Source organism: Brassica napus, chromosome A10 (genome assembly GCF_020379485.1).
Source record: "Brassica napus cultivar Da-Ae chromosome A10, Da-Ae, whole genome shotgun sequence".
In the NCBI taxonomy this organism is placed as follows: domain Eukaryota; kingdom Viridiplantae; phylum Streptophyta; class Magnoliopsida; order Brassicales; family Brassicaceae; genus Brassica; species Brassica napus.
Genome location: NC_063443.1, coordinates 2,501 through 251,303, shown reverse-complemented (window position 1 = coordinate 251,303; position 248,803 = coordinate 2,501). Strand labels below are relative to the sequence as shown.

Below are 248,803 nucleotides of genomic sequence, written 5' to 3'. Positions count from 1 at the left end.
TATGACATCATAAAATTTAGTGTTGCAGTTAATTATTCCTCTAAGTTTAATCATAACTTCGTGTTATTCTGTTGATATTAAATATTATTGTTTGGCTATATGACCATCAAACACATGAATTTAAGAACTTAACCTGATTTTGCATTTGTGTCTTTTCTATCGTTCTTGAAAACCTAAAAGTTGTGAATTGGGGGGAATCTATTGTGTTTTAAACATATGCAATCATCATTTTACAGTAGAACCTCTATAAATTAATACTCGATAAATTAATAATCTCTATAAATTAATATAACACAAATCGATAAAATAATAAGATAATAATATTTTTAAAACTCTCATGTAAATATAGTCTCATTAAAAATCACAAATTGCTAATCTATCTCTATATATTTTATATAAGTACAACTAAACATTATATTGTTGGTTTTATATTCACAATGAAAATACTTCTAGTTTCTTAATATTTTAATATATTTGATAATATTTAGTAAAAATATATCAAAAATTACATAACAATTCGATGAAAAATAAAATATACACCAAATAAGATAATAAAATAATATGAATGTTAAATTTATAAAATTTAAATAATTTATATAGGTAAAATAAAATATTTTTTATTTTATTAATAAAATAGAATAATAGAAAAAAAATCCAAAAATGAAAACTTTGTAAATTAATATTTCTATAAATCAATAGAAATTTAAAGTCCCAACATTATTAATTTATAAAGGTTCTATTGTATTTCCTCTTCTAAACGTATCTCTCAGTATGATGATAATCGTGAAAGAAGTGTTACTAAACTCACTATAGTATTTTATAGCTAAACGGACCTTTATTTAAACATATAACTTTGGTGCAAAAGGTTATTGAGAATGTTAAACTTTTTTTGTCTCAATATTAAAATATGAAAACTCAATTAAATTGTTTAATGATGATGGCTTGAATAATATATTTTAAATCAAATTTTCTTTGCAACTTAACAAAACTATTTGTTGGTATATCAGGCAAAAGTAAAAACAGTGTCATAATCAACAAAATGAGAAAATACAACCTTGCTAAGTCGGTAAACTGAACCAATTGCATATATTTAATACTAATGAGTACGAATTAAATAAATCCCACTTCTGAAATAAAAATGGTATAAGTTAAAAAAAACAGAAATGGTATATACCCTTTTATAGTTTTATTACACATTATCTAAATCAAGAACCGCCACATGTTCCATTTTAATCTTTAGATCAGCTGATTATACTTCTCAGCTACTGGAAATTGCAACTCACTAATGGATAAGTAACTAAAAATAGATTAATTTTAAAAATTAGTGTTTAAACACATTAAATTAGAAATTAAAAAAATTAGTATGTGAATGCATTAATTGCTAAATCATTATAAAGCTGACATGTGTCAATACATTTATTATAATGCTTCTTTTTTAATATATAGGGATACATGATCTTCAAAGTGGAGTACAAAAGCGTCGTTGTTTTCGGGTGTTAGAATCTGGAAGCCTGCATCAATTTTTTTTTAATATATATTATTTATATGAGTCGATCATTTAAGGAGAGTGGTTCAGCATGACCAAAATTTCTGGTATAACGAAAAGTAAAACACGTGCCTTAAAAATATCAAAACCTCAATATCTTAGATTGCCATGACTGAGTCAACCTCAATCTGCGTGCTATGCTTTCTCTATGATAAACTGGTCCCTCGCACCTGACCGCAATGAAGTCTCCCGAACAGAGAATTGCTTGTCTGAAAAATCAAAGAGTCAAGGCTTTAGGCAGAAGAAAAAACCTGTGAAAATGTAAGAATGTTTGACTATATTAGTAGAAGACGCATCAGACTACATGATAACAATGGGAGAGACCATAAAATATGCCAAACTCTTAAATTAACATATAGTTCTTTAAATATTACATACATAAGTTATTACCTGATTTAAAAAGATGATAAGTTTTGTACAAAGAGGTACAACATAAGTTCCTTACACTATTTTGAAACCACAACCTATCCATTTGTTAGTAACATAAAAGAATATACTTAAACTCAGATTCTCTACTTTAAAGTAACTAATTAATCTTAGAAAGTTAAAAGGTTTTTACTTAAAGAAATAAGAAGTCCATAAATTAGTGAAACATCCGAGGAAATAGAAACTTGGAGGATACATTATGTATTTGATTTTATTCAAATCAAGTAGTAGAAGAAAGGCAAAACATGAGAATCTTAAAACAATTCAAGTAATGAGCAACTATACGTTGTACACATCTGAAACTGTTCTGTTTCCACACACTCTCTAAGACCTCATAGTATCAGTTTCATGATTAATAAAAGTCCAAAGAGAGGACTTGCAGGTTGCATCTAAAAATTCATTGATTGCGAATTCTGCAACCTTTTCCATAATATAAACCAGTTCTTTTTTTTACCGGAACATAAATGAGACATAGCTTGGTATAAAAGGTAAAGCAATCCATGAACCGAGTATTTGTCAGTCCCATGTTTACACCGTCACAAGTATAACTTGAAATCAAACCACATACTACCTTTGCCTAAGTATTATATATGAGACAAACTAAAACAACACAGAGGCATATGGGTGTATACATCAAAGATCTCTCTCTCTCATATGAGACAAACTAAAACAACATCAGATAATAGTCATGATATGTAGTACTAATACTTTTTTCGGTTAGAAAGCAGGCAAAGAAGGATACCTTTTAACGCTATGCAGGTGAAATCATTACCTCAAGCTGGAGATGGAGGTGTTTCTGAACTTCAGTTTGTAACCTTAAAGATTCTACGATCTCAATGCTCCTGGTAAAAAAGAGTGACAAAATTTAACATATAAGTAAACGTAACACAGTCAAAATTCCAAAAATAAAATATTAGAGGTTTGTTATGCAGTTTGAAACTGAAATTTATTACGTTAACATGTCAAGATATTTGATTTCTTCCGTTGATGTCATCTTCTTCTCTCGAGGTTCCCCTGTGAAGAAAGAAACACAGTTATCAAAAATATGGGTTCCTTTGTAACCTGTTGCCTTAGAGACATTAGCCTCTCTAAGGAATGATTAATTTTCAAGACCCATATGTGGTTTATAGCTCAGGAAAGCACAAAAGTATTTGTGAAAGTATATGCTGTAGCTTCCAAAGTCTCCTGCTTATGCTTTTGCTTTCTGTATTTCTCTCCGTAAGAAAATACAAAAGGAGATAACTGTAACAACATGAATTGCAAGAAAACGAAATAAATAGTCAGGATAAGAACAAAACCTATGTTATTCAGAACAGTCTAAGGCGTGGCTCCTATGGTTGAAAGAAGAAGTCCAAGAGAATGGTAAGCGCCACTGTTTATAGTTAATAGCCTTCAAATATTTATTTACAGGAACAAAGAGAAGAGGAAAGTTTACGCACGTTGACTACCGCCAAGCTGATTAGGCACAGCGTCAACAAAAGCCTCATTAAGTTCTTGTGTCCAACACATGTGTTATTTAGAACCCCACCTATCCCGTATGGTCGCATTCCGGGACAAATAACTGACGGGTTGTCTATATTGTCTCACCATTCCATTGAGTTTTAAAAGCGGCCCTCCAACACATGCATCTCCAAAGCTTCATATACACAAACAACTCTCTGAATAAACTTTAGATTCAGTAATTGTAGTTCACATAAAACCTAAACTCAAGAGATGATTAAAGTGTCACTACCACACCATTTCCTATAGAATCCACGATTCCTCACACGACTTCCCTTCCAACTCTTGCACAAAATATTTTCTACCAAGAATTTATGACCATATTTTAAAATTTTATCCCATACATAATACGAAAAAAGTTAAAGAACTAAATAGATAAATAACCTGGCCAGCCGACATATTTGGATCCCATGTAACTTCACAGCATCAGTATATTCAAAGAACTCAATATTTGAGGAGTTGCTTTCCTCTACATCACTTTAGTGTCCATACTGACAATGAAGTTGTACTATCTCAGTGCCTTTAGGTCCGAATGCACCAACATATAGGCCTGCAATTCAAATACAGAACATATGCTAAGTTAAGTTGTACAAATACATTCTGAACCCATATGGAAAGTAGATGGACATGAAACCTGGAAACAAATCGTCGATTTACATAAACTTTAGATACACCGATTCAAAACGGATTTGAGATATGGTACAGTCGGTTGAAGTTTGAAACCATCCTTCTGGTAATTAAGTGGAACTGAGTAGAAATATGTATTAATACATGTGCTCCTAAGGTAAGGAATTATACATGTTAGATATCATTGAAAACATAGAAAAATTAAAATTGGGTATGCATGTTTAAATTTCTGGAATTTAGAGACCTTATGCCTTTCTCTTGCATCATGTTTGTGTATCCATACCTCAGATGATCAACTGAAAATCTCACCAGTTTTTTTTTTAACCAGGAATGAGAAACTCGACAGAAACCTGTCTAATGTCACACTCTTTAAATATCGAACTAATATGCCAAAAGCTAACATATTTCAACGCTTACTTCTTCTGAGTTTGGGTTGCCGTTGTGTTCGTGTGGGAACTGTCGTCTTCAAGGACATACCTAAGGCTAAACATGCCACTAATTTCATGTATGCGAGAAGACATATTTGTAAATTAGTTATGGTAGAAGCAATAAATCAAGGATAATGACTCGATTAACACTTATTTTTAGACATATATGTCTTTCTCTTACCAGAAGATCTCTTGCGTTCAGCTCCGGTTCTGATTTGGTTAGCCTTTAAGGCCTTGTTCACCATGGTACGACTCATATTTCTCTGATTTAAGGGATGATGAAGCAAACAGGGATCTGATACATGGTTAGGCGAAATCCGAAAACATGATTAGAGGCATTTTACAATGATACCCGGAGTACTCCCAAGTCGATGTAACTTTGAAACTGGAAATTGTATTTCGAATTGAAGTGTAGGTGATGAAATTAAAACAAACAATTGGATTGATCTATTGTTGGTGACTTTGACATATATAATCATGAAAGATGGAGGAAGTACGGGAGATGAGAAGACAATCTCGACTGAAGAAACGGGAAACGTTTTTGTATGAGGAGAAAGATGAGAAGACGGTAGAAATAGAGACAAAGAACGACATGAAAGAGAAGAGATTCATCGTTTGGTTTCTCAGCTTCTCAGATTAGGTTTTGTGGGCTAGACACATCAAACAAAACAGATCAAAAATATAAAGAAAAGCCCAACAATACCCAAGATCTGTGCTGATGTGGCAAAAAGCAAGCTTTCTATTGGTCGATTATTTAGTCCAACGTGGATAGCTTCTCTGTTGATTATATTCAGCTTTTAGTATTGGTATGCATGTTTAAATTTCTGGAATTTAGAGACCTTATGCCTTTCTCTTGCATCATGTTTGTGTATCCATACCTCAGATGATCAACTGAAAATCTCACCAGTTTTTTTTTTAACCAGGAATGAGAAACTCGACAGAAACCTGTCTAATGTCACACTCTTTTAAATATCGAACTAATATGCCAAAAGCTAACATATTTCAACGCTTACTTCTTCTGAGTTTGGGTTGCCGTTGTGTTCGTGTGGGAACTGTCGTCTTCAAGGACATACCTAAGGCTAAACATGCCACTAATTTCATGTATGCGAGAAGACATATTTGTAAATTAGTTATGGTAGAAGCAATAAATCAAGGATAATGACTCGATTAACACTTATTTTTAGACATATATGTCTTTCTCTTACCAGAAGATCTCTTGCGTTCAGCTCCGGTTCTGATTTGGTTAGCCTTTAAGGCCTTGTTCACCATGGTACGACTCATATTTCTCTGATTTAAGGGATGATGAAGCAAACAGGGATCTGATACATGGTTAGGCGAAATCCGAAAACATGATTAGAGGCATTTTACAATGATACCCGGAGTACTCCCAAGTCGATGTAACTTTGAAACTGGAAAATTGTATTTCGAATTGAAGTGTAGGTGATGAAATTAAAACAAACAATTGGATTGATCTATTGTTGGTGACTTTGACATATATAATCATGAAAGATGGAGGAAGTACGGGAGATGAGAAGACAATCTCGACTGAAGAAACGGGAAACGTTTTTGTATGAGGAGGAAAGATGAGAAGACGGTAGAAATAGAGACAAAGAACGACATGAAAGAGAAGAGATTCATCGTTTGGTTTCTCAGCTTCTCAGATTAGGTTTTGTGGGCTAGACACATCAAACAAAACAGATCAAAAATATAAAGAAAAGCCCAACAATACCCAAGATCTGTGCTGATGTGGCAAAAAGCAAGCTTTCTATTGGTCGATTATTTAGTCCAACGTGGATAGCTTCTCTGTTGATTATATTCAGCTTTTAGTATTGTATTGATTATTTTTTTCATTAGGAAGTGAATTTGGTATTATATTTTCTTTTTACATTTTCCCTTTTCTCGAAAGGATGTAATTATTTTCTTTGATGATATATTTAAAGGAAAAGCATAAGGTAAAATTAATATCCCTCAAGATTTATAAAATTCTCAAATATGTTTTTATTTTCATTGCTACAGAATAATAATAAATATAATATAATTTTAATAATTTTAAAATAATACTAAATCCAAAAGTATTTGAGATTGAGTAGATTTTGTAAAGTTGTTATTATGATTTTAAGATGATTTGAAGAAATTTCAGGATATTTCTAAAAGATTGATAATTTCCATTTTTCTTATATTTCTTAGTTCATGAAATATATAAAACGTACAGACATTGTTTATTTTATTTTATTATTCATTTTTAACACTTGAATCAAACTCTAATTTTGGAGAGACTAAACAAAACCAAAATGTAAATGTTAAATACCCAATGGAATCTTGATCAAACATGATAAAAAAAAAAAGTGATCACGAAAAGTAGTCATTGACTATCCTGATATATCAATTTGACAGGATGTAATGGGTACAGTCAATATAACTTACCATGTTTACAAATTACATATATACAATATACACCTGCCGAAGTATAATGTATATAATTAATTTCATAAAGATACTTACTGTTTAAATTAAAATAAATTAAAATAAATTAATGGATCAGAAGAACAAAGGAATCCATAATATCCCTTTCCATGGGATAAAGACCAAAAAAGTAACGATTGTATAAATAAAAACCGTTTTATTTTCATATCTCCTTTATAAGAGGAGCTAGGTAGAGAGAGCTCTCTATAAAAACATAATCACCAGCAGTAACCAACGTAGTCTTCCTCATTCTCCGGTGTGTAGAAAACCCTTTTTTAAAATTATTTTCAGGCATGGGAGACGATAAGAGAGATCAAAAGCCATATTCATACGAGAAAGCCAAAACGTTTTCATGTAACTCACATTCTTCGTCTTTGTTTAGGCTCATCTCAAAGCTAGTCTTAACTTTCGCCGTTATATTCTGCATCCAATTCGTTTTCTACTCGTACGATTTCACCTCCTATACTCCACCTCGATCTCTCATGAAAATCGCGGTTTCGCCAGTCGGATCCGGATCCGGATCTTACACGAGTCCAAAACCTGAAGACACGGAGATAAAACACGTGGTGTTCGGGATCGCTGCGTCTGCGAAGCTCTGGAAACGCAGAAGAGACTACGTGAAGCTCTGGTGGAAACCCAACGGGGAAATGAACGGCGTCGTTTGGTTAGACAAACACATTGACGACAACGACACCGTTTCCGCCGGTCTCCCTCCTATCAAAATATCTTCCGACACGTCAAGGTTCGAGTACACGTACCCAAAGGGCAACAGAGCGGCGCTGAGACTCACGCGAATCGTGTCCGAGACAGTGAGGCTCTTAAACGGAACAGAGTCTGAGAGAAACGTGAGGTGGATTGTGATGGGAGACGACGACACCGTGTTTTTCACGGAGAATCTTGTTAGTGTTCTGAGAAAATACGATCACAGCCAGTTCTATTACATTGGGAGCTCGTCGGAGAGTCACATTCAGAATCTGAAGTTCTCCTACGGGATGGCTTACGGTGGAGGAGGATTCGCCATTAGCTACCCCTTGGCTAAGGCGTTGGAGAAGATGCAAGATCGTTGTATTCAGAGATATCCCGAATTGTACGGCTCCGACGATCGGATTCACGCTTGTATGGCGGAGCTTGGTGTTCCTTTGACTAGAGAAGTTGGTTTTCATCAGGTTCGTCTTCTACTTTGTTTTGTTGGTATGTGTATCTTTTTATTGATATTATATTCAAACTACTATGATACTCTTCTCCTTTTGAAGATCTTTTTCCTCTACTGCATTTTTGAAAAAGAATCCCCATATCTCAACCATATTTTGAAGTTTTTCTCTACCAATAGGATGTTTTAAGTTTTCATGCTTTCGGTTTGTTTATTAACACACAGGATTCTAACGTAATTTTCATTTAATTATTTTGATAGAAATATTTTATAATCTTTTATTTTTTCATTAATATCCGTGTATACTAAGTGAAGTTTGATAGTGTGAAAACTGTTACGGTCATACTATGTTTATGTTACATTTGGTTAGTTTTTATGTTGGAAACTTTGACTCTGATCTTTTTTTTTTCTTTTAAAAAGTTCACATTACCCTTAAATTTAAATGATTTTATTATCACGACAATTTCGGCACAAATATAGGTTCTAGTCTCATATAAGTCATTGCTCCCACTAAAAGCTTCTGTACTTCTAGTCAAATATATAGTTAGTTGTTAGCTACGTGTTAATCTTACATTCCTCTGTACATTTACAATTATTTATACAGCTTTTGTTTATTCTTTTGTTGTTTTTATGATAGATCATAGATCTAGTTAATATCTTAAAACCAAATCTTATTCTAATCAAACCATAAAAATATCAAATATATCGATATTCGAAATCTTTGTTCCCTTATTTATCGATCCGCGTAGTTTTACCCACAGTATTTTTCTTTTGTTGCAACAGTTTGATATATATGGGAAACTACTGGGCCTGTTATCAGCCCATCCATTAGCTCCAATTGTCTCCATGCATCATCTAGACATAGTGGATCCAGTATTCCCAAACATGGGTCGAGTCAACGCCATGAAACGTCTCATGGCTCCAGCCAAACTGGATTCAGCGAGCCTCACTCAGCAATCAGTTTGTTATGACACTACACACCGTTGGACTGTGTCTGTGTCATGGGGATACACAGTTCAGATTATACGTGGTCTATTGTCAGCGAGAGAGATGGAGATCCCGACACGCACATTTATAGATTGGTACAAGCACGGAGACGGCAAAAGCTACGCTTTTAACACACGTCTTTTCAGCAAAAGCACGTGTCAACGTCCACGCGTGTACTTCCTCTCCAATGCGCTTCCTGATTCGGCCTTACACAGAACTGCAAGCGAGTACGTGAGGTGGTATGACATGTGGGATCTTGAATGTGATTGGGAAGTATCGGATCCTTCTGATATCGAACGGGTTATAGTTTATAAAAAGCTCGTTCCCGATAGATGGAACAAAAATAAGGTTAGTAACTACATTAGCTGATTTTTGTTTACTGCTATATATATGATGATGCTATTGATTCTTGTTTTTGGTGCAATTTAGGCTCCGAGAAGAGATTGTTGTAGAATATTGCCTACGAAAAAGAATGGGACGATGGTGATTGATGTTGGAGCTTGTGAAGATGATGAAATTGTTGAATTCTCTGTCAAATAGTGTATTTTTTTTCTATTATTGGTTTGGTCTCACTACCATATCTTAGTGTAACTTTCACACAAAGCTATAGAGAAGAACTACTTTCGGAATTTCCAACTGATGCATGTATGATATTGATATTATTTCAAGTTATTCATACCTAGAACTAGTTGGTTATTTCTGGTGGTTGATTCAGTAAATATGTTTTTTTGGATCCGTTGATATGATATGCGAAGAGAGTAAATGCTTTTGTTTTTTTCCTTTTAAAATCGTCGATATATATTATTCTCTTCGCATATCATATCCAAGGATCAAGTATAGACGGGGGAGACCTGATAACGTACAACACCGCCCGTCTGGTGAAAAGCGACACAACGTGGGTTTTCCAGTGAGCAGTGGTTACAACTTAGAAGTATCTTAATTATTATATTGCATTTATATAGCTAGTATGTATGTCACTTGGTACGCTATACTTCAAAATCTACAATATAAATCAGATCTTGATAAATCAGATCAAACCTACGAAAATCACTAACTTCATGAGTTACAAAAAAAAATCACTTGCTTAACCATCTTATCTGGGTATAATATCTTTTATCCCACTTCTTAATTCTTACAAACTATTACGTTATCTTTTAAGACTGTAACGGATATAGTCTTATAACTCTTTTATTTTTTTTTATCTTTTGGGAAACATTAGTCTTATGCTCTTATGCGGAGTTTTTCGCACATGAGTCTATGAGACCCAAGTAGCTTAGTATTAATTTACTTGTTATACTTAAAATGAACATCTAATGTCATACTTAAAATGTATCGGACATGTTTTAACGGATCAATGCTTAATTAAAGTAGTTAATTATCAGATAGGCTATGCTGTGATCAGTAAAAAAGTAGCATGATCCGTGGCTTCTTCCTCAAGTCAAACTCTTAAATTCTTTGATAAAGAGTCCACATTGATCATGCATATATGATTTTTATGCCACATAAATTTTTGAAAAGTATTAAACAATAGCATAGTATCTTCCGGGTGTTTTCTTCAAACACAAAAACTAAGTTAGGCAATAAAAGTGTATTCTTTTATGCGGTTTAGCTTTCAATACAAATCTGAAACTACTCGATCCAAGGAAAAAAAGAGTTTGGTTTCCAAGACTTTGTTACCATACTAATTAAGTGTCATAACGATTTTGTATGGAATACATCCTATGTTTTTCAAATCGCATAATCGTATTTTCTGTTGTTCAACACATAGTGTACATTTTTACGTCATCTCGACCCCCCCCCCCCCCCCCCCCCCCCCCCCAAAAAAAAAACCAAAACAAATGGATGTAGATAGTGCAAAAAAAAAAAAAACAAGATCCACGGGGAGAGTCACATGCATGGAGCATGCAACTACCTTACTTCATCTCATTCCACTCAAGATTTTCTTTATATATACACTCTTTCTCTACCACTCCTTCCCTCAAAATAAGCTAGCTGATCCTTCTCACTAAAGCCATCATATCTTTTAAAATCATAAGAGAGCGAGAGAGATAGAGATAGGATGGAGATGACTAAGTTCTTCATGATGGTGGTTTTCCTTGGAACTATCATGCTTTGGATCATGATGCCAACACGAACTTATAAAAACAAGTGGCAGCCTTATATGCGTCTAAAGTTTGGAGCATCAACTTATTTTGGTGCCACAGGTTTGCATGATCAATAGATGGATTTAGTAAAGCAACCATTAATCATCTAATTGTTCCTTCCATTAGCTCATGCTTTCGTAGGAACCTCCGTTTGTATTTACAACTTTTAAAATAATTGATTAAAATTTGTTAATATCTTCTCTGTTTGCACGACAGGGACGACACTTTTCATGTATATGTTCCCGATGATCCTCGTAGCTTGTCTGGGATGTGTGTATCTCCACTTCAAGAAACGAAAGAGTCCACACCATATTGATAGGTACAAAATTCAACGGGTGAATTATGTCGACAGACAAGTTGTATAACTTTCATCATTTCTTACAATTTGTTTCTGTATAATGGATATAATAAAGGGAGATAAAGGGGGGAGTGTGGAGTGCACTGAGAAAGCCAATGTTAGTGAAGGGACCATTGGGGATAGTCTCAGTTACTGAGATCATGTTCTTGGCTATGTTTGTGGCTCTTCTTCTTTGGAGCTTTATCACTTACTTGCGCAATAAATTTGCCACTATCACTCCTCAATCAGCCGCTGCAGATGGCCAATACTTGTAAGAATTCTTTTTCTTATCAACCATACATATATATATATATATATATATATATATATATATATTTGGTTGGATAATTTCTACTTAACTTCTGAACATATATATATTTGAAGATTAATTAGTTCATTAGTACTCCATTATTTATATTCACCAAAACAAATTATTTTTGTTAGTGAAAATACTATACAAAAACATATGAGTGTATTTGATTGATTACTGAAATACTAATTTTATCATAGTTTATCACATGTCAATATCTTAGATTAAGAGAACTATATCGAGAGTTTAGTATCTGTCTCAATAGTTTTGATTAATATTTTAAGGTGGCAAGCCAAGCTGGAATCAGCGGCGCTAAGGATAGGGTTTATCGGAAACATATGTTTAGCGTTTTTGTTCTTACCGGTGGCACGTGGCTCGTCGTTGCTACCGGCGGTAGGACTAACTTCAGAGTCAAGCATCAAATACCATATTTGGCTGGGCCATATGGTCATTGCAATTTTCACCGCTCATGGTCTATGTTACATCATCTATTGGGTCTCTGTGCATGAAATCTCCCAGGTATATAACATACTTGTTCTACTAGTTATCAAATATTATGGATTAGATTTTTTGGCTTTGCCTAATAGTCCAATAGTTGGGTCCCACCTCTAGATAGAATAAAGTCAACGTTTCTAAATCAATGCTATAATTCCCGTCAACGTCATCTCTGAATGGATCAGCTTCCATACATACGCAATAGTGCAGTACTTTTTTATAGTTCAATATAATAAAATGCGGTAAAATTTAATATTTTTGGTCTTCACATGCAATAATGTGAATATAAAGCAACTAATATGTAAAACGCCATTTTCTTAAACTGTAAAACGCCATATCTTTGAAACACGCATTTAATAGAAATCATATGTATAATGTAGTATATATACGAATATGACTTTTATTCCCAGTTAATGTGATAATTCAATTTCGCTTCATGCGCTTCTGTAACTGAAAGAATTTCGTATTGATCGAGGTTGAAGAAAATCATATGCATGTTAGATTCGGGTTTATTATGGGCTTCCAACTTAAAACCAATTGGCAATTAGTGGATTGGCCCTAACCCTTTATATATTACTTAATGTCCCATTGATTTTCCAATGTGGGATACATATCCCTTAATACCCCTCCTCGAGATGATGGCTCTTATCGGCCAGAAATCTCGGAACTTTAAGACAGTTATACTCGGTCGAGCGAATCAATTACGACCTATATACCCGGTCGGGTAGGGTTAATATTAATTAAGGGTTTAACTTATTCGGATCTGGGCTCTGATACCATGTTAGATTCGGGTTTATTATGGGCTTCCAACTTAAAACCAATTGGCAATTAGTGGATTGGCCCTAACCCTTTATATATTACTTAATGTCCCATTGATTTTCCAATGTGGGATACATATCCCTTAATAATATATCTATATACATATCGAATATTTATTTAATCAACTGCAGATGCTCATGTGGGATACAAAGGATATATCGAACTTGGCCGGAGAGATATCTCTGGTGGCCGGGCTTGTTATGTGGGCCACCACATATCCAGCGGTAAGGAGGAGATTCTTCGAAGTCTTCTTCTACACACACTACCTCTACATCGTCTTCATGCTCTTCTTCGTCTTCCACGTCGGCATCTCTTACACGTTTATCTCTTTTCCCGGTTTCTACATCTTCATGGTCGATCGTTTCCTTAGGTTTCTCCAGTCACGTGACAATATACGCTTGCTCTCTGCTCGGATTCTTCCTTCCGACACCATCGAGCTCACTTTCTCCAAAAACCCTAGTGAGTTCCCAAAATATTAATTATCTTTTATCTTATTTTATAACACTTTGTTATTGCGACTTAAAGCTCTAAGCTATATTATATATGTTGAACAGGGTTGGTTTATAGCCCGACGAGCATATTATTTGTGAACATACCGAGCATTTCAAGGCTACAATGGCATCCATTTACGATAACTTCGAGTAGCAACCTTGAGGCAGAGAAGCTAAGTGTCGTGATCAAAAGGGAAGGCAAATGGTCAACTAAACTTTATCAGAGGCTTTCTTCTTCTCATCAGATAGACCGCCTTGCTGTTTCTATCGAGGGTCCTTACGGCCCTGCTTCCACCGATTTCTTTAGGTCAGTTACTTTCTCAAAGACCCATCAAGAAATTTAATTGATTGCTTGCGTTTGAAGAAACATTGATATCATATGTATTTTTGTATGGTGTTATTTATAGGCATGAAGCTCTGGTTATGGTGAGCGGAGGAAGTGGCATAACTCCATTTATCTCAGTCATCCGTGATATGATCGCAACAAGCCAAAACCAAAAATGCAAAATCCCCAAAATCACTCTGATTTGCGCTTTTAAGAACTCTTCAGAAATATCCATGCTCCATCTTGTCTTGCCATTATCCGGCCTCCAGACCGAACTCTCCTCCGACATTAACATCAAAATCGAAGCCTTCATAACCCGAGAGAAAGAGCCAAAAAGCGAAGCTACAACGGAGCAAATCAAAACTCTCTGGTTCAAACCAAGTCTTTCAGACCAACCCATCTCAGCAATCCTAGGACCAAACTCATGGCTCTGGCTCGGCGGCATTCTCTCGTCATCGTTCCTCATCTTTATGATAATCATCGGTATCATCAGTAGGTATTACATTTACCCGATCGACCACAACACCTACAAGATCTATTCTTGGACTTCAGAATCCATTATATACATCTTGGTCATCTGTGTGAGCATCATGGCCACTTCAAGTGCAGCTATGTTTTGGAACAAGAAAAAGTACGGCAACAACGTCGAAACTAAACAGGTCCAGAACGTCGAACTTCCATCGACAACGTCTTCTCCAACCTCGTGCGGTTATAACTCCATGAGAGAAATCGAAAGTTCTCCACAAGAATCGCTAGTGCAACGTACCAGCCTGCATTACGGAGAAAGACCTAACCTCACGAGTAATATACCTTATATCTCTTTCTACATCTATATATCTCTGTGTATATATGAGTATTGTTATCCTAATTAGGTGCTTGTATATGAACAGAACTACTACTTGGCGTGGAAGGTTCGAGTGTGGGAGTTCTTGTGTGTGGTCCAAAGAAGTTGAGACAAAAGGTTGCGAAAATATGTTCCACTGGTTTGGCTAAGACCATCTCCAATGTATTTTGCTATTTTCACCTCTAAAATAGGGGAACTCTATAATAGAGGTGAGATATGCTCCAATGTATTCCCCTAAAATAGCAATCTCTAAAATATAGAGTAAAAAATAGAGGAATGCTATTTTTTCCTCTATAAATAGAGGAAAAAATAGAGATCTCTATTATAGAGGAAGAAATAGAGGTGGGTTGGAGCAATTTCACCTCTAAATGCTATTATAGAGGTGAAAATAGCAATGGGTTGGAGATGCTCTAAGAATCTCCATTTTGAATCAATCAGTTTCAGCTGGTGATCGAGTACATATTTTGTATAAAATTGTTTTCACCTGCTGTGGAAGTTGCTTGGATTGCAAGTTAATAATGTGGGTCTGTGATTTGACCTGTATTTGTGTGCTTGTTATATTGACCATTTTATGGTCTTTATTTTTCAACGTTTGATATATTTTAGTGGGAAAAGCTATACCTCCCAAAGTTACTCAACCCATTCGTTTGTAATCCTTACGTATGTTTGTAAATTGTGAACGTTGAAATATTATAAAATCCTTTCTTTGAGACATATAAGATATATATGGAATCATTCGGATACTTCATTTGATAAATATCTTTATTTCTTAGTTCATTCGGATATATATGGAATCATTTGTAAATATCTTTATTTCTTAGTTCAAACCATTCATGGAATCATTCGGATACTTCATTTGATACTAGATACAGTTTGAGGATCTGCACATCACCTCTTACCAGAAAACAAATATTATTCGTCCCTCTCCTAGTACTATCATCTCACATAGTGGATTTAGAGTTCGACTGATTTATAATGGCATAATTTCATTTCATATTTCTGGTCATGAGGAAAATTCATTAATCGGAAGAATTCCAGATTATATACATTAACAAAAGATACCAAATGCCATATATAGGGAATGACACAAAATAGGGGCTCAAACGTTTGCCTCCTCAATCATGAGCCAAAAGTTATAAACTATCTACTCTATTTGGAAGGAACGAGGCAAGATACTCCATGCTGGCCAAATTTAAGAGGAAGAAGTGTCAACTACTCAACTGTGATCGAACAGTAATGTGCCAAAAAGTGGCATAGATAAAGCTTCAACCGCCGCTTTGCAGTTAGAGACCATCTGGATTTTATGGACATGTAAGTTCCGGAAGTCTGATTAAAATACATTTTAGTTCAGTATGTATATTGCAACCGCTGATCAGAGATATATTCGTTTTCTGGTAAATGATGTTGCAGTTCCGTTCCATAAAGTAACAAAGATATCCTGTCCCGTTTAGTAATTTCGATTTAATAAACAAAAGGAGTCAACCGTGACTGATAAATGGTTTTCAAGAATTGTTAGGTTGGCAAGTCATCTAATCTTCACTACTATACACCTACTTTATGTTCCACACGTCATCAGTTAGGATTGTGTTTAGAAATTTTAAAACAACGATAAAAGATCGTAGGCTTCTGCGAGTATTTACTGAAAAACTCAATATTTTCGTAGGGTTTGAAACTTTTGTTGCATTCGTTTCTTTTGAGAATAGCCATTTTATAGTGGTTAAACCAACAATTTAGGAAATATTATGAATTTACAAAATTAATTGATGATAAATTAAAACGATGTTCATGTACTATGAAAAAAAATTTAATAAACATTATTACGTAGAATGTGTTTAGAAATTTTAAAACAACGCTAAAGATTATAGGCTTCTGTATATAGAACATTTATCAAAAAAACTCAATATTTTCGCAGGGGTTAACACATAGATTTTGAGAAAAATCAAAAATATGACAATACTGTTTTAATGCATAGTTGTATCCTGCACTAATATATGATGAAGGTCAAAGAGGTTTGGAACCTTTTTTGTCTCTGTTTCTTTTGAAAAATAGCGATTTTATAGTGGTTAGTCAACCAATTTATGAAGTATTTTGAAATTTTACTAAATTAAATGATAAGAAACTAAAACGATGCCCATGTACGAGGAAAGAGAGTTTAATATATATTAATACAAATGTAGAATGTTTTAAATTTTTTAAAACAACACTAAAGATCATAGGCTTCAGTATATAGGCATTTACCCCAAAACTCAATATTTTCGTAGGGGTTAACACATAGATTTTGAGAAAAATTCAAAAATTTGAAATTAGTGTTTTAATGCATAGGTTCATCTTGCACTAACATATTATGAAGGTCAAAGTGGTTTGAAACCTTTGTTGTCTTCGTTTCTCTAGAGAATAGCGAGTTTATAGTGGTTAGTTCACCAATTTAGGGAGTATTATGAAGTTATACTAAATTAATTGATAAAAAATTAAAAGATGTCCATGTACCATGAAAGAGAGTTTAATATACATTAATACAAATGTAGAATGTGTTTAGAACTTTTAAAACAATACTGAAGATCATAGGCTTCGGTATATATAACATTTACCTTAATATTTTATTAGGGTTTAATACATAGATTTTGAGAGAAATTCAAAAATATGATAATACTATTTTAATGCATAGTTGCATCCTGCACTAACATATGATGAATGTCAAATATGTTTGCAACCTTTGCTGTCTCTTTTTTTCTAGAGAATAGCGATTTTATAGTGGCTAATCTACCAATTTAGAGAGTATTATGAAGTTTTACTAAATTAATTGATAAAACATTAAAACGATGCGTATATACCATAAAAGAGAGTTTAATATACATTAATACAAATGTAGAATATGTTTAGAAATTTTAAAACAACGTTAAATATCATATGCTTCTGTATATAGAGTATTTATCGAAAAACTCAATATTTTCAAAGGGTTAACACATAGATTTTGATAAAAACTCAAAAATATGAAAATACTGTTTTAATGCATAGTTTCATCATGCATTAACATATGATGAATGTCAAATAGGTTTGGAACCTATGTTGTCTCCGTTTCTCTTGAGAATAGCCATTTTATAGTGGTTAATCCACCAATTAAGAGAATATTATGAAGTTTACTAAATTGATTGATAAAAAATTAAAAAGATGCCCATGTAGCAGGAAATATTGTTTAATATACATTTATACAAATGTAGAATGTGTTTAGAATTTTTAAAACAATACTAAAGATCATAGGCTTAGTATATAGATCATTTTCTGAAAACTCAATATTTTCGTAGGGGTTAAGACATATATTTTGGGAAAAATTCAAAAATATGATAATAATGTTTGAATGAATATTTGCATCATGCATTTACATATGATGAAGTTCAAACAGGTTTAGAACCTTTGTTATCTTTGTTTCTCTAGAAAATAACGGTTTTATAGTGGTTATTCTACATATTTAGGAAGTATTATGAAGTTTTACTAAATTAATTGATAAAAAATTAAAAATATGTCCAAAAACCATGAAATATAGTTTAATATACATTAATACAAATTTAGAATGTATTTAGAAATTTTAAAACAACACTAAAGATCATACTTCAGTATATAGAGCATTTACCGAAAAACTCAATATTTTCGTAGGGGTACACGTAGATTTTGAAATAAATCAAAAATATGACAATACTGTTTTAATGCATAGTGTCATCATGCAATAACATATGATGAAGATCAAAGAGGTTTAGAACATTTTTTTGTCTCCGTTTCTCTTGAAAATAGCCATTTTATAGTGGTTAATCTACCAATTTAGAAGTATTATGAAATTTTACTAAATTAAGTGATAAGAAATTAAAAATATGCTAATGTATCATGAAAGATAGTTTAATATACATTAATAAAAATGTAGAATATGTTTAGAAATTTTAAAACAACACTAAAGATCATAGGCTTCAGCATATAGAGCATTTACCGAAAAACTCAATAGTTTCGTAGGGGTTAACACAAAGATTTTGAGAAAAACTCAAAAAATATGACAATATTGTTTTAATGCATAGTTTCATCCTACACTAAAATATGATAAATTTCAAAGAGGTTTGGAACCTTTGTTATCTCTGTTTCTGTTGAGAATAACCATTTTATAATGGTTAATCCACCAATTTAGGGAATATTATGAAGTTTACTAAATTAACTGTTAGTAAATTAAAACGATGCTCATGTACCATGAAAGAGAATTTAATATACATTGACACAAATGTAGATTTTCTTTAGAAATTTTAAAACAACACTAACGATCACAGGCTTCTGTATATAGAGTATTTACCGAGAAACTCAATATTTTCGCAGAGGTTAACACATAGGTTTTGAGAAAAACTTAAAAATATGACAATACTGCTTTAATGAATATTTGCATCCTGCACTAAAATATGATGAAGGTCAACGAGGTTTGAAACCTTTGTTGTCCCCGTATCCATAGAGTAGGGATTTTATAGTGGTTAGTCCACCAACTTATAGAGTATTATGAAGTTTTAATAAATTAATTGATAAAAAATTAGAACGATGCCTATATACCATGAAAGAGAGTTTAATATATATTAATACAATTTAGTCCTTTGTTGTCTCAGTTTCTTTAGAAAATAACGATTTTATATTGGTTAGTCCACCAATTTAGGGAGTATTATGAAGTTTTACTAAATTAATTGATAAAAAATTAAAACGATTTCCATGTACCATGAAAGAGAGTTTAATATACATTAATACAGATGTATAATGTGTTTAGAAATTGTAAAACAACACTAAAGATCATAGGCTTTAGTATATAGAATATTAAACGAAAAACTCAATATTTTCGTAGGGGTTAACACATAGATTTGAGAGACACTCAAAAACATGACAATAATTTTTAATGCATATGTGCATCATGCACTAACATATGATGAAGGTCAAAGATTTTGGAACCTTTGTTGTCTCCGTTTCTCTTGAGAATAGCTATTTTATAGTGCTTAATCCACCAGTATAGGGAATAGTATGAATTTTACTAAATTAATTGATAAGAATTTAAAAGGATGCCCATGTATCATAAAAGAGAGTTTAATATATATTAGTACATAGAATGTGTTTAGAAATTGTAAAAAAATATTAAAGATCATAGGCTTCAATATATAGTGCATTTACCGAAAAACTCAATATTTTCGTTGATTTTGAGAAAAAGTTTAAATTAGTGTTTTAATCATAGGTTCATCTTGCAGTAAGATATGATGAAGGTCAAATAGGTTTGGAACCTTTCTTTTCTCTGTTTCTTTAAAGAATAATGATTTTATAGTGGTTAGTCCACTAATTTAGGGAGTATTATGCAGTTTTACTAAATTAATTGATCAAAAATTAAAACGATGCCCATGTACCCTGAAATAGAGTTTACTATACATTAATACAAATGCATAATATGTTTAGAAATTGTAAAACAATACTAAAGACCATAGGCTTCAATATATAGAGTATTTACCGAAAAACTCAATATTTTCGTAGGGGTTAACATATAGATTTTGAGAAAAATTCAAAAATATGACAATAGTGTTTTAATGCACAGTTGCATCATGTACTAACATATGATGAAGATCAAAGAGGTTTGGAAACTTTATTATCTCTTTTTCTCTTGAGAATAGCCCTTTTAAAATGGTTAATCTACCAATTTAGGAATATTATGAAGTTTACTATATTAATTGATAAGAAATTAGAACGATGTCCACGTATCATGAAAGAGAGTATAATATATATTAATACAAATATAGAATGTGGTTATAAATTTTAAAACAATATTAAAGATCATAGGCTTCAGAATATATAGCATTTACAGAAAAACACAATATTTTTGTAGAGGGGGGGGGGGGGGGGGGGGGGTTAGCACATAGATTTTGAGAAAAAATCAAAAATTTGACAATAGTGTTTTAATGCATAGTTTCATTCTGCACTAACATATGATGAAGGTCAAAGAGTTTGGAACCTTTGTTGTCTCCGTTTCTCTTGAAAATAGGCATTTTATAGTGGTCAATCCACCAATATAGGAAATATTATGAATTTTTCTAAATTAATTGATAAGAATTTAAAAAGATGCCTATGTACCATGAAAGGGAGTTTAATATATATTAAAACAAATGTAGAATGTGTTTAGAAATTTTAAAACAATATTAAAGATCCTAGGCTTCAGTATATAGAGCATTTGTCGAAAAACTCAATATTTTCGTAGGGTTAGCACATAGATTTTGAGGAAAAAATCAAAAATTTGACAATAGTGTTTTAATGCATAGGTGCATTATGCACTAACATATGATGAAGGTCAAAGAAGTTTGGAACCGTTGTTGTCTCCGTCTCTCTAGAAAATAGCGATTATATAGTGGTTAGACCACCAATTTAGGGAGTATTATGAAGTTTTACTAAATTAATTTATAAAAAATAAAAACGATGCCTATGTAGCATGAAAGATAGTTTAATACACATTAATACAGATGTATAATGTGTTTAGCAATTGTAAAACAACACTAAAGATCATAGGTTTCAATATATAGAATATTTATCGAAAAACTCAATATTTTCTGTAGGGGTTAACACATAGATTTTGAAAAAATCTTTAAAATATGACAATAATGTTTTAATACATAGTTGCATCCTGCACTAACATATGATGAAGGTCAAAGAGTTTGGAACCTTTGTTGTCTCCGTTTCTCTTGAGAATAGCCATTTTATAGTGGTTAATCCACCAATATAGGGAATATTATGAATTTTACTAAATTAATTGATAAGAATTTAAAACGATGCCCATGTATCATGAAAGATAGTTTAATATATATTAGTACATAGAATGTGTTTAGAAATTTTTAAAAAATATTAAAGATTATAGGCTTCAGTATATAGTGCATTTACCGAAAACCTTAATATTTTCGTAGATGTTGAGAAAAAATTAAAATAGTGTTTTAATTCATAGGTTCATCTTGCAGTAACATATGATGAAGGTCAAATAGGTTTGGAACCTTTGTTGTCTCTGTTTCTCTAAAAAAAAGTGATTTTATAGTGGTTAGTCCACCAATTTAGAGAGTATTATGAAGTTTTACAAAATTAATTGATCAAAAATTAAAACGATGTCCATGTACCATGAAAGAGAGTTTAATATACATTAATACAAATGTATAATGTGTTTAGAAATTGTAAAACAACACTTAAGATCATAGGCTTCAATATATAGAGTATTTACCGAAAAACTCAATATTTTCGTAAGAGTTAACATATAGATTTTGAGAAAAACTCAAAAATATGACAATACTGTTTAAATGCAAAGTTGCATCTTGTACTAACATATGATGAAGATCAAAGAGGTTTGGAAACTTTGTTGTCTCTGTTTATCTTGAAAATAGCCCTTTTAAAATGGGTAATCTACCAATTTAGAAATATTATGAAGTTTACTATATTAATTGATATAAATTAGAACGATGTTCACGTATCATGAAAGAGAGTTTAATATATTTTAATACAAATGTAGAATGTGTTTAGAAATTTTAAAACAATATTATAGATTATAGGCTTCAGTATATAGAGCATTTACAGAAAAACTCAATATTTTCGTAGGGGTTAGCAAATAGATTTTGAGAAAAGATCAAAAATTTGACAATAGTGTTTTAATGCGTAGGTGCATCCTGCCCTAACATATGATGAAAGTTAAAGAGGTTTGGAACCTTTGTTGTCTCCGTTTCTCTAGATAATAGCGATTATATAGTGGTTAGACCACCAATTTAGGGAGTATTATGAAGTTTAACTAAATTAATTGATAAAAAAAATTAAAACGATGCCTATGTACCATGAAAGTAAGTTTAATATATATTAAAACAAATGTAGAATGTGTTTAGAAATTTTAAAACAATATTAAAGATCTTAGGCTTCACTATATAGAGTATTTACCAAAAAACTTAATATTTTCGTAAGGTTTAGCACATATATTTTGAGAAAAAATAAAAAAATTGAAAATAGTGTTTTAATGCATAGTTGCATCCTGCACTAACATATGATGAAGGTAAAAGATTTTGGGACCTTTGTTGTCTCTGTTTCTCTTGAGAATATGCATTTTATAGTGGTTAATCCACCAGTATAGGGAATATTATGAATTTCACTAAATTAATTGATAAGAATTTGAAATGATGCATATGTACCGTGAAAAAAGAGTTTAATATATATTAAAACAAATTTTGAATGTGTTTAGAAATTTTAAAACAATATTAAAGATCATAGGCTTCAGTATATAGAACATTTACCGAAAAACTCAATATTTTCGTAGGGGTTAGCACATAGATTTTGAGGAAAAAAATCAAAATTTTTACAATAGTGTTTTAATGCATAGGTGCATCATGCACTAACATATGATGAAAGTCAAAGAGGTTTGTAACCTTTGTTGTCTCCTTTTCTCTTGAGAATAGGCATTTTATAGTGGTTAAATCACCAATTTAGGGAGTATTATGAAGTTTTACTAAATTAATTGATAAAAAAATGAAAATGATGTCCATGTACCATGAAAGAGAGTTTAATATATATTAATGCAAATGTAGAATGTGTTTAAAAATTTTAAAACAATATTAAAAATCATAGACTTCAGTATATAGAGCATTTACCGAAAAACTCATTATTTTTGTAAGGGTTAACACATAGATTTTGAGAAAAAATCAAAAATTTGACAATAGTGTTTTAATGCATAGTTTCATCCTGCACTAACATATGATGAAGGTCAAAGAGTTTGGAACCTTTGTTGTCTCCGTTTCTCTTGAAAATAGGCATTTTATAGTGGTCAATCCACCAATATAGGAAATATTATGAATTTTTCTAAATTAATTGATAAGAATTTAAAAAGATGCCTATGTACCATGAAAGGGAGTTTAATATATATTAAAACAAATGTAGAATGTGTTTAGAAATTTTAAAACAATATTAAAGATCCTAGGCTTCAGTATATAGAGCATTTACCAAAAAACTCAATATTTTCGTAGGGGTTAGCACATAGATTTTGAGGAAAAAATCAAAAATTTGACAATAGTGTTTTAATGCATAGGTGCATTATGCACTAATATATGATGAAGGTCAAAGAAGTTTAGAACCGTTGTTGTCTCCGTCTCTCTAGAAAATAGCGATTATATAGTGGTTAGACCACCAATTTAGGGAGTATTATGAAATTTTACTAAATTAATTTATAAAAAATAAAAAAGATGCCTATGTAGCATGAAAGATAGTTTTATATACATTAATACAGATGTATGATGTGTTTAGCATTTGTAAAACAACACTAAAAATCATAGGTTTCAATATGTATAATATTTACCGAAAAACTCAATATTTTTTGTAGGGGTTAACACATAGATTTTGAGAAAAACTCAAAAATATGGCAATAATGTTTTAATGCATTGTTGCATCCTGCACTAACATATGATGAATGTCAAAGAGGTTTGGAAGCTTTGTTGTCTCCGTTTCTCTTGAGAATAGCCCTTTTAAAATGGTTAATCCACCAATTTAGGGAATATTATGAAGTTTCTTATATTAATTTATAAGAAATTAGAACTATGTCCATGTATCATGAAAGAGAATATAATATACATTAATACAGATGTATAAAGTGTTTTAAAATTGTAAATCAACACTGAAGATCATATGCTTAAGTATATAAAGTATTTACCGAAAAACTCAATATTTCGTATGGGTTAACACATAGATTTTGAGAAAAACTCAAAATATGACAATAATGTTTTAATGCATAGTTTCATCCTGCACTAACATATGATGAAGGACAAAGAGTTTGGAACCTTTGTTGTCTTCGTTTATCTTGAGAATAGACATTTTATAGTGGTTAATCCACCAATATAGGAAATATTATGAATTTTATTAAATTAATTGATAAGAATTTAAAACGATGCCTATGTACCATGAAAGAGATTTTAATATATATTAAAACAAATGTTGAATGTGTTTAGAAATTTTAAAACAATTTTAAAGATCATAGGCTTCAGTATATAAAGCATTTACTGAAATACTCAATATTTTCGTAGGGGTTAGCACATTGATTTTGAGAAGAAATCAAAAATTTGACAAAAGTGTTTTAATGCATAGGTGCATCCTGCACTAACATATGATGCAGGTCAAAGAGGTTTGGAACCATTGTTGTCTTCGTCTCTCTAGAGAATATCGATTAAATAGTGGTTAGACCACCAATTTAGGGAGTATTATGAAGTTATACTAAATTAATTTTTGAAAAATTAAAACGATGCCTATGTAGCATGAAAGATAGTTTAATATATATTAATACATATGTATAATGTGTTTAGAAATTTTAAAACAATATTAAAGATCATAGGCTTCAGTATATAGAATATTTTCCAAAAAACTCAATATTTTCGTAGGGTTTTGCACATATATTTTGAGAAAAAATAAAAAAATTGACAATAATGTTTTAATGCATAGTTGCATCCTGCACTAACATATGATGAAGGTAAAAGAGTTTGGGACCGTTGTTGTCTATGTTTCTCTTTTGAATAGGCATTTTATAGTGGTTAATCCACCAGTATAGGAAATATTATGAATTTTTCTAAATTAATTGATAAGAATTTAAAACGATGCCTATGTACCATGAAAGGGAATTTAATATATATTAAAACAAATGAAAATGTGTTTAGAAATTTTAAAACAATATTAAAGATCATAGGCTTCAGTATATAGAGCATTTACCGAAAAACTCAATATTTTCGTAGGGGTTAGCACATAGATTTTGAGGAAAAAATCAAAAAATTTACAATAGTGTTTTAATGCATAGGTGCATCATGCACTAACATATGATGAAGGTCAAAGAGGTTTGTAACCTTTGTTGTCTCCTTTTCTCTTGAGAATATGCATTTTATAGTGGTTAAATCACCAATTTAGGGAGTATTATGAAGTTTTTCTAAATTAATTGATAAAAAATGAAAATGATGTCCATGTACCATGAATAAGAGTTTAATATATATTAATACAAAAGTAGAATGTGTTTAAAAATTTTAAAACAATATTAAAAATCATAGACTTCAGTATATAGAGCATTTACCGAAAAACTCGATATTTTCGTAGGGGTTAACACATAGATTTTGAGAAAAACTCAAAAAAATGACAATAATGTTTTAATGCATAGTTTCATCCTGCACTAACATATGTTGAATGTCAAAGTGTTTGGAACCTTTGTTGTCTTCGTTTCTTTTGAGAATAGGCATTTTATAGTGGTCAATCCACCAATATAGGAAATGTTATGAATTTTTCTAAATTAATTGATAGGAATTTAAAACGATGCCTATGTACCATGAAAGAGAGTTTAATATATATTAAAACAAATATAGAATGTGTTTAGAAATTTTAAAATAATATTAAGGATCATAGGCTTCAGTATATATAGCATTTACCGAAAAATTCAATATTTTCGTAGGGGTTAGCACATAGATTTATTTGACAATAGTGTTTTAATGCATCGGTGCATCATGCACTAACATATGATGAAGGTCAAAGAGGTTTGGAACCGTTGTTGTCTCCGTCTCTCTAGAGAATAGCGATTATATAGTGGTTAGACCACTAATTTAGAGAGTATTATGAAATTTTACTAAATTAATATATAAAAAATAAAAACGATGCCTATGTAGCATGAAAGATAGTTTTATATACATTAATACAGATGTATGATGTGTTTAGCAATTTTAAAACAACACTAAAGATCATAGGTTTCAATATATATAATGTTTTAATGCATTTTGCATCCTGCACTAACATATGATGAATGTCAAAGAGGTTTGGAAGCTTTGTTGTCTCCGTTTCTCTTGAGAATAGCCCTTTAAAATGGTTAATCCACCAATTTAGGGAATATTATATGAAGTTTACTATATTAATTTATAAGAAATTAGAACTATGTCCATGTATCATGAAAGAAAGTATAATAGACATTAATACAGATGTATAATGTGTTTTAAAATTGTAAATCAGCACTGAAGATCATATGCTTAAGTATATAAAGTATTTACCGAAAAACTCAATATTTCGTAGGGGTTAACACATAGATTTTGAGAAAAACTCAAAAATATGAAAATAATGTTTTAATGCATAGTTTCATCCTGCACTAACATATGATGAAGGTCAAAGAGTTTGGAACCTTTGTTGTCTCCGTTTCTCTTGAGAATAGGCATTTTATAGTGGTTAATCCACCAATATAGAGAATATTATGAATTTTATTAAGTTAATTAATAAGAATTTAAAACGATGCCTATGTACCATGAAAGAGAGTTTAATATATATTAAACAAAATGTTGAATGTGTTTAGAAATTTTAAAACAATATTAAAGATCATAGGCTTCAGTATATAAAGCATTTACCGAAAAACTCAATATTTTCGTAGGGGTTTAGCACGTAGATTTTGAAAAAAAATCAAAAATTTGACAATAGTGTTTTAATGTATAGGTGCATCCTGAACTATCATATGATGAAGGTCAAAGAGGTTTGGAACCGTTGTTGTCTTCGTCTCTCTAGAGAATATCGATTAAATAGTGGTTAGACCACCAATTTAGGGAGTATTATGAAGTTATACTAAATTAATTTTTTAAAAATTAAAACGATGCCTATGTAGCATGAAAGATAGTTTAATATATATTAATACAGATGTATAATGTGTTTATCAATTGTAAAACAACACTAAAGATCATAGGCTTTAGTATCTAGAGTGTTTACCGAAAAACTCAATATTTTCATAGGGTTAACACATAGATTTTGAAAAAAATTCAAAAATATGACAATACTGTTTAAATGCATTGTTGCATCATGCACTAACATATAATGGATGTCAAAGAGGTTTGAAAGCTTTGTTGTCTCCGTTTCTCTTGAGAATAGCCCTCTTAAAATGGTTAATCCACCAATTTAGTAAATATTATGAAATTAACTATATTAATTGATAAGAAATTAGAACGATGTTCATGTATCATGAAATAGAGTTTAATATATATTAATACAAATGTAGAATGTGTTTAGAAATTTTAAAATAATATTAAAGATCATAGGCTTCAGTATATAGAGCATTTACCGAAAAACTCAATATTTTCGTAGGGGTTAGCACATAGATTTTGAGAAAAAAAATCAAAATTTGACAATAGTGTTTTAATGCATAGGTGCATCCTGCACTAACATATGATGAAGGTCAAAGAGGTTTGGAACCTTTGTTTTCTCTTTTTCTCTAGAGAATAGCGATTTTATAGTGGTTAGACCACCAATTTAGGGAGTATTATGAAATTTTACTAAATTAATTGATAAATAATTAAAACGACGTCTATGTACCATGCAAAGAAGTTTAATATATAGTAAAACAAATGTAGAATGTGTTTAGAAATTTTAAAACAATATTAAAGATCATATGCTTCAGTATATGGAGCATTTACAAAAAAACTCAATATTTTCGTAGGGGTTAGCACATAGATTTTGAGAAAAAAATCGAAAATTTGACAATAGTGTTTTAATTCATAGGTTCATCTTGCAGTAACATATGATGAATGTCAAATAGGTTTGGAACCTTTGTTGTCTCCGTTTCTCTAGAGAATTGCGATTTTATAGTGGTTAGTCCATCAGTTTTGGGAGTATTACGAAGGGTTACTAAATTAATAGATCAAAAATTAAAACGATGTTCATGTATCATGAAAGAAAGTTTAATATACATTAATACAAATGTATAATGTGTCAGAAATTGTAAAACAACTCGAAAGATCATAGGCTTCAGTATATAGAGTGTATACCGAAAAACTCAATTTTTTCATAGGGTTAACACATAGATTTTGAAAAAATTTCAAAAATATGACAATACTGTTTAAATGCATAGTTGCATCCTACACTAACATATGATGAATGTCAAAGAGGTTTGGAAGCTTTATTGTCTCCGTTTCTCTTGAGAATAGCCCTCTTAAAATGGTTAATCCACCAATTTAGAAAATATTATGAAATAAACTATATTAATTGATAAGAAATTAGAACAATGTTCATGTATCATGAAATAGAGTTTAATATATATTAATACAAATGTAGAATGTGTTTAGAAATTTTAAAATAATATTAAAGATCATTTTCGTATGAGTTAGCACATAGATTTTGAGAAAAAAAATTAAAATTTGACAATAGTGTTTTAATGCGTAGGTGCATCATGCACTAATATATGATGAAGGTCAAAGAGGTTTGGAACCTTTGTTGTCTCTTTTTCTCTAGAGAATAGCGATTTTATAGTGGTTAGACCACCAATTTAGGGAGTATTATGAAGTTTTACTAAATTAATTGATAAAAAATGAAAACGATGTACCATGAAAGAGAGTTTAATAGAATTTAATACAGATGTATAATGTGTTTAGAAATTGTAAATCAACACTAAAGATCATAAGCTTAAGTATATAGAGTATTTACCAAAAAACTTAATATTTTCGTAGGGGTTAACACATAAATTTCGAGAAAAACTTAAAAATATAACAATAATGTTTTAATGCATAGTTTCATCATGCACTAACATATGATGAAGGTCAAAGAGTTTGGAACCTTTGTTGTCTCCTTTTCTCTTGAGAATAGGCATTTTATATTGGTTAATCCACCAATATATGGAATATTATGAATTTTACTAAATTAATTGATATGAATTTAAAACGATGTCCATGCATCATGAAAGAGAGTTTAATATATATTAATAAAAATGTAGAATGTGTTTAGAAATTTTATAACAATATTAAAGATCATAGGCTTCAGTATATAGATGATTTACAGAAAAACTCAATATTTTCTTAGGGATTACCACATAGATTTTGAGAAAAAATCAAAATTTGACAATAGTGTTTTAATTCATAGGTGCATTATGCGCTAACGTATGATGAAAGTTAAAGAGGTTTGGAACCTTTGTTGTCTCTGTTTCCCTTGATAATAGCGATTATATAGTGGTTAGGCCACCAATTTAGGGAGTATTATAAAGTTTTACTAAATTAATTGATGAAAAATTAAAACGACGCCTATGTACCATGAAAAGAAGTTTAATATATAGTAAAATAAATGTAGAATGTGTTTAGAAATTTTAAAATAATATTAAAGATCATATGCTTCTGTATATGGAGCATTTACAGAAAAACTCAATATTTTCGTAGGGGTTAGCACATAGATTTTGAGAAAAAATCAAAAATTTGACAATAGTATTTTAATTCATAGGTTCATCTTGCAGTAACATATGATGAATGTCAAATAAGTTTGGAACCTTTGTTGTCTCCGTTTCTCTAGAGAATATCGATTTTATAGTGGTTAGTCCACCAATTTAGGGAGTATTATGAAAGGTTACTAAATTAATTGATCAAAAATTAAAACGATGTCCATGTGCCATGAAAGAAAGTTTAATATGCATTAATACAAATGTATAATGTGTTAGAAATTGTAAAACAACTCTAAAGATCATAGGCTTCAGTATATAGTGTGTTTACCGAAAAACTCAATATTTTCATAGGGTTAACTCATAGATTTTGGAAAAAACTCAAAAATATGACAATACTGTTTAAATGTATTGTTGCATCATGCACTAACATATGATGAATATCAAAGAGGTTTGGAAACTTTGTTTTCTATGTTTCTCTTGAGAATAGCCTTTTTAAAATAGTTAATCCACTAATTTAGGGAATATTATGAAGTTTACTATATTAATTGATAAGAAATTAGAAAGATGTCCATGTATCATAAAAGAAAATTTAATATATATTAATACAAATATAGAATGTGTTTAGAACTTTTAAAACAATATTAAAGATCATAGGTTTTAGTATATAGTGCATTTACAAAAAAACTCAATATTTTTGTATGAGTTACCACATAGATTTTGATAAAAAAAATCAAAATTTGACAATAGTGTTTTAATGCATAAGTGCATCATGCACTAACATATGATGAAGGTGAAAGAGGTTTGTGACATTTGTTGTCTCTGTTTCTCTAGATAATAGCGATTATATAGTGGTTAGACCACCAATTTAGGGAGTATTATGAACTTTTACTAAATTAATAGATAAAAATATTAGAAAGACGCCTATGTACCATGAAATGAAAGAAAGTTTAATATATATTAAAACAAATGTAGAATATGTTTAGAAATTTTAAAACAATATTAAAGATCATAGGCTTCAGTATATAAAGCATTTACCGAAAAACTCAATATTTTCGTAGGGGTTATAGCACATAGATTTTGAGAAAAAATCAAAAATTTGACAATAGTGTTTTAATGCATAGGTGCATCCTATACTAACATATGATAAAGGTCAAAGAGGTTTGAAACCTTTGTTGTCTTCGTTTCTCTAGAAAATAGCGATTTTATAGCTGTTAGTCAACCAATTTATGGAGTATTATGAAGTTTTACAAAATTAATTGATCAAAAATTAAAACGATGAACATGTACCATGAAAGATAGTTTAATATACATTAATACAAATGTAGAATGTGTTTAGAAATTGTAAAACAATATTAAAGATCATAGGCTTCAGTATATAGAGCATTTACCGAAAAACTCAATATTTTCGTAGGGGTTTGCATATAGATTTTGAGAAAAAATCAAAAATTTGAAAATAGTGTTTTAATGCATAGGTGCATCATGTACTAACATATGATAAAGGTCAAGAGGTTTGGAACCTTTGTTGTCTCCGTTTCTCTAGAGAATAGCGATTATATCGTGATTAGACCACTAATTTATGGAGTATTATGAAGTTTTCCTAAACTAATTGATAAAAAATTAAAACGATGTTTATGTACCATGAAAGATAGTTTAATATACATTGATACAGATGTATAATGTGTTTAGCAATTGTAAAACAACACTAAAAATCATAGGCTTCAGTATATAGAGTACTTACCGAAAAACTCAATATATTCGTAGAGTAACACATTGATTTTGAGACAAGCTCAAAAATATGACAATATTGTTTTAATGAATAATTGCCTCATGGACTAACATATGATGAAGGTCAAAGAGGTTTAGAACCTTTGTTGTCACCGTTTCCCTTGAAAATAACCATTTATAGTGGTTAATCCACCAATTTATGGTATATTATGAAGTTTACTAAGTTAATTGATAAGAAATTAAAACTATGTCCATGTATCATGAAAGAGATTTTAATATATATAAATACAAATTTAGAATATGTTTCGAAATTTTAAAACAATACTATAGATCACGTAGGGGGTTAACACATATATTTTGAGAAAAAAAACAAAAATTTGACAATAGTGTTTTAATGCATAGGTGCATCCTGCACTAACATATGACGAAGGTCAAAGAGGTTTGGAACCTTTGTTTTCTCCGTTTCTCTAGAGAATAGTGATTTTATAGTGGTTAGTCAACTAATTTAGGGAGTATTATGAAGTTTTACTAAATTAATTAATCAAAAATAAAAACGATTATCATGTTCCATGAAAGAGAGTTTAATATACATTAATACAAATGTATAATGTGTTTAGAAATTGTAAAACAACACTGAAAATCATAAGCTTCAGTATATAGAGTATTTATAGAAAACTCAATATTTTCGTAGGGGTTAGCACATAGATTTCAAAAATTTGACAATAGTGTTTTAATGCATAGGTGCATCCTGCACTAACATATGATGAAGGTCAAAGAGGTTTGTAACTTTTGTTGTTTCCGTTTCTCTAGAGAATATAGATTTTATAGTGGTTAGAACACTAATTTAGGGAGTATTATGAAGTTTTATTAAATTAATTGATAAAAAATTATGTACCATGAAATATAGTTTAATGTACATTAATACAGATGTTTAATGTGTTTAGCAATTGTAAAATAACACTAAAGATCATAGGATTCAGTATATAGAGTATTTACCGAAAAACTCAATATTTTTATAGGGGTTAATACATAGATTTTGAGAAAAAACTCAAAAATATGACAATACTGTTTTAATGCATAGTTGCATCATGCACTAACATATGTTGAAGGTCAAAGATGTTTGGAACCTTTATTGTCTCTGTTTCTCTTGAGAATATCTATTTTATAGTGGTTAATCCACCAATATAAGGAGTATTATGAAGTGTTATTAAATTAATTGATAAAAAATTTAAACGATGAAAGGGAGTTTATATAATTTAATACAGATGTAGAATGTGTTTAAAAAGTTTAAAACAACTTTAAAGATCATAGGCTTTTGTATATAGAGCATTTACCCAAAAACTCAATATTTTCGGAGGGGTAAACACATAGATTTTGAGAAAAATTCAAAAATATGACAATATTGTTTTAATGCATTTTGCATCATGCACTTACATATGATGAAGGTCAAAGAGGTTTGAAACTTTTTTTCTCTGTTTCTCTAGAAAATATCGATTTTATAGTGTTTTGTCCACCAATTTAGGAATATTATGTAGTTTAACTAAATTAATTGATAAAAAATTAAAAAGATGTCCATATACTATGAAAGAGAGTTTAATATACATTAATATATATGTAGAACTTTTTTTTTGTAACACAAACTTTCTTAATAAAGGGGTTAAAACTCAACGTTCATTACAACAGATTCCATAAACAAAGCTTGCTTAGCTAAAGCGTCGGTCTCTTTGTTCATTACAGCAGTTAGGATTCTTCTACAATTATTTATCTGTGACTACAAAACATAAGCCGAACTCGATTATGCACATTAGAAAGTCTACTAGTCTAGTATTGTGAATCTATATATAATTAATTAGGGGAAATTAATAGTTAAAACTTAAGAAATGCTTAATACCAATTTGCATGTGATCCGTGTATATATATAATATTTTGTTACCTTTTAACTTCTCTAAAACGTCAAACAACACAAAACGAATAATATTTATGTATAGACACATATGACACCAGTATATGAAGACATAAAATGATATTAAAAATCAGCAGAAAAAGAACTAACGAGTTGCATGGTAAAAATGACAGCACAAACCTTTTGACTTTCACGTCCCCCTCAATGACATATTTCTTACATGATATTCTTCTGCCATGCCCCACTTTATTTTCCAGTTTTTGGTTAACATTGGAGTATTTTCATCAGTAAAAGATAAAAATAGCATTGAAGGAGAAACCAAAAAGTCAAAATAGTAACACAACAAATGTTTCTAGTAGGCTTAGCTAAATGAGAAGAAACTCAAATATGTGTTTTCCTAAAGTAAATTCTAGTCTAGGTCTGGAGCTGCTTACCAAATTCTGAAACCGATAACCCAAAACGAGGATGTTTGGTTAAAAGTTATCCAAAAAATTGTAGAGATTAGCCTTTCTTCAGTTTACAATTCATTTGATTTTCCAAAACAAAATAGATATTCTCAAAACTGAAACAACTAAATAAACCTAACCAAAAACTGAAAATCATTTGTAGCTGTACCTATAAAAGAATACATCTTAAAACCAATCTCACCAGCAAAACCAAAGCATGTGTTTAACTTTTTAGCCCTAAACTTCTAAATTAAAAAATAGACGACTTTTTCTTCTTTTCCCCCACCATCTTTTTTTGTGCCTTATATTCTCAACCAACTCCATTTATTTCACCACACATCTACATAAGACATACATCTATATATGATCAATCAATGAAACTCATTAAATGAAACTATTCCTTTCGCTGCAAAATTAGGTACCAGCAAAGCATAAGCACACCACCACTTTACCACTTCTTGACTTCCAAAACTGAAAAAATCTTCTCATTATATCTCAACGAGAACCGCGGAACCATAAATGAGTATTTGATTCTGATAGTTACGAGCTGACAGATTGTAAGTCAGAGAGAGAAGCTCTTCCTCATTTTCCTCCCTATAAATTTTCCTGGAAAACTCATTCATTCTCATCCAACTTCAACTTTTCACTTCTCTTCTCAATCACCACATTCCTTTTTTTCTGCATCCAACCAAAGAGCTATATATGGAAATGTCCAATGTGATGCTTCTTGTAGCACTTGTTGTAGCATATTGGCTATGGTTCAAGAGGATATCACGATGGCTAAAGGGACCACGTGTGTGGCCTGTATTGGGCAGTCTCCCTGGTCTGATAGAGCAGCGCGATAGGATGCATGAATGGATCACCGAGAACCTCCGTGCGTGCGGTGGCACATACCAGACTTGTATTTGTGCAGTACCTTTCTTGGCAAGGAAGCAAGGTCTAGTGACTGTCACCTGTGACCCGAGGAATCTTGAACACATGCTCAAGACCCGGTTCGATAATTACCCTAAAGGTCCCACGTGGCAATCCGTCTTCCACGACCTTCTAGGTCAAGGTATTTTCAACTCTGACGGCGATACTTGGCTCTTCCAACGCAAAACCGCGGCTCTCGAGTTCACAACTAGGTAACATAATTAATATACCAAACCGCTCGGTTTAGTACTGATGTTTTCAGTCACCATGCAGCTACAATATATAATTGAAGCAAATCCATTGGTCGTGAGTAAACTTCAAGATTCATTTAGATATATAATCATTTCTTTTAATCTCCTCCTCTTTGGCTAACTACCAAATACAGTACATACATTGACGATTCATATGTTTGATCTTCGTTCTGTATTAATATAATAATTGAACCAATCATATGTAATGGTTAGCATTTTTTCCTTCAGGGATAGTTTCGCGGTTTCAGTTTATAATATTTCATCAAAACGAACCTTTAATTCTCATAATGTACTAATGCAGAACGTTGAGGCAAGCCATGGGTCGATGGGTAAACCAAGGAATTAAGCTCCGGTTCTGTCCAATCCTTGAATCGGCTCAAGCCAAATCCGAGCCGATCGATCTCCAAGACTTGGTACTCCGTCTCACATTCGATAACATTTGCGGATTGGCGTTCGGTAAGGACACAAGAACCTGTGCACCGGGGCTTCCCGAGAACGGTTTTGCCACGGCTTTCGATCGAGCCACTGAAGCCTCGCTTCAACGGTTTATTATGCCTGAGTTTCTGTGGAAGCTGAAGAAATGGTTAAGACTCGGCTTAGAAGTCAGCTTGAGCCGAAGCTTGGGAGAGATCGATGGATATTTAGCAAAGGTTATAAGTACACGTAAGCAGGAGTTGATGAGTCAGCAAGAAAGTGGAGCCCAGGGACACGACGATCTCCTCTCTCGCTTCATGATGAAGAAGAAAGAAGCGTACAGCGACACTTTCCTCCAACACGTGGCGCTTAACTTCATCCTAGCTGGACGCGACACGTCATCGGTTGCGCTGAGCTGGTTCTTCTGGCTTATCACGATGCATCCAGCCGTTGAAGATAAAATCGTCCGGGAGATCTGCTCCGTTCTGATCGAGACACGTGGCACCGAGAACAACGCCGCGTCTTGGACGGAGGAGCCGTTAAATTTCGACGAGATCGACCGGCTGGTATACCTGAAGGCGGCGCTTTCTGAGACGCTCAGGCTTTACCCATCTGTGCCGGAAGATTCAAAGCACGTGGAGAACGACGACGTTTTACCGGACGGAACATTCGTTCCCGCGGGATCTTCGGTGAGTTACTCGATATACGCGGCGGGGAGGATGAAGTCGACTTGGGGAGAAGATTGTCTGGAGTTTATCCCGGAGAGGTGGATCTCGCCGACCGACGGCAAATTCATCAACCACGATCAGTATCGATTCGTGGCATTCAACGCCGGGCCGAGAATCTGCCTGGGAAAAGATCTGGCGTATCTTCAGATGAAGACCATCGCGGCGGCGGTGCTTCTCCGTCACCGGCTTACGGTGGTTCCGGGACACAAGGTGGAGCAGAAGATGTCGTTGACGCTTTTTATGAAGAATGGACTTTTGGTTAATCTCCATAAGAGGGACCTCCAAGGAATCATCAAGAGTCTAGTGGTGGCTAAGAGTGACGGTGTCGTTAACGGCAGTTGTACCGGTGTCACTGGTGGAGGCGCCGCCGTGTACGTAAATACGGAAGTTCCGGTGGTGGCTTAAAGCCAATAAAGTTTCTCATTCATATACACATTTTATTTATTCCAAAGCATAACATTTTGGACAGAAATGCGACTGTGGTTTCTGTTCGGTATGAAACTGTAAGCATATATATACATTCCAATTAGTAATTATTACTGGGTTTGTTTACTCTTGTAAACCTCTTAAAAGTTTCTTTTATGAATGCACTGTTATGAGATCACATACATATAGTGGAAAATATATACATTTTAACCCCTTCTTACTAGTCGTATTTCACAAATAAAAGAGGGAAAATTTAAGAAGAAACCAAAGAGAAACTGCTTGTCTGTGAAGAAATTGAATCAACGTTTACAATGAAGAACTGATGCTCCGTTTCTTTCTTTTTTCTTTTTAAAATCCAAAACTCAAATGATTTTGTTAACACTTAAAGATTGATTTCATTGATAATAAACAAGGAGTTACACAGATTGAAACACTAAGCTAGCGAGTCACAAGGACCCCCCATAAACTCAAATGCTTTAAGTTGACTGAAATGTCACATTAGTTACAATGGCTTTATCCTATATGTGCCAGTCATTTTCCAAACGAAGGAATCAATCACGAATTATTAACGATAATTATAGCCACTTTCCAATTTTTTTGTAAATCAGTTTTGATGAGGACCTCAAGTCATCATCAGAAAAGGAGAAAGGAACCGGGAGTAAACCAGTGAAGAACATGAAGCTGAGGAAAACTAAAGAAGCCAACCAGGACATAGGTGCATTCAAATAAGGATATCTTTGCAACCATGAGGAATTTGACCGTGAAACCACTTGCTATAGATTCTCAACTCAACCAGAGCACGCGGCGAATTGGTTTCATACCAAAATGAGTAATGGTTTAGGAGATATACCATTTGCAAGTAAGGCGACATACACTGCATCCGAACTGGTTCTATTTAAGGAAAGTAATTCTTTACTTTGATGTAGGCCTAAGCTGTCAAGGGATTACAAGCACCTTGGATCAAAGTGATGATCGATCCAACAAGAGGGGTGGTTCTTCTAATCGATCTAGTCGACTATAAAACCGGCTGGATGGGAGTGAGGATGATGATGAACTCGGACAGAACAGGGTGTTGACTGATTCCACAATCAACCACGAAGAATAACAGCCTGATTCCACAAGCAGTCTCAATCGCCAATCACTAAGGGTCTGACTGGTTCAAACGCAACGGTTGCGGTTGCGGCTGCGGGCGTTTGCGGATGCGGGTGGTTACGATTTCTAGCGGTTTTAAGAGATTTGTACGACTGGTTCTGCGGTTAGAAATTGGTGCGTTTGCGGGATACTTATGACTGGTTAACTACCAAATACAACAGCGGTTAAATAATAAATTAACAATATTTACATTTTATATAATTATAAAAATATCAAAAATCATAATATTATAATAAATATGTAAATTATATTTTCAAAGTTATAGTTTTAAATTTTTTAAATTATAGAAAATATTTTTATTTTAAAATTTTATAATATTAATTAAAATATAATAGATATATTTTAGTATTTTTATAATTCCATTTTAAAAATTTTATTTTTATTTTTATTTTTGTATTTATATGGTTTTTTTAAAAAAAAGAAAAAAAAATTATCCTCCCGCAACCGCCCGCAACCGCAAACGCTAGCTGGAACCAGCTTTTGATTTTAAGAGGTTCGGAGCGGTTTGAAGCGATTTGTAGCGGTTTGTATGATTGTTTCGAAACGCTGTCAACCGCTACCAATCGCAAAAGCTGCGTTTGCGGGTGGTAGCTGGAAAACCAAGACAAGTGAATCCACACAAGGCTTGATGATCAAGATAACTCAAAGACACAAAGACTTTGGAGAAAAGAAACGAAGAAGTTTATTATTTCTTGGGTAAAAGATTCGTCCTTACAATGAGATAAACTAATGAGCTTATATAGGCTCACTACAATGATTTAGAAAGCTAAATAAAATGAGAAAACATGCTGAAATTAAGAAATCTAGCCGTTAGGCCTTATTGAGAGAATCTGAGCCAAAATGGGAAATGTGTGGAGCTGCTTGTATCTGGAAAACTTTGGGAAGATCCTAGGAGCCTTAGGGAGCTTCTGGTTGATGAAAAAAATCGCCAAATCACAGCCAAGAGTGTAGAAAACTAGCCGTTGGGATTTAAAGCAAATTGGCTCCAAAAATGGCAAGTTGAGATGGTGAAGAATCTGGCTGATCCAGTGAGGTTTAGTGCATGGTATGAACTCTCCAAGTGGTCTTAGATGTAATGGCTGATCTCCTGGTTTCCACACGTGAGTTTGAGTTGCACACTCCTTAAGCAAAGAATTACTTTCCTTAAATAGAACCAGCTCGGATGCAGTGTAGGCCGCCTGACTTGTAAATGGTATATTTCCTAAACCATTACTCGTTTTGGTATGAAACCAATTCGCTGCGTGCTCTGGTTGAGTTGAGAATCTATAGCAAGTGGTTTCACGGTCAAATTCCTCATGGTTGCAAAGATATCCTTCTTTGAATGCACCTATGTCCTGGTTGGCTTCTTTAGTTTCCTCAGCTTCATGTTCTTGTTCCTTTCTCCTTTTCTGATGATGACTTGAGGTCCTCATCAAGTTTCTTGACATTGTTTGTACAAATATACCATGTCCATTTCTAAAGGCATGGTCAATAAAACTCTCATCGTAAGCAAAATATGATGGCAAATAAATTATGCACAAACTCTATTACATCTTGTAACATCAATGCAGTTATGAAAGACGACAATACGTGCCAGATAATTCATTGGATTTTATCTCTTTTCTTTTGTATTCAAAATATATTGTTTAGAGTATATTACGAATCATTCAAAAAGACTAGGGAAAAATAGTAAACGTACGGTTCGTTGATTCAAATGTAATAGTAAATCTTTTCCTCCAACAAATTCATTGAAAAAGGTAATAGCGAAATCCAGAAAGGCCTAACTTGACTCCCAAGTAAAATAGCAGAAAGGTAGTAACTAGCTGGATTTATTACTCCTTGGCCTTGCTCTTATTGATAGACTCAACCTTCCCGTCGTTGCCTCCAAGCAAAATATACTTATCCTTCCTTGTGAGCTCAGTGCACTCGAATCCCAATACTCCACCGATCACCTTCTGCACGTAATTGGCCACCTCTATTGGAGTTTTACCGCCCCCGTTTACTGTCCATTCTTCAGGCAAACGGTCCAAGAAAGTGGCCTCGTAGCTAGGTCTTGGGTTCATGAAGAAGAAGTAAGGGTCCCAGAATTTTACACCTCGTACTGTGGTTCCGTTGAACATCCCTTGCTTGCAGTTCATGGCCACAGGCACGATCCGGTCGCTTAGCTCTGCAAATAGAGCACTGAATCGTAGTAGATACGGTTCTCTACAAGTCGTGCCTTCAGGGCAGATCACCAAATCACCTGTTACAAACATAATAAAAGACTTACGGTGATGGAGCTAATATCAATTATCTCTAGTAAACATAGATGCTCTGTTTCCCACTTTTATATAGACGAACGCTATCTGATTCCCCAACTATCTCTAACAAAATTTTCAGACAGGCCTAACGTGATAATATGTATAGAAACACACACAGATACTCTGTTTGATGCTTTCTAGTTATGTAATTGATTCTTAAAAGTAGACCGTGACAATAAATGAAACCTATCATATTTTCATATTGGAACTCATGAGGTGATGAAACCAATGATACAGAAATGATAGTGACAACGCCTGCTTTGATGTTACCTTTCTCAAGGAGTTTTCTCATGCGGGCAGCATCAGCAGCGCGGTCTCGGGTCAGAGCGACGGCAGGGATGGGTGAGAGCATCCGGGAGAGGCGAGAAACACTATAAGTGACGCAAGAGATCTTACGGCCGAGAGCAATGGCGATGATAATGGGGTCAAGAGCAGTACGGTGGTTAAGGACGTAGAGGTTTCCAGGTGTGCCTGGGGAAGGAGGAGGAGGACGGTGGCCACGGATAGTGAGGTGAATACCGAGGATCTCGTAAGTGTAACGAACGAAGCGTTCGGGTAAAGGGAGGTTGAAGTAGACGCGGAAGATGGAGAGCATGAAGCCGAAAGGAAGCCAAAGGTAAATGATTATGGCGTTTAACGGCGTAGGGCGTTGGACTAGACGGCCGTCGTGGAAGATTATACGGTTCTTGAGACGTTCTATGGGGACTGTTGTGGCTGATTTGGACTCAGGCACCATGTAACCTTCCTGTTACAAGAGAAAAGCAAGTCGTTACCAATCATGTAGTAAAAGATTCCAAAGTTATACAATTATAGTAAGAAAGCTCGTAAATTACTGAAAGTTTCAGTGGTTAGGAGAAAAAGAAAGAAAGGAATGTTGAAATATGGGTTCGGTCATTAAATGGGACCATCCAACTTATGTGGGGGAAGGTAGTTGGGGGTAGGTAGGAAGCATTTATGAAAATCACTACTACTATTCTATTCTGTTATCTACTTCTTTTTTTGTCACTGGAAACTTATTACGTTCCTTTCTTGAATTTCAAATAATAAAACTACTCAATCTAGATATTTCATGCGTGTTTTTATTATACATACATACACATACAAATAATTTGGACGTAAAAAAAAGTGAATAGATCATGTGAAGGCATGTGAACACGCAACAGGGCATTAAATAGGTCCTACTGCATTTATGTGTAGTTTTCAAGTACTTACTTCTTTGATTACGAAATGTTTCAAAGTATCAGACGTTTATGCACTCAACTTAAATCTAAATCTCAGGTCTTAAAGATTCAAGAAACTTAGGTAAGCTTGAGAAAGAAGATATATGTTATATAGTACCTTGCAAATAGACATGAAATCATGATCGGAGGTGCGGTCACCGAGGCCAAGATCCGGTGATTCTTCCCCGAACTCCTTCAAGATGGCTAATCTCTTCAAGTCTCCAACAAGAACACCTGGCTTCTTCACAAACCCTGTGGCTTTCATCGTTTTGGGATTCACTTCGATCTCTGTTCCCAAAACTTTATCTCCTCCCAAGTAATCCTTAACGAAAGCCTCAACCATCACTATCGGATTAGCAGTCACCACCACTTTCCTCTTGCATTTTTCAAACACCTCGAAACTGTCCTTCCTCACATCCGCCGCGTAGAACCGTGGAAGAACGGCGCGAGAGACGAGCTCGATGTCGCGGATTTTGATGCCGGCGAAGGAGATGTAGATGAGGATTTGGATGCCGAGAGCTTCGGAGACGAAGAGGTAAGCGATGATGACGATCGGGAGAGATAGAAGGAGGATCAATCCACGGAAGAGGCTGCCTGCTTCTATGGCGACGAGCATGAAATAAGGGAAGGAGCTTCGAGAGAGGAGCATAGTCCCGTCGAGATCTGCAGCGATAGAATCATACTCTCCACTTTTACACTCGCTTATCGGAGGAAAGCTTCTGCTCTTCTTCTTCGCCGGAGACATCACTCTTTGATGGTAAACAGAGAGGATAGAGAGAGAGAGAGAGCGCTTCTTTTTGTTGTTAATCTTGGAAAGAAAGAGAGGGAAGGGGTTCTTTCTTGTTTTAAATGCACTGCATTCCTTGCCGATTTATATTATCATTCCTATCCAATATATGACATATTTACTAATTTATCCTTAAACTATCTTTTCTAAACAATTATAACCCTTATTCTTTCTCACTTTGTCATCATTCTCACGAAAATATATAAATTCCGCATCACAAGAGTCATAACAAAGTTTTGGACTAGAGTCATCAATCTTTTTTTGTTATACTATTACATTTTATGTCATAATTCAATATGTGATTAATTTTACTACAAAAAAAAAGGTTTGCATTAGTATGTAAATATAATGAAAACTGGTGAATATTATCTATCAATCGTGGATCAATATGTGTAATAAATACTATAGTTTAGGTCACGCGGTTCTCTTAGGAGTTAGGAGGACTAAAAGAAAAGCCTTATTTATTTTTTGTTGATCGACATGAAAGCAAGTAGCTTAGCAGCTCACCTACATAGAAGGCCGTCTCATTAGTTGAGTGACTCATTAATATACTTGGCTATGTATAGCTTTACCAATTAATGTCTATACAGCTGTGTATCCAACTATGTAGATGAAAATAACTGATTATAATACATTTTGGATACATACATATATTGATAGAAAGGTATAGTTTTAAATAAGTCAAAATCTAGATTATGAGCATGTCGACTAACCATATTTTGACTCTTTAGTGAGCTCGAGTCATCTGCTAATTTCATCATAATTACAAACGTCTTGTTTTCTTGTATAAAGGTCAATGATATATTAATAAAATGGTAGATAGTTGGGAGTGGGACAGCCCTTGAATAGTTGAATGTATTCAAACTTACTGATATATATATATATTTTTTTTTTTGAAAGAATTTTAAATTTATTCATCTCAAAAAAACTTTTGTACAGAGAACTGCTATGTTTCTTTAATAAACAGAAAATTCAAACTTTACTCCTATACTTATTCTCTTCCAAACCAAACCTCCATTGCCTTTTCATACTTAGCTTCATTCTTCTTTCTAAGGGAAGTTACTCTGTTTCTCACCAGCTTATCCATTCTTACTGATATATATCATATATGCTGTTTGTAACAATTTATGGATATGTATTAGTATATATGAATAATTACACATGATGTGTTAATATTGAAGCAGCAACCCACCACGTGAACCTTGAAAGGAAAAATAGACTTAAACGTATATATGCGCTTGAAAATTCACAGAAAAGTGAATACTAAAAAGCTATGGTATGAATTATGATGATGATGCGGTAGGTAATCCACTTTGATGTTTACCTTGTAGAATAAAATGGAGTTGGAAAATTAAGAATGCTTTACTTCCTCAGCTTCGGTTTGTTTGGCCATCCATCGAAACAAACAATGACTCTCTTGACTTGCTTTCTTGAGAAAAGCCATTTGGTCAAATATTGTTAATTGTAATGGTTCTATGTCCCCATGGTCATGGTTCAGAATATAATCAGTGTTATGGTCCAAATGAAACATATTTTCGAAAATGGGTATAGTAGCTAGCAGTTAAAGGAAACTGCCGCAGGCATGGTGAGAGGCCGCGATCTCCTGCAGTTCTCTTTGCCATGATTGACAGACTGGTCAAGAACAGAATTATGTCCATTCGAGCACAAGACAGGAGACTTGATTGTGCTTTCCAACTTTGGATTGGAGCTATACAAGCTTGATTCTTTATTAGGTTTTTTGTTTGCAATTTTAATATGCTAAAGTGGCTCTTGCTGTAAAAAAGTACATTTTTTATTTGAATCAAATTTAACATTTTATTCAAAAAAAAAAAAAAAAAAAAAAAGCTAGCAGTTAAAGAAACTACCTTATAAATTATTGAGCCCAAAAGAGGTCCAATAAAAAAGCCTTATCATAAATGGGCTAAACCCAAACCGAAGCTAAACCATAATATTTACTCTCTTTTGGTGTCTTTGTTAGATTGAAACCAAAATCAAAGCAGACAGACCAAATTTTATGTCTGAAAACATGGGGGACTCAAATCAGAACTACGAAACCAAGCAAATGTCAGAAGACTTGCATTAACAATTAATTTAAAGCAGATAAATCCACAGCTAAATAAAATAGAGAAGCAAAACAAATCGATGAAACAAACAGAGATCACCAAATCACAAATATTTTCAGGCTCTGGGAAACAAAACCAAAAAAAGAAGATAAAGCGACAAGAGTAATCTTAAAAATCAACCTTATATCTGGTTTCTCTCGGAAGAACAAGCTCTCACTAAACCCACAAGCTCCCTAAAGAGAGGAACTCTTGCGTTAATCGATCTGCTGCTCCGGTGGTCGGTGATTCTCACCGCCACCGGGAGCGGTCCCGTGTCGTCTCTGTTTATATGTCTTCGGTCTTTGTCTCTGCGTTTTGACGTCCGGTGGTTCGTGGCTTCAGATCTAGGTTTGGAGGAGATTCGATGGTCTGGTATCGGATCTGTGGCTCTATAGCTTGGGTTGGAGCTTCTCTGGACGTTGGGCTTGATGGTTTTTGTGCGTCGATGGTGAGTTTGTCGATCTGGTTCCAGGGCCGGTGAAGTTTAGCTGTCAAGCTTGAGTCTGAAATCCTCCTGTTTGTGGCCACTCCGAGGGTGTCTTTCTTGTGTTGTGTTTTAGTCTTCAGTCCTAGGTTGGTCTGGGGTGTTTGGATTGGAGATCAAGTTTAGTAATCACTTTGTGGATTGCTTGGATTGCTTCTCTAGGGTCGAATCTGTTTTCAGGTGTGCAGTTGCAGGTTATAGCTGGCTCTGATGTGGGTTTTTAATTCTTCCATTGATCCTGGTCAAGCGCCCTTCAGGCGTCCTTTGGTGGTTTTCGAGCTTGTATCTCAGTTTATGCTTCGGGGGTTGAAGGAGGTTTAGAGGTGTAAGCAGGCTTGAGTTTGTTTGGGTTGGCGACTTGTTTAGAAGGAGCTTTTGCTGAGGCCTTTGGTTGGATTTGATCTGATGTGGTCTCTGTGATGTTTGTTCTTTCTGAGGCTTTTAGTTGCTGCTTCGTGTAGTCACTAGTTTGGTCTCGTCGTTCAGTCTCGGTGGTATTTTTAGGTCTTCATTTGATGAAGTGTCGAAGCGGGGAAGCTGTGCAGTTCCTTGGTATGCATCCTACGGGTTCTCCGGACTTCTTGGTAAGGGGCTGTGGAGCTTATGCTCAATCGCGACGGTCTTGGAGCAGTCAATCGCCAATCGTGTATGTGTCTCATCGTTGGTTGCTCGGGTTGATGGCTTGTTCTCTGGTGGCTTCTCTTGCTTGAAGAAGTGGTAAGTGTGTTGTTTGCTTGTGGTTCCTTAGGAACGGTAGTGGAGATTTCAGCTCAACTCTAATAATTAAGACCTGTCGCTTTCCTTCTCAATCCTGCTTCCGGTTTCGACAAACTTCATCTTGTTTGAAGTTATGCTTGTGCTCCAGCAGGCGTTTAGCCTCTTTTTCCTTCTTTTGTCTCTTGAGTTTGTAGAATATGTTTTAGTGTAAGCGTTTGGTTCCGGGTGGTAACTTGTACACGCCGGCTTGTGGCTCCAGAAAGGGATTATACCTTTGCTGGTTATGTTGTAAGAACTGTTGAAAATCTATCATTAATCTACCAGATGACAAAAAAAAAAGAGTAATCTTAAAAGAAACAAAGGAAATCTCAGGATCTGGTCTTGAAAGGAATGGCTCGGATGACAAGCTGGTGGTAGAGAGCCGCAAGAGCTGCTCCGATGAATGGTCCCACCCAGAATATCCACTGCATGCAAGCAACACAAAACACCCACCAAAATCAATAATCACTACTAACCAAGAAGGAAAATAAATGATCTAAAGTAAGTTGTATAGTGTCGAGGGAGGGACTCACGTGGTCATCCCAAGAGTGGTCCTTGTTATAGATGATTGCAGCTCCTAGACTCCGAGCTGGGTTAATACCGGTCCCGGTGATCGGAATCGTCGCCAAGTGAACCAAAAACACAGCGAATCCGATCGGGAGTGGAGCCAAAATCTGCAAAGTTTAAGAGTTAATACACCAACATTAAAAATTTAAAACACAAACATTTAGTCTCTCGAACTTACCGGAACGTGGGAGTCACGCGCGCTTCTCTTGGCGTCGGTGGCGGAGAAGACGGTGTAGACAAGGACGAAGGTTCCGATGATCTCCGCTCCGAGGCCGGATCCTTTGGAGTAGCCGGGAGCGACGGTGTTGGCTCCGCCGCCGAGGGTTTGGTAGGGAGTAGGCTGGAAGCCTTTGACAACACCGGCGCCGCAGACGGCACCGAGGCATTGCATGACGATGTAGAGGACAGCTCTGGTCAGTGAAAGTTTCCGAGCTAAGAACAGACCGAAAGTCACCGCTGGGTTTATGTGTCCACCAGAGATGCCGGCAGTGCAGTAGACGAGGGCAAAGATCATGCCACCGAAAGCCCAAGCAATGCCTTGGATTCCAACGGAGGCACACATGTTTGGTGCTCTCTTCACTCCCATCACCGTCAGCACCGTTATGTAAAGGAAGAGGAAGGTAGCTATGAACTCTGCTATTCCGGCTCTCCAGAACGACCACGAGCTCAGCTCCCCTGGCTCGAACAGCGGCGCTGGTGGTGGCTCCTTGTAGTCCTTGTCCGTCTGAGCCGATGTCCCGATGGGCTGCCTCTCTGGGAACTTGTTCGCTCCCACTCTCACATCCTCTTCTTTCCCTTCCATTTTTTCTCTTTTCCCTCTCTTTCTAGAAGACGTTAAAGTTATGCGATGGATAGTGAGTGAATGGCTGAGAAGGAGAAAGGGTGTGGTTTTATAAAGAAGAGAGAGAAGACGGCCTAACGTCTCGAAAACACTAATTTCTTCTTCTTCTTTTTCTTTTCTTTTTTTTCTTTTAGTGAAAGGAGAAACATACAGGGAATCATTCCTGGATAACGATGATCTTTAAACTGTTTTTAATTCACGACATTAGCTGTTGTGATAGGGACATTATGGCTTTTAATCATGTAACAAAACCCCACGCTACTGTTTTTATATTCTGAAACTCCAAAACACCACTAGCATGTTTTGTGAGCTGATTTATCATTTTTTTCTAACTTATAATGACCGGCAATTGTTAATTCATTTTTGTAATGAACCGAAGCAGCTTAAGCAACCCTTTAAGCTACCTGGTTAAAGGTGCTCTTAGAGCATGAGCATTGGTGAACTCCACTTTGGGGTTCACCAAATTTTTTTAATATTTTTTTGTGGACCCATGAACAGTTATGAACCCGAATTTGTAGTTTTCTGCATTAGTGAACCCGAAGAAAAAGTTCATAGGAATAAAATAATAATATTTTTTAAAAAAAAAAAAATTAAAATTATTCAGAATACATGAATAAAATATTAAAATATATTATAAAATTTATGAAAACATTTTATTTAACCTATGTTTTAGTTTTAGAGTTTAAGTTTTGGTTTGTGTTTTCAAATGTAGAAAAGCTATGTTTTAAAATTTTATGTTGTTTCTTAACTTAAATTCAATTCATAGAAACATTTTGTTCGATGATCAGTCTACGCATTCAACAAAGGAATTAAGTTCGAGAATGTTTAACTTAGGATAAAAGTTCACATAGAAAAACCATTCAAGTTTTACAAACCGAAATACATAAGTTGATAAGTTGCTAATGAAACAAAAAGAAACAAGTTAAGATGATAGAGAGGAAAGACCGCAAAAGAGCCATCTAATTTCGTGAGGTAGAAGCAATGCTACCTGTAGAAGAAGAGAACACAAGTTAAAGCATAAGCAAAGTAGTAACATTGAAGATATAGACAACACAAACAAGTCAAATGAGAAGACTTACCATCGATTCTGCTGAAGTGCTTGATCAGTAGTTCAGTACACTCCTTCCTTTCCGGACATACACACAGTAATGGAGTTGTCGTCCCGTCTCCAACCACGTTGAACACAAACAAATCTCCGTTGGTGCATCTGTTATCACGACAGAACTTTCTCCACCCTCTGCTGATGTAATATGCGCCGTCTGATTCGCTAAATCCGAAGCGCGCAGTCCATGACTTTCCCTCCTTGTTGACAAGTTTGACCTCTTTGCATTGTTGGTTCAAAGCACCACACCTCATAGCTTCCACAGGAAGAAACTACAAACACATACATAACATCAGCCAAGAAGCAGTACTAGAAACAAACAAATAACTAAATTTTACGAACCATTTTGTCGTCCTTTTGATTTGTAGGAGTAACCTCAGCCAAGAAGCAGTAGTCGTATGAGAAAGTAGGAGCATCATCCGCGTGAGGATGTGTATACTGAATCTCACAACAGCTAGGACCAAAAGGAGTCACATGAAAGACCATGTCTCCTTCGTGTTTGAAGATGACAATGTCACCGATTCGAAGATCATGTGCTTCGGTGAACTCTTTCCAACCTTTGGTGAGTGTCCTGCCTTCTCGGATCACCTCCCAAATTTGATCTGAAGCGTCCGCTCTTAGCTTCCACGGTTTATTGATCTCAGCCCCTTGTATGTGTTTTGAGTAGAAGTCAAGTGGTATTGCGACGCCACTTTGAAAACCAGGAAGAAGAGGCTTGAAGAAATGAGGTTCTCGGGGAGTTTCCATCTGCAACAATCGAGTTTTAAACAAACCGTGAACCCTCAATCGCAATTATTAGCACACATTAACGACAGATTATTAGCACACATTACCACAATTGAACTCCCATATCGATTAAGAACCCTAAATAAAAAACCCCAAATCGATTTTAAATCACACAAATCGCAAATCCCTTTCGAACATTCAGAGAAACGAACCCTACATGAAACGACCATGACGATTTACAGCAATTATTCGAAACCCAGACTTCGATTTACATCCCTAACGCGAAAGCCCCAATTTTGAATTGAAATCCGAGAAAACGGTTTCGAGTTTCCACCACAAAATCGAACCAATTCAACCCTCAATCTACTCGATACTCACCTGAGCAAGTGGAGAAGACACTCCGTCGTCGATTAGAACGAGAAAACCTCCGGGAGACGAAGTCGCACGAAATATCGCCTCTCAGAAAAAAACCCTAGCTTTTTGGTGGAGAAGAACAAATGAGGCGATACACGTCGAACCCCAACTTTCCTCCTCCTCTACGCGCTTTCGTTCAGCAAATCAACACCCGACGCGTGGCTTGAACCCGCTTCATACGGTATCACTCGCAAGGCCCGGTTCATCAAAACGAACCCATTTTTTATTTTCTTTTATTCATCGGTCCCTTAGAACTCGAGCCCATGAACCTAACTAAAACCCCTACTGCGCATGGTCTTAGTTTCGTGAATCGTAATTGTGAAGCACAACTTAACTATTATAGTATTATCGTATAGGTTAAATTATAAGCAATCATGCGCTAGGGTTTCCTGGTTTGTGGGCCTTTGGGCCGGTTTGATTTGTTGGGTGTCCAATGTGTATGGGCTTTGTAAGACTTTTGGGCTTTTGCCCTGTTTAATATAAATTTTTAGATGGAAAAAAAAATTATAAGCAATCATGCAGACGATTGGTCCTCTGAGCTGTCTTTATTTCTTGATGGTTTTACCAACGAAGAAAGCGGGACCTAATTTATCTTCTCTTACAGACCTAAGCTCACTGTTAAAATGTAAAATGTTTTGGCAGAAATAAGCTGTAAAAGTGGAATAGTAACTTTTGACTAGCACGACGATATAAAATTTACTTCCGACCGTTGGAGAAAGAAAGGGAAGATTTGTGTGGAAGGAAAGTGACTGCTTTATGTAGAAAGCACAGTCGTCTGGACTATTGTGCCAGGCCTCGAATAAAGTTTAGCCAGGTATTATTACCTGTACTAACGACAAAATAATATAATTTGTAAATCAGATGTTCTTTTATTCAAAGCTCATTAGTAGATTAAAGGGCCTAGGGAATGAAGAAAGAAAAAGGGTAGTAAGAAAATTAAAGGGGTAGTGAGAATAAAATGTTAGGAAGTAGGGCATTTTAGATTATTTTTTTGGTTAATAAAAAAAATAGAAGGGACAGAAGAAAGAGAAGAGGTAGTGAAAAAATTAAGGGGTATTGAAAATAAAATGTTAAGAAATAGGATGTTTTAGATTAATTTTTTGGTTAATAGAAAGAAGAAATAGAGTTAATTAGTTAGGAAAAAGGAAGTGGGATCCAGACAAGAGTAGTGCAAAAATTAAGGGGTAGTGAGAATAAATTGTTAGGAAGTAGGGTGTTTTAGATTAGTTTTTTGGTTAATATAAAAAAAAGAAGAGTTAATTAGTTTTCCTATTTAAAGAGGTAGAGAGCACATATGTAAAGATTGAACAGCTCAGAAATGTATTTTGCTTTTCTGTGATCACATGATGCTTCTCTACTCCCACTTTCTTTCTTTATCTCTTTTTTGTTAAAGTTCTTTATTTTTCGCTTCTCAGTCCTTTTTTGTTTGTTTGTTTGTCAACTGTTACTGATTTATATAGTAATAATAGCTACAGCCTGTTGTTCAAAAAGAAAAAAACTACAGCCTTTAGCATTATTAAACATCATACAAATCATTGGTTGATGAATTTCAGTTTAACTAAAATGATTCGTGTAGCTGTATTCAGTTGGTGTACATGCAATCATCAATCAGAAGACACAAATATGTTTGCAACGAAGCGTATCCGTTTATGGAGTAAGTAAATCATTTGTGTAGCTGTACTCAGTTGGTACACGCGAGATTACAAGACAAAAATATACGATGCACGTTTAAATAAGTCACACATCCGACACAAGCTTATGTGGCTATGAGCATGCCTATTTTGGGCCAAACAAGCGTTGAGATAAATGAACGTGAGCCCATTTAAGGCCCAAAGGTTGTGACTTGTGAGTTATGAGTGGAGAGATGGTCGTCTTGGTCTGCTACCTTTGTGAAATGAAAAAGTGTACTTGAACAAGTCAAATAAATGAGCGTAGAGAGTAGGTAGGTGCGCCGTTGACAAGGAGAGGAACCCAACTGTATTGAATGTTACTTTTTCCCCGCTCCCGTTGAGCTGTCTTCATTTACAATCTCTTTCTTTCTTTCTAACTCTCTCCCCCCTCCCCTAATCTCGAGATCTGTCTCCGAGAGATACGGAATGGAAAAGAAAGAGACCAAGCAACATGTGGTAGCAGAAGCTGAGCAAGAGAATGGGACGTTGATAGAAGATGAGATCGAGAGGAGCAAAGTCGGCATCATGAGAGCTCTTTGCGACCGACAAGATCCTTCCACTAAGGTCCCGTATATGTTTCCTTCTTCTTTTCAAATCTCATCTTTTATTTGTTTGTACTTCTTAAAAATGAAAGAAAGATAAAAAAGTCACTTTAGCTGTGACTAAAACTTGAGTTGACTTGTTCAAAAAGGAAATAAAAAAGTAATTAGGAGAACTCGAAGTAGAAGACTGACTCCTGTGCATAGAGCAAAATGTAGTAACTTACAGAAACTAGTTTTGTGGTTACATCCTTGTAATGAATACAGGAAGTGGATGACCTGATGATCAGGCGGTTTCTGCGGGCGCGTGACATGGACATTGAAAAGGCTTCAACGCTCTTCCTCAAGTACCTGGCTTGGAAAAAAACTGTTCTCCCAAAGGGGCACATACCTGAATCAGAGATCGCCAATGATCTGTCGCACAATAAAGTGTGTATGCAGGGACATGACAAAATGGGTCGTCCTATCGTTGTTGCCTTTGGGAACAGACATAACCCTTCCAAAGGCAACCCTGAGGAGTTCAAGCGTGAGTTACTTACGACCCACACCACTTTCCCTCTTTCAAGCACCAAAATCTTTCTTTGCATATTAATCATCCTTACCTCTCTTATTTTTTTTCTGTTAACTTCTCCGGCAGGTTTTGTAGTCTACACGCTGGAGAAGATATGTGCAAGGTTTGTTATCATTATTATTATACAATCTTTTCAAGTTGTTAGCTATTAAACCAAAATTACTTAATTTTTTTTTGTTTTCATCAAATTAAAGAATGCCAAGAGGTGAAGAAAAGTTCACAGCCATAGGAGATCTGCAAGGGTGGGGATATTCTAACTGTGACATCCGCGGCTACCTTGCTGCTCTTTCCATTTTGCAGGTAACCCCCACAATCCTTTTCATCTCCTACGAGAAACACTCTTTAAATTGATAAACCTTGTTGTGTTTAACAGGATTGCTACCCAGAGAGACTAGGGAAACTCTATATAGTGCATGCCCCCTACATTTTCATGACCGCATGGAAGGTCGTTTACCCCTTCATCGACACCAACACCAAGAAAAAGGTTAGTAGTATATTTAGCTCAGGGCACACCCATCTCCTCCTATTTAGTCTCTGTGGTTTGTTTTTGAAATTACTATTATTTGTGTGTTGGGGCAGATTGTTTTCGTGGAGAACAAGAAACTCACGGCAACTCTGCTTGAAGACATTGACGAAACCCAACTTCCAGACATCTACGGTGGCAAGATGCCACTTACTCCTATCCAGGACTCCTAATGTTGGATGCTGTTACTTGCTTCAAGCCGCAGCTACTCTTATCTCCAAACTATTACCCTATTATTCTTTGTATTTTGAGTTAGAACTAAAAAAAAACTTATCGAGTATTTGCCAATTTTATAGTTAGTTATATATATATATATATATTGATATTTTTAATTTCTTGTTATTTCATCATATCTACTTGTGGATTTGGCCCTTATTGGCTCTTCCCTGCCACTCTGACAGACTAATATAATATGTTTTAACAATTGTATCTTAATCAATGCAAGATATATATAACAGATTTTAGTTAAATTCACAATACTAGTAGATATTGTATATGTATCAACCAACACCTTGAAATAAATCCCTAAAACAAAGTCTTTCCAAATTTAATAAGAAGAAGAAGAAGGCATCATCATTCATCAATCACCTTTGGCAAGTGAGACATTAGGCAAGTAGCTGTTTATTGTTCATCAATCAGTAGATGCGAGAGTGAGGGCGATGATTACAAGAAGCAGATCTGCTGTCTTTGGATTGAGCTTTGATCTCTCTTAGAAAAGCTCTGGTGATCTCAACGCCAAGATTGGGGTTCCTCTGCACAAAAGTCTCGTATTTCATGGGAACAACCACATCTTCCATATGCTTGACCACAAGGTTGATGGCAGCGGCTTTCAAGATGGTGTCAGAAGGGATGCTGGCGAGCTCCAGGATGTCAAGGACGTTCCTAGAGGTGAGAGATGCAATGAAATGGTCGCGGCAAACGTCTTGGAGATAAGCGATGTCGTATTTGTCAGCAGCCAGATAGAGGGCTCGGTACTGATTGTATGGAGCAATTAAGTTGCCGGAGTAGAGGAACTCGAGAAGAGAATGGAGCTCGTCGTGGTTCAAGTCGGGGAGAGTGATCGATTCCTCAGCAGAGGCCTTGCATTCATCGGAGTCTAGCATGTTCCTGAAGACCTTAGATCTTGACGACTGCCAATAATAATGGGATAATGAATATTAATAAAGCAGATTGGATCATGTTAAGAAGGGGGAGGGAAGTTACGAGGATGGCCTTGTGGGTCGGGATGGGGGGAGATTGATCACCAGGATGAACGAGAACATCAGTGTGCATTTGTTCCTTGAATGAGACAACAAGTCCACCGAGGAAAGCCGCCTTTTGTGCTGCTGCTTCAGACATTACTTACTTGCTTATTCACACAATTCAAAAGTGTGTCTTATTAGTTGTAGAAATGAGCTGAGATAAAATAGAGATATTCTAAACCTAAAAAGCACAAGCATTGATTGATTGAAAGGCTTCACTAAATCCCTAGAGTTAACAAAGTTCAACACTTTAAAAAAAAAAAACAATCTATGATCACAAAAGGAGAGGATTCAATCAAGCCCATCAATCGATCCTTCCTCGAAATAAATTATAAACATCCCCTTTCACTAGTCTTTGGAAAATGACGAATGGATTCGAAATTCGAATAGGGAGGGATCTTACCACACAGACAAACAGACAGAGTAGGCAGATCGTCGTCTGCGCTTCTCTTTATACTTTTTCCTTCTTCACTCAAACACACACAAAAATGTATGTTTTTTTCTTCGCACTTGTTCAGTACTACGATGATCCCAGAGAGAGAGAGAGACTCTTTTGCTTTTATAAAGTAAGTAGCGAGAGAGAAACTATTTCTCTTGACTTGATACGATGACTTATAATGTATGTCCTACCATTTACATTGTTACAACTTGGGAGTTAAAAGCAAAGCAAAATATACAAAGCTATTATTCGATTGTTAATCTATATATCTAAAGTATATATACTATTTTTATGAAATGAATTAACATTCATTCACAAAGTAATAAACCCAGTAGTGCGATTCTAAAGGGATTTGATAAGATTATTATATACTGACTAATTAACAAGTATAAAGCATACGTTCATCTACAAAAGTATCATAACTGAAATGAAAGATTAGAAATTTTATTGAATAACTGAGTAAGGTGAGTTCCCTCCGGGCCGGGGCCGACCAGTCACAGATCAAACTTCTTCTGACCCATTGCAATTTGGGTCTAATGTGGGCATTCACACCTCTCCAATTCAGAGTCTGTATGAGTACAACCTTCACCATTTATCAATAGCACTACCAAATTTCTCCTTTTTTTGGTCGGCTAAACATATGAAATGTTGTTAAATTGTGTGTTAACTAGGGAAGTATCTTATTTTCTTGTTTCTGAATTTTTTTTCTTTTTTTGTTTCTTTTGAATATTTTCAAGATAAAGCAAGTTCTAGAAAGAAAAAAATTAACTATTTAGTAAAGTAAAGATAGAAAACCTCAACCAGTCTGTTCTTTGTCTCCTTGAATACAAGCAGACGTAAGAAAGTAAAAGAGGGGGGAGGGAGTTAAAAAGAAAAGAGTAAACGAGAAAGGTTGTGTAGGGGTCTTGTTTGCTTCTGTAAGAGGTGCGGTAAAGTGATACATATATAGACCTAACAAGTGGTGTGCGTCTATTAACAATAAAAAAAAAACTACAGACTCATCTCATTGGGGTCTTTTCTAAGATTGAGGTTGAAGGCGAACGTGAGGACATGGCCTCTCTGGTTCCCCTGTTGTCCATAGGGTCTCCAGGTCACCTCTCTTGTGACCTAACACTATCAAAGTACCTGACACAAAAACCCATTCTCTTAGATTCATAGCTTAGCTTTTTGGTTTCTTTCCAAAATTGAGGACTCTTACCAAGTATGAATGGAACAATGTAAAGCAAAGCTGGTTGCCCGTGTCCATCCATCAAGTTTAGTGCAATATATGTTATGAGTAGACCTGTGATATAATAATAAGAGACCTTAATAAGTTAGATTCTCTGCAAAATTTCTTGCTTTTTGCTTCTTCCCTACATGAGGGTGAGGATCATACCTAGACCATAAGCAGACATTGCCCCAAGGAAGTATCCTGACTTGAGCTTCTTGTTTGCCAGCCAGTCGTATCTGCAATGTTAACACTATCTCAGAACAGCTCCTTCGGCTCATAACACTTAGCCTAGATCCCCTTGGGACAGTTGATAATTCAAACTTGTCTATTAAGCCTATTTACTTTACTATATTTTGTTAGTTATATATTTGGTTTTACGATGGATGCTCTGACCCACTTCAGGTGCAACAATTGCACGTTTCAGTGACAGTTATATTTATATTCTTCAACAAACTCAAAACCACAGTGAAGACAGAAAAACATTACATGAGGGTGTTTCTTTTAAGAGCAATTTTTCCCCAGGTTCAGGCAAATTCATTCCATTAAGCTTATTGTATGCTTCTAATCCCAAGTTTAGTTGACATGTTCATATAGTAATAAAGTGAAGAGATGATGGAGAGAGGATTGTAGTAGTGCAAACCTGAGTGCAAAAGTTACAAGAAGTCCAGGTAAGATGATATCGCCAAAACCGATGATACTGTAGCCACCCCAAGGATCAAACATACGTGGGATCTTTAGTAGCATTGGGATGCCGTCCTCTCCGCTTTTGTCTCCACGGGCTACCTGTATGTTGGTAAAAACAATATCAAAAAACATCAGTGTTGGAGCAGACAGAGAAGTATGTGTTGTTGAACATCATCTTGCATGAATGAAAAGGAAAAAAACTTACCACAATCATCACACTTTCACGGAACCACCATTTTGAAACAAAAACCCAGAAGATATCATACATGAAGGCACAGCTGAGAAGAACAACTCCAACCTGTTAACAATGACCTAATACCGTTATTAGAGATGGGTCTTCTATACCAGCATCAAGGAAATTTTCAGTCTGCAACTGATTGATTTAGATTGTTCAATTTTCAACATTTTTAAAGCTTTGTTTATTAGGTGCCAAGTTCTTAAGCACATAGTTCGAATATATACACTGGAAAAGAAATGGTTCGAAACAGGAAGCTGGTATTAGATGGCTACAGAAGCCACAATGCGATATTTGGTTCCTCATCCAGAAAGAAAATTGATATTACCTTAAGATTTGGTACCCTGACGATTTGAAGAACTGTTATAATCAGCGAGATTCCCTGTTAGCAAGATAAATGCAACATTATCTCATAAGCACCGAATGTATCCTCATTAGACAAGAGGCATTATTAGCATATACCCACATGGGACAGTTAAGAGAGAAAGGGGGTGCTTACAAGGATATCTTGCCCTATCCAAGCAAACGAGTATTGGCGGTAAACTGCCCATATAACAGCAGATACTATGCAAAACGGACAAATGGCCAGAGTCAAATATGAGACTGCCCCCAGGAATGGAACTTTGACATAAAATTCCCCAATACTGCGGAACCATCTGAAACTACAATACATGCAACCTCAGTTCCCATTTTATCCTTTTCACTTGTCCTGAAGGCGAAATTATATGAAGAAACATCATGCATACCATGAGAGCAAAGCGACCAAACAGGTTTGCAGCCCCTGATAGCACCAAACAAAACTTTGAATCTCAATATCAGGATGAATTCAATTTAGGTAACTGCTATTTAATTCAAAATGGTGATAGTAGTAACGTACCTCTACGCCACCTATGCAAAAGAGTACGACCAACACTTCTATAAACCAGAATGACATAAGCTTGTAGAGCATGATGAGGAAACAAGAAGCAACCACCACAAACAAAATTGCTGATATCACGGTGATCTCAACAACACCTCTTGAGCTGGTGGTTGATACCTGCAACAGTTCATCTGATCCGTCCTGCAGTTCATTATTTATAATCAATGCCTGAGAGAAACGGCGTCCATTTTCCTTGGCAGCCAAAAGGTAAAATTTTAAGATATATACATATGCTAGTGAGCACCTTTAGCAGCTTGTCTTGCTCAATGGCTTCTTCCCTAGCGGTCCAGGCAGACCAATAAGAAGCACAAAGAATGGTACCAACAGCCATAAGCCAGAGAAAGACCTCAGCCACATCAACTGCTGGACGTTTCGGCGAATATAGCTGCAAAGTAACTGAACAAATACAGTCATCAACAACAACAACACTGATGAAAAAGTGACAAACAAGAATAAGATATGGTACAAAGACAATAATCGCAGCTGGAAGATTTTACCAGTGTCGTTAGCGTCAACGAATTTTTGGAGACTTGAACCAGCATCAAGAGGGAGCATAACAACAGGAATATTGATATCTAAAACGTCTTCACCCTTCTCACATACCATCTTGAAAAGATCTGCAAAAACAAGATTCAACCCTTTAGCAAAAACTCAAAGAGGATAACTAGAAGTCTTATTTATTTGGAAGACAAGCTTACCAGTGCTGTTGTTAATGATAATGATGGCAGAGGCACCAGCTGCTTCAGCTACCTTTGTTTTTGTGGTAAAACTGCAGTTACCACGGTGAACAAGAATGACCTCTCCAGTAAGCTACCAACCCAAAAGAAAAGGAATTAAAACCGGAAATACACAATACAAGATAAAAAAATTAGAGATTGAAAGTGCTGAACCTTAAATTTGGGAGTAGTGCAGCAGTCAGGAGGGTCAGCAACGGCGAGTCTGATGAGGGTAGCATGTTTCTCCTTAGACTCCAAGGTTGGACCGAACCTAGCACCAACACCAACATACTCCTCTTTTTCTTTCCCATTGACTCGAGTTGGGACTTTGACCTGGTCCGTGGCATTGTAATGTTGGTTAGAAGATGATATTCAAACGTGACAGGGAAACTAAACTGGCTTAATCGCCCGGAAATAGCTAAGAGCAACATATGGAGAGAGTCAGAGCTCCACAAGAGCTTTAATATTCACGCACGCAAACCACAATGAGACTCTAAAAACAAACAATCTTACAGGTAGCCAGATGCTAACGCTACCTCGCTGAACTTAGCTGTAATGAAAACCCTTTTAAAATTAGAATCACATCAAATCTCAAAACCAAAGTCCCTCTCTATCTGCTGCAACAACAAACAATAGGGCGGGCAAGGCCAAACAAAAATTAAGCAATCAACAGATTAAATTCAGACAGCTTTAAGGAAAGTCCGAACCCTTCTAATCTGAAACCCCGAGAGACAAGCAGAAAAGGAGCTAAAATCCTTTAAGAAAAAAAATCAAAGTAGAAATTTTCTAACCAAGACGAAATTGTTGTTGCAACCAGGTCGATTAGGAAGAGAGTCATCGTGGTGAACTATGTCTCCACCAGAAACCAAACTAGCACTGTACACATACAACCACCCCAATACTAACAAGTAACCGCTGTAAGATCTCCCCCACATCATACTTCACTTTTCAAATTCCTCCTATGCCTACCAAGGACCCGAAGAAGAAGAAAGAGGAAAGTTGGAGAAAAAAAAATGGAGGAAGGTACAAGGAACTAGAGAGAGAGAGAGAGAGAGAGAGAGAGAGAGAGAGAGAGGGAAAAGAAAAAATCTCTCGTGGGAGGGGAAAGACGATAAAGTGTCGTTTCAGAGATAAGCAAGTGTAAAACGCAGACGTTTCTTCGTTCGTTTTGACTTTTTTCTATTGCACTCTCTCACTGTTCGCGCGTGATGCGCGTTTAATTTAAGTTAATTATTTGTCCGTACAATATTTATGTTAAATGCTGATGGCGATTAGAAGTAAATGGTTTAATTTGTGGAATATAAAAAACAAAAGAACTGATTTTCATTATATTTTTAATCACTCATCCTATCAATAATATTAATAATGCATTATCTTAACTGATATGGATCGATGGTGCTTTTGTCTACTGTTCATATAATTAAAAACAAATTGTAACACGCTTTTTTGAAATGTAACTCTATTCAATAATTTTTTTGTTAGATGATGAACATTTTACATCGAAATAAACATCACTTTCACAAACCTTAACCATAGTGTTGTATATCGTCATTCATTAAAGTATTTAGCGTTATCCATAACTTTAGCATATACTTCTGATCAGTACCAGCCTTAAGGGGAAGCCACAGAAGCATTGGCTTCCGGCCTTCTATATTATTAACAAATATCGGCTTTTATTTCTCTAAACCATCTTTAGTGTAGTGGTTTACTTAACAGTGTATTGAGTAAGGGGTTTAGGTTCGATTCATGGTGGCAGCCTATTTTTTCTTATTTTGCTTCTAGCTTTGTGAAAGTCAAGACCGGTGCTGCTTCTGATGACATCACGCTATCGAGGATGTCAAGTTGATAAATGCTATGATATTAATATATTGGTGATTTCGCGTTAAACTGATTGTATATGTCAAAAGTGCTCTTACCCCAACAGAAACCAAATAAAAACCCATATATTGAGTAACATTTTAAACTAAAATACCGGTTTTCAAAATAACGCAACTGAGCTAAACTGCATGTGCGTGGAACAAGCTGCGCGTGGAATACATCAAATCTATCGATCACCGGCTAGCAAAATATATTATCAATTATTAATTATTTTAAAATTAAATCCGTATGAACCGTACCGACAAGACGGCATGTTACAGTAAACCATTAGATAATTGTAGTTCAAAAAATCTTATGTGGCCGATCCCATACTAAGGTCAGTGTATAGCCAATTATACCGACCCACGTTTGGAACACAAGTGTTTGTCTGGTTTGTACACGCGTCGCGTTACTGTTCTAAATTTCACGTGTGCAAATTAAAGGACTCTTTGGCATGTCGCGGGCGGACACTTGTTGGGCCATGTTTAATTGGTAAAAGGGACGTGTGATGTTGGAAACGCCACTACAGATTGTTTTTCTCGGACTGTTTTATCAAAGAATCAAACGGTTTCTATTTTTTTTTGTGAATTCCACTCATCAGCACAGCAAGCAACTTAGCTGCAAACAAATAATCAAGCTTCAGATTTAATACATTCACAACACTAACCAAAGATTCATTTTAAGAGTTGCGTTGAAGCCACTCTTGAATGGCGGAACGAAGGGCGTGGTTAGGAACAAGGTTATTGTGGGTGAGCTTAAGGTTCGTCATTGGTGAGGTCTCGTGACCATTGTCGAGCCATTCCTTTAAGGCTTCAGCTTCGTACGTGAATCCATCGGCTGCAACACGAGGCTCTCGCATTACTTCCTGTAAAAACCAAGAATCAATCGATCGTTCACTTCTAAACATTTAAACTATCTGCGGCCAAACGGGTCGAACAAAACCCAAATTTGGCTATAAATCAATCACAAGCAATCATTTTAGACCAAACCAAGCAGAAATTTCTACACTGGTTCCGTTCTAAACCTCTTTGAGAGGAAAACTCCAGATGATAACATATGTGTATTTAAGTCCTCTACCTAGAAGTAGACATCTCAGGTTCGGTTCTGTTCAACGTACCTGCGATATTGGGCAGATGAAATACGACGGAGGCTGACGGGTAAGGGAATCCTCATCGGAGAAACCAGAAGGTATTCCATGGCGGCGAGTGTAGCTCTGAAGAAGCAACATAATATCTGAACAGACAGAGCTAGCTGCGTCTTTCTCAGCAGCGACCTTGCTGAGTTCTTCCTCCGTTCCTTTTCTACGTCTTGCTTCTTCTTCGTATAACCTCATGAAGTTTTGTCCCACAGAGCAAGCTTCTTCTTTTTCCTTCCTCACTTTCTCAACCTCCTCTCTTCTTCTCTTCACTAACTCCTCTGTTTCTTTCCTCTGCCTCACCTGTTTTGTTTTGACATGATAGATTATCACTTTTTTAATTCCTGAACTCATCTTAAAGATTTCATTACCTCGTCTTCATATAGTTGCATCAAGTTCTTGCTTATCAAGCAGGCTTCTTCCTTCTCCTTCTTTGTCTTCTCAAGCTCTTCCTCTTGTCTCTTCACAGATTCCTCCATCTCTTTCCTCTGTCTCAGTTGCTCGTTGTACAGCTTCATCCCTATTTTCCAATATCAATAGATTATTCAAAATCACTCGTCTTAACAAATAACATATTCCTTTCTGTTTCTGACAGTACCGTCCTGAACAATGACCCGCACTTCTTCCAGCTCCTTCTTCGTTCTCTCGTGTTCTTCTTTCTCCTTCCCCAACATCTCTTCAGCTTCAACTCTGCGTCTCACTTCCTCACTGTATAGCTTTCTTCCGTTAAGAATGATGATAAGCGCGTCGTCCCTCTCTTGTTTAGTCTTCTCCACCATTTTCTTTTGTTTTGCCAATGCCTCTTTACCTTCTTTCCTTAGCCTCGTTTCCTCATTGAACATTGCTTCATACTCTCTTGCCTTTCAAGTAAAATGAAACAATTCTAAGCAAGAAAAAAGAAGAAGAACATTCTCCATGTCTTTAAATTATGGTATTTTACTTTGCGGATGGCCTCAACGGCTGTATTTTCAGCTTTAAACCGCCTGACACATTCTTCGTACGCTTCTCTTTTCGATTCCTCAACTTCAATAAGTGCTTGCTTAAGTTGTCTATACAGTTGATCATTCCTGTCGCTTTCCTGCAAAAGGACAGATAAAGCTTTCAGTCATTTAGTAACAGACACAGAAGAAAGCACGAGATATATATTGGCTTAATTCACAATACAACCAACAATATTTAGAACCTACAGATTGATCCTCTGATGAAGTTGGCTCTAACATGTCCCTGTCTCTCCTTGTGTCAATGTAAGCTACAATTGCAGAGACCAATTCTGCCGAGCATTTTGGTGAAGCAGATGAATAGAGCTTCGGTTTCCATTGTCCAGCTTCGGCTTCTGTTTCATCCACACGGTCTTCAAGATTGGCTTCCCTGAGTATTTAATATACATAAACAATAAGGCGATTTCTTCAAAGATAGAACATAAGCAAAGAGAGGTTTCAAAACTCACTTTGTGTAGATGAGATGTCCATTGCACATAAACGTAACTTCGCAGGAGCTAGGCGCGTGTTGGTATACGTACTTGGCCTTTCTGGACTTGAGATCGAACATCTTCCTGTAATTTTTTCCTGTTCAGTCAACACGAGTGAATTTAAGAGATTTTAAAATATAATAGATTTCCAATAAGTACTCTGAATAATGATGGTCTGATGCAGCTCCCATAACGAGCTTCTTGATTTTGCTTTCATGGATGAGTTCTAATATCCCCTGCTTCACATCGTTCATCTCTATACACGATATGTAAATGTCGTCCTCATTCACCTGCGATCGGAGAACAAGAATCAGGAGGAACACAACAATTTCCTTCAGAGCAAGAAGAGAAGGACTTTAATAATATAAGAAGGCAACGGAACAGAAAAATACCCCTTCTTGTTGACAGATGTCAAAATAATCATGTAATGTCTCGTACATGATAGCCTCCAGTTCTTCAAGCTTACGTGCTGAAATACATCAACAGTAAATACGCAATTACATATGAAGCATCGAAAATGGGAACCAAAGAAGATAACGAAAATCACCAGCAGGAGAAGCAGTTTTTGGCTGATAAACATGGAGGATGCAGACTTTCTTGGCACCAAGGTTCCTCAAAGCCCAAACCAGAGTTGATCTGCTCTCTTTGACATCGTTCTTCACAGCAACATGGACAACATCATCTCCCATGGCCATGAGTTCCGCCATTGATGTCCTTTACCTTTGTCTTTGTGTTATGTCTTCTTTTCACCTGTAAGGTGGAAAAAAACAAAGAAGCATCTGACAGAAAGAGACCAACAATGGTTAGTGGTGACCCTCAACATTCTTTTTGTTGACCGTTTCAGTTTTCCTAAGGTGGACACAGTAAAGTCTACAGGTGGTATTTAAAACACAAGTCAATGCATAACAACTACTGAAACAAAAACAAAAAAAATCTCCAAGACTTTTCCCAGTGAAAAGAGACAATTTTTTCTTAGATTTTAAACGTTCCATTCACTACTGAATCACAACACAATCAACATAATATATATGTATATATATCTTTAAGGCAAATCAAAGAAATAAGGGTGCTGTTGCAACCACTCGTTAATAGCAGAACGAAGAGCAAGATTTGGTGTGAGGTTGTGATTCTCAAGCCTCAGGTTTGTCATCGGCGATTTTTCACCTCCATGACTGAGCCAGATTTTGAACTCATTTGCTTCATAAGTGTAACCATCAGCTGCAACATGGGGATTCTGCATAATCTCCTACATTCACGAGCAATTGGCAATGAATTAAATAAGAGCAAAACAAATATCAAAAATGGGAAGTTACTTTTGGACATGTATAGTGTAGCGTATGTGTCAGCTTAGTACACTATAGCTGAGATATTGAGCAGAAGCCAAGTCAAGATCCCAACAAAAACATGTTTTTCTAGATAGAGGTTCGAGTCCTAACCTTTGAAATGGGACAGATGAAATATGGGGGAGGCTCGTTGGAAACAGACCACTGCGACGCGGATGAAGGCGAATCTGATGATGACTCACCCTTCTCCATGTATAGATTTCTCAAAAGCTCTTCAGTTTTTTTGATAGCTTCGTCTCGCTCTTTCTCGGCCATATCTAACCGACGGGGGCAATCAATATAAAGCTGTTCTTCGAGTTCCTTTTGGACCCTCTTCATGTCTTTGATTTCTGCTCTCGCTCTGTTCAGCTCCTCCTCCGCTTCTCTCCTGCGACGTACTTCTTCACTGTACAGCATCTGAGTGACACCAAAAGAACTTGAGAGTGCTTCCTCTCTTTCACGATTCATCTTATCATGTTGCTCCAGTTCTCTCTTTAGTTCCTCGATTTCTAGTCTCCGTCTCTGCTCCTCGTAGTACGTCGCCGCAGACCCTCTAGCCTGTTTAGAAACCATATCAACTGAACAAATGAGATTCTTCTACATTGGAAGATATAAAAACACCACCACATGAGTCTCATATGGAAAACTTGACATTAAAAATCGCGTTTAAAGACATGCATGTGTTATGTTCTACAGTAGCAGTTGCAAGAAATGAGACAAATTTGACTAACAAGAAGATGTGTCGGATCCTTGAATTTACAATATATCACATTTTATCATTCCTTCTCCATAGGTTTTAAGACTTTTAAGCGAATCACAAGGTTTTTCCAATTAAGAAAACACTCAACCACTTGAATGAAAAGTTCTAGGTGCTGACTAAATTGGATTTTACGTACTGATTGGTCTTCAGGTGAAGAAGACAGGGCATGTGACTCGCTGTCAGGTTCAGCTCTTACTACGTCCTCGTATGGTATCAGAGCAGAATCAAGGTCATGAAGGCTGGCTAAGGATTCAGAGGAGGAGTGCGATGAACCCTCAAGATCGAACCGTCCCTCCCTATTGAAACATACAACAAAAATATACCCAGTTAAACTTTACAATTACTCAAAAACACGCAGAAGTAAAAATCCTCCTCCTAACTTACCTCGTTTGGATGAGGTTTCCATTACAAACAAGCCATATTTTACAGCAATGAGGCGCGTGGCTACTCACATACTTGGCTTTTCTAGATGTGATATTAACCATTCCCCTGCATCATATGACCAGAGTGAGAGCATTTTCTTATTTACTCATTACGCAGATTATCGTACAATAGAGAAATTATCAATGTGGAGACACATAAACGAGTCTAAATACTATCCTTACTCGGAGTAGCGGGAATCAGCAGCTGCTCCTATAATAAGCTTCTTGATATTGTTTTCATAGATGAGGTTCACAATCCCCTCCTCAACGTTATCTCCCACATCACAGAATATTTCCACATCTTGCTCGATAATCTGCAACATAAGCAATTCAATGATCATAATTGTTGTTTTAAAACATGTCTATATTTTTGTGAAACACACTAATAATGAATCCATGAGTTGGGAAGAGCACTAACTCCTTCATGAAGGCAGATATCATGGTACTTGAGAAGGCTCTCATATGTACTTGTCAATTCCGACACCTGGATTGCATCGATCTCGCTTTGTTCTAGCCCACTTGCTGCAATTCCCCAGACAACAAAAAAAGGGAAACTTAAAGACGGTCGGAATAAGTTGGTTAAAGAAAGTAAAGATTGGTCTTCCGCTACAATCAGATATGATATAAGAACACGGCATCACCCACAAGTAAACACTAACAAAGACACAAACCATTTACATCCTATGATCAAGAATCGGCAGAGAAAATTACTAATATCACCAATCAAAAAGAAAAAAAGTTATTACAGGTAGGGTTCATGGAAATGGGAAGATGAACATGAAGAAGGTAAAGCTTTTTGAATTGGAGATGTCTCAGTGCCCATGTGAGAGTCGATCTGCTTTCACCAACATCTTTGTTTACTGCAACATAAACAGGATCTTCAATCAAAGCCTCTGCCATGGTTATTCTTTCTACTCTCCTCTGGATCTTCTCTATTAGAGACGATTTCTCTCTTTTCCAAAACAAGACACGATAAGACACAAAGGGCACAATTATTAAATATATTTATATATATGTAGACACATGATTATATTTTCGTCCCTTGATAACGAACTAATTGCGAAGATGTTTCCAACCATTTTCCTACTCAATTGTGATATGTATTACTCTACTTTAAAATGTATTTTTTTTTCTGAGAAAAAGAAGGAAGGTGACAGACAACGAAAGATATTTGATCTTACTAGTAGATAACATCAGAGAGCGAGCCACTGCTCACAATAATTTTAAATGCAAGACTATATACATCTATCTATCTATCAACCAGTAGATTTCGTAGAACATTTCTCATATCGTAAATGACACGTTTCATACGATAAATTAAACGGAATTGCTACTTTTAAAATTGAAATGTCAACTCACATAAGCTTTTTTTAAAAATAAGATTCAGGAATCAGAAATCGAAGGCGTGGGGATATATTTAGTATTTAGGTCGCTAATGAGAAGTGTCGGTTCGGAGAATTTTTTACCTCCGATCAATCCCCGCTACATTGCGACGAATCTCGTGCGCCGGTAGGTTAGCCGGCGGTCGATTAGGTTGACAGTTTGGGGGAAGTGGAGCCAAGTCAAGAGTCAACAACATCTCTTCGTTTATTAGTGTTTGTATAATTAAGGACGATTCAGGTTACGACACGTCACGCAGCTTTTGCTGTGAACGGTCAGATGTTCTTCCTCCGCTTGGGATAAGTTCTTTATAATGGGCTTAGTAACAGCCCATGGGCTTACGTTTAAAGCATAGGGGTTTACTTGATTTGGCTCTTTCCCGCCCAATTTGGTGACAGAAACATGCAGACAAGTCAACGAGAGTAGCGAAACTTTTTATTGACAAAACTGATGGTCGCATAAATGACCTTTTTTATCATACATATTTTTCTTTTCTTACAGAAAATTCCAAAACTCACAACAAATTAGATGATAATCAATGTTTGTAGTTTGGGTGCTGATGGAGCCAGTCCTTGATGAGTGAACGAAGAGTGTAGTTAGGGGTGAGATGGCGATGACCGAGCCTAGCTCCTGTGATTGGCGACTTATCATTCCCTCCGTTTAGCCACGTTCTTATTTCCTTTTCCTCGTAAGTGAAACCATCAGCAGCGACATGAGGATCTCTCATTATCTCCTACATATATATATACATATACCAAAATCAATTATGATGAGAAAAATCATTTGCATCTTTAAGCAGAATCGCTAGCTTTTTTCCTGGGAAAACATGAATATTAATTAGTATTTCAAGATGCGATGGTTTGAAGTCTAACCATTGAAATGGGACAAATGAAATTTTCGGGAGCACATGGACTCGCGTCTGCTTCGCTGTCCTTTCTTTTTGTCTCCTCATCTTCTTTCTTTACTCTCTTTGGTTCTTCGTCAGTTTTTTTAATTCGTCCCTGTTTATTTAATGCAGAACAAAAAAGAGTTTTAAATAAATAGTAATATTGACACTAAGCTCAGGGAGACAAAAATTCAGCTCTACTAATCAAAGTCTTAATTTGTACTTACTGAATCGGTTTCGCCATCATCCCTTCCTCTTCCTTCGCTTGGTTTCTGAGCAAAACCATCGAATTCTGAGAACGAATCTGATGAATTCCCAATGCCGAAACTTCCTTCTCTATTAAACCAAAAACAAAAATGTTAAAAGAAATATTTTATAACACATGCAAACAAGTGCAATCCTCAAAACTTACTTTTTCTGAATGAGTTTCCCTTTGCAGATGAACCACATTTTACAGCAATGAGGTGCATGTTGACTCACATACTCTGCTTTTCTAGATGTGATAGACATTCCCCTGCATTATTTAAAAGAGAGATTAATTAGAGTATTATTTGCTTTTATTCAATTAAACAATTTTTCAAACCTGATGTTCTGAAAAAAAAACATAGATCCATTCTCGAGCTTTTTCTTTACCTGGAATAGTGAGGATCAGCTGCTGCTCCCATAACGAGCTTCTTAATATTGTTTTGATAGATTAGTTCCACAATCCCTTCACCCACACCATATCCTGATATCAATGATATATCCACATCCTCTTCATCGACCTGCACCAGTATTTTATATTAGACAATTCCATCAGTCTTTTCAAAACTCATCATGTTTCTTTTTTAGCTCCTCTGTTACCCCCGTTTGGATTTTCACGAGGTTTCACTGAGCCTATATATCTAGGAGATTGAAACCGATTGACAGAAAATAAATCAATACTTGACGTGTTGCTTACTTCTCATCTCTCTGGTTTTTGATTCTTTGCAAAGAGAACTAACTTACCCCTTTGTTTGTGCAGAGATCACGGTACTTGTGGAGGCTATCATATGAGGATTTCAGCTCTGATTCTTGGATTGCATTGATCTCACTTTCATCAAGCCCACATGCTGAATTATACACCATTTCAAAACAGAGTCAATTTCCAATTCTAACACCACACAAGTAAACAGATAAAAGTACCATAGCAATCGCTCTGAAACATCTTATGATATAATTTAAAACTGTTTACTCACTACTTGGTAAGATGAGAAAGAATAATTAGGCGATGCAATACCAAACATGATGTGTGACTTTACTACAAATGGGGTACAGTAGCCGTATAAGCCCAAAACCTTGACTTGTTTCGGTGCTAGGTCCAGGGTTCAAACTAAAATTTGTTTATGCTCTATTATCCTAATTTTTAAAGTTAGGATGTTGATTGTTTCATGACTTATTAACGTAACTAAGATTGTGTTGGCTGGTAACATATATTTTTTATAAATTCTGACACAAGATGCTTGGTACATATGTTTTCTATCTAATATATATATTTATATATATATATATATATATATATATATGAATATTTAAAATATTTTTTTCCTTTTGTATATATGTTCATAACTAGGTTCATATAAACATATTTTCAGATGCATATTATATACCCAGAAAGAGAAAATAAACAGCATCATCCAAAGGCTCATCTAATACTAAATAGTAAGATACAATCAGTTCGTCAGGAAAGTCCATTAAATTTATTGGCATTTGAAATGCAAAACAAAACACAATCAAACGTATATAATCAATCTAAAAGACTTACAAGAAGAGTTCAACGAGAAGGGAATATGAACATGAAGAAGGCAGAGTTTCTTCACGGGAAGAGTCTTCAATGTCCATAACAAAGTTGATTTACTTTCTCGAACATCTTGATTCACCGCCACATAGATGACGTCGTTATGCAAAGTTTCTCCCATGGATACGTACTTGGCTTTTTTAATATTTCTGTTATGCATAAAAGGTATACAATGATGTAAGAATTATGAACGCGTAATATATAGAGCGAGCTAGAGATAGAGAGATCAAGGTATCTTTCACCCACATTGCAAGTTAAATTGGAAGGAGTTTCTGACCATTTACGTGTGAATTTCTCAGGTCAAGTGATGGGGTCAGCTTATTTTATTGAAACAATCGAGCAGTTGAACTTTCTACACTTGTTTGTTAAGGCTTTTTTTTTTTGCTTAATTTGTTTATTAAGTTTCCAGGAATAATAGTGGAAATCACTTGGACCTTCAGCTGTAAGAAAGTGTCGAACCAAAACAAAAGGTGTTGAGGGGTATCTTGGTGATCAACAAATTTCGTTTTGTTGACTTTTGCCTACCTACGAACCCCATTATGATTTCCTTTATTTATATAATTTAAATTCAATAATGTTCTTGGAATGGAAAATTTGTTGACTAAATAAACTGAAAATGCAAGTTACTATTAGAAACAAAGAAGCTAATTTATTCATTTTAGACCGAAAGATGTTGGGGGTAATAAACTATAAAGTTCAATAGTGTACAGTTATTTGTTTTGCGTGATTAGAATATATAATAATAAAAACGAACATGAAAAAATATAGAAGAAGTTACCATATTTGCCTATTTGGCAATTAACGTTTTCTGTGATGTATGGCTGTGTAGCATATTAAGTGCAAGTTTATAAAATTGCTTGACTTTATTTAGCTTAATACAAGAGTATTATGGTATATCTGGAAAGGAAGGAATAGTAAGGTTTTTAGTAATCTGGATATTGATCCTAGGGATACGCTCAAATTGGCGGAAACAGAATCAACCCTTTGGGCTGAAGCCCAACTAGTGAATGAACAGAGAATGGTCCCACAGGAAGAGATTAGGTCTTCACTGTTAAATCCAGGACGATGGTGTTTCACAGATGGTTCCTGGAAAGAGAAAGATACTTTCTCCGGCCAGGGTTGGCACAGCACTTTAGAAGGCTTCGCTGGGTTGCTGGGGGCGAGGAATGTTCGGGCTAGCCTTTCTCCTCTACATGCGGAGATGGAAGCACTACTATGGGCTATGGAATGTATGAGGAATTTACGTCAATCTCAGGTTACGTTTGCAACGGATTGTTCTCAATTGGTGAAGATGGTTTCGGAACCAGAAGAGTGGCCAGCGTTTGCAAGTTATTTGGAAGACATCAAAAGTCTGAGAGCAAGTTTCCTACAATCAGAGATCGTCCATGTACCAAGAGCGCAGAATACAAAGGCGGATAGCCTAGCACGCAGTGTTAGGATTCAGCCGTCTTTCGTCGTTCACATGGATCAATATCTTCCGGCTTGGTTTACAGAGTCTATATGAGTCTGTAAAGTTGACGACAAAAAAAAAAAAAAAAACAAGAGTATTTATACATAGATAGACCTTAACCGACTGCTTTGGTTAAGATAACCTTACCAACTACTTACATCATTTACACCAAAAAAAGTTACACCAAAAAAAAAAACTACTTACATCATCATTGTCTCTTAACCTTATACATATCTCTAAATATACTCATCAGTATAATCCAATAATAAGCATATTCAGATTTAGATGGTAATAAGGCATTTCGAGTATGCTATAGGTTTGCACATCGCTCTCAAATTGTCAAGTTTAGCGCGTGGGGACCCGTAAGGATTTCTATTTCTAGTCTAATGAGAAAGAATGAAATTTCACTAGGACTACAGCTAAGCTCTTTATCAATGATTGACTAGGGATTAACCCGGGCTACGCCCGGGATTTTTGTTTTTTCTAATTTAAGTTGTTAAATTATTTATATTTAGGCTATGATTTATATTTATATAAATGTTAAAATGCATGTTATAATTAAAATTTATTTTTAAATTTTAACACGTTAAATTAACATATTTTTTACTATTTAAATATTTTTTTTGTAATTTTATTGGCTATTTAGTTATCATATTTAGCAAAACTATCTTTTGAGTGTTGGAATAAATGTTTTAGAGATTTTATTAAACTGCAGAGTATTTTTGGATCGACCACATGCTCAACATTTGATCGATCCGTAAAAAGATGGTCGATCTCCTTGGCCAGGTAAGTACAATTTTAGCAAAAATATCTTTTATTTTCAAATATTAAGTATATAACTATTTTTTTTAATATATTTTTAATTGTATTTTTGATTAAATTATTGTATTATAATGGTTATGTAAATATTTTTTGTGATGTTTGAAATTTTGTTGTTCGTATACTTAACCTAGATGTTATTGATGTTTAACAATTTATTGTTTTCTGGGAATAGAAAATAATGATATATCAAAACGTATCTAATACTTGTTAAATGATAGTATAATGTAAATTACATCCATTATTTGAAAATAAACATTTGTTGTTTTTATTTTTATTTTAAATCAGAAATTATTTTTATTTAAAAACATTATTCATATATAATATAATAGTTTAAGTTTGGAAAATTAATATATATATATAAATTATGTATATTTTTTAAAACATAATTTAAGATATTATATATTGAGTATCTGAATAAAAGCTGAATTTCTTATCTTGAAAATCAGATATTTATATTTTTGTCTTCATGTTATACTCACCAATCCATCATTAATATTTATAACTCAGTATGTTTTTTAAAAAACTTAGTTTTAAGTAATAAACGAATTTAATAAATTAAATTCATCACCTATAATGTTCTGTAAACTATATTTGAAAACTCTCTAAAATTATATTTTAAGCATAATATTATTATTATTTAATTTAAGTTATTTTAAACATAATATATGCTAAACCAACTTAAATTATATTTACAATAAGACCATCCTAAACCGGTTAGTAAACCAAAAACAATACTAAACCAACATGAACCAATACCTGATTCGGCGAGGAATGAAGTGTTTCGGGATAAACGCTTGAATGGTTATCAACTGAAATGGTTTGATCATGAAAGAGTTAGTATGAATATTAACAATAAAATTATAGATTAGATTAATTTAAATTTGTAAGAATACATTTGAGTCTATGAAAAGCAATTCAATTCCCATGAATAAGTTTGGCTTTTGGAAGTTGCGGGTTTCCCAACAATGAATCCACCTAACAAAAAGTTTGTTGTTATAAAAAAATCTCATTCAATGTCATTAAAGGTTTCTGGGACGGCAAGAGTTGATAGTGAAACCATTTTTTTGCTCGAGTGCTTTGAAATTTTGCTTAATAGTGTGAGGTTGATGTGGATGGAATAATGAGTTTTATAGGGACTTTCTTGATGTAAAACTATACATTTTTTTTTTGTTTAATGTGGTATTTCCATTTTTATATAATTTACTACCATTTAAAGATAGAAGTACATTTTAAGATAGATGCTTAAATCTTAATGTACTTTTTCCATTTTTTAAAATGTTTATTTCCATTTCTTATATTTTTATTTACGTAATATCTAAATTTTATATTTTAAATAGATATTTAAATATTAATGCACTTTTTCCATTTTTTAAATTGTGTATTTACTTATATTATATATTTTACATTTTAAGATAGATGTTTAATGCTTGATGAACTTTTTCCATTTTTAAAAAAATAGTGTATTTACTTATTATTACATATATAATTCATATATTATATATTTACATTATTTACTTATTATTTATTTTCATGTATATGTATTTCCATTTCTTGTACTTTTAATTTACTTAATATCTATATTTTACATTTTAGATAGATGTTTAAATCTTAATGTATGTTTTCCATTTTTTAAATTGTATATTTCCATTTGTTATACTTTCTATTTACGTAATATCTATATTTTAAATTTTAATATATATTTTTAAATCTTAATGTAATTTCCCATTTTTTAAATTTGGTATTCACTTATATTATATATTTACTTATTATTTATTTTTCTTTATATTGTGTATTTCTATTTCTTATACTTTCTATTTACTAATAATTTTATATTTTAAGATTGATTTACATTTTAAGATAGATGTTTAAATACTAATGTATTTTTTCTATTTTTTTTAATTGTGTATTTCCTTTTCTTATACTTTCTATTTGCGTAATATCTATATTTTACATTTTAAGATAGATGTTTAAATCTTAATATACTTTTCCCATTGTTTTAAGTTGTGTATTTCTTTTTCTTATATTTTCTATTTACTTAATATCTATATTTTACATTTTAAGATAGATGTTTAATATTTAATATACTCTTTCCATTTTTAAAAAATTGTGTATTTACTTATTATTGTATATATAATTCATATATTTATATATTTATAATATTTACTTATTATTTATTTTTTTTATATATTGAGTATTTCTCTTTTTTATACTTTATATTTAGTTAATGTTTATATTTTATATTTTAAGATAGATGTTTAAATCTTTACGTATTTTTCTATTTTTAATGTAAAACGGCAATGTTTAATAGAAGAACTTGGACAAATAGTCAAACATATTTATGTTTAATGTAGTATTTCCATTTTTATGTTGTATGTTTTACTTATATTTATTATTTTCGAAATTATATATAATGTTTTTTGTTTTTTTTTTATAAAACGGTAATGTTACATTATGGAGATAAGTCGTCTTTTTTTTTAAGTGAAAAATAGTAATCTTACATATGTTTAATGTAGTTTTTCTATTTTTAATGCTGTATGTTTACATATTTTTTACAATTTTCGAAAATAATTAATATTAAAATGTAAAACTATATTTTATGCCACGTGTCATCTTTCGGAATAAATTTTTTCCGTTGATGTGGACGCCCTATGGAGCCTCAAAAGCTCCCTTTTATTAGTAGAGATGAGTATTTCTCTTTTTTATACTTTATATTTAGTTAATGTCTATATTTTATATTTTAAGATAGATGTTTAAATCTTTACGTATTTTTCTATTTTTAATGTAAAACGGCAATGTTTAATAGAAGAACTTGGACAAATAGTCAAACATATTTATGTTTAATGTAGTATTTCCATTTTTATGTTGTATGTTTTACTTATATTTATTATTTTCGAAATTATATATAATGTTTTTTGTTTTTTTTTATAAAACGGTAATGTTACATTATGGAGATAAGCCGTCTTTTTTTTTTAAGTGAAAAATAGTAATCTTACATATGTTTAATGTAGTTTTTCCATTTTTTAATGCTGTATGTTTACATATTTTTTACAATTTTCGAAAATAATTAATATTAAAATGTAAAACTATATTTTATGCCACATGTCATCTTTCGGGATAAATTTTTTCTGCTGATGTGGACGCCCTATGGAGCCTCAAAAGCTCCCTTTTATTAGTAGAGATTGATACGCAGTATTTTTGTCTTGATTATAAAAGACATATGGGCCTTGTTTATGGGCTTTTTATCAGCCCATAATAGTAAGTAAAAATTATTCCAATTTTCGCTACTCGCTTCAGTCACTCTCCACTCTAGTCTCAGATATTTTTTTCTCTCTACTTCAAAAATTCCGTTTAGAGACTTCTCTCCCTCTTCTCTAATTTGAAATATCGTTGAAGAAGAGCTGCGATCTACGATGAAGATGAACAAAGCCTTTGATCTGAAATCGATTTCGGTGTTTCCTCCTAATTTAAGGTACTGACATGGATCACTTTCGAGAGAGATTCCCACCGTTTAGGGTTTTAATTTGGGGTTCATCCTCTATTTTCAGCGATCTCTTTCTTATGTGGTATTTGTTGTTTGCTCTAAGTAACAATTGATTGATCGATTCCCACATTAGGTTTTGAATAATATTTTTGGGGGAAAATTCTTAATTAGCATCCGAGGACGTTAAGTTGCGTTTGATCATGTTTCTCTGTGTTTATTGTAGAAGGAGATCGAGCGTTGGACCCTCCGAGCCACAAGCATCGCAGCAGTCCTTATCGCAGGGACCTTCCTCTCAGCGAGGCTGTTTTTCTCAGCTGACTCAGAGCTCTGTCGATCAGCTCTATGATCAGGTTTTACTCACACACTCTTCATCCAAAACTTCAATTTGTCACTCTTGATTTCATGCTTGTTCACTCTTGCACAGAGATTTACTTGTCAGGAACGAGATCTCTCTTTGAAGAAGAATAGTTTCTTGGCCCCGGTTAATCATAAACGAGACGATATTCAGATGCGTTCATCTCGACCTTCCAGCGGAAGATGGAGTTCTGTTTCCCTTGCAGAATCTAAATGTGAGTTCTTGCTCTTCCTATATTCTGAATAATGGACGGACTATATAACCCCATGCATCATATGTTCCACCTTTTGTCACTGAGTAGCTCAGATTAGTGAAGAACGCTTTGGGATGATGGAAACTTCGTTGAGCAAGTTTGGAATGATGCTGGATTCCATTCAGACTGACATCATTCAAGCCAACCGAGGAACCAAGCAAGTATTTCTCGAAAGTTAGTTCTATGTTTGATCTCATTTTCAGTATTTTATCAACCTGCACTTCACATGAATAACGTCTCAATAGATAGCTGGCTTTTATAGTTTCTATGTGTGTTTACTGCAGCTGAACGCCTGCACCAAAAGTTGATTCTCCAAGACACTTCACTTCAGCAGCTGGTAAAAGCAATTATTTACTGCTTGCTTTATTATGCAAATAGATTAAAGCTTATTTGAAATGGTTTATCGGGAAGCAGATAAAGGAACAGACAGATGTTAAAGCCAGTCTTGATGGAGCTGTTAAATCTATTCTGGAGGAACTAACCAAATATCCTAATCAAGAGAAGCTTCAGAAAATAGCTTTGATGTTAACAGCTATCCCGGAGCAAGTAGAAACCTCTCTGCAGAAAATACAAAGCGAAATCTGCCACAAGCTTACTGGAGATATTCAGGTGATGTGAAGTATTTTTTTTTTTGTCTATCTCATCAGCAGAGTCTATATAAGCTTGATGTGATGATATTCAAGTTTGATCAATCTTTAACTTTGCAAACACATGCGGTGCTTTAATTCCCACTATCAAATCTCTTGTAGGTTTTGGCTAGCTTGAAGATGACTGAGCCAGTAATAGCTCAGGAGGTTCCAACAGCACCACAAGTGAAGAAGGTCTTTTCTTCACCTACTCTCCATCTCTTTGCTCTTTAAGCCAAACAATTTTAGGAATTAATGTGGGATTTGTTTAACTAACAGTCTAAGGAAAACTTGCATGAGCAGCGTGGTCCAGCAGCCAAGGTAACTGGCTCTATTGCAGTGAACTCATCTCCTCTCTTTAGAAGCTCAGCAGTTAATAACAAATGTGCAAAATCAGCTGCAGAGCAGTGCCTTTTGTGATGCTATACTGAAAACGAAACAACCTCGGCTTCATAGAAAGTAAGTCATAACGTTACTTTGCTACATTACACTTTCTATAACAGAACAATTACCATGGATAGATTCTAAGTATGTATATCATGCATTATTACAGTCCAGATAAGACATCAGCGAGGAATGTAAAAACATTTTTATCCCCAAAGGCACAAGTGGGATGTTGGAAGACGGTGAAACCAGCACAAAGAACGTCAAAGAATAACGCAGCAAGAAAGCAAGTGAAACCTGTAGGCGATCGTATGCAGGTGACTGAGTGGGATTATTATCTTTTATCTTTGGTGGGATAGAATGAGTAAGAAAACTTGTTTTAACTTAGTGAAGATTCATGACAGTTTGAGGAATGCAGCATTGTCATAGACTCAGATGAAGATATAGATGAAGGCCTTTCATGCTTGCTGAAAGGGAACACCAAAGGTACGAAAAGTTACAAAGACAAAAGAGGGATGTATAAGATGATAAATGATAACAAAAGCTGAGCTGTGAGACTTATGTAACTGTGGTCACTTCAGGAGCTAGCTTCGAATGGGATGCAGAGAAGGAAACGGAAAGGCTGCTGAAGACAGCGAGGAGGACAAGGAGGAAGTTCGGTAACCCCATAATAATAAACTGAAAGAAAAGGCGAAGCAGCAAGATGTTAAGGCAGGTTTAAGATGATGTTAATTGGGTAAGATTATCTATCACAAATGTGAATGATAAACTTGTAGTGAACTTTTCATTAGAACATATATTTTGTTCTCATTTATATTGTAAAAGTTTGTGAATTTATACAAGTTTTTTTAAAAAAATATTTTTCTTAAGAGTTGTGACATAGAGTCGTATGATTTGAAAAATTTCTTAGAACTGTATGTAAAAAGATAAAAGAAATACTAAAGGAATTGGTAAAAGTTGTAGATGGTGGTGGTGATTGGTGAACAATGAAAATTGGTAATGATAAAGAGGTGGTATGTGTGGGGTCTCTGGCTCAGTTACGGAATTATTCATATCAGAGCAGAAGCTAAATACGATTCACTCGACGTCCATACAGGCCCATTATGTAGGTACCTCCCTAGTTATTATGATTTTGTGTTCCTCTTAAAAAGAAATAAATAAATACAAAAAGATAGAAAAACAAGACCATTTATCCGGTCGGAGGAGGGAGGAATTCACAATCTGTTTTTTTTTTTCTTTGGCGATCGCTAGACACCGGCGATTTCTTCCGACTCGGCCATGAACACCGAATCAGGTAAGAGTTAGATCTAAGAAAATTTTGGGATAATTTATGGAGGATCCCATGTTTGTTGTTGGGTCTGGTGGTATTGCAGTAGTGGAGTTTCTTGGAAACGTGCCCTTACTTCAGAAGCTGCCGAGTTCTTCTCTTAAGAAAATCGCCCAAGTTGTTGTCTTGAAACGCTACGGTCTCTTTTTCCGAACTTTGAAGCTCTGTTTATTGCCTTTCGAGATATGAGAAGAAGATTTACTTGTGTTGTATCATTTTGCAGCGAGAGGGGAGTATGTGATTCGGGAAGAACAAGCTTGGGATGGTTGCTATTTCATTTTCTCTGGAGAGGTTCTTCCCTCTATGTTTCCTATATTCTCAACCTTCTTTCCTTAAGATACTTCAGATTATTTCCTTTGTATTATTCTTGTTTTTGCATTGCAGGCTCAGGTTTCCGGACCCGAAGAAGAAGAAAATCGTTCCGAATTTCTCTTGAAACAATATGATTACTTTGGCCATGGTCAGATACTCAGATGATTATTCTTTTTTTTTTTGACTACTGAACATTTGGTTGTGTGATATACACTTACCTTACATTACATTTGTTCAGGTATTTCTGCGCATGTTCATTCAGCAGACATAATTGCTACCTCCGAGGTACTTTTCTGAATCCATTTATGGCTTTTGAGAGCTCAAGACATGCAAAACCAGAAGAGTGTTGTAATATTTCTATCAACTTGCAGCAGCTCACATGTTTGGTGTTGCCGCGTGATCATTGCCGTTTGCTTGAGACAAATTCAATCTGGCAGTCGGATCAAGAAGTCGACAAATGCTCTTTAGTCGAACGCATTTTACATCTTGACCCTTTAGAAGTACCTTCTCTCTCTTTTTTCCTCACTTCTTATGCTTTCTATTTAATTCCCATAATCTTGGTATTTTACTTCTTCCTTTCTTGTCTTGTAGCTGAATATCTTCAGGGGTATCACTCTACCTGATGCTCCCATCTTTGGCAAAGTTTTCGGTGGTCAATTTATGGGACAGGTATGTTAGTTTATATCTAACCTTGCTGGTCTATTTCGTTTGGATATGTAGCTTCTTCTATGTGTCAATTCAGGCTATTTCTAAGTCACATCTTACCAAAATCTTACAGGCACTTGCTGCGGCATCAAAAACTGTTGATTTTCGGAAGATTGTCCACAGTTTTCATTCTTATTTTCTTCTCGTTGGAGATATCGATAGTATGAACCTTTAATTCCACTGCCACCCAGCAAGTATGCATTTTTCTTCTCTTTAAATTCATCTAATTATCATTTGTTTGTTACTCTTGGCAGTCCCCATTATATATCAAGTTCACCGTATACGTGATGGGAATAACTTTGCCACCCGAAGAGTAGATGCTATACAGAAAGGGAATATCATCTTCATTTTGATGGCTTCTTTTCAGGTTTTCCATTTTATATGGTTTATAAATACACTCCTCTTACTATCTGCCTCCGAGAGAGACTAGCCTTTTTTCTTCTTTAATTGTGAAACCAGCTTTTAAATTGATCTGTTTCATTGATTTTCATAGAAAGAGCAACAAGGATTTGATCACCAAGAGTCAACCATGCCCTCTGCACCTGATCCTGATACGGTTATTTTTTCCTCCAAAATTTAAAATGGTTTCTAGAAATAGTAAGGGATTTCTTTTATTCACCGCTATCTTCTGCAGCTTTTATCACTAGAGGAGTTGCGTGAACGTCGTATAACTGACCCTCAACTACCTAGGTAAGTTGTAGTGTTTGCAATTGTCTTTAAAAAATTATCTCAGGAAGCTCAAACTGAATCTCCAATTGTTTCTTCCTTTCAGGAGTTACCGGAACAAAGTTGCAACTGCAAATTTCATTCCATGGCCTATAGAGATTCGGTTTTGTGAGCCCAGTAATTCTACAAACCAGACAAAGTCTCCACCGAGGTGCACAACTCAGCTTAAATCGTGTGAATAAATTAATTATTAACCTGGTTCATGTGATTGATTACACATGAAACTCATCACTTGCATCACATTCTCTTTAGTTTTTTTTTTTTGGTTTTGTTTTATTATTCTGAGAAAGTCTTCTTGCAGATTAAGGTATTGGTTTAGAGCAAAGGGAAAGCTTTCTGATGACCAAGCTTTGCATCGGTAAGTACCTCCACCATCTACTTCATATGTGTAAATCACCTGAACCATATCCCTATTATTCGTTTGGCAAATCTATAGAATGCTGTTCTTCTGAAAGTTGGATTTATTTGTTCATAGCAAAGTGATCATCTGACAAGCCACGTTTGTTATACAGATGTGTTGTGGCATTTGCTTCGGATTTGATATTTGCAAGTATCAGTTTGAACCCTCACCGAAGAAAGGGCCTGAGATCTGCTGCACTTAGCCTTGACCATGCGTAAGCTTTTTTATTTTGTCTTGGTGAAATATGAGTTTTATTTATTTGATTACATTACACTGATAGGGAGTTCCAGTCAGTAATTATTACTTACTTGCTTTTCCTCTTTTTTTTGGGGGGTTGCAGGATGTGGTTTCACCGACCTCTAAGAGCTGATGACTGGTTGCTTTTTGTGGTAGCTTTTTCTCTATCTAAGAAAAATTGAAGTCTCTAATAGACATGTTTGATGAAATAGGTTAATAGACATGTTAGGCGTCTAACATTGACCCTCTTACAACGATGATTATTGCTGCAGATTGTTAGTCCAACTGCGCACATGACCAGGGGTTTTGTCACTGGTGAAATGTTCAACCGAAAAGGAGAGGTAGGCACTCTTTACTAGTATCTTTTTTTAAGTAACTATATTAATCTGAGAACACTGATTTTGACATATGATATAATTCTTGTTCAAAGCGTCAAAACTTTGAATTGCTAAATGTTTATTTAGGGGATGTAAAAGGAAAAAATATGTAATTCTTATTATCTTTTTTGGATATGTGAAACAGCTGGTTGTATCGTTAACGCAAGAGGCCTTGTTAAGAGAGGCAAGACCTCCTAAACCCTCCGTGACGTCGAAGCTCTGATTTGGCTCATTGTTAGTTTAAGATGCGGCGAATAAAGAAGAATAAATATATACTGAAGACATTAGAAAAACCATTTGGTAATAATAAGATTGATGTTACCCCATATCTTTGGTATGATTCGGTTTGCATGTGTTATGATGATGCCATGTATTCATATTACACTATTAAATTCAATATTGTACGGTTACGAGAAAATGACATTTTGGTCGATTCGTTGTGGGAATGGCACGCGGGCCGAACAGCCCAGCATTGATTAAGAGTAGACTGAGGGGGGGGGGGGGGGGGGGGCCTGAATCCTTTTTTCAGTATTAAGAGTAATTTTGGATCTGTCTCTTACGGTCCGGTCCACTTTTAGTTTACCGCTTTAATATATGCTATGAACCTTTTGCAAAAAGACAAAAAAGAAAAGAAAAGAAAAGAAAAGAAATTAGTAAATTACGGGAGAAAGGGGGACCACAGATCCACCGACCGGAAACGAAGAATCCACAGAGATAGACCCCATCGTGGTTCGGTCGTATCGGACCGGTTGGATTTGGAACTGAGTGGACCCCACTCCCCTCTACACGAAAAACGTAAGCAGTGACAGCATCAAACTCATCGCCACGTCAGCAACAGACTTCTCCTCTCGAAACGTGTCCCGGCAGCGTCATCCACCCACGTGTGTTCTAGAAGCTCTTCTGCTCCGCCTACACAAGTACCAGATTCCGACACGTGTCCATCCCCCTCTCCTTATATATTTGACTCTTCTCGCCTTCGTTCCGAGTTTCAAAACGGCAAGTTTCAGAGGATTTCATTAGGATTATATTACTAGAGACAGATCCTCGAATAGAAAAGAAAATGTCAGAACTACAGCTGCCTCCAGGATTCCGATTTCACCCAACCGACGAAGAGCTGGTGATGCACTATCTCTGCCGCAAATGCGCCTCTCAGTCCATCGCCGTCCCCATCATCGCTGAGATCGATCTCTACAAATATGATCCTTGGGAGCTTCCCGGTTTGTACCTTCTTTTTTTTTTTTTAATTCTCAGATTATCTATTTTAAGTGGTGGTTTTAGGGAATCTAGTAAATCTGAGATGATTTTTTTTTGGTTTGTTTCAGGTTTAGCCTTGTACGGTGAGAAGGAATGGTATTTCTTCTCTCCAAGAGACAGAAAATATCCGAATGGTTCTCGGCCGAACCGGTCAGCTGGTTCGGGTTACTGGAAAGCTACTGGAGCTGATAAACCGATCGGACTTCCTAAACCGGTTGGGATTAAGAAGGCTCTGGTTTTCTACGCCGGGAAAGCTCCAAAGGGTGAGAAAACCAATTGGATCATGCATGAGTACCGTCTTGCCGACGTTGACCGATCATCGGCTGCTCGCAAGAAGAAGAATAGTCTCAGGGTAATTGAATTACATCTAATTTTCCATTTTTGCTTTGTTTGTTAATTTTTTTATTAATCGGACCGGGTGTTAATTAATTTTTGCAGCTGGATGATTGGGTTCTTTGTCGGATTTACAACAAAAAAGGAGCCATCGAGAAGCGAGGACCACCACCAACTCCGGTTGTTTACGGCGACGAGGTCGTGGAGGAGAAGCCGAGGCTGTCGGAGATGGGCATGCCTCCTCCGCCGGTGATGCCGAATGATTTCGTGTACTTTGACACGTCGGACTCGGTGCCAAAGCTGCATACGACGGAGTCGAGCTGCTCGGAGCAGGTGGTGTCGCCGGAGTTCACGAGCGAGGTTCAGAGCGAGCCCAAGTGGAAGGATTGGTCGGGTGAGAAAAGTAGCCTTGATTTTGGGTTTAATTACATAGATGCCACCGCGTTCGGGGGAGGAGGAGGGAGCAATCAGCTGTTTCCGCTACAGGACATGTTCATGTACAACATGCCCAAGCCTTATTAGGTGAAGGCAAACGCTCGTCTATGGGTATCACGAGATCGGTTACGGTCGGTCAATGAGTGTGCCGCCATTAGATATTTATTACCATGATGTTTGTTGTTCAGTGTTACTTTTATTTTCTAAGCGGTCAGATTACGGGAAATCTCTAATCGGATGGCGGTCGATGTGTCATTGTACTAGTGTTGTTTGGTAGAAGAATCCACATGTCTTTTCTTTTTTGGGCTTTAGTGGGGCATAAAAGTCAAAAGCTAAGGATATTTGTTATTATCTCCTTCGTAATAATCAATTAAATATTTCTTGATATATCCGTCTGTGTGTTTGTGATTAGTTGTTTTTGACTGGGCGACGGACGTTTTTATATGAAAGTGGTATTATAAAAGGAGAGAAATCGAAAAAATGAATCATAAATATAAACCGAAGCTTTCAAGTCAGAAGTTAAGCTGATTTGGTTGTGTATTTCCACGAAATGGGCAAAGGTTCAACGAAATTAATCAACATATGACTTGAGCTGTTATTATGAACATTGTGTCTTATAGTCTAAAGAGTAGAGTGGAGACACTATGAAAGCGGTAGAGAGAGAAACTGAGACAAAATGAACAAAAGACTGATGAAAGTGGGTGGTTTGGTGTGTTCAGCAAACATATTTGCTTTGTGGCTTGTTACTTGTGCTTTGAAGAAGGAAAGAAGAAGTCTTTGACAGAATCTTGAGCTGATACTATTCTCTGTTTGATCTGCAAAATGTTGGGTAAGTAAGACTCAAATGGATGCATAACTATCAACAAGTATAGGATATATGGCAGCAGCACTAGTCAGTCAAGACTGATAACTTCTCAGGTGATTTTTGGGGAAAATCAAAATTTGACTTTTGATCAGAGAGAGAGAGAGAGATCTAAACCCAATTTCAACCGTTGTACTAAACTATCTAAGAGATCTCGCCATCCTAGTGATTACAACCCTAATCAGAGATTTGTTCATCTAACAACATCCTCCAGCTAAAATAAGAATAGAATCAAACAGACACGAGCGATAACCGATTCACGGAAACTTCATATAAAGAAGAAAACAAATTGGGAGAAAACGAAACTGACAGGATCAAGAGCGTTAGGCTCGGGGCCGTAATCAGCAGTGAGGAGTAAGTAAGACGCAACAGCAGTGGCCACCATCGTCGTTCTTCTCACCACCTTGTCCACCTGCGGATTCATCGAGAAGATGTGATGAAATGTCTCCAGAAGACGCAAACAAAAACAAATAAAAAAAAGAAACTCATTTTATTATCTTTGGTTACTAGGCCGTAAAAGGCTTACATGGACCCCAATTAGGCCCAACTATTTCAGCTACAACACTTGTTGTTTGTTTAATCCCAACCTCTTTTTGTATCAACCGAACCCAATGGATTAGCCTTCTACTCTACCATGAAGAGGAGGGGTTTAGTGTTTAATTACTACAAGTGTACCAATTAAAAGAAGATTACTCTTTAGCTTCTTTCTCTTGCGAGTTGCAAGATATCGATTGTAAAAAAGAATAGTATTCAGGTCAGAGTGTGGAAGCTGATATCTTTCTGGCTTCAAGTTCCGATCCTTCCATAAGTGCTATCTTGCTTTCCTTCTCCATTCCCAAGGCATCAAGAGCAGCAGACTGGAGATACAATGCAGCGTACCATACTGGAGAAATGCCTTGTGCTTTCATTGCATCCTCTAAAGCTTCTTTCGCCATGTTACTCATCATTAGGTAACTTACACTGCGTCGTACATAGACTGTTGCAGAGATCATTCCCAAGTCAAGAAACTGGTCCAACATTTTATACACCACCGTCAACTAAAGAGCAAGGTCTTGTTACTGATACAAATACAAATAATGCCAACGAAAGAAAGACACACCTGAGTGTAACACTCAATGGCTTCTTTTAAGTCTTTCTGTCTAAATGCAACATCGCCTTTCTTCTTCCACTCCACAGCTTCTTGCATCTGCTCCGTCCACCGAAACGATACCTGCATTTCAACATATAACAATAAATAATAGTTCCGAACTACAGCAATTTTGATACACGTGTTAAAGAAGCATGTCAGACTTACCGATTCATCATCTTTGTATCCAATTTTATCCAACATCTCAAGCATAGTGTTCAGGTCCTTTCGCATACAAGCCTCGCCAAAAGGAGATAAAGGTGACACAGAAGCACCACGACCCATTAGGACATGAGACGGGACCTCTGCATCTTTATCTTTCTGGAGAGTTGTCAGTGCAGTTATCAAATATTTTATGTTTGGTCTCCCACGAGCTTCATACTGAAGACAGCGAGATGCCAGGCGTACTAACTCAGCTCCATCGATATCGGAAATTTGTCCCTTCAAACAAGAATCGGCTAGCTTCTGTAGATTTCTGTCTCGAATCAACTCAAGGGCCTACCACACAAACAAGGGCAGGCTGAGAGATAAAAAATGGAAAAGAGACTTCAATAACAATGTTGACATGTACACACTTACATGGCTAGGAGGAATATGCTTTCCAGTGAAAATATCAAGCAAAAGTATACCAAAGCTGTAAATCACACTCTCTGATGTGATTCTTCCTGTAACAACAACAAACACTTAAATCTCAATAACTGGAAACTTATGACCCTAGGAAGAGGAGGGATTCAATTTCACCAGTTCGTATATACTCGGGAGGGGCAAAAGCAAGATGTGTGCTGTAACTGTTCCCATCCATGCTATTCTTCATCAAGCCGAACGTTGAAAGTCTTGGATTGCATTCCTTAAATGGCCACAGAAGAGTCAGTGAAAGAAACATAAATGGTTTTCTCTGGGAAAAGAGCTTAGTGTAATGGAATTACCTGGTCAAATAAAACTCTGTAAGCATTGAGGTCATGATACAGAGTGCGTCCTCTGTTACAACAATATTCAAGAGCTTCTGCAAGGTGTAAAACAACCCGTAGTCGCATCTCCCATCTCATCGGTTGTGTTTCCCCTGTTTCAGAAAAAAACTGTGCTAAGCAACTACTAAAACATGCATCAAATATATTGTTTGATCAAAGGCCTGTTGCTAACAGTGGAAAAGGTGTTTGGCTAGTGTCTCATTAGGCATAAACTCAGCCACGAGTAATCTCTCGCCGCCTTCACAGCAGCAACCGAGTAAAGTAGCCATTCTATTGCTGCGTATATGACCAATCGATCTTGCTTCTTCCTGGAAACAGACAGACACAGAGTTGGAAGAGAACATTTATAATAGCTGAAACATGGAGGAAAACATACAAGGAATTGGCGTGGATCAGGCCAGGCAAATCGAGAAAAGCGCTTGATAGCAATCTTCTGATGATTCTCCAACTTGCCTTTGTAGACAAGGTTTGGAGGCGTATCTCCATCTCCAGATACGACATTCTCCAAAGCGAAACCAGAGGTGGCGATCTTTAGCTGTTCTAGTGTGTATTCACGGAAAGACAGCACATCTGTTTCCTCACAGTTCTCTTCGTTTTCTGTAACTTTTTTAGAATACACAAAGAAATAAGAGAAAAGAGAGAGGCAATGTGGTTTCTAACAAGGGAGCTGAAAAACAAAACAAAACAGAGACTTCACTCACCAACATGGGGAGCTTCAGGAGGAAGAGTAGTCTTGCGTGATGGATCCCAACAACATGTACCAATCTTAGAGCCTTGACCTCCCATTTAAGGGAATGGTCTCTTCATCAACAAGAGTAATTCCTGGGAAACAAAGGAGAAATGTCACAAGCGTTACTAATTACAAACAGACATCAAATTAAAGATTTGAGTGTCTTTTTCTATTCGAAAACAAATTCATTTTGGGGGACAGAAACAGGTAGAAGTACCTTGTCAACTCGCTGGCATTCTGGTGAGTCAAACTCGTCTAGTGACAGTGAGAGACCGGTAAACGAAAGGAGCGTTTCTCAATCAAACCGAACCCAAAAGAACGACAAGTTTCTGATACACCCACCCAGACAAGCAGATCGCAAGTATGTTTTTTTCTGAGCACGAACGTACATCTATGCGTAAGAACAATTTGCTTCTTCTTCTTCTTTTTCCAGTCAAACAATGTACGCACAAGTCGATGAATATTATGGTTGGGAATAGGCAACCAAGAATCCACAGAAATCAATTCATTTGACTGATTCATTTTCCATGTACACCCAAAAAAAAATAAAAGAGAGAGAGATGTTTGATGTTTCCCGTTGTCTCCCACCCAGATTAGGAAAGTAATCTATACTACCCTGCTTTCTCAATTCTCACTACCCCTCTCTATTTCTCACTGCCCTTCAGTATTTGGAAAGTAATCTATATTACCCATTGGGTTTGGGTTGGGTTAGCTAAATGTTTAAATTCATTTACAGTGTTTTTGTAATATCTATATATATAGAAATGGGGTATGTTAGAATTTTTTGAGATGCATTAGGATAAATAAGAATAAGGTCCGCCGTAATCAATGTTTCAGTTATAGGCCTCTTTATATGCACATGGGCTTTTGCTGGTCTCAACTTAAAAAGGCTTTTCTTTCCAAAGAAAATGCATATGAAACAAACGTTTTGGAGGACACAACAACAATCCTATGCTTCCCTTATTTCTTTCTTTCTTTGACCGATTCAATCATTTGTATGGATCTAGTAGTTCATAATTTGTATCCTCTCATATTTATAACGATTTCGTTATAATAAAACCCATGTTACTAAAAATGATCCGTTAATCTTTTTTTTGTAGACAAATTCTTTTTTTTTTTCTCCGTTAAACTTTAACTAGATCGGCACCCAAAAGTAAATTAATACGACCAATTTTGAGGAAAGAAAAGGTCCAAATTAACAAAAACATGGACATCATCAACTTCTCAATGACGACCAGGACCAGATCAAACTTCACCACATGTGCTCTACATGTGTATGGTTGCATAAAATATAGTCCTCCCTCTAATATTATCTAATATAACGTGACAGCATCAAAGTCTTCTTTGGTTTTAAAAGACGTGACACCAGCCTAATGCCCCCCAACCCGACCTACTTCTTTCTTCTTCCCCTCACCCTCTAAAACCCCCCTAATACCATCTCGACTTAGCTGATTTTCTAGCAGAGAACATGGTAAGTTCCTACAAATTCATTTTTTTTATATCAATCTGGTATCGCCAAACATGTAACGTGTCGACTATGCCCGTCTGTCTCTGTGCAGGCTAATTCAGCGTCTGGGATGCATGTAAATGATGAGTGCAAGCTCAAGTTTTTGGAGTTGAAAGCAAAGAGAAATTATAGGTTTATTGTGTTCAAAATTGATGAGAAGGCTCAGCAAGTTACGATAGATATGGTTGGGAATCCAGAAGAAACTTACGACAGTTTCACCAAATGTATGCCTGAGAACGAGTGCAGGTATGCTGTCTATGACTTCGATTTCACCACTCCTGAGAACTGCCAGAAGAGCAAGATATTTTTCATCGCATGGTACAACCTTCCCTCCCCTTGTCTTCTCTCCCATGATTGATTATTAAATGGACTTTTTTCTTACATGGGCATGCTGCTTTCAGGTCACCTGATACATCAAGAGTGAGGAGTAAGATGTTGTACGCAAGCTCAAAGGACAGATTCAAGAGGGAGCTAGATGGGATTCAGGTTGAATTGCAAGCAACAGACCCTACCGAGATGAGCCTCGACATCATCAAAGGCCGAGTCAATCTCTGAATGCTACTTTACTTACAGCATCTTACTTAATTCGTTTCAGTCAAAATTCGTATTTTCTGCTTTCGTTTTCGTTTTCCCGTTTTACTTCTTCATTCTTCTTATTTTATGTGATTCACCACCTTTTTTTTTTTGGAATGTAATATTCATGATAATAGTTAACTATTTTGCTTCTCTAAACAAAGCTATCAAAATTCACATAGGTTGATATAAGAGAGAGAGAGCAAAAAGGAAGACATACCTCAGGACTAATTTATCAGAAAATCCTCGTAATTTAAGGGTTTTGTAAGCCAGTTGTTGAATGGATACTTTCCTTTAAATTTCTTTGACATCAGAGAATATTCAGTTGCTCTGTCCTGCACATTTTTTTAGAAAAAAAAGGAGTAAATTAGCTCAGAATAAATCGAAGAACAATATCACAAACTTGCGGCATGCATATCGAATATTCGCTATGAGATTCATATATATTAGTAGTGGCAGTGGAAGCATGTACTTCACCCAGAATGAAGAAGCAGAGAAGAGTACGCACGCACCTTCAGTTCTCTGTAAGATCCTTTTGACTTAGAAGATTCACTTTCGTGTCCATAACTTTCTTTCAAGAACATCTCCAGAAACCGCTGTCTATGAAAAATATATGAATATGGTATCATCACACATGCTAATCATGACTAGAAATAACAAAGGTTCTCCCCCTTACTTGCATATAGATGATTGAGTAGAGGGATACAGAGCTCCTTTAGCTGAGGTGCCTTGCTTTCTACCGGTTGTTCCAAGAATAGCTTCGTGTAAGCCAGAACGGTTCCAACACAAGGAATAACTAAGAGACAACAAATAAATCGTCACCTTGTAAAGAAACAAAGGAAAGACACACGTGTCGTGTGATGAAGAGTTTACGGAGATTGAGAACGAACCCGCATGTTAAGGTAGCCTGAGCAGTTTCTGAATGCTGAAATTCCGATGGTGGTACTGGAGCTACAAAAAACAGTGGCTGTAAAGGATTTAGAACAATGTCAGCAATTTACATGATACGATGGTAATAAAGCAGTAAATGAACCTTGTTCAAACGGAAGGAAGGCAGTAGCTCATCGGATAAGGGAAGGATCCTCTCATACAAAGATCTTCGCAAGTGATCAGTGAAAGAAAAGTTGTCAGGAGAGTGCAGAGACTGTCCAACGGTGATGGTAGAAAGATACATAGGCTGAAGGAACTGGTAAAGCAAAGCCCCTGATGTAAGAACACAGAAAGAGAGTTCAAAATCCCATAAGCAAATCCTCGGAAGATACAAGAGATTAACAGAATAGAGAAGAAACCTTGAACACCAAGGACATTCCATCGAGCGATCTTATCGGAACAGCTAACAGAGAGAGTGGTTTGACCGCGACCAGGCTTTCTTTGAACCGTGTCTGTTGCATTACCTGAAATGGAGAACATTAGGATAAAAACATTCTTGCAAGTAGCAGGCAGAAGAGTGTCAATACCTATATCTTGAACATCAGAACTCCCCAAGGCGCAGCTGTGGCTGTGGGAGCCATTATGTGACAATGCCTCATCATCTACTGGCGTTGATGGGATCTTTTTGAGTGCATACAGGGGTGAAGAAGTGGAAGCATAACCACCTACATATGACAAACATGTGTCAATTGAAAATATTCTTGAAAAGTGCTGAAAAGGCAAATTGAAGTTAGGATTACATGGCAACTGAGAAATGTAGAGATGCAAGTGGCATCCAGATTTGAGCTTATATTTGACATCTCCAGGAGAGCTTGGGTCTAACTCGAGTATTTGGGTATCATGTCTCTGACGCTTGGCTTCGTTGCAACATGTTCTTTTAGCCTGCTGCATCCGTTGAATCTCGGAATAGAAGAACCTGTCGATTGGAGGAGTCAAACCACCACCGTTTTACAATAAATGCAGACTATAAGCAGCAGCAGCCAAAGTTCTATAAAACAACCTCATGAGAGATCTTCGGGCGACGACTTCGGCATGAGAATCGTTGAGAATGTCACCACGGGGACTCAACAGAGACCGACTAACGCACTTGGTTCCCGTCCCTAATGCTATCACTTCCGCTTCTACACCACCATAAAACCCCGAATTTAAAATCGAAACTAGTTCAAGCTCAAAGAGAGATTGAGAGAGACCTTGGGAAGGAGAAGAGACGAGGAAAGCGGATAGGACGGTGACTTCACGCCCTTGAGGTTTCCCCTTCTTCGGAAGAGAGTTGTAAGCCCATACCACCTTCTCTGACACTTTCTCTCCCCATTCTCCCCTCAATCCTTCTTCCTCCATTCGCCTCCACCTTCTTCTTCTTTTTTTTTTTTTTTTTTTTAATTTGACTCAACACAGTGACAAAATCTAAGGGACTTGCGTATAAATAGTTTAAAGTTTAGGGACCATTTATTAAGTATTACTTTTTAAGTTATATCAACTGAGATAGACACATAGAGAAATTATATATATGCGTCTCCCTCATGCATGGACTTCTAACTAATGCAGCCGCCTCTCGTCATAATCACTTTCTCGGCTTCTCGACTTATATGTTTGGTTAACCAGGGCAACCTTGATTCTATAATGTGGAACACTAGACTTGAGCACACCAACACATATCAGAGTCAGTGACCTTTGAACATCATTATCCAGAAGCTGGAGATAATATCGGAAACGCACCATTTATATATATATATATATGCATGTGATGTCAGTATTGTTATCAACCTCTTTGTTTCGAGATGGATGCAAATGTGTTAGTAAAAAAACACACTGGAAAACGCACCGTTTCACTCTGAGGGCGATTTTGGGTGATTCGAAAGGCGATCGAGAGTTTGTTCACCACCGCTATACTCGCCGGTGTAGCGATGAGTTCCCCGGAGGTTCAAGAGGATCCTCCGCCTGTTCTGCTGAGATCCTATGCTGAGGCGACGCAAAGGAAACAGATTCTACAGAAGTATGAGTTCGATATTGCGATTTCAGATGGGAAAAAGTCGGTGGAGGTGCCAATGGAGATCGTAGAGAAATCAAATCCGTTGTGGGAAGATTTTGTCATTGTATCGTTCTTAGAAGCTGCTCCACACATTGCGAAGGTTCACGTGATCCTGAACAAGATCTGGGCATTTGGGGATAAAAATCAGAAGTTGGATGTGTATGAGATGGATGATACTATGATGAGAGTTCGTATCACTAATCCTCGGGTGAGAGATAAGGTGATAAGAAGGGGTATGTGGAACATTGCAGGTGTGCCTATGATAGTTTCTAAATGGTCTCCTGTTGAAGATCTATCAAAGGCTAAGATGATTCCTCTTTGGGTTCACTTGACGAACGTTCCTATGAGTATGTACTCTTGGGAAGGTCTGAGCTTCATCACTAGTGCAGCAGGAGTGCCAGATCATCTGCATCCGGAGACTCTGGCTTGCAAAGATTTTGAAGTTGCAAAAGTTTTTGTGAAAGCTGATCTGTCTAAGGAGTTGCCTACGAAGATTAATTACATGATTCAGGGGAAGGAAACAGTTGTTGATTTTACCTACCCATGGCTTCCACCGAAGTGTAAAACATGTGGAAAGTGGGGTCACTATGAAACGTTTTGCAAGGTAGAGATGAGGGAATCAAAAGAAGATAAGGAAGAAGGAGTAGAGAGTGATGGGATGAAGTCTGGAAACGAAGAGGGAAGTGAAGAGATAAGAAGGTTGAACTCTGGGAGGAATATTGAGGAAGTTTCACCAGTAAGGGAAAATGAAGGGATAAGAAGGTTGGATTCTGAGAGGAATGTGGATGAAGTTTCACCAGTAAGAGGAAATGAAGAGAAACAAATTGTGGATGTGGGGAGTGCAAATCAGAGGGAAGAAGGAGAAATAAATGAATGGCAAACAGGGTCGCAGGCAAGAGTAACTACAACTCCACCGCAAAAAACAATTGTTACTCCTTCACGTTTTGCTGTTCTGAGTTTAGAGAAAGATGGGGGAAATGGAAATGAGAATTTGGGGAGCATGGTGGCTGAAGATCCGAGAGAATTTACCTTGAATAAAGTAATAGAGGAAGCTATAAAGAAGGCTGAAGAGAATAAAGGAGGTGCAAGGCAAGTGTTGCCCCGAGCATCAAAGACGAATCATAAAGTGTTACTGACAGAGAATTCAGTCCAAGCCGAAGACAAAAGTCTAGGGGCTTTGAGAAGGGGTTCTCGTAAAAACCATTAACATGGTGGGTTTCTTTTGGAATGTGAGAGGTTTCAATAAAGGAACGAAGCAAGCAGTGGTGAGGAAATGGTGTCGGGATCAATTAATGAATTTTGGATGTCTGATTGAAACAAGGGTTAAAGAGAAGAAGACTGGGAGGATTGTAGAAGAGGTGTTTGAAGGGTGGAATCTGATGGCAAATTATGAGTTTAATCGGTTGGGAAGGTTGTGGGTTGTTTGGAGATCGACTGTCCGTCTGACTCCAGTTTTTAAGAGTGCACAAATTATTACGTGTTCTGTACTTTTACCGGGACGGGATGAAGAGTTCTTTTGCTCGTTTATCTATGCGTACAATACAGTGGAGGAAAGAAAGGAGCTTTGGGAAGATTTGAGAAATCACAATGATGCTCCGATGTTTAAGAATAAGAAATGGATGTTGATGGGAGATTTTAATGAGATATTGGAGAGTGAAGAACATTCTGGATTTGAAGCTTCTCCTAGACCATTACCTGGTATGAGGGATTTCCAAGAAGTTTCGAGATACTGCAGATTATCTGACATGGGATATCAGGGTCCTCTCCTTACTTGGTGTAACAAAAGAGAAGATGGATTAATCTGCAAAAAGCTAGACAGAGTGTTAGTGAATGATGTATGGTTACATAATGACCCAGCGTATTGCGTTTTTGAAGCGGGTGGATGTTCGGATCATATGAGATGTAGAATTGAGATGGAGGTGGAGGTGAAGAAAAGGAGAAAACCATTCAAGTTCACAAATGTGATTGGTAAAATGCCGGAGTTCTTGCCATTAATGGAGGATCAATGGAAAAACTATGAAGCTTTATATCAGTCTACCTCAGCAATGTTCCGTCTCACAAAGCGTCTAAAGGCTCTGAAACAACCGTTAAGAGCTCTTAGCAAGGAGAAATTGGGAGAATTATCAAAGAGAACCAGAGAAGCATATCAACTCCTATGTGTTAAGCAGCAGGAAACAATGGAAAATCCTACGAGTGAAGCAATCAGAGAAGAATCAGAGGTGTACATGAAATGGCAGAGACTGGCTGAGATAGAGGAAGAATGTTTGAAGCAAAAATCGAAGGTTCACTGGTTGGACGTGGGGGATGGGAACAATAAATTCTTTCATAGCTTTGCGAAAATAAGGGAAGTTCATAATGCCATTAATGAAATCCAAAGGGGAGATGGGACTCTTGCTAAGACAGAAGACGAGATCAAAGAGGAGGCAGAGGGTTTTTTCGCAGAGTTTATGCAAAGAGTTCCACAAGACTTTGAGGGGGCTACTGTGGACAGTCTTAAAGAGTTGTTGAGGTTTCAGTGTAGTGAGGTTGATTGCACAAAGCTTGAGAGGGAAATCACAAATGAAGAGATAAAGGAGGTAGTCTTTCGGATGCCCTCAAGTAAATCTCCAGGACCAGATGGGTTCACTTCGGAATTCTTTAAGGAAGCTTGGCCAGTGATTGGAGCAGATGTAGTAAATGCGGTTCAATCTTTCTTCACAAAAGGATTTCTACCAAAAGGACTAAACTCAACCATTTTAGCGCTGATTCCAAAGAAGGAGGAAGCAAGAATGATGAAGGATTACAGACCAATCTCGTTATGCAATGTGCTCTATAAGGTAATCTCAAAAATCATTGCAAATCGTTTGAAGGGTATTATGCCGAAATGTATTACTCTTAATCAGTCTGCATTTGTTAAAGGAAGATTATTGATGGAGAATGTTCTCCTAGCATCAGAGTTAGTGAAAGATTACCATAGAGAAGATATTTCGCTTCGTTGTGCTATGCAGATAGATATAGCAAAAGCATTTGATTCGGTCCAATGGCCTTTTCTATTGAATACATTGCAAGCTATGGGATTTCCGGGGAAGTTTATTCAGTGGATTTCTCTGTGTATCACATCGCCGTCCTTCTCTGTGCAAGTTAATGGCGAGTTGGCTGGCTATTTTCAGAGCAAACGAGGTCTTAGGCAAGGTTGTTCTCTATCTCCATGCCTCTTCGTTATATGTATGAGTGTGTTGTCAAGAATGATTGATGAAGCTGCGGGTAGAGGAGAGATTGGTTATCACCCGAAATGCAAAAACATAGACATTACACATCTATGTTTTGCAGATGATTTAATGGTGTTTACTGATGGCACAAGGAAATCAATAGAAGGGATATTGACGGTCTTTGACAGATTTGACAGAATGAGTGGGTTGCAGATAAGTATGGAGAAATCGATTTTATTCATGGCGGGTGGTACTGATCAGAAGAGAGAGGAAGTTCAGAATCAGTTTCAATTTGCATCAGGGACGCTTCCGGTACGTTATTTGGGGCTCCCTTTATTAACTAAACGCATGACTGTCAATGATTATTTGCCATTGATAGAGAAGATTAGGAAAAGAATAAGCTCATGGACAGGGCGTTTTCTTTCTTATGCGGGAAGATCACAGTTGATACAATCAGTTATAATGAGCCTAACCAATTTTTGGATGGCTGCATTTCGACTCCCTAGTAGTTGTATTAAGGAGATTGAGAGAATCTGCTCTGCGTACCTCTGGTCTGGTCCGGAACTTAATGGTAGGAAGAATAAGATTGCTTGGAAGGATATCTGTAAGACGAAGCAAGAAGGTGGACTGGGGATTAGGCCATTAAAGGAAGTGAATTTGGTGTGTTGTATCAAACTGATTTGGAGGATATTATCATCTCATTCTCTTTGGGTAAATTGGGTTCAAAACTATCTTATCAGGAAGGGGTCTATCTGGATGGTGAAGGATAATAATCAGTCTGGGACTTGGATGTGGCGGAAGATATTGAAATGTCGGGACATGGCGAAAATGCTCTATAAGGTGGAGGTAAAAGATGGCAATAAAGCTTCTTTCTGGTTTGAAAAGTGGTCTTCTTTGGGTTGTCTGCAAGATGTTTTAAGTGGAAGAGGTCACATTGATTTGGGAATACTCGCTAATGAAAAGGTTGCGGCTTGTAGGAACCATAGAAGAAGACAACATCGCATCCCACTCTTGAATAGAGTAGAGATGGAGATCGAGCTTTATAAAGCAAATTGGGTTCAAGAAGAAGATGTCTCATTGTGGAAAACAGAAAAGGGCAAATACAAAAGGGTTTTCTCTACAAGAGAAACTTGGAATATAATCCGAGAGAAGCATCTCTTATGTGGCTGGCACAAAGCTGTGTGGTTTAAACATGCAACTCTTCGGTACTCTTTTATTCTTTGGACTGCGATACATGGCAGACTCTCTACTGGTGATCGCCTGCGAAGCTGGAATTTAAATGTGGATGTATCTTGTGGGTTCTGTAGTGAGCCAATAGAGACGAGGAAGCATCTGTTTTTTGAGTGTTTTTACTCTAGGGAGATTTGGGAAACACTTGTAAGAGGGGTGATGAGGAGTTTGTATACGACGGATTGGGATAATCTCATTGGGCTGCTGTCAACTAATTCCACATGGGAGGATCTCAGTCTGTTTATAGTGAGGCATGTGTTTCAATCTGCAGTACATGCTATTTGGATGGAGAGAAATAGACGAAGACATGGAGAGAAGCCTGCCCCTGCAGTGCTTATTGTCAAGAAGATTGATAAAGAGATGAGAAACAAGTTTACAGTGATAAGAAGGAGGGGTGATAAGAAGTATGAAGGAGGAATGGCACAGTGGTTTAGCACAAGATAGAAGTTTTTTATTCATCTTTTCGTTTTATAAAATTTGGGGAGGGATGGAAAGTTTAAAATAGGTTGCACTTGTTGTAATAAGGAATTTTTCTTTTGAATTAAATTTAACATTCAATTCAAAAAAAAAAAAAAAAAAAAAAAAAGAAAATGTGTTAGTAGAGATCATGTGATGTTAAAGGCATTCATCATTCTTTGAACGTTGTGGTACGGACAATGTATTTAGACGACTGGGGTATCAACTTTTCCAGAAAAGAATTGATGGACACGGAAAGACAATCTCAGATCTCGTCTTGTGTCAACAAGTTATAAGACTGCCTTCCTTTTTTTACTTTAATAATCAGACTTTCTTACTCAAATCAATAATTGTGTGTGGCAATCATGTTTATGCAAATGAGACTTGTAATACACTATATTGCTATTGAAGAAATCGACTTAGTGCTGCTTCACTTTCTTCTGTACATTTACAACTGGATATATCTTACGCATACAAAAGCGTACTAAAGCATATGTTATTGACAAAAAAACATTATAGGTTTGTATAATGTTAGGTTGTTATATTCCTTTTGTAGGTTTATTTAAAAGATCTGACATGGGTTGCACCAACTCAGAGACAGTTGGCTGGCTTAAAGTAACATCCTCGATGGGTTGAAATTGTCAGAAACCACAATCCCTTCAATTTCTCAACTCCAATCACTTTTGCCACCCAATTTTATCTCATATCATTTTGCAGAAACAAAGACAGAAAGTTTGTTACGTTACAACCTCACAATTGCAATAACGTTTCGTATAAGAGAAGACAGAAATTTCGCTGGTTCCTCCTTTGTCTGAGGTAACGAATAAAATCCTTGATTTCTTTTTCTTGGGGATTCCTTCTTTAATTGCTTCCTCAGACGATCTCTTGGTTTTATTCATTTAGGATCTTGGAGAGGAGGAAACAACAAACAAACAAAAACAACCCGGAAAAAAGAAAGAAAGAAAAAAAGAGAGAAAACAAAATAAAAATGTCTTTCACAGGAACAACTGACAAATGCAATGTTTGCGATAAGACAGTCTATGTAATGGACATGTTGTCAATTGAAGGAATGCCTTACCACAAGTCTTGCTTCAAATGCACCCATTGCAAAGGCACCCTTGTGGTATATTAATATGATTCACTTACAAGATTCAATTCCTATTTTTTGCTAGATTTTGTGTGTTAGATCTTCTATATATATGACTATGCAATTGCCACACTGCCATGGTCTATTAGTAAATTACATATCGTAGAAACAATACTCATTGTATGATAAACTGTTGATGATGCATATGGCAGATGAGCAACTATTCATCCATGGACGGAGTCTTGTACTGCAAGACTCATTTTGACCAACTCTTCAAGGAATCTGGCAATTTCAGCAAAAATTTCCAACCAGGTTAATAAATTCATATTTATTATATTCATATTTTCTCTCATCTTTCTGCTTTTATAGACTCATCACGATTAGTGTTTAAAAAAAAAAGACTCATCACGATTGAACACTTGCTCATTTTATTTTCTCAGGAAAGACTGAGAAGCCGGAGCATGTACGTTAATTAATTATCTTTCTCCAGATCTCGTTTCTCTATATACTTAGCGTAATAGTTAATTCATTTTCATCTCTTTAAATTGACCAAATGGGGTTATACGTATCAAACATTAATACAGACAAAGACTCCAAGCAAGATATCATCCATCTTCTGTGGAACACAAGACAAGTGTGCTGCTTGTGAGAAAACTGTTTACCCTCTTGAAAAGGTTTGCTTGTGTGTTTGGCACTATGGCTTGATGAATAAATAATATACAGTTTAATCAGCTTCGGCTGGAATTAATGTTGGGTTAATTCACACGTGACTTTATATAAAAAAAAAGGTGCAAATGGAAGGAGAATGCTTCCACAAGACATGTTTCAGGTGTGCTCACGGTGGCTGCACGCTGACTCACTCCTCATACGCCTCCCTAGACGGCGTCCTCTATTGCCGGCATCACTTTAACCAGCTCTTCCTCGAGAAAGGCAACTATGCTCACGTCCTCCAAGCAGCCAACCACCGTCGCACAGCCTCAGGCAACTCTCTTCCTCCGGAGCCAACCGAAGAGGTCGCCGTCGAAGCAAAGGAAGAGAACGGCGTTTCACAGTCTTGAAGAAATATAGCCCGGCCAGTGAGTTGTGAGTGATCTGAATGAATGTTGCAGCGAAAGATTTGATATCATTTGTAATGAGTTGTTTCCATATGAATTGAAGACGACATTGTTATTATTTTTGTTTTCTGATTTACATTATCTTATTATTGTTACGCACGAAGAAAACAAAATTCCATTTTCCACTGTGTGAATGTGATTATGACATGCTTGCTGATGCTGGTGTGTATTGGAGATTCGTAGTCTACACTTGGAAGTATCATTTCGTAATCTTGAACGCTCAGGATTCATGTTTTTCAATGATTTGCTGACTCGTAATAATATCCATACGTGCATTCAGTCTTTGTCATTTGTATTGCATGTAGGCACCAAATTTACTAGATAGGCAAATTTGATATGTAAAGCAAAAAATTTACAAATAACATGAATAAAAAATATAATAATATAATACCAAAGTTGAAAAAGAACTAGGTTGAAGCAGAGTCGAGATTAGATCTCTTTCCTTAATCCTTTAAACGCCCGTAGTGTGCCGGTTTGATACGTTTAAGAATCCCAGGATACAACTGCCTATATCTTCAGTCTCACAGCACTTGAGAACCAAAGCCTGTCGAACTTATTTCTATGTTATACTCTCAGACACAAAACAAAAAAAGAAATAGGAGAAAGTGGTTTTGTTTGTATTGGATGTGTATTTTGAGAATGAGAAGAGCATGACCTTTATATAGAATATAAAGTCTAACGTGTGCTACTGCGAGCACTAAATGGAGATGGTGGTTTTTGATTCCTTCATAATGACTATTAAGAGGTGATTGATTTTCATATGTTACGAAAATAAATTCACAAAATCAACTTGACATTGGTCAAAGATTTAGTCAAGTAGTAATGAAGAGCCTTGGTCAAAAACGTGAGAATCATTCTCTACACCAAGAGATAATATGCTTGTATTATTTATTTAAATAATTAGCAAATGAATTTGGGCTAACAAGATTAATCTTATTTGATTAATTCCAAAACTTGATCCAGCCCAAATATCTCTTTTTATAATACACCAAAGTGTCTATAAAGTTTTTTTATAACTTTGTTATAACTTCTCCATTTTAAACACAAGAGGTTTCTTACCTCACAATTCTAATATAGATATTTTACAAATAATCTATTTTAGACTTTCATTTCTCATTCAAACGAACTTCGTTTTTGATATATGATTACACTATACCATAGTGCTCATAACAATGAATCCTACGATTCCACAATCCGGTCATTTCGACAATCAAATTGCTCGAAAAATTTACCGGAATATTGGCCATAGCCATTTGTCCAAAAAACAGTTCCAACAATCCCCCACATGAATAGAAATGACTCTAGACACTAGACGACTCGATAGACTTACAGACTTGACTACCTAGACAAGACTCGACAAGACTCAAAAAGACTCGATAAAAACAACTTTTGAGAGTATAAACAAAAAATCCACTGCATGATGAGTTGGTAGCAATTTTTCAGCCTTGAACCAGTCATTGTTAATAACTATCGGATTTACTCGGCCAGGAGGTGGCCATGATGTCTTGAACCTCCCGGGCTTTGGTGTAAACCTAGACAATAGCCAAAACACAGCTTCATTTTTTCATAGATTAGGTTCTCTATTGTGTTCATTTTGGCCGTGAACAGTCCTGGTAATCATGAGTGAACTTGGAGAATATAGCCTTTCCTTCATTCTCCTAGAAACGGCCCCATTTCACACTCACAAGGTGATTTGCCATTAGTTTTGTTTAGAGGAGTATCATGTACTACTCCATTCATATTTCAAAACAATGGACACGAATCATTAAAAGCTAATGCTTATCCTGTATTCCTTACATGTAGCACTGTTTAATCATCATAGGAACTGGGTATAGACCGAAGTCTTGCAGTGCTTTGGGCAGACTTAGTTTCACTTAGTTGTCTCCTTGAACCTATTTCTTGGGATCTCCAGTCAGTTAGGTAGAGTTACCGCGAAACCTCATCTTAATTCACAGGCGACCCATTCCTTTTGATGATATAACAATTTGATCTCATGACACACCTATAATAAAAGGATCCTAGGTTGTCATCATAGTGAACATAATCTCTTGATATTAGTCGAGATCAATTGTTGGAAGCAGCCCATAACTTTTAAGTACATAACTTAATACTATAGTTATAGCTTTTCAGTATTTATTTAACTGAATTACTTGTGTGGTAAGATTTACTCACCCCCACATTTTCTGAATTAACTTAGAAATTATATTTTCCAAGTCTCATATTTTGAACATATTTTAAAGCACACAAATATAGTGATTTAATTCAAAATGTTCGTTTTCTCTCCAAGAGAGGTCGATGGGGGTTTTTCTTTTTCTTTATACATTTGTTTTTTTTTTTTTTTTTTCATACACAATGTTTTTCCATGAACAAACAATTGTAGAAAAAATTCAATCAAATAAGAAAAAACTGCATTATTCTTTATTGAATTGAAATGGAAAAACAAATGAAAAACATCCCTTACATATTTTAAGGTAGGACTGTCTTAACACACATTTTGACAAGTCCACCTTGAACAAACCCCTTTCCCAAGTAAACCCCATGTTTCTTGAGTACAACCTTATCAGAATCAAAGGTTATAGCAAATCCAGCTTTGCTCAAAAGTGAACCGGAAATCAGATTCTTCCGCATATCTGGTACATGCTTCACATTCTTAAGAGTTATCTCTTTTCCTGAGGTCATCTGAAGCTTCACTTCACCTTTGCCTTCAATCTTGGACGAGCCAGTGTTACCCATTAAGAGTCGCTCCTCACCATTGCATTTTTGATAAGTGGAAAACATGTCCTTATCAATGCACACATGAATGGTGGCACCTGTGTCATACCACCAAGTTCTTGGGTTGTCCTCAACATTGTTGACTTCAGTGACCACAGCACACATGTCATCTTCAGTCAAATTAGCTTGAGACTTCCCCTTGTCATAGCTTGGACCAGCCTTGCTCCGGCAAACATGAGCTTTATGGCCCACCTTGCCACACTTGCGACAAGTTCCAGTGAACTTCACATGTTCCATTGGCTTCTTAAAGCTTGTGGTGCTTTTTGGAGGAACTTTTCCTTTCCCCTTATTCTTGTGCTCAGCCAAGTTTACATCATTCTTGCGAATGAGAACAGCATCGGCTTCACGGTTTCTGGATTCAACTCGCAGCTTGACAATCAAGTCCTCGAGGGAAATTGCCTTACGCTTATGTGTGAGATAGTTCTTGAAGTCCAACCAACTAGGAGGGAGCTTCTCAATGAAGGAATTGACCGTGAAAATTTCACAAATCGACATCCCTTCAGCCGCTATCTCATGCGTAATCAATTGGAAGGCTTCAACTTGTTCCATGATGGGTTTTGAATCCACCATTTTGAAGTTGTGAAATTTTGCCGTAGCATATTTCTGACAGCCAGCATCCTCGGACTTGTATTTCTTTGCCAAAGCAGTCCAAAGCTGCTTGGAAGTTTTCACCTCACAGTATACAGCGTACAGCGGGTCAATCAAGCGGCTTAAAATCCAACCTTTGCACACAAAGTCCGAATGGTTCCACGAATCCACACTGGCAAAAACCATGGGATCTGTGTTTCCAGATGGAAGAATGGGTGGATCTTCTTTGAGACACTTATCCAAATTCAAATTGGTCAAAAAGAATTGCATCTTTTGATGCCAAGTTTTGAACCCATTCCCACCGAACTTTTCGGGCAACAGTCCTACGCTTGCAGCGCCAGGTACTGATTGGTTTCCATGTGGAAGACCACTTCCAAACTGAGTTTGGAGCATCGACTCACTTGAACCATTTCCACCACCAACGGTTGCAGCATCGATCGCACTTTTGTGTTGCCCATCGATCGAAGTTTGGTTGTCGTTAGTCATATTGAATTCAAATCTGTTTACAAAAACAAAATGAATTAATATACTAATTTTAAAACCAATAAATAGAAGTTCAGTTGCAATATATAAATTATGAGAATAAATATATTAATAGTAGATCAGTATTAAAACTGAAACGGTACTATCCGGTAAATGCAAAGACAATATTAAAACATAATCAGTTACGAGAATCAAGCGACATTAACGTTTACCAATATTCTTTCTAATAAATAGAAAACGTTATAAAAAATATTAAAAAGAATCTAGCAATTATCAACCGGATTGAAACAAATTTACTAGTCAAACTAATCAAGCTCACTAACGTTAAAAACAATTGAATAGACAAATCATATTTCCATATTTTAACGAGTAGCAGCAGGTCAACAGATTCGATTATAAATTCAAATAAACCGTATACATCAATTCGACAAGAACGGTAAGAAATTCCCTATTATTAATCAAACCATGATTCTAAACCGATGCAGTTTTAATTTAATTAAAGAACAAATCGATTTCTGTTTTTTTTTTTTTTTTTTTTCTTCTTTCCAAAAAACCTTAACCAAAATAAAGATTGAAGGTAAATAGGAAGGAAAAAAAAAATTATATAATCCCGCAGACGACACTAAAAAGTTCGTGCAAGGAAAATAATGAATCTAACAAATCTGCTTAACCAATAAACCTAAACAATATGAACTATTGAACAAGTCAACTAAACGATTACCAACCAAATCATTTTCTATAGATGAACTATTATCTAATGAAAATTTGTTTGAAATAACAGCAGCAGACGTAATAAATCAACACGGTAACAGAACGAATGCATGAGCAAATTAACTAAAACATTAGAATCACGAGCGGAGAACAATAAACGAATCAGATTCTGCAGAAAATAATATTAAGAATATAATATGCAAAACGCTCATGTCCTGCAAAACAGAGTTGTTAAATCAAAGCATATCCAAAGCGTTGAGCTTTCTCCACGGCACCGTTAAATGTAATTGCTTCACAATCAAATATTTCATTAGTGCAACAAGGCAATATGAAAAATTTTAAAGGATTAAGACTGTAGGCACCAAATTTACTAGATAGGCAAATTTGATATGTAAAGCAAAAAATTTACAAATAACATGAATAAAAAATATAATAATATAATACCAAAGTTGAAAAAGAACTAGGTTGAAGCAGAGTCGAGATTAGATCTCTTTCCTTAATCCTTTAAACGCCCGTAGTGTGCCGGTTTGATACGTTTAAGAATCCCAGGATACAACTGCCTATATCTTCAGTCTCACAGCACTTGAGAACCAAAGCCTGTCGAACTTATTTCTATGTTATACTCTCAGACACAAAACAAAAAAGAAATAGGAGAAAGTGGTTTTGTTTGTATTGGATGTGTATTTTGAGAATGAGAAGAGCATGACCTTTATATAGAATATAAAGTCTAACGTGTGCTACTGCGAGCACTAAATGGAGATGGTGGTTTTTGATTCCTTCATAATGACTATTAAGAGGTGATTGATTTTCATATGTTACGAAAATAAATTCACAAAATCAACTTGACATTGGTCAAAGATTTAGTCAAGTAGTAATGAAGAGCCTTGGTCAAAAACGTGAGAATCATTCTCTACACCAAAAGATAATATGCTTGTATTATTTATTTAAATAATTAGCAAATGAATTTGGGCTAACAAGATTAATCTTATTTGATTAATTCCAAAACTTGATCCAGCCCAAATATCTCTTTTTATAATACACCAAAGTGTCTATAAAGTTTTTTTATAACTTTGTTATAACTTCTCCATTTTAAACACAAGAGGTTTCTTACCTCACAATTCTAATATAGATATTTTACAAATAATCTATTTTAGACTTTCATTTCTCATTCAAACGAACTTCGTTTTTGATATATGATTACACTATACCATAGTGCTCATAACAATGAATCCTACGAGTCCACAATCCGGTCATTTCGACAATCAAATTGCTCGAAAAATTTACCGGAATATTGGCCATAGCCATTTGTCCAAAAAACAGTTCCAACATTGCATTGGAGATGATTTTGATGTACGTAGTATCAGTATGAAACGAAACTCTAGAAGTGAAAGAAAGTGTACATGTGAAAGAATATCTGTTGGGTTAAGTTAAAAACGTTATCCAAATCAAACCAGCTGGCTGGTTTATTGGACTGGACGATATGAATCACACAAAAATATTTATTAATTATTTTATGTATAATATGAGGAGGGCTGTTTTCGTAAATCTACGGGAAAATAAAAACCTTACCATTTCTGGTTGGCGAGGAGGAGAGAGAGAGAGAAACTTTGACCGGAGAATTTGAAGAGACGGGGGAAAAAATTCTGTTCACGACGGCGGCTCTGAGGATTTTAAATATCAGAAGAAGTCAGTACTACCACTTGGAGTAGTCTTGAGCTCGCTAAACTCTCTACGTCCACCATTTCGCATGGTTTGTGAGTCTCCTTCTCTCTCGATGTGCGCTTAAAGTCTCATCCGCAGATTTCATATCTCATTATTCCGCGGATTCTTCTGATTCTCGTTTATTTTTTGGATTTGCTTCACTTCACAGTGGGTAAGGCAACAAGACTACTTTTAAGTTGACTCGACATGGAATCTGCGTTTAGTATTCAGCGTCCCAGTTTCTGCTTGTCTAATCGGCTCATTAGTTCGAAACTGTGTCCCAAAGGAATCAGCAACAGGTTTCAGTTTGGTAATCGATCGAGGAGAAATGTATCTCCAAGTGCTACATTGACTATGACTGGAAGATTTTACTTGCATTCTACAAAATCAATACTTGCGCGTATCCCCTTTCGATTTAGGACAAGCTGTCAAGGTAATGATTCCCTTGGTAATGCGGAAACTAATGATCAAAGTGAAGAAAAAGATGAAAGCGAATCTGATAGTTTGGAGGAACTCAGGGACTTACTTCACAAGGCTATCAAAGATTTGGAAGTTGCTAGGCTCAACAGTACCATGTTCGAGGAAAAGGCTCAGCGGATTTCTGAAACTGCCATCGCTCTCAAGGACGAAGCCACTAGCGCTTGGCATGAGGTTAACAAAACTCTTGATGTCATGCGAGTTACGGTTGATGAGGAATCTCTTGCCAAAGAAGCTGTTCAAAACGCTACCATGGCCTTATCTCTCGCTGAAGCAAGGCTTCGGGTTGTTCTGGAGTCACTTGAAGAAGCAGCTGGAAGTAATGGTGTTCCAGAATCCTCTCAGGAGACTGAGAAAAAAGACAGTGCTGAGGAAAAAGAAGAAGCACTTTTAGCTGCTAAGGATGACATACGAGAATGCCAAGTGAATTTAGCAAATTGTGGGGCCCAACTGACTTCTTTGCAGAACAAGAAAGACGAGCTGCAGAAGGAGGTCGACAAGTTGAATGACTTTGCTGAGACTATACAGATTAATGCCTTGAAAGCAGAAGAGGACGTCGCTAATATCATGAAATTGGCTGAACAAGCTGTTGCTTTTGAACTTGAGGCTACTCAACGCGTTAATGATGCAGAGATTGCTTTGCAGAGAGCTGAGAAGTCTCTCTCCATCCCGCCGACCCCAGAAGAAACCCAGGGCCAACTCTCGGATGAAGAAACAACTCTCCAGGAGGAGGTGGTACTCTCAAGTAATACCGAAGATGCTAGCCATCAGGTTGAAAGAGAATCACTGATACATGAAGATATCTCAGCGGTGCTGAACACAGCTGATCGTGTGCCTGATAAAGTTGGTCAGGAGGCTCAAAAACTGACTCAACCTAGCGATAATGAGAATGGGAAGCCAAGTGTAGACTCTTCTTCTAAAGTGGTGGAATCAGATTCTGAAAAGTTAAAGATTGCTGTTCAGACCAAAAAACAAGAAACGCAGAAAGATCTACCAAAAGAGGGTTCTTCTCTTATTGCACCCAAGGCATCGTTTAATAAATCCTCTCGTTTCTTTTCTGCATCTTTCTTCTCTTCCAGTTCAGATGGGACCACGACAGTGTTTGCGAGTCTGGTTAATTCTGCCAAACAACAATGGCCCAAGCTAGTTCTTGGATTTGCACTTCTCGGGGCAGGGTCAGTTTCAAAATCTACTCTTTGTTTTCATCATTTTCGTACTTAAATGATGTCTTTTAGCTGATTATTACCTTCTTGTTCGTTCCAGATTGACATTATATTCCAATGGAGTTGGCGGGAACAGTCAGCTGCTTCAACAACCAGATGTTGTCAGCACTAGTACAGAAGATGGCTCTTCCAACAAGGAGACGTTGATCCGGCAAGTGCAGAAACTTCCAAAGAGAATTAAGAAATTGCTTGAGATGATCCCTCACCAGGAGGTATGAATAATCCTTCCTTGTTCTTTTTCGTAGACCCACGCAAATTGTATGGATTGCAGGCTGAAACTTCTGCAATGATTAGGTCAATGAGGAAGAAGCTTCGCTTCTTGATTTTTTGTTCTTACTGCTGGCAAGCGTCATATTTGTGCCTCTATTTCAGAAAATTCCTGGAGGTAAATAGTAGGATTCTCTCTTGTTATTTCTCCAATACATCCCTATCCCTCAAACTCCTACAATTTCCATTTTCTCATCAGTCAAAAACATATATAGTCTCGCAATCTGTTGCATAAAGATTAATGTGCTGTCTTGACAACAGGCAGCCCTGTTCTTGGGTATTTGGCAGCTGGAATTCTGATTGGTCCTTATGGTATTTCGATAATCCGTAATGTGCATGCAACTAAGGCCATTGCAGAATTTGGAGTCGTTTTCTTGCTTTTCAACATTGGCCTTGAGGTACTCACTGATATATGTGAATGCTGTGCTTTTGCTTTTGATCTGTGTTCCGTAGAAGAGCTCAAAAAGCTGTTTTCTTTTGATTTGACAGCTATCTGTTGAAAGACTGAGTTCCATGAAGAAGTATGTTTTTGGATTAGGCTCCGCTCAGGTAATTTGATTATCTGAAGATCCCCATATCTTATTCCACATAATTGATCCAAGTTCTATAATCTACATTTCTATTGTTGTATTCTAGGTTCTGGTGACAGCAGCAGTAGTTGGATTGATTGCCCATTATGTTGCTGGTCAGGCTGGTCCAGCAGCAATAGTTATCGGAAACGGCCTGGCACTGTCCTCCACTGCTGTTGTCCTTCAGGTGACATTTTTGGTTGTATTCAGAATTCCAGATAGAGATATTAATGGAAAGAAACAAAAACACTGTACTTGGTTTTCAGGTTCTACAAGAACGGGGTGAGAGCACATCTAGACATGGACGAGCTACATTTTCCGTCTTGCTTTTCCAGGTCGGTTCAGAACAGAGTTCCTAAATCCTTCTCTGCTGGGAGTTTCTCATCACTTTGTTATATTTTTCAACAGGATCTAGCTGTAGTTGTTTTACTGATCCTCATCCCGCTTATTTCACCTAATTCATCCAAAGGAGGGGTAAGTTCATCTCTAGGCTTCCTTTTTCCTTCTGTACTGTTTACTTTTGTGTTCAATAACGCCATGTGTTGGCAGTAATCAAAGTAAGAGTTTTGACAGTTTAATTGCTGCTCCTCTTAAGAAGAAAAGTATGGCTATCTGTTAAAAAGTCTCAGTGATAAAATGCTAAATTTTCAACTGTTCTTCTCAGATTGGGTTTCAAGCAATTGCTGAAGCGCTTGGACTTGCTGCAGTCAAAGCAGCAGTTGCTATTACTGCCATAATTGCTGGTGGCCGTCTTGTGAGTCTCTGATATCAAAATAACATAACATTGTTTGTTCATGAACTTTCCATGAAAGTTTGCTGTGTTATAATCTAAGGCATTGACACTCTTGTGACACACAGCTTCTTCGGCCAATCTATAAGCAAATTGCAGAAAACCGAAATGCTGAAATATTCTCTGCCAACACACTTCTTGTTATCCTTGGCACTAGTTTACTGACAGCTAGGGTATGCCCTTCATCTTTTTGGTACTTGGCATTTGCATTTACTCCTCTATGCCATTCTTTCTCTTCTGCTAAGTTTTTTCGTTTATATAATTCAGGCTGGACTCTCCATGGCATTAGGAGCGTTTTTGGCTGGTCTACTCCTTGCGGAGACAGAATTTTCCTTGCAAGTGGAATCAGATATTGCTCCTTATCGTGGTCTTCTACTGGGACTTTTCTTCATGACGGTAATTTATGAGTTTTGAAATGACTTTATCCATATATTGATCCTTTCTGAAAAGAACCAGGAGACTATTGATGGTGAAAGGAAGTATTGTTTCTGTTTGAGTAAGCTTCTAATGTTCCTTTCAACTGTAAACATATTTGATCACAAAAGAGTTAACTAATTTCAGGTTGGCATGTCTATTGATCCGAAACTTCTTCTCTCTAACTTTCCTGTCGTAATTGGGACTTTGGGACTCTTGATAGTGGGCAAAACTTTATTAGTCGTAATCATGGGGAAACTGTTTGGCATTTCAATCATATCTGCAATTAGAGCCGGACTTCTTCTTGCCCCAGGCGGAGAGTTTGCATTTGTTGCTTTCGGAGAAGCTGTCAATCAGGTTTGTTATTAGCATGATGTCTTTTTTGTTATATAAGCAATGCTTCTTGAAAACATAAAGACCTCTCACCTGTGGGGTTTCCAGGGTATAATGTCTCCTCAGCTGTCTTCGTTACTGTTTCTTGTGGTGGGAATCTCAATGGCTATCACACCTTGGTTAGCTGCTGGTGGGCAGTTAATTGCATCCCGGTTTGAGTTGCATGATGTTAGAAGTTTATTACCGGTTGAAAGTGAGGTAGGACTCTTGTCAGTCAATAATGGTAACACTTGAATTAGTGTTTGAAACTCACACATTCTTTGGTTCAGGAAATCATGACAAGGATGTCTCATGTCTAATCTCTCTTTGGTTTTATTTTGCAGACGGATGATTTGCAGGATCACATAATTATTTGCGGATTTGGACGAGTTGGTCAGGTTTAGAACTTAGTTTATGCTCTTTAGACGAGAACATCTTTTAAGATGGTCTGAGTCACAGGGTATCTGGGAGTTTCTAACTTCTTAGCCATTGTCTATTTTGTAACTTGCAGATAATTGCTCAGCTTCTCTCAGAAAGACTTATCCCATTCGTCGCCCTCGATGTCAGCAGGTAGCATAACTTCGCTTATTTATATCATTGTATTTTCGAAGCAACAAATAGAAAATTGTCGTATTCTGCGGTTACCTGAAACCTCATATTTGATTTACAGTGATAGAGTGACGGTCGGACGCTCCATGGATCTTCCTGTTTATTTTGGAGACGCTGGTAGTAGAGAGGTACGAAAAGAAAAAGAAGATGCATCATGAAAGAGTTAAACCAGCATTTGAACGTAACTTTACTTGTACTAACAAACAGGTTCTCCACAAAATTGGAGCAGAGAGAGCATGTGCTGCTGTGGTTGCTTTAGACGCACCAGGAGCAAATTACAGATGTGTGTGGGCTCTGAGCAAGTACTACCCCAATGTGAAGACCTTTGTCCGCGCACACGACGTTGTTCATGGTCTTAATCTTGAAAAAGCTGGTGCTACTGCTGTAATGTTCACAAATCCCTCCACTTTCCACGAGATAAGACATAGGCTTTCTTGGTCGTACACTAAAATACCTCAATCACAAAAAACAACTTGTAGGTTGTACCGGAGACTCTGGAGCCAAGTCTACAGCTGGCAGCCGCTGTTCTTGCTCAGGTAAAACATAATTAGTTGTATAAACAGAGAATGTGTGATCATTTTGGTGGGTTAAAACCTTTGTCAGGCCAAATTACCGACATCAGAAATAGCAAATACGATCAACGAGTTCAGAACCCGTCACCTGTCTGAGCTAACAGAGGTGCGTTTCAATCTTAGATCAAACTCATCCGTCGTTTTGGTCTGATTGGTTTTAAATTGCATATAAACGGGAATGGCAGCTATGTGAAACAAGTGGAAGCTCTTTGGGGTATGGATTCTCGAGGACGACGAGTAAGACTAAGCCACAAGCGTCTGATGCATCCGATGATAACCAGATAATGGAAGGAGGCACACTCGCTATCTGATGACCTCTCGTCACTCTTTTAAGAACAAGAACACTTTTCACTTTTCACCGTTTGTAGTGTTCATTTTCATGCGATCGAAGATCCATCATATATGATCAATGTACAGTACATATCCTCTGATTTGAGTTAAGTTTCTGAACTCTGAAGAACCACATTTGAACAATTCAAGAACGACATGATAAAAATAAAAAACCAAGGAATGTGTTAATTTGTAGTTGAACCCAAAGATAGAAAAGCAATTTTAACAGTATCTGATATTTGAATCTGAAGGAAGTGTGAGCGAAGAAGAGGTATAATTTGGATATGATGTTTGTTTGTTAAGTTGTAGCAGCTATTAATCAGTGGAATATATACAAAAGGCATGACTGAGACAGATAAATAAAATAGGCATTCTAGTGACCAAAACTGTGGTTATATATATGGCTAAAGTAGTGAGTCATGGATCGGCAACGAAAAAAACGAATTTGATTAAATAATATGGGTGGGGGTAGATTAAGAGCATGATTAACCCTAAGAGCCAAAATTGAGCTCTTAATGATTTTTTATTAATTAATCATAGTTAAGAGCTTGTACTTAAGAGACATATATTTTGTTAGGTACAATGGTAGGTTCTTAACTTGTGGCTCTTAAGTAAACTCACACTTTGGTCTCAGACAGTACAAGAACATAGATGATCATAGTGTGATTAACATAGAAGAAACTCACACTTTGGTCTCAGAAAAATAAGTTGATGAGACAGAAAGACCTTCATGGTCATATGTACGTACGAGTCTCTGTCTTGACCCCGACGATTCAAGCCAGCAGAATGACTTCAACTCAGCAACACTCTTCTAGCCTATTTGCTTATGCTATGTTTCATAACGAATGCAATAAACCAAACCTTGGTGATTCTTCTCCAGTGCCATCTTCTCCGAGAACGCCTTGCCTCAATGAAAAGGCTCTCTCCTTGGGGAAAAATCCAATCTGCAGACTACTAATGATGAGAAGAGTCAACAAAGTCAAAACAACTAAATGAAAATCGCTAGAGAAACTCAAAACTTCTACCATTATGATTGAGACGAAAGAACAACTCTTACCTGTTGATACTTGTCGACAGTGAACATATTGGTTTCTTTGATTTTGTATTCTACCCACTCAGCTTCCTCTTCCTCTTTATCAGTAACTGAAGTGGCTGACGTTGCCTGCTTTATATATAACCTATGAAGTATACAACAAAGTTCGTGAGGACATTTCTACACATGTAAAGTTCAAAAATTTGTATAGTTACAGTCATTAACACTTAGTTCCATCAATCAGTAACAAAGTTTTGTGAGTGTCAATCTTATGCAACAGATTCCCATCTCCATCAAATTGCTGCCCAACAAAACAACATCATTGTCTTCTACCAACTCAACACACATGCATGTCATATGAACGATGAAAATACCACAATTTACCTTCTGTTCTGCAACTCGGAGATACACCAACGCAAAATAGCTCCTATCTCTATTTCTCTCTGACCGATTTGGCTCACCTGAAGACAAATAAATCATCAATTCAATGTTTATTTGGGTTTCAATTCGATGGTTTAATGACAATATAGGAGGACGATAGAGGAAGAATAGAAGATGATTGAGGAAAAAAATACCTTCGGCGATGAGGTCTGATGGGAGCTTTTGATAAGCCCAGGATTGAGCTTATCTGAATAGAACAGAAAGGGGAGAAGATTTTGAGGAAGAGCAAAGGTAGAAGAGAAGATAGAGAGGAAGAAATAGGGATTGAACCCGTTTTGATTAGGATGATCGTAATTCGATAAGTTGTTTACAAGCCAAAGCATAACATAAATACTAAAACGTAAAAGATATTTTCCTCACTGCTGGGCTCCATCAACTCTTAACAATCCATATGAAGCCCATATGATCTTTATCATTCTACAGCTCTACGTTGGTTACTTAAAAGAAGATGATTGCGATGAGAGGGAGGATGGAATACAAGAATGTAGTTGAACTCATGGAGCAAGGACTCACAGTGGCTAACTTCGTTGTCTGCTTAACCAATTTGTTTAAGTCATCGCATGGTTATTGAAGAGAATGACGAGATCTTAAAAAGTTTTTGCGGAGAAGACGGTATTGTTTATGCGTTATGTGAATTTCAAGAAGAATGTGATTATTCTGATATCAACAATAATCTTAATTTGATTGATGGGAAGGTCTGTGGTTTATTTTGCCCGAGGCACTGATCATTGATCTGTATACTCATTTTATGGATAGGGATGACTTCGGGGAATTTGCTTTCAGTGAATATGGTCATAGAGTGAAGCATTGGATTACTGTAAACGAGCCTTGGTGGATACGACACTGCAGAGAAAGCACCAGGAAGATGTTCTAAATACGTCAATGAGAAATGTGTTGGAGGTGATTCTGGACATGAAGTCTACACCTTAAGTCACAACTTGTTGTTGGCTCATGCTGAAGCTATGGAAGAGTTTAGGAAATGTGCAAAGGTGATATCTCTTTAAGAACCAATATATATTAAAGTTTCTATTGATCTAACGTGTGGATTCATATCAAAACAGTGCAAAGATGGGAACATTGGTATAGTCCGGAGTCCAATGTGGTTTGAGCCTTACGAGAAGAAGTCCAGCTCAGAGGAGATAGTGAAGAGAGCTTTGGATTTCACTTTAGGCTGGTGAGTGTCTTTAAGAAATTTTTTAGCGTTTTTGAGTTTGGATTCTGATAGTTTCTTGCAGGCATTTGGAATCAGTAACACAGGGAGACTACCCTCTGACCATGAAAGATAGCGTTGGTGCTAGATTACGATCGTTTACACTGAGTAGAAGATTAAACTGAAGGGCTCTTATGATTTTTTTTGGTATCAGTTACTTCTGCGTTTGTTGCTCATGTGGACAATGTTGATCAAGAGAAACCGAGCTGTGAATTCTCGCTTCAAATTACATTGTATGCTCTGCTTTTCTAACCATTACGTTTGTTTTTGATGGTTAGTGTTCTTCTTTCTAATCTTCCCTTTTGTTTTACTGGCTGTAGCACAAAATCCAGATGGGTACAAGATTGGTTCTCAGGTACAAGATTGGTTCTCGGGTACAAAACTTTTCTTAATCCATCAACAGTTGTTTTGTTTGATTTAGAACCGGTTAACTAAATATAATAAATTTTTGATTTTGTTTGATCGTTTTTACTCTAAGGTGTCAACCATTTGCATTATCTTTATCTATACGTTTAGAACTTAAGGATCTGTGTTATTTATACTGACTTCTATGTATTATGATATTAACAATGTTTAGAACAACACCGGCTCTATCCGCTAAAAAGCGAAAAGCAAAACGCAACATAACATCTGATGTCTGCCTAATCTTTATATATAAAGAAGAGTTTGAATCCCTCCCAGGCTCCCCTCATTCCCCTTTTCGATTTCAGCTTTCCATATTCTCTTCGAATCTCAAAGTCTCTTCCTTTTTCGCAGAGATTGTCAATGGGTTCATCTCAAATCACGGCTCATGAAATGGATATGGTCACTCAAAACCACCACCAAAACAAGTTCGATTCCTTCTCCCATCATAAAGTCTTTACCTTTACTGTCCCCAAAGATTAGATCTTTGATGGGGTTTATCTGTTTGAATTTCCAGCAATTGCGACGAGATCAGTGGTGAAATTCGAGGATGGGTATTCAGTGGAGACGGTCTTCGACGGGAGCAAACTCGGTATTGAACCTTATGCGGTTGAGGTCTTGCCTAACGGCGAGCTGCTTGTTCTTGATTATGAGAACAGTAACATCTACAAGATCTCATCTTCTCTTTCCCTATGTAAGTATCTTAATGTTCTGGCTCTTACTGAATCCACATGATCTGTGTCAAGAAACCTAGAGAGAATGAAATAGTTTCTTGTATTCATAAAGGTCGACAGACCCAAGGTAAAACTTTTTTAAGCTCCCTGGTGAGTTTGTATGCATAGACAACAGTAAAACATGATGATAATTACAGTAATGATGACTTTGATGATGGTATCTTTGTATCTCTTGAATTGTTCATGCTTGAGTCCCCTTCCGGTAACAGTCATTGTTCTATCTACCCTTCTTTACATGATTCTATGAACATATTAGTATAACAGGTGTGGTATATGTTTGTGCAGGTGGCCATGCCCCTTCTTTGATTCGTCATCACCTTGTGCCCATTTGTGGTATGCTACACAACCTAACCGCTCTACCTTTTATTTCGGTTATTATGCAACAAAAGATAATAGAAAAATTCAACTTCTGGTAATCCAAAAGTTTCCATTCGGTTCTGTAAGTATAGACAATGGAAATGATTATTGATCTTGAATGGACTTAAGAATACATGGTAGTATGTAGTCTTAATTGACATCGCAGGTATTCTGCTGTTAGGTTGATGATGCATGTACGTTGCTTTGGAATTTTTGCATTGATCGTGAAGTTGAAGTACATGTTAATGTTTCTCAGAAGAACCATAGTTATAAATAACATATATACTCAGAATGTTTATAGTACACAGTACAAAAGAAAAATGTTACAAATCTCTTAGTTGATTTTGAAATATTAAAATGGCAAACCATTCTGAGAAATGCACTTTTAAATTATTTTACGACTTTGGATTGATCCACATTCCTCTAGAGATGCAGATAGAAGCTTCATAAGGAAAACCGAAACAACTCTCCCTGGCTCTTGCAAGTTGATGCCAGACTAATGTCGTTGTTTGGTGAAACTCTAAATTATGTTATGTACATAAGATATGAACCTGTGTTCATTGTGGGATAAAGTTAACATAAGATAACTTAACCTGAATAGAATTGAGAGTATGTGACCTCCAGTTTCCGGCATCATGGTTCTTTTGCGTTGTTGTCTTTAAATACGTTTGTGCAGATTGCAGAGTCACTGCCTCAAATCTGCTTCTTATTTGGTTTGACGGGGGGGAAGAGATGATGGAGCTCATTGATGCATTTCCAAAACCTCTATATGTATGTAAAAGTCGTATCAAGAAAAAAAGAAAAAGAAAAATAAGAATGGATCATTTCTTTTAAAGATGAGTACATTGTATAATATTTAGTAACTGATTCTAACGATCAATCAACTGTACCACCTTTACACAATGCCATGCCAGCTTCACTTTCAGCTCATCAACCAGCCTTAGTTACTTATCAGTAGTCACCCGAATAAATATTAAGCTAATCGTCTCACTACTTATTGGTATTATACGATTTCATTGTACGATTATGCTCCCATTTTCATAAATAAAAATTATGACAATAAATTAGCGACTATAGTAACTAAATGCGAGGTAGAAAAATGGTTTTCAGAAGATTACTACATTTTCATGTGAAGCCTAACATACCAGAATTGATGATAGTTAGGACTACATTTATGTCGAGACATACAAAATCATATATATCAAGGTAAATATAGAATTAATATCAATATGTCGACTCTCATAATAATTAAAAGAAAATCAATTTCAAATTTAGTATTGATTTTTATTTATAAAATATTGGTATTAACTATAAATGATTTTATACATTTAGAGTATTTCCACCCCTACTATATTTCTTATTATAAAAATTGAGAAATTCTCTAGGAATGTCATTTTTAAGTTTTTGTCACAAAAATAGCTCTCAGTTAAGAAAATGACCAAAATACGTTTTATTAAAGGATAAAAATGTATTTTTATCCTAGGGTTAACTAATCTAGACTTAGGGTTTAGAGTTAACGGGTGGACTTTTGGGTATGGGGTTTCAAATTTAAAAAAATTAAAAATTAAAATTAAAATTTTCAAAATAAAAATGGGATATTTTGGCCATCTTCTTTCTTAAGACTATTTTGTGAAAAAAACTTAAAAAGAGCTATTTGAGAGAATTGCACAAATAAATTATCAAAATAACAAAAAAAATAGATAAAATACATAACAAAGGCCAATACCATAATAGAACCTAATATTTATAAACTTCAAGAATAAATAGGAAGAAATCATAAAAGTCTGTCAATCAATTTAATTAAGATATTATTTTCAAAGTTACATCAAAACAAGGTAAATAATATTTTTAATAAAAAAGAATATCATATGGATTTTTTTTTATTTTTCATTTTTTGTCATCATTTATGTAAGAAATTAACAAAATATCTATGGAAAACCACAATAATATATAAATATAATTAAACCCGTTTTAAAAAAAAAACAGTTAAGAAAACAAAGCAAAATAAAAGAAAATATTTGCTCAAAAATGCGGAAAACATTAGAAAGATTGTAAAACAAAGGATGAAACAAAAAAAAAACTAAGATTATTTTATTCAGTCAAATATTTAAAACCTACCCATCTTTCGCATTCAGTGAATAAAGAGGTACAACTTATCAAATGTAATCACTTTTTATTACTTTCCGTACGAAAATTTGTGGCGTATTCTTTTGATCCTAGCTAGCTTAACACAGAAATTACTTAAAATCATTTGTAACACTAACTACAAGTCTACACCAAGCTTAAGAAGGAAAAAAAAAACATCTTAACCATTCAACAAAACTCCAGTTTGAGGATATACTAAACATCTTTTTCTTTTAAAAAATGAAGTGGGCCCCTACATCTTGTCCCAAAAAAGAGATCTTTTAATCTTTGATTTGAATAATGAGATTAAGAGCAAAATCCTAATTATCCAAAATATTTTAAAATACATGATTTTGATTGAAATCCTTTGTCTTCTTTCTTTCTTTATGATACGATAATTTCCATGCCGTTCCTCTTATGGACTTTCGAAATCAAAGCTCGTTTTCAACTCTGACCTGACCAAATCTCATGATGAATCTCTGATCTCTTCATCTAGCACGCTTCTCCTCCTCCTTATAATTGATGATATCTTTGAAAGCTATCTCCTCACATTCAGTGAATAAAGAGGTACGGCTTAGATCAAAACACATATATTACTAATAATTTTAAAATAAACACAATATAAAGTAATATGAGAAAGAAAACATGAGGAAAAAATAACAAACAGACAATACTTAAAAATACACATAAATATCATTTTAACTTCTGTATATTTGTAAATGATCAACCAAATAAAACAAGAAATTATGTTACTATTAATCAAAATGAGATAATTTGAGAACCCATGGTTTCAGAAAGTTTAAAATAAACCAAGTAAATATAGAAATAATTGTAACACATCAAAATTTAAAATGAAATTTAAAAAACACAATATCAGTAAAACAAAATACACATGTGAATAACACAAATATCAAAGAATCAAACAACATAATCACAAAACAAACACATGTATTTACATGTTTACTTTTGGAACAACTACTTTACTTTTATGTTTTAAGTTCAACTATATTTATTTTAGTGTACCTATCATCTATTTATTCTATATTTAACCGATCAGCGAAACCACTTATGCTATTCCTCTTTGACCTAAGCAGTTTCAAAACAAAATAATACATTATTATCACTAATCACTATCAAATGGATCAGAAAACAATTTTTAACTCAGTAAAAGAAAGATAAAAGATACGAATCCGGCGCGATACCCCTAGTAAAACATAAAGTAGACGAACACACAACAGAGTGACAAACATGTTGATTAGTTTTTCTTTTCCTAACACTTAGATAAGGGGTCAACATATGATTACAATCTTGTACATTCGCTAATAACAACAACATATGATTCCAATGCTTCACATCAATACCTTTTGTAAGGTTGGGTCCATACTATGTTTCCATTTGTTATATCTGATTTTAAAATATTTTTTTTAGTATATCTTGACGACTAGATAGAACATTTTAAAATTTCTGTTCAAAATTTAAGTTCTTAACGCAGGCTTTACAAACAAAGATGTTCGGCTTCTAATTAGATCAAGCTATTGCTATCTTCTGTTGGAAAATTCTATCAATTCAAGCTATCTCCTGAAACTCATTCTGTCTACGTGTATGGCTTCGTTGATTTGGCGATTAGATAAAATCATGTAAGTTATCATTTTTATTCGTTCATGTTTGGATAAGGGGTCAACAACATTTGATTTTTTTTCTTGGAAGTTTTATCAAATGTAATCACTTTTTATTACTTTCCATACGAAAATTTGTGGCGTATTCTTTTGATCCTAGCTAGCTTAACACAGAAATTACTTAAAATCATTTGTAACACTAACTACAAGTCTACACCAAGCTTAAGAAGGAAAAAAAAATATCTTAACCATTCAACAAAACTCCAGTTTGAGGATATACTAAACATCTTTTTCTTTTAAAAAATGAAGTGGGCCCCTACATCTTGTCCTAAAAAAGAGATCTTTTAATCTTTGATTTGAATAATGAGATTAAGAGCAAAATCCTAATTATCCAAAATATTTTAAAATACATGATTTTGATTGAAATCCTTTGTCTTCTTTTTTTTTTATGATACGATAATTTCCATGCCTTTCCTCTTATTGACTTTCGAAATCAAAGCTCGTTTTCAACTCTGACCTGACCAAATCTCATGATGAATCTCTGATCTCTTCATCTAGCACGCTTCTCCTCCTCCTTATAATTGATGATATCTTTGAAAGCTATCTCCTCACATTCAGTGAATAAAGAGGTACGGCTTAGATCAAAACACATATATTACTAATAATTTTAAAATAAACACAATATAAAATAATATGAGAAAGAAAACATGAGGAAAAAATAACAAACAGACAATACTTAAAAATACACATAAATATCATTTTAACTTCTGTATATTTGTAAATGATCAACCAAATAAAACAAGAAATTATGTTACTATTAATCAAAATGAGATAATTTGAGAACCCATGGTTTCAGAAAGTTTAAAATAAACCAAGTAAATATAGAAATAATTGTAACACATCAAAATTTAAAATGAAATTTAAAAAACACAATATCAGTAAAACAAAATACACATGTGAATAACACAAATATCAAAGAATCAAACAACATAATCACAAAACAAACACATGTATTTACATGTTTACTTTTGGAACAACTACTTTACTTTATGTTTTAAGTTCAACTATATTTATTTTAGTGTAACTATCATCTATTTATTCTATATTTAACCGATCAGCGAAACCACTTATGCTATTCCTCTTTGACCTAAGCAGTTTCAAAACAAAATAATACATTATTATCACTAATCACTATCAAATGGATCAGAAAACAATTTTTAACTCAGTAAAAGAAATATAAAAGATATGAATCCGGCGCGATACCCCTAGTAAAACATAAAGTAGACGAACACACAACAGAGTGACAAACATGTTGATTAGTTTTTCTTTTCCTAACACTTAGATAAGGGGTCAACATATGATTACAATCTTGTACATTCGCTAATAACAACAACATATGATTCCAATGCTTCACATCAATACCTTTTGTAAGGTTGGGTCCATACTATGTTTCCATTTGTTATATCTGATTTTAAAACATTTTTTTTAGTATATCTTGACGACTAGATAGAACATTTTAAAATCTCTGTTCAAAATTTAAGTTCTTAACGCAGGCTTTACAAACAAAGATGTTCGGCTTCTAATTAGATCAAGCTATTGCTATCTTCTGTTGGAAAATTCTATCAATTCAAGCTATCTCCTGAAACTCATTCTGTCTACGTGTATGGCTTCGTTGATTTGGCGATTAGATAAAATCATGTAAGTTATCATTTTTATTCGTTCATGTTTGGATAAGGGGTCAACAACATTTGATTTTTTTTTCTTGGAAGTTTTATCAAATGTAATCACTTTTTATTACTTTCCATACGAAAATTTGTGGCGTATTCTTTTGATCCTAGCTAGCTTAACACAGAAATTACTTAAAATCATTTGTAACACTAACTACAAGTCTACACCAAGCTTAAGAAGAAAAAAAAAACATCTTAACCATTCAACAAAACTCCTGTTTGAGGATATACTAAACATCTTTTTCTTTTAAAAAATGAAGTGGGCCCCTACATCTTGTCCCAAAAAAGAGATCTTTTAATCTTTGATTTGCATAATGAGATTAAGAGCAAAATCCTAATTATCCAAAATATTTTAAAATACATGATTTTGATTGAAATCCTTTGTCTTCTTTCTTTCTTTATGATACGATAATTTCCATGCCTTTCCTCTTATGGACTTTCGAAATCAAAGCTCGTTTTCAACTCTGACCTGACCAAATCTCATGATGAATCTCTGATCTCTTCATCTAGCACGCTTCTCCTCCTCCTTATAATTGATGATATCTTTGAAAGCTATCTCCTCACATTCAGTGAATAAAGAGGTACGGCTTAGATCAACACACATATATTACTAATAATTTTAAAATAAACACAATATAAAATAATATGAGAAAGAAAACATGAGGAAAAAATAACAAACAGACAATACTTAAAAATACACATAAATATCATTTTAACTTCTGTATATTTGTAAATGATCAACCAAATAAAACAAGAAATTATGTTACTATTAATCAAAATGAGATAATTTGAGAACCCATGGTTTCAGAAAGTTTAAAATAAACCAAGTAAATATAGAAATAATTGTAACACATCAAAATTTAAAATGAAATTTAAAAAACACAATATCAGTAAAACAAAATACACATGTGAATAACACAAATATCAAAGAATCAAACAACATAATCACAAAACAAACACATGTATTTACATGTTTACTTTTGGAACAACTACTTTACTTTGTGTTTGAAGTTCAACTATATTTATTTTAGTGTAACTATCATCTATTTATTCTATATTTAACCGATCAGCAAAACCACTTATGCTATTCCTCTTTGACCTAAGCAGTTTCAAAACAAAATAATACATTATTATCACTAATCACTATCAAATGGATCAGAAAACAATTTTTAACTCAGTAAAAGAAAGATAAAAGATACGAATCCGGCGTGATACCCCTAGTAAAACATAAAGTAGACGAACACACAACAGAGTGACAAACATGTTGATTAGTTTTTCTTTTCCTAACACTTAGGTCAACATATGATTACAATCTTGTACATTCGCTAACAACAACAACATATGATTCCAATGCTTCACATCAATACCTTTTGCAAGGTTGGGTCCATACTATGTTTCCATTTGTTATATCTGAGTTTAAAACATTTTTTTTAGTATATCTTGACGACTAGATAGAACATTTTAAAATCTCTGTTCAAAATTTAAGTTCTTAACGCAGGCTTTACAAACAAAGATGTTCGGCTTCTAATTAGATCAAGCTATTGCTATCTTCTGTTGGAAAATTCTATCAATTCAAGCTATCTCCTGAAACTCATTCTGTCTACGTGTATGGCTTCGTTGATTTGGCGATTAGATAAAATCATGTAAGTTATCATTTTTATTCGTTCATGTTTGGATAAGGGGTCAACAACATTTGATTTTTTTTCTTGGAAGTTTTATCAAATGTAATCACTTTTTATTACTTTCCATACGAAAATTTGTGGCGTATTCTTTTGATCCTAGCTAGCTTAACACAGAAATTACTTAAAATCATTTGTAACACTAACTACAAGTCTACACCAAGCTTAAAAAGGAAAAAAAAAACATCTTAACCATTCAACAAAACTCCTGTTTGAGGATATACTAAACATCTTTTTCTTTTAAAAAATGAAGTGGGCCCCTACATCTTGTCCCAAAAAAGAGATCTTTTAATCTTTGATTTGAATAATGAGATTAAGAGCAAAATCCTAATTATCCAAAATATTTTAAAATACATGATTTTGATTGAAATCCTTTGTCTTCTTTCTTTCTTTATGATACGATAATTTCCATGCCTTTCCTCTTATGGAATTTCGAAATCAAAGCTCGTTTTCAACTCTGACCTGACCAAATCTCATGATGAATCTCTGATCTCTTCATCTAGCACGCTTCTCCTCCTCCTCCTCCTCCTCCTCCTCCTCCTCCTCCTCCTCCTCCTCCTCCTCCTCCTCCTCCTCCTCCTCCTCCTCCTCCTCCTTATAATTGATGATATCTTTGAAAGCTATCTCCTCACTCTCTGTTTCCTTATTGCGCTATCAGGTCCTTTATTTTTTATTTTTTTGTTTCTGTTTGATTTTTTTTTTCGTTCTCTTTCTCAAACCTAATTTCAAAAACTGTTCTGTATCAGAAACTATGGGAAATTTGATGGGTTGTGGAGGAAATCGCCTAGAGGTTGATGGTGAGGCCGTTGTGGAAGCCAACTCATCCTCTGTGCAAGAGAGGATCCAGTATCACAAGGGCGTCGTGGACGGTTTGGATGTGGAGATCCGAAAGCAAGCGACTTTGGAGACCAATGCGGTTGATGAAATAGGTACTAGGCAACTTTATTTTTCTTTGTGTTATGGGATTTGAAAAAAACTTCTAATCCCCAATTTTTTTGTCTTTTGTGTTCTTTAGAAAAAGGTAAAGCCACTCTGGACAAAGTTTTATTGAACTCGAGACGCCAAGCCGCCCTCGATTCTCTTTCCATGTTACAGCGCTACATGATCGATCTGGAAAATGCTACTTTTAGTGAATCAAACGAACAGAAAATATGGATTCTTCTTCAAGCAAACATGGAGAAAAGGACGTTCATGAGAGAGGAAGAAGAAGCCAAAATAGAAATACTTTTCTGTTAGTATTAATGTTGTGACAAATGAGTCACTATATACACTTGATAGAATCAGTTAACCGGAACAAACCGGGTGTGATAAGTGAAACTAACTAAACCGAATACAATGTAAAAGCTATATAAACCAATAGCTACCTACACCTCCCATTTAATTGAGGGAGCAAGGGAGGTGGAGGAAGCCAAACACCATTTGCTCGTTGGGGTCGCCTCTTCCTCGGGGAGATCGGGGAGAAGAAAGAAGAGGACGCTGACGTCTTAGATCTTGTTATGCTAAAAAATATTTGTATTATCTGTTCCTCTTATCTCTCTCAAACTCTCGAAACTTTTCTCTCTCTCTCTCTCTCTAGAAACTTATTATTTAGAAACTTATTATTTAAGTTGCTGTGATGTTTGAATATTTGACTATATATCAATCTCTCTGTTTGGTTATTCTCTTGTGCTAGTATCAAACGATTCGATTGTAGGGACAGTTCGGTTCTTCTTATTCTCTTGAACATCTTATATAATAAAGGAGACTTTGGTCTCTCCTCATTAAGCCACATCAGCATAGAGAGAAGGGCAAATCCCAACACGTGTCATCATATTTTTCACTCTCATTTCGATGCTACTTTTGGGCCTTGCAGACTGAATGTTGTGTATTATGATTATGGAGTTTTATTCATAGCATATTGTGGCCCAATATATTTTGGCCCACTCCTTGCCTTTTTTGTAATCTTCTCAAGTTAATGAATCCGCCGTTATACAGCATTACCGTATGCGCTTCCCACTGCCCTTTCGTGACGCCGTAACTTTTTGCAATTATATCAATAACTCAAGCACCCCACTACTTATTCTTCAATGCAGCTTTCATTCCAGTTCCAGCTATTTTCATACATTATATATACACATCTTCTGTGAACCCAAACAAAATCGTACATTTTCTGAATTCATAGATCGTGTTCTTCCCATAGTAAATGAGAAGGAGAGCTCTTGGCGGCCACTGATCAGATGGATCATCTAACCATTCTGAAATTCGTGTGACTATACGCGGTTGGGGATGGAGGAGGAAGTTCTATGATAAGATCATATGGGCTTCATATGGATTGTTAAGAGTTGATGGGCCAATATTAGACTTCAGAGTGAAGCCCAACAGTGAGGAAAATATCTTTTACGTTTTAGTATTTATGTTATGCTTTGGCTTGTAAACAACTTATCGAATTACGATCATCCTAATCAAAACGGGTTCAATCCCTATTTCTTCCTCTCTATCTTCTCTTCTACCTTTGCTCTTTCTCAATCTTCTCCCCTTTCTGTTCTATTCAGATAAGCTCAATCCTGGGCTTATCGGCTTTGCTTCGCCGGCTACGCAAGCACGGCCACAGAGGCGAAGAACAAGAATAGATCTCTCTCTCAAGGCTGATTTTGACTGAATTTGGTCTGAGAAGAAACGATTCACCGTGGAAAAGGGAGAGAGCGAGAAGAAGGGCAAATCCCAACACGTGTCATCATATTTTTCACTCTCATTTCGATGCTACTTTTGGGCCTTGCAGACTGAATGTTGTGTATTATGATTATGGAGTTTTATTCATAGCATATTGTGGCCCAATATATTTTGGCCCACTCCTTGCCTTTTTTGTAATCTTCTCAAGTTAATGAATCCGCCGTTATACAGCATCACCGTATGCGCTTCCCACTGCCCTTTCGTGACGCCGTAACTTTTTGCAATTATATCAATAACTCAAGCACCCCACTACTTATTCTTCAATGCAGCTTTCATTCCAGTTCCAGCTATTTTCATACATTATATATACACATCTTCTGTGAACCCAAACAAAATCGTACATTTTCTGAATTCATAGATCGTGTTCTTCCCATAGTAAATGAGAAGGAGAGCTCTTGGCGGCCACTGATCAGATGGATCATCTAACCGTTCTGAAATTCGTGTGATTATACACGGTTGGGGATGGAGGAGGAAGTTCTATGATAAGATCATATGGGCTTCATATGGATTGTTAAGAGTTGATGGGCCAATATTAGACTTCAGAGTGAAGCCCAGCAGTGAGGAAAATATCTTTTACGTTTTAGTATTTATGTTATGCTTTGGCTTGTAAACAACTTATCGAATTACGATCATCCTAATCAAAACGGGTTCAATCCCTATTTCTTCCTCTCTATCTTCTCTTCTACCTTTGCTCTTCCTCAAAATCTTCTCCCCTTTCTGTTCTATTCAGATAAGCTCAATCCTGGGCTTATCAGCTTTGCTTCGCCGGCTACGCAAGCACGGCCACAGAGGCGAAGAACAAGAATAGATCTCTCTCTCAAGGCTGATTTTGACTGAATTTGATCTGAGAAGAAACGATTCACCGTGGAAAAGGAAGAGAGCGAAAAGAAGAATAGTCGCAAGAGGCGTCTCCTCCGCAGGGCTTCAACGAACCCGACTCTTACTCAATTTCCTTTTTTTTTTAAAATTTTTAATTACACTTTGGGCTTAAGAGCCCAGCTAAGATCCACGGTTAATCCTGGTCTAAGAGTAAATTAAAGAGATGGTCAAGAGGGTGTAATTGCAAAAAAAAGAAAAAGCTCTTTTGATTGGCATGAAAGGTTGGTGGGTGCCTACTTCGCAGTTTGTTTCTTTAATTGGGAGGGAGGGAGGGAGGGTCACTTTCTCGTTTCGATTCTTCTTTGACTGACTGGAAGAGTTGCGGAAAATCTGTTTAAAACGGAAACTTATCAGAGGGAGGAGGCGCTTACTTGGATCAGTCGCTCAACTCTCGATTTCCCTGGAACTCCGTTACACCCATGATCCGGTTAGTCTCCTCCCTCTCTTCGCTTTTGCATTTCGTTTTAAGGGGATTTCCTAAGTATCTGAGATTTTGATTTTCGACTTCCTCCACAGGTGGTTCCTCCTAGTCGCAAAGTTTTGATTCGAAATGGATTTTTCTCGTCCGAGTTTGGTTCGTGGTGGTATGAGTCACTGCTTGCCTTCTCGGTTCACCAGATTTTGGGATAATTATTATTCTAATCCACTGAGGAGGAATGTCTCTCTAAGTGCTACTTTGACTTTGAATACTCCTCCTTCAAGAGTTTTTAGTTCAAAGCCAACTCGACTAGTCTCCTTTGGATTTAGGTCACATTCTCTAGCTGATGCTCGCAATGTTGAAGCTAATGTTCACAGTGAAGGAAACGAATCTGACAGCTTGGAGGAACTCAGGGAGTTACTTCACAAGGCTACCGAAGAACTGGAAGTTGCCAGGCTCAATAGTACCATGTTCGACGATAAGGCTCAGAGGATTTCTGAAACTGCAATATCACTAAAGGATCAAGCCGCTAGTGTTTGGCTTCAGGTTAACAATACTCTTGATCTCATCCGAGATACTGTTGATGAGGAATCTCTTGCTAAAGAAGCTCTTCATAAGGCTACTATGGCCTTATCTCTCGCTCAGGCTAGGCTTCGTGTTGTAGAGGAATCTCTTGAAACTAATGGTTCTCCAGAGGCTGAGAAAACAGATCTTCTTAAAGACAAGGAGGAAGCCCTTTTAGCTGCCAAGGATGACATCAAAGAATGCCAACTCAACTTAGCAAATTCTGAAGCTCAACTGAGTGGTTTGCAGAGCAAAAAAGAAGAGCTGCAGAAGGAAGTCGACAAGTTGAATGACTTCGCTGAGACCATACAGATCAATGCCTTGAAAGCAGAAGAGGACGTTGCTAATATCATGAAATTGGCTGAACAAGCTGTCGCTTTTGAGCTTGAGGCTACTCAACGCGTTAATGATGCAGAGATTGCTTTGCATAGAGCTGAGAAGTCTCTCTCCATCTCGCCGACCCCAGAAGAAGCTCAAGGCCAACTCCCGGATGAAGAAACTCCCCTCCACGATGAGGTGGTACTCTCAAGTAATATCCAAAGTGGTAGCCATGAGGCTGAAAGAGATACACAAATACATGAAGATCTCTCAGCGCTACAGAACACAGCTGATCATTTGCCTGATAATGTTGGTCAGAAGGCTCAAAAGCTAACGCAGTCTTATGATTCAAACGGTCATGAGAATGGAAAGCCAAGTGTTGAGTCTTCCGAAGTGTTGGCATCAGATTCTGAAAAGTCAAAGATTCTGAAGAAGCAAGAAACACAGAAAGATCTCCCAAAAGAGGGTTCTTCTCTTAATGCATCCAAGGCATCGTTTAATAAATCCTCTCGTTTCTTTTCTGCATCTTTCTTCTCTTCCAATTCAGATGGGAAGACGACTGTGTTTGCGAGTCTGGTTGATTCTGTCAGACAGCAATGGCCCAAGCTAGTTCTTGGGGTTGCACTACTCGGAGCAGGGTCAGTTTCAAATTCTACTCTTTGTTTTCACATTTTCTGAAGGATCATTTTAATACATGAAACTCGATCTTTTTGTCAAGTATGAGCTTCTTAATTGTTCCAGACTGACATTATACTCCAACGGAGTAGGCGGGAACAATCAGCTGCTTCAACAGCCAGATGTTATCAGCACTAGTACAGAAGATGTCTCTTCCAACAAGAAACCATTGATCCGGCAAGTGCAGAAACTTCCCAAGAGAATTAAGAAATTGCTTGAAATGATCCCTCACCAGGAGGTATGAATAATCCTTCCTTGTTCTTTCTCGTAGACCCACGCAAATTGTATAGATTTCAGGCTGAAACTTCTGCAATGATTAGGTCAATGAGGAAGAGGCTTCGCTTCTTGATTTTTTGTTCTTACTGCTGGCAAGCGTCATATTCGTGCCTCTATTTCAGAAAATTCCTGGAGGTAAGTAGTAGGATTCTCTTTTGTATTTCTCCAATACATCCCTTTCCCTCAAACTCCTGCAATTTCCATGGGTCTCATCAGTCAAAAACATATTTAGTCTCGCAATCATGTTGCATAGAGACTAATGTGCTGTCTTGATGCCTTCATTGTGCAGGCAGTCCTGTTCTTGGGTATTTGGCAGCTGGAATTCTGATTGGTCCTTATGGTATTTCGATAATCCGTAATGTGCATGCAACCAAGGCCATTGCAGAATTTGGAGTCGTTTTCTTGCTTTTCAACATTGGCCTTGAGGTACTCACTGATATATGTGAATGCTGTGCTTTTGCTTTTGATCTGTGTTCCGTAGAAGAGCTCAAAATTTTGTTTTCTTTTGATTTGACAGCTATCTGTTGAAAGACTGAGTTCCATGAAGAAGTATGTTTTTGGATTAGGCTCCGCTCAGGTAATTTGATTATCTGAAGATCCCCATGTCTTATTCCACATAATTGATCCAAGTTCTATAATCTACATTTCTATTGTTGTATTCTAGGTTCTGGTGACAGCAGCAGTAGTTGGATTGATTGCCCATTATGTTGCTGGTCAGGCTGGTCCAGCGGCAATAGTTATCGGAAACGGCCTGGCACTGTCCTCCACTGCTGTTGTCCTTCAGGTGACATTTTTGCTTGTATTCAGCATTCCAGATAGAGATATTAATGGAAAGAAACAAAAACAATGTACTTGGTTTTCAGGTTCTACAAGAACGGGGTGAGAGCACATCTAGACATGGACGAGCTACATTTTCCGTCTTGCTTTTACAGGTCGGTTCAGAACAGAGTTCCTAAATCCTTCGATGCTGGGAGTTTCTGATCACTTTGTTATATTTTTCAACAGGATCTAGCTGTAGTTGTTTTACTGATTCTCATCCCGCTTATTTCACCTAATTCATCCAAAGGAGGGGTAAGTTCATCTCTAGGCTTCCTTTTTTCCTTCTGTACTGTTTACTTTTGTGTTCAATAACGCCATGTGTTGGCAGTAATCAAAGTAAGAGTTTTGACAGTTTAATTGCTGCTCCTCTTAAGAAGAAATGTATGGCTATCTGTTAAAAAGTCTCAGTGATAAAATGCTAAATTTTCAACTGTTCTTCTCAGATTGGGTTTCAAGCCATTGCTGAAGCGTTTGGACTTGCTGCAGTCAAAGCTGCAGTTGCTATTACTGCCATAATTGCTGGTGGCCGTCTTGTAAGTCTTAGATACTTTAACGTTTGAAATTTGCTACGAAAGGAAGAGGCTTTGGGTATTCATATGTTCCATTGGAGTTATAATCTAATAAGGCATTGATGACACTCTTGTGGCACACAGTTTCTTCGACCAATCTACAAGCAAGTTGCAGAAAATCGAAACGCAGAGATATTCTCTGCTAATACACTGCTTGTTATTCTTGGGACTAGTTTACTGACAGCTAGGGTAATGACCTTCATCTTGTTGGTATTTGGCCATTTCACCATTTGCAATTATGCCATTCTTTCTTTCCTTCTAAATTTGTTCGTTTCTATAAATCAGGCTGGACTTTCCATGGCATTAGGAGCGTTTTTGGCGGGTTTACTCCTTGCGGAGACAGAATTTTCCTTGCAAGTGGAATCAGATATTGCTCCATATCGTGGTCTCCTGCTGGGGCTCTTCTTCATGACGGTAATTTATTAGTTTATCCCTTTATTTATATCATTTATGAGAAAGAATCAGGAAATTGTTGATGGTGAAAGGAATTATTTTCTTCTGCTTCTGTGAGATTCTGATGTTTGTTTCAACTGTAAACATATGTAATCACAGGCATAAGACTAACAAAATAGTTTTACTCATTTCAGGTTGGCATGTCTATAGATCCGAAACTTCTTCTTTCTAATTTCCCTGTCGTATTGGGGACTTTGGGGGTCCTGATAGTGGGAAAGACTATATTAGTCGTGATCATGGGCAAATTATTCGGAATTTCAATCATATCTGCAATTAGAGCCGGACTTCTTCTTGCCCCAGGCGGAGAGTTTGCATTTGTTGCTTTTGGAGAAGCTGTCAATCAGGTTTGTTATCAATATCATGTCTTTTTATATATATAATAATAAGCAATGTTTCTCGAAAACATGAAAGCCTAACATGTGGTTCTTACAGGGTATAATGTCTCCTCAGTTGTCTTCGTTACTGTTTCTTGTGGTGGGAATATCAATGGCTATCACACCTTGGTTAGCTGCTGGTGGCCAGTTAATTGCATCCCGGTTTGAGTTGCATGATGTTCGAAGTTTATTGCCGGTTGAAAGTGAGGTAGGAGTCTAGATGTTACCTCTTTCTTGACGTATTTTGAGTATTAACTCTGTTTCAATGCTCGCACATTCTTTGATTCAGGAAATCATTACAACGCTATCTCATGTCTAATCCCTCTTTCTTGAGTCTTGACTGATTTTATTTTGCAGACGGATGATTTGCAAGACCACATAATTATTTGCGGATTTGGACGAGTTGGTCAGGTTGATGCTCTTTAGACGAAAACATCTGTGTAATGGGTCTGCGTCACATGGTATATTGGAGTTTCTAACTTCTTGGACACTTTCTATTTGTTACTTGCAGATAATTGCTCAGCTTCTTTCAGAAAGACTTATCCCATTCGTTGCCCTAGATGTTAGCAGGTAATGTAACATGGCTCATTCATTTCCTGCATCATTTTGTGGGTTGAGGATATCATTTTTTTCTCCTGTCAAACCGAAAATGTGGGCACTATCAGTAACTTCCACACACACTGAGATCACGTTTTAACTTCTTTGATATACAATTCCGTATCTCTTACGCCCATTCCTCGGTTGCCTGAATATGTCATATATTATTTGCAGTGATAGAGTGACTATCGCCCGTTCCATGGATCTTCCTGTTTATTTTGGAGATGCTGGTAGTAGAGAGGTACGAAAAGAAAAAGAAGTTGCATCATGAAAAAGTTACAAACTATACCAGTATTTGAACGTTACTTTACTTGTGTAAACAAACAGGTTCTCCACAAAATTGGAGCTGAGAGAGCATGTGCTGCTGTGGTTGCTTTAGACGCACCAGGAACAAATTACAGATGTGTGTGGGCTCTGAGCAAGTACTACCCCAACGTGAAGACATTTGTTCGTGCACACGACGTTGTTCATGGTCTTAATCTTGAAAAAGCTGGTGCTACTGCAGTAATGTTCACAAACCCCTCCACTTTCGGACTAGATAAAGACATATGCTTTCTTGGTCATATATTAAATATCTCGATCACAAAAAAAAACTATGTAGGTTGTACCAGAGACTCTGGAGCCAAGTCTACAGTTGGCAGCTGCTGTTCTTGCTCAGGTAAAACATAGCTAATTCTATACACAGAGAATATATGATCATTTTGTGGGTCAAAACCTTGACAGGCCAAACTACCGACATCAGAAATAGCAAACACGATCAACGAGTTCAGAACCCGTCACCTGTCTGAACTAACGGAGGTGCGTTGATCAAATTCATACTTTTTTCTTTCTTTTTTAATATTCCGTATGTGGTTTGGTCTTTGAAGGATATATAATGTATATAACGGTAATGGCAGCTAAGTGAAGCAAGCGGAAGCTCTCTGGGGTACGGCTTTTCGAGGACGACGAGTAAGCCAAAAGCTCAAGAGTCGGATGCATCTGAGGAGAACCAGATCATGGAAGGAGGTGGTACACTCGCAATCTGAGGGGCCGTTTCTTCATTCTAGCAGGAACAAGGAGCTTAGGCATTCTTGTGGTGGCCATTTCTTTTGCCTGGTAGTTTCTTACTTTGATGGAAAAAGTTGAAAGTCTCCTTTGAACAGATTAGTTTATGTAATTAAAGAGTAAATATTTACTCCATCCATCTCATTTGGGAGTTTTAAGTCTCTGTTCTCAGAAGAACAAAACCATATTCTTGCAGGGGGAAAAGCAAGGAATGTTTTTCCATGTGTTGTAATACGTGCCGAGACTTTCTTTTGACACTTCAGCACAGCAATATGGTTCCCACCAAATAAGAAACTCAACTCCTATCAGTTTTTTTTGGCAATAACAATCTCTTCTGCTTTGATACTTTGGAAACATTGGTGTCTATCATCTTATATATTAAAACAGAAGTCACAACCTTGATTCATGTGTGATTTTTTAAAAAATGGACTTAATGGACCTATTCATAGAAATTCATACTACATTTTAATTCAGACTAATAATAAATAGAATTTTTAAAATATTTTAATCATAATATCTTTTCATATCTTTTCATTTTAAATATAAATATATTTATTTTAAAATTCTAACAAATCTGTTTAAAAAGATTTTTACAAAATCTTCATTTTCGAAATGATATTTAAATATTTTCACTAATTTTGAAATTAGTTTAAAATATTATTATACATTAATATATTCAGTTATATAAAATGAAAAATAAAAAAATCTATAATATTTTATTTATTATATCATCATAATCAATCATATTAAAATAAAATTATTATATTGAGCTAAATATAATAAAATTGTATTAAATTTATATATTTATATATTTTATTTTCGTAATTATAAAATATTTATGTTCAAAAATAAAATCTAATATGTTGGTAAGATGGGTTAACATTATCAAACTATATAATACATGTATAAAAATTAACATGTATTTCTTTAAAATTAATAATATAAAATCTTTATAACTACTTTAATCATAATATATTTTCATTTAAATATAATATATATTTATATATTATATTTAAAAAATTCTAATAAATCTGTGTAAAAATATTTAAACAATAACTTAATGTATTTTAAGTTATCGTTTAGAAATGAAAATAAATAAAATATATCCTATTTTATCTACTTTTATAGTCATGATCATGTTAAAATATAATTATTATACTAAAATAAATATGATAAAATTATATTTAATTGAAAATTTTATAAATTTTATTTTCATAAATATAAACTATTTATTTAAAATATAATATGATGATAGAACGGCTTAAATTAACAAACTATATAATACATGTCTAAAAATTAATATATCTTACACTTTTATATATATAATAATAAATTATCTATAATGAATAAGCATAAAAATATTGGTAAAAAGAAATCCAGTTTTGAAATACGGGTCAGAATTTAGCATAAATTAAATACAAAATATTTTTTAAATATATTTTTTCATGAATATATTAATTTGCTTAATAATTAAATGCAAATACAATAAGATAAATATATAATAAGAAGTGGCAAATACATAAGGTTTAAACAATTAATTATAACATATAAATTATAAAATTATTATATTTGAAATAGTTATATAAATATTTAAATATATGATTAACATTAAAAATATATACCACTTATGTTCTAAAACAATAATTTATGTATAGAAAAGTGAAAACAAACACCCGTGCGGTTGCACGGTTCAAAATCTAGTTAATTTATTAAAATATATTAAAAGCTAGCGGTGTGTGTCTTTCATGCATGTGGCACTTATTTATTCTTTATCCATACAAACGAAATATAAATAAATACAGAAATGGCCTCCTCATTGATTGTTAGTTAAGCTGTATATTTCAAGCCGAGGAAGACAGATAGCTGATCGACTATTCTGATCAATTCGATGGCAGAGTCAAGGTTTGTGCTTCCTATCTCTCTAGCTTCTCGTCTTGAGATTTCAATATAAGTAACTTGATTTCTTTTCATATGATTTGTGTGCGCCAGAGTTGCAGTTGTAAGTGGTTCGAACAAAGGGATTGGGTTTGAGATCTGCAGGCAACTTGCTAAAAATGGGATGACTGTGATTCTAACAGCGAGAGATGAGAAGAAGGGTCTCGAAGCTGTCGAAAAGCTCAAGAGAGAGAATGGTTTTTCTGATCAAGCCATCCTCTTTCACCTACTTGATGTCTCCAATCCAGACAGCATCGCTTCTCTTGCTTCCTTTGTTAAGACCCGCTTCGGGAAGCTCGATGTTCTGGTACTTTTTTATAATCTTTTTGTCAATCAAGTTTCATCTCTTTTTGTCTGCGATTTATCAGTTTCACTTGCAGATCTAAGTCAGTTGCAACTCCCTTTCCACAGATCACACTTGTTATTATTTAGGCAGGATCTCATATGTATGCTTAGTGCTAAATCTTAAGTGAACTCATTTTTTTTTCTAATTTCTTTGTTTGGTGATATATATCTACAGGTCAATAATGCCGGAGTTGGAGGTGCAAATGTTAATGTCGATGTTCTCAAAGCTCAGATAGCGGAGGTACTGTTTTTTCCCAATAAACTTACTTTCATCTCATTCAAGAAAATTGTTGTAAGGAAGCTTGAGAGAGGTAGCCTACTCTTAGATATATATATATATATATATAAGATGACTTTTAAGTACAGGCTGGTGCACCTACCGATATTTCAAAGATAATGAGCGATACATACGAGATAGTGGAGGAGGCAATCAGGACGAACTACTACGGGGTAAAGCGAATGTGCGAGGCCATGATTCCTCTCCTTGAAGCTTCTGATTCCCCAAGAATCGTCAGCATTGCTTCCACCATGGGAATGTTACAGGTAAAGAGTAGTAAGGATCATGTTATCATCTGCTTGGCTAGGCCTCTCGGTTATTTTTTTTTTTTAATTAAAACAGTGTTATTATATTGACTACAGAATGTGTCAAATGAATGGGCAAAAGGAGTGCTGGGTGATGCTGAGAATCTAACTTTAGAGAAAATAGATGAAGTGATGAACGAGTACCTCAAGGATTACAGAGAAGGCTCATTACAAGACAAAGGCTGGCCAACAGTAATGTCTGGATACATACTATCGAAAGCTGGAGTGATCGCACTGACACGAGTTTTGGCAAAGCAGAACAAATCAATCATCATCAACTGCGTCTGTCCTGGTTTCGTAAACACAGAGATCAACTTCAACACTGGGATTTTGACAGTTGAAGAAGGCGCTGCGAGTCCTGTGAAGCTGGCTTTGGTCGCTGATGGGCACCCATCTGGTCTTTTCTTTGACCGCACCAATGTCTCCAACTTTTGAACAGTACAAATGTTGTGTGATTCGGTAAAATGGTAACCAAAAACCAAATAAGGCAATAAGATTGTAATTTTTCGTTGCGGGCTTGTAGTGAATATTTATAGCCCAATATATTTATCAGCTTAAGAGAGTTAAAGCCCAACGGGCTTTTTAATAGTGTACTTAAACGGTTATATAAACGTTACATCACTTCGTTTGTGTTTTTTTACCGGCGGTGAAAGAAGCTTCTGAGCTTTCCTCTCTCAAGCTTCTCGAGAAGTTTATCAGCGCCCATCACTTCCATTTCCGAGAGCTTCTTCAGATACCCGATGGCACCGTACGAAACCATCACTTTCTTACTCTTCTCGCTCCCCGCCAATCCCAATAGCCCCGCCACGGCGTACTTTTTGGCTGTGTTTCCAGGGTTCGAATCCAGCAGCATCACCAGATTCGTCACGCTCTTCCCGTCTTTCCTCAACTCCCTTCTTACTCTCCCCTCCGTCACCAATCCGGCAATCGCTTGAGCCGCCGCTTCTCTACACCCGTTTGATTTCGATTCCAGCAGCTTCACCATCGCCGGAACGCACCCTGACTCTCCCACTAGCCTCTTCGCCTCCGGTGAGCTACCGAATCGACAGATCGCAGACGCCGCTGCTTGTTGCGCGCCTAACGATCCTGACATTAGCACGTGCGCTAATCGTGGGAGCAAGTTGAGAGCCACCCACGTCTCCGTGTTTACCGACGGGATTAGATTTCTCAGCGCCGTAACCGCCGGTTCTTGCGGCAGAGGGCCGTCGATGTAAGCCAAGAGGCTCGGGACTCCGCCTTCCGAAACAATTTCTTCGCGTAGAGATTCGCTCGCTGCAGAGAGATTCTGCAAACACTGAGCCATGTGCTCTCTGCATCCCAACAGTATCCCATTGTTTAGAAGATGTATCGACACTCTCACCATCCCTTCTTCCCCCAGCAACTGCCTCAGCTCCGCCACTCCCGATACGTTCTTCAGCGCAGCTGCTGAAGCCGCTTGCGACACCGAGTCCCCCGTTTTGCAGAGCTCGATCAGCGGCGTGATTCCTCCGTGCCCTGCGATTTCCCTCGCGTTTTCCTCTGTTATCGACAGTCTCTGGATCGCGATCGCGGCTTTCTCCTTGGCTTCGAGGCTTCCTGATTCGACTAGCCTCACCAGAGGAGGCAGCACGCCTTCGGAGACGAGCCACTCGTCGCAGTGTCCTGATTCCGCTAGGACGCTGATCAGAGTCACCGCCTTTTCTCTGATTCTTGTGCAACCTGTTAACAGCTGAACCAAAGCTGCTACGTTGCCTCTTCCCATCAAAGGCATCACCATCTTCTCGTCTTCTTCCATCACCCGAATCAGGTTTTCCAGTGCGTTGTGTTTTGATTCCAAGTGACCTATCTGAAGCCTTGCCAGAAGTTCCTTTAGACTTGATATTTTGGGTGTTTCCGATGAGCTTGAGATGTACAGAGGCAACGTAGCTTCGCCTAGAACTCCCGTCTTGATCAAAACCATGCAGTCTCTTAGATTCAAATCCAGTTTTCCAGACAGAGCATCGAGATCGCTCTGCATACGCAGCTTCCCTTCGTACTTGTCAGCTGAACACAACTCGGCGAGCTCCATGGCTTCGTTGAGTGTTTTAGCCACGGATTGCAACTGCTCGTTGCAGAGCTTGTTCTTGGAGAAACAAGGGTGGCTTGAGAGGTCGGATAAGCAGCCTGGGATCTGTTGGATCTTGGAGATGATGGTCTTCCATCTTCCTGTGAAATTGGGAACCGTTTTGGCTTTGTGGAGGACGGATGGGATGAGAGAATGGACGTGGGATAGCCATTCTTCAGCTGATTCTCTATATAAGACTATCTGTTTAGATTGCTTCTGCTCTTCAAACTTTCCCATGCTTCCCAATTCTGCCATCGTTCCCATTTGAATACAAATCAAAGCTTTATTGTCCCTTTGGGTTTTAATTTGACCTGAGTGAAGAGAGGAAACAAATACTTCACTGAGCCATGAAGCTCTTTGTATATCATCATCAAAACAGAAGAGTCCAGGATGAGAGATGAATAGAACTTTACCTCATCTGAAACTCTCTCAAGTGTCAGCCAGATCAGGAGACTGTTTACCTGCACATAGAGATTAAGAAAGATAGAAAACTTTATGGACTAGAAGACAAACACACAAACTAAAAAAAAATTGAGTTGATATGAGATGAGATGAAAACAACATCTAACAGAATCAAAAAGGAATGCAGTTTCCGCACGACATATCAAATCTGAGTGGTTTCTAGATGCAGGACTATCATTAAATGCTTCTCCCTCTCCCCTAATATAGTAGTAAAAGTATATATAACATATGAGAATAAACACAAGCAAACTCATTGACAGCCACGGAATGAATATATATTCAAACACTCCTAAGAAAGAAACAATCATTGTCAATGCCAAAACTTTCCAATACTCGCAAAGGTTAGTGTTGTGATTGGAGCCAATTCCTTAAAGAAAAAAGGGGGAAGGTGCAAGTTGTATTGTTTTTGTTAATGAATTTGGTGATGGACAGTTACAGCAGACTTTTCTTTGAAGACAAGTCAACGCCCAAAGTCTTAATTCATTTAGACAACCACTTTGTAGCGTATAGTAAAGCATTAATCACTGTAAGCAAGTAAAGATGCCGAGTGGGTTTTGAGGTGTGTTTTACCTTGTTGGGTTTTTAGCAGTTGACTTTGAGAAATGATGCATCCATTGAGAAACACAACTTGGAACTCTGAAATACACAGAGGAGATTCTGTAAGTGTGTATGCATGTACAACAAGGTAAGCTAAGATTTTCTTGAATTATTATTGATCTTTCAAGTTAAATATCAAAAGGAAAGGGGGAGGGAAATAAAAACAGAAACAAAGAATCTAATGAGTTTAGAAACTGATGAAGACCAGAAATGAGATAAACTACTTACTTTCTGAATTACAGAATTGTCTTGTATCGGTGAGTAAAAGCAATAACTTTGGTAAAAGAAAAGCAAAACTGAGTTTGAGATCACTACTTTTTTTTATTAGTCATCACTTTAGCTCTCTCGCTCTCTCTCTCTCTCTCTTTTTTATATTGTGACTATTATAAACATCAACCACAAAGAAGAAGCCGACCTTTAAGAAGATTCAGAATCGCAATATAATTATCATTCAATCTTTTTTTTTGTTACCCAAAAAACAAAAGGATTTTAACTTTAGAGGTGTTCTTTTAAACCCAGAAAGAAAAAGCTCGATGAATGAGAGAAGTAGATTCAAAATTGTGGATTTGGAACTTTGGAATCAGAATGAATGAATTAATTTTAATAAACCACTTCTTGAAAGAAAGATAATCAAAGCAATTATGGGAGACAAAAGTTGAGATTTAGAACATTGTTTTCGTGAATAATAGTAATACATACTTACTTGCCCAGCAGACACGACAAGGACGCCAAAAAATGTTTTGTTAATGTGATCAAGAAGAACCTAATAAAGCTGGGAGAGCTGTTGAGAGATCTTGCAGAAACAAATACAAACTGCTCACTTCTCTTCCTCAAAAAAAAAAGACTATTAAATTAAAACACAAACACCTCCTCCTCCTGTCTTTTTTTGCTCATATATTTAAATATTTGAATATTTTCAAATCACAAACACCATCTAGAGAGAGAGAGAGAATATTTATTAGAGGTCCAAAGTAGGACAGAGTACAAAACTAAAGACGACTTCGATCAAATCCCGATCTCTGTTTAAAATCCTTATTTCTTTACTTTGCTTATTTACTTTCTTTCAAAAATATGAAAATTATGGAAACATAATATACTATTACAGTAGTGTCGGGTCGATCTGCTCCCAAGAAAAGCCCTACGCCCTTAAAAGCGGTAACTTTTTTTCCTGTGATCCAACGGCTGTTATTGATCTTACCAGATTCATTTGACCCGTTAGATCTGTTTAACGTTACACAACTCATTGACATGTCTTGTTTCGTAGGACCGTTCGATCTGCTTCAAACTGAGCTACTTTACTGGGATGTGCTACGTGTCGCTCCGATTTCGATTTCTTTTCTGAATCCAAAGACTGAATGCTCCAATTACTATCATGTGCTTCTACTTTAGTGGTATTACAAAAAATGCCACACATAGCAACATGTGCGACTCGCGTGAGCTATGGGCTAATGGACCCCAATTAATTTTTCTAACAATCTATTTTCTTTCCTTTATTCCTTGAATAACTCTAATGACACCCAAGTTTTCAACTTTCAAGAGTTGCTACTTGTCGCCAAAAAAAAAAAAAGAGTTGCTACTTTGGCATACAAACACACAAACAACTGTTATTATATTTAAAAGTTTTAAACAATGGTTGCTTCACGTGACAGATTCTTTATTCTCGTCCTATCTGATCATCAAAAAGTATTAAAATAAAGAAAGTGTGAGCATTTAAAAATAAATAAAAACCTATATATTGACAACTAGTAAATTTCGAATGAGAATGGTAAACTCTTGAATCGCCAAAAAAAAAACAAGACTACGTTTTGTGAATAACTTTAGATTATGATAATTACACTTCTTTGAAGAGTGAATATGCATGAATGTGCTATTTGATTTATTATGTTATCGTAACAATAATTTGAAATTCAATTTGGCCATGTGATGTCGCTTTCGAACTACTAATTATTTTTTCGAATCATTAAATGCAGAAAAAATATACATCTTCAAACCCTCTAACACGGAGGACACTTTATTTGTTATAAAGATAAAACGTCTGGGGAAAAAAGTGTACATGCAATGTAAATGATTACATAAAAGCCAAACATATAGTATCAACATAATTCATTGGCAACCTTTTTCGCTCTGGTGTTATTGCAAAGGACGACCATATAAAATCAGCTGGATTTGGATTTGAAGAGATCCATTTTAGGAGGAGAGTAATCTAGTTTGCCCCCTTTAACAAAAGTAATCTAATTTACCCCGGTCAGAAAAAAAAATTATTTTCGATATCCCTTCTTCTTTATTCTGAATACCCCTTCTTTAAACAGATTACAAACCTCGCGAGTAGGCTTTATTTGCACAAGTAAAGCCCATTTATAAAAAGAGAGAAAAAGGCCCAAAAAGGCAAGTACTTGGTCTCTTCTTCCGACCAAACTCTGGTACTTGCTGCTGTGATTCTCTGTTAAAAGAATCTAAAACACACACAAAATATCTGGAGAAAATTTAGAGAGAGAGAGAGAGAGAGAGAAAGGTCATGGGAAACAGAGAGCAAGTAGCTGAGCTGATAGCATCGCTGGAGCAAGCAACACTCATGTCTCATCAAATCGGAACCGCCGTGGAACGAAACCAGCTCCTTCAAATCTCCTCCTCTCTCCGCACAGCCCACCACCGCCTCTCCACCTTGCTCCTGTCCACCGTTCCATCGCCGGCATCTGATAACTCTGTCTCCTCCGTCGCTCCGATGCAATTAGGGGAGGGCGAGGCTGAAGCGATGGAAGATGAGAGAGACTCGGCGGTGGAGAAGGTGGAGGAGAAGATGAGAGAGTGTTTTATAAGGAACAAGAGAGCCAAGAAGCGGCCACTGTCTCCGTCGTCTGCGGTGGTGGAGACTTCGGCGACAGAAGAGAGGAGTAGCCGTGATTATTATGGGCAGTTCGATTTGGACCCAAATGCCTCCAAGTTGAGAGCTTTGGATCTTATCTACCAATTCCATGGATGATAGTAGATTAATCTCACTGTAGACATTTTTTTTTAATTCAAGGTTGAGATTTGAGAAGCTTTCGTGATTGTAAAAAGACACTTATCACTTTGGGAATTACAAATAAACAATTTTACATTGCAGAGACAGCGAGTTCTACAAGAACAGCATTGGGTCTGTGTTCTACTTATTTACTTCCTGCTTATATGTGCTAAAGGGACTTTCGCAACATTATTTCTCTTCCCATTGAATGCAGAATTCACCTTGTTTTGTGAGATTGGATTCAGCTGTTTTTGTTGCTCAGAAGCCGACTGAAGAGAGTTCCATCTACCATAGAGAAGCAACTTTTGGTGTGTTTCAGTCTGAATGTTACAACAAGACCAAAAGCGGGCATATATGTAATTATGTAAATGTTAGTGATTCATTTGTCTTTGTGATGCAAAAGGTTGGACAGTTAAAATAGAATTATACCTCTGGCTGAGGGAAGAAGTGTTCTCCCTAGGAACTCTTGAAATGTATTCCGGTTCTTGAAAAAGAACATTAACAATCACAAGATTCATATGTACCTTAGTAGAAGTTGACCACAATGTTGATGGGTCGGTATTCAGATGTTCTCAATGCTGCCTCATCCTAATATTAGCAGGAAAAAAAATTGGTTATGTACTGAAGTATCTGAGTTGATCCTTTGAAAACGAGGAGAACAAGTTTTGGTTTGCCTCGAGTAAGAGAGCAACTTGTGAGAAGTTGTCGTATAGTTTGCTTAGCAACATCAGTACTTTATATTAAAAATATATATACAATCCCGTTGTTTATCCATGACTGCGGGAGAGAATTGTAACTGATAATTGATGTTAGTAAATATTAACACACTCATCTTCTTCGCTTCCGAATTAGACCAAACCTTCAATTGTGTTTTTCATATGTGCTGTTTTTTTCTTCTTTCTATTAGCAGGCTTTATTTCTGTACGAAAATTTTATTAAAACAACTAGGAACTTGTGTCATATGGTGCTGTGGTGTAGTGGTTATCACGTTTGCCTTACACGCAAAAGGTCTCCAGTTCGATCCTGGGCAGCACCATTTTCTTCTTTTAGCTTTTTGGTGAAAAAAACTTTCAAATTGAAAAATAAAAAGCTTATTTTGTGTTTACTCAGTGTGATGACTTTAGAGTTAGAGCATCTCCAATGTAAAACACCATTTTTTCCTCTAAAATGGAGTAAAAGTGAAAATGAAGTAAAATTGCTTCAACCCTACTCCATTTTCTACTTCATAATGGAGTGATGAACAAACAAAAAATAGATTACTCCATTTATGGAGTAAATTTCATTATGGAGTGAGATATGGAGTTGGGTTGGAGCATTTCTTACTCCATATTCACTTTTACTCCATTTTAGAGAAAAAAATGGAGTAGGGATGGAGATGCCCTTAGACGGTCCAAGACCTTCTTGGTGTATTGATGAAGATCTTGTGAAGAGCCAATTATTTGGTGTATTTACATCTCAATCCTCTTTAATGTGGTGTTGAATTAAATAGGGAAGATACGATTAATAATATCTCTGACGTTCATAGGAGTGGAAAACTAAAATACTAATACAAAAACAACAAGGTTGGTCGTTGTTGCTTACGTGTTCCAACTTGGATTCAAAGCCAAGACAAAAGAGATGGTCTGAAAGAGAGATAGAAGGTCAGTGAAGTGTGAACAAGCAATGATTTGAATTATAAGAAGAAGAAGTGTAAAAGTATTGAAGAGGTCAGAAAACATATTATGATGAGTGATATTAGGTCACGCCCCAATTATTATGGCATTGTCCCCCTCATTAATGCCACCTACCGGCGGTGGAAGCTGCATCCCCCCGTCTGTTTTTCTCGTATTATTATATTTCTTCTCGAACAACTTTTCTTCAACGTTAAGGGGATTCACAATAACAGACGTATATAAGTATTTACTAGCTAATATATATGGTAAAATTATCACTGTGGAATTAGAAATGATCACTACGACTTTTATGACACCATAAGTATGTGCAATGGAGATATTAAACTAACGAGTAGCTCCGCTTAACTGTGATTTTTCTTGTAAAATTAACCAAATACAGAATCAACCAACTAAGCATTTTACATATCAAAGGCTTAACTTATCCCTCACTCTTCATTGTATTTTAATCAATACGTGTATATGCTTGCTTTTATTGGTAAAATATAAATGAACCCACGACTCCTAAAGCCAACATTTATGTAACAAACGCACATAACAGCGACAGTTACAAACTCATATATATCACGTATTTGATCGAGTTAAAAACATATATATATATTTTTTAAATATAATTGTTCTTTTGAGGTCACATTTTCCTCAGGTTACAGCTCCACAGTATTCACACGTCACCCCAATATCTTTTCATGTGTTTATATACAACATAGAGACGAGATCATAGATACATATCTATCTACTTCTTTAATGCTCTTCTTTCCTTTTTACGACAACCGTCCCATGATGTTCATCAGATCATTACTCTTCCTCTTTTTCCTTTTCTTCACATCAAATGCTTCGTCCCTTAAACAAACCTACGTGATCCACACTGTCAAAACCAATACCAAAGACATCGTTTCTTCGCTTCTGAATTCACTCCAAACAGATAGTAATATCCAAGACGACAATGATTTTGCCCTCCCCGAGATCCACTATATTTACGAGAATGCAATGTCCGGTTTCTCCGCGACTCTCACCGACAACCAGCTGGAGACAGTGAAGAACTCACGAGGGTTTATCTCGGCGTATCCAGACGAGCTCCTGTCTCTACACACAACCCATTCTCACGAGTTTCTTGGTCTCGAGTTTGGGATCGGACTTTGGAACAAGACGAGTCTATCCTCTGACGTTATCATCGGCCTTGTGGACACAGGGATCTCGCCGGAGCACGTGAGCTTCCGAGACACGCACATGCCTCCAGTCCCGTCTAGATGGAGAGGTTCGTGCGATGAAGGCACAAACTTCTCTTCTTCGTCGTGTAACAAGAAGATCATTGGAGCTGGCGCGTTTTACAAAGGCTACGAATCCATCGTTGGAAAAATCAACGAAACCACGGATTTCAGGTTAGATATATATATATGGTTGAAAAATTAACTAATATAGTAATCAATTAATATATAATGCGAAGAAAAACTTCGAGTTTTACATGCAAAGCCAATCCCAATTATGTATGATCAAAATGCGTAGTCTTAGTAGCTAAAATAAAACTTTTTTGGTTATTTTGAATATTTCATGTGGGTTAAGTTGTTTTTCATTACAATTGTCATCCTTGTAACAAAAAAAGAAAGCGTGACTAATTGATTGATTGATTCGTTAGGTCGGCACGAGATGCACAAGGACACGGGACGCATACGGCATCTACAGCTGCGGGAGACATTGTCCGGAAAGCGAGTTATTTCGGGCTAGCAAAAGGCCGGTTCGCTTCAGGAATGAGGTTTAGTTCGAGGATCGCTGCTTACAAAGCTTGTTGGGCGTTAGGTTGCGCCAGCACCGACGTATTGGCAGCCATTGACCGAGCCATCTTAGACGGTGTGGATGTGATCTCTCTCTCGCTAGGTGGTTCTTCACGTCCGTTCTACGTCGACCCCATCGCCATCGCTGCGTTTGGAGCGATGCAGAAGAACATTTTCGTATCTTGCTCTGCTGGTAACTCGGGTCCAGCTAAATCCACTGTGAGTAACGGAGCTCCGTGGCTGATGACTGTTGCCGCTAGTTATACTGACAGAACGTTTCCGGCGATTGTCAGGATCGGGACCGGTAAAAAGATAGTTGGATCGTCCTTGTACAAAGGGAAAGGCTTTGAGAATCTGTCTTTAGCGTTTAACACAACGGCCGGAGGAGGAAGCGGGGCCGAGTTCTGCGTTAGGAACTCGCTCAGGAGAGAACTTGTCGAGGGTAAAATAGTCATTTGCTTGAGAGGAGCCGGCGGCAGAACGGCCAAGGGAGAAGAGGTGAAACAGAACGGCGGCGTAGCGATGCTTCTGGTGAGCAGACAGACGGAAGGAGAGGAGCTCCTAGCTGATCCTCACGTTTTACCGGCGGTTTCTATAGGATATTCTGACGGAATAGTCTTGCTGAAGTACATCGCCGGCGGAGGTGGTGCGGCGAACGCCACCGTCGCATCAATTGGATTCAGAGGAACAGAGTACGGTGCGAGAGCTCCGATCGTCGCGGCGTTCTCATCCAGGGGACCTAGTGTCGCCGGGCCGGAAATAGTTAAACCGGACATTTCAGCGCCCGGTTTGAACATCCTAGCCGGTTGGTCGCCGTTCTCGAGCCCTAGCCTCCTGAGATCAGACCCGAGGCGCGTCCAGTTCAACATCATCTCTGGAACCTCCATGGCTTGTCCACACGTCAGCGGAATCGCCGCTTTGATCAAATCCGTTCACGGAGACTGGTCACCGGCGATGATTAAATCGGCGCTCTTGACGACGGCGAGTACAACGGACAACAGGAATCAACCGATCGGAGATATGGGCGCGGGCCCCAATTCGGCGGCAACAGCTTTTGATTTTGGAGCTGGACACGTGGACACAACGAGAGCTGTAGATCCAGGACTGGTATACGACCTATCAACCGTCGACTATCTGAACTACTTGTGCAGCTTAAGTTACACGAGCGAGAGGATACTCTTGTTCTCCGGCACCAACTACACGTGTCCACCTACTCCTGGTGATTTGAACTATCCGTCCTTCGCGGTGAACTTGGCCAATGGCGCGAAGATGAAAACGGTGAGATCATATAGGAGGACGGTGACCAACGTTGGGTCGCCGGCGTGTGAGTATATGGCTCACGTTGAGGAACCAAAAGGTGTGGAGGTGAGGGTGGAGCCCAAGGTTCTAAAGTTCCAAAAGGTTCGTGAGAGGCTGAGTTATACGGTGACGTTCGTTGCAGCAGCATCAAGAGACTCATCTTCTTCATTTGGAGCTTTGGTTTGGATATCTGACAAGCACAAGGTCAGAAGCCCTATTGCGGTGACGTGGGAGTAATATTCTCTGCCTATATTTATTACCAAAGAAATCAATTATCTGATTTTTTCAATATTTGATGAACAAAAGCTTACCGTAACTTGTAAGATTTTGAGAATAACAATCTATAAATACTGTTTAAAAAATCTATCTATTCATATATATTTCATTCGTTAAAAAGTTCATAATATATTCTGAAAGCCAGTTCCCCAAAAAAAAAAGTTCATAATATATTTGGCTGGAAAAAATAAGTCATACGGCATTACCTTCGAGATTTGATCCTATTATGGAAGATAAAAAGAAATCTGAACAAATTTTTTTACTAAGTATATATTAGAAAAGAAATCAAGTTCTTTTTTTTTTGCAAACAATTAATGTTAGTTTCCAAACTGCCCAAAATTATTACATTAATGATCATAGTAATTAATTATTAAATTGATAGAAAGTGTATATATGATTTATCAATTTAAGCTTTAGAAATTATTTATTAACTTATATAAAGTATGAAAAATAATTTAGAAAAACTGATATAGTGGTTTTATATAAAACATTATATTTGTTCCATGTTTCATTACCATTTTTCTACACAAAGATTATGTAAACTCAGTTCATAATTAATGAAAATAAGACGTTAAAAAAATTATATTTGTATATGAATATTAATATATTATAGTTGCTAATGTGTTTGTAAAGTTTGCACACAAACTGTAAAAATTTATAAAGATTTAGAAATCATTTATAAAATTGTTCTAAGATTTATAAAATCATTTATTATGGCTTATAAAATTTACAGATTATTATTAATAAGAACCAATTCACACTTAATTTTCATTTAAAAATATAATATAGATTTCTTAAAAAAAATACTCTCACACCCGATTCACCTAGTAAGTAGATAAAATATTCAGACAGATAAACAGATAGAATTATAATACACGTGTTAAAGCGGGAAAGGTGGAAGCGGCTAAATAAAGTGTCATGCAAAAAAAAGGAGAAACAAAGAAGATTGTGGGGGAACCTGGAATAGCCGGTTGTTTCAGCGTTAAAGACACAAAAAAAGAAAGACGCGTAGGCGTGTTTATTCCTTAGAATCCTCTCCTCTCCTCTCCTCTCTGCGCGTGCGTTTCTTCCCCGAAGGTCCCACCATTCCTCAGGTAAGTTTCGTCGGAGTCTGTTAGATAGATAAATTGTAAAAATCCCATTACTCTCGCTGTTAATCGCTGTTCTGTCTAGAAAACACATTTTTGATTCAGCGGGGATTGATCTTAACTTTTTGATTTGCCAGAGCTGGAGATCATCGATCCGAGTGTTGATAGGTTAGGTTAGATAGATAGAAAATGGAGAATTATGGATCACGATATCCCTACCCTTATCCGCAGTACCCATACCAACCTTCTTACCAATACCCACCAGCTCCTTACAGACCTCCCGGTCCCGGTTCAGAGCAATACCAACCTCCTCCTCCCCCTTATTATCCTTACCCTCCTCCTTACGCAACCCCACCACCATATGCTTCGCCTCCTCCGCTTCATCAGCACGCTTCAGGCTCTCATTCTGGCCCTTTGGACTACCCCCCACAACCATCCTCATCTCCTGAGTATCACCGCCATTCTTTCGATTACCGACCTTCTCCTTACCCTTCTCCTTATCCTCCTCATCCCCAGGGCACCTATGCTCCTCCTCCTCCTCACTATCCCTATCAAGAGCCTGCTGCCCAATACGCCCCTCCTGAAACTAAACCCCAGGACCCTACTCCTCCCCCCCCCTCTAAAACTCAAGCCTTTCCAGAATACCGTAGGCAAGATTGTCTCACCTCTGTGCCTAATGATAACGTAAGCAATTCTGCTGCCTCTTATCCTCCCGTCGATGAACTTCTTGGTGGCCTCCGCATCTCTGACAAACCTCAGCTCTCTTCCTACCCTTCCAACTCCTGGTATCCCCGTCCTGCCGATTTGTATGGTTACCCTAACAGCTCCTTCCCTAGCAACTCTCACCTCCCTATCTTAGACCGTGTTGATTCCTCTACTTCCGGCTATGCTTCCTCTGAATCCCCTCATGGTGTCGACATGCGTATGACCCTCTTTGGTAAAGGCTCCTTGAAGGTCCTTTTGCTGCATGGTAATTTTGACATCTGGATCTATCATGCCAAAAACCTCCCTAACATGGACATGTTCCATAAGACTCTCGGTGACGTTTTTGGAGGCCAGCTCAACAGGAAAATTACCAGTGATCCTTACGTCTCTGTATCTGTCGCCGGTGCTGTTATTGGTAGAACCTACGTTATGAGCAACAGTGAAAACCCTGTCTGGATGCAGCATTTTTATGTTCCCGTTGCTCATCATGCTGCTGAAGTTCATTTTGTTGTTAAAGACAGTGATGTTGTTGGTTCTCAGCTTATTGGATTGGTTACAATCCCTGTCGAACAGATCTACTCTGGCGCCAAAATTGAAGGCACTTTTCCTATTCTAAGCAGTAACGGCAAGCCTTGTAAACCTGGTGCTAATTTATCACTATCCATCCAGTATACCCCTATGGAGAAGCTTAGTGTTTATCATCATGGTGTTGGGGCTGGTCCTGATTACCAGGGGGTGCCTGGAACTTATTTTCCCCTTAGAAAAGGCGGAACTGTGACCTTGTACCAAGATGCTCATGTCCCTGAAGGTATGCTCCCTGGTATTAGACTTGACAATGGAATGTCTTACCAACATGGCAAGTGTTGGCATGATATGTTTGATGCCATACGCCAGGCCAGGCGTTTAATTTATATCACTGGTTGGTCAGTCTGGCACAAAGTTAGGCTGGTTCGGGATAAAGTAGGTCCCGCCTCAGCATGTACTCTTGGTGAGCTCCTAAGATCGAAGTCCCAAGAAGGTGTGAGAGTCCTGCTTTTGGTTTGGGATGATCCAACTTCACGAAGCATATTGGGTTATAAAACAGTACGTTACCACTTCTTTTAGTTTTCTTCTTCTTTATTTTCTGATTTTTATTTCATATCTAGTGTGTACAAGTCGGACATATTTAGAGTTTCATTTATCTATGGCTCTGGTTTCTTTGACATTTCTTCTTATCTAGAGAATACTTGTTTTTTTATCTTTTGACTCATCTTGGTAACTGTACAGGATGGTGTTATGGCCACGCATGATGAGGAGACACGCCGTTTCTTCAAACACTCCTCAGTTCAAGTCCTGCTCTGCCCCCGTAATGCTGGAAAGCGACATAGTTGGGTCAAGCAGAGGGTAGAGTATCACTTTCTTTTCTTTTTGTGTGTTAAACTAGGTATCCAGCTTCTAACTAAATTTTGGTCTATCAGGAAGTTGGGACAATCTATACACACCACCAAAAAAACGTAATAGTGGATGCCGATGCTGGTGCTAACAGAAGGAAAATTGTAGCTTTCGTCGGTGGGCTTGATCTGTGTGATGGCCGATATGACACTCCTCAACATCCGTTGTTTAGGACACTACAAACAATTCATAAAGATGACTTTCACAACCCCACCTTTACGGTACAGTTTGTTGATATCCTCTTTCGTTTTAGAATATTGGGGAGCTTTCGTGGTAGTTACGTAGTTAGCGATCACCGTGAATGGTAGCTAGGACTTCTTTTTCCCCTAAAATACGATCTTTGTATCATATATAACCAAATAGCTAGTTTATGATTCTTGACAAAAGGACTTGTCTTCTCCAAATCCTTTTCTTGAGCTCTTCACATTCATGCATAGCTCCTCCTGGTGGATTTTGTCATTTGTAGACATCAAAATTTATTGAGCTGGAAGATTGATTGATAAACATATGTTACCCAATCTTTTTATTCTGGATGGGATAACCTTAATTTTTTTGTCATCATCTCATCAGGGAAACCTTTCTGGATGTCCAAGAGAGCCGTGGCATGACTTGCACAGTAAGATTGATGGCCCAGCTGCGTATGATGTGCTAACCAACTTCGAGGAGAGGTGGTTGAAGGCTGCGAAGCCTAGCGGGATCAAGAAGTTTAAGACTTCCTATGATGATGCGTTGTTGAGGATCGATAGGATTCCAGATATAGTAGGAGTTTCTGATACCCCTACTATTAGCGAGAACGATCCTGAGGCTTGGCATGTTCAGGTAAGAATATCAAAACCATGATACTGTCATGAAACCGTGATTTACAGTCTTTAGCATTGCGTTGGAGCTAGAGATGAATAGAAAGAGTTGATGAACTTAAGCATTTATGTGAAACCAACCAATATGTGTCTGCTATCTTGATTGAGCATATGGTAATTAGTGACTAGATTCGTTTAGCAACATAACGTCTGACATCAGCTTCCTTGTACCTATTTCTTCTCTTTATACTATTATCTAGCCATCGATATTTAATGGGCCTTTCAGGATTACCTTTATATAGTGGTTTCATTGAGACTATCATGCACAGTCGATAAAATAAGTCACACTATCGACTGTGTGAACTGTCCAGGAAAACTCTATTTTTTGTATGTGGGTAAAATATAGTCGTGGTTCATATTACGCTGGCTAATCTGATGTTTTTTTTCTGGTTTGATTCAGATTTTCCGTTCAATCGATTCAAACTCTGTAAAAGGTTTCCCAAAGGATCCAAAAGATGCTACATGCAAGGTGACTTGAAAATCTTTTCTTTTGTGCTTGGATGTCTAAATATTTTGAAAAATTAATCCATGTAAAGCTTTTGTTTTGAATAGAACTTGGTGTGTGGGAAGAACGTGCTCATTGATATGAGCATACACACAGCCTATGTCAAGGCAATTCGTGCAGCTCAACACTTCATATATATTGAGAATCAATATTTCATTGGGTCTTCCTACAACTGGAATGCGCACAAGGACATAGGTTCAGTTACATATCTCTGCTTGTTTATTTCAAGAATACAAAGAAAACTAAGTTCTTTTTTTTTCCCTTACAATTATGATTTCATTATCCTAGCCTAGGATAGGCATCATACGTTTTTGTCTGCATACTTTAAATTGTGTCACGTGTTACTTGTCTACCATCTACTTCTTAACTTTGTACAAAGCTTTAGCTTACTTTTTCAATTTGTGCGTCTCTGATTTTTCTTGATGTTTTTAGGAGTTGTAATTGGCTCTCAACGTTGCTATACAATGTTTTGTTTTGTTGTGTAGGTGCTAATAATTTGATTCCTATGGAAATTGCGTTGAAGATAGCTGAAAAGATAAGGGCAAATGAACGGTTTGCTGCATATATAGTCATTCCAATGTGGCCAGAAGGTGTTCCAACTGGTGCTGCTACCCAGAGGATTCTGTACTGGCAGGTATATATTTCCGAGTAAATATGCTCTTGTTGTCTAGAAATCACGAAACTAAGCAGAGAATATTGAAACACTGAATGTCAATCGTTGCAGCACAAGACAATGCAGATGATGTATGAAACTATCTACAAGGCGTTAGTGGAGACCGGCCTTGAGGGAGCATTCTCCCCACAAGATTACCTCAATTTCTTCTGTCTTGGCAACAGAGAAATGGTGGATGGAATCGATAACTCGGGAACAGGAAGTCCAAGCAACGCAAACACTCCTCAGGTAATAAACTGAATCCGAGACTGCCATGTAAATTTATCGATCATGTTGCTGAGAAGATGATTCCTGATGGTGAGGGTGTGGCAGGCATTGAGTCGGAAAAGCAGAAGGTTTATGATCTATGTTCACTCGAAAGGGATGGTCGTAGATGATGAATACGTAGTAATTGGATCGGCGAATATAAACCAGCGATCAATGGAAGGGACAAGAGATACAGAGATTGCAATGGGAGCTTATCAACCACAGCATACATGGGCAAGGAAACATTCTGGTCCAAGGGGTCAGGTACATCCCTCCGATAATAATAACCACATAATCAGTTACTAGTTAATTTTTTTCCGGTTCTAGAGTTAGGATCATTGGCTTGTTCTTTTATGTGTGCAGATATATGGATACAGAATGTCGCTGTGGGCAGAGCATATGGCAACGTTAGATGACTGTTTCACGCAGCCAGAGAGTATAGAATGTGTAAGGAAAGTGAGGACAATGGGGGAGAGAAACTGGGAACAGTTTGCAGCTGAAGAAGTGTCAGACATGAGAGGACATCTGTTAAAGTATCCAGTGGAAGTGGATCGGAAAGGCAAAGTCCGACCACTGCCTGGGAGTGAGGCGTTCCCGGACGTGGGAGGTAACATTGTCGGATCGTTCATAGCTATACAGGAGAATCTAACCATTTGACATACAAATACTGAACCAGTGGTTGTGGATATTTATTTATTGAGAGTTGGAAATTGGTTAACGATTTAACTTTTTACACATTGGGTTGGGTGGAGGGTATATAAAGAATAAAAATGATTCATATTTGTGGTGTACAAACTGGTTAATGTATTTGAAGTTTCTTCCACCATGTTTCTTAGTTCATCAATTAGGGACACACACCTATACACTTGTTTTCTTCTTTAGCAGCATCACATTTATTTTGGTTAGATGAAAACACCCTTCATTACCGTTCCTTACTAACAGAAAATAATATATCGTTGTATTATAACTGAAAACACTGTACAAAAAATAACAGAAGGCAAAAGATTTATGTTCCATCTCTATGAAAATATTGAGTTTTTCGGTAAATGTTCTATATACAGAATTCTATGATCTTTGGCGTTGTTTTAAAATTTCTAAGCACATTCTACATTTGTATTAATGTATATTAAACTCTCTTTTATGGTACATAAACGTCGTTTTAATTTTTTATCAATTAATTTAGTTTAACTTCATAATACTCCCTAAAATGGTGGACTAAACACTATAAAATTATTATTTTCAAGAGAAACGGAGACAACAAAGGTTCCAAACCTCTTTTACCTTCATTATATGTTAGTGCAAAATTCAACTATGTATTAAAATAACATTGTCATATTTTTGAAATTTTCACAAAATCTTTGTGTTAATAACCCCTACGAAAATATTGAGTTTTTCAGTAAATGCTCTATACACTGAAGCTTAAGATTTTTAGTGTTGTTTTAAAATTTCTAAAAATATTATACATTTGTATTAATCTATATTAAACTCTCTTTTATGGTACATGGATATCATTTTAATTTTTTCAACTAATTTAGTAAAACTTCATATACTCCATAAATTGGTAGATTAACCACTATAAAATCGTTATTTTCTAGATAAACGAAGACAACAAAGGTTCCAAACCTCTTTGACATTCATCACATGTTAGTGCAAGATTCAACTATGCATTAAAAAATATTATCACATTTTTGATTTTTTCTGAATCTATGTGTTATAACTCCCTACGAAACTATTGAGTTTTTTGGGTAAATGCTTTCTATATACTAAAGCCTATGATCTTTAGTGTTGTTTTAAAATTTCTAAACATATTCTAAATTTGTATTAATGTATATTAAACTCTCTTTCATGGTACATATACATCATTTTAATTTCTTATCACTTAATTTAGTAAAATTTTATAATATTTTCTAAATTGGTGTACTAACCACTATAAAATCTTTTGACAAAAAAAAAACCACTATAAAACCACTATTTTCAGGAGAAACTGAGACAAAAAAAGTTCTAAACCTCTTTGGCCTTCATCATATGTTTGTGCAGGATGCAATTATGCATTAAATCAATATTGTCATTTTTTGTGTTTTCTTAAAATCTACGTGTACCTCTATGCAAATATTGATTTTTTGGTAAATGCTCTATATACTGAAGCCTATGACCCTTAGAGTTGTTTTAAAATTTCTAAACATATTCTACATTTGTATTAATGTATATTAAACTATTTTTCATGATAGAGAAGCATCATTTTAATTTTTTATCAATTAATTTAGTAAAACCTCGGAATAATCTCCAAATTGGTAGACTAACCACTATAAAATCGCTATTCTCAAGAGAAACAGAGACAACAAAGGTTCCAAACTTCTTTCACCTTCATCATAAGTTAGTGCAAGATTCAACTATGCATTAAAAAAATATTTTTCATATTTTTGAATTTTTCTCAAAATCTATGTGTTAACCTATGATATTTAGTGTTGTTTTAAAATTTTAAACACATTCTACATTTGTACTAATATATATTAAACTCACTTTCATGGTACATGAACATCATTTTAATTTCTTATCACTTAATTTAGTAAAATTTCATAATACTTCCTAAATTGGTTGACTAACCACAATAAAATCACTATTCTCTAGAGAAACGGAGACACCAAAGGTTCCAAACCTCTTTGACAATCATCATATGTTAGTGCTGGATGAAACTATGCATTAAAACAATATTTCCATATTTTTGAGTTTTTCTCAAAATCTATGTGTTTAACCCATACGAAAATGTTGAGTTTTTCGATAATTTCCCTATATACTAAAGCCCATGATCTCTAAAGTTGTTTTAAAATTTTTAAACACATTCTACATTAAAACAATATTGTCATATTATTGAATTTTTCTCAAAATCTATGTGCTTAAATGTTACGAAAATATTGAATTTTTTGGTAATTTCTCTATATACTAAAGCATATGATCTCTAGTGTTGTTTAAAAATTTCTAAACACATTTTACATTTGTATTAATGTATATTAAACTCTATTTCATGGTACATTGGCATCGTTTTAATTTGTTATCAATTAATTTAGCAAAACTTCATAATACTCCATAAATGGTGGACTAACCACTATAAAATCGCTATTCTCTAGAGAAACGGAGACAACAAAAGACTCCAAACCTCTTAGACCTTCATCATATATTAATGCAAGATGCAACTATGCATTAAAACAGTATTGTCATATTTTGAATATTTCTCAAAATCTATGTGTTAACCCCTTCAAATATATTAAGTTTATTTGGGTAAATTCTCTCTATATACAAAAGTCTATGATCTTTTATGTTGTTTTAAAATTTTTAAACACATTCTACATTTGTATTAGTGTATATTAAACTATCTTCCATGGTACATGGACATCGTTTTAATTATTTATCAATTAATTTAGTAAAACTTCATAATACTCCCTAAATTGGTGGACTAGCTACTATAAAATCGCAATTTTCAAGAGAAACGGAGAGAAAAAAGGTTTCAAACCTCTTTGACCTTCATCATATGTTAGTGCAAGATGCAACTATGCATTAAAACAGTATTGTCATATTTTTGATTTTTTTCTCAAAATTTATGTGTTAACCCCTACGAAAATATTGAGTTTTTCTGTCAATGCTCTATATACTGAAGTCGATGATCTTAACTGTTGTTTTAAAATTTCTAAACACAATCTACATTTGTATTAAAGTATATTAAACTATCTTTCATGGTACATGGGCATCGTTTTAATTATTTATCAATTAATTTGGTAAAACTTCATAATACTCTCTAAATAACCACTATAAAATCGTTATTTTCAAGAGAAACAGAGATTAAAAAAAAGGTTCCAAACCTCTTTGACCTTCATGATATGTTAGTGCAAGTTGCAACTATGCATTAAAACTGTATTGTCAAAATTTTTATTTTTCTCAAAATCTATGTGTTAACCCCTACGAAAATATTGATTTTTTTCATAAATGCTCTATACACTAAAGTTTATGATCTTAACTGTTGTTTTAAAATTTCTAAACACAATCTACATTTGTATTAAAGTATATTAAACTATATTTTATGGTACATGTGCATCGTTTTAATTATATATCAATTAATTTAGTAAAACTTCATAATACTCCCTAAATAACCACTATAAAATCGTTATTTTCAAGAGACACGGAGATAAAAAAAAGGTTCCAAACCTCTTTAACCTTTAACATATGTTAGTGCAGGTTGCAACTATGCATTAAAACAGTATTGTCATATTTTTGATTTTTTCTCAAAATCTATGTGTACCCCTACGAAAATATTGATTTTTTCCGTAAATGCACTATATACTGATGTCTATGATCTTAACTGTTGTTCTAAAATTTCTAAACACAATCTACATTTGTATTAAAGTATATTAACCTATATTTCATGGTACATGGACATCGTTTTAATTATTTATCAATTAATTTAGTAAAACTTCATAATACTACCAAAATTGGTGGATTAACCACTATAAAATTGGTATTTTCAAGAGAAATAGAGAAAAAAAAGGTTTCAAACCTCTTTGACTTTCATGTTAGTGCAGGATGCAACTACGCATTGAAACAATATTGTCATATTTTTGATTTTGTTTTCTCAAAATTCATGTGTTAACCCCTACGAAAATATTGAGTTTTTCCGTAAATACTCTATATACTGAAGTCTATGATCTTAACTATTGTTTTAAAATTTCTAAACACATTCTATATTTGTATTAATGTATATTAAACTATCTTATATGATACATGAGCTTCGTTTTAATTATTTATCAATTATTTAGTAAAACTTCATAATACTCCCTAAATTGGTGGACTAACCACTATAAAATCGCTATTTTCAATAGGAATGGAGAGAGAAAAAGGTTCCAAACCTCTTTGACCTTCATCATATGTTAGTGCATGATAAAAAAATTCATTAAAATAATATTTTCTTAATTTGATTTTTTTCTCAAAATCTATATGTAACCCCTCTACGAAAATATTGAGTTTTTCCGTAAATGCTTTATATACTGAAGTCTATGATCTTAACTGTTGTTTTAAAATTTCTAAACACATTCTACATTTGTATTAGTGTATATTAAACTATCTTTCATGGTACATGGACTTCGTTTTAATTATTTATCAATTAATTTAGTAAAACTACATAGTACTCCCTAAATTGGTGGACTAACCACTATAAAATCACTATTTTCAAGAGAAACAGAGACAAAAAAGGTTCCAAACTCTTTGACATTCATCATATGTTAGTGCAAGATGCAACTATGCATTAAAACATTATTGTCATATTTTTGATTTTTTCTCAAAATCTATGTATCAACCCCTACGAAAATATTGAGTTTTTCCGTAAATGCTTTATATACTGAAGTCTATGATATGAACTGTTGTTTCAAAATTTCTAAACATAATCTACATTTGTATTAAAGTATATTAAACTATCTTTCAAGGTACATGGGCATCGTTTTAATAATTTATCAATTAATTTAGTAAAATTTCATAATACTCCCTAAATAACCACTATAAAATCGTTCTTTTCAAGAGAAACGGAGATAAAAAAAAGGTTCCAAACCTCTTTGACCTTCATCATATGTTAGTGCAGGTTGCAACTATGCATTAAAACAGTATTGTTATATTTTTGATTTTTCTCAAATTCTATGTGTTAACTTCTACGAAAATATTGACTTTTTCCGTAAATGCTCTATATACTGAAGTCTATGATCTTAACTATTGTTTTAAAATTTCTAAACACAATCTACATTTGTATTAAAGTATATTAAACTATCTTTCATGGTACATGGGCATCATTTTAATTATTTATCAATTAATTTAGTAAAACTTCATAATACTCCCTAAATAACCACTATAAAATCGTTATTTTCAAGAGAAACGGAGATAAAAAAAAGGTTTCAAACCTCTTTGACCTTCATCATATGTTAGTGCGGATTGCAACTATGCATTAAAACAGTATTGTCATATTTTTAATTTTTTCTCAAAATCTATGTGTTAAGTGTTAACCCCTACGAAAATTTTGACTTTTTCAGTAAATGCTTTATATACTAAAGTCTATGATCTTTTGTGTTGTTTTAAAATTTCTAAACACATTCTACATTTGTATTAGTGTATATTAAACTATCTTTCATGGTACATGGACATCGTTTTAATTATTTATCAATTAATTTAGTAAAACTTCATAATACTCCTTAAATTGGTGGACTAACCACTATAAAATAGCTATTTTCAAGAGAAACAGAGACAAAAAAGGTTCCAAACCTCTTTGACCTTCATTATATATTAGTGCAGTATACAACTATGCATTAAAACAGTATTGTCATATTTTTAATTTTTTCTCAAAATCTATGTATTAACCCCTACGAAAATATTGAGTTTTTCCGTAAATGCTATATATACTGAAGTCTATGATCTTAACTGTTGTTTTAAAATTTCTAAACACAATCTACATTTTTATTAAAATATATTAAACTATCTTTCGTGGTACATGAGCATCGTTTTAATTATTTATCAATTAATTTAGTAAAACTTCATAATACTCCCTAAATTGGTGGACTAACCACTATAAAATCGCTATTGTCAAGATAAACAGAGACAAAAAGGTTCCAAACCTCTTTAACCTTCATCATATGTTAGTGCAGGATGCAACTATGCATTAAAACAGTAAAGTCATATTTTTGATTATTTTCTCAAAATCTATGTGTTAACCCTACGAAAATTTTGAGTTTTTCGGTAAATGCTCTATATACTGAAGTCTATGATCTTAACTGTTGTTTTAAAATTTCTAAACACATTCTACATTGTATAAATATGTATTAAACTGTCTTATATGGTACATGTGCATCGTTTTAATTATTTATCAATTAGTTTAGTAAAACTTCATAATACTCCCTAAATTGGTGGACTAACCACTATAAAATTGCTATTTTCAATAGGAACGGAGAGAGAAAAAGGTTTCAAACCTCTTTGACATTCATCATATGTTAGTGCATGATACAAAAATTCATTAAAGTAATATTTTCTTATTTTGATTTTTTTCTCAAAATCTATGTGTAACCCTCTACGAAAATATTGAGTTTTTCTGTAAATGCTTTATATACTGAAGTCTATGATCTTAACTGTTGTTTTAAAATTTCTAAACATATTCTACATTTGTATTAGTGTATATTAAACTATCTTTCATGGTACATGGACTTCGTTTTAATTATTTATCAATTAATTTAGTAAAACTTCATAATACTCCCTAAATTGGTGGATTAACCACTATAAAATCACTATTTTCAAGAGAAACGGAGATAAAAAAGGTTCCAAACCTCTTTGACATTCATCATATGTTAGTGCAGGATAAAAAAATGCATTAAAATAATATTTTCAAATTTTGAGTTTTTTCTCAAAATCTATGTGTTAACCCCTACGAAAATATTGAGTTTTTCCATATGCGCTATATACTGAAGTCTATGATCTGAACTGTTGTTTTAAAATTTCTAAATATAATCTATATTTTTATTAAAGTATATTAAACTATCTTTCAAGGTAGATGGGCATCGTTTTAATTATTTATCAATTAATTTAGTAAAACTTCATAATACTCCCTAAATAACCACTATAAAATCGTTATTTTCAAGAGAAACGGAGATAAAAAAAAAGTTCCAAACCTCTTTGACCTTCATCATATGTTAGTGCAGGTTGCAACTATGCATTAAAACAGTATTGTCATATTTTTGATTTTTCTCAAAATCTATGTGTTAACCCCCTACGAAAATATTCGTTTTCCGTAAATGCTCTATATACTAAAATCTATTATCTTAACTGTTGTTTTAAAATTTCTAAACGCAATCTACATTTGTATTAAAGTATATTAAACTATATTTCATGGTACATGGGCATCGTTTTAATTATTTATCAATTAATTTAGTAAAACTTCATAATACTCTCTAAATAACCACTATAATATCGTTATTTTCAAGAGAAACAGAGATAAAAAAAGGTTCCAAACCTCTTTCACCTTTATCATATGTTAGTGCAGGTTTCAACTATGCATTAAAATAATATTGTCATATTTTTGATTTTTCTCAAAATCTATGTGTTAACCCCTACGAAAATATTGATTTTTTTCGTAAATGCTCTATATACTGAAGTCTATGACCTTAACTGTTGTCTTAAAATTTCTAAACACAATCTACATTTGTATTAAAGTATATTAAACTATATTTCAAGGTAGATGTGCATCGTTTTAATTATTTATCAATTTATTTAGTAAAACTTAATAATACTCCCTAAATTGGTGGATTAACCACTATAAAATCGCTATTTTCAATAGAAACGGAGAGAAAAAAGGTTCCAAACCTCTTTGACATTCATCATATGTTAGTGCAGGATAAAATAATGCATTAAAATAATATTTTCAAATTTTGAGTTTTTTCTCAAAATCTATGTGTTAACCCCTACGAAAATATTGAGTTTTTTCGTAAATGCTTTATATACTGAAGTCTATGATCTTAACTGTTGTTTGAAAATTTTTAAACACATTCTACATTTGTATTAGTGTATATTAAACTATCTTTCATGGTACATGGACATCGTTTTAATTATTTTTCAATTAATTTAGTAAAACTTCATAAGACTCCCTAAATTTGTGGACTAACCATTATAAAATCGCTATTTTCAATAGAAACAGAGACAAAAAAAGTTTCAAACCTCTTTGATCTTCATCATATGTTAGTGCAAGATGCAACTATGCATTAAATTAGTATTGTCATATTTTTGATTTTTTTCTCAAAATCTATGTGTTAACTGCCTACGAAAATATTGAGTTTTTCCGTAAATGCTCTATATACTGAAGTCTATGATCTTAACTATTGTTTTAAAATTTCTAAACACAATCTACATTTGTATTAAAGTATATTAAACTATCTTTCATGGTATATGGGCATCATTTTAATTATTTATCAATTAATTTAGTAAAACTTCATAATACTCCTTAATTGGTGGACTAACCACTATAAAATAGCTATTTTCAAGAGAAACAGAGACAAAAAAGGTTCCAAACCTCTTTGACCTTCATCATATGTTAGTGCAAGATGCAACTATGCATTAAATTAGTATTGTCATATTTTTGATTTTTTTCTCAAATTCTATGTGTTAACTCCCTACAAAAATATTGAGTTTTTCCGTAAATGCTATATATACTGAAGTCTATGATCTTAACTATTGTTTTAAAATTTCTAAACACAATCTACATTTTTATTAAAGTATATTAAACTATTTTTCATGGTACATGGGCTTCGTTTTAATTATTTTATCAATTAATTTAGTAAAACTTCATAATACTTCCTGAATTGGTGGACTAGCCACAATAAAATCATTATTTTCAAGAGAAACGGAGACAAAAAAGGTTCCAAACCTCTTTGACCTTCATCATATGTTAGTACAGGATGCAAAAATGCATTAAAATAATTTTTTCATATATTGATTTTTTTTCAAAATCTATGTGTTAACCCCTACGAAAATATTGAGTTTTTCGTAAATGATACTGGCGTCTATGATCTTTTGTGTTGTTTTAAAATTTCTAAACATATTCTACATTTGTATTAGTGTATATTAAACTATCGTTCATGGTACGTGGACATCGTTTTAATTATTTATCAATTAATTTAGTAAAACTTCATAATACTCCATATATCAATAAAAAGAGTAACCAACCACCTTCATCAGTCATATAGTACTTTGTTGTCATCTGTAGATTAATATTTAAACGGATGAACTGCAGTTTTAACAAAAGCTAAGCCGGCAAGGAACACATTTTTTTCAGAGCCATAAGCCGACAAAGATCGCAATCTTTCTGAAGCCATGACTTGTTGTTTGTATTATAAAATTTAGAAAAGTGTTAGTTATATAAGTTTTTTTTGAAATTCTCTAGTAAAATTTTAAAAGATTATAAATATTCAAATTCCGTTGTATTTCCATTGCCTTATACCCGTTTTGGGATTATTTATAAAGTAAATATTAAAAAGCAGGCTAATTTTATTTAGTATTTATTTTCTTAACCGGGCCATAATGGGTGCCCATATTATAAAACATCCATCACGATGGCCCAACAAAGGCCGACAGGTAACCATCTAATTTGTGGTGTTGCTGGTGTCGTGTTCTATCCACCAGAGGAAGGTTGAGTTCTCTTTTCTCCACCAACTCGGCGAACTTAAAGCTCCGCTCACAATCTTCTGGGTATTTTCTATGATCCTTTGGCTCTGAGGTGTATGATGGGAGTTTATAGCTGTAACGCAGTGTTGAACAGCGTCTTCCCCTTTGTTGGTGGTGGTGGAAGCCACCATAAGCTCTACTTTAGTCCAAAAACCCCCTTCTCTGTAGAAGAATCTCGTCATCGTTTTAGTTGCAAATGTAGGATGGCTATGGAGGTTGTAGACAAGGAAGAAAAGGGCCCTCCTAGAAGATTCAATTGGGTTGATCTGAATAGTCATCATATTACAGAAGAACAAGAGGAGGCAATCACTCGGATTCCTGTTAAGATGTCAAAACGCTGTCAAGCGCTTATGAAGCAGATAATATGCTTCGAAAAGGGTAGCAGCTTTAGCGACATGTTAGGTGCTTGGGTTAGGAGGATGAAACCCATTCGAGCTGACTGGCTTTCCCTTCTTAAAGAGCTCAACAATCTTCACTCTCCCTTTTATATCAAGGTCTGTTTTTATGATGTCTGAATGGAATTTATTTTTAATTTTATTCATTAGTATTTAACCCTCTCTCTCTCCTCCTCCTCCTTTAGGTGGCTGAATTTGCGCTGCTGGAGGATTCCTTTGAAGCCAACCCCCGCGACTATACCAAGATCATTCATTACTATGGGAAGCTTAACCAAATCCAAGAGGCTGAGAAAACTCTCGTTTCTATGAAAAGTCGAGGCTTTCTCATTGATCAGGTCACCCTAACTGCCATGGTTCAGTCGTACAGCAAGGCAGGCTTTCACCGCTTGGCTGAAGAAACTTTCAACGATATCAAGTTGCTCGGGGAACCACTTGACTATCGATCCTATGGTTCCATGATTATGGCCTACATCAGAGCTGGCACTCCGGAGAAAGGAGAGGCTTTGCTCAGAGAAATGGACTCCCATGATATCTGCGCCGGGAGAGAGGTTTACAAGGCCTTGTTGAGATCCTACTCTATGTCTGGAGATCCCCAAGGATCCAAGCGTGTTTTTGACGCTCTTCAGATCGCGGGGATCACCCCTGATGCAAAGCTATGTGGACTGCTCATTAACGCATACAGTGTCTCGGGTCAGAGCCAGAATGCGCGTTTGGCTTTTGAGAATATGAGAAAAGCCGGAATCAAAGCTACTGACAAGTGTGTGGCTCTTGTGCTCTCTGCATATCAAAATGAAGAAAAGCTCAATGAGGCGTTAGGGTTCTTAGTTGAGCTAGAGAAAGACTCGATCATGGTTGGGGAAGAAGCTTCTGCTGTGCTGGCTCGGTGGTTTAAGAAGCTTGGTGTTGTTGAAGAAGTTGAGTTACTTCTCAGGGAATTTTCATCCCACAAGACACTCTGACAGGCAGGCTTAGGAGATTGGGATTCACATCATCATGCTTGCAAACGAGATACACAATCTGATGTTTCTATCTACTATACAATGGTTCAATATATTATCTAATCCATTGTCCAATATACTTGCATTCTAATCTCATGTTCTATTTACTGTCCGCAACTACTTATATACTGTAGCCGTAGTTTCACGCATAACAAGAAACGAAGGTTACTGTAATTGCAGAGATCACAATTTCCCTGAACCAAAAAAACATATTCACAATTAAACTATACCAGAGTGTAGACTGTGGAATTCAGATTGTAAGCCAAATGAATAGCAATGAAATATCTGATACGGCTTAGGAGAAAGACGATGTAACTATTTGTTCTCACAGACACATAAATTAAGAAGAAAAAAAACTTGAGAGAGAGAGAGAGAGAGACCTGTTTACCATCCTACAGAGATTCATTCATAGAAGCAAAGCATAACTCTCAAAAAAAAGAAAGCAAATGAAATGACAAGAGACAAGACAAGAGTGAGAGGGTCCTCCTTGCTAAAGCTAGTTGTCTCCTCCTCTTGGTTCATCATCATCATCGTGAAACTCTTGGAGGGCATTGAGAATCCGAGCTTCCATTTTCCTGACACGGGCAAGCAACCGATTGCAAGATCTAAGGTAACCCTTAACCTTGTCCTTTTCGCACTGATCCACATAAACCTCCATATCCTTGAGAAGATCCATCAGCTCGTCGACCACTTGCGAATACTCCATGACCCGACCCGGGTCTCTCTCCACCACCTCCTCCAACTCTCTCCTCGCCCTTTCTAGCCACTCGGCGGACAGGCGAATCCGGGCTTTCAAGGATTCGTAGTTACCACTGGCGTACACTTCCATCAGTTTGAAGACGGTACCCGGCTTGGTTTTGTAAAAGTGGAGAGCTTTCACATGGCCCGGCTTGCGCTGCAAAGGGACCTCTTTGATCGCACCTTCTTCCTCCAACTCGAGATCCATAGGAGCGGCGGTGATGATTGGAGGGTATCGGTGGAGACGAAGGAAGAACCAGGCGGAAGCTGCGACTGCCACGGCGGGGATTATCAAGTGGCCGCCGAACTGAAACTTTTGTGGTGGTTTGTAACCACTACTAGGAGGAGAAGGGTCTGTGGGTGAAATGGAAGGAGATGTGATGGCGAAGAGAGAAATAGGGTTGTGAAGGTTGGAAGGTCTGTAATAATAAGGGTGAAAGGGGATGTTGTTGTACTGACAATACGCCTTCGTGAGGCTTCCCATCTTTCACCAAACAACGTTGTTTCGACAAATTCAATTTAGTGCTGCCAAGACGAAGAAGAACCCTAAACCCCCAATTTTCATCCTTTTGGTTGAGCCTATTTTGCACCACCACAATTTATTAATCTTCTTCTTCCGTTCAACGGCGACTACAAGTTTTCCCCTTTTTCCTTATATATAAAATAAAAATACTGTAGATAAAATTTCACTGTTATGTGGGCTTCTTAGTTAGGCTCACTTCTAATGGTAAAGCCCGTCGTTAGCCTGGCATTTTTATACGTTTTGGGTTTGGTTTGGTTATATACCCAAAACGTATACAGACACCCTGTCTTTCTGGTTTTATTTCAAACCCCATAACTTTGGCTTTCTCTTTGTCTTTGTCTTGGGGTATATAATCAAGTGCCAAATTGCTCTGTCTTCTCTCTTTCGCGACCAAACACAAACACAAATCTGGTTTAATACTATGTAAGATTCGAATTATCACGGAATACGTTGTCTCTCTCTCTCTCTTCTTTAATCTTCTGCGACTGTGCGAAGCATATACTAATATTTACAATATACAAAGTCAACATTTGCACCGACCTTAATTTTATACTCAAAAATTATAATAAAATATATGTTTTACTGATTCAAATCTTTATAGAAAACAAAGAAATCAAACCTTTGGTTTAAAATAAGAGAAGTGATGCCTCGCGAGTCCAATACTAGGTTGATTGTTTGTGGTTTTTGATTAGTTTTTGGCTTTTGTTTTTCCAAAAACCATTTTGGAACCAATCAAGATTTTAAAAGAATAGATTCTCTAAAATATAGGGAAACTAGTTTTTGCAAATAACTGTTTTCTTAACACAAAAACCAAAAGCCAAGTTTCCATAGTTTTTTTCTAATCCTACCATGAGTTTCCAATTTTTTTTTAACTTGATTTTATTTTATTTACACTTTAATATAAGAAAATAGCAAAAATGATAATTACTGTAAACAAAAAAGGTTTAGTAAGATTCATTTGCTTACTATTGAGACTATTTATTAAAATTCTTGATATTTATTCTTTTTAAACAAAAAACTAATTTCTAAGTTTTTTTAAAAAATATCAGACCAAAAAATCATTAATCGAATTTTTCAAAAACCAAAAGGATAATAAAATTTTTATTTCAGAATTCAAAATATACTTATAATTTTATACAGTTTCCGAACTTATAAAAATACATTTAATTTTATTTAGTATATTTAAATAATCTAGCTATTGATATTTTTATTTATAATATTTGAATTATAAAATATTTTAAAAATATTTTTTTTTAACTTTTTAATTTTTTATTGTTATTTTTGAACTGTATTAATTATATATGAATTTTGGTTCATCTATCTAGTTTGCAGTATTTCATCTTATAAAATAAATTTATTAAAAGAATAAATTTTTTTAAGAGGTAATATTTTGCATTATTTGTTTTTCATAGTAAGTAATATTTTATTTTAATTTCAAACAAAAATGATATCATTCAATTTTTCTAAAAATTAAAAATGTACAAAAATAAAAAAATCAGAAATTTTAGATAAATATTTTTACTATTTTATAAATGCAAAAACCAAAAGTTAGAAACCAAAATCACCATTCGTGTTTTTTCAAAAACTAAAATCTACTGCAAAATCAAAAACCAGAAACTAAAAACCAAAATCTAAAAACTAAAAACCAAAATCCAAAAACCAAAAACTAAAATCTAAAAACCATCCAAACAATCATCACCTATATGTTTATTAGGAAGTACTCGTCGTATTTGCAAGTGTCCTTCTGTCATTACTTACATCACATACATGACTTGGGCGGTTTCCACGTTGTTTTATCATCTTTTTTCTCTGCTCATTTGTTTTATTTTCCACGTATTTCTCTCAATGGGTTTTAGTACTAATATTTATTGTTTGTGTTCTTTGTTCTAATGCTGATGAGACCATCAGGCATTTATTTTTCGAATGTTTCTTTGCGGTTGCTACTTGGTCTCGTTTCTGTAGCAGGTATATGGCGTCTCCTCCAGCCTCCTTACAGGAAGTCGCGGGTCTTTGCCGGCAGTTCCAGCGATCGCAAACACCGTGCACGGTTCCAGTCTTGAAACTCCTAAACCAAATCATCGTATATAACCTTTGGCGAGAACGCAATGCCCGTATCTTCAGAGGAGAGGCTTCAAATCAGGAGGCTTTTTATAGAGTGGTGGATCGTCGAATGAGAGATAGGCTACTGTCTCTGTCTCTACTGTCTAACACAGCTCAATCACCTTCTTTGCTTAAGTTGTATTTCTGCTTCATCTCACCCTATAGTTGATCCTACTCTCTCTTTATTTCTCTACTTATCTACTCCTATCTCTTTTGTTTCTATGTAATAAGTTGAGGTCTCTCAGCATTGTAAAACTCTAAAAAAAAATAGTATAAATCTTAACATTTACACCAAAAAAAAAAGAAAAAAAAACTTTTATTTATAGAGTTTGGACACAATGTATGGACACAATGTATGGACTTCAAATATAGTTTGTGGAAAAGACTTTTATTAATAAACATTAACGTCTCTTATTAACATAAAATAAAGTGATAACTTAAAATATTTCAATCTTTAAAACGGTAATTGGTCATAAAAATTTGTTGATTGTACAACTCAATAAATACTCGTTCTCGGTTAAAAATCCATTTAAAATTTTCTTCTCTCGATAAATTTACAATTTCAATCATTTACCTATATATTAATTAGTTTAAAACAAAAAAAAATTACTTATTCGTGCCGACATTTATATAGGAACATTTATATCTTCTTCTTTAGAAAATGTTATGTTTTGTCGGTGATTGGAGATCATGTTTATAATTTTAAAATGACAATAATAATATTAATGTGAGCTATATAGTTTGAGCTAACCATCGTACATTATTTATAAAATCAGATAAAATATTTTAAGTTAAGTGTTTGTATTGGTCAAAAAAAAAACAGATCAACGCCATCAAATGTTAAAAAATTCCACAAAAGAATAAAAATATTGAACTGCATGCAAATCATCCGCTTGAACTGCTTTTAAGAACATAAAAAAGTGAATGGTGATTTAAGTGTAGGAAAACTGCTTGTGCGGGAGATCTGCATTTGTCCCACCATTCTATTTGAACACTTAGAATTAAGCAGGAGATGATATGTGAATAAACCAGTAGTAATTGTCCTTTTGCCATTGATCTTCTTTGACACTAATTTTCTTGTCTTTCCTCTATTTTGAAATAAAATCTGGAGTATTTTTTTTTATATAGAGAAAGAGATAGAAAAAAAGCAAATAAAAAAGAAAGGAAGAAAGCTATATAAATAGATAGAGAGAGGTTTAGAGAGAGGTTTCTCCCAGGCACCTATTACGATGGAGTTCGTGATCCCGCGGTCCTAAGGCCTCACCACCTTTCCGGTGTCAGCTTTTAGCACGTTTCAGTGGAAATCCTCTGAAAACTTCTGGAAAACTTTCAAATTCCTTCCTGTTTTAGCAGTAACCAGAGGATAATACAGAGCCTTGTCCTTTATCCCCCGGGTTCATGCCCCCGACTCGGGTCGGAGGGTCCGCCGTCAGCTCCTGAACCCCGCGTTTCACATCCTCCGGAAGACCTGCAACAATGGAAGATCAAGGTTTCAACCGGTTCGATAGACAGACGAGCTCTAGGTGATTCTTCTCTTTCTACAAAACAAAAGAAGAAAGTCCAAACCTAAAATCAACGTGGAAATTTCAGAAAGTATTTGAACGGGATTCCGTTAGTAATTACTACACCGATTGGCTCCCATCTGAGATCTACCAAAGTGGATTTTTATCCCTGCTAAAAGAAAATGTCTAAAGGAAGATTTTCTAAGGAAGACAAGGGGAAGAGTTTGGACTTGGATCCCTACCAAGCTCCCAGAACAGCTCGAATCAAAGCTCAAGTTCCTGATAACTCGCTCCTACAACAACACTCTCTAACCCTGATAGGGAGAGTCACAAACCAGTCGGTACAGAAACTGTGGTCTCTTATCCCATTTTTCACCGACCTCTGGAAAACAGAGCACAGACCTATAGGCTCGGAACTTGGAAATGGAATGTTTCAGTTCAAGTTTGCTAAGGAAGAAGATCTACTGGCAGTTCTAGAGAGAAGACCATACCACTTTGCTAGATGGATGGTAATTGTTCAAAGGTGGGAACCTACTGTATCAGAATCTTTCCCATCTCTCATCCCGTTCTGGATAAATATCCAAGGTGTGCCAATTCATTTATGGTCTGAGGCAATTGCAAGAAGCTTAGGAGAAGATATTGGAGTATTTGAAAAGGCAGAAGTCACAGCTCTGTCGATGAGAATGCGAGTGCAGATAAACGGACGGCTACCTCTTATAAAGTCGTCTGTCATAGAATACTCAAATGGAGACGAAGTAACTGCGACCTTTGTCTATGAAAAGCTCGAACGCCACTGTTCTAAGTGTTTCCGATTGGACCACGATGTCAATGACTGTCTGGTTGCAAAACATGAGGCAAAAGCTCGGAAAGCTTCTAATGGGGAAGGGAGCCTCTCGGTGGAAAATGATCAGAGACGTGATGGAGGACACAAACCTCCACGGGAGACGGATATCTTTCGATTCTCTGCACACAACTCCCGTCTCTCCGACAGACAGAGAAATGCCAGATACAAGTCTTATGACCCCCACTATGATGCAAGGGCCACGATTGACTCCCAACGTAGATCAAGGTCCCTCCATGAGGCACACCAGCGTCGCCTTAAGGAACCCCTTAGAGATCAGCAGAGAGGCTACTATAGTAGAACCACCAGTCAGAGGGATGACGCATCTTTCTACAGGAGAGATAGGTATTCTCGATCACCCCAACGGAGTGAGAACCAGCATAGAAATCCTTCGAATTCAGCGCACAATAACTCCCCATCAAGCCCTCGCGGAAGAGAGAGGCATAGAAGAGAAGAAACAAATTCGTCAAAAGGCCCGAGAAATACGTTTGAAAGAGGGAATCCTCTCCTTCTGGAGCAACAACCAGCTCCTCATGAAGCCTTCAATGAAGCGCTGGAGGAAGTTAGAGAGGTTATGGTACAGTACACACAATGTGCTGACCCTACTGAGAGTGCGGCACGTAAAGAGAGACTCCGCAAAGCTGAAAAGGAGGGCCAACTGGAAGAAACAGCGGCTCGTATGGTCCAAGCTTCCTTGGGCGACAAACCTGAAGAACAACAACAGTTGAAAGAGGTTCCCTCAATTGAGAGAGTACCTATAGCTCTAAGACTCGGGCCAATGGCCCCTCCTCTGAGCCCGGTGGAGGGAGTAGTTACAGGAACAACCGAGAAACGCAAACCAGGAAGGCCACCAGGTCGTCGAACGATACAGTCAAGTCCAAAGCCGATAAGAGGTTCAAGCTCCAGGAAAAGAAAACTACAGCAACCTAAGACCACACAGCCCCGACGTAAGCCAAACCCAGACCTTCCTCTAGGAAGAAAAACAAAAGCCAGAAATGGAACGTCGCGAGATTCAACTGCAAGATCAGCATCAGCAACCAATTCGGAGGATCAGCCCATTTGCAACATGATCCCTGCGGCCACTAGAAGAAGGATGGATTTTCAAAATCCATCTTCTCTCGGTCCTTAAAAATAGCTAGCTGGAACTGTCAGGGGTTAGGGAATCCCCGGACAGTTCGTAGGTTACGAGAGATGAGAAAATCTGTTGATCCGGATATCATCTTTCTCTCGGAAACCAAAAATCCCGACAGCTTCGTGATTAAGAAGACGAAGCAACTGGAGTACGAGAACATCTTTCTGGTTCCCCCAACTGGCCATGGTGCAGGGGTTTAGCTCTTTTGTGGAAACAGAAAGTTAAACTTCGTATTGTAAGCTCTAGTGCAAACCTTATTGATACTTGCATTGAATACGAAGGAAAAATTTTCTATGCCTCTTTCATTTATGCTGATACGGACAAGCCTAAGCGGAGGCTATTTTGGGATCATCTCCTATCGCTCAATGCCTCAAGAGACGCTCCGTGGTTTGTCACTGGTGATTTTAATGACCTGACTAACAACGCAGAGAAAGTGGGAGGGCCTGAGCGACCGGAAAGCTCTTTCACAGATTTGCGCACTTTCTTCTCGGAAGGAGATTTGTATGACTTACAACACTCTGGTGACTGTTTATCTTGGAGAGGAAAACGAGGGGACCACCTTGTAAGATGCAGATTGGATAGAGCGGTTGCCAACAGCTTCTGGGCTGAACTATTTCCAAAAGCAAGATCCCAATATCTGACATATGAAGGCTCAGATCATAAACCAATAGTGTCCTTCTTCGAACCGGATAAGAGGAAGAGACGTGGTCTGTTTCGGTTCGATAGGAGACTGAGAGATAACCCGGAAGTCAAGGCTCTTGTGAATTTGGAGTGGAAGAAGGCAAGTAATAAGTCTGTCAATGACAGAATAACCCTAATCCGAGCAGCCTTAACAGAGTGGAGTAAGAGAAGATATCACAACAGTAGACTTCTCATTGAGAAAAAGAAGATGGAACTAGAGGAGGCCATGACGGACCCTGTAAATGATACTGAGCTGATCAGCATGATATCAAACGATCTTAATACAGCTTATTTGGCTGAAGAAGAACACTGGAGACAACGGAGCCGGCTGCTATGGCTCAGTCTTGGGGACCGAAACACGGGATTCTTTCATGCCACTGCAAAAAATAGGAGGAGAGCGAACTCTTTTTCAGTTATTGAAGACGAAGATGGAGCGGCAGTGTATGAGGAAGACCAGATCGCTAAAGTCATTGTCCACTATTTCCAGAAACTATTCTCCTCTGTGGAGGGACAAAGAGAAGACACGGTGAACTATGCTCTATCACCTATGGTGACTCCAGATCAAAATGAGGTCCTGATCAAAGCTCCATCAGCTGCGGAAGTCAAGGAGGCAGCCTTCTCAATACACGCTGATAAGGCTCCCGGACCAGACGGGTTCTCAGCTGGATTCTTTCACTCAAACTGGGACAGTATAGGTGAGGAGATAGTAAAGGAGATTCAGGAGTTCTTTGTTTCCGACAGGCTGCCGGCAAGGATTAACGAGACGCATATCCGCTTAATACCAAAAGTACAAAGCCCTCAGAGAGTTGCTGAATACAGGCCCATCGCACTCTGTAACGTCTATTACAAAATCATCTCGAAGATCATGACGAAGAGACTCCAGCCACTGCTAGCGGGGATAATATCCGAGAATCAATCGGCTTTTGTACCGGGAAGGGCCATCTCAGACAACGTCCTAATCACCCATGAGGTTCTCCATTACCTCAAAACGTCGGATGCGGAGAAGCGCTGCGCTATGGCGGTAAAGACGGACATGAGCAAAGCATACGATAGATTGGAATGGGACTTCATCAAATGTGTGCTGCTAAGATTAGGCTTTCACCCGAAATGGGTGGCCTTAGTGATGCAATGTGTATCCACTGTTACGTACTCTTTCCTCATCAACGGTTCGCCTAGAGGAAAAGTCACACCGAGTAGGGGAATCCGACAAGGAGATCCACTCTCACCATACATTTTCATAATGTGTAGTGAGGTTCTCTCGGGTCTATGTAACAAGGCACAAGCGGAGGGTTCCCTAAAAGGAATTAGTATAGCTCGAGGGAGTCCTCGACTAAACCACCTCCTCTTTGCCGATGATACAATGTTCTTTGTAAGAGCAAACAAGGAAAGCAGCGAAGCACTCGTGAGAGTCCTTAAATTATACGAAGAAGCATCTGGTCAATCAATAAATACCGAGAAGTCTGCAGTTACTTTTTCGCACCTGACCCCTTTGACGCTGCGTGCCACGGTCAAAGAGACCCTCTCGATTCAGAAGGAAGGCGGCACTGGCAAGTACCTCGGCCTACCTGAGCTCTTTGGAAGGAAAAAACGCGATCTGTTCTCATCTATTATTGACAGAATCCAACAAAAGGCAGCAGGATGGTCCAATAGATTCCTATCTACAGCTGGTAAGATGACGATGCTTAAAAGTGTACTCACTCCAATCCCGTCATTTGCAATGACGTGCTTTCAGCTCCCGGTCTCGCTGTGCATGAGAATTCAAGCAGCCTTGACCAGATTCTGGTGGGACAACATCGATGGCACCAACAAGATGGCATGGATAGCATGGTCAAAGATGATCCTCCCGAAAGATCAAGGAGGGCTAGACTTTCGTGATATTCAAAGCATCAATGATGCGTTCCTAACGAAACTCAGCTGGAGACTGATTCGTAACCCGACGAACCTGCTTGGGAGAACTTTACTTGGAAAATATTGCCCCTCGGGTGATTTCCTTACCTGTCCGGTAAGCAGCGCATGCTCTCACGGCTGGAGAGGCATTATGGTAGGCCGCGACTTAATAGTTGAAAACTCCGGTTGGGCTGTGGGAAATGGAGAATGCTTAAATGTATGGGAGTCTCCATGGCTTAGTCTCACAGCACAAGAGAGACCTATGGGCCCTGCCCCTGAAGCTCTTGTCAATCTCTCAGTTGCAGACTTGTTCTTACCGGAGAAAAGGGAATGGAACCTGGACCTGATACAACAAGTGCTCCCTTTTGAGGAACATAAGATTAGAATGTTGAAACCAAGTCTGATGGGTGCTCCGGACAAGCTTATGTGGCTTCTCTCTGAGTCTGGAGAATACACCACCAAAACTGGATACGCTGCTACAATCCCAAAGCACACTGATATCACTCTCATCCCGCAAGAAATCCTGGATTTCAACTGGAGAAAGAGTGTCTGGAACCTTCACACTGCCCCAAAAATCAAACTCTTCATTTGGAAACTGTTTCACAGAGCCTTGCCGGTTGGCGAGCAACTAAGAGCGCGACAGATTAAGGTAGATGGGAAGTGTAAACTATGTGGATTACCTGAGACGATTGACCATCTGTTCTTGCATTGTTCTTTTGCCAAACGTGTCTGGGCGTTGGTACCGGTTTGGCCAAGTATTGAATTTGCTGGAACCGCAGAGTTAAGGAGCGAATGGATTTGCATGTTGACTCGTCAGGCGCTCCCGCCGACGGGTATCGCAACAGGATCTCTAGCTCCATGGATCTTATGGCAGCTCTGGAAGGCAAGGAATAGCCTAGTGTTTAATGATAAAGGGTTCAATGCCACGGAAGTAATCACGCTGGCTTCAGCGGCTGCTAGAGAATGGAACCAAAGTCAAGCTCAAACCCTGACGAAGCAGAAGCACCCTCCAGTACGAGCATCTCTTCCGGAAGACTGTGTGGTTGTGAGGTCGGACGCAGCTTGGAACGAAGCTAAGAAAGTTGCAGGCCTCGGGTGGATCATTAAGTCGCAAAACAGAGCCTCTGTTTTCTCTGAGCCAGCTAGGTTCGTTGGATCTCCGCTGGTTGCGGAAGGTATGGCGTTAAGAGAAGCAGTTTTAAAATGTCGAGATCTTGGACTCCCAAGGCTCCGCTGTGAATCTGACTGTGCTCAACTTATCAAGGCTTTGACCTCGGATCAATCTTTCTCGGAACTCTACGGCATTGTGGAGGATATCAAGTCTGTTTTTTTTTTGATTTCATCTCTTTTGCTTGGATCTCGCGTGAGTTTAATAGGGAAGCAGATGAATTGGCAAAGAAGAAGCTGTCTTCTGAACTTGTATTAATGGCCACAACAAACTTTGGCTAACTTTTTAAATGCAATGAATGTGTTTCAAAAAAAAAAAAAAAAAAAAAAAAAGAAAGGAAGAAAAAGGGAAAAATGGGGGTTGTTTGATTACTCCCTGAGAAAACGGAGGCAGTATAAACTAAAGTTGCAAGAAAGAAGAAGATGGAGGATAATCCATCGACGCCAGGGAAAATCAAGATTGAGAAATCCCCTACTTCTACCACAACCACCGCAGCAGCCGCAGGCAATGGCAATCTTCGCGCGTTTTGGTGTCTGGAATTAGTGGGCCTTGTCTTCATCTTCTTCTTCCGTTCTCCCCTTCGCAGCTCCTCTTGGGGCGGTCCCCTCTGGGAGAAACGTGTCCGATCCTCCAACCGTGATCTCTCTGTTCTCGTTACCGGTGCCGCCGGTTTCGTCCGTACGCACGTCTCCTCCGCTCTGAAACGCCGCGGGGACGGAGTTGTAGGCCTGGAGCGGAGTGTTCGTGGTGGAAGGAGACATCAACTCGACGTTCTTCCCCTCCTCAAGAAACTCGTCGAGCTCGTCCCTTTCACTCACGTCATGCATCTCGCTGCTCAAGCCGGCCTCAGATACGCCATGGACATCGCGGGTTTCGTCAACCTCCTCGAGCTCTGTCTACGGCTTGAACACCAAAGTCCCCTTCTCCGAGCATGATCCAACTGATCTCCCTGCCAGAAAGCCGGCGAAGAGATTGCTCACACTTACAACCACATCTACGGCCTCTCCCTCACCGCCCTCAGGTTTCTTACCGTCTACGGTCCTTGGGGAAGACCTGACATGGCTTATTTCTTCTTCACCAGAGACATCCTCAGAGGCAAACCTATTTCCATCTTCCAAGGCCGAGAAGAACACAGGAAGCGGTGGTAAGAAGCGTGGTCCCGCTCAGTTAAGGGTGTCCAGTGTCTGATCTGGTGAGAGAGATTGTTGAAAGTCAAGGCCAAGCGGAACATGATGAAGCTGCCTAGGAAGTAGGAACGGTGATGCGCAGTTCACGCATGCTAACATTAGTTGGGCTCAACGAGAGCTTGGGTACAAGCCCACCACGGATCTTTTCCTTAATAGTAGAGCATCCTTGTGTTATAACTCGCAATTTGACACACATAAAAGAAGAAACATTCGAGATTATTATTACGTATGTATTCTTTCGGCGATCAACATTGTATGTTGTGATTATGGATTCTTTCGAGTATTTTTTGCATCTCTCGTGTAATTTATATAAAATTAGTTTTCTGATTTGGATTCCTTATAGCTCAATTTCAATTAAAAAAAAAAATTAGAGATAACATTTTATACGAATATAACATCTCTAAAATAAATAAAATTAAGATTCTTAATCCTGAAATTTCTCTCCATAATACAACCAAATGGTGGCAGAAAAGCTAATGAGAGTTGTCCGAGACCCAACCGGAGACCATTCCCTCGTCAGGGGGCTTGAGACCACCACAGGATCTGGCGACAGATTCAAAGAGTTTCTCAATCTCAGGCGCACACCTGATGAAGGCTTGTTTCCAGAAGCCATATCTTGGATTCTTTATCAGCTCTATGAATGTTATCAGGAGTCCCCATGGATGCGGCCTGTTCACAATTAGCCTTTCCAGCAACACTCTTGTTATCTGCTCCTGTACGATCTCCTGTTTCGTTCATTCATGCCACAATATTAGAGAAAAAAAAATAGATTCCCCTCACAGAAAAGAGAGAGAGAGAGAGAGGCAAAAGCAACCCCTCACCTGGTCAGACTCGAAGAAGAGATAGAGCATGATGAAGGAGAAGTAATGGGTGTGGTTGTTGGGATATCGAAGCTGATTGGCGATTGCATTAAGGAACAGGTACCGCCCTTCCGTATCAAGTTCCATACTTAAATACTTGAACATGTGCAAGGCCACCACATTTTGAGCCTGTGTCTCACCCGCCTGTAGCTGCTGAATAGCCTGTTGTCGCAAAAGCGTCGTCATCAGGCAAATTATACTTTAATTCATTGGGCTAACATATGATGAGATAACAAAGGCCATACCTGAATTCCAGTGTATAGCACAAGCGAGTTGATCAATGGTACACTGTAACGGGTTCCAGCTGAGCTAGCCTCGCTGGACGGCAGGAGTAGCTTCTGCTTCAATTCACTTAGGTATGCTGAATTCTGTTGCCTCAACTGCAGGAAATATTATAATTAAGTATTCCCTGATATCATCTGAACCCCACCCCAAAAGGGAGAATAATGTGAGAATTAGATGAACTTACAGCGAGATACTCGTCCACGTCATTCTTCATTTGCTTTGCTTTTAACGCAGCATCAACCTCAGAAAGGATACATGGAGCTTCTACTATCTCCGGCAGCAAATCAATCTGCAGTGAACAACATCAATTAGCTTACCAAGCATATATTTACTTTGGACAATGCTGTACTGTATCGACCATCATCTCCAACCTTTAAATTTGGGGTCGATGGATCTGGAAGCCTCATGTTCCGTGGAAAAGAACTCAGAATAATATTTCGCATTTGTATGCAACTTGAAGGAATCACATCGCAGAAAGTAAAATGATAATCGCAGAGAAACTCCGGAAAGTCATGAAGCAGCACCAGCAACACTCTCAGTGTCCCTTTGTATAGGAAATTAACCTGCATAATTGATATAAATATACAAGAGAGAGACCAGATTAACTTTAATCATAAATTTATATCCTTGGTGTTCTATGCAAAAATTATAGGAGAGAATAAGGTACAGACTGGTCCTCCGAGTTCAGCATTTCTCAAAAATGGCTCAAGAAACTGGAGCAAGTCTACCAGCAGGCGTTGAACATATGGCCAACCTTTCTGGCCATTTACTGTAAGTAGCTTGGGCATAAAGCTTCTGTGGCTGACCAGTTCTAGCCATGCAAAGCTGCAAATTTTATAAGAACCTTAGTAGAGCAGACAAAAATAAAACACTACTGATCAATTAAAGAAAAAAAAAGATACATATGTCAATCATTCGACGACATAGGTGTCCCGTAGATTCCACTTTTAAATAAAAATCACTACGAGAAATAGCTCTCTATCCTAACCTGAAGGCGGGAATCTTAAGAGGCTGCAACGCGTGGAATGCATTGGCAAAAGCTGATAGAACCTGAAACAAACGATGATGTTAGTGCTAGCAAGATATATATATATATATATAAATTACTACAAAGAAAACTAACGCACCTGAAAGTTTGCACCATCAGTCCCGGGATCCAAGGAACATAAGTCCAGCAGCCAATTGATGAATAACCTAAAATAAGGTCTTGGATTGAGTGATGTCTTTTTATCTTCTGCATCTTTTTGAATAGATCTCACAGTAACAGCCATGATCTGCAGCCAATAATCAAATATCAGACCACACATTTTCTGTCAGTAATAGTAAAAGTGCCCCCTCCCCCTAACCTCCGACAGAAGAAATAACTTGCTGCTCGACTCCTGTTCCGGGAGATACTGAATAGATTGTTATGAGAAACAAAAAAAAAGCCTAGTAAGCAAAATATAATTTGGACTTAATAATACGCGCTACACCCATAAAACTTGATGAGAATTTACCTTCAAGATCGAGAAAACAAGTTTGGCATAAATATCAATGATAAGGAATGATGGACTCTGAGCTTGCTGAGGAGATTGCACAGCACCAGAACTAATTTCTTCAGAAGATATACAATGAGCAACAGAAAGTTCCTAAACAGAACACACCCAAGTCAAAAATAAGACCTCACAAAATTTTGAAACTGTGGATGCTAAGAAAAACGTAAAAGGTTAAACTCACCAGAAGAATTCGGAAAAAACTCTCTGTTGTATTATCTCCCTTAAGTAGTCCAGTTTCATGTAAATGCAACACGTATTGTGAGCAAGCGGTTTCATTTGCACCAGAAACTTCGCAGATCTGATACCAGCTTTCAAAAAGTGTGGACACCTGCCAAACCAGCGGACAATCCAAAAAGGAAAGATTAACAAGGCGAACGAGAAATTCGTACCAACATAGAACTGAAGAGACAAAACACTGAAACAGTATGTACACACATAAACGTATATGCAATAGAGGAGATAGATAACATATCATACACAAAACAAAAAGGTTGCGAAGAGAAACAAGCATATTTAATATTAACAGCTTCAGAGAAAGTTTCTTTTGATTTACTCCTTTAAAATTTAGATCTATGCAATTCGAAGAAAAAAACTATAAAAAAAAATCACAACAGTGAAGGAGAGCTGTTAATATGCGGAAAAAATTACCCGACTCCGGAAACCCGCAGACTCTGATTCCACAAATTCCAAGTTGGTGTTCTCTTCTGTGTTAGCGGTGGTATTGCACACAACCTGATAAACAGAGCTTCATGTCAAATGAAATTACAGTCTGATAACGAGTATCATTCAGTAATGAAACTCTGAAACCTTTTTATCCTTTGATTGCTTATCATTGTTCTCAATTCCGATTGCGCTATTAGAGTGATCACTTGTGTTAGTAACTGGATTTCGTATGATGTCAATTAGTTGTTGCAATGACTCGGGAGATCCATATTTTGAGGAAAGCTATAACCAAACAAGGAAAAACAAAATAGTAACGTCAGCAAATGATAATGCAAAAAACTTTAAACATGCAAAACGTAACAGCCTGTTGGCGTTCTATGAAAAGGATTATTACGCGGCATATTTTAGCATTAAAAGTAATATCTTAATTAATTGCCATGCTTGAGAAGAGGTATTATTAGTTAAAATTGCAACCTTTGCCAGTGCATCAACAAGACTGTGTAGCTCTGAAATGACACTTGACCCCTCAGTGACCAAGGATTGGAGTAGAGAAATAGAAAAGTCAGTGGCGCTTTCTGCACAGCAAACAAATAGTTAGCAACGCTCATTTACAACTAAAAAGGAAAAAAAAAATGCGATTCAGCATACTGTTTCTCCCTCCATCAAGATACTTCGCCATGTGGACATTGTACTCCGCTAGGTTAAGTAACTCGCGTTGGATAAGACCGATAGTAATGTCTTTGTTAAGCTTCCGCTCCTCCTCTGAATATATCACCTGTGTGGAGAAGTTTCAAGAAAGTTACATAACTAGAAATGCCAGAAAACAATATCATTTTATCAGTAGCCCCAACTAAGGGAAATATGCTCATTTTAAAATCAGAAACAACGGCATAATTTTGAAGAATATCAGAAGCAACTGAACTAGATCACATAAAAATGTGAAACATGGTAGAAATTATGAATACTTAGGTTTGAAAGGGTCATTGACATACCCAACTAGTGAGCTCTTTAACAACACGCTTGCAAACATCTCGAACAGCCACAAGAATTGCTAGGTTAGCACTGACGTGAAGGTTACTTGATGCATTGTCATAAAGAGCCTTGAAAGCTTTTTGGGCGACAGCCAAGGCAGCTTCGTCTCTGCTTATACATCTGAGGATGATTTCAGGAACTTCAGAAACTACAGCCTGAAAAACCCAATGAAATAAGTAATTATTCAATATCGGATCAAACTGAAGTAGCCAAAAAGCACAAGAAAACACATTTCCCGAAATTAAGAATCGTTTAAAAATAAACTCATTAACTGATAATTCCATTACTTCTAGGTGAATTGTTCAACATAAATGGAAAGCGAACCTCCACCATAGCCACTTAGGCACTAGGAAAACAAGTACCTGAATTTCATCATCTCCTGCAATATTAGCCACTAAGTCCTCCATCTGAAACAGTTTCAATCAGTCAGAGACGTGTCATATAAAGAAGCCGAAATCGATGTAGCAATGAACAACAAAACATATTAGACAATTTACTAACCTTCTGAGTAACAATATGATACTTTTCTAGTGCATCTCTCGTGGACAGAGAAGGCTGTATAATATTATTTCCACCAAGACGCTCCATGGTAGCAGCTGAAGTCAAAGTCTGCAATGATGCTCCAGTTTCCTTGAGTATAAATAAGAAGCACAATTTAGTAAATCAAAATAAACCTAAGTGACTCAAAATTTGAAACACACAGTAATCTCACTTTCATAGCGGTGTCAGAGGATTCAACCAGGCTCAATTCAGAGGTCGAAAGGGATTTAGAGAACTGAAGACCGGCCGTGTCAACAGCTGGATCAACTTGTGAGCTTTGAACAGAGGCAAGATTAAAACGTCAAAATATAAGTTACGGTATACGACAGAAGAGTGTACGGAGTTCTATCAATATGCGACAGCAAAGCACCTTAAAAGTGAAACTGGAGGAGATTCAAAACCCTCCACAGAGATATCCAATGGCTGGGAGACGTTATCCATCCGAGCGTTTCGAGCACTAGACAAAAAGTCCGAAGCACTTTTACCTGATGCTGGACCATAACTACTACTAAGCCCAACATCGCCAGATGAGCTTGAAGCGGCAGATAAACCGTGAGAAGTTTGAGTTGTCTGCTTTTGCCAAGGAAGCTGAACAAAGTCCTGAAAACGCACATGTATAGCTTAGTTATACAAACACAAAACATACCACAGGCAACCACCAATTAAAAAACTCACCTCATAAACTCGCTGTTGAGACAGGGATAGATGTCCCGGTTTTGGACGGAGGGACTCTGGTATAAAACTAACAGAATTCTGCGATAGCATGTTCGGATCAAAAAGGGAGGATCCGGCACCATCTCTATGCTTTTTCCGTAACGACAATTGCTGGTCAATGTCCGCATCAATAGTTTGTATTGCCTAGAGAGAAACAGACATAATATATCGCTCAACTTTATAAAGAGGCGGTGCAAGTAACTTGACATTAAAAAATTTGCGAGAGCTTTGACTTTCTCTCTCCTGCGAAAAATGTGCGATTAGGTCCCCCTTGTCGCAGCCGTCACCGGGCCTCTCGCCTGAGGACGAGAATCTCCTTTCCCCTTCCTTCTTACTAAAAAATGGTTTCCTTAGTGTCAGATTCGTCGATCCCGAGGCCTCCGTTGGAATCAACTAAGCTTTCGGACAAGGAAGTCAAGGTTCTTGATTATCAAATCGAAGTCAAACTCCAGATTCCCTCTACTCCGGCAGCGATTCCAGCCCCCTCTGCTCCGACGTATGCCGAACGGTTCAAAGCGTCTCTCAGAAACCTCAGAAAGATATCAGACCCGACCTATCTCGAAGATGGTACTCCTGTAGTGCAAGCTCCTCCGGCCATCTTACTCCAAGCGTCGGAGATGTGGAAAGATCATCTTGTGGCTCAATTCCATGGCCGTAGACCTCACCCGACAAAAATCATTGCCGATTTGAACCCGGTGTGGGGAAAGCATGGCAACATCACCGTTCGTACCCTCTCAAGTACTAGCTGTCTAATTTACATTCCCTCGGTACAAACTAGGGACTGGGTTTTACAGGTAGGATACTGGCAAGTGGATCACTGTGGTTTCTCAGTCTACAAGTGGTCCATAGAAGACAATTTCCAAGATCAAGATCTTAGAACGGCCCCTACCTGGGCTGTTTTAAAAAGCATTCCTCCTCAGCTGTATTCTCTTGATGGCATCAGTGTAGTGGCTAGTGCGATTGGAGAGCCCTTACACACTGAGAAGTCAAGGCTCGATCCGTATCATTTCGGTGATACAAAGGTAAAGATCGAAATTACTTTGGAAAATGATCCTCCCAAGTTGGTGGAGGTGAGGGATGTCCAAGGAAATGCCGTTCGAATCAGAGTGGAGTATCCTAGCCTCCCTCCTAAATGTCTAAACTGCGAGAAATTTGGACATCTCATCAATCGTTGTCTCCAGCCTCTGGTTAAAAGGAAGAAGCCACAGGTCCAGCAAACTCCAAAGCAGGACAGAATGGTTTCTACCTCAACGAAAATAAATCTGATCTCAGGCCAACTTGATGATCAACCGCCTGAAAAGGTGGAGATAGTGGAGATAGAGGATCAAGTGCAAGCTTGCGAAGTTGCCTATGAAGATCAGAAGAAGTCGAAAAAGAAGAAGAAGAAATCAAAGAAGAAGGGAAATCCGTCTCCTCCTGATACTGCCTTGGCCTCAAATATGCCTGCTCCTTCCTTAGTGGGGGTGGTTTCTGAAGAAGCTCCTACTCAGGAAACAGTTACAACAGAGGCAGTAGTCATTCCTGCTCCCTCGTCTGAGACCGTAGTCGATGACAGAGGTGTGGTGGGGAAGGATAAGTTCCCTTGTGAAAGTTCTGAAGCGGCTGACTCTGAATTGATTTTGGAGGACGAAGTGCAAGAAGTGCAGGAAGAGGATCTTATCTCATTCCCAGAAGTTGATACAGAAGAGGACGACAGAATGTGGTTTAAGCATCCTAAGGCTGTTCGGAGAGCTTTGAGACAGGAAGCGCTTTGGAAATCCTCTCTGCTTAAGACGCCTCCAAAAAATGATTTCTCTTTTCGGACTCGAGGTTTCTCCTCGGGAAAGAGATCCCCTCTATAACCGCAAGTCGGTCTTCAAACTTGTACATATGAAGATTTTTTCTTGGAATGTTAGAGGTTTAAATAACAATGATCGGCAGAGATCTATTCGGAGTTGGTTAAATAACTTTAGTTCTTCGGTAGGAGCTTTTTTGGAAACCCATGTAAGAGAGGAGAACTCAGTTCAAGTTTCTGCCGGGTGTTTACAAGGATGGCGTTTTGACTCTAATTACTCAGAGATAGCAGGTGGAAGAATTTGGATTGTATGGGACCCTGTACTATCGGTTGTGGTTTTCAAAAAATCAGAGCAGATGATTGTTTGTGGTGTCTTCGACCCAGAGATGCAGACCGCGCTCACAGTGGGTTTTGTTTATGCCTACAATACTGAAGTTCAACGGAGGAGCTTATGGGATGAGATTCAACAGGTTTCAAATCATCATCTGGTGAGGGATAAACCTTTCTTGATCCTTGGCGACTTCAATCAAATTCTCTCGGCTTCTGAGCATTTTTCTATTCTTCCATACGACTTACCGGTGAGGGGCATGGATGAATTTCGAAACTGCTTGGGGCAAAGCGATCTAGAAGATCTGGAGACTAGAGGTATCTTCTTCACTTGGTCTAATCTTAGAGAGGAGGATCCTATCATTCGGAAATTGGATAGGGCTTTGGGTAATGAAGCTTGGAGAGAAGCCTTTCCAGATATTGTTGCTCAGTTTGAAGCACCTGGAGACTCTGATCATGCCCCCTGCATTGTTGATTTGCATACGGTTTCAGAGATTAGAAAGGTCAGCTTCAAGTACTTCTCTTTCCTCTCTAGTCTTCCACAATTTTTGGAAGAAATTACTGCAGTGTGGCAGGAGGAAATTGCTGTGGGATCGGAATTGTTTTCCTTGGGCCAGAGGTTGAAAGCGGTTAAGAAGGTCTGTAGAAAGTTAAATAAAATTGGCTTTGGTAATATTCAGCAAAAAACTAAACTGGCCATGGAGGAGCTACAGAAAATTCAGAGCGAGCTTTTAGTGTCGCCAACTGATGCTTTATTCAGAAGGGAATTTGTAGCGAGGAAAAAGTGGAAGTTTCTGGACTCTGCCTTGCAGATTTTCTTTAAAACAAAGTCGAGAATCAGATGGCTCAAGGATGGGGATGCTAATACAAAGTTTTTCTTCAAGGCGGTTTTGGCTCATCAGGCTAGAAACGCCATCAGATACCTGATTGATGGGCATGGTGTCAAAGTAACAAACAAGGCTCAGATTAAAGACATGGTGGTATCTTTTTTCCAACACCTTCTCGGTTCAAGTTCACTGGGTGTCTCTCCTCCCTCAGTGAGCGAATTGCAGGCAGTGATGATTTACAGATGCCCAGTCGCATTATATGATAAACTTTGTGCTCTACCATCTGAGGATGAAATTAGATCAACACTGATGACCATGCCTAAGAGCAAGGCTCCGGGACCGGACGGTTTTCCGGCTGAGTTCTTCTGGGATGCTTGGTCAGTTGTGGGTAGTGATGTTCTTGCAGCGGTCAAGGAGTTCTTTGTTGGAGGAAGAATGCTGCAAAGATTTAATGCTACTGCTATTACTCTTATCCCGAAGGTAGTAGGAGCTGATAAGCTCAATCAATTCAGGCCCATCTCGCTTTGCTCTACCATTTACAAAGTGATAGCGAGGATTCTAAAGAAAAAAATTAAGCTCTTTATTGATGAGGTGGTTCAGAGAAATCAAGTGGGCTTTATGGAATCCAGATTACTCTGTGAAAATGTTCTGCTGGCTTCGGAGTTAGTCACTGATTTCCATGTAGAGGGCCGCATATCTAGAGGCTGCTTGAAGATTGATCTAGCAAAGGCATATGATAACCTTAGCTGGGATTTTGTGCTTAATCTGCTAAAGGCTATTGATCTTCCAGTGCAGTTGATTGACTGGATTAAAGAGTGCATCACTACAACTTCCTACAGTGTGGCAGTGAATGGTGAACTTCACGGCTTCTTTAAAGGGAAGAAAGGTCTTCGGCAAGGTGATCCGATCTCATCTCTGTTGTTTGTTTTGGCAATGGACGTTCTGTCAAAAATGTTGGATAATGGAGCTAGAAATAACAGATTCAGACCTCATCCTTCTTGTGAAAATCCTCTTATTACTCATCTGAGTTTTGCGGATGATGTTTTGGTATTCTTTGACGGTTCTGAAGAGTCTTTGGCAGGAATCTTAGAAATACTTGAGGAATTCAAACAGTTATCGGGCCTCAGTCTTAACAGAGAAAAAACAGAGCTCATGATAGATGGTGGAAGCCATTCCCGGTGCCATGAGATGGCGGAGGCGCTGGGAATCAAAGAGGGAGCACTACCGATCAGATATTTGGGAGTGCCTCTTTCGTCGAAGAAAATGAGAGTCTCAGATTTCAAGCCTCTTCTGGATAAGGTTGAAGCTCGGTTTAACTCCTGGACAGTCAAGCATCTTTCTTTTGCAGGAAGGTTTCAATTGATTCAGGCTGTGATTTACTCTACCATCTCATTCTGGTGCTCCATTTTCATTCTTCCCAACGAGTGTATTTTGTTACTAGAGAGAATGTGTAATGCATTTCTCTGGCGAGGAGCTCCGCAATCTGCTAAGGGAGCAAAAATAAGTTGGAGCTCTGTCTGTACTCCGAAGATCGAAGGAGGGTTAGGGCTGAAAAGGTTGGAAGATTGGAATCAGGTTTTGGCTCTGAAACTGATCTGGCTACTCTTTGCAGCTGGTGGTTCTCTTTGGGTATCGTGGATTAAACACAATAGGATTGGAACCGAGAATTTCTGGGAACTCACTCCTCGTAGAGGAGATAGCTGGATTTGGAAGAGGCTTTGCGAACTGAGGAGCGTCGCGAGACCCTTTGTGGTTTGCGAAGTAGGTTCTGGAATCACAGCGAGCTTTTGGTTTGATAATTGGACAGATCTTGGCCCTCTTATTCATCTCACTGGTGAAAGAGGACCTCTGGTTACGGGATTGGCAAAGGAGGCAACGGTTGCTGAGGCCCTGGTAAATGGAGATTGGTGGCTTAGTACCTCCAGAAGTAGAAATGCTTTAATCTCCTTCCTGAAGCAGTGTCTACCCCCACCGCAGCCGATTACTCAATCTATGGATGATGACAAATACCTCTGGAAGATGGGTGAGGCTCCTTCTTCATCTTCCTTCTCAACGGCCAAAACATGGCTTACGCTTCATCAACCAAACCCGTCAGTCTATTGGCACGATCAGGTCTGGTTCAAGGGTAGGATACCTAAGCATGCTTTTATATCTTGGATTGTCGTCAGGAATAGATTATCAACGAGAGACAGATTGCGGAGATGGGGGATGAATGTACCTCCGGACTGTCTTTTGTGTGCAGGCTCTGAGGAGTCAAGACAACATCTATTTTTTGACTGTGCGTTCAGCTTTGAGGTTTGGTCTTTCTTTTGCTCACGCCTTCATCTTTCGCCACCTACCGTGTTTGAAGAATGCTTGAGATGGCTGAAAGACCCAACAGCGAATACAAATCTATTGCTCGTCGTAAGACTGCTGTTCCAAGCTGTTATCTATATTGTTTGGAAGGAGAGAAACTCGAGATTGCACACGGGTCTGTGCAGACCTCCGCAGGCTATTATTCAGGAAATCCAGCAAGTCATTAAGCTCAGATTGGACCCTTTGTCTCGCAGTATGAGAGCGCCTTACTCAGCAACAACAATAACTCCTCTTGGTTTTTGGTTAAGTATTTTTTGAGGGATCTTTTTTGTAAAGTCCCTGTATCCCATTGTTGGGTGATTTTTTTGTAAAGTTATGCTTAGCGCTAACTGGTCTGTTTAGTGCAGATTTGTAATCGATACCTTTGGTTACTTTTATATATAAAAAGAAAGTAGGATGTTGGGAAAAAAAAAAAAAAAAAAAAAAAAAAAAAAAAAAAAAAAAAACTTTATAAAGAGGCTCAATCATATAAAATAGGACAAGACGGAATAATCCCTAATAAAAAGTAGTGCCTGCACGCTAAACCTATTCCGTTTTTTTTTTTCAAATCACCAAAACTAAAAGCTGGGATATAATCTCTATAACACAAACCTTCTCTGTAGCCGCCTGTTCAATGGCAGCACAACCCAAATCAAGGTTGTCATTGGTGACAAGTTGCACAATTTGTTCAAGAGCTTCATTTTTAATATTCATCCCCTGGAGAGAATTCCGTAGATGACCTGATATTGAAGTGCGCAGGGGTTCCTACAATTACGGAGAATGCATAAATCAAAAAAGAAAAATAGAGCTCGTCGGCGTAGTGTAACATGGCAGAAAAAACGAGATGTAAGCACAGATCTTAAGAATCCAAGCCTCATAAGCAGGGACAACCTTGCACGTCACATGGGCCAAACTCCCAGCTAGACTAGCAACCATCAAGTGAGCCGCATTATATATACGTGTCTCATCTGGTTCCAAGGTATAATCCTGGAGTCAAAGAAGAAAAATGAATCTACGATTAATAAACAAAATCCAAACTCTGGAGATACTCTGGTTAAGCGAAAAAGAGATGCAACAAAAAAAATATACGAAATACTTCAAATCTGATCTTAAAACTGACAAATAGGAAATAAAGAAAGTATTTGAGACGAGCATAAAGGAACTCAAGGTTCGTGCCCCCCCCCCCCCCCCACAAAAAAAAAAAAAGATATACAAGTTCAGATGAACAACCTTCAGCACAAGTTCTTTTGTTGTTTGGCAAGCAATACATACACTTCGCTGAACAATACCAGACACAATCTCCTTGATAGCTCTGTCCATGGCAAGTGGTACCACTCTGAAAATGGATTTAAGTTTCGGATGTCAAAAAAAGTACCATGAAGGCCTAGCAAATGAGTATAATGATTTAACCAGTAGGAGATCATTAGTCACAAACCTATGAAATGGGAAGTGCAGAGCAAATCCGCTTAATTTCTGATTAATAACAACATGATTTCCAATATTGGGAAGTGCTGCTGACAGCTGCTGGCCATCATATTGTTAGTAGAAAAGGTTTGAACCAAGCAAATATATAATAACTTTGATCGACATTCTTAGAATGATAATCGTACCTGGCTAATAGAAAACAATGGGGATGGAGTTGACGGGAACAGTCCTTGAGGTGATGGAAGCTGATCAGACAAGCCTAAATGGGAAACTTTTTCGTCTTCCATCAAAGTATTAGTATATACACGTTGAGGGGCTACATACTGAAAAGATAAAAAGCAAGGGGCTAAATATTGTTGATAACTAAAAACTGACACCAGGTCAATAACAAATAGTACACATAATATAACCTGTGATAATAACTTCGAGGAATCGTCTGTATTAGGTGAATCTGCAACATCCAGAGGCAGGTCTATTTGCTTAAGAGGAGAAATTGTTTTCGGCTCTTGGATTATCTGTGGTTGAGATATATGTGTTACTCCAAGATCTTTGTTGCTAAAATCAGGATTCCCATCTATTTCTCTCTTCCGGTCCTTTAGAAGGGAAGTCGGCGCTACTTCCTTCAAATCAACACCAAGGTTCTTGAATAAAACCTGAAGAGAAAGATCAGATGAGAACTAAACACTGAAATAGAATAAGAGAAACGATGCAAGACAGCTCGCTGATGCTTACTATAGTCATTAATAAAACAGATACCTCTATGTCAAACTTCAGATTCATTTTAAGGTTCGGCATTGAATAAATCTCAGCGAGCAACCCGAGTATAGCCATTGTCCAAGGATTGGGAGGCTGATACGCAATACTCATTTGGCATGGCTCCAGAACCTGTAGTAACCGCAAATTAAAATTCAGGCCATCAACCCTAAAACAGCTAGGAAAACTAATCAACCATCACCAACCTTTGAAGTAAATGGAATGACTGCAATCATCAACCCTTTTTCATATGCCTGCAAATGAAGAAATTTTTTTTCACTATCTACAAACTGACACAATTAACACAAAAGAATGAATAATTATTATATTTTGACGGAAATATAAGAAAATACCTCCACAATTAAGGATTTTGGATCAATTTCTCGCGCCCTCAAAACATAATTCCTTCCAATGGTCAATTTTCCAAGCCAACTGCCTAAATTTTTGAGCAGAGATCGCTCTTCCGAACTTGACTTTATGAGCTCTGAACCCAAGAGAACCTGAAAACCAAAGAAAATAAAGAAGTAAAAAAATTGCTTAACAGAATGAACACCCAAGACCCATCACAACGAATCGATTGTATTTACCTTGCAATTTTCGTAAGTATTTTGAAGTATCTCCTTAAACAACAGCTTGGAATCAACTTTGTCCAAGAATTTCAAGTACAAATCATGAAAATTGGGCTCAATGCTCGCTCTACACATGCAGAAAAAACAATAAGATCAGACGGCAAACCTCACATAAATTGCAAACATACACACACAACTATTCTGTACCTTTTCATAACCATATACTGAGCGAACCAGGGATAGTACTGTTGAGGCAAAATCTCAGCGAACTCTTTCCCCTTGGATTCAATATTGGCTGTAGAGATATTATTGATTATGAAAGAAATTTTGTCCTGAACATCTGAAGGTGGAATCTGGAAAAAAGAAAGACTTATTCTTGTCACTCATACTATATTGTCGGCAGCTGGCATATTGACAATTCATTATGCAATGTAACCAAAAGCAAGCAACTCCAAATGTAATGCACAGCAAAGCAACTACCTCTATTGCGTTTTCCCTTCTCTCTGCTGCTGCAACCAGGGTCTCTATGTTCAAAGCAGACCCAAACCCTGTGATAATCGGGACTATTACTAACATTTCTTATCATATTTGAAAGAATAGTTATACAATTAAAGTCAACTGGAGATTACTTGTCGAAGTGGGTCCACGAGCGGGACGAACAATACCAGCTGAAGTTAATGAAGAAGTCGAAATACCAGGATTCTGCAAGGATAACTAGCGAGATTAAATGAAAGCTCCTCCAACCAACCCACAGCCATAAAAAAAATTAGACGAGAAAAGTGATCACCTTAGGAATGACAGAAACATCAGCGGAAGTAGTAGATGAAGAGGGCAGAAGTGTCTTTGCTTCGATAGATGGCACACTTGGCACTCTGCTGTTGTCATTAATGTGCACTTCATTTTTCTGTTGAGACTGTACAGGTAAAGGAAGTTGGAGAGCAGACTGGCCAATTCCAGAACCACTAAACTGACAACATATAAACAAACAATGCGTTAATTTTCGGAAAGACCATTCACGGTTTAAGAAAGATTTAAGCCAGACCAGACGCTTAGCCAGACCAGACGCTTACAGTATCTATTTACATAACGGCTAAAGAACTGGAAATTGAAAGGCATGAGACTAAAAATAGAAAGGATAAAGCATTTTACTTTCCTCTTCCAAAAGATAATTTAATCAACTTCTAAGAAGATATCAAAATGTGGTAGAGCAGCGAAAACAGTCAAAAGAAAATCTTGATATCAACAATATACCTCGCCATTTCCAGGGAAAGACTGTGAAGGACCAGGGTTCGAAACTGCCTCTGATTCTAAATTACCAGATGATATCCTTGAAAGTGCTTGTTCAATAACAGTGACTAACTCGGGGTGAGTGCTACGCAGATGAGATATTTGCAAAATATGGTTACAGTACTGAGGCAATTCAACCAGACGATTCACGAACTGTTCCAGAGCTTTGCTTCCAAACAGAAACATCTGCATGAATCAGGAAAGAAACAAGATGACAGATCTTTTACAGTAGAAAGCCGGAAGACAGAATTAAACCATAGGACAATGCATACTTTTGAATCTGCAGGTTTACGCAAAGAATCCAAGACTAAACGCAGTGCCATCCCAAGTGTGAGAGAACTTATAAGCTGGTGCTTGATAACAGAGCCTGGAAATTGTAAAAGTCGCAACAAGTTAAGGAGAATATAACGACGACAATACAAACTGAAAGGAGTTGCTCAAACAACATGTCACTGGTAATTTCCAAATTCAGGAAATTCTTCTGAAACATCATCATCTCGCATAACTTGCCAAGTGATCGCGCTTGTTATGGTACGCTAATAAATGTTGAGGACAACACACGATCGCATGAACAGGTAAACATAGCATGGTATCCTCCCACTACATAAAGTAAATCATGGTATCACTTAGAAGACCACTCACCAAAAAGGATGGAGGCTATTTTTAGCTGCCTCTCGGGATACTTGGGGAAAAAACGATATTCCTCGAACAGATTAGCAATCATGCAATCAAAAATTGATTTTTCCCTGTCAAAAGAAAACCTCGTAAGTTTCCTATTGCATGAGAAGCCGGGCAAATTTGATAAGATAGATTAAATTTCTCAAATATGTATAGTTTGACATTATCAAACCTTTGAACCGAGGAGTCCTTGTATCGCGAAAGCATTTGAACCATTGCATCAACACTCAACTGACCCGAAAACATTTGATGGAAATAAGCGTTCGCTTCTGCCTCAATATCGTCTCCATATGCATTCGAAGCTGATGAAACTTTAGCCTCACCATTCTGCAGTTTAGAATTACAATCCAAGATTGCTGCATTGACCTTTTCTATCTCATCGACCAGTTGAGATGAAGTTATCACATTGTCATGAGCTTTCAAAACCTGCAATACATGTTCAAGCAAATTAATCCCAATAGCCACGAAGTAACAGACGAGCTAAATAAAGGATCCTAACTAACTTTCAAAAGCGAAGTCGTTGCATCCAAATGAACATCTGATAACGGATCAGAAGGATGGAAATGTTGGGAAGTAAAATCCTCTGATTCGCTAAAATGCACATTTTTGACAAACTTGAGACATTCCTGAACATGGAAAACATTAATTTTACATGTTAGGTATCGTCTCATCTCTACAGGAATTAAAGTAATAGAGTTTTGAATGTGAAAAGAATAAATAACCTCCGCAAAGAGGTCTTTATACACACATAGAACGTTTGGCAACCAGTTCTCGATGTCCAAATAGCCTCTCAGTGAGGCAAGGACTGCCAATCTGATGCTGAATGAGATTGGAACCGATTCTAAAACAACAGAAAGAACCTGAAATATATAAAAAAAATCCAAAGATTAGTTCATAGATACAGAGACGCTAATGTAAGAAACAAATCACCTTAGCTAAGTCACAGTCACACATTTTTATTCAAATACACTCACCTTCAGTTCATGGCAGATATCAATTAAATTGAGTATGCGGTCTGCTTTTAGATTTTGGGCCTTTAAAATCCCCCACAGAACAAGCTCAGTATTCTGATGCCAAAGATTAAGGATAAAACCACTATCCTGTGAGTTCGTAATTATCACTGGAAGAATAGCAGAAACAACCTCTCGCTGAATGAGATTATAGGCAGTCTGCAACCAGAGGACAAGCATACTTAGCCAAAAAAAAGGTCAAGGTTACGAGCATACATCACCAACAGTCATGGAGAATTACTTTGATGTGTGTCATTCCAGTAAGCAAGGTTTTGGGACACTGTGCGAGTGGATACTGGAGCAGCGAACTAACTAAAACAGTATGACCTCTCTCAGCTAGTTGGCATAAGACATCTAAGAGATCGAGAGATAGCCATGCTTCATTGGAAAGTCCTAATTGATGCTCATGGCTGTGCATGTTATCGTCAATATATACCTGGAAAACAGATGGTCAGAATAGTGACAGTATCAACGGAGAACGGGCTCTAAACACAGACGCGTGGTATCTCACCAGCTTCCTGGGAGAATGCATAAAGGTGAATACTTCTGGTGGGGATGCTATTGCATATTTAAGAAACGATATTTGACCTTCCACATTTTTCCAGACAGAACCGCATACAGCATCAAGAGGAAACGGGTCCTGCAAGAATTCAGTTTTATACCCCCAAACAACAGTGGAAGTGGAAACAACGTATTTTGAACATTCAGATTAGACCGTATGAGAACACACCTGGGAAGCAGTTTTATATAGCCGCATGAAAAACGAGAAAGACTCCTTATTGGGGATATCAAATCCACTATGGTCAAGATTCTCGATTACTTTCCTCCAGCTTGTGCCAGGAGCCTGCTTTAGCAAAAAAAAAATTAAGAGCATGAACCAAATAACAATTAACAAATGATGTAGATGCTTCATTATCCACTGATAAAGTAAGAGGATTATGCACACACACAAAAAAAAGAATAATCAAAAGACTGAAATGAGTTCTGAAGTTATCAAAGATATTGATTAGACAAAGTATAAAGGGAATTAGATAAGTTACAAGTTGCTTGATTGTCTCAATTAAGATGTCAACACTCCACGACATTGGAGTGGAAAGTTCAGTGGGAATGCAGCAACCAAGGACGAGACTAAATGTTGAAAAGGTGGTGTGGTTATCTTCGAGATCAGCACAGGTACGAGCAACATTAGCAAGAATCCTTGAGATAGTAGCCTCTGTTAATGGTGCGAAACAAGACAAGATATCTCTGCATTGTTGTGCATCAGCAGTAACACCACAACCTAATTCTCCCATAAGATCTCCAACAGAAATTTCCTTGTCGATTTCAGCTAAGATAGAATCAAACTCAGTGTGAAAATCGATGCACCTACAGCAGCACAAGAGAAAAGCGTAGAGAGTCAGAAGGTGGAGATAAGGAGTGAAGAGAGGAGGGCAGCCCAAAAGCGGCACCTTAAAACATCAGCTTGGTGAAGCTGTTGAGAAAGGATAGGAGTAAGAGCAAAAGAGAAGTCATCTTTGGGTTGAGTAGAAGACAAAATCTGTAAGAAGGAAGTAAGATGGGTGGAGAGGTCCTCAGATGTCTGGAGAAACAAAAGAATATTCTGAACTTGCTCGGTTGACTCAATCTGGGCAGAATTGGCACACAGTTGCTCAATCATGGCCAATAATAAGTTTCGACCTACAAAAAGCAAAGCAATCATCAAAAAGGTAAAAAGTAAAACAAAAAGAAAGAAGGGAGCTGCTTACCAGCTGCGGTTGCATCATCAGACTCGGCTAGAGACAGAGCAAAGCTAATTTTGTCAGAGATTGAAAAGTCGAGAGCATTAGTCAAATCAGCCACGAACTCATCAGTGACCTCGACATCTTGAAGGGCGTGAGAAATGAGATTAGAGTGTTTCAGGACACGTTTAAAGACCAAGGATATTAGTTTCTCAAGCTGCGAGGTATTAGGATGGCTTCGACGGGCGGCGAAGCAATCTAAGCATGTCTTGAGAACTGGAATGCTTGTCTCAACACCATACTCAACCAGCTGCCCATTCATTCATTCATTCATTCATTCATATAGATATAGATAGATATAAACAATTTCGCAACTTCGGGAGAACTACCTGACAGATCTCTTGGGCGATTGAATCAACTTCGGAATCGCTAAAGCTCTCGAGTAAGAACCGGGCATGGCCTGCGACCTTGGACGGGTTCATCACCATGGCGATTCCAGATCTGAAATGCTTGCTAGGGGACGAGAGATGATGGGGTTTGGGTTTCGGGGAGATCCAAGCAGCACTAGCTAGCTAGGAGGGGATTGATTCACAAACCATATTAGCTTCAGATTTTTTTATCCTTCCAAGTTTCGGTTATAATAAGCCCATATTCTTTATTCTATATGGGCCTTTCTTTTATTAATGATTTATGGCCCAACCCTCTTTGTTTCACCTACAGACACATGCCAAACTTTTCAACTTTCTAAGCCCATATGTTCTTAATGGGCCTTCCATTTCATTAAGGCTTTACGACCCACTTTAAAAGACCAAGTTTGTTTCGCCTACGTATATATATCCTTCTCTCCTTACTTATTAAAACTTTTATAATCTGATATTTATATGCTGATTAAGCTCTTTAAAAATTCTAGCGCAAGTGGCTGCAAAGACTAGAACAGCGTGCCTGTTGCTATTGTGCGGCTTTCCGCATGACTGGAGACCCCTATGAACAAACTTCAAATCTTCTTCGAGTTGGGAATGACGGGCTCAAATCCGCAGCCTCCGCCTTGACATGGCGCAAGATGCTCTCCTTTATTTGAATATACTCACCTACGGTTTTGATTGTTATTACTTATGCAAATATAATTATCAATAAAAATTGATTAAATAGTTAAGGATCAATTTATAATTCAATTGTTAAATATAACAAATAAAAATAGAACAATAAAATAGTAACATTAGAAACACATGAATAATACAAAATTAGAAAAAACACATACATACTTTGATTAATTATATGTAAAAACTAGTAATAGTGTTGTTTGAATAAAACTATATTGTTTTTTGTTTTTGATTATTTAATTTAATTAACGTAATAAATGGTTATTTTAATAACGTCATATGTTAGGTAAAATTTTAAATATTTAAATAAATGAATATAGTTTTAAATCATATCAAATATAGGGTGTTATTAGTGATAAATAAAAAGTTGAAATTAGTACATTGATAACTGAAGAAAATCTGAGAGAAATTATTCGACCAAATCACAAATTTATTTTGAGATTAAAAATTTTAAAGTAAACCATTAGAGATAGTCTTTCACTTATAACAAAAAATTATCCAATAAATATCTCTTGCTTTAAAAAAAAAAATCGTCTTGGGATACTATGTGATGTGAAATACTCGTGTTTTTAATACTTTGTAAGACAGCGACATATACATATCACATCTTCTATATATTAAAAGAGAAGCATAATAATATTTTTTTGTAGCCACACGTCATCACCACAATCATTTTTAGAATCCTTAGAAAAATATGTTGGTCCATATAAATATATAATAAGTTTTTTATATAACTAACCATAAATTAATCATAAATGTTCTTCATTGTTTCCTTAAATAAAAATCACGGAATTACCTAATGTGGCTAAAGTATATATGACAATTAATGATTTTGAATAATAAAAATTTGTTAAAAATTAGTTTATCCTCTATCATTTTTTAAAATTTTAACTTATTAAAATAAATTAAACAACCTCATTAACTATTCTATATGAAGTGAAATTAATTTTTACAGATGTCCATTTTTTTTTAATTGACACTTATGTAATTCACTAAATTCATAAAATAAGTTAAAAAAAAGAAACTTAACTCATATCAATGAAAGAAAGACGAGAACGAAAACACAATTCTATAGAAGTAGAAAATGAAATCACTTATGGTCTTATGGAGAGTCAATAGTAAACAAATCGAGAGCAGAAAACCTAATATTCTTCCGTCATTATACAATCGATGTTGCCTATTTGGTTTTGATAATTTGTATCAGCCGCAAAACTAAATTTTTCTTTTGTACATATGAAGTCTTAAAAATAATTAAAATGAGATGTAATATGTTAAACTTATAATTTTCAAGAAGGTTGAAAGCCCTAGCCACTCCCAAAAGGCACGATACACGAAGCAAACTTCACCTTCTCCGGCGCCGGTAAGGCGGGATCTCGCTGGCGCCCGGTCCCCCCTTCCATTTTCTTCTTCTTCCTGTTAGTCTCTCTATTCTTCTCACATCTTTTGTGCCTCTTTTGTCCTTTTTTAAATATGTTGTTGCTTGTTGGGTGGAGATCTCATCTGAGACGGAAACATAACCATAGTTGCTCTCTGTGATGCTATCTTTGTGGTTGTTGGTATTCTGCTCGGCGACTCCCATCGCCTTTCCAGCTATGGCTGATAACTACTTCTCAGGTGAAAGCCCTGATGAAATTTACTCAGGAGCCTTTCCTCAACTTGTATGGACGAGGTTTGTGTTTGTTCCTCTGTGGAGGTGCTTGATTACTTCATCTAGTGACCTCTCTGCTTATGTGAAACTGTCGATTGCTATTGCTTGCTTTTCTTGTTTAAGGTCCTTCCAATGTACGGACCTAAACTCTCACCGGCTTTTACCATCATCTTCGGCTCCTTGTCCGATGAATCATTTCCCTAAGGGAATTACCAGCTCTGCTTTGCTATGGTGTGAGCCAGACATCAGATCTGGTAGTTGTAGTTCAGATCTCGCCAGCTTCGAGAACCTTGGTTTCTCTACACATGATGTTCAATCTGCTCGGGCGATGGAGTATTTGTTTGCTGACTTGCAGATCCCACTCCCTCCATTGGCGTACTTTGGTCTATGGTGGCGAACAGTAGCTACTTCACGTTCAAGACAATGGTCATTATCACCACCAAATCAGAGATTGCTAAAGCTCCTACCACCATTATCATACCACGTGATGTGTTTAGTGTGTTATCTTTGGGATCCCTCACAAGACGTACAGAGCGTTTCATTCAACAGCTATTTGTTTCGTGTTTTTGTGTTCACGAATCCATCTTTATCAACTAGCTCTTTCTCAAGGCAATGCTCAATATTAGTTGCAACTTTGAGGTGTCTAAAGCTAGAATCATCAAGCCCTCTAAAATTATCCTTTATGGGTAAATTTAGTCAAACTTCCTCTCGACAGGGCCGAGAGAGATCTTTCACCATCTCCTCCTTATCAAAGAAGAGAATCCATCCTCCGCAATCCTTCAATTCAAGAGTTGACATCAATAATTGTTCAATGGGTTGTTTAACCAAATTTTGCATTATGGGCATATTAACTTCCTCCTCTAGGGAGAGACCAGTTTCCTCCTTTTTGGAGAGATCACTTCATGGAGAAAGTATTTCAACGCTCAGATGTACAAACATCATGAGATACACGTTTTCTTCAATCACCTATATTGGCAGAATATCATATCGATTTGAAATCGATCAACTTAGAAGCCCTTTCGAAGAAGCTTCTGGTTGTTGTCTATGCTTCAAACCGTTTAACCTATCATTTTAATGCTTTAGTTTTCGTTAATGTAACAAGTGAGTTTTACTCTTTGGCAATGAGCCCTCTACTTGTAATCTTCGGTTAAGCTTAATATAATCTTTGGTTGCACAAAAAAAAGATATGTAATACGTTAACTCTTCAACAACGATGATATATTTAAGAGATCAACATTTGTATTCATCATTTTATAGTCGATAAAGATTGTAGTGTTGCAAAATGTTAAAATTATTTCATAAACAAACATTATTATAAAAATTCACCCCGCGTATGCGTGCGGGTTATCATCTAGTTATATATTATATATGCTACATTTAAAAGGAAAATCTTTAAAATAAACACTAATATATATTATTATGTCAAGACAATGCCTTAGAGCACCATTAACCCGAAAACCTCATTTGGGGTTCTTGTTTTTTTTTTTTACAAAAAAAAAATTAAAAAGAACCAATCGCGAACCTCCACGTGTCAGTGGAACCCGCAAACAGTACAAGAACCCTACCAAACCCACATCTTGCAGAGGAGAAGGAAGACGTTGTTTTTAACAAAATTATGGGACCCATCTTTTAAGAATCCACCTACTTAAGAGGTAGAGTTAATCATGCTCTTATTGCGCTTCGTGCGGTCCATAAACATAAACAAGACCCTCGCCCTCGGGATATCATAATTGACTCCGTTTAGCTTTTTCATATATGTCAACGAAGAAAAGGAGTTAAAGTTTTCTCAATGGTTGGGCTATTAATTAGGCGTTTCTTCCCCACATCGGACCGCTAGTGCCAGAAATGATCACGTGTTGAGCTGAAATTCAGCCTTTGCAGCAACTGAAACAAAATTGCTAACATATCTTTGTGGTTGCCCAAGACAAATACGACACGTGTGTACTTTTTTGGAAAGTAAACTAGAGACGCACCCAGCTGGAATTAGGGGAACCAATGACATTGTCCTTTTAATGTCGTCGTATCATCATCGCCTACTGTTAATGAAAGTTTTAATTACAACTGGTATATAGTACTACCTCCGTTCCCGAAAGTAAGATGTTTTAGATTTTTTTCTTGTTCCACAAAGATAGATTTTCTATATTGTTAAGTTACTTTTTTTTACTTTTGAGGAACATTAATTGAGAATATTTGAATTGATTAAATTTTATTGGTGGAAAGTTATTGGAAAGTGTATAATAAAGTAAAAAATAAATTAAATTATAAACATTTATTAAATTCTTAATAAGCGTGCATACTCTAGAAAATCTTACTTTCAGGAACAGAAGGAATAGTACTTTTTATTTCACTAATTATTAATGATAAAGCGTAACTCCGGAATTATATACTTCTGATCCCATACGACATTTACTCCGTCCTGGAGTTTACTAAACACAGTGGTTATACTATACACAAATGCGTTCTATCATGCTTCTAAGTTCCAACATTAGCAGTATATAACAAGTAGTACAAACTAAGTCCCAGTGGTGAAGAAAAGAAAAAAAAGGTCCCAGTGGTGGCGCAGATAAACATGGCTATTTAAGAGTTAACAACATTTGTATGATTAGCTTCGGAAAGGGGGGACATTAACGAGACATCCATTTCAACCAATTTTCTCCTCGGCAAGATAATAATAATAAATGAGATGAAATATATTTTTATGTTTTTGTAAAAAAAGAAAGAAAAGGGAAGCACGTGGCTTTCATGGATAAGTCACTTTCTGAAATGTTGGTTTGCTGTAGTTATCTAGGAAAATTCCAACAGCACCATCAGACAAAAAAAAATGCACAGATTGTCAATCAATTTAATAATTCAGTTGCCCTAAATGAATAAACAATGAACGAACCACCCCATGCACCAGCACCTTCCCCGGTCTTACCTTCATTACCAGAAGTTCTATCACGCATTTATTCAAGTAAGTCATTATATTTACTACTAATACATTTTAAAGAGAATTCAATCGATCATCAAAGTGGTTCATTTTTATAATAGAAGATCTTCCACTAATTAAAAAACAAACGAACACATCTAAACAAGAACAATTTAACTAATATTAAGAAAGAAGCACACAACATGACCAAATATCAATTTATCGATTCACTGCTAACAAAGATGATGATATTAAGATGATAACAATTATAACAACGTAATAGCTAGCGTCGTTTATAATAGTTAACTGCAAAGCTTAATTAGCTAGCTATCCGCTTGAGAAAAACATTGAATTAGAGGAAGATGCTGACGTGGAAGACGATGGTGTTGTTGTTGTTTGGAACTGCTTTTGACGGAAACATTCCAGTGAAATTGTAGGCAGCGCGTTGGATGGCGACGACGAAGACTTTACACCCGAATCGTTCGGTGACTCTGAAATTAAGATACCACAGATATTTTAATAAAACATATAATATGTAAATGGGATAGTAGTCAAGTAGGTACGTGGGGTGGTGGTAGTATCCGGAGTGGGTTTGGAGATTGACTGGTGACATTTACGGCGGCGTCGATTATGGTCAGCAAGTCGCTTACGGCAGCTCCGTTTCCCGTTGTCGAATTCCGACAGCAAATGGAACCTGTAACCAAATGTGATTATTACAATTCTTTTTTTTTTTAGATAATTAAATATGACCACACATAAATAAAATAAAGATGATCATACGAGTGAGTAAATTTGGGGGAGATGGTAAATTACGTAAAGAGGTTAAAAATAATTTTGTAGTTTGGGTTAAAAAGGAGGGCCATCGGGATCACAAACAACACGGTACTTTCTCTCTCTCTCTCTCTCAATGATTGAGTTAAGTGTGATGATGAACCATTCATCTATCATCCTTCGAGAAAACCTAATTAAAATAAAATAGGTTTAATTTTAAAAAATAAAATAATCAAAGCTTCTACAAGATTGGAGGAAACAATATTATTAATACCGGGGCTGTAGTAATATTACTAGTAATCATGTAAATATGTACGGAAGAAACAGGCCCCCACACACCCCTAATGGATCGGAACATGGATCATTTTACAAAGGTAAAAGCTGTACGGACGGACAAAGAGGCGTAATGATAACTGTGTCACTCAAAGGTGGGAATGATCTGTATAAGGAGGCAAAACAAAAATATGTTACCTGCTGCACTGCTGGCAAAAGCGCTGGCTAAGACCAGCGGCCACAACCGTTGAAGCTTTTGAGTGGAATTCACACACTTTGTGGCGGCGGTGATAGTGTTTGGCGTGGCTCAGATCTGCGTTGCATCCCTCCGCTTGGCACCTTGGAGTGCTCAGCGTGTTCCCCACTCCCAACTCACCAGGTCGGGACCGCCTGTACAGCCTGCTCACGAAATCGTCGTCCGCCGCCGAGAAGTATGTCCGCCCTCCCAGATTCAGACCGATTCTGTTGGAAGTGAAATCGAGCGGCCGAGAGACGTCAACTTCGGTCTTGGGGATGAGGAAGTTGTAAGAAGATCCGGATCCTCCTGACCCTGTCTGGTCGAAGGAGAACAAGGCTGAGTGGTGGGGGTGGCCGTAGATTGAATCGGATGAGGGGGAGTAAGGGTGATTGGTGATGCGTGGGTCATACACGAAGGATGGATGAAACTGGTTGCTGGTCTGATGACCATAGACGGTCAAGTGTTGTTGGTTAGACAAGGAAGGAAATAGAGGTGGACAAGTGTTGCTGTAAGAGGACTGACTATGATGGGTCTGGGTCGGGTCGAAAATGGACAAGACTCGGGTTGGGTCAGGCTCCTGCTGATGATGATGGCTTCGATCTTCTCCGGATAAAATTATCACGGAGGGGTTGTCCCATTCGTAGTCCAACATGTTCCAAGAATAGTATTGAGGAGATCCCGAGAAAGATCTTTCTTTTCTAATATATGCGCTCTCTGCTACTACAACTATATTTAAACACAAGGTGAAAGAGTGAAGAGGCTAATAAAGGAAGGCGATAGGAGACATGTCGGTGCGGAATAGGTTATGGAGTGGTTTTAATTGACTGAAAGCAAGCGACGTACTATACCTCTATTGGAATTAGAGTCTTTCCCCTTTGCCAGAACATCTCTCTTGATATGATATGTGTGTGAGAGAAAGGGAGAGTACTGTGTCTCTGCAAATACGTTCGAAAAACCCTAACTTTCTATTTGGGGGAGAGGTTCCCTCTAGCAAAAGTTTTTTACTTATATAATTTATTTATTTTGTAATTGATATATATATACCATGTAAACATTTGGATAGCTGTAGAGCGCTCGTAGATAAGAAAAGTAAAATGGAGCTGAACCGATCATATATATATTTTCAAAATTCAGGATACTCATTATTCCTATTATAAAGTTAAGATGGAGAAGAAAAGAAAAGAACCAGTCACATGGGTAGGGTGGTGAATATCCCATGGCCACTGTGAGTGTCTGTGCCATTTCACTAATCTTAGTGTACAAACATCAATCATATGCACCTTTACGAAGTAGTATTTTATAATTGTACAGTCATTTGAATTAAAATGTATAGCTGCTTATGGGGAGCCTCTAGATGATCTTTTGATCTGACAAAGACTAGTAAATACGCGGAGCTAATTTTGCTGAAACTTGGATTAAAAAGACAAAAAACTTGAAGGAAAGAAAGAAATAAAGAGTACTTTGTGATCGTGTGGTTCATGTTGAATTGGGTGGGGTTTGTATAAACGCGTTTGTTCTGTTTATTAATTATGGTAGGTCCGACATCTCATCATCATCATCAAATCTTTTTTTGTTGATGTTATATGATTGTGTGTATTTAACCGTTTATATTAGTAGTTGTTTCCAATCTCTATTTGTATATGAAATGATATAAATCGTAAATATCTTGTCGTCAAATTACACGAATACGTGTGTATTTTTTACTGTAACAACACGAGCAAATAATTACTTCGAGCAGTGTTGGATTAATTTACAAAGAAAAAAATGTTATAAAGGAGAAAAATGGGGAAGTAGTGGAGGGAGACGCCAAGAAGGTACTGTGAAATGCTGTTGGGGTTTAGAAAGACAGGATGGCATTCCCGTAAATAAGAGAGATAGTGAAGGTGGATCGTTAAAGGGAAGACAAGAGTGACCGATCGTATCTGCTACGTACTCCACCCACAATGATTCGCCTCTCTACATCACGCGCCTACACTTCTGTACGCTAACCAACGGCTCAGATTCTAAGATAACACGTGGCAACGCGGGGGAGAGAGTGAAGAGAGGCGAGAGAGTGAAATGGTAATGAGTCCAAAAGGAGGAAAGGCAGACAGTGGAGTGGGCCCCTTTAGGTGACAAAAGGCTGCCACTGACGTTGACCCAGTCATACGGACTGTCAATTATCCTTCCTCTTCTGTTTTTTTCTTTCTTAATCCAAAAATAAAAACTCTTACCTTAATTTTTTTTAGATTAATGAAATACAAACGTCAATTATATCTTTCTTACCAGAGTTGTTTGGAATAATGTTTATGCCTCGCTGATTTTTTCCTTGGTATATAGTGTTGCGGTAGCTCTTAAATTAAGCATGGACATTTTGGTTATCAATTTGGTTTAGATGAGTACTCCAAATATAATAGTGTGTAGGTAAATGACTAGAAAGTTTATATAAGAACTGGTAAATTTTTAGTTCCGATAGGATTGGATAATTTCAGATAAATATCAAGAAAATTTAAAAAAAAATCGGGAATTCTAATAATTTTTGATAATTAGTTTATTTTTTCAAATACTTTTAGATACATTTGATATATTTTAAATTATATAGATATATTTTTTTTGGTTATGTTATATATACATGATTAATATTTTTATAAATTTGAGTATCCGTTCAGTTTTGATTCAGTATTCAAATATAAAAATATAAAAACCATTTTAATATTTAAAAGTTTTAGTCCGGTTCTAATTATTTTGGTTTAATTTTTTCAGATCTAGTTTTTTTCTTATCTAGGCCTATCCTAGACAATTGATTTCCTAATTCTCGCTTGTACAGAAAGAAAATAATCCAACTATAGTAATTTCCATAAGATCAAAACTAAACTAACGAAGCGTTTTAAATCAATCTAACAATTTATCTTGGTGGTGGTTAGGGGTGGGCACTTTACCCGATATCTGAAGTCGCACTCAAACTCGATCCGAAAAATTCGAACCGAAATCCGAATCAAAGTAGCAAAATATCCGAACTTGTATTGAATTAGGAGAGATTGAATATCCGAATTCGAATAGATAATATCCGAACTCGAATGGATATCCGAAGATAACCAAACATATGTATAATTAACCATACATATTTATATTGATACCACACATACTTTAAGTTCATATGATATACATAGAATTACAGAAAAAATGATTTGCTACTCACTTAAAATACATTCAAACTTTTTATTTTAAGAATTAACAAAAAGTTACATCCAAAATTTAAAAACAATAACCAAATTAATATTTTTTTAGTTTCAAAATGGTATGTCCAAATCTGTTAACCATCTAATCTATTAAAAAAAATAGTTAAGTAAAAGTTATATTTTTAAATACAAGAAATTTGAGAAATGAATTTTTTTTTTTTTTCAAAATCTAAATATTCGAATCCGATCCAAAATAACCGAATCCGAAAAACTATCCGAACCCGAACCTAAGAACAGAAATATCAGAACGGGTTCTATACTTCTATACTGAACTATCCAAAAATCCAAAATACCCAATCTAAATCCGAACAAATACCCGAATGTTCGTTCCTAGTGGTGGTACACAACATAGTAAGGTGTCGGTTTGAAAATTTCCAATCATTCTATGCACTACCGCTGACAGACAACAAAAAGCGTGTAATTATACTTATGCATGTTTATATATATATAGTATTGTGGTGTGTAAGTCAACGACTTAATTTCTGTAAAAACTAAACGCAAAATCAATAATTCACTATATCCATTATTAATGCAGGGTAAACAAAGAACTCTAACATATTATTATGAGTAAAAAAGGTGAAATGACTTCTTTTTTTTTCATGACCAAATAAAATAAATAATCGAAATTAAGAAAGGTTGCATAAGAATAGAGAAAAAGACGAAGACAAGGAGGAGGATAATGCTACACCAAACGTGTTGCCTTGTCAACATCTCTTAATTGAGCAACTACTTATTGCACTTACTCATGAGTCATGAACTTCTTCTCCCCACTTTGTTCTCTTCCCAGTATACAGATAATATGCCCTCAGATTACCGTTTACATAATTATAATCATGTGCAATTAGGAAACATTTGTCTAATACTAATTTTCTTCAGTATCAAGTAATGTCAAGATCCTAGCTACCCGATAATACATTATAAATACAATGTCATTTATACACTTAGTTTGTGCCATAACTGGAGCAGTAGACATATATGATTGCCTAAGACAAATAATATGTCTAAAGCTCCTATTAAATTAAACTAAGCTCATGTGTGTAAACTCACATGTGATATCCATAAAATAAGCAAATCTTAACTGGAACACTGGCTAAAAGAATAAATTTATTATATTTATTACGAGTGAAATGGTGAAATAGGAAAAAAAGAATAAGAACAGAAGTGAAATATATCAGTTAAAAAATGGTGAATTAGGTGTTACTAAATCCGACTCTCTCAAGCTCATCAGAGCTATCAACTCAAACACATTTCCTATGGAGCTCTATGGAGTTCTCAAGGACATCGAGTTTATATCTGCACTTTTTGATTTCATATATTTCTCTCATATCCCGAGATTATGTAATTCTCGAGCTGATTCGTTGGTGAAGAATGCTCTGTTATGTGATCACCCTATTTTGTCCTGAACCTGTTATCTAATATATAAGATGTTGTTAAAAAAAGGTGTTGCTAAATAAAAGAAGAAAACAAAATAAAACATAAGGAAGGAGGGGGGGGGGTTTGTAGGATTATTACTAGTACTAATATAGGCTCTGAATGGTGACTGCGGTTTGAGCGGTGCGGGACAAGCGGTTTAACTGCGGTGCGGTTTTAACAGTTATAAAATGTATAGATATATAGTACATGTAGAGATTTTTGTTACTGTTAACTGCGGGGCGGGATGAAGGTCACCATTCGAAACCATAGTATAGTACCTAGTGCGGGTCAATCTTATTATTTAAGCTTCACTGTTATATGAGCCGGAACAAATTACGAAAGTCTAGTTAATTATTTACAATGGATTTTAGTTGGTTTTATATCTTGGACTGATCCTAAACCTGACGAAAGGTTTGGAGCTATTTCTCGGCAGGTCGCTGTAATCAAGACCTTTATTCACAATCACAGAGAGCAGTCTTTCTTCTGAGAAACGCCTTAGAAGCTGTTGGAAAGTTGTAAGATGATTGATGTGGACTACAACAAGTGCTACCATCATCTTAAAGCTTCTTGATCGGGCTTGGAGTAGTATATGTATAGATAGTTTGGGCAGCAGACCCTTATGTTCTCCCATGTGTTTATAATTCGAATTTCTCCGTTTTCAATTTTATGTGAATGGTAAAGTTCATACATGTCCCTCAGACAGCAACACCATACTGTATGTGATGGAGAATGCGAGAGACGAGCTGAAGAAGAAAGGCGACACAGCACAAGAATGGGGACTTGGCTTATTTCCTATTTCGGACCTGGAATCACCATCGAAGGCCTTCTCATCCGCAGCCTCACCTCTCCCTAATTTTCAAATATGTAACCTTATGAAAAAGAAAGACGAATATACATACTAAGAGCCACAAACATATTATAATTAACAATTGTTTAATTTGATTCGAATAAGTAACATCATGGAATAAGCGTTGTTAGAGCATCTCCAATGTATGTCTCTATATTTTCCTCTAAAATAGAGATCTCTATTATAGAGGTGGATTTGCTCCAATGTATGCCTCTATAATAGAGTTCCTCTATTTTAGAGGAAAATATAGAGGAATCCTACTTTTTACCTCTATATTTAGAGATGAAAATAGCAAATCTCTATATTTTCCCCTATAAATAGAGGAACTCTATTATAGAAGCATACATTGGAGCAAATCCACCTCTATAATAGAGTCTCTATTTTAGAGAAAAATATAGAGATAAAAATAGAGGTGGGTTGGAGATGGTCTTAGGAAGAGAAAGAAAAAGAAAACACATATATATATATATATATATATATATTAATAATACTAAATGGCATGTGATTAGGAAGGAATGTTTAGAAAATGTCAAAAGCAGCAGCACGTGTCATTAGCGGAAGGACTCATCCACTTGGAACCACACAAACAAGAAGACACGAAACCCATTACTTCCACTAAAAACAAGGACTTCCACCTTTTTTTAATTCACACGCCCGCACCAAAACACTCGCATAAAAAAAGCCATGAACTTATCATGCATTGATTTTGTCATGTTCAGCAGTCGTGGACAACATGACGAGGGCAACATGTCACGTCCCTCATGGAAGAGGGAGAGATCGAATAATCTAATTAACTTGTCTCCAAACGAAGACGAAGAGCTTGCCAACTGTCTTGTCTTGTTATCCAATTCGGGGGATCATTATAATAGTGGTGGCCATCACAACAAGCATGGACATGGCAAGGGGTAAAACCATCAAAAAACAAAAGACCTCACAAGCTTTCCAATGCAAAGCTTGCAAAAAGGTGTTTACGTCGCATCAGGCATTGGGTGGACACAGGGCAAGCCACAAGAAAGTGAAGGGTTGTTTTGCCACTCAAAATAAAGAAGAAGAAGAAGATGAAGATGAATACAAAGAAGAAGATGAAGAAGAAGAAGAGGAGGAAGAAGAAGACAAAGCAACAGCGGCCGATTACAATAATATTATCACAAGAAAAAGATCCAACGCCCACGAATGCACCATCTGCCATCGCGTATTTTCATCGGGACAAGCCTTGGGAGGCCACAAGAGATGTCACTGGTTAACACCTTCAAGTTATTTTCATATGACGCCGCTACATGATTCTTCTTCTGTCGCAAGATCTCAGATGCTAGAACAACCATCTCTAGATCTCAACTTAACTTGCCAAGAGTATTCCGTTGATCCAACGGTCATGAGCGTGTGGAGAGATGATGGTGGTAACAATCATAACGCTACTTCACCTGATTCATGGTTAAAACTCGCTAGTGGTGATTGGTCTTAACGGCTGACTAGTTATTATTGGTTCAAGTTGCTAACTATATTCATTTGATTCACATACCAGTTACGAGCATCAAATTATATAAGCGTAAGATCACCTATGACTGTCCTTACATGCTGAAAGGCAATTTAATATATAGGTGTCAATATAGTATAGCTAACGATTTTTTGTCATAATTAATTTAATTCATCCTTGTCTTAAAGAGTCGACGTGATTTACTTGTTTGGCAATATCAAGAACGAAATATGTGTACAAAATCTCAAAATACATAACAACTTAATTAATTAACAAACATGAAGAAGATCCAAAAGAAGAAAATATCACAAATAAATGAATCAAATTGACCAAACCGCTCGTACTACACACACTGCAACTAGTCAACAAAATTGGTGGTCACCACTGATCAGTTGGTGTGGAGATCAAAGTCTGTTAAGTTTGAGGGAGAAATTGGTCATCTTTTTTCCATTGTACAAACAGTGGGGAAGATGACTCTACTCACTCTTTTCTTTTATGTATATTGGAAACTTTGTACTCATTTTTTATGCTCAAGGCCCAAAGCTAGCAAGGTAACTACAAAGCAATCCCGAATGCGAAAGCCAGATGAGATATTAAACTTTGAGTATAGAAGAAACAAGGAATAATCAATATACATCGTACAAGTACACTCATCAAGTTGATTTGTTTCAAATTAAATAAAGAGACAGACGAGAAAGGGGGGGAGGGGGAACGTGACTAAAGAAGGCGTTTCCAAAAAAGTGCAGATATAATTTAGTAAAACAGAGAGACAAGAGATCTGAGGATTTTGCTATACAAGTTGCAATAAAAGGTCATCAAACACCACACTCTCTCCTCTACCTTGGTATCAGATGCCTTCTCCTGCATTCCAATGACGAGTGTATGTTATCATCTCCTTTCTAGTTTGTTTCAGATCATCTCATACTTTATCACACCAACAGTTACCTCTTTAGTCGGATCCCATCTTCTTCACAGTCCATCACTCTGCTTAGTTCCCCAAACATCTCTTTATGTCCTCTGTTGTCAACATCCCCCTGCCCACAATGTAAGTTAGACTACATCCACCACCAGTACCACCCTTCCCAATCTAACTTCGAGAATTTTCCAATTTTTTGTTCTTTCTACACGAACCAGTTCACTGTAGTCGTAACAAGGATAAGTGCACCAAATTTTAGTCCATTCTCTAACACGTGTCTAAAATTTACCACATTGTTTTTGTTTATAAAACTTCATAATACGTAGCATGTACTCTCGATAAAACCCACTTTATATTTATCTGAAAATATCAGACAGAAAAGCTACTCGGACTCTAACTCAGGGTTATTAATACTGAGTCTAACTAAAGACTAATTAGTTACATTATATATTTAGAGACCTTCATGGACAGAGACCTCTTCACTTCTTCCACTCCTTCTTCTGCTTCCTTGCGATGTTTTTTTCCATTTCACCCATATTGTCCGCCCATTTTAACTTGTCTTGAAATGAACATAGAAGATTTTCTGATGTGTTCAACCTACACATAAACAGTTTCAAAAATTAAAGCAAGGCAGAAACTGTTTCATGAGAAAATGACACTTCAGGTTTTGCTGGGAATTAAGACAGGTTCCTTCTGAAATTGGAGTCAAGCCTATCCTACTGTTAACTGGTGTGGACGAGTCAAGCTCTTTAATGTCCATTTCATTTCAGGAGAGGTCTCATTTCGCTCCTTTCGCCATCACTAGCCACATCCAACAGGTCTTAAACATGCTATATCCACTGCTCTCGTGCTCTCATCTATGTAATTATGCTGTGGACTTGAAGAAGGAAATGCCATCAAGTGAAACTTACGGATTGGGCATAGTTGGATTGTCCTTTATTATTAATGCAGTCGATGGTGTTTTCACATCAATATCAAGCGAGTTTCGTCATCAACGGGGTTCTCCGACATGTCCAAATAGTCATGTCCGCTTCATTCTAGATCTAGCTCAGAGTCATCCATTGCTTGAAGATTGCAGTCCCATAGCCTTACAACAAAAGGCTAATCAAACCTCCTCATGCCGGGGCCATGAGAGAACCTTCGCACCCGAGTGCAAGAATTGTTTAATGCTGCCTTACTCTGTAGCTAGCTCTAAAGGAATCTTCCCAAAGTCCCCACTCAAAAGGCAGAGTAGCAGAGGAGCACAACTGAAGTCCCTTGGTGATTTTGATCGGTCTTGGAAAGATTTCAAAATGTTCATCAATCAACCAGCGACTACAAAGCCCGGTATTTGCTCTCACTTTCATACTATGACAGAGTATAGTGAGGAACTGCTTGAATCTGGTTTCATTAATACTCTCTGGTACCGATACGGTAATATCAGCATCAAGAGTCTTTTGTTGGCCATATGTCATGCCTTCTCACCAAGTCTTGTCAAGCTGTTTTGTTGCTTCACCGGTGTGATGATGGCCCGGTCTTCATCGCCATCTTCACTTGTCCACCACTGTCCTTTAAAATTATCTTTTCAGGATAAGTTTATGAAAATGTCCTCTCGCCAGGGCCGAGAAAGATCGCCAGGGCCGAGAGAGATCGCCATCCACTTCCTCCTTTCAGGAGAGAACCTTTTCACCACAGTCCCTCTTTTTAAGAGGTGATTCTCACCCGGTTCTCGAAAAGTGGATCATCGCTGATGCAGGAATATCCACATCTCACTCAACGACATCTCCTTTTGTAGCTTCGCCCCTAATTGCGGAAACTTTGGTAAGTCAAAACGCCATGATCTCTGCTCACAGTTATGGGACAAACTCCCTCAGCTTAGAAGCCCTTTATAAGAAGCTTCCGGCTTTTGTCCATGATTCAAACCGTTTAACCTATCCTTTTATTGCTTTAGTTTCCCTTAGTGTAACAAGTGAGTTTTACTCTCTGACAGTGAGTTCTCTACTTGTAATCTTTGTTTAAGTGTTAATATAATCTCTAGTTTCACAAAAAAAAAAAAATGACACTTCACATAGAACTGAACATGAGGATTATCATTATTGTCAGGTTTTCTAACACTCTGTACGAGTCTTTTTAAATACAAATCCTGGGAGCCAAAGGGGAGAAGAAGCTAGATTAAAGAAACTACAAGTTTGACAATGCGTGTAACATATCCCCTAGTTCTCCTGGCCTTGGATCCCTACCAGCAGCAAATGGAACCTGCACGTTTCCAATATATATGACAAGTCTCATAGAGATATCCATAAATAAGAAGCACAATATAGGAGAATGACAACACACCTCGAAGCATCTTTTCAACTGATCCAATTTTCCTCTGACTATACCCTGGAAGATGTTAACAAAGTCAGTATCAAGCTTGTGTAATTTTAGGTAGGTTGGTCTGTGCAAATACCGCCGGCTTCATGGTAGCAAACAAAAACAGAGATTACACACTGAAAGGAAAAAGTATAAAGATACTCACATCATACATGCATTCATTATTAAGAAAGTCCTCGAGTTGACGAACATTAGTGACATCTAACTCGACCATCAGATTATCATAAGGCAGCACCTATGAATAGCACAAGCAGAGTGAGATACAAGTGGAAATGAGAGGAGAAGACAAAGAATGAGCTGCTTTGTCTTCAGAATTTGGTAAGAGAGTGAGCTTCTTTAGCTTCAGAATTTGGTGAGGAGACAACTGAGGGATACGATTATCATTGCCTAATAAACAAAAAAAAAAAGAAAAAGAAAGTGTGGCAGGCAGGCAGCTGTATTGAAAGAATAAAAAAAGGTTGGTACATTTGTAGTTACCCCAGGTGCCATGGGCAAACAACCGTAGTACATCGAGGAAAACAGAATGTGTGGTTCCTTCAAGCTGCAATGCATTGTTGAGATGAGACTAATTAAAATGCAAAAATTAGGATAACCCTACTACTACCTACGAGCATAGATAACAGAACAAACACACATTCATATATATATATATATATATGCCAACAGCAAAGAAAGCTACCAATCAAACGTTCCTAAAGCAAGACCTGGGCAACTGGGGAGAGCCAAAATCTTGGAAAAGGCGAAAAGAGAAGGATGTGATGTAGATAGGCCACATGGACTCGCCGCTGCATTTAGAAGCTCGGTCAACGAGCTGACCAATGATCTCTGCCTGCTTCTGCTCGATTTCCATTAATGAAGATTTAATCATATGATCTTTAGATATAATTGTTCCAAATTAACTCAGTTAAACAAGTGTTGAGAAGAAAAAAACTTATAAATTTGGAGATGTCATCACCACCACCAAAATATAAATAGCAAGTTTGTCAGACCTGTGGGCCACAAAGTGGGTGAGTAAAGGATGGGCCATTAAGCCCAATTGGGGGAGGTGTGTTTGACTAAAATGTGGCGTTGACGTTGACGACGTACGCCGCACCCAACGACCGCCAAACTGAGCGAGCACACTTTCCCTTCCTCTTTCTCTTTCTCTTTGGCATCAACAACATAACATCCTTTTTAGTCTCATTCATGGCGATGCTTTCTACTCCGGAGACGGTCATGAACATGGACGGATCTGCATCTGCATCTGCTTCTCCGGAGGTGGTCGTTTCCGATCCCTCACCATCGTCCCCCGACGGATCGCGCTCTAGCGGCTCACCTGATCGCACCTCTTCGCCAAGCCCTAGTCGTGGTGGTGAAAATCAGGTGCTGATCTGATCAATTTGATTGAATTGAGTATGTCTTGTCTTCTTCTGATCTGTATTATTTTTGACCTGAAGTCTGAAGTCATATCGAGGAGTGAAGAGTATCGGCAATTATTTCGGCTCCCAGCTGACGAAGTACGTATTTGCTTGCTTCGCTCTCTTTTAGTGACCAATGGAATGCTTTCTTATTTTATGTATGTGTATGTGTGTGTGTAGGTCCTTGTTCAAGATTTCAATTGTGCTTGTCAAGAGAGTATTCTTCTCCAGGTAACGTATTTATCTCTTTCAACACTATTCCTCTCACCCTTATTATACCTTTCTTTCTTTTTTGCAGGGTCACATGTACCTCTTCATTCATTATATCTGCTTTTACTCTAACATCTTTGGCTATGAGACCAAGGTACTCCCTTCTCCATCATTCATTCATTCATTCATTCCTTCCTTCATTTCCTTTCTTCTCTTTTCGTGTTGCAGAAAATTATTCCATTTGCGGATATCTCTTGTGTTAAACGAGCAAAGACTGCTGGTATTTTCCCCAATGCCATTGAGATTTTAGCTGGAGGGAAGAAGGTAGTAGGATCATTATCAATCTCCTCTCTACTCCCTTTTCCTGATTTGCTTTTTCCTCTTTCAGTACTTTTTTGCTTCCTTTCTTTCCCGTGATGAAGCTTTCAAGCTTATCCATGATGGATGGGTTGAATATGGTTGTGCTGTCAAATCCCAAGGCCAGATTCAGGTTCCCAAACAACCCTTGCCAAATACACTGCTTCTTGTTTCTTTATTCTCATCTTCCTCACCTTACCTGTTCAGGATTCTTTTTCTGAGTCCAACAACCAGGTCAACGATGGAGTTGTTCAGAGTACTTTGGATTTGGCGAGTGAGCTTCATTCCCCATCAAGGTACTTTGTTTCCTTCTATATGGTTTCTGTTACTACCTAACTGCTTCATGCCTCACTATCCTTCACTTCACAGGGATGAAACACCTCATCTTTCTGCCAGTTCCAGCGTTACTCAAAATGGCGTTTCACCTTCATCTCTAAATCTTCAGCGCCACACAGAACCACTTGTAGATAGTGTGGCCTCTTCTTCAACCAATATCTTGAACTCCAAGCCTGAAGACTTAAATGCACCAAAATGTAGTTAAACTCCTTCCTCGCTTTTATTTTAGTTTTGTCTGGCAACGTCTTTGGTTATCATTTTCATGTCAACTGTTTAAGTATCTGAATGCTAGTGTTTTCAGTAAGCTCAGTGGGGATTTTTTTTTGCTAGGATCATGTCCAATTGCTGGTAGATAGTATTAAGAATGCAAACCGCTTGGGTTTCTCCTAATTTTAGAAAGAAGTGCTGATCTTCTTAAGTTGGACAGCCATAATTATCTTCATGCTGTTTCGAGGTGTATGTTTGTATGTGTCTATCTTTTCGCTTGCTTTTTTGACCTGAACTGACTTTGTTTGAAATTAAATGGTCAATGGATAAACCGTCTCGGAATGAGGTAGCTTAGCTATTTTTTTTTGCCTCTTGATGGTACTTCACAATTTACATCAGTTCTCATTTTGTCGCACCTTGCACTCAATATGGAGACCCTACTTCCTGCTGATCTAGTTTTCCGTTGATGCATGATCTCTCATCTATCTTTTTTTTTGGTTACTGCGACCTCTTTTCTTGTTGTCATTCGAACTCACCACTCATTTTTCTTATGTTCCTTGCATGCAGTATCATCTGATTTTACAAAGGTAGCAGAGGCAAAATTTCCGGTAATGTCACATTTTTTTTGACCTATGGGATAGATAATATTATGTAATCATTGTCAGTCAAATTTATGAGAATCTAACCATTAACTGAAACCAGAAGTTTCATATGTATATAAACAGAGTTTTCTTTATGTTTGCAGATTCCAGTAGAAGAGTTCTTTAGATTGTTTTTCTCAGATGCGGCTGTCAGTTTTGTTGAATCTTTCCATAAAAATTGTGGAGATAAAGGTAGGCGATAAGTGATGGAATCATTTTGCTGCTGGTGTTATCGTATTCGTACATTTCTCTCTCTGCGGGGGTATTTTTAATAATCAAAAGAGACATTTTTGTTTGCAGAGTTTAGGTGTAGCTCTTGGGAACCTCATGAAAAGCTTGGACACACTCGCAATGTCTCATTTCAACATCCGATAAAAATATATTTTGGTAATATTTTTTATTTCCTTTTGGATAGATTCAGTTACATTATATATCAAATATGGGTATGCATGACCTTTTGATTCCTCTCAAAGGTGCAAAGTTTGGTGGCTGCCAGGAGTCACAGAAATTTCGGATGTACAGAGATAGGTAGTGTTAGAATCGCAGCTCTGTTTAGAAGAGAATCACTTTTAATGATCGTGCAAATACATACCTATTCTCTGTTGTCTGATATTGTCATTATTTTGCTAGCCATTTGGTTATTGAAACATCGCAAGAGATCACCGATGTGCCTTATGCAGATTACTTTACGGTAGAGGTACGAAGAAATTTTACATATAGTGCTGATTGATTTGCGTTAGAGGTGAATATGTTACCTTTGCCTTAATCCAGGGGGTCTGGGATGTGAAAAGAGATTGCAAAGACTCGATAGAAGGTTCTATACTGGATGTTTATGTCAATGTGGCCTTCTCTAAGAGAACAGTGTGGAAAGGTTTGTTTAGCATCATTTACTCTTTGGTTTGTCCTTGAATTTAATTTCACCGTGTTTTTTATATGCTTCTCTCGGAACTCAGTGTATTCATGGTTCTTGGATCTGGCCTCTTATGATTGATGCGTTTATGAACTTTTGCAGGAAAAATAGTGCAGTCAACTTTGGAAGAGTGTAGAGAGGCTTATGCAGCATGGATAAGAATGGTACTTATGTAGCCATTGCGCCTGGCATTGTTATTTTTTCAGTTTATTCAGGCTTCTAAACTAGTTTTTGTTTTGTTTTTATGATTATACTTGGAGGCACATGAACTGTTGAAACAGAAGAAGCTGGAGAACCAAGAAGGTTTGTTGTGCTGAGTGATGGTTAAGATAAGCTTTTTACCCCAAGTAGAAAGCTGGCTGACAATTTATTCTGACACAGGTATCAAGTTGAGTGAGGATGGTGCCGTGAGCTCAGCAAGCGAAGAAAGAGTATCTGAATGTGAAGAGCAGAGGGTGGAGATAGCAAGAGGAAGAGGAGGAGGGGTAGTGAATATTTTAAGGGAATCATTAATGAATGTGACATCATTTGTGAAGAGGCAAAGCTCGACAAAGCAGGCTTTAGTAATAGCGTTTGCAGTGATCCTACTTATGCAGGTAATTAAAAAAAAAACGAAAGTAAATGCAGTGTTTGTTTGTTTTCTAATTTATAAATTAAAAATTGGTGTGGTGTGAGAGAGAGAAAGAGAAGATGCTGATAAGTGGAAAGTGTGGACACAGGTGACGATAGTGGTGCTTCTGAAGAGAGGACCGGAGCAAGTGCAAATGGGTAGTGAATACTACAGCAGCTACGACAAGAGTGGAATTGGGGAGAGTGTTGGATGGTTGGAGAAGAGAATGCATTTCCTGAGGGAGGAGATGATTATGGTTGAGGATAGGTTGCAGAGGATGCGACAAGACCACGCTGCCTTGAAGGCTCAGCTCCACCAATTGGAACGCCTCCTTCTCCGCCACCAACAATGAGATAATTCTGCTGGCGGATTTGTAACTATATGTCTGTATGTATCATGTATAAGCTTTTGTATTTTCGGATGTTAGTTTGCAAAGTTACACCCACGGGTATGATATGGATCAGTGTTGTAAGTATTGGACAAATTGTTTGTTTCTCAACTGCAAATCTTTCTATATTGCTGATTTATATATTTACAAATATTTTTACTAGACGAGTTTCGCGCAATATACGTACGTATATATACTCTTTGTCGTAACCGCTGTAGCAATATCCTGCTCTGCTCGATCAGTCTTCGAGTCCAACAGTAACAGTAATGCTCCGAGTGCAGAGTATGCGACACACTATCGTTGAACTTGTGACAAGTCATTTCAAACTCTGAATAACAGCAATGCTCCGAGTAAAAATCAACTCCTAAATCATTTCAGTACCGGTTTTCCACCAACATTGACCGATTTTAGGCAAGTCATATAGCTAGCTGGAAGATAAGCATAAGCAACTGATTTCGTCCAGACAAAACTCCATCCTTTAGACTTGCCCAATTTCGTTTTGTTACTATTGAAAATAACAGTAGCTGGGAAAAGATCACCTAAGTATAAGTTGCCAAACCATTGTCCATTACAATACCAACGCTTATTTAAGATTCATTGAAACAACAGAACAAGAAACTAGCATGAATCTCACTAATGTTGATGAGTCAGAAACATTAAAAAAAAAACAAAAAAACAAACTTCAGCCACATACTCCAAGCAACTCTACTGATTTCTTTCTCTAAATAGGCTTGATCTTGAAGTGCAGAGAGATGAGCGAAAAAACAAGACATTTCAAGTCCTGCAACCACAAGGAAAAGAGCAAAGAATAAATAACAGAAGAATGCTAAGGCAAACAGAGTAAGGTAACTAGAGAAACACATAGTCAGAATCAATGACAAAATTGAGAAAGGAAAAAGAGAAGAGACCTGAACAAGATAGTAAAAGATGCGAAGACCTTCAGGATCATCACTGCTCTGGACATCAACGAGAGAACCAATCTTAGAAGTAGCGAAGGAGATATGCTCATTTCCCATAACGATCTCAAGCTCTTGCCTTCCAACACGGTCAGGTTCCGGCCACTTAAAATCATCTTCTTTCATTATCTACGCAAACAAAAAAGAGGAGGAGTCAGGTACAACATACTAAAAGTGGCGCAGAAGCTCCCCGCATGAGTATGATAGATGCAAAATCATCCATCATTACAAAGTACCATAGCTCAGGAACTAAATCAAAAGTATGGTCGCAAAGCCAATTTCAAACATAGATATCCCAAGGAAACCCTAATCGAGTTCCTTCCGACCTAGGCTAGGAATAGAACCAAATCTGAGGAGAGTTAAGAGAGAAAAAGACCTCGCTCTCGGAGACGATACGCTTGCATTCCTTGAGAACGGCGGGGGTGAGAAACACCTCCTTCCGGATCATCGTATCGTTCTTGTAGTTTGAGTTATTGGCGTATCGGAGCTTACCGTCCGGTCTAAACTCGAACTCCAGGAACTCGTGTCCAAATTTCCCCTTGTGCCCGACATAGTACCGCAGGTAGAACTCGTTTTCTTCTTCCATGCCTTCTCTAAGACTAAGACCCTCGTCGATTTCTGGAGAATTAAGACCTCCACCTCGCTCTCCCGAGTTAGATTAACCCCCAAAAGAAAGAATAGAGCACCACATCTACATATATTAATGGGCTTAGATAGCAGCCCAAATACATAATTATGAGCCCACCCATATAAAGAAACATTCAGGCCCATTTTAAATTTTCTGTCTCCATCGAAATCGTCTGCGCCTGATATCGCCCTATACCGAGAAGGGAAGGGAGTTACACAGACGATGCCGAAAATGACCAAGTTTCTTCAATCATATGGTAGTTGATTTGTGCACGCTCTTGCGTTTTTTTCTCTTTGTAAATTGAAACATGTGATATCTGTTGTGGGAGCAGGATATGATCTGATTCTGGGAGCTATAGCTGCAATTTATGTGGTCATGTCACCATATACTAAGGTGGAAGAGAGCTTCAACGTACAGGTACCCTCCTTCTTTTCAATTGCCAAGATCTACTCTCCTTTTTTTTAACTGAGTGGTGAATTTGCAATGCGACCAGTCAATGCACGACATTCTTTACCATCGCCATCGTTTGGACTCTGTGAGTGACCCGACCCGACCCCTTCTTCTTCTTCTTCTTTACTTGTTTCAATTTTAAGTCACGTTCGTTTTACTGACTGTTTTATTCTGTCAGTATGATCATTTGGAATTCCCCGGTGTTGTCCCTCGAACTTTTATTGGTAAGCACTGTTGTTGGATTCTACTGCTTGTTTCCTCAACTCTGATTGATCTCTTCTTTCAGGAGCCTTCATAGTCTCTTTTTTTGCATCACCCCTTGTCTCCTTTATCACCTGGCTTGGCTTCCCCAAGATTTATAGTCTTGTTGCAGGTTTCCCTTCTTCTTCCCCCTTGGATTCTCCCTCGCTAAACACTTATCTTCTTGAATTTTAAGCTACGCACTAAACCAATTCAAATCATGGTGTTTCTTTATTAACTTGTATAGCTCGTTTGGTGCTGGGCTGCATCATATTATCTACACTAAGATTTTTCCGGATTCAGGTATGAAGTTTATTTGCTACTTAGTTATTTGCTCTGCTGCCTGTTTCCATTCTCTATCTGATTACTGGGATATCCTTGACGATTGTTTTTCTCCTGAGCAGAATTTACCTCTTTGACAGATAAGAAAAAAGTTTGGACCTCAAGTGGAATCTTTCTTTGTACTTCTCACCAGTCTGCAATTTCATTTTCTTTTCTACTGCACTCGTCCTCTCCCTAATATTCTAGCTTTGGGATTAGGTGATTAACTCCTCTAGTAATGTCCTAGCAATCTTCCCATTTAGCATAGCTCCCGTTTGCTGCTAATGTTGTGAAATGAAATCTCGGTTGTGCAGTTAATCTGGCATATGGTCATTGGTTAAAGGGAAACTTTTATTCTGCTTTGAGCTTCCTGGTATGTAGTTTTCCTGTTAACATGATTTCCTGATTATAATAATAATAATAATCTTCATGGCCTCCGGAACTTGGATTTTTCTGACATGTTTTTCATCTGATAACCAGATTTTTTCCACTATAATCTTCAGATGCGATGTGATGTTACTGCTCGGCCCTATCGGTCTTGAGTTTTTATTGGTGAGCTGATGATGAATAGTCTGATTTCTCAACTTCTATATGTGTACTTTGTTGTTTCCTTCTGATAGGGGTGCTTTACGTTTATCAATGACAGACCAGATCGATCTCCTTCTGGAAAGCACTTAAGTATTGTGTTGGAACCGCTGTGGTGGCTGTAGGTTGGTTAAACTTCCTCTCCATTCTGTGATCTATTTGCATTTTTCCCCCTTAGGACTCTAGTTTCCGAGTCGGGTTTTTGTGGTCATGGGAATTAATCTTAGCACAGGTCTTACCATTTCCGTTGACTCTATCATGTGGAAGAAGTTTGTCTGGCCAGAGTTTGAAGTTTTCTGGTTTAACTCCATTCTGAACCGGAGTTCTGACTGGGGTGTATCCTTCAAAATTTGTTTTTTTTTTTTGTATCATAGATCACTTTATAGCATCTGTATAGATTTCCATTTAGATATCCATACACTAGTGTAATTTCCAATGGAAAACTTATTTTGCTAAGATTGTGGCCTTGCCTTTTTGTTAAATTCTATGTTGTTCCTTGACAACTAGTTGCTAAACCAGACACATTCCATTCATTGGTACTTCACCTCGGCACTCCCACGATCTTTACTAGTAGCTTATCCTCTTTCCCTTGTAATCACTTGACCTGCTAACATCTCTCATATTGTATCTGTAAAATATTTTTTCATTTGTTCTCTTTTTTGGATCATGCAGCTTGGCACCGTACTTGACAGGCGTGTTCCATTCCTTATTCTTCCTGTTTTATCCTTTGTTATACTCTACTCTAAACTTCCACACAAGGTATTCAGATTTATTACTTATCTTAGTAGCCATTGAACTTTCTTTATTATTTGCTGACAGAGGCTTACCTATGTTTCGTGATTTATGCAGGAACTCCGCTTTATTATTAGTTCAGTGCCAATGCTCAACTTATCTGCTGCAGTTGCTGCTAGCAGAATGTATGAGTTCTATCAGATGCTTGCTAGCTAAGCTTTCAATCATAGCTAGAACGTTCTTTCACTCACGTTCCCCTTTGATACACTTTATGCAGCTACAATAACAGGAAGAAAACTATTTGGAAACTGGTGAACACGGTTATGCTAGCATTATTTGTAATCAGGTAGAAATAATTATCTTTGCTATGTAAGAGAAGAAAAGGGATTTGCTAGCCTACTTAATCCTGTCCTATAGTGCAGGGTGCACGATTGTAACATTCATGGCATCTTACAACAACTATCCAAGCGGCTATGCTCTTAAGCGCTTGCATCAGATAAGTGAGCGACTTATTCTTTTTGGGGTTTCTTGTTATTTCAGCAGCGTTTACTTGGGTATCATCAAACAAGAAAAATACTAGCCAGTTTCTGTTTGTTTGTCCCACATGGCCCTTTTTATACGTGATCGTCCTTTTTGGGGGTTGATATCTATCTAGGGTTGATAATTTGCCTAGAATATGATTAATTTGACCGGGTGCCTTGTATGTTTCCCAGGCCATCCTGCGAATGTAGTGGGAGAAGAGTGGGTTCACATAGACACTTTTGGTGCTATGAATGGAATATCTCGCTTTTGTGAAGAAGCTTTTCCGTGGAGGTGAGTGGGGTTGATTCTTAAAAAGGAAGGGGGTGGTATCTGTTTAGGTATGAGATAAAAGTTTTCTTGTGGAACGCAGATACTCAAAAGAAGAAGAGGTGGTGGTGGAGGAGTTACGAAACAGAAATTTCACGTACCTTGTGAAGTGAGAGTATTTTCATCAGAATAAAAAGCAAATTCTTAGTCACAGAAGATCTTAATAAAGTTTTGTCATGGTTTGAGCAGCGAGCACCCCTCGGTGGATGGATACAAGTGCTTGTTTTCTGAAGAAGGCTTCGACAGACTCGAACTGCGGCGAGGTTTCCCTCCCATTGTTCTGGTAAATAGGTTGGCTTTTGGGAATATTTAATCAGGATTGGAATGCAATGTTGAGTTAGAAATGTTGAGTTGCAGGTAAAAAGAGCCAAAGTATACGTGCACAGGAATAGGAAGAAGGAAGATCATTTGCAGAAGAAATGGCCAGGATGTTAAGAGACATTGATGCAGGAGTACAACTTGGTTAACTTATCCCCGAGAGAGAGGAGTTGATGTAACGATATATAATAATATGTGTGTAATAATAGTAAGATTGATTGAAAACCCTATGATTATGAATGAATGATTCTCCTCGCAGTAGCGCCCGTCTTTGGGTTATATATTTATTTGGGCCTTTGAGTTGAGTCCAACAACTCCAGCAGTGAGGTGTAATTACCGATTGCCCCCTCTTTCTTTTCATAGCCAATCGCCTTATCGTCAGACAAGAGACTGTAGTTAGAAACCTAACGAAAGACTCAGACAGAGAGAGAGATATGCTGCTTCAGGCGGTACAGAATCGCAATGTTCCGCTGGCTTCCTCCGCCTCCTATTCTCGCCTCCCTCGCTGCAGGTCACCCGTCGTCTCTGTAGCCCCACTGAAGAAGAAGACAGCAATAATCGTGTGCTCCATCTCCCAGGTCTATGGCTACGGAACGGTGGACTACGAGAGAAGGCCGATTATCCAGTGGAATGCCATTTACAAGAAGATATCTCTCATGGAGAAGCCTGAGCTCGGTGCCGCCTCCGTCTTGAATCAGTGGGAGAAAGGCGGCCGTAAGCTTACCAAGTGGGAGCTCTGTCGGGTCGTCAAGGAGCTTCGCAAGTATAAGCGTCCTAACCAAGCTCTAGAGGTATGAATGAATGAATAACTATAAACCTTTTTTAGTTATTCATTCATGATTCATTCATTCCTTCCTTCCCTTAAGAAGGTGTACGACTGGATGAACAAGAGAGGCGAAAGGTTTCGATTGTCTGCAAGTGATGCTGCCATCCAGCTCGACCTTATCGGCAAAGTCCGTGGGATTTCAGACGCCGAAGAGTTCTTCCTCAGTCTCCCTGACAACTTTAAGGACCGGAGAGTCTATGGCTCCCTCCTCAATGCCTATGTGAGGGCCAAGTCGAGAGAAAAAGCTGAAGCCTTGATCGACATTATGAGGCAGAAAGGATACGCCCTGCACCCGCTCCCCTTCAACGTCATGATGACTCTCTACATGAACCTAAGGGAATACGACAAAGTAGACGCTATGGTCTTCGAGATGAAGCAGAAAGATATTCGTCTCGACATCTACTCCTACAACATCTGGCTCTCCTCCTGCGCCTCTGTTGAGCAAATGGAGCAAGTGTATCAGCAGATGAAATCAGATGTTTCCATCAATCCCAACTGGACCACTTTTAGCACAATGGCCACCATGTACATTAAGATGGGCGAACCCGAGAAAGCTCAAGATGCACTCAGGAAGGTTGAGGCCAGGATTACGGGTCGTAATCGTATCCCATATCACTACCTTTTGAGCTTGTACGGCAGCGTTGGTAACAAGAAAGAGCTCTTCCGGGTGTGGAATGTCTACAAATCTGTTGTACCCAGCATTCCCAATTTGGGATACCATGCTCTCGTCTCCTCCTTGGTGAGGATGGGTGATGTTGAAGCTGCCGAGAAGGTATATGAGGAGTGGCTTCCAGTCAAGTCGTCTTATGACCCCAGGATACCAAACCTTCTTATGAATGTCTACGTTAAAAACGACCAACTAGACAAGGCTGAAGGGTTGTTCGACCACATGATCGAAATGGGGGGAAAGCCGAGCCCAGGTACTTGGGAGATTCTAGCCGATGGTCATACCCGAAAGAGGAGTATCACTGAGGCTTTGGCTTGTCTGAAAGAAGCTTTTTCTGCGCAAGGGTCCAGCAATTGGAGGCCTAAGGTGTTGGTGCTGTCCGGCTTCTTCAAGCTCTGTGAAGAGGAGTCGGATGTTACTAGTAAAGAGACGGTTTTGGAATTGTTGAGTCAATCGGGGCACCTTCAAGACAAATCTTACCAAGCTCTTATTGATGCTGACGAAAATGATGCCCATGACACCGATGTACTTGTTACGCAACTGCAAGATGATTTGTAATAATAAGATAATATATTTAGTAGATCTGGCTGTAAAAGAGGAACCGGAATCAACTGATCATCCCCTAAATTACAGTTAGAGAAACATGAATGAATGCTTGCTTGCGTGGACGTTGATCTTTTAGTTTGGGCCGGACTAAAAAGGCCTGCTACTATGCAAAACCTTTTATTTAAAGGCCCATTTGACTGAGAAGATAAAATTCACTAACGGAGAAAGACGGGGAGTGAAGGGGAAATGGCGACGAAAGGCGGAGCGGCGGCGGCGGCGTACCCTAGCGCAGCTCGGATATCTGATTCTCCATGTTACCATCAGTACTCTGCATCTCTGAAATGTGAGTCACGCTCTCGATTGAATCATGTTACTGCACGGAGGATTGTAACTCGTTTTCTCCCCCTATTGATTAGAGTTCAGATTTATGATCTTGATTATCTTATAACGTGGGACAAATTTCATAATGAAACTCTTAGGTCTTGAAGAGTTTGGATCAGACAAGAGTAAATGCCAGGATCATTTTGATGTGTACAAGGAATGCAAAAAGAAAGAGGTTCTTGTGATTTTTCATTCCAACTTCTCTGCTTGTATATATATAAATATCTGATTGGATTTTTTTTTTATGCTTGTCTATCAGAGGGAAGCTCGACTGGAACGCAATAAGACACGGTCATTGTTCTCCTGAGCGCACCAGCACAGTATAATCCTCAAATGCTTATGATGTCCAAGAAAATAAATGAGTCGTCTTGTTTCCTCTTATTTCATTTGCCTCTTAGAAGTGGTGTTTTGTGTTTTGCATGCTGTTATAAATAATCATTCTCAAGTGGGCAGTGTTTGTAAACATTATTTTGACTCACCTACATGTTACTTTTAAGAGAGATTATTAGTGATGGACTTATATTACGCTATAGCCCTGTTCGTTTGGTTGCCGTTTCGGCGTCAGCGGCGGCGGCAGCGTCAATGAGGACAGTTGTTGTTCGTTTCGCAGACGCTGCCGCAGACGCTGCCGCGTACTATATCGCGACCGCAGGTTTTATCGGCATCAATCGCAGGACGCGACGTTAGGACGCGGCGTTCGGACGCGGCGTCAGACGCAGCTTCCTGAAGAGTTGACGCAGAATGTTGACGCTGCCGCTGCCGCCGGTACCTGCGGTAACCAAACGAACAGCCATATGTTAATGTTGATCTTTGAGAGCAAATCTCGCCCTTGACGTTTCCTTATTGACTCTTGCTCTTGCTCACGTGTTCTCTTGAGTCTTGATCGGTCTGATTGATTTTTTTTTCTGAGAATAAAAATGTTCCCGCCACCACCCCTGAGCACCTACATGTTCCTCACCCTCATGGCAGGAAGAGGGCGGTGATAAATGGGTTTTCGTACCGTTACTCTCGCCATGAGCTCAAAGACTGCATGAACTACGCAAAGTGCATGCGACACCCTTCTCATTATCAAGTTCAAATTACCCCAGATTGCATGCATGATCATGCTCGGTATCTCTTTCTATCTATTTATCCCCTGAAACTCTACTCCGCTCTTGCTGCTTGCAAACTCCATATATATCCTTGAAACTTTCATCCCATCTAAAACTTGTTACAAATAAAAAACGTTTTCCAATATATCATTTCAGCTACAACAGGGTTGTCTTTCATTATTTGGGTCAAAGAAACTACACGGTGATGGCTAGTGTATAAATAGACAAAAGAATGCCCAGAAAGCTGTTGAGAAGACGCATAGAAATCATGTGTGCATTGCTACAAGAAAAAGCACTTCCGCTGTAGCAGCCTTTTCTTTGTTTGATTCCCCGGCCATTGGCTTCCAGAGAAAAGGAAGAGTTTGTCCCACCATCACTAAACAGAATGCACCAAAAGTAGGTACCTTTATGCAACCTAGCCATTCCCACTCCAACCTCAGTGTGCGACCTGTTTCTGAGCACCAACAAGGATTTGTTATCTCTGAAGAGAATGTCTGAGAAGGAGGCTTCTGGCGTCGCATAGTGGGTGCCGCAGCCGAGAACGTGGCCTGTTATGGTACCAAAAGTGGGAAGTTCTACACCGCAGTTGGGGGCAAAAACCTGAGTGAAGTCGTCTTCAGGGGGTTCGCAGGTCAAAGTGTTGTTGTTGACATTGCAATCACCCTCGCAGAGCTCAGCATACTGGAGGGCTATGCAGCCAAGGCCAGGGCTCTCATGTAGTTTGCCAAGTTTCCAGGCTGTTCTATTCTGGTTCAAGACGTTCACCATTTCACTAGCCGGGTTTCCTGCAACCATTCTAACACTTCATCCTCCATCCTCAAGAGTTACTATATATATATCTTCTTTAACGGATTTAATTTAGGTATCTATCCTACAATCTTGATTATGACAAGAAAAAACCGGCCTAAGGGTGAAAGACAAATCCGAGTCTAGCTAGCATATGTTATGAGGAGATAAAAGCCAGGAACCAAGTACCGTGACTTTTGGAGCTAGCCAGAAATGAGAGTGAGAGCAGCAGTAAGAACGACATCAAAGAGCTGTTTTCCTTCTTCATTTCTGGAAACCTACCTCTCTCTTATTGTCCGCTCCTCTGGTACGAATCCCTCTACGGATTTTCGGGTGAAAGAGAACCCAAGAAAAGAAATGATGGGAGATGCTGGTTCCTACTTTTTATTTTTTCGAAATAAGAAAAGCTAAAGCTAAAGGGATTTATCAGGCTTTGATGTTGGGCTCACTCATACTTCGAATTCACTGAAGGTAGAAGGGAAAACTAGAAATATTTCATTTACTTCATTAAATGGGCGACGTTTGGACCTGTGGATGTGGGACAATAACATTGATGAGTAAGGCCTTATTTTTGGCAGGGTCCAAACATAGTAACTGTTCTAATAAAATGAGACGGAACCTGAGCGAGGAGGAAGAGAAGTAAAAAGAGGGGTGAACTAAATTAATAAAATACCTTGCCCCAATTGCAAACATAGGCCCAAGAGGTCCAGTTTTAATTTATGAAAGGTCTCTTCCCTACTCATTTTAAAATAAGGCCATAAGGCCCATGATAGTTCATACAAACGACTATTTCATTAGGGAGGCCCATTTCTTTCGATTTCGTTTCATATATATACACGTTTTAACTTCTTACTAGATTTTGACCCGCGCTTTCAAAGCGCGGGTTTATTTTTGTTTTTTTTTTTCAATTGACAAATATTTAGTAAATGTCACATTTTGATATATTTGTGATTTATTTTATAAAAGACTTAAAAATTTTATCTTTATTTATCGTATTTCATTTTAAATGACTATTTATGTTTAAAAAATTAAACTTTATTTTTTTAATGAATTAAGTTGGTTAAGTTTTATGCTTTCAAAGCGCGGGTTAAGTTTAAGTTTCCAATAGTCATTTATGCTTTCAAAGCGCGGGTTAAGTTTCCATAAACGGAATATTCTATAAACGGATTTTTTTTAATAAATATCATATTTTAATATATTTGTGTTTTATTTTATATAACTTTTTTTATCTTTTTCTTTATCATGTTTCATTTTAAATAAAACATTTATATTCACAAAACTAAACTTTATTTTTTTATGCATCAAAATTTGTATAACTTTAATAAATATATTTTATTATCTTGTTTATTTATTTTTGTAAAAATATTTTGTATAATTTAAACTGTTCCTAAATTAGTATATTATTTTTAATAAATATATATTTTTCCTGAAAAAAAAATGCAACTATTTTATAAATGCTTGAATTATATTCAGAAAAGAATATACAAAAAAAATTTCTGCTGATTTTTTGTTTATTGTACAAAATATTAACAATAGTTGAATAATAAATTATTTTTGAAATTGGTATTAGTGCCCTTGTTAAAATATTTCACCGACCAAATAGGTGGTCAGGGACGGACACATCTATGTTTAAAGAAAAAAAAAACAGAAAAGGAAAGAAGAACAAATCCGTCGACGCTTCTTTCCCCATCCATGGCGATTGAAAGAAAAAAATAGAAAGAAACAAATCGACGCTTCATCCCCATCCATGGCGATTGAAGGTTCAGAAATCAATATCATTACCGGTAAAGCAGTAACGATGGCTTGAAGATCTTCAACGATGAGGGTAACAAATCTGATTTGGAAACAAAATCAAACCGTTGGTTGGAAACTCGTAAGATCCACCAAGGACTTCTCGTATTCCTTTCTCTTTCGGTTATTTTTTCAATCTTTTGTTCTTCAGATTATATAGATCGTTTTCGATGAAGATCTAAAGAAATATTTGGTAACTGTTTTGCATGTCAGATCCGAAAGCTTCAGTTCTATTTCCGTTGTTTGATATTTGGGTTTCAATTTGGCCGAGTGATAATCAGATTTGAAAGAAAATTAAACGGTAAGTATAATTTAAGTTTTTAATCATTTGGTAAAAGTTAATCTCAGATTTGTAGTCACCAAATATATGCATGAAACATTTTTCGGATATTTTTTTGCAGGTGAGATTGGAATGGTTTCCAAGAATCCGACGAAGTTCTGAAGCGGGTGAAAATCTGATCAATTAAAATTGATTCGACAACATCTCTGCCTAAATAAAAGCCAAGTAACTGTCCCAATAAAGCGTAAGATTGTTTTGACAAAGTCTAATTTCTGATGAAGTATTATTGACGACTTTAGAATCTGTGTTTAAAAGTATGTTTATTAAAAATGGGTTATTTGTTTCTTTCTTTTCAGGAACAATGTACTCTCAGAGAAAATAAAATATTCGAAATACAGCGATCATAGAGATGTCATCTGTCTATGGACAACAACTTGCGGGTCAAAATCAAAGATAAGTTCCTTCCTGAAAGTTTTTCTTCTCTTACATTAATACAAAAGTGTAACTTACATATAAATATAGGTTGATTAGTTACAGATTTATTGACATGGGACATACATGAGAAACTTTAGGTGTTTTATATTTGAGTCCGCTGACTAAAAAGTTTAACAATTCTTGACCTGGTCGTGCAGTTAAAAGTTGAAGACACAGATTAATTCAGCTGAAGGACCATGGGACAAATACATAGGGTCAATCTGGTGCGAACCAATAAGTAAGTGCATTTTAGAAGGATCAAATTGTATAGATTAGATTGCGAACTGATACTGGTAGTTAGGATAAAAACCGGAGATTGTTTGATGAATGCTGATTGAATTGTGGTGTTTTTTTTGTCTGTTTGATGGACTGTTTGAATTGTTCAAATTCCTACAATATCCTTAATGTAAAAAACTCATTTGAAACAAATTGTTTTGCTTAAAAGTAAATAAATAGCAGTATCAAATTGGAAGTAGTATAACTTGTCCTGAGAAACAAATGCAAAACGAAAATCAAAGATTCGAGAATATCTCTTTGAATACCACATTCATTGTTTGACGCTGAGGCTTGCCTTCAGGGTCGACAATCAAAATCTTCAGTCCTTTTTTAGAAGTCACTCTAGAAATAGCCACATATAGCTGCCCATGAGAGAAAACAGGTCTCGGTAGAAACAAACCAACCTCCGAAAGTGATTGACCTTGGCTTTTATTGATTGTTATAGCAAATGCCACAGCAATAGGTAGTTGTCTCCTCCTCATCTTGAACGGCAGTTTTTTATCAGAAGGTGTTATTGAGAGTCTAGGAAGAAAAACAGTGTGACCGACCTTTTCCCCTGTAATGACTTTAGCCTGTATCATGAAGTCATACATTTCTGTAATCTGGAGTCTAGTACCGTTCATTAGTCCCCCTATAGGATCAATGTTTCTAAGCAACATCACAGGACACCCTATCTTCAATCTGAGACTATGGTTAGGTAAACCAGATGCCTTGATTTTGTTCAGAAAATCTGGAGTAAGAGCTTGGTCATTCTTTGAAAACCTGTCTGAAGAGTCTATAGAATCAGAGCTCAAATAGAACTTTTCCTCACCTGCATTGACAACGAAAATTTTAATTTATAACAAACAAATCGTTCATTGAGAAGTCAGTAATCTAAACAAAAACATATCTACAAACGAACCTGGCAGCTTGTCCAACATATGCTGATTAATCATGTTCACATCTTCATTAGTAGGACAAAGTATTGCTCTTTCTTGAAAAAACTTAGGTTCTCTATGCTGCAGTAAAGAAACAGCATCCCCATACACCGCTTTGCTTATAGAATCTATTGGATCATCAGCATCAAGAATCAAAAACTCATCTGGAATAGTGATTAGAGCTTCGCCATCGTTTCCATCACCAATTTTTCCATCTCCAACATCTAAAATCCACTGCGAAAACTCTTGTAATTCTTTTGCATCTTCAGGTGTGAGATCATTTGACATCAGCCTCATGTTCTTTGTTAGCTCTAAAACTTTTACATGCTTCCAGAGATAAGAAGAATTAAGTGACTCCATAACTATTTCCGGCCTTCCAGCTCCGTGAATAACTGGCAGTACTTGTCTAAAATCTCCACCCAAGACAACTACTTTCCCGGCAAATGGTCTGTTATCTTTGTTTCCAATGATATCTGCCATGCTTCTATCCAAAGATTCAAAACAGTGCTTACTCATCATTGGAGCTTCGTCCCAGATGATAAGAGAGGCTGCTTTCACCAAATCCGCCTGATCAGTTCCTGGTACCAGATTGCAATAAGAAAACTCATCTGGGTTTATAGGAATCCCGAATCTAGAATGTGCTGTTCTTCCTCCTGGTAGCAATAGAGAAGCTATTCCACTTGATGCCACATTCAGACAGATTTCACCCCTCATTCTGATAGCAGCAGAAAGCAGCTTCCACAAGAAGGTTTTTCCAGTTCCACCAAACCCATAAACAAAAAACACACCTCCTTTCTTAGTAAAAACAGCATCGGTAATCTCATCATAGATTTTCCTTTGCTCATCAGTGAGTTTTGGAAAGTCACGATCATGATCAGCTTTTAACTCCTCCCGGTTGTAACTGAGCTCATCCATAATCAGCACGTTTTCATTAATGATGTCTGGGATTGGCTGTGGCATAGAGGTCCAGTTAGCCAATGAAGTTCCATTACTTTTTAAAATCTTTTCGATCTCTATAAGGGCTGCTTCTTTTTTTTCTTCATCCGACAAACAAAGATCTGCATGTGTCACAAGTTCAAAATCGTTTAAGTGGTATTTTAGTAACCGAATCGACGCAATCAGACTCAAATAAGAACATATATTACCTGGTCGATGCAGTTGCTGTCTTCGTTTATATTGAATGTCCTCAGAAAGGAATTCCCAAGTTTTCTCCCACACCTCTTCAGGCTTTGACAAAGTACCAGACATTAACATGATCACAAATGCATGGCGCATGTATGATGCCGAACCAGTAAAACTTGTCCTCACAAGCTCATCAATATATTCTTGATCATCTTCAAGTAGCCCTCTTGCAAAACATGTCTCTTTATATGTTTCATAAACAAAACCGTTGAAAGTTCTTATGTCCTTATCCTCAAACGGACCTTTAACAATGTTTAGCAAGACACGCATGTAGTAAGCTTCTTCTATCTTACGTGGTGCATAATTGATTCTCCCAATACTAAATCCTTTCTTTCTATCATGAAACTTCTTCTCCTTTTTATTCCAAGTAAACATTGTTGGAATCTCAGCTAAAGTCAGAGTCCGAGCAACTTCACTAACCTTGCACAATTCGAACCAGCCCATAAACATAGTATTTTCAATGAGCTTTCGGCTGGTCACTTTTTCGTATGTGTCATCATCCTTAAAAACAATGATCTGTTTTCCTGGTAGGTGGAATTGTATTCTCTCAACTGGAGTTGATCTATAATGTATTGGGAACTGAAAGATCCTCCATCCACCTTCACTTGCAGATACATATCTGTAAATAAATTAGTCATAGATGTTTACTTTTAAATATTTCAAAAATCAAAATATAAGCATTAACAGAGTCGAGAAAATTTGCACCTGCAGTTAAAAAAGTCTTTGATCTCATTTTTATTCTCTTCTTTTGAAGCTGTATTTGTGCAAGTCTCAGAATTAGGCGCAGTCACATCTGAAAAACATTAAAGCAAATCCGTTAGTAGAGGATACAATGTCGTCGAAAAATACACACTACTCACAGCAGTTAAATAATAACTTCTAATGCACGTTAATCACCTGCTGGCACAGAACTATTTTCTTTCGACGAACCATTATCCGGAGGTTCAACAGCAACAGTAACACGATCCTGCCCTTTATTAATATACTTGAATAAGTATTTTACAGCACCATTCTGATTGCACCATTCCACATTAATGTGAGCTCGATAACGAAGAGACAACTCCTTGTTATAAGGGATGACATGGGTGTTGTCACACTTGAATCCTTTTTTCTCTATAAATCCATTCCCCTCTTTCCTTCTTCTATAAACTGGAAATCCTTCCTTGTTCACAAATGTTTTTTCAACATGTGTCTTAGGATACTGCTTTGAACATTGCCCATTTTCCATGCACGGAGAGTTCACATTAACAGCTCCACAAGGACCATGGATCATCATGTCCTTAACCACTTCATAAAGCTCTGGCTCTTTTTCTTTATCTGGAATTTCGGCTGAGATGATTTTGTCAATGTCATCGTTTGTTCTAATCTTGGAATTAGGATGCATGAATAACAGAATGTGTGCATGGGGTAGGCCACGTTTCTGGAACTCAATCGTATACATTGCTGAAAAAAAAAATAGACTGATAAATTTCAGACCAAAAACAGGAATGGTGAAATTGTACTGAATAACTCACCCGAAGATGTCTTCCCCAAAAGTTGTTTATCTGTTAAATCTGTCATGAGAGATTCCAATTTGATTTTAAAGATTCTGGAGAGAATCTCTGGCCTATCTTCAGCACTAAGCTTTCTGGGTTGTAGATGCCTGGTGATCTCCGGCCATTTAGGATTGCACGTAAATGTTATAAAGTAATCAGGAAACCCAAAATATTTACAGATCGCCATGGCATCTAAATACATATTCTTCATGTATCTTGCTCCTCCCGTAAACGATGCTGGTAGCACAAATCGACTCCCTTGCTCATGCATATCTGTTTTGCCAGAGTTTTCAGCTTGTTGGATAGAGTCATAGCTGTCCGATCTGAGACTTTTCTGGTTCATTCTAAGATAAAACAGCCTGTTCGCCTCAATTGTTGTATAACCATCGACCAAAAATTGCTGAAACAATCTCCTCGAATGGAGAAGAGTATGACACTCATTCTCTCTTTCTTGTAAACGAAACGCATACCATTGTCTCATGCTGAGTGCCTTCCTCTTTAGCTTTGCTGTTGCCTCCGTTTCCCTCTTTTGAATCCCAAGTCTGAACCCATCTTCACCATAAGTAAAGATTAGAGGATATTGAAGAGCCAGATAAGCAGGGTGAATTTCACTAATCCTCTTAAGCCATCCCGTCTGTTTCTCTTGCAAAACAATATCTCTTTTATCCATGTCCAAATTGAAATCTCCAGGAATTAGTGCAGCTACTTCAGATGCGGTAGGAGTATCATATGTTCTTCCATCTTTCTCTCGACTACTAATGATACGCATATGAAATGTCTGGTCAGGATTAGTGTCAAATCGATCACGTGCTGATCTAAATTGATGGACATAGGGGTTGCACTCGTCTAGCATAGCCGTTAGTGCCTGTATAACTTTTTTCCTAAGTTCTTCTTTCCTTGCTTTTTCAGTTGATTTCTTGTATTTCCTGAGAAAAAATATAAACACGAGGTCGTCCAGATTAGTTCAAACTCATTTATGGTGGAAAATCATATCGCAAACTGGTTAAACTAAGAATCAAAAAATTACCCGATAATACCAGATCGATTGCCTATCTCATTTTCTGTGTCAACAATATAAAGCTGACCAAACTTGGGTTCACCGTTTGGTGGCTTTAGACTACCCATCAAATGGTAGTTCTCTCCTTGAAGCTGAAACATTTGAGGGCCAATACCTTTTTTAACAGAGCGGTCCACTTTCCCACCAAGAGATGTAAATGAGAAAACCATGTTGATAACTCTAATATTCTCACGAAAATATCGACTCATTTCATCATCCTCTGTCAAAAATTTTTTCAATATGGCTGGGGATTCTTTTAACAGTGGCAGCTGTACCTGACCGTGCCCACAACACAGTGAAAATTTAGGTTTACGGGTAGATCTCTTCCTGTTTATGCGCTCACCATACCACATTATAGCCCCACAATGCTCACATTTATGGGTTGCATCACCTTCGTCGATGTATACTGCCTCTGGAAAAAACATGAACCAAACTAATTGGTAAATTATAGGCAAGCACAGTCAATATAACGAATTAAACTTTAAAATAAAAATTTTGCCTACTGTTTTTCCCCTTCGAAGAAGTTTTCCTTTTGGAGGGTCCAACTGTGTCTGATTCTTTTGAGAACATGTCAAAATCCACATTTGATTCAGACTCCATGTCACTTTCTTCACTGCTGCAATCATAATGTTGTTCTCCTTCGACTTCATATGCACCTTTTATTTTAAAAATTCCATGTTAAGTTCTTTCGCTATTCTGAATTTTTTAACATTAAAGAACATTAAACTATCGATAGGATTCGTGCGTATTGATTACCCTCGTAATCATGATATATAGAGTCATCATTTTCTTCACTCGAGTATCCATCAACATGAAGGCCAACTCCTTCTGTTTCTGTTGCTATAAAATAAAGCAAGACGGATGTATAAATTCCTCAAAACAATGTAAACATATTCCTTGAATTCAATACGCCCTAGATAACATAAACTACATACCATGTACTGTTTTTGCTTTTTTTCCTGAGGCAACAGCTTTTCCTTTTCCTTTTTCTGAAAACAAACAGATTTTATAAATTATGCAGTAATAATGTTATGATCTTGATAACTTCCCAAGGTTTATCAGAAAAATAAACAGATTTACACAAATAATAATCACCTTTAGCTGTTAATCTGGACTTAGATGATTCAAACGTAGATGGTAGAACCTCTTGTTGTGTCTGTGTCCTTACAGAAGGACTGACATTGGTCGTATCAGATAGAGGTATAGAGCTTGTAGGAAAAGAAGTTGGTGGTGTGTGAAGGTTAGAACGGGCTGGACAATCACATCAGAACGACAATTTAAGAACAAATAAACTGCCAAGAGCAATACAACACGTAGTCACTCAAAGCACTGAAATAGCATAGGACTTACATGAGAAAGAATCGTTCTTTCTTAGCCTCTTAGCAGATTCACATGGGTTTCCTTTGACTTGGTAATCTTTTTTAGATCCGGTAGGCGTAGTCGTTGAATGAATTCTTGTATTCGCTATAGTTCTCTCATCATGCGTTGCAGTTAGATAAGATTGTCGTGTCTGTGTGGTTCCAGAAGGAACTTGATTGGTAATATCAGATAACACCATTAGTTCTCCTTCAATGGAATTGGTTGTTCTCTTCCTCTTATAACAAAGACGTTGAGCTACTGAGCGTGAACTTAACGTAATGGGTGGTATCTGTGAGTACGCTTGGGCTGAATTGATAGTGCTTTGAGTAGACACGATGTTTGCTTGTGCTTTGTCAAGTATGAATTTGAAGATGTGAGTACGCTTGGGCTGAATTCAAAAGACACAAATCCAATATCTTTAAAAACATAGGCTAAGGATGACTTACACAAGATAGCTGAATTCTCGGTTGGAGCAATAGTTTCATTGTTTTTTGTACTCTGTTCTCTCTTAATGGTAGATCCAGTTGGTACTGTCTTTTTGGTTGTATCTTTCATCGTTCTCTGAAATAAAATAGACTCTGCGTTATTCTATTGTTAAGATTGAAGAATAATTAGTTAGGGAATATAGGATACAATCTTGTTACTGGATTGCCCTTGCAAGTTTATTTATTGTCTTTATTAGTTATGGTTACAAAATAAACTATAAATATTGAATTACCTTTGTGAGTATAAGGCGTTTTTTTTTTAACAATTCATAAAAAATAATTCCTAACCATCATCAACTTTGATCTTCCAGCTTCATCGGTTTACTTAAGGTGCTACCAATCAGTTGATGATTTGGACATGGGAACAATGGAATCTCCCTCATAGATACGCCCAAATAGAAGAACTCCACACGATAAAGTAAGCCCATTCTTAAAACCATAGCAAATGCATTATAGGTATGAAACTGATTGGTAGTTAGGGAACACAGTGGATTGCAATACATAGATTTTTGGAGGTTAGTTATGTAACTGATATTGGTACATAGGGAACATAGTCGATTGCGATAGTTAGGTTAGACAGCAAGCAATGCTATATAATAAATATAGAAATTTAAAAATTAAAGGAAAAAAGGCAAAGAAATTATCTGAAGCATACTTTATTATAATAAGTTTAACCAAAAACATAACCATTAATAAAAAACCAAAACCAAACAATTATTAAAAAAAAAACCAAAACATGAAATTGCTTCAGAAATAAGAAAACAAATAAAACCAAACAAAAAAAAACATAAACTTCAGCCTCGCAGATTTAGGTCTTCTTGCCTGCTTCAAGATCCAAATCACTCATCTTCTCCACCTTGATAGTTTTTAAGCGAAGGTTCTTTGAAGTCGAAGTGATATCGCGTGGAGGGTCTGACCATGCTCCCTTTCTCTTCGTGGATGGTGTGGTGGATGGTGTGGACAAACATTCAATGTGTTCTTCATTGTCAAGGAGATTGACAGAGTTCTGAAAAATAAGAAACATAAACTTTAGCAAGTCTCAGTATTAATACAACAAATGCATTAAAATTAATAATACTGCACATCACTGAATATAAGAATACAGTCAAACCTCTTCTCCACTTGTAAGAGCTAGATCTTGATCAGACTCAGAACTCTCAACATTGGCTGACTCATTGAAAACAATTTGGCTTTGACGGTAGATTTTTCCAACCTTGTAAATCTCAGATCCATACAAAACATGTTCCTTTTCCACAGAAATTCCAAAGGTGAAAGTCTTTCCAACAACAGATAGGATGGCGTCAGGTAAATCTGTAGGATCCTCAAGCTAGATGACAAAAAGACCAAATCAGAATATATTAGAAATAATTCAAGTATCTCGAAAATAACTCAAAATATACACTATGTAAAGCATACCTCATCAAATGATCCATTCAAAAGAGTCGCAGCCGATTCGACAATCATTCCCTTGGCAATTTGGTCAAGTAACATCAGTTTTGTTTCTCCTGTGTCATCCTTAACAATCAAATGGAGCTTAAACCTACAATCAAAACATCAGTAAGCAAAATTGCGTAAATGAGAGACTGATTAGGAATGAGTCAAATACATGCGGTTTGAATATAAAAATGTTTTAAATTTCTCACCTTGGTGACACACTTGAAACATTCTCTTTGCACACCTCACACCACCAGAGATGTGTAGTGACCTCCTTTCCATGAATTGTCTTAACTAAAGTTCCCACTTTCACTACCTTTTTGTTGCATGTGCAGCAACCAAAGTAATACCATCCCCAATCCGAGTCAATAGCATAGACTTCGCACTCGACCAAGCACTTCTCCACCTAGTAAATTAGGTAGTTTTAAAATATAATTGAATCACTATAAGAAACAAAGAACCTCAATAAAAAATGAAGGCTCACCTGAGTGGATTCAAGAAGTCCATGGATGGTTCTCTTGGGAAAGAGCATCCATTTGTCACGCTTGTCTTGGATACTTTTCACCTCTTCCAAATCAAGTATCTCATCACGACCCTCACAAATGGCGAGGGGTTTAACCTCATCAACAAACCTAACAAAGTGTTATAACCAAATAAGATAAAAGAGTACTCCAGAATTACATGTATAGACAGTAAGTATTATTAAAGTAATGAAACCCTACATTTGTTTGAAAGCTGCAGTTTCTGCTATGTCAGGATTAATCAAGAGCAGTGATGCCTCAAAAGCATTGGTGATTTGGAGTTCACCTGAAGATTTTTTCAAAGTAAATAAATATTATAAGACGTTCCTTACAAACTTTATTATAAAGTCATTACTATATTGAAATAAACTTATACCTCTAAATCTCCCGATCTTTGCAAATCTTATTAGACAAATGGGCTTCCCTTCTTCGTCTTTACTACACCCCTCGTAGAGGATCTCCGCAAATTTACCCCACAGACAGCAGGGAACACGAGCATCACTATGATTAATATAAAGAAAAACATCAGCAGCACCAATTTAACTTGAGTATCTCAATAAAAAAAAATTTGTTCAGGAATACAAACTTCATGTCGCGAAGGGTAAACTCTATTTTCATCCTTGGCTTGCCTGAGACTTGAATAGTTTCAAGATCTCCCAAGTCCACAACTTGACCAATCACATCTGGAAAAAAAAAAACATCAATAAATATACAGAGGCCACGAGAGTAAAACAAATTAGAAGAATGCGCAAATAATTACCAATGAGAAAACATGTTTTGAGTGATCCACCCAAAACAGTCTGGAAGTCCACCAAGCTCAGAAACATGTCTTCGTTGATCAGAGGAGACCTTGTGATTGCCGTATTCTGAATGATGCTCATTTTGAAGGGATGATCGGTTGCTCGGTACATGCCAGTTGAAGGACTGAGGGTGAAATTCTGGATGTGCCTCCATGCTCCAACAGGAAGAAGGCGGCCTTTACTCTCCATGTAAGTTCGCTTGCAAGAGGCATGTATTTTACATCCCTAGTTCAGGTTGAAAAAAAAAAGTTAGTGAACAAACGTAAAGCTACATATTACGCTAAACAACAAATAACCAACTACTTATTAGAACACTCACAGCTTCATCGGATAGCACCATCTCGAGGGTGTCCCCGTGCACTGGGTTGTACTGCTTCCAAGAGTGCAGAACCTTCACATGTACTTTCCAGCCACTTTTGTAGGGTTTCACATCTTTCAAAGGGGTCACTTTCATTGCCATTGCGGTAGACATTTTTTTTTTGATTGCGAATGTAGTTGTGAGTAAATGTGAGAAAGCTTAGGCATGTTGTAGGTGTTTATATAGCAGTAGGTTAATCGATGGTTCTAAATGTCTGGTAAAAAAATATCTCTCGTATATTCTTAGTTCTCTATAGGAAACAGTTAGAGTATTGATCAAGAAAATATATTTAGAGATCGTTAATGTCTGGTTGTTTACATATCTTAACAATATTTACAATTCTGTTGGTTTAAAAATCTTTTTTAACATAAACGAATTAAATGAAACAAATATTTGGGTAGTTATTACGTATGCTTCATGGGCAAGCTAGTATATTCTGATTCATTAAAGGATAAATCGTTAGCTTCATGGGCAAGCTAGTATATTGTGATTCACAAAAGGGAAAATCGTAAGAGGATTTATATAGTTAAGATTTTAAATATTTGTTACATATCTTCCTAATATGTGCTTGCCGTGGGCCATTTAGACAAAAGTGTAAGGAGAATTTCGATTGGGCTAACAATCAAGGTTGGGCCATATTAAAAACTCAGAAAAAAACGTGTTGTACGTAATTCACGCATTTACCCTTTTTTAATCTTTGAAATGTAAGGAAACACTAAAAAAGGAGATGCCCCTAAGGTAATTATGAAAAAGGATCCTGCTTTAATAGTATAGATTTGTTCAAATTTTGAAAACTAGATATCTCACCCGCATATGCGGACATAAAGATTTTATAATTACTTATTAATACATGTATTCTTAATTAAATAATTATAATTTTAAATTATTATTTATGTTTTTAATTGAAAATTCTTATGTATTACAAATTTTTAAAATTTATTTGTACATTATATTCATTATTAATAAATAATATAAAAATCTTAGAGGTCACTTGATATTTTCTTTCAATTATATAAAATTCATAATTTTACTTAATATTTAATTATGTATTTTCTGTTTTAAAAAAAGGATAACAACACAATATATATATGAATTATCTTTTTCTTTTAAATATATTTTTAAATTATGGATAATTTCTATTTTTATTAATTGTAAGCACTTATCTAATCAAATAAACATAAAATTCCTTATTTTATTTTATCTAATTTATTTAATTTATTCATTAAGGGTATAAAAGATATTAACCGTGCTAACTTTTAACGTGAGAGTTTCGTTATGAAAATTTACTTCGCAAATAATAGTTTTAAATTATTATTTATATTTTCATTGAAAATTCGTATGTATTACAAAATTTTAAAATTCCTTTGTACACTATATTCATTATTAATAAATAATATATAAATCTTACAGATCACTTGATATTCTCTTTCAATTATATAGAATTAATAATTTTACTTAATATTTAATTATGTATTTTCTGTTTTTTTTAAAGATAACAACATAATATATATAGGAATTATCTTTTTCTTTTAATATATTTTTAAATTATGGATAATTTTTATTTTTATTAATTGTAAGCACTTATCTAATCAAATAAACACTAAATTCGTTTTTTTATTTTATCTAATATATTTAATTTATTCATTAAAGATATAAACGAAATTAACCGTGCTAACTTTTAACGTGAGAGCTTTGTTGCGAAAAAGATATTAACCGTGCTAACTTTTAACGTGAGAGCTTCGTTGCGAAAATTTACTTCGCAAATAATAGTATAGATTAATAATTTTACTTAATATTTAATTATGTATTTTCTGTTTTTTTTTAAGATAACAACATAATATATATAGGTATTTTCTTTTTCTTTTAAATATATTTTTAAATTATGGATAATTTTTATTTTTATTAATTGTAAGCACTTATCTAATCAAATAAACACTAAATTCGTTTTTTATTTTATCTAATATATTTAATTTATTCATTAAGGGTATAAACTAAATTAACCGTGCTAACTTTTAACGTGAGAACTTCGTTGCGAAAAAGATATTAACCGTGCTAACTTTTAACGTGAGAGTTTTGTTGCGAACATTTACTTCGTAAATAATAGTTTAAAATTATTATTTATGTTTTCATTGAAAATTCGTATGTATTACAAATTTTTTAAAAAACTTTTGTACACTATATTCATTATTAATAAATAATATATAAATCTTAGAGATCACTTGATATTCTCTTTCAATTACGTAGAATTAATAATCTTACTTAATATTTAATTATGTATTTTCTGTTTTTTGTAAGATAACAACACAATATATATAGGAATTATCTTTTTATTTTAAATTTATTTTTAAATTTTGGATAATTCTTACTATTATTAATTGTAAGCACTTATCTAATCAAATAAACACTAAATTCGTTTTTTATTTTATCTAATTTATTTAATTTATTCATTTTTTTTTTTTTTTTTTTTTTTGCTAACCGAGTATCCTGGCCCCACCGAGGTGGTCCAGACTAGAGACCGAAGTGAGCAAGGACGCTGCCAGGGCGTCACCATGTGGCTCACCGTGTAACGGTCTTCGGTCTCGGATGCTGCAGCCCATATGTAAATTCCGCAGTGGCCAAGGCTCGAACCCAGGGGCGGGCACTCCAGCTGGAGCTCCTATACCACTGGACCAAAGCAACTTGGTTATTTAATTTATTCATTAAGGGTATAAACGATATTAACCGTGCTAACTTTTAACGTGATAGCTTTGTTGCGAAAATTTACTTCGCAAATAATAGTATAGATACTATTTTAACGGTAAAAAAATAGAGAATCTTAAAGACATGATCGCCTACTTTGTTATTTCCTAAATATCAACCATTGACATCACTAACCTTTCACGAATCTAGTAGTTCGCCTGTGGAAAAAAACGCAGAAATTTTCTTCAAATCGGTGATTTCTCTCTCTCCGCCTAACATCGGTTGTCGCTCACTCTCTCTCTCCGGAATGCGATATGATGAGCATTGCTTAGGGGTTTTCGTTTGTTCTGAGTCGGAGCTAATCTCTCTTATCCAATCGTTGCCATCTGATAATCATTACTTACATCTTTTTTCCATCTAGCAATAGTTTCTTGTTACCCTCTTTCTATTAAGTTAAAGTCTACATCCAGTAGTCGTTGGGCTCAAATTACTCTTGTATCTGATTCAACATGAAATAGTCTATATTTGTATATCACTCTTTCACTATCGCTTTGCTGATTCACCATGAAAGCGTCTTTGTATATCACACTTTCACTATTGCTTTGTTTTTTTTTCTTTCTGTTTTCAACGATGTAAAAGCACATCACTTATTTATTAAGATTTTTCATCTGTATGTTTGAAGCTTATATGGTAGTCTAAGTCTGTTAGTTTATAAAAATGGACCTTCATGTTGGCTCTGTCTTTCTAACAAAATGATGACATTATAGTTTATTCCAGACCACATCACTTCCAATACCCCCTGATTCCCTACTTTCAGATGATGAATATTGTTTCCGTAATTGATCATATATGATTTACAGTAAGCCTCTAGACAATGGATCCAGAATTTCACCTCTGTATTCTTAGCTGATGGTTTCACTCAATCTATGGCTGATACAACTATATGTTTTTCAAGAAAACCTACTATTTTATTGCAATGGTTGTGTTGTACGTTGCTGAATATCTATTGCTCGTAATAATGCTTCTGATTTGGCATTTTTCAAAGCTTTTTTGGTCTAGAACATGCAAGATAATCCAAATATATTTCTGTTTGTGAAAGAAAACATTGTCGGAAGATGATGGTCTTCTTGTTATAAACAATGTATCTCTATGGATCAATATGCTTTGCTAATTAAGAATATATGGCGATTCATGTAGTCGAAGCTGACAGGCTCCTATAGACAAACCTAGCTCTTAACAGTGACAGGTTATTTGGGACATCAGAGAACAGTAAGACATTTCGCTATTTAACCCATAGATCAACACGTGCATTGCTAACAACTAACAAGCAACTTCACAGCCTCATCAATTGAGCCCAACATGGGTTCTCGTTTCACAACTACACTCTGAACTCAAAAGCCACATGCACTGTCAAGGTCTTAGCAATTAGAAACCAATATAGCTTAATCTTAGAAGCATTTCATCAGAGTTCAATGGTTATGAGACGTTTACTGGCAGGAATGTATGATTTTTCAGGATACGTAGACAAGATGAACAAGTCCATGCATAAAGATATGACAAAAGGCTAAGGAAAGAAGCAGCTTTATAGATGCCTTGGGTTCGTTGTATGTACTGACCACCAACGGAAGCAAGACAGAACCAAATCTTTTGAGGAGCGGTAAGGCCGCGGCCTTCAAATCCTGTTCTAATAAAAGGAGACAGAACATGAGTGAGGAGGAAGAGAAGTAAAAGAGGGTACTGAAACTGAAATAAAAAAAATACCTTTCCCCAATTGTTGTGCTACTCTTCCTGGGGTCGATAGGTTTTTCAACCCAAACAGAGAATCAAACTCAAGGAAAGCATCCAATTCTGGTTCGCATTGAAAGAGCTTTCCCAAATCAAAAAGATGAGCCGTGCAGTGATTTAAAAGAAGAAAGACTGAGAACTGAAGTATACCTTCATTAAAGTGAAAACCTTAACCATGAACATTTTAACGTCTAGACGTGCACCATCCCCTTAGAGATTGCAACCTGTATTAACTGACTGCCGAGAATAAGATAAACCAAACCCCACATCAGTCAGCCACGAGAGAAAACAAAGACGAAATCTGACAACATACCAGGTGGTAAGAGAGAAGCGATTGCGATTGGATTCAAGCGGTGATGTGATTAATTTTGTACTAGGTGTTTTGTCTGCACATGCGGGCATGATCGTTTTACTAATAATTAGTAATATATATTATGATTTAAACATCATGATAACTTATTCTTTATATTCTTAATCATTTTACTTCTCTTCGATTTTTATTTTGATCTACGTCTTCTTAACACAAAAGAAAGCTATAAAACTGTGAGGCGAGAAAAGCATAATTACATATCAAATATTCCACACAATAAAGTAAAGTAAGAATATGAACTTTTGGTCTCTCTTAATCTACTTTGTATTTTTGAACCATAAATATGAATTAACTTACCAAAAAAGTATTAAAACACACAAAATCCAAATAAGAACAAAATAAGTAAATAAAAACTAAATTTCGATTATAATTTTGAAGATTAAAAAAAACGAATTGAGATAATGACAATATTTCATTGGTTTACTTGATCAATATATACATCGACTTATCTTAATATTTCATAAGTTTACCTTTGATAAAAGAAACAATAGATAATAATAACTTTTTATTATTAAAGTTAATTTATGGTTAATAATATAATGATAAATCTAATTATTCATTAAAAATATATTTACTTTTAGCCGTTTTAAAAACTAAACCATTAAAGACATGTTCATAATATAATTACATAGACAATTCTCTAAATTTAATATCAAAACATATTTTTCGTATAGATTAAACAGTAATAAAACATACACGTGAAATAACTATTGAAATAATTCAGAATACCTAATTCATAATTTCAAATTCCATGTAACAAAACCGATTTTATTCTAGTATTTCAAGAAAAAACATAGAACTCCAACTATAAAAAACAAAATATCAAAAGTACATAAATATAGATGTCAAAAACTATAATTGAGACAACTTTGAATGAATGAGAAAATTGAAACTAAAGAGTTTAAAACATCTTACATCATATCATATGAAAATAAGAATTGGTCCTAGCTTTTTTAAAATAATTATAATTGTAATTCCAATTAGAAAGTTTGAAATAGTAATGTCATTTAAATTAATAAATTAATGATTTAAGCTAAAAACTAATAAAAATCTTGTGAAAGTTAAAATAATTATAATCATAATTCCAATTAGAAATTTCGAAATATTTATATTATTTATATTAATAAATTAATTAAAAATCAAAATATTTATATTATTTAAATTAATAAAATGATGATTTAATCTAAAAACTAATAAGAATATGACAAATAAGCAAAATTAGCTAAAATTAGGTATAGTATGCTTTTGGTCAAACAGATTACGATTATTAGATATTGTCAACGTAATGAATTATGGTTTTCATTGTGTTATTATCTAGAACATTATTCAATGTATATTTATCTTAAACAATTCTTGGTGTCATGCACGCTAAAGCAAAAGATAAACATTATTCAATGTATATTTTATCTTTTTTTGGTACAAATGTTAAATTCCATACCGATTTTCTGTTTTTTACAATGTTGCAGAGCAACTTATTACAACACAAACGGAAAGAGAGGAGAGAAGGATACAACAAACAACAAGAAACAAGCAACAACAAGGAGCAATTAACTATAAGGATCAGTGAACCAAAAGTACAACTCTAAGAGAGAATGAGCTTCAGTCGGGGAAGGAGGAAGAGAGAGGAGCCTATCCCGAAGCCCCCGGTCCACCTGCTTGAAGAAAGACCCCGCCGGCAAGGAGACATTCCTGAAAATCCGAGCATTGCGCTCACGCCAAAGGCTATAGATCACAGCCTGGAGAATCAACTTCATGATGGGTCTAACCTGCGATGAGAACTGACCCTGATATTGCGAGATCATGTTGACCGCAGCTGGAAGGTCCAAAGGAGGAGCAGAGAAAAACCTTCCGCAGTAACGGGTCCAGATAGCAATGGCATAAGGACAGCCAAAGAAAAGATGGTTGTGTGACTCGATGCCATTAGCGCATAAGACACAGTTTGCAGGGACAGAAAGACCCCAAGAAATCAGGCGATCCCTACTAGGGAGCCTGCCAAGCATAGCCATCCACGCAACGAAAGAGCAGCGGGGAACTTCTTCCTTGAACCAAATTACATCATGCCAAACTACTACAGGTGATGAGTTTCTCAATCTATCCCAAGTTGTTTGAGACGAAAACTTATTTGCAAACCCACCAGATTGAATTCGCCACAGGTAGGTATCACCTCCCTTTTCAACCGATGGAACTGCAGTAGAAGATAAGACAATTTGTAGGGTGACTGCATTGTCAGACCTTGCTGGAGGCAGGAACCATTCACCATTCCGGACAGCGTCAGAGACGGAGGCAGAGTCATGAACTTGAAGCTGCCTAGGACCTGATGAGAACAGCAGATATAGCGGACCCAAGTATGTCCAATAATCATACCAAAAGGAGGCACTTTGCCCATCACCAACAGCACACCGAAGGAACTGAGGAAGGATGTCTTTTAGCTGCAACATACCTCTGATCGTTGCAGAAAAACGCTGAGAATCCCTAACCAGCCAAAAGTTTTTATCCCCGAAGCGATTATGACACAGCCAGGCTACCCATAAGGAACCGGAGTTGGAGAAGAAGTTCCATAGCCGCTTCAATCTGAAAATTAACTCAAATTCTTCTAACTTTCTCAACCCTAAACCACCTTCTTTTTTCGGTTTACAGATATCAGACCACGAGACACGAGCTCCAGAGGCAGAAGAAGTCCTATTTTTCCAGAGAAAAGCTGAACAAAGAGAGTCAACCTTTTCATAGAACCGTTTAGGGAGAACGAAGACCGAACTCCAGAAGTTGACCATGCCATAGATCACTGAGTATATGAGCTGTACCTTTCCAGCAAAGGAAAGACACTTCACAGTCCATGAGTGTAGCTTTGAAGTGATCCGTTCCAGAAACGGCTGCAGCGTAGCCATTGTGATCCTCTTTGGATCAAGAGGGAGACCGAGATACCGAGTGGGAAATGATCCCCGCTTAAAACCCGACAAATCAGCAAGCACTGATGCTTGAATATCAGTATACCCACCAAAGAATATTTCAGATTTGGCATCATTCATATCAAGGCCTGACCACAACTTAAAAGAAGCCATTACTGATTTAATCCCGTTAACTGAGAACCGAGAGCCATCAGAAAATACCAAAAGATCATCAGCAAAGAGCAAGTGAGTGAGACGCGGTGAAGTGCACATGGGATGAAGGCGGAACTCACCCTGCTGGTCCGCCTTGTTCAGCAAAATAGAGAGCACCTCCATGACCATAATAAAGAGGTAAGGTGAGATACAATCACCCTGTCTTAACCCTTTTCTTCCCTCGAAAAACCCTGCTAACTCCCCGTTAATTGCCACAGAGAACCGAGGAGAAGTAATACATTCTCTGATCCAAGAGATGAAGAGAGGAGGGAAATTTTGTGCCTCTAGAATTTTCAAAACGAAATCCCAGCAAACAGTATCGAACGCCTTACGAATATCTACTTTCAACATACTACTTCGATTACATGAAGCTTTGTTGTAGTCACGGATCAGCTCTGAAGCAAGTAAGACATTCTCTCCAAGGTGGCGACCTTTCAAGAAAGCCGCTTGGTTTGGACTTACACACTTCTGAAGAATAGGCTTGAGTCTGTTTGCGATGATCTTTGAGATAACCTTGTACACAATGTTACAGCAACTGATCGGTCTGTAATCACCCAAAACACATGCTTCTGGCTTCTTCGGGATCAAAGTTATAGTGGTATTATTCATATCCTTTAGTAATCTTCCATTCCTGAAAAATTCCGATACAGCTGCAATGATATCCCCACCAACAATGTCCCAAGATGATCTTATGAACTCCATAGAATAGCCGTCGGGGCCGGGGCTCTTATTCAATGGCATAGAAAAAATTGTTGCTTTTATCTCAGCCTCCAGCACACTTCTAGACAGGTATGCTTGCTGAATATCCGAGCAGCGGAATGGAAGAAGATCTTGTAACTCTGATAAAGGGGCCATAGAGACAGGGAGATCAGTGGTGCCTAGGATGGACTGAAAATACGAAGCAGAATGTGACTTTATGTCATCTGCAGAGAAGATGAGCTGGTCATTCTGATCTTTCAAGAAGTGAATGTGGTTTTTGGTCGGATGTTGTGATACAGTACGGTGGTAAAACACAGTGTTCCTATCTCCGACATCAGCCCATTGCACCCTAGAGCGTTGTCTGTAGAATTTTCCTTCTGCTGTAAGTAGAATATTCAATTCAGCCCTCTCAGAATGCTCCTCCCTTGCTGTAGCAGTATCAGGAGAAGTAAGCAACGCACGCTGCAGCAAATCAACCACTGCCGATTTCTCACGAACTCGCTGAGAGATACCACTATAGTGGCGTTTATTCAGACCACGAAGCACTGGTTTGAGAAGCTTGAATGATCTAACCAGTTTGAACTGATTTGTACCCACAATCTGATTAAATTGCCATCCTTCCCTAACCAGGTCAGCGTACTGAGGATGATCAATGACGTGGTGGAAGAATTTAAAAGGCTTACAAACTCGTCTTCTGAGAGATGGGACACGGAATAAGCAGGCGGCATGATCAGATTGACTTGGGTCCAAGAAGTCCGCATACGCATCAGGAAAAGAATCAGACCACTGCTGATTAATGAAAGCGTGATCAATCTTTGTAGAGATAGGGTCATCATCCTGATTATTTCTCCAAGTAAAGGGAACACCTTTCGCTTGTGCTTCGAACAACTCAGCTTCCTGAAGCGCAAGATTTATATCCTCTATTCCCGAAGTGTCAACCCGAGCAGATAAGTGGTTAGAATGGTGACTAATACGCAGAATCTGGTTAAAGTCACCAAGGACAGCCCACGGACAGCGAGAAACCGGAGTAGAGGCATGTAAAGCCAGAAGACCTGTGAGAAGAGAACTGCGGTCCTCCAATAAGTTGAAACCGTAAACAAAAGTGACTGTGATATTAACGTTTTCAGAAGGAACAGAAAAACCACAAGTCATAGACTGATCCGTTACTTGATAAACAAAAACAGTAACACGAGGATCCCAAACAAGAACAATCCGTCCCGCGTCATGCTCCTCATAGTTTCCAAAAAACTTCCATCCCCGAGGAATTGCACGCATTATACGCTCCTTATTAGCTTCCAAAATATGTGTCTCCAAAAAAGCTCCGAAAAAAGGTTTATGGATATTAATCCAATCCTTAGTCATGGTGTGGCGTCTATCACTATTCAGTCCGCGAACATTCCATGCAAAAAACATTATATATGTTGGGGTTTAAGCTTTTGTGACCTTGCGGCCACACTTCCTATTATTGACTAGGAAGAAAGGGTTCTCTACTTCATCAGCAAGACCAGTACCCTCAGCCTCAACACTGCCTAAGCTGATGGACTGACCCATATCAATATTCTCGGCACCCTTTGTTACTTCACCTTCCTCCTCTTGATTATCAGCCACATTACAGACCGCAGGCTCCTCCTGATTCTCAGCCACATCACAGACTGCAGGCTCAATCATCGTAGCTTCCGAGGGGGCTATAGTCACATCACCCGTAACCCCATGAGAAGCCTTAGAACTTTCTTCAGTAGCACATGGAATCGTTCCAGCAGCGAACGTTTCTGGCGTAACCAAACCATCGTCAACACCCGCACCAGCAACAGGGCTACCATCAGACTCGGGCTCTACCTTAGAGTCAACAATCTTAGCATTATCAGAGCTCGCGAGACATGCAATAGAAGCTCCTTCTGCTTCACATTGAACATCCTGAGAGGTAACATATTTTATCTTATAGTTTTAACTTTTTAAGGACATGCTTTTTAATATACGTTATATATATAACAGATAGATAAATATTAAACAAAATAATCAAATAAACAAATAAAATTATAAAAATATTAACAAATAAGCATAAAAATCTAAGGTTATGGAGAGGTTGATACGTATAGATACGTCACAATATATAACTTTAGACTAACAAAACATAAATCCTCTTTCTTTAATTTTTTGTTTTATTGGGCCAAGTCTTATACTCTGTTAGGCCTACATTTGAAACGCACTTAAATCTGCTAGGTAGACAAAACCTTGCGGACGAAGTTAAATGGTGTGCGTCGGACACGTGGATAATACAAGGCCGTCCGATTGTAAATATATCCGTTGCTGCTTTCTTTTTAAAATTCTATTCGTGTTCTTCTTGAAGATAACGACGATACATATAAATAAAAGCAGAGAAACTACTTTTAGTTTTAGGGTTTTTTCGGTGAATATTCGGGAGATAACCACAGTTCTTCGATGAGTTGTACAAGCCGACATTCTTGAAATAGTCAGTTTGCAAAGGTTTCCTTCTTCCGATTCTTCTTCGACGGATTCCGCGACGGCGCGCGGAGCAATCTTAGGGATGGTGGTTCTTCGTGGCGAGTCTCCTTCCGGCGCGGCTCCTCCCCCGGATTCCGCGACGGCGCGCGGAGCAATCTTAGGGATGGTGGTTCTTCGTGGCGAGTCTCCTTCCGGCGCGGCTCCTCCCCGAAAAGAAATTGTAAATCTCTAAATCGTATATTTGTTTTTCTTCTGTTCGGTTTGCTTTCTTCATCCTCTTTGCTGTTTTGTTTTAGTATGGTTTAAGATTCCTTAACCGTTCATTATTTACTTTTTGTAGTGATCTTCAATCTATTAAGATTGGAAAGCGTTTAACTTTGCGACGTTCGCCACCACCAACCACCACCGGTTACCGATCTACGCCGCCGTGATCCCTTTTTCACCGTAGTTGATCCATGTTGTCGGAGAGCCATCGATGCTACGCTGTTGACGTTTCGTGTGGGTTGGTGATATGGAGCACGTGATCAATATGATAAGGTGCCTTATTCGTCTTTTCTTGTGATATAAGTAACCATTCTAATCAAAAACCCTATATTTAATTATAAACCCAGGGTTACGGTCGTTACACTCGTGTTCATCGTTTTTTGCTTTGCGATTTACTTTAATGTTTTGGGGTTTTGTTTGTAAATTGCAGTCGAGATGATCAGTTGCCGAGGAATTATCGCGAAATATGAGAGAACTGAATCAAGACAGTTTGTGACGGAGTTGAGGGAAACTATTAGGCGCTATTTACTTTGGGCTTGAAACGAGAAAGTTCAACGATTCAACGGCTAGTATCAGACTCGTACGGCTAACTCCATATCCAGGTTGGTATAATTTGAAATATTATACATATATATTACTTAGGGAACAATACTACGAGTATTGTTCTTACTTAGGTTGTCACTAGAAAAACCTTCGAGCCTTTTTAAATCTTATCTTTTTAAAATCTTAAGGCCTTTTAAGAAGCTGCATAAACTTTCGTATCCGAGAAATATAAAATTTTAAAACAAGACGAGTTTTAAACTACGTTAAAAAACCCCAAAGTTCGTTTTTTAGTTTAATAAGTCCCATAATTAGTCCCATATTA

The 248,803-nt window shown here is 36.9% G+C and overlaps 43 protein-coding genes, 3 long non-coding RNA genes, 1 other non-coding gene and 2 pseudogenes across 91 annotated transcripts; 26 read left to right on the top strand and 23 right to left on the bottom strand.

Annotated features, from left to right (window-relative positions):
* Positions 1 to 1,512: 1,512 nt before the first annotated feature.
* On the bottom strand, positions 1,513 to 5,095 carry LOC125579295. Of its 15 annotated transcripts, XR_007317268.1 has the most exons (11): positions 4,709 to 5,095; positions 4,517 to 4,594; positions 4,344 to 4,449; positions 4,107 to 4,251; positions 3,857 to 4,022; positions 3,705 to 3,773; positions 3,412 to 3,608; positions 3,271 to 3,303; positions 2,926 to 3,176; positions 2,745 to 2,814; positions 1,513 to 1,755 (listed from the first exon to the last, which is right to left on the bottom strand). It is a non-coding gene; the product is annotated as an uncharacterized LOC125579295 (long non-coding RNA). The 15 variants fall into 15 exon arrangements; XR_007317267.1 differs by having other exon boundaries at positions 3,271 to 3,608; XR_007317261.1 differs by having other exon boundaries at positions 2,926 to 3,344.
* A 307-nt stretch (positions 5,096 to 5,402) lies between these two features.
* On the bottom strand, positions 5,403 to 6,236 carry LOC125579297. Of its 2 annotated transcripts, none has more exons than XR_007317270.1 (3): positions 5,733 to 6,236; positions 5,541 to 5,618; positions 5,403 to 5,476 (listed from the first exon to the last, which is right to left on the bottom strand). It is a non-coding gene; the product is annotated as an uncharacterized LOC125579297 (long non-coding RNA). The 2 variants fall into 2 exon arrangements; XR_007317271.1 differs by having other exon boundaries at positions 5,403 to 5,472.
* Positions 6,237 to 6,552: 316 nt separating this feature from the next.
* Positions 6,553 to 9,812, top strand: LOC106369385. The gene is made up of 3 exons (XM_013809546.3): positions 6,553 to 8,156; positions 8,924 to 9,475; positions 9,557 to 9,812. Exons 1-3 carry the CDS (start codon positions 7,284 to 7,286, stop codon positions 9,665 to 9,667), a joined length of 1,536 nt encoding a protein of 511 aa, XP_013665000.2. The 5' UTR covers positions 6,553 to 7,283; the 3' UTR covers positions 9,668 to 9,812.
* A 1,260-nt stretch (positions 9,813 to 11,072) lies between these two features.
* On the top strand, positions 11,073 to 15,606 carry LOC106370060 (ferric reduction oxidase 2-like). Its single transcript, XM_048743307.1, has 9 exons — positions 11,073 to 11,331; positions 11,488 to 11,590; positions 11,685 to 11,879; positions 12,203 to 12,437; positions 13,364 to 13,691; positions 13,787 to 14,030; positions 14,131 to 14,849; positions 14,939 to 15,037; positions 15,303 to 15,606. The coding sequence occupies exons 1-9, from the start codon at positions 11,187 to 11,189 to the stop codon at positions 15,341 to 15,343; spliced, it is 2,109 nt and encodes a 702-aa protein (XP_048599264.1). The 5' UTR covers positions 11,073 to 11,186; the 3' UTR covers positions 15,344 to 15,606.
* Positions 15,607 to 34,624: 19,018 nt separating this feature from the next.
* On the top strand, positions 34,625 to 37,065 carry LOC106370867 (cytochrome P450 86A4). The gene is made up of 2 exons (XM_013810857.3): positions 34,625 to 35,280; positions 35,621 to 37,065. The coding sequence occupies exons 1-2, from the start codon at positions 34,859 to 34,861 to the stop codon at positions 36,864 to 36,866; spliced, it is 1,668 nt and encodes a 555-aa protein (XP_013666311.2). The 5' UTR covers positions 34,625 to 34,858; the 3' UTR covers positions 36,867 to 37,065.
* Positions 37,066 to 39,850: 2,785 nt separating this feature from the next.
* LOC106370865 (glycerol-3-phosphate 2-O-acyltransferase 4-like) lies at positions 39,851 to 42,283 on the bottom strand. Its single transcript, NM_001315768.1, has 3 exons — positions 41,657 to 42,283; positions 40,589 to 41,063; positions 39,851 to 40,260 (listed from the first exon to the last, which is right to left on the bottom strand). The coding sequence occupies exons 1-3, from the start codon at positions 42,281 to 42,283 to the stop codon at positions 39,851 to 39,853; spliced, it is 1,512 nt and encodes a 503-aa protein (NP_001302697.1).
* Positions 42,284 to 44,388: 2,105 nt separating this feature from the next.
* LOC106370866 (aquaporin PIP1-3-like) lies at positions 44,389 to 47,235 on the bottom strand. Its single transcript, XM_048743304.1, has 4 exons — positions 46,413 to 47,235; positions 46,201 to 46,341; positions 45,975 to 46,092; positions 44,389 to 44,555 (listed from the first exon to the last, which is right to left on the bottom strand). Exons 1-3 carry the CDS (start codon positions 47,034 to 47,036, stop codon positions 45,997 to 45,999), a joined length of 861 nt encoding a protein of 286 aa, XP_048599261.1. The 5' UTR covers positions 47,037 to 47,235; the 3' UTR covers positions 44,389 to 44,555; positions 45,975 to 45,996.
* Positions 47,236 to 47,884: 649 nt separating this feature from the next.
* On the bottom strand, positions 47,885 to 49,626 carry LOC125579294 (B3 domain-containing protein REM9-like). Its single transcript, XM_048743306.1, has 4 exons — positions 49,282 to 49,626; positions 48,520 to 48,924; positions 48,155 to 48,449; positions 47,885 to 48,063 (listed from the first exon to the last, which is right to left on the bottom strand). Exons 2-4 carry the CDS (start codon positions 48,922 to 48,924, stop codon positions 48,035 to 48,037), a joined length of 729 nt encoding a protein of 242 aa, XP_048599263.1. The 5' UTR covers positions 49,282 to 49,626; the 3' UTR covers positions 47,885 to 48,034.
* A 1,579-nt stretch (positions 49,627 to 51,205) lies between these two features.
* Positions 51,206 to 52,952, top strand: LOC106370862 (phosphatidylinositol transfer protein 3-like). Its single transcript, XM_048743305.1, has 6 exons — positions 51,206 to 51,551; positions 51,794 to 52,052; positions 52,164 to 52,200; positions 52,292 to 52,397; positions 52,471 to 52,581; positions 52,677 to 52,952. Exons 1-6 carry the CDS (start codon positions 51,414 to 51,416, stop codon positions 52,791 to 52,793), a joined length of 768 nt encoding a protein of 255 aa, XP_048599262.1. The 5' UTR covers positions 51,206 to 51,413; the 3' UTR covers positions 52,794 to 52,952.
* A 99-nt stretch (positions 52,953 to 53,051) lies between these two features.
* LOC106370863 (BTB/POZ domain-containing protein At1g01640-like) lies at positions 53,052 to 54,474 on the bottom strand. Of its 2 annotated transcripts, none has more exons than XM_013810851.3 (3): positions 54,265 to 54,474; positions 53,824 to 53,968; positions 53,052 to 53,750 (listed from the first exon to the last, which is right to left on the bottom strand). In XM_013810851.3, exons 2-3 carry the CDS (start codon positions 53,956 to 53,958, stop codon positions 53,256 to 53,258), a joined length of 630 nt encoding a protein of 209 aa, XP_013666305.1. In that variant the 5' UTR covers positions 53,959 to 53,968; positions 54,265 to 54,474; the 3' UTR covers positions 53,052 to 53,255. The 2 variants fall into 2 exon arrangements, with proteins under 2 accessions (XP_013666305.1, XP_013666306.1); XM_013810852.3 differs by having other exon boundaries at positions 53,824 to 53,964; positions 54,265 to 54,450.
* A 573-nt stretch (positions 54,475 to 55,047) lies between these two features.
* Positions 55,048 to 59,160, bottom strand: LOC106370860 (signal peptide peptidase-like 4). The gene is made up of 14 exons (XM_013810850.3): positions 58,856 to 59,160; positions 58,239 to 58,397; positions 58,047 to 58,158; positions 57,846 to 57,965; positions 57,593 to 57,744; positions 57,307 to 57,489; positions 57,176 to 57,210; positions 56,929 to 57,091; positions 56,758 to 56,811; positions 56,400 to 56,492; positions 56,151 to 56,293; positions 55,676 to 55,746; positions 55,499 to 55,582; positions 55,048 to 55,425 (listed from the first exon to the last, which is right to left on the bottom strand). The coding sequence occupies exons 1-14, from the start codon at positions 59,000 to 59,002 to the stop codon at positions 55,319 to 55,321; spliced, it is 1,623 nt and encodes a 540-aa protein (XP_013666304.1). The 5' UTR covers positions 59,003 to 59,160; the 3' UTR covers positions 55,048 to 55,318.
* Positions 59,161 to 60,473: 1,313 nt separating this feature from the next.
* LOC106370858 (putative U-box domain-containing protein 55) lies at positions 60,474 to 63,345 on the bottom strand. Its single transcript, XM_013810847.3, has 10 exons — positions 63,072 to 63,345; positions 62,917 to 62,993; positions 62,684 to 62,814; positions 62,504 to 62,608; positions 62,244 to 62,424; positions 61,997 to 62,134; positions 61,655 to 61,916; positions 61,428 to 61,576; positions 61,039 to 61,359; positions 60,474 to 60,786 (listed from the first exon to the last, which is right to left on the bottom strand). Exons 1-10 carry the CDS (start codon positions 63,229 to 63,231, stop codon positions 60,601 to 60,603), a joined length of 1,710 nt encoding a protein of 569 aa, XP_013666301.1. The 5' UTR covers positions 63,232 to 63,345; the 3' UTR covers positions 60,474 to 60,600.
* A 122-nt stretch (positions 63,346 to 63,467) lies between these two features.
* On the bottom strand, positions 63,468 to 66,655 carry LOC106370859 (U-box domain-containing protein 56-like). 3 transcript variants are annotated; one of them, XM_013810848.3, is made up of 8 exons: positions 66,495 to 66,655; positions 65,775 to 65,980; positions 65,447 to 65,550; positions 65,212 to 65,342; positions 64,991 to 65,095; positions 64,743 to 64,902; positions 63,961 to 64,404; positions 63,468 to 63,770 (listed from the first exon to the last, which is right to left on the bottom strand). In XM_013810848.3, the coding sequence occupies exons 1-8, from the start codon at positions 66,605 to 66,607 to the stop codon at positions 63,567 to 63,569; spliced, it is 1,467 nt and encodes a 488-aa protein (XP_013666302.1). In that variant the 5' UTR covers positions 66,608 to 66,655; the 3' UTR covers positions 63,468 to 63,566. The 3 variants fall into 3 exon arrangements, with proteins under 3 accessions (XP_013666302.1, XP_013666303.1, XP_048599259.1); XM_013810849.3 differs by having other exon boundaries at positions 65,775 to 65,888; positions 66,495 to 66,596; XM_048743302.1 differs by lacking the exon at positions 65,775 to 65,980 and having other exon boundaries at positions 66,495 to 66,592.
* A 174-nt stretch (positions 66,656 to 66,829) lies between these two features.
* LOC106370857 (U-box domain-containing protein 54) lies at positions 66,830 to 69,366 on the bottom strand. 2 transcript variants are annotated; one of them, XM_013810846.3, is made up of 7 exons: positions 69,078 to 69,366; positions 68,282 to 68,385; positions 67,928 to 68,058; positions 67,707 to 67,808; positions 67,522 to 67,630; positions 67,281 to 67,409; positions 66,830 to 67,141 (listed from the first exon to the last, which is right to left on the bottom strand). In XM_013810846.3, exons 1-7 carry the CDS (start codon positions 69,268 to 69,270, stop codon positions 66,944 to 66,946), a joined length of 966 nt encoding a protein of 321 aa, XP_013666300.3. In that variant the 5' UTR covers positions 69,271 to 69,366; the 3' UTR covers positions 66,830 to 66,943. The 2 variants fall into 2 exon arrangements, with proteins under 2 accessions (XP_013666300.3, XP_048599260.1); XM_048743303.1 differs by lacking the exon at positions 69,078 to 69,366 and adding an exon at positions 68,459 to 68,774.
* Positions 69,367 to 74,656: 5,290 nt separating this feature from the next.
* LOC106370855 (putative recombination initiation defects 3) lies at positions 74,657 to 77,350 on the top strand. Of its 3 annotated transcripts, none has more exons than XM_013810843.3 (12): positions 74,657 to 74,851; positions 75,087 to 75,213; positions 75,288 to 75,432; positions 75,520 to 75,645; positions 75,756 to 75,808; positions 75,886 to 76,080; positions 76,221 to 76,292; positions 76,377 to 76,418; positions 76,501 to 76,556; positions 76,651 to 76,798; positions 76,886 to 76,967; positions 77,063 to 77,350. In XM_013810843.3, the coding sequence occupies exons 1-12, from the start codon at positions 74,793 to 74,795 to the stop codon at positions 77,161 to 77,163; spliced, it is 1,206 nt and encodes a 401-aa protein (XP_013666297.1). In that variant the 5' UTR covers positions 74,657 to 74,792; the 3' UTR covers positions 77,164 to 77,350. The 3 variants fall into 3 exon arrangements, with proteins under 3 accessions (XP_013666297.1, XP_048599257.1, XP_013666295.1); XM_048743300.1 differs by having other exon boundaries at positions 74,658 to 74,851; positions 75,303 to 75,432; positions 76,495 to 76,556; XM_013810841.3 differs by having other exon boundaries at positions 74,658 to 74,851; positions 76,495 to 76,556.
* A 206-nt stretch (positions 77,351 to 77,556) lies between these two features.
* LOC106370854 (acyl-CoA hydrolase 2) lies at positions 77,557 to 80,983 on the top strand. 2 transcript variants are annotated; one of them, XM_013810840.3, is made up of 17 exons: positions 77,557 to 77,775; positions 77,855 to 77,947; positions 78,032 to 78,099; positions 78,193 to 78,268; positions 78,359 to 78,405; positions 78,495 to 78,620; positions 78,712 to 78,789; positions 78,899 to 78,986; positions 79,080 to 79,192; positions 79,319 to 79,381; positions 79,460 to 79,515; positions 79,598 to 79,702; positions 79,853 to 79,909; positions 80,064 to 80,165; positions 80,292 to 80,340; positions 80,461 to 80,529; positions 80,711 to 80,983. In XM_013810840.3, the coding sequence occupies exons 1-17, from the start codon at positions 77,760 to 77,762 to the stop codon at positions 80,786 to 80,788; spliced, it is 1,284 nt and encodes a 427-aa protein (XP_013666294.1). In that variant the 5' UTR covers positions 77,557 to 77,759; the 3' UTR covers positions 80,789 to 80,983. The 2 variants fall into 2 exon arrangements, with proteins under 2 accessions (XP_013666294.1, XP_013666293.1); XM_013810839.3 differs by having other exon boundaries at positions 78,492 to 78,620.
* Positions 80,984 to 81,521: 538 nt separating this feature from the next.
* Positions 81,522 to 82,974, top strand: LOC106370848 (NAC domain-containing protein 2). The gene is made up of 3 exons (XM_048743301.1): positions 81,522 to 81,782; positions 81,888 to 82,171; positions 82,258 to 82,974. Exons 1-3 carry the CDS (start codon positions 81,626 to 81,628, stop codon positions 82,672 to 82,674), a joined length of 858 nt encoding a protein of 285 aa, XP_048599258.1. The 5' UTR covers positions 81,522 to 81,625; the 3' UTR covers positions 82,675 to 82,974.
* Positions 82,975 to 83,146: 172 nt separating this feature from the next.
* On the bottom strand, positions 83,147 to 87,385 carry LOC106370846 (serine/threonine-protein kinase BSK4). Of its 6 annotated transcripts, none has more exons than XM_022693220.2 (11): positions 86,491 to 87,385; positions 86,245 to 86,365; positions 85,920 to 86,146; positions 85,716 to 85,851; positions 85,502 to 85,635; positions 85,317 to 85,422; positions 85,155 to 85,240; positions 84,744 to 85,073; positions 84,549 to 84,659; positions 83,760 to 84,456; positions 83,147 to 83,402 (listed from the first exon to the last, which is right to left on the bottom strand). In XM_022693220.2, the coding sequence occupies exons 2-10, from the start codon at positions 86,327 to 86,329 to the stop codon at positions 84,205 to 84,207; spliced, it is 1,467 nt and encodes a 488-aa protein (XP_022548941.1). In that variant the 5' UTR covers positions 86,330 to 86,365; positions 86,491 to 87,385; the 3' UTR covers positions 83,147 to 83,402; positions 83,760 to 84,204. The 6 variants fall into 6 exon arrangements, with proteins under 6 accessions (XP_022548941.1, XP_048599253.1, XP_013666286.1 ...); XM_048743296.1 differs by having other exon boundaries at positions 83,147 to 83,393; XM_013810832.3 differs by having other exon boundaries at positions 83,760 to 84,425.
* Positions 87,386 to 87,619: 234 nt separating this feature from the next.
* On the top strand, positions 87,620 to 88,532 carry LOC106370850 (actin-depolymerizing factor 10-like). The gene is made up of 3 exons (XM_013810836.3): positions 87,620 to 87,744; positions 87,833 to 88,098; positions 88,182 to 88,532. Exons 1-3 carry the CDS (start codon positions 87,742 to 87,744, stop codon positions 88,333 to 88,335), a joined length of 423 nt encoding a protein of 140 aa, XP_013666290.1. The 5' UTR covers positions 87,620 to 87,741; the 3' UTR covers positions 88,336 to 88,532.
* LOC106370847 (tRNA-specific adenosine deaminase TAD1) lies at positions 87,858 to 90,687 on the bottom strand. Of its 3 annotated transcripts, none has more exons than XR_007317250.1 (11): positions 90,474 to 90,687; positions 90,284 to 90,404; positions 90,024 to 90,199; positions 89,811 to 89,948; positions 89,643 to 89,747; positions 89,387 to 89,556; positions 89,244 to 89,320; positions 89,030 to 89,149; positions 88,866 to 88,949; positions 88,574 to 88,688; positions 87,858 to 88,186 (listed from the first exon to the last, which is right to left on the bottom strand). XR_007317250.1 is itself a non-coding variant. In XM_048743299.1 (11 exons), the coding sequence occupies exons 1-10, from the start codon at positions 90,619 to 90,621 to the stop codon at positions 88,581 to 88,583; spliced, it is 1,251 nt and encodes a 416-aa protein (XP_048599256.1). In that variant the 5' UTR covers positions 90,622 to 90,687; the 3' UTR covers positions 87,858 to 88,186; positions 88,574 to 88,580. The 3 variants fall into 3 exon arrangements, 2 of the variants coding, with proteins under 2 accessions (XP_048599256.1, XP_048599255.1); XM_048743299.1 differs by having other exon boundaries at positions 88,866 to 88,953; XM_048743298.1 differs by having other exon boundaries at positions 88,866 to 88,953; positions 89,643 to 89,948.
* Positions 90,688 to 91,187: 500 nt separating this feature from the next.
* LOC106369383 lies at positions 91,188 to 96,289 on the top strand. The gene is made up of 2 exons (XM_048743225.1): positions 91,188 to 92,517; positions 92,549 to 96,289. The coding sequence occupies exons 1-2, from the start codon at positions 91,188 to 91,190 to the stop codon at positions 96,172 to 96,174; spliced, it is 4,956 nt and encodes a 1,651-aa protein (XP_048599182.1). The 3' UTR covers positions 96,175 to 96,289.
* A 499-nt stretch (positions 96,290 to 96,788) lies between these two features.
* Positions 96,789 to 98,513, top strand: LOC106370058 (LIM domain-containing protein PLIM2b). The gene is made up of 6 exons (XM_013810131.3): positions 96,789 to 97,002; positions 97,090 to 97,309; positions 97,486 to 97,585; positions 97,714 to 97,736; positions 97,858 to 97,947; positions 98,062 to 98,513. Exons 2-6 carry the CDS (start codon positions 97,175 to 97,177, stop codon positions 98,329 to 98,331), a joined length of 618 nt encoding a protein of 205 aa, XP_013665585.1. The 5' UTR covers positions 96,789 to 97,002; positions 97,090 to 97,174; the 3' UTR covers positions 98,332 to 98,513.
* Positions 98,514 to 104,459: 5,946 nt separating this feature from the next.
* Positions 104,460 to 110,386, top strand: LOC106370840 (K(+) efflux antiporter 1, chloroplastic-like). 2 transcript variants are annotated; one of them, XM_048743290.1, is made up of 21 exons: positions 104,460 to 104,696; positions 104,813 to 106,295; positions 106,384 to 106,555; positions 106,638 to 106,728; positions 106,872 to 107,008; positions 107,100 to 107,159; positions 107,247 to 107,366; positions 107,446 to 107,514; positions 107,588 to 107,653; positions 107,844 to 107,933; positions 108,038 to 108,142; positions 108,237 to 108,365; positions 108,531 to 108,740; positions 108,825 to 108,974; positions 109,100 to 109,153; positions 109,267 to 109,325; positions 109,426 to 109,492; positions 109,572 to 109,748; positions 109,844 to 109,900; positions 109,968 to 110,042; positions 110,122 to 110,386. In XM_048743290.1, the coding sequence occupies exons 2-21, from the start codon at positions 104,851 to 104,853 to the stop codon at positions 110,245 to 110,247; spliced, it is 3,459 nt and encodes a 1,152-aa protein (XP_048599247.1). In that variant the 5' UTR covers positions 104,460 to 104,696; positions 104,813 to 104,850; the 3' UTR covers positions 110,248 to 110,386. The 2 variants fall into 2 exon arrangements, with proteins under 2 accessions (XP_048599247.1, XP_048599248.1); XM_048743291.1 differs by having other exon boundaries at positions 104,467 to 104,692.
* Positions 110,387 to 110,854: 468 nt separating this feature from the next.
* Positions 110,855 to 113,034, bottom strand: LOC106370842. 3 transcript variants are annotated; one of them, XM_013810826.3, is made up of 4 exons: positions 111,875 to 113,034; positions 111,684 to 111,760; positions 111,324 to 111,444; positions 110,855 to 111,220 (listed from the first exon to the last, which is right to left on the bottom strand). In XM_013810826.3, exons 1-4 carry the CDS (start codon positions 112,061 to 112,063, stop codon positions 111,218 to 111,220), a joined length of 390 nt encoding a protein of 129 aa, XP_013666280.1. In that variant the 5' UTR covers positions 112,064 to 113,034; the 3' UTR covers positions 110,855 to 111,217. The 3 variants fall into 3 exon arrangements, with proteins under 3 accessions (XP_013666280.1, XP_013666278.1, XP_013666279.1); XM_013810824.3 differs by having other exon boundaries at positions 110,855 to 111,217; XM_013810825.3 differs by having other exon boundaries at positions 110,855 to 111,210.
* A 247-nt stretch (positions 113,035 to 113,281) lies between these two features.
* Positions 113,282 to 115,371, top strand: LOC106370843. 4 transcript variants are annotated; one of them, XM_013810827.3, is made up of 5 exons: positions 113,282 to 113,614; positions 113,707 to 113,780; positions 113,870 to 114,046; positions 114,372 to 114,419; positions 115,120 to 115,371. In XM_013810827.3, the coding sequence occupies exons 1-5, from the start codon at positions 113,508 to 113,510 to the stop codon at positions 115,275 to 115,277; spliced, it is 564 nt and encodes a 187-aa protein (XP_013666281.2). In that variant the 5' UTR covers positions 113,282 to 113,507; the 3' UTR covers positions 115,278 to 115,371. The 4 variants fall into 4 exon arrangements, with proteins under 4 accessions (XP_013666281.2, XP_048599250.1, XP_048599251.1 ...); XM_048743293.1 differs by having other exon boundaries at positions 114,879 to 115,371; XM_048743294.1 differs by having other exon boundaries at positions 114,871 to 115,371.
* A 6,021-nt stretch (positions 115,372 to 121,392) lies between these two features.
* On the top strand, positions 121,393 to 123,247 carry LOC125579290. Its single transcript, XR_007317249.1, has 2 exons — positions 121,393 to 122,518; positions 122,605 to 123,247. It is a non-coding gene; the product is annotated as an uncharacterized LOC125579290 (long non-coding RNA).
* A 2,114-nt stretch (positions 123,248 to 125,361) lies between these two features.
* Positions 125,362 to 131,592, top strand: LOC106370839 (K(+) efflux antiporter 1, chloroplastic-like). Its single transcript, XM_048743292.1, has 21 exons — positions 125,362 to 125,604; positions 125,694 to 127,115; positions 127,219 to 127,390; positions 127,473 to 127,563; positions 127,718 to 127,854; positions 127,946 to 128,005; positions 128,093 to 128,212; positions 128,292 to 128,360; positions 128,434 to 128,499; positions 128,691 to 128,780; positions 128,901 to 129,005; positions 129,102 to 129,230; positions 129,404 to 129,613; positions 129,702 to 129,851; positions 130,001 to 130,054; positions 130,155 to 130,213; positions 130,415 to 130,481; positions 130,568 to 130,744; positions 130,842 to 130,898; positions 130,964 to 131,038; positions 131,137 to 131,592. The coding sequence occupies exons 2-21, from the start codon at positions 125,728 to 125,730 to the stop codon at positions 131,263 to 131,265; spliced, it is 3,405 nt and encodes a 1,134-aa protein (XP_048599249.1). The 5' UTR covers positions 125,362 to 125,604; positions 125,694 to 125,727; the 3' UTR covers positions 131,266 to 131,592.
* A 1,393-nt stretch (positions 131,593 to 132,985) lies between these two features.
* On the top strand, positions 132,986 to 134,767 carry LOC106370838 ((+)-neomenthol dehydrogenase). Its single transcript, XM_013810818.3, has 5 exons — positions 132,986 to 133,186; positions 133,274 to 133,526; positions 133,740 to 133,805; positions 133,931 to 134,107; positions 134,204 to 134,767. Exons 1-5 carry the CDS (start codon positions 133,173 to 133,175, stop codon positions 134,579 to 134,581), a joined length of 888 nt encoding a protein of 295 aa, XP_013666272.1. The 5' UTR covers positions 132,986 to 133,172; the 3' UTR covers positions 134,582 to 134,767.
* Positions 134,649 to 138,482, bottom strand: LOC106370836 (protein CELLULOSE SYNTHASE INTERACTIVE 3). 4 transcript variants are annotated; one of them, XM_013810815.3, is made up of 4 exons: positions 137,517 to 138,482; positions 137,262 to 137,327; positions 136,643 to 136,690; positions 134,649 to 136,540 (listed from the first exon to the last, which is right to left on the bottom strand). In XM_013810815.3, exon 4 carries the CDS (start codon positions 136,491 to 136,493, stop codon positions 134,784 to 134,786), a length of 1,710 nt encoding a protein of 569 aa, XP_013666269.2. In that variant the 5' UTR covers positions 136,494 to 136,540; positions 136,643 to 136,690; positions 137,262 to 137,327; positions 137,517 to 138,482; the 3' UTR covers positions 134,649 to 134,783. The 4 variants fall into 4 exon arrangements, with proteins under 4 accessions (XP_013666269.2, XP_013666267.2, XP_013666268.2 ...); XM_013810813.3 differs by having other exon boundaries at positions 137,988 to 138,380; XM_013810814.3 differs by having other exon boundaries at positions 137,992 to 138,380.
* A 1,069-nt stretch (positions 138,483 to 139,551) lies between these two features.
* On the top strand, positions 139,552 to 140,390 carry BNAA10G00180D. The gene has a single exon (XM_013810130.3). It carries the CDS (start codon positions 139,804 to 139,806, stop codon positions 140,266 to 140,268), a length of 465 nt encoding a protein of 154 aa, XP_013665584.1. The 5' UTR covers positions 139,552 to 139,803; the 3' UTR covers positions 140,269 to 140,390.
* Positions 140,391 to 141,252: 862 nt separating this feature from the next.
* On the top strand, positions 141,253 to 141,325 carry TRNAV-UAC. Its single transcript has one exon. It is a non-coding gene; the product is annotated as a tRNA-Val (tRNA).
* Positions 141,326 to 142,630: 1,305 nt separating this feature from the next.
* On the top strand, positions 142,631 to 145,318 carry LOC106370835 (subtilisin-like protease SBT1.1). Its single transcript, XM_013810812.3, has 2 exons — positions 142,631 to 143,338; positions 143,593 to 145,318. The coding sequence occupies exons 1-2, from the start codon at positions 142,704 to 142,706 to the stop codon at positions 145,262 to 145,264; spliced, it is 2,307 nt and encodes a 768-aa protein (XP_013666266.2). The 5' UTR covers positions 142,631 to 142,703; the 3' UTR covers positions 145,265 to 145,318.
* Positions 145,319 to 146,145: 827 nt separating this feature from the next.
* LOC106370834 (phospholipase D beta 1) lies at positions 146,146 to 151,631 on the top strand. 2 transcript variants are annotated; one of them, XM_048743287.1, is made up of 11 exons: positions 146,146 to 146,397; positions 146,529 to 148,179; positions 148,363 to 148,479; positions 148,554 to 148,748; positions 149,098 to 149,346; positions 149,785 to 149,853; positions 149,937 to 150,084; positions 150,375 to 150,523; positions 150,614 to 150,790; positions 150,875 to 151,072; positions 151,172 to 151,631. In XM_048743287.1, the coding sequence occupies exons 2-11, from the start codon at positions 146,581 to 146,583 to the stop codon at positions 151,463 to 151,465; spliced, it is 3,195 nt and encodes a 1,064-aa protein (XP_048599244.1). In that variant the 5' UTR covers positions 146,146 to 146,397; positions 146,529 to 146,580; the 3' UTR covers positions 151,466 to 151,631. The 2 variants fall into 2 exon arrangements, with proteins under 2 accessions (XP_048599244.1, XP_048599245.1); XM_048743288.1 differs by lacking the exon at positions 146,146 to 146,397 and having other exon boundaries at positions 146,453 to 148,179.
* Positions 151,632 to 160,850: 9,219 nt separating this feature from the next.
* LOC106370832 (pentatricopeptide repeat-containing protein At1g01970-like) lies at positions 160,851 to 162,543 on the top strand. Its single transcript, XM_013810807.3, has 2 exons — positions 160,851 to 161,532; positions 161,619 to 162,543. The coding sequence occupies exons 1-2, from the start codon at positions 161,095 to 161,097 to the stop codon at positions 162,390 to 162,392; spliced, it is 1,212 nt and encodes a 403-aa protein (XP_013666261.2). The 5' UTR covers positions 160,851 to 161,094; the 3' UTR covers positions 162,393 to 162,543.
* Positions 162,544 to 162,702: 159 nt separating this feature from the next.
* On the bottom strand, positions 162,703 to 163,820 carry BNAA10G00140D. The gene has a single exon (XM_013810808.3). It carries the CDS (start codon positions 163,651 to 163,653, stop codon positions 162,928 to 162,930), a length of 726 nt encoding a protein of 241 aa, XP_013666262.1. The 5' UTR covers positions 163,654 to 163,820; the 3' UTR covers positions 162,703 to 162,927.
* Positions 163,821 to 173,181: 9,361 nt separating this feature from the next.
* On the top strand, positions 173,182 to 174,538 carry LOC106370830 (annotated as a pseudogene).
* On the bottom strand, positions 174,524 to 193,156 carry LOC106370831 (CCR4-NOT transcription complex subunit 1-like). 2 transcript variants are annotated; one of them, XM_048743284.1, is made up of 49 exons: positions 192,911 to 193,156; positions 192,549 to 192,831; positions 192,252 to 192,480; positions 191,844 to 192,168; positions 191,534 to 191,650; positions 191,315 to 191,443; positions 191,045 to 191,239; positions 190,768 to 190,962; positions 190,516 to 190,653; positions 190,297 to 190,419; positions 189,966 to 190,219; positions 189,758 to 189,861; positions 189,388 to 189,482; positions 189,080 to 189,301; positions 188,616 to 188,795; positions 188,458 to 188,530; positions 188,309 to 188,376; positions 188,036 to 188,181; positions 187,847 to 187,955; positions 187,613 to 187,759; positions 187,466 to 187,513; positions 187,263 to 187,391; positions 186,917 to 187,159; positions 186,692 to 186,829; positions 186,517 to 186,602; positions 186,312 to 186,417; positions 185,973 to 186,068; positions 185,694 to 185,846; positions 179,781 to 179,963; positions 179,476 to 179,705; positions 179,278 to 179,380; positions 179,067 to 179,195; positions 178,928 to 178,972; positions 178,526 to 178,720; positions 178,182 to 178,308; positions 178,008 to 178,108; positions 177,678 to 177,815; positions 177,519 to 177,602; positions 177,052 to 177,198; positions 176,832 to 176,963; positions 176,682 to 176,729; positions 176,463 to 176,609; positions 176,324 to 176,385; positions 176,007 to 176,160; positions 175,707 to 175,898; positions 175,520 to 175,624; positions 175,296 to 175,430; positions 175,012 to 175,212; positions 174,524 to 174,915 (listed from the first exon to the last, which is right to left on the bottom strand). In XM_048743284.1, exons 1-49 carry the CDS (start codon positions 193,007 to 193,009, stop codon positions 174,664 to 174,666), a joined length of 7,140 nt encoding a protein of 2,379 aa, XP_048599241.1. In that variant the 5' UTR covers positions 193,010 to 193,156; the 3' UTR covers positions 174,524 to 174,663. The 2 variants fall into 2 exon arrangements, with proteins under 2 accessions (XP_048599241.1, XP_048599242.1); XM_048743285.1 differs by having other exon boundaries at positions 191,534 to 191,647.
* A 5,225-nt stretch (positions 193,157 to 198,381) lies between these two features.
* On the bottom strand, positions 198,382 to 200,467 carry LOC106370056 (squamosa promoter-binding-like protein 8). Its single transcript, XM_013810128.3, has 3 exons — positions 199,420 to 200,467; positions 198,741 to 198,871; positions 198,382 to 198,668 (listed from the first exon to the last, which is right to left on the bottom strand). Exons 1-3 carry the CDS (start codon positions 200,109 to 200,111, stop codon positions 198,505 to 198,507), a joined length of 987 nt encoding a protein of 328 aa, XP_013665582.1. The 5' UTR covers positions 200,112 to 200,467; the 3' UTR covers positions 198,382 to 198,504.
* Positions 200,468 to 205,372: 4,905 nt separating this feature from the next.
* LOC106369382 lies at positions 205,373 to 206,614 on the top strand (annotated as a pseudogene).
* A 2,763-nt stretch (positions 206,615 to 209,377) lies between these two features.
* On the bottom strand, positions 209,378 to 210,854 carry LOC106369381 (COP9 signalosome complex subunit 7-like). Of its 4 annotated transcripts, none has more exons than XM_048743209.1 (6): positions 210,669 to 210,854; positions 210,359 to 210,514; positions 210,145 to 210,220; positions 209,825 to 209,914; positions 209,644 to 209,688; positions 209,378 to 209,562 (listed from the first exon to the last, which is right to left on the bottom strand). In XM_048743209.1, exons 1-6 carry the CDS (start codon positions 210,704 to 210,706, stop codon positions 209,488 to 209,490), a joined length of 480 nt encoding a protein of 159 aa, XP_048599166.1. In that variant the 5' UTR covers positions 210,707 to 210,854; the 3' UTR covers positions 209,378 to 209,487. The 4 variants fall into 4 exon arrangements, with proteins under 4 accessions (XP_048599166.1, XP_048599167.1, XP_048599168.1 ...); XM_048743210.1 differs by having other exon boundaries at positions 210,157 to 210,220; XM_048743211.1 differs by lacking the exon at positions 210,669 to 210,854 and having other exon boundaries at positions 210,384 to 210,661.
* On the top strand, positions 210,761 to 214,897 carry LOC106370828 (protein VASCULAR ASSOCIATED DEATH 1, chloroplastic). Of its 2 annotated transcripts, none has more exons than XM_013810803.3 (18): positions 210,761 to 211,041; positions 211,116 to 211,175; positions 211,257 to 211,307; positions 211,375 to 211,440; positions 211,515 to 211,610; positions 211,675 to 211,776; positions 211,878 to 211,939; positions 212,013 to 212,176; positions 212,754 to 212,794; positions 212,932 to 213,019; positions 213,128 to 213,214; positions 213,301 to 213,355; positions 213,458 to 213,524; positions 213,599 to 213,698; positions 213,840 to 213,901; positions 213,998 to 214,040; positions 214,119 to 214,333; positions 214,457 to 214,897. In XM_013810803.3, the coding sequence occupies exons 1-18, from the start codon at positions 210,865 to 210,867 to the stop codon at positions 214,697 to 214,699; spliced, it is 1,779 nt and encodes a 592-aa protein (XP_013666257.1). In that variant the 5' UTR covers positions 210,761 to 210,864; the 3' UTR covers positions 214,700 to 214,897. The 2 variants fall into 2 exon arrangements, with proteins under 2 accessions (XP_013666257.1, XP_013666256.1); XM_013810802.3 differs by having other exon boundaries at positions 210,762 to 211,041; positions 211,851 to 211,939.
* Positions 214,898 to 215,256: 359 nt separating this feature from the next.
* On the bottom strand, positions 215,257 to 216,385 carry LOC106370827 (protein mago nashi homolog). Its single transcript, XM_013810801.2, has 3 exons — positions 216,068 to 216,385; positions 215,644 to 215,820; positions 215,257 to 215,516 (listed from the first exon to the last, which is right to left on the bottom strand). Exons 1-3 carry the CDS (start codon positions 216,275 to 216,277, stop codon positions 215,457 to 215,459), a joined length of 447 nt encoding a protein of 148 aa, XP_013666255.1. The 5' UTR covers positions 216,278 to 216,385; the 3' UTR covers positions 215,257 to 215,456.
* A 28-nt stretch (positions 216,386 to 216,413) lies between these two features.
* Positions 216,414 to 220,133, top strand: LOC106370825 (dol-P-Man:Man(7)GlcNAc(2)-PP-Dol alpha-1,6-mannosyltransferase-like). The gene is made up of 20 exons (XM_013810799.3): positions 216,414 to 216,575; positions 216,651 to 216,736; positions 216,813 to 216,854; positions 216,948 to 216,993; positions 217,056 to 217,142; positions 217,257 to 217,312; positions 217,432 to 217,549; positions 217,645 to 217,703; positions 217,811 to 217,882; positions 217,977 to 218,040; positions 218,148 to 218,251; positions 218,435 to 218,506; positions 218,588 to 218,674; positions 218,765 to 218,832; positions 218,925 to 218,993; positions 219,065 to 219,147; positions 219,361 to 219,460; positions 219,540 to 219,605; positions 219,686 to 219,779; positions 219,854 to 220,133. The coding sequence occupies exons 1-20, from the start codon at positions 216,542 to 216,544 to the stop codon at positions 219,929 to 219,931; spliced, it is 1,485 nt and encodes a 494-aa protein (XP_013666253.1). The 5' UTR covers positions 216,414 to 216,541; the 3' UTR covers positions 219,932 to 220,133.
* Positions 220,127 to 221,975, top strand: LOC106370824 (pentatricopeptide repeat-containing protein At1g02150). The gene is made up of 2 exons (XM_013810798.3): positions 220,127 to 220,605; positions 220,684 to 221,975. Exons 1-2 carry the CDS (start codon positions 220,249 to 220,251, stop codon positions 221,863 to 221,865), a joined length of 1,539 nt encoding a protein of 512 aa, XP_013666252.1. The 5' UTR covers positions 220,127 to 220,248; the 3' UTR covers positions 221,866 to 221,975.
* Positions 221,954 to 222,764, top strand: LOC106370826 (cytochrome c oxidase-assembly factor COX23, mitochondrial). The gene is made up of 3 exons (XM_013810800.3): positions 221,954 to 222,196; positions 222,333 to 222,409; positions 222,494 to 222,764. Exons 1-3 carry the CDS (start codon positions 222,100 to 222,102, stop codon positions 222,539 to 222,541), a joined length of 222 nt encoding a protein of 73 aa, XP_013666254.1. The 5' UTR covers positions 221,954 to 222,099; the 3' UTR covers positions 222,542 to 222,764.
* Positions 222,765 to 223,444: 680 nt separating this feature from the next.
* On the bottom strand, positions 223,445 to 224,556 carry BNAA10G00010D. Its single transcript, XM_013810797.3, has 2 exons — positions 224,301 to 224,556; positions 223,445 to 224,110 (listed from the first exon to the last, which is right to left on the bottom strand). The coding sequence occupies exons 1-2, from the start codon at positions 224,377 to 224,379 to the stop codon at positions 223,521 to 223,523; spliced, it is 669 nt and encodes a 222-aa protein (XP_013666251.1). The 5' UTR covers positions 224,380 to 224,556; the 3' UTR covers positions 223,445 to 223,520.
* Positions 224,557 to 227,168: 2,612 nt separating this feature from the next.
* LOC106403868 lies at positions 227,169 to 233,181 on the bottom strand. Its single transcript, XM_048743224.1, has 13 exons — positions 232,974 to 233,181; positions 232,719 to 232,874; positions 232,559 to 232,612; positions 232,380 to 232,463; positions 232,127 to 232,279; positions 231,899 to 232,035; positions 231,594 to 231,715; positions 230,546 to 231,492; positions 229,929 to 230,474; positions 229,737 to 229,824; positions 228,995 to 229,650; positions 227,834 to 228,907; positions 227,169 to 227,743 (listed from the first exon to the last, which is right to left on the bottom strand). The coding sequence occupies exons 1-13, from the start codon at positions 233,179 to 233,181 to the stop codon at positions 227,169 to 227,171; spliced, it is 4,800 nt and encodes a 1,599-aa protein (XP_048599181.1).
* Positions 233,182 to 234,146: 965 nt separating this feature from the next.
* Positions 234,147 to 235,817, bottom strand: LOC125579251. Its single transcript, XM_048743208.1, has 6 exons — positions 235,624 to 235,817; positions 235,386 to 235,533; positions 235,111 to 235,307; positions 234,884 to 235,007; positions 234,579 to 234,794; positions 234,147 to 234,473 (listed from the first exon to the last, which is right to left on the bottom strand). Coding segments are annotated over exons 1-6 (885 nt in total). The 5' UTR covers positions 235,626 to 235,817; the 3' UTR covers positions 234,147 to 234,275.
* Positions 235,664 to 236,775, bottom strand: LOC125579254. The gene is made up of 5 exons (XM_048743223.1): positions 236,542 to 236,775; positions 236,183 to 236,447; positions 236,009 to 236,105; positions 235,821 to 235,923; positions 235,664 to 235,708 (listed from the first exon to the last, which is right to left on the bottom strand). Exons 1-5 carry the CDS (start codon positions 236,692 to 236,694, stop codon positions 235,664 to 235,666), a joined length of 663 nt encoding a protein of 220 aa, XP_048599180.1. The 5' UTR covers positions 236,695 to 236,775.
* Positions 236,776 to 248,803: the final 12,028 nt, after the last annotated feature.

Coding starts and splice junctions, on each gene's coding strand:
- LOC106370865 (NM_001315768.1), bottom strand. CDS start 42,283: ATGTCTCCGGCGAAGAAGAAGAGCAGAAGCTTTCCTCCGATAAGCGAG. Junction 41,064..41,656: donor ATTTCATGTCTATTTGCAAG/GTACTATATAAC, acceptor CTCTTGTAACAG/GAAGGTTACATGGTGCCTGA. Junction 40,261..40,588: donor GAGAAAACTCCTTGAGAAAG/GTAACATCAAAG, acceptor TGTTTGTAACAG/GTGATTTGGTGATCTGCCCT.
- LOC106370863 (XM_013810851.3), bottom strand. CDS start 53,958: ATGTCTGAAGCAGCAGCACAAAAGGCGGCTTTCCTCGGTGGACTTGTT. Junction 53,751..53,823: donor CGACCCACAAGGCCATCCTC/GTAACTTCCCTC, acceptor TATTATTGGCAG/TCGTCAAGATCTAAGGTCTT.
- LOC106370842 (XM_013810824.3), bottom strand. CDS start 112,063: ATGCTTTGGCTTGTAAACAACTTATCGAATTACGATCATCCTAATCAA. Junction 111,761..111,874: donor ATCAGACCTCATCGCCGAAG/GTATTTTTTTCC, acceptor ATTTGTCTTCAG/GTGAGCCAAATCGGTCAGAG. Junction 111,445..111,683: donor TCCGAGTTGCAGAACAGAAG/GTAAATTGTGGT, acceptor TATACTTCATAG/GTTATATATAAAGCAGGCAA.
- BNAA10G00010D (XM_013810797.3), bottom strand. CDS start 224,379: ATGAAGAAGGAAAACAGCTCTTTGATGTCGTTCTTACTGCTGCTCTCA. Junction 224,111..224,300: donor GGCTAGCTCCAAAAGTCACG/GTACTTGGTTCC, acceptor GAATGGTTGCAG/GAAACCCGGCTAGTGAAATG.
- LOC125579254 (XM_048743223.1), bottom strand. CDS start 236,694: ATGTCTACCGCAATGGCAATGAAAGTGACCCCTTTGAAAGATGTGAAA. Junction 236,106..236,182: donor CAAAACATGTTTTCTCATTG/GTAATTATTTGC, acceptor TTTTTTTTCCAG/ATGTGATTGGTCAAGTTGTG. Junction 235,924..236,008: donor TTTACCCTTCGCGACATGAA/GTTTGTATTCCT, acceptor TATTAATCATAG/TGATGCTCGTGTTCCCTGCT.
- LOC106370832 (XM_013810807.3), top strand. CDS start 161,095: ATGATGGGAGTTTATAGCTGTAACGCAGTGTTGAACAGCGTCTTCCCC. Junction 161,533..161,618: donor ACTCTCCCTTTTATATCAAG/GTCTGTTTTTAT, acceptor CTCCTCCTTTAG/GTGGCTGAATTTGCGCTGCT.
- LOC106370855 (XM_013810841.3), top strand. CDS start 74,793: ATGAAGATGAACAAAGCCTTTGATCTGAAATCGATTTCGGTGTTTCCT. Junction 74,852..75,086: donor GTGTTTCCTCCTAATTTAAG/GTACTGACATGG, acceptor TGTTTATTGTAG/AAGGAGATCGAGCGTTGGAC. Junction 75,214..75,287: donor TCGATCAGCTCTATGATCAG/GTTTTACTCACA, acceptor ACTCTTGCACAG/AGATTTACTTGTCAGGAACG.
- LOC106370826 (XM_013810800.3), top strand. CDS start 222,100: ATGGCGACGAAAGGCGGAGCGGCGGCGGCGGCGTACCCTAGCGCAGCT. Junction 222,197..222,332: donor GTACTCTGCATCTCTGAAAT/GTGAGTCACGCT, acceptor TGAAACTCTTAG/GTCTTGAAGAGTTTGGATCA. Junction 222,410..222,493: donor AGGAATGCAAAAAGAAAGAG/GTTCTTGTGATT, acceptor CTTGTCTATCAG/AGGGAAGCTCGACTGGAACG.
- BNAA10G00140D (XM_013810808.3), bottom strand. CDS start 163,653: ATGGGAAGCCTCACGAAGGCGTATTGTCAGTACAACAACATCCCCTTT.
- LOC106370862 (XM_048743305.1), top strand. CDS start 51,414: ATGGAAAAGAAAGAGACCAAGCAACATGTGGTAGCAGAAGCTGAGCAA. Junction 51,552..51,793: donor GACAAGATCCTTCCACTAAG/GTCCCGTATATG, acceptor TAATGAATACAG/GAAGTGGATGACCTGATGAT. Junction 52,398..52,470: donor CTGCTCTTTCCATTTTGCAG/GTAACCCCCACA, acceptor TGTGTTTAACAG/GATTGCTACCCAGAGAGACT.
- LOC106370854 (XM_013810839.3), top strand. Junction 79,703..79,852: donor CAGACAAAGTCTCCACCGAG/GTGCACAACTCA, acceptor GTCTTCTTGCAG/ATTAAGGTATTGGTTTAGAG. Junction 79,910..80,063: donor GATGACCAAGCTTTGCATCG/GTAAGTACCTCC, acceptor TTTGTTATACAG/ATGTGTTGTGGCATTTGCTT.
- LOC106370867 (XM_013810857.3), top strand. CDS start 34,859: ATGGAAATGTCCAATGTGATGCTTCTTGTAGCACTTGTTGTAGCATAT. Junction 35,281..35,620: donor GCTCTCGAGTTCACAACTAG/GTAACATAATTA, acceptor GTACTAATGCAG/AACGTTGAGGCAAGCCATGG.
- LOC106370834 (XM_048743287.1), top strand. CDS start 146,581: ATGGAGAATTATGGATCACGATATCCCTACCCTTATCCGCAGTACCCA. Junction 148,749..149,097: donor TTCACAACCCCACCTTTACG/GTACAGTTTGTT, acceptor TCATCTCATCAG/GGAAACCTTTCTGGATGTCC. Junction 150,524..150,613: donor AGAGGATTCTGTACTGGCAG/GTATATATTTCC, acceptor CAATCGTTGCAG/CACAAGACAATGCAGATGAT.
- LOC106370836 (XM_013810815.3), bottom strand. CDS start 136,493: ATGGGAACGATGGCAGAATTGGGAAGCATGGGAAAGTTTGAAGAGCAG.
- LOC106370847 (XM_048743298.1), bottom strand. CDS start 90,621: ATGGAGGAAGAAGGATTGAGGGGAGAATGGGGAGAGAAAGTGTCAGAG. Junction 90,405..90,473: donor CGTCTCTTCTCCTTCCCAAG/GTCTCTCTCAAT, acceptor ATGGTGGTGTAG/AAGCGGAAGTGATAGCATTA. Junction 90,200..90,283: donor GCCCGAAGATCTCTCATGAG/GTTGTTTTATAG, acceptor TCCAATCGACAG/GTTCTTCTATTCCGAGATTC.
- LOC106370827 (XM_013810801.2), bottom strand. CDS start 216,277: ATGGAAGAAGAAAACGAGTTCTACCTGCGGTACTATGTCGGGCACAAG. Junction 215,821..216,067: donor GTATCGTCTCCGAGAGCGAG/GTCTTTTTCTCT, acceptor TTGTTTGCGTAG/ATAATGAAAGAAGATGATTT. Junction 215,517..215,643: donor TCTTTTACTATCTTGTTCAG/GTCTCTTCTCTT, acceptor TTGTGGTTGCAG/GACTTGAAATGTCTTGTTTT.
- LOC106370824 (XM_013810798.3), top strand. CDS start 220,249: ATGCTGCTTCAGGCGGTACAGAATCGCAATGTTCCGCTGGCTTCCTCC. Junction 220,606..220,683: donor GTCCTAACCAAGCTCTAGAG/GTATGAATGAAT, acceptor TCCCTTAAGAAG/GTGTACGACTGGATGAACAA.
- LOC106370828 (XM_013810802.3), top strand. CDS start 210,865: ATGGCGATGCTTTCTACTCCGGAGACGGTCATGAACATGGACGGATCT. Junction 211,308..211,374: donor AAGAGAGTATTCTTCTCCAG/GTAACGTATTTA, acceptor TCTTTTTTGCAG/GGTCACATGTACCTCTTCAT. Junction 213,525..213,598: donor CAGATTACTTTACGGTAGAG/GTACGAAGAAAT, acceptor GCCTTAATCCAG/GGGGTCTGGGATGTGAAAAG.
- LOC106370858 (XM_013810847.3), bottom strand. CDS start 63,231: ATGGCGGAACTCATGGCCATGGGAGATGATGTTGTCCATGTTGCTGTG. Junction 62,994..63,071: donor AAAAACTGCTTCTCCTGCTG/GTGATTTTCGTT, acceptor GATGTATTTCAG/CACGTAAGCTTGAAGAACTG. Junction 61,577..61,654: donor GCGGGTCATTGTTCAGGACG/GTACTGTCAGAA, acceptor ATTGGAAAATAG/GGATGAAGCTGTACAACGAG.
- LOC125579294 (XM_048743306.1), bottom strand. CDS start 48,924: ATGGAAACTCCCCGAGAACCTCATTTCTTCAAGCCTCTTCTTCCTGGT. Junction 48,450..48,519: donor ATCAAAAGGACGACAAAATG/GTTCGTAAAATT, acceptor ATGTGTTTGTAG/TTTCTTCCTGTGGAAGCTAT. Junction 48,064..48,154: donor GCACTTCAGCAGAATCGATG/GTAAGTCTTCTC, acceptor CTTCTTCTACAG/GTAGCATTGCTTCTACCTCA.
- LOC106370825 (XM_013810799.3), top strand. CDS start 216,542: ATGCCGAAAATGACCAAGTTTCTTCAATCATATG. Junction 218,675..218,764: donor ACTCTAAACTTCCACACAAG/GTATTCAGATTT, acceptor TGATTTATGCAG/GAACTCCGCTTTATTATTAG. Junction 219,780..219,853: donor GTTTCCCTCCCATTGTTCTG/GTAAATAGGTTG, acceptor GTTGAGTTGCAG/GTAAAAAGAGCCAAAGTATA.
- LOC106403868 (XM_048743224.1), bottom strand. CDS start 233,181: ATGGTGTTATCTGATATTACCAATCAAGTTCCTTCTGGAACCACACAG. Junction 232,613..232,718: donor GTCCAGATTAACAGCTAAAG/GTGATTATTATT, acceptor GTTTGTTTTCAG/AAAAAGGAAAAGGAAAAGCT. Junction 229,651..229,736: donor AAAGACTTTTTTAACTGCAG/GTGCAAATTTTC, acceptor ATTTATTTACAG/ATATGTATCTGCAAGTGAAG.
- LOC106370840 (XM_048743290.1), top strand. CDS start 104,851: ATGGAATCTGCGTTTAGTATTCAGCGTCCCAGTTTCTGCTTGTCTAAT. Junction 107,009..107,099: donor TTTTCAACATTGGCCTTGAG/GTACTCACTGAT, acceptor TTGATTTGACAG/CTATCTGTTGAAAGACTGAG. Junction 107,934..108,037: donor TAATTGCTGGTGGCCGTCTT/GTGAGTCTCTGA, acceptor TGTGACACACAG/CTTCTTCGGCCAATCTATAA.
- LOC106370857 (XM_013810846.3), bottom strand. CDS start 69,270: ATGCATAACAGAAATATTAAAAAAGCCAAGTACGTATCCATGGGAGAA. Junction 68,386..69,077: donor CTTCTCGTTGAACTCTTCTT/GTAAGTCTTTTA, acceptor TGTATAATTCAG/CATGTGGGCTTGATGAAAGT. Junction 68,059..68,281: donor ATCTCTGCACAAACAAAGGG/GTAAGTTAGTTC, acceptor ATACTGGTGCAG/GTCGATGAAGAGGATGTGGA.
- LOC106370866 (XM_048743304.1), bottom strand. CDS start 47,036: ATGGAAGGGAAAGAAGAGGATGTGAGAGTGGGAGCGAACAAGTTCCCA. Junction 46,342..46,412: donor CGCGTGACTCCCACGTTCCG/GTAAGTTCGAGA, acceptor TAAACTTTGCAG/ATTTTGGCTCCACTCCCGAT. Junction 46,093..46,200: donor ACCACTCTTGGGATGACCAC/GTGAGTCCCTCC, acceptor GCTTGCATGCAG/TGGATATTCTGGGTGGGACC.
- LOC106370839 (XM_048743292.1), top strand. CDS start 125,728: ATGGATTTTTCTCGTCCGAGTTTGGTTCGTGGTGGTATGAGTCACTGC. Junction 128,213..128,291: donor CCACTGCTGTTGTCCTTCAG/GTGACATTTTTG, acceptor CTTGGTTTTCAG/GTTCTACAAGAACGGGGTGA. Junction 130,214..130,414: donor GTTGCCCTAGATGTTAGCAG/GTAATGTAACAT, acceptor TATTATTTGCAG/TGATAGAGTGACTATCGCCC.
- BNAA10G00180D (XM_013810130.3), top strand. CDS start 139,804: ATGGGAAACAGAGAGCAAGTAGCTGAGCTGATAGCATCGCTGGAGCAA.
- LOC106370835 (XM_013810812.3), top strand. CDS start 142,704: ATGCTCTTCTTTCCTTTTTACGACAACCGTCCCATGATGTTCATCAGA. Junction 143,339..143,592: donor AACGAAACCACGGATTTCAG/GTTAGATATATA, acceptor TTGATTCGTTAG/GTCGGCACGAGATGCACAAG.
- LOC106370058 (XM_013810131.3), top strand. CDS start 97,175: ATGTCTTTCACAGGAACAACTGACAAATGCAATGTTTGCGATAAGACA. Junction 97,586..97,713: donor CAGCAAAAATTTCCAACCAG/GTTAATAAATTC, acceptor TTATTTTCTCAG/GAAAGACTGAGAAGCCGGAG. Junction 97,737..97,857: donor AGACTGAGAAGCCGGAGCAT/GTACGTTAATTA, acceptor ACATTAATACAG/ACAAAGACTCCAAGCAAGAT.
- LOC106370838 (XM_013810818.3), top strand. Junction 133,527..133,739: donor TCGGGAAGCTCGATGTTCTG/GTACTTTTTTAT, acceptor ATATATCTACAG/GTCAATAATGCCGGAGTTGG. Junction 133,806..133,930: donor TCAAAGCTCAGATAGCGGAG/GTACTGTTTTTT, acceptor TTTTAAGTACAG/GCTGGTGCACCTACCGATAT.
- LOC106369385 (XM_013809546.3), top strand. CDS start 7,284: ATGGGAGACGATAAGAGAGATCAAAAGCCATATTCATACGAGAAAGCC. Junction 8,157..8,923: donor GAGAAGTTGGTTTTCATCAG/GTTCGTCTTCTA, acceptor TTGTTGCAACAG/TTTGATATATATGGGAAACT. Junction 9,476..9,556: donor ATAGATGGAACAAAAATAAG/GTTAGTAACTAC, acceptor GGTGCAATTTAG/GCTCCGAGAAGAGATTGTTG.
- LOC125579251 (XM_048743208.1), bottom strand. Junction 234,795..234,883: donor TGAATGGATCATTTGATGAG/GTATGCTTTACA, acceptor TTTGTCATCTAG/CTTGAGGATCCTACAGATTT. Junction 234,474..234,578: donor CTCTTACAAGTGGAGAAGAG/GTTTGACTGTAT, acceptor CTTATTTTTCAG/AACTCTGTCAATCTCCTTGA.
- LOC106370848 (XM_048743301.1), top strand. CDS start 81,626: ATGTCAGAACTACAGCTGCCTCCAGGATTCCGATTTCACCCAACCGAC. Junction 81,783..81,887: donor TGATCCTTGGGAGCTTCCCG/GTTTGTACCTTC, acceptor GGTTTGTTTCAG/GTTTAGCCTTGTACGGTGAG. Junction 82,172..82,257: donor AGAAGAAGAATAGTCTCAGG/GTAATTGAATTA, acceptor TAATTTTTGCAG/CTGGATGATTGGGTTCTTTG.
- LOC106370831 (XM_048743284.1), bottom strand. CDS start 193,009: ATGGTGATGAACCCGTCCAAGGTCGCAGGCCATGCCCGGTTCTTACTC. Junction 191,651..191,843: donor TTGAGACAATCAAGCAACTT/GTAACTTATCTA, acceptor TTTTTGCTAAAG/CAGGCTCCTGGCACAAGCTG. Junction 186,069..186,311: donor CAAAAGAACTTGTGCTGAAG/GTTGTTCATCTG, acceptor CTTTGACTCCAG/GATTATACCTTGGAACCAGA.
- LOC106369383 (XM_048743225.1), top strand. CDS start 91,188: ATGAGTTCCCCGGAGGTTCAAGAGGATCCTCCGCCTGTTCTGCTGAGA. Junction 92,518..92,548: donor GGGTTCTCGTAAAAACCATT/AACATGGTGGGT, acceptor GGAATGTGAGAG/GTTTCAATAAAGGAACGAAG.
- LOC106370850 (XM_013810836.3), top strand. Junction 88,099..88,181: donor AAGATATTTTTCATCGCATG/GTACAACCTTCC, acceptor TGCTGCTTTCAG/GTCACCTGATACATCAAGAG.
- LOC106369381 (XM_048743209.1), bottom strand. CDS start 210,706: ATGGCCCATCCTTTACTCACCCACTTTGTGGCCCACAG. Junction 209,915..210,144: donor CACCTGGGGTAACTACAAAT/GTACCAACCTTT, acceptor TGCTATTCATAG/GTGCTGCCTTATGATAATCT. Junction 209,689..209,824: donor ATAATGAATGCATGTATGAT/GTGAGTATCTTT, acceptor AACATCTTCCAG/GGTATAGTCAGAGGAAAATT.
- LOC106370846 (XM_022693220.2), bottom strand. CDS start 86,329: ATGGGAGGTCAAGGCTCTAAGATTGGTACATGTTGTTGGGATCCATCA. Junction 86,147..86,244: donor TCCTGAAGCTCCCCATGTTG/GTGAGTGAAGTC, acceptor ATTCTAAAAAAG/TTACAGAAAACGAAGAGAAC. Junction 84,457..84,548: donor CCATTGAGTGTTACACTCAG/GTGTGTCTTTCT, acceptor ATGTTGGACCAG/TTTCTTGACTTGGGAATGAT.
- LOC106370843 (XM_013810827.3), top strand. CDS start 113,508: ATGATATTAACAATGTTTAGAACAACACCGGCTCTATCCGCTAAAAAG. Junction 113,615..113,706: donor ATCTTTATATATAAAGAAGA/GTTTGAATCCCT, acceptor CCTTTTTCGCAG/AGATTGTCAATGGGTTCATC. Junction 113,781..113,869: donor CAAAACCACCACCAAAACAA/GTTCGATTCCTT, acceptor TTGAATTTCCAG/CAATTGCGACGAGATCAGTG.
- LOC106370060 (XM_048743307.1), top strand. CDS start 11,187: ATGGAGATGACTAAGTTCTTCATGATGGTGGTTTTCCTTGGAACTATC. Junction 11,591..11,684: donor AGTCCACACCATATTGATAG/GTACAAAATTCA, acceptor GATATAATAAAG/GGAGATAAAGGGGGGAGTGT. Junction 11,880..12,202: donor GCTGCAGATGGCCAATACTT/GTAAGAATTCTT, acceptor TAATATTTTAAG/GTGGCAAGCCAAGCTGGAAT.
- LOC106370859 (XM_013810848.3), bottom strand. CDS start 66,607: ATGTTGTTGACTCTTGACTTGGCTCCACTTCCCCCAAACTGTCAACCT. Junction 65,096..65,211: donor GCTGATTCCCGCTACTCCGA/GTAAGGATAGTA, acceptor CATATGATGCAG/GGGAATGGTTAATATCACAT. Junction 63,771..63,960: donor TCATCTGTCCCATTTCAAAG/GTTAGGACTCGA, acceptor TCGTGAATGTAG/GAGATTATGCAGAATCCCCA.
- LOC106370056 (XM_013810128.3), bottom strand. CDS start 200,111: ATGTTGGACTACGAATGGGACAACCCCTCCGTGATAATTTTATCCGGA. Junction 198,872..199,419: donor TTTTGCCAGCAGTGCAGCAG/GTAACATATTTT, acceptor ATTTGGTTACAG/GTTCCATTTGCTGTCGGAAT. Junction 198,669..198,740: donor GGATACTACCACCACCCCAC/GTACCTACTTGA, acceptor TCTTAATTTCAG/AGTCACCGAACGATTCGGGT.
- LOC106370860 (XM_013810850.3), bottom strand. CDS start 59,002: ATGATGTGGGGGAGATCTTACAGCGGTTACTTGTTAGTATTGGGGTGG. Junction 58,398..58,855: donor GCAACAACAATTTCGTCTTG/GTTAGAAAATTT, acceptor GCCACGGACCAG/GTCAAAGTCCCAACTCGAGT. Junction 57,745..57,845: donor CGTTGACGCTAACGACACTG/GTAAAATCTTCC, acceptor GTATTTGTTCAG/TTACTTTGCAGCTATATTCG.